This window comes from Molossus molossus, unplaced genomic scaffold (assembly GCF_014108415.1).
Source record: "Molossus molossus isolate mMolMol1 unplaced genomic scaffold, mMolMol1.p scaffold_m16_p_13, whole genome shotgun sequence".
NCBI lineage: Eukaryota > Metazoa > Chordata > Mammalia > Chiroptera > Molossidae > Molossus > Molossus molossus.
Genome location: NW_023425348.1, coordinates 83395674 through 83684031, shown reverse-complemented (window position 1 = coordinate 83684031; position 288358 = coordinate 83395674). Strand labels below are relative to the sequence as shown.

Below are 288358 nucleotides of genomic sequence, written 5' to 3'. Positions count from 1 at the left end.
CTCTCTGTGTTTTTAGGTCCTGTGACAGTCCCAGCATGAAAAATCCTGTGATATTCTGTGATATTTCCATAGTCTAAGGACACTGAGAATGCAGGGACAGTATTGCCTATAAAGCCGAGAAAGGAACATAATCGTAACATTAGTAACTCCAGAAGGAAATGTTGCAAACTTTGCATCTCATTTCTAAATTCAGGATAAAGTAGCATTTAAATGCCAGATATACACCCACTTCCCTTTGCCCCTCTTAACTCTTTCTATTCCAAAATTCTTGTACCAATTTATTGTATTAATCACAAAATATCAGCATAAGTCTGTCTGCTAACCTGAGCATCAGTGGGCACTAGAAATCTATGTTATTACATGAAAATAAGAATTTAATTATCTAAAGTTTAGTTTCTTTTGTTACTCCTGAAATTGAACGTTGGTTTTCCAATTCAGCTACAGTCCCTGTCTGACCATTTGCCTCCTGGCTCCACATAGAGACTATGGCACATTAGAAAACCAAGACTATTTTGGATCTCCTGAAAATTCTGCATGCACAGGCCACACATTAAATCTTTCTCCCTGGACTGTGCAGTGAGGTTTGCTACACTTTCTGTTGCAGTTGTTTCCAATAGTAACACAAATTAAAGCTAAACCAGCTAGAGGAGGGTTGCCCAGCTGCTCCATTTCTCTCCTTGCTCATTCACTCCTACTCTGTGCCCAGGCTGTGGGCAAGCTCATGTCTTCGAAGCCTAACTTAAATTACTCCTCCCCCTTGCTTTATATGTTTTACAGACTCTCCATTTTGCTTTCCTTGGGCTTGGTAAAATTCTTCTAGTTAAAGCAACTAGTCCCTTTGCAGTCTAAGGAGTCAAGGGTTAAAAAATTTTAAAAGTTTGATGAGCATCAGTGAAGGAGTCGATTAAATGATTAGCTGCGTATTCACTACATAAAGGAAGCTTCAGGAGCAGGGAGAAGAGATGTCCTGTCTTAACCAGCTGTAAATTAGAATCTCATCTGGAAGAATAGTCCTACTCACCTTGTATTCTCCTAATACTCTGAAGGAAATGCCTATGCCTATCTTAGTTTTCATTAAACAAAAAACTGTCTGTCGTCTTACCCACACCAATCTATCTTTTCCCTGAAAACACAGAGCTTCTTAAGGCAGCTAAATCTCTCAACTTGCTGGAGATCCGCTGCTCAGTCTGATGAGAATTGAAGGAAAATCATTAAGTGTCTGAGGAAGAGACACCCTGACATAAGAAACACGGGAGAGAATGTTCCTGCATCGATCAGGAAGCTGCCCCCTTTCTCTCTCTCCAAGCTTCGTTGCAAGAAGGTAAATACAGCTTCTGCAAGGGATGAGTCTGATGGGGACTTTTTCAGAGTAGAACTTATGGCCAAGAGCACAGACCGCTGTAACAAGAGCAAACGCCTGTGTAGCACTTAGTCTTTGTGACGCTATCCTAACTGCCTTACCTGTATCGATTCCTTCCATCCTCACTTCATCCCCAGCAGGTGGTTTACCGCCTTTGTCCTCACTGTGCAGAAGAAAGTCAGGCACACATTCAGCAACTCACAGAAGCATTTTCAGCTAATAAGTGACAGAGCCAGCAGGCGCTGTAACTAAGGAGTCCATGGGCTTTGCTAACCTCTACTGTCACCAAAACTCTCCTGGGTTTGACTCCTTCCTCTGCCACTTATGACTGTATGTATAATCCTGGGTAACTATTCAAAGCCTCACTGTTCTGACCTATAAAATAAAACTGGGACTGCTGCTCTCCCCTGAGGTTGCAGAGAAAAGTAAGTGAAAACAGTGTGTGTCGAGTGTTTGTGACATATATGTAATAAATGGCATCTCTGATATCACGGTCATCAAGCCTGGGTGTGACATGTATCTAATAAATGACATCTTTGATATCACTGTCATCAATACCATGGGTAACAGAGTCGTCCTGTGGCTTAAGGAACCAAGGACCTCAGTGTATGCACTCAAGGCCAAGCAGCTGTTGATATGGGTATAATTTTATTATAAATATGAAAAATGCCCTAATACTGATCCCCGTACAGAGTACAAGAGTAGAAAATAGAATCAATATGAATAGTATACAATTTAGCCAAGTAATAAATTTATATGCCCCCAATTAAAAATGCTAAGTTGGTTCACAGCTGTGATTCAAATTTATGGGAATACAAAGTAAATTATTTATTAAAAACTAGCAAAGAAAAAAGTACCTTGTTTGACTTATCCATGAGAGGCAAAATTATTTCCTGGAACATAATAAGAATTTTAGTAAAATGATTCCACTGCATTTTTATTTGAGTTGCATTTTTCTTTCAGTTAATTTTTAAAATAGTAAAGAGAACTTACATTGACTGAATCTGAGAACATCAACAGGTCACCAGGTTTGGTTTTATGTACATCCTAACATCATGGAATGGTGAAGTTAAAGAGTCATCTAGGCCAGCGCCAAGCATAGCACCCCAAATTTTACTGTTTCACAAGACTAAACTCCTGAAAGAATTTGGGTTGTTTCATGTTGACACAGAGCCTAGCTGAGGCCATTGCTTTCAATTACAGTAACTCATCCGAGCTGCAAGTTTCTTAGACCAGTAGTAAGTGAAACCCAAAAGGGAGTCATTCATTTACCAGCAACTGGGAATTCATTTCATTACCCATTTCCCTCTTATTTGCTGAAGAACCCTATGACATTTAAAATCATCTTTTCTGCCCTGGCCAATTTGGCTCAGCAGTTAGAGCATTGGCCCTTGGACCAAAGGTTCTCGGGTTCAACTCCTGGTCAAGGGCACATACCTGGGTTGCAAGCTCGATCCCCAGCTCTGGTTGAGGTTGTGCAATGTGTCTCTCTCACACGGATGTTTCTCTATCCCCTCCCTCCCTCCCCCCCACCTTCTTCCCTTCCACTCTATCTAAAAATTAATGGAAAAATATCCTCGGTGAGGCTTAACAAAACAAAAAAAAATTTTAATTGAAAAAATAATACCAATTGTCTCCATCTTAAAGGCAGTGGATTGACAACTCAGAGAGGTTAGGTGCAGCCGGTCCAAGGTCACATGGGTGATTCATGGCAGAGTCACGGTTGAAACCCAGGTCACTAACCGCTCCAGTTCACTCGGGTGCCCTTTCCAATACTACCACCACCTTTCTTTCTCTACTTTGTCTGTAACAAGCCAAAAAGAGCCCTGCTGCTGATATCAGAGAGGAAGGCTTCACAGAAGGAGTAGCTGGCTTCTCAGCTTTGCTTTCTGCTAACAGACTCATCAGCACAGTCTGAGCGAAATCTTTGTCCTTCCCTAGAAAAACGTTATTTATAAGGTGAGAGTGATAACGCTGGGATTAAGGTGTCTATGCTTTCTGCCTCTCCAGGGGAGACTGAGTCTCCCCTCCCCCATCACTTGCTGAAGCGGCACTAGAACTAGCTTTTGCCCTGTTCACAGGTTGGAACCATGTCAACACCATCACTTCATTATCCCCTTGGAATACAGTTTGGGTCTCACAAGGAGTGACCTCTCTATTCATCCTCCTAGACGTGCCCTTTGTCCTTCTAGTGTCTAGAGGGATCATCCACACATTGTCAGGAGGAAAAGGGAATTATGATATTTCAGAATCTGGTATTAGAGGGTCAGCATCTTTAGGGAGATTGCAAACTGGACAACAATAACAATCAACAGCACTTACTGAGCATCTCCAGCGTTCCCAGCACGGGCCCTAGGCCTTTCACGTGCATCATCTCTTTTCTCTCCCCACAATAAGGCTGCGAGAACAGTGCTGCTCCCCTTTATCCACATCTCTCCTGGGCAGTGAGCTGACAGATCAGGGAAACCAGAGGCAGAAGGACCTGAATTGAAATGGCACAGACACCATTTCAATCATCCAGTAAGTACTTCTTCAGGCGCTTTGCTAGATGCCAGGAATATCATAGTGAATAAGATAGACATGGTCCCTGGCAGCATGCAGCTAATGTTCTGAAAGGGGCAGAGCTGCCTCCAAACACAGCTGGGCATCAACAAAATAATTACAAAAGCAAAGATAATGGAATACATGAATATGTAAATATATTTCGATGTTGATAAGTATTGACCGAGATACACATGTTTAATACTTATTGACATGCAGCAAATTTTTCTCCCTGAAAAGTGTAACCATTTCCATTTTCACTCATCTTGCCTGTTCAGTATGTCTACAATGATTTCCCAGTACCGAATGAATCGTATTCTACGCCTTCTCCAAACCTGTTCCCTGAAACCTTCCAGAAAAAGTCACAGTGGGGAGGATTTAGTCTGCTATCGATCTATGTCACCCAATTCAAAAGGCCCATCACCCTATTGTACTCCTTCCAGCAACCATTTCCACTTTTCCTCGAGGATCATTTAAAAGTTTCTTCAAAATTCCATTTCCCAACCTCCAATCTCTACTCTTCACTTTTTGTTTGTTTGTTTGTTTGTTTGTTTTTGCTTTTCAACTACAGTTAACCTTCAGATTTATTCTGTATTAGTTTCAGGTGTACAGCATTGTAGTTAGACCATGTCCACCATATTCACTCTGATATTCCTTTACAAAGTGGCTCCCTCAGTATGTCAAGCACCCACCTGGCACCATACATGCTTATTACAATATTATTGACTCTATTCCCTATGCTCTGCTTTACATCCCCATAACTAATCTGTAACTACCAATCTGTACTTCTAATCCCTTCAACTTTCTCACCCAGCCCCCCACCCTTTCCCCTCCAGCAACCATCAGACTGTTCTCTGTATCTATGTGTCTGTTTCTGTTTTGTTTATTTTGCACTTTAGATTCCACATATAAGTGAAATCATATAGCATGTGTCCCTATCTGTATGGCTTATTTCACTGAGCATAATACCCTCTAGATCCATTCATGCTGTCATAAATGCTAAGATTTTATTCTTTTTTATGACCAAGTAATATTCCATTGTGTATATGTGTCCCATTGTATGTATGTAAAATGAGCATGCTTCCCACCTCCCTTCACCCATTTCCTGATAAAACCCTTGTATATCTCCTCTGTTTTACCTTCTGCTTCTCAGAAAACTAGGGCTGATACAGAATATATTAAGATCTCTTACAGCCCTGGCCGGTTTTCTCAGTGGTTAGAGCATCAGCCGGTGGACCAGAGAGTCCTGCTAAGAGCACGTACCTTGGTTGGAGTTTGTCCCCAGCTCTGGTTGTGGTTGTGAGGGTGGCAACCACTCGATGTGTCTCTCTAACATTGATGTTTTTCTCTCTCTCTCTCTTCCTCCCTCTCTCCCTCCCGCTCTATCTGAAGATAAATGAAAAAAAAAAAATGTTAAAAAAAAGATCTCTTACAAATCAGTAAGACAAAGACAGACAACCACATGAGATTTGAACAGCACTTCAGCAAAGATTTTCAGTGGCTTGTAAATAAATAAAAGGGGTGGAGGGACTCACCTTTTTAATCATCTGAGAAATGTGATGCAAAACCTCAATGAAATACTACTGCAATGCTCCCCTGCATGGCTAAAATTTAAGGGACTGCCAATACCAACTGTTCATTGTCAATATGGAGGAATGGTATCTCTCATATGCTGCTGGTGGCAATATATAATTGTTTTTTAAGTGTATACACACACACACACACACACACACACACACACACACACTACTGGAGATTGTTAGCTTATGTTAAATACTCATGTAACCTATGGCCCAGAAACTCCACTCCTCAGTATAAAGTTCAATATTTTTTAATTGATTTTAGAGGGAGAGAGAGAGAGAAAGAGAAACATTGATATGACAAACATCGATCAGTTGCCTCCCATATACACTTCAACCGAGGATCAAACCCACAACCTGGGTATTTGCCCTGACTGGAAATCCAACCGGCAACCACCTGGTACACAGGACAATGCTCAACCAACTGAGCCACATGCCAGGGCCCATGGTATAAATCTAAAAGACACATCACTGAGAGTGTTAATAGAACTATTTGTAATAGAACACAATTAATAAAACCTCAATATCCATCACCAATAGAATGGATAAAAAAAGCATGGTCTATGCATACAACAGACTAACACAGCAATGAAAATAAGTGCAAATAGGTATAATAACAAATGGACAAATCTCACAAACACGATGTCGAGCCAAAGAATACAACCACAAACAATTACGTACTATATGATTGTATTTATTGAGAATGTAAAAATAGACCCATCTAGGGATGAGTAAATATATGAGTATAAAGAAAAACAGAGTTTATCATAAGAGTCATATAGTATTGACCTTGGAAGGAAGAGAGGTGACTGGGGAAAGACATAAAGGTTCTTGGAAGGCCTAGAAATCTTCTGCTTCTTGACACTATGATGTGTCTGGGGTGGGTACCTTTAAGTTCATTCAGTTTGAGATCTGCTGAGCTTCTTGAATCTGTAAGTTTATGTCATCAATTTTAAAAGTTTTCAGCCATTATTTTTTTCAAATATTATGTTGTGATACTCTGGGTCTTTTTTAAATTAAGGAGACTTCTGATTATTTTCGTTTTAGCAGGCAATTAATCTGGTTGGTTTCAGATTGCAGTCTCCAACCCACCTTCTGTGGGCCGTGATTCCAATGTCAGTTCAATGATCAAATCCAGTTTTATTCAGATCTGTCCCACAAGTGCGCCCCTAGTGGCCAGTCTGGGACTTAAGTGGGAGTTGAACCTGTAATGCCATTCTCAAAGACTTGGGATGCTGTTTCAAGTTCAGATCTGCATTTTGCAGCTCAGAGGCGAGCCCTAGGATTCATACACAACTTTATGAGGTGACTCTCTTGAGTGTCCTCCTCTTTTTTATCTCCCTGCTGCTTTCTGCCTCTGGAAACTTAGCTTCAGTTTTCTCAAATGTGCTGCACATCCCACAACTGAGTCTGTCAATAGCCAAGCTTCAAGAGGGCACAGAGAGAATACAAACAACGGAGATTTCTCTCATGCTCTTGAGATAACAGGTCCTGTGGTCAAATAGAAAGGTCCCCGTGCCTAAGAGTTTGAGGTACCTGCCCAGCCACCACTGTTGTCCTTGTCACTGCTTCTCCACCACAGGATTGACGGACAGGAGAGAACAGAGAGGGAAATAAAAGGGAAGAGGTCCACTCTCTGACCGCTTCTCTGCCAACAGCACAGGGGTTCTCTTTCTGCGTGTACCCAGTGCACACCTCCACTTCTGTGCGGCTTTGAGTCCAGATGAAATGATACAGAGGGAAAAATTAGAAACCTCAAATCTGATCGCCTACTCCAGTGTGTCTGCTGTTATTTACTTTTCAAAGTTCTCAGACGGCTTCTCCATGCATTCTGTCTAGGGTTTATAGCTGCATGTCTGTGGGAGAGCAAAGGTGGGCTGTACTTACTCCTACTTGTCTAGAACTAGGACCCTTCAAGATGGGGTCTATTTTGAAGTTGAGCTAAGATTTGCTTGTAGATCAGCTATTAGATGAGAGAGAAGAGGGGGAGTGAAGAGGAGGGGAGAGAAGAAAGTCAAGTTTTGGGGCAGGGCCAGAAGAAAAACGAACGAAGGACTGCACTGGAGAATCCTTGCTAGGCAAGGAATAGGTGCATAACTACATCTCCTCAACTCACAGACACTACAGAACATAAAGAAAGTTGAGTTAATACCTCCTGTCTCTCATTCACAATTCTCAGTGGGACACTGTATGTGGTTTATGCTTTCAAAAAGTACAGATGCTATGAGTTTCATCTAGAGAAAAGAGCTGGACTGTAACCAAGGGAAGCCAAACAGCAGGTGCACGCTTCCCATCAACTACAGCAAGCAGGATACTTAAGCCTCTAGGAATAAAAGGTAACCCTTTAGGAAAAAAGATGGAAGACACAGGAGAAAGTGTTTTCACCATCGGTAGGACTGTTTTAAAACTGAAGTTACTGGGTTAGAAAAACCTAGATATGACTAAATTAAGTTCTGTATTCTCAGGTGAAAATGAGTGTTTGTGGTAAAGTGAATCGTTTCTGCATAGCTGGTTCCACGACCATTATAAAACATACATACCCAGTGTTATAAATCTTCCAGACACATGCACTGTATATCCTTATTTAGTTCAGTATAACACAATTTACTCCAATCACTACTCTATCCACCAAAAGGCAGAATCAGTTTAAGTGCCAGACAGAGGCCAATGGTTGGTTCTGTGGGAAACCACTTCACAGATGTGCAAATCTCCAGGGACTGTATGTTGTACACATAGACATACATTTAAGGTCAATCTTAGATTGTAAAAAAGACTCTTAACAAAAGATCTGTGCAGATCTTAGAGGCCCTAGAGAGGACAGGATGTTTCAGGAGCCAGCCAAACTAGGCTGCCAAGAAAAGAGGGCTTTGCAAGACGCCTCGGTACTTCAGATCTCAGTTCTAGCTCCTTGCCACCAAGGCTTACACTATTCTCCAGCTGTTTCACATATGTCTATCAGGTGGCTCTTTAACATTATAGAGTGTAAGCTTTTCAGGGCCTTTGAAGTGCCTTTTATAACTTCTGTCACACTTTGCACAGGACTGGGAACATAATAGATGTTAGGATTTTATTTTGCTCCCTAAATTAACTATCTGATACTACATCTATTTCAAAACCAAGGTATCACTGTGATGTCCTATAAACAGCACAGTAAATAAAGTATATGTGCGAATGTGTAGTATTGAAAAACAACTTTTTCAAAAGTTTTTCTTTTTCTTTTTATTGTTGACATTACAGCAGATGTCCCCTTTGCCCACCTCCACCCAGCCCCCAACCCTTTCCCTCTGGTCACCACCTCACTGATGTCTGTGTCCGTGGGTTATGCACATATGTTCTTTGACTAATCCCTTCATCTTCTTTCATCCAGTCCCTCCTCCCCTCTCCTCTCTGTTGGTTTGTTCCATGTATCCATGCTTCTGTTTCTATTTTGTTCATCAGTTTATTTTCTTCATTAGATTCCACATATAAGTGAGATTATATGGTGTCTGTCTTTCTCTGACTGGTTTATTTTACTTAGTATAATAATTTCCAGGTCCATCCTTGCTGTCGTAAAAGGAAAGATTTCCTCTCTTATAGCTGCATAGTATTCTATTGTGTAAACATACCACAGCTTTTTTATCCACTTGGGCTATTTTCAGGTCTTGGCTATTGTAAAGAGCACTGCTATGAACATAAGAATGCATATATATTTTTTTCAAATTGGTGTTTCAGGGTAATTCCAAAGCATGCCCCCATAGAAATTAAGTGAATGGACCTACCTTATTGCCTCAATTCTTAATGTTATTTCCTAAATATTTTACAGTCAGAAAACTGACTCACTTGCATAAGTCACCACAGGTAAACAGAGTTTTGTTTCACTAACAAAGTCTAAATGTAAAGTAATCAAAGAAGTATAAAGAGTATGTTTACTGCTCTAGACATGCAAATCTTGGTTCGACTGGTCCTCAGCAAAATTGAGGTTGCTGTGTAGGCTGCCTCCCTCAGGCTGAAATGGAGCTATTGCCTTCATTTCTGTTCGGATAGCAAATGAGGTAGAAAAGCTTTCCTGGGTCTCCCACAGGATCACAATGATAGAGAGGGAAAAAGCAAAATATAAACTTCTGTCTCCAAGTGCGGCCATCTTTCCACACACCACAGCATGCCAGCACCAAGGGGCAAAATGAGTGAACCCAATGCTCTACAGCTAGAAGATGACAGGGCGAATGTCCAGCCAGGTAATTCCCTCCCTGAAGTCTATGCACTTTGCACTGTGAAAGCTATGACTAGACCTGCTCTAACACCGCACACGATTCTCCAGGACAGGTTTTCATCCTCAAGAAAGCCACCCTTTCCAGAAGATACACCGTGATAACCACGCAGATTATACATTCCATTGCAACACCAGCCTCCTCACACTTTTGCAAGCGAAGCCATATTTCTACCTGCTGTCTCTGCTTCCCAGAAATGCCACTGAGTAGAGATGCTGAACAAAGTAAGAAGAGAGAGAAGCATGAAAGATCGCTAACTTCTCAGACTGATAAAAAGCCTCAACACCTAGAATTCACAGAATGATTTAGAAATAATATCATTTTCACCCAATTCTCCTAACATTAACCACACACATAAGTGATCAAAGCACAGAACTTCTAGTTCTATAAAAGCCATACTCTTTTTTAATCACAGGGACTCTGAACACTATAAGTTTCTTGGCACATTCTGCAATCGTAATAGAAAGATGCTTATCCAAGAGGAGATGAACTTCCGACCAGGCTGAGTCAACATCGCGTGTTCCAGGGAGTTCACCCCAACAGAACGAGCCGCATTTTCTCAGGCTTGTCTTCACTCTCGTTGAAGGAGTTCCTGCCCTGACTCTTTGGACTTGAACTTTAGAAAAGGGCTTGGCTCTGCTTCCCCTTCTCAGAATGGAGGTCATTTCCTGGACACGCCACACCAAGCCACACCTGGCTACAGCCACTCGAGAAAGAAGTGTAAGCCTAGTATATAATATGGTTTTTAAACAGGGTTTCCTTTTTAGGATTTGAATACCTCTTATCAACATAAGTCTATATAAAGAAAAATTTCCGCCCTGGCCGGTTTGGCTCAGCGGTTGGAGCGTCGGCCTGCGGTACAGAGAGACCCGGGTTCGGTTCCCGCTAAGGGCAAGTACCTCGGTTGCAGTTTGTCCCCGGCCCTGGTTGGTCGTGCGGGTGGCAACCACTCGATGTGTCCCTTCACATCGATGTTTCTCTCTCTCTCTCTTCCTCTCTCTCCCTCCCGTTCTGTCCGAACAAAAAATGCAAAAATGTCCTCGGGTGAGGATAAAAAAAAAAAAAAAAAAAAAATTTTCCAAGATAATCAGTTGCTTGGATTGAAGCCACACATGTGCCTGTTTGGCTGCCTCCTGTCCAATCCTGCTCTTCCTACCCCAATCCTGGAGATACCCAAATAATTCTGGACCCAGAGACATAGAAAGGAGTATGGTTCAGACTGACAAACTTCAGAGGTGGGGAGTAGGGGGAAGGATGAGATAAACCAAAGAACTTATATGCATGTATGCATAATCATTGGACATAGAAAACAATGCTTGGCTGGGGGCAGGATAGGGAGGAGGGAGTCTGGGGGGATAAAGGAGAACCATCTGTAACAAAAATAATCTAAAAGAATTTAGAAAAAAGAATTCTGGACTTCAAATCATAGTTCACAACCAACTGGTGTAAAAAACCATCAAGGGCTTGGGAACAGTCCTTGATCTGCAGTTTCCTCAGCTGCAAAGTGAGCACCGTCCCACCTGAGGGGCGGCACTGTCCTGAGATTCAGTTTTGGGAAATTTACTGGTGGATGCTCAGTTCATAGTCGTCGTTTCCCTCTTAGTTCCCATTTTCTTTTTTTCTTTTTTTTAATCCTCACTGAAGGATATGTTTCTATTTATCTTCAGATAGAGTGGGAGGAAGGGGGAGAGAGGGAGAAAGAGAGAGAAACAGCGATGTGAGAATGCTGCTATTTTCAATATTATGTTACCAGGAAAGAAATCTCTTCTTGGCCAACACATGCATTTCCATCCCATGCACTGGATGCCTCTTGCAGGTGATGCCCAGGTGGACCTGCAAAGGAAGAGGAGCCTGAGCTCACAGTAGCATGTCTTGTCCTACAATTCCAGATCCGGCACGTTCGGCCCTGCTTTTCTGTGGACCCAAACACCTGTGCATACCCATAAGGCGCTTCATGCTATATTTTTTAAGCTTTTTATTGACTTTGAAGTGATTTCAGAGGAAAATACCTGATAATAAGGAGATTATCAGGCCTCGTGTAGAATCCAGAGACTTCGATGTACTTCTGTTCCAGGAACCTTTAGAGAGAAGCAGAGGAATGCACAGAGAAAGCAGGGCCTTAGGAATCAGGAAGATCAGGTTTGAACTCAGGCTCTGTGAGTCACCAACTGTGTGACCTCAGTCAAGACACTGACCTTCACCCTGGCCGGTTTGGCTCAGCAGTTAGAGCGTTGGCCTGTGGACCAGGGATTCCCGGGTTCGGTTCCTGCTACGGGCATGTACCTCGGTTGTGGTTTGTCCCCGGCTTCGGTTGGGGTCATGTGGGTGGCAACCACTCGATATGTCTCTCTCACATCGATGTTTCTCTCTCTCTCTTCCCCCCTCTCTCCCTCCCGCTGTGTCTAAAGATAAATGCAAAAGTGTCCTCAGGTGAGAATTAAAAAATAAATAAAAGACACTGACCTTCCAAATATTCCATCTCTTCATCTATAAAACAGGTGTTTACAGGTGTTCCTTCTATCCACCTCACTAGACTGTTTTAGGATCCAATGAGGTAAATACATGAAATCTTTTGATGAATAGTCAAATAAACACACACACATATGTTCCTTATTTATTTATAACTATTATTCTCAGAAATGATAACAAGAGTGATTACTGGTTTGTCTTAAGTGTGAGACATTGGTATGTTACCTAGATAACTGAGGTGAAAATAGAGATATAACATTTTACATCTGAAGCAATAATGACTTCTAAACATTTAACTGACCCTATTCTTGCTGAGTTTTACCATAAGTCCCTTAGAGCCAGATACAAAGAGAAGTCTCATTCAGGCCATAATTTCAAAAGATTGGCAGTCTAACGGAGGGGAAATAAACACTAAAATATAGGTAGTGGGGGCCTTAGAGGGACCCACTGAGTACTGTGGGAGCTCAAAGAAGGCAAAGGACATATCCAGACCGCTACCATGGACGTTCCCCGAGGTACAGAGTTTCTGGGGAGCACTGAAGGTAGGTAGGATGTTAACAGGTAGAGATGGGGAAACATTTCAGGTGGAAGACACAAGGGATGCTCAGGAAAACGTGCTCCACCAGAGTGTAACTGAAAGTGAAAACAGAACATTCAGAGAGGGCCATGCCTTGAGGGTGTCGCGTGACGAGTGGGAGATTGTGGTTGATTCGGAAGGTAAGGGGGAGTCATGGAAGATTTCTGAGGAAGGGATGGTGAAATTGGAGAAGTGCTTTAGGGTGATCTGGAAATGTGGGAAGGGAAATATTCTGAGAGTGAGCGTTAGTGTTGGGGTTACGTTTTGGGGGTACACTCAAGTGGCTACCTGAAGTAGGACTCCCAAAAAAAATGATTAAAATACCACAGGACAAGCAGTGAGGACCTACGAGCAGCTAAGCCCATACTTGAATCAACAGGTAGCTCCAGAATGAAGACTGTGAAGGAGTGACACACTTGCGGACAGAGGTCATCGGGTGCCTTGCTGGAACGGCTGAGAAGCATGAGGTGCCAACGGGCTGAACACAGAGGAAACTAAGGGCCGAACAACCAGAGGCACAGAGAGCAAAACGGGGAACGAGATGAGACCGGTGTGAAAGAAGAGAGTGGCAGACTCTGAACATTGAAATGTTCATACTACATGGAAAACAAAACCTGTGCCTACCTAGTAGATACCATCGGCTAGTGCTTTCAAATCACTCAAAATCTTGAAAACCCGAGTCTAAAGCTAGCATGACCTCATGTGGATCTCCGTCAAGAGGCAAAACACCTTCTGTTCCAAGGATTAATCCCTTCCTGGTCTGCTCGGCCTGCCCAGACCCACTAGTAAATCCTCAGGGGGTCGGCAGAATTTCTAAGCATCTGAGCGACCACTACACCCCGCCCCCACCTTTCTCCTCTAGACTCCCAAAGTTCAGGCTTCTCTAACACAAGGGCCACACGACCCTTGTTCCTTCTTGCCTTCCACCTGCCTCCCCGTCGTTATTCCCTGAGAAACCCTGGTTTCTGGAAGAGCTTATTCTCCCAAAACAGCCCACCTGCCTCAAGGGCGCTGTCTAGCGTGGAAGTGTCGCCTTGGAACACGGCTCCTAGACTTCATCCTAGAGACCCCCCAGACCCTGTCTGACGCCACACAGACCAGAGACTGAAATGGTCAGAACAAAGGTGACGGGACCAAGGCCACTCCCTCAGTTAAAAGTAGAGGCAGAGCCCTGGCCAGTTTGGCTCAGCAGTTAGAGTGTCGGCCCTCAGACCAAAGAGTTTCGTGTTCGATTTTGGCCAAGGCACAAACCTCAGTTGCAGTTCAGTCCCCAGCCCTGGTAGGGGTCATGTGCAAGACTATCAATCAATGTTTCTCTCTCACATCGATGTTTCTCTCTCTCTCTCTCTCTCTCTCCCCCCCCCTCGCTCCCCTCCTTCCCTCCCTCCCACTTTGTCTGAAAATAAATGAAAAAATATCCTCAGGTGAAGAGTTAAAAACAAAAGAAAAAAAGCTGAGACAGAATGAGATCCTTGAGCCCCATTGCCCATCCCTTGTTTCTCCCATTTGCCCCACCTAAATCATCTCTTTCTCTTCCCACACCTCTTTCCCCCCAGCAGTCCCCTCATGGCGTTCTTCACGTCCGCATTCCTGAAGGAATAAATGACGGGGTTTAAGAGAGGGGTGACCACCGTGTAAAACACCGCGACCACCTTGTCTGCTGGGAGGGTGGCACAGGGCCTCAGGTAGACGAAGGAGCAGGGGATGAAGAACAGGCTCACGACCGCCACGTGGGAGGCGCAGGTGGACAGGGCCTTGCGCCGGCCTTCGGTGGGCTGGCTCCTCAGTGAGTGTAGGATGACCACGTAGGAGGCCAGCAGGACCGCGAAGCTGATCACCGAAATGGAGCCACCGTTGGTGACGATGAGCACGCCGATGAGGAAGGTGTCGGAGCAGGCCAGCTTCAGCATGGGGTGCACGTCACAGAAGTAGTGGTCCAGGACCTTGGGACCACAGAAGGGCAGCTGGAAAATGAGGAAGGTCTGCCCAACAGAATGCAGCAGGCCCCCACCCCAGGCCGCTCCCACCAGGAGGCCACACACACGTCGGTTCATGATGACCGTGTAGTGCAGGGGCCGGCAGATGGCCACGTAGCGGTCGTAGGCCATCACTGTCAACATAAAGATCTCGGTGCCTCCAAGGAAATGAAGGAAAAAGACCTGTGTGATGCAGCCCTTGAGGGAAATGACGTTCCTCTCCATAAAAGAATCAAGGATGAACCTAGGGGCTGTGACAGAACAGTAACAGATTTCCACAAAGGACAAATAGCTGAGGAAGAAATACATGGGGGAGGAGAGCCCTTTGCTGGCTACGATGGTCACCACAATGAAGCCATTACCCAACACGATGGCCATGTACATGAGGAGAAAAACCACAGAAATGACCTTCTGCATATCCCGGTTCTGGGAAAATCCCAAGAAAATTATTTCAGTCACATTGCTGGTGGGGGCCATGTTTCAACGCACAGGGCTGACAGCCAGGGCCACAGGCACCAAAGAACTCTCCTTCGGTAATCAGAGCATCCCTTTCAGACCTGGAGGGTGACCGTCGCTCTGCTCCCTCTTGAGCCCCGCCTCGGCCTGGGGCTTCTCCCAAACATGTCCTCCACGAGACAAGCGGACAAAACTACAGTCATCAGGGGCTCCGTGATCTTCCTGAAATAAGATTTGAGTTTATAATAAAGCCGCCTTCGAGTGTTTTCTCTGATCTAGGCACGTGCATTAGCTCATTTAATCCTCACGACAAAAATGAGGGGTTGTTTTATACCTAAAAAAACTGAGACTCGGAGAAACTCGGTCACTAAGTCAAAGCCACACAGCTCGTATGTGAACTGAGGTCTGTATCTTTTATTTTCTGTTTTAACCCTCACCCAAGGATATTTTTATTCCATTTATCTTCAGATAGAGTGGGAGGAGGGAGAGAAAGAGAAACATCATCGTGAGAGAAACACATCCACTGGTTGCCTCCTGCACGACCAGGGCCGGGGACAAACTGCAACCGAGGTAGGTGTCCTTGGCCAGAATCGAATCTGTGACTCCTTGGTCTAAAGGCCGACACTCTAACTGCTGAGCCACACCAGCCAGGGCGAGGTCTGTATCTTTTAAAACGTAGAAGCTTCCACTACGTCTTCTGCCCAGCAGCAGCCTTCTCTTGGTCGCATGAGTTTCAGCCAGTTTTGCCTTACACCATAATGTGGAACCAATTTTTTTACAGTGATTGTTAGAGTCTCTCAACCTCAATTATTGTGCAACCAGTGGAACTGACCTGGCTCCCTAACAGGCATAGGAAAGAAACTGAGCCCTGGCCGGTTTGGCTCAGAGGTTAGAGTGTCAGCCCTTGGACCAAAGAGTTTTGGGTTCGATTCCAGTCAAGGGCACGTACCTCGGTTGCGGTTCATCCCCGGTCCTGGTCGGGATCATGCAGGAGGCCACCAGTTGATGTCTCTCTCTTTCTCTCTCTCTCTCTCTCTCTCTCTCTCTCTCTCTCTCTCTCTCTCTCCCCCCCCTCCCTCCCACTCAATCTGAAGATAAATAAGAAAATATCCTGGGGTGAGGATTAAAATTAAAAAAAGAAAGAAAGAAGCTGAAAGGGGGAGGGCAGTCACCGAGCTCCAACCGCTATTCCTGGAGGTGAGCGTGAGAGAGGAAATGAATCAGTCATGGGCTGCCTCCGCAGTCCCGGGACCAACGGCTAAGAAAGAATTCCAAAGTCGTTGAAGTTTCCATGTTATAACAACCTGTTATTATTGCAGGGAATGTGAAGCATGCTCAACTCAGAGCCCCAGAGCAAGTCCACGCTGGCAGAGGCCCTGCAGGGCGTCAGGGCTACCCCTTGAAGCACAGGCAAGTTCGTGAGACCCCGACATGCACTGCAGGGGCTCCGAGTGTGAGCACGGGCGATCAGACATGGAAACTCCACAGTCACAGCTCTGAGTGGTCACTCTCTTGGGGTCCGAGCCCTGCCAGCAGCCTCCATGGATACGCACCTCCCAGCCAGCCTGCAGTCACAGGTGAGAGAGCAGCGTGGTGAGTGGGTGACCGGGTCAGGAGAGCTGGGTTCAGTCCTAGCACTGCTGCTTAGCAGCCGTGGGACATTAAACAAGCACAGAAACTCTCCACGCCTGGGATTTTCATTTTTTTAAAAAACAGAAATAAAAATACCTTTTGCACCCAGCCAGTGTTGCTCAATAGTTGAGCGTCGTCCCATGCACCAAGAGGTCGCTGGTTGGATTTCCAGTCAGGACACAGGCCTGGGTTGTGGGCTCGATCCCCACTAAGGGGCACTCAGGAGACAGCAATCAATGTTTCTATGTCTCTCTCCAAAAAATTCAATAAAAATATATTTTAAAAAAAAATACTTTTTGCTTGGTGCCATTTTGAGAATTGAATGCACTCACACATTTTAAAACAAATAATACTTATATAAGAGAACGACTGAAAAGAGAATTCGAGTAGAACTGGATATGCTTTTACGCTGTCGATTGCCTGAGTGCGGTGTGATGGGGACTCGTGAAGGTGCTCCTGCTCCGGGAGGCAGGCCTGGCACCCCTCTGTGGAGACCTGCAGCCTCTGGGGTTCTGATTTAAGCGTCTTACAACAAACCTATGGAACAGTAGGCTATGTAAGGAAACAGGACTGAATATGCTAAGTGACTCGCTAAGCCAGTCACAGAAAGAAAAATCCTGTCTGAGTCTGCATCTATCCCTAGAGCAGTGAAATTCATGGAGACAAAGCAGAATGTGGTTGCCAGGGGCCGGGAAAGGGGGCCGTGGAGTTAGTGTTTAACGGGAGCACAGATTCCATTTGTGACCATGCAGGTTTTTGAGATGGATGGTGGTGATGGTTGCATAACAACGTGAATGCACTTGACTACCACTGAAATGTACGTGTAAACGGTTCAGGTGGCAAATTTCATGTTATGTGCATTTTACCTCAGTTAAATAAATAAACAAATATATAAATAAACTCAGATGACTCCCATTTCCCCTTCTGCATACCCACCTCCAAGGATAATGGTTGAAGCTTGGCAAATTTGTCTTTCCCTCCCCTCCCCCTTAGTGTCTTTCTTGGGCCTGTTAGGGAGCCTGCTTAGTTTCAAAGGTTGCAGAATACTTGTTGGTGAGAAACTCTGGCTCTTGCTGTAGAAAATACTTCCCACACTCCGGTGTAAGGCAAGACCAACAGGACACCCTTGTTATGCAACCAATACAAGGTGCTCTTCAGGAGTAAGAAACAATGAAAGCATTTGGAAAATACAGGCCTCAGTTCAAAACCAAGCTGTGTGGCCTTGGGCAAGTGACTCAGCCTCTCTGAACCTCAGTGTTCTTATCTATAAAATAGGCAGACAACCATCCTCCCCATCAGGCCCTCTGTGTACCCAGCCGATCCTCTGCCACGCATCGGTGGTCCACGTTTGGGATGTGTACGCAGAGAGCAGGAATCCCTGATGGGCGTGTCTCACCCTCATAGCAAAAATGGCTCTATTACTACTCTGTGAAATTTAGCTTTGAAAGTAAATGTCCTCTCCTTCTCTAATGGCTTCTGATTTGGGGTGTCAGTGAGAGAGTCCCTCTCAGGGGACATGCTAAAACCACTTTCGTTTTCAGATAAAAATTTTAAATTAATTTTTTTTCTTCCCAAAGTCGTTGAAAGTTAGCAGAGTGAGATGTATACATAATGTCATCATCAAATTTTCTCTGAAAAATTAAAATGTTGAAGTCTGTGGAATGAGAGAAAGAAAAGGAAATTGACACTTTTTGAAACTCTAAATGGAAATGGAAACTGTATTAGAGAGAATTTCATAAAGAGGTTATCAGACCCATGCCCTGGCCAGTCTTGCTCAGTGCTTAGAGCGTCGGCCTGCGGTCCAGAGAGACCCGGGTTTGGTTCCCACTAAGGGCACGTATCTTGGTTGCAGTTTGTCCCCAGCCCTGATTGGTCATGCAGGTGGCAGCCACTCAATGTGTCTCTCTCACATCGATGCTTCTCCCTCTCTCTCTCTCTCTCTCTCTCTCTCTCAATTCCTCTCTCTCCCTCCCACTCTATCTGAACAAAAAATGGAAATGTCCTCGTGTGAGGATAAAAAAAAAGAGGTTATCAGACCCTAAGCCATCGCCAGAGGCAGGGACCCACTTGTGGAATAACTTTCATTCTGCCTTTTTCGTTGGCAGGAAGAGACTCTGAAAGGGAAGCACGACATTTTATCAGACGGTAAGTACCTGCCCATTGTCAGGGTCTATGGTTCAGAAAACTGAAACAGGGATGACGCAGAAGCTTAAGAGAGATTGGCCCCAATACACAACCTGTGAAAAATGTTCAAGTCTTTACAATAAATCTGGGCCCTGCCTTATGGTTCTGCATTATCCCTTCCCTGTCACAGAATTCCGTGTCCCGTGGACTTCTGAAGAATAAGAGTGGTCTAAGCAGCCTTTTCCAGCATTCCCTTCTCACGCTTCTTCTCCAGAGACCGTCACCAGAGGAGTCGGCGCAGGGCCTCTCCATGCCGGGGCCCCTTACTGAGGAACTGTAAACTGTTACATCGGAAAGGAAGCTCATGAACTCTCCTCACAGAAGAGGAGCCTGGACCCAGAACCACACAGCGGGTTGGTGGGGCCTGGACTAGAATCAGGCCCCATGGCTCCAAGTCCAATACTTGCTTCCCTGCCCTTGTTCATCGACTCCGCCCCCGGTGCTCACCCAAAGCTGAAGAGCAAGGAGAGAGGAGACAGCCGTGCTTATAATCAAGAGCAAAGCAAAGCTGAAGAGTTCAGACCTAAAAAAAATCAACAATAAGAAAATGAACCACCATGCGGTCCACCCTCAGCCCAGACAGCCTGCGCAGAGCTCAGGCCCTGGAGAGCAGAGGAGATGTTGGGAGTCGGCCAACCCAGGCGGCCAATGAAAGGATCCTCGGCAAGAAACACCTCGGCAACAAGGTGCTAGTTCAACACTTTGTCACCAAGGGTTAAAATTTTCTCTAGCTGTTCCACGCACATTTGTCAGGGCTCTTCAACAAAAGAGCATGTAACCTTTAGAAGAGTCTCGTCTATCCACAGGCACCCTTTCACCAGGCGGGGAACTCAGTAGACGTTAATAAGTATTTGGGTTTGATCCCTGAACCCTCCTTCCGCTACTATATCTATTTCAAAACCAACGTATCAGTGCAGGTGTCTTTTAAAAACACATAAGGATTTTATATTTATATATAAGCATCAATATAAATAAAGAGAATAAAGTATATGTGGGGGTGTGTAGTATCTAAAAAAAAAAAAATAGCTCTTCTTTTTTAAAATCATTCCAAAGCATGCCGCTACAGAACCCACCTTGAGTATTGTTTGTTGCCTTGATTCTTAACTTTCTCTTCTGAGTATTTTGTAGTCAGAAAATTGATTCACTTGCACAAGTCACCCCAGGAAGTCGGAGATTTGCTCCACTAACAATGTCTAAAGATAAAATAATCAGAGAAATATAAAAAGTATGTTTACATTCAGTGATCTAAAACTTGAACAACGTGGTTCAAAGCAGACCTTCAGCAAAATTTAGGTTTTTGTGTAGACAAACCTCCATTCAGGCTCAATGAAACTAATGCCTTTATTTCTATCAGAGAAGGTCAGAGGTGAGAATAGCTTAGCCAGTCCCCTTAAATTTTTCCAAAGAATATTTCTGGAAACGCAAGACTCAGCAGCTGACTGAAACTAGATTTGCAAATGACTCCACACTGAGCATGTTACAAGTGCTTCTGGTACAAATGGCTACAGCATCTGCTCTAAGCCCAGCTAAAGAGTTACTCTCTCACCTCATTATTAAAGTAGGTGATGTCCAAGGTCCACACCATCAGCTGAACAAGTGAGCAAACCTAAGAAAGGCTCCTGTGCATGGAAGTATTAGAAGCCAGAGTAGCATCAGTGAAAGGTGCCAATGTGTATGAAAGACCCTGCCTGAGGGTCTCCCCATCCGTGGCAAGGCCTCAATGAATGAACTGATTCAAAACTGTTCTACACATAAAGGCACCACTAAACTCTGGCCTTCCCCTATAGACTCACCAGCTGCCATCAATGCCAACCACCTCCGTCTGCTAACTCCAGAATTTAATCACTTTCTCACTCAGAAAGCTACAGGGAAATAGAACAGGGCTAGTCGACCCTAAAATCCACTGAAATGAGGACTGAAAAAGGTATTTGCTGGACTATGAAGCTGGAAGCATTTAGGGAGTATGAAATGGAAAACACATCAGAGAATTGAATTCCCCGAACTTCTCTAGCATCTCCCATCTGGGTTGTTTCTGAGAAGAACACAACTCAACCTCCCAAATTGCTTCTTTCAGAGGTTAAGGAACCTATCTCTAATTAATCCACTTGAAAAGCTGGGACTTCTACTTGCCACCATGATTACCCTCTCTTGTCCTGGCCCTCAGAGGTTTACTTCTGCATTCTCAAGCAAGTGACAGGGGAGAATTCAACATTGCATCACCCGTGTCCCCAGCACAGACTTCCACAAGAGGCTCTTGGTGGCGTATCCTGACCTCATCCCTCATCGTGAGTTCCAAGGAGATTTTAATCAGGTGGACCTGGACACCTTCACACACGTACTTTGACATGTCTTCTGATCAGAGAATGCTAGTTAGACATGGCAGGGCCTTCATAACCATCACGTGCAACTCACTACACTGAAAGTGAGAAAACAGCCAAAGAGAAAAATTTCTGTGCCAAGCTTCCCCACGCACTGATGGCATGGCTAACCCAGCTCTCTCCTGGCCCATCACAGGGCTCTTCCGACTGCTCGTTGCTAATGTTCTAAGCATTTTAACACAAATTTCCAGCACACAGATTCATGGGCCAGGGCTCTGGAAAGACTGGACTACTCTAACTGTTAAGCATAATCTCCTAAGTAATAGCACATTACAATTGGGGGGGGGGGGCGGTGGGCACTGCCTTTTAACTTTTCTTTCTAACATCTCACAAATAGTCAAAGTCACACTCTACTGCAGTACCTAGTACAGTATTGCCGTTTGACAGACTAGGTCACTGGGGCTCAGAAAGATGAGAGAATGGGTCAAACCTATACAACTAATAAACTGTCCAGCTGTGTCAAATGTCTGAATGTGTCATTTCCTGCCCAAACAGAATAAATATATCACTAGCCACTGTTGCCCCATTATGAAACAAAGAGGCCAATAATAAAACTAACTAGACTATACCCCAGCCCCATATTATCTGTGTAGTGATGCTGCTTCATCAAAGTTCTATTCTTTGGGGACAAATAAATTATGGAATGATGGTATGAGTGTGACCTCTTCCTCCCAACCATAATCCATCTGAAACACCATAAGAATTCAAACTCTATTTTTAAGGCTCCAGCAATTCTCACTACTTAGAGAAACCTATGTTAAATCCTTCTACATATACATCAGTAACTCCCAAATGTATTTGTTTCTAACTCAGTGGCATTGACTACTGTCATAAGCACAACCTTTCTCAACTTCTCACTAAAATAGCTCTGGAGAAGAGAAAAAAGAAAACATTGAACATTCACAATATCATTAACAGCTGGCTTACAGCAAGAACCTGGGAAGGACTTCTAGAAGGAATGAAGGCTGAAGGAACAGAATGAAGAGATACAACGCCCCATGCACGCAATTCTGCTCACTGGAAGGAATACAGGAGTCCATTCTGCCGTGCGTCACACCTCCCTGCCTCACACCCATACACACACACGTGTGTGCATACACCCACACCATCTGCTCAGAAAGGCAATAAAGATGACTAATACTGGGTTTGCTTTAAAATTTTCCAGCTTTATTAAAGCAAAAAATGGTACGTATTTCAGGAATACATCACACTGTGTACATTGTTACACGATTACCACAACCAAGCTAATCAGACAGAAGCTCTGCAGCTGAGGGCTACAATGAGTGAAAATAAAAATGCAATAGAGAGACTCAGCATCAGAATTGAAAAATCAGAATAAAGAATCTGATTACAAGACAAGACCTGCGAAATTATCCAGTCAAAGAACATTTTTAAAAATGAAAAAGAGCCCTGGCCGGTTTGGCTCAGCAGTTAGAGCGTCAGCCCATGGACCAGAGAGTCCCAGGTTCAGTTCCCACTAAGGGCACGTACCTCAGTTGCAGTTTGTCCCTGGCCCCAGTTGGGGTCGTGTGGGTGGCAACCAGTCGATGTGTCTCTCTCTTGTTCATGTTTCTCTCTCTCTCCCCACTCCTCTCCTCCTGCTCTATCTGAAGATACACACAATAATAATAATAATAATAATAATAATCAATTTAAAAAGTATAGAAAGCCTATATGAACAATGAGGTATCATTAAAAGAAACATTTTTTAATTATTGAAGTCCCAGAAGAAGAGAGGGAAGGGGCAGAAAGCTTATTTTTTAAAAATAATAGCTGCCAATTTCCCAAATGTAGGGAGATATTTGGACATCCAAGTTCTTGAACCTAATAGATCACCCCAAAAATTTTCATGCAAATAGATCTTCTCCAACACCATTATACTATAACTGTTTAGAAGAAAAGGCAGAGAGAAATTTAAAAGCAGCGAGACAAAAACTATTCTCTTACACAAGGGGCCTCCATGAGGCTACCAGGGATTTCTCAGCAGAAACCTCCCAGGTTAAGAGAGTGCGATGATATATTTAAAATGCTAAAGGAAAATCAAAAGACTAACGAAAAATACTTTAGCCAGAAAAGTTGTTCTTTAAAATGAAGACAAGATAAAGACCTTCCAAACAAACAAAAACCAACAGTGTCCATCACCACAAGACTGGCCTTAGAAGAAACCTTGAAAGAAGTTCTTCAAGCTGAAATGAAAGGACACTAATTAGTAACATAAAAACATATGATAAGGGAACAGTGGTTGCTGGAGGCTGGGGGATGGGGAAGATGGAGATATGTTCATTAAAGAGTGCAAACCTCAGTTATAAGATGAATAAGTTCTGAGGAAATCTTTTACAGCATGGTGATTATAGTTACTACTACTGTATTATTTCCTCGGAAGTTGCTAAGAGAATAAATCTCCACTGAAAGCACAAAAGAAGACATCAGCAAATGGAAAGACAGACTTTAGTTTTGGATGGGAAGACATTATTAAGATGTTGATTCTTTGTAAATACATTTATAAAATGTAACATGGTATCAATCAAAATGATAAGTTCTTTGTGGGGGGTGCGATAGAGCAGGAAGAGAAATAAAAGTAAATCTATAGTTCGTAGGAGAAAGCAATACCCAGGAGACCTTTGAAAAAGAACATGAAGGAACTAGCACACATGCGAACATTTATAAATAAGACTCAAGGCTAATTAAATATTAAAACATCCCTCCTCACTCACAAAAATGAAACATGTAAATTAAACAAGATATCTAATTTGCAAAATATTTATATTTTGAAACAATTTTTTTACTTACAAAAAAGTTGCAACAATAAGACAAAAAATTCCTGTATACCTTTCATTCAAATTCCCCAAATGTTAAGATTTTTCCACATTTTCTTTAACATTCACTCTCAGTAGATGAACAAATAGAATCTTTTCTGAAATGTTTGAAAGATGATGACATAATAATGCCCATTTACCTTTAGATACCTCAGTAATTTGCAGTCCAAGGACGTTCGCTGACATAAACACATTACAATAATCAAAATCACAAAATGAACTTGGACACAACTCTATTCATCTCTCTACAGTTTTTTGCCCACTGTGAGCTTCATCTAGTACAGGATTCAATCAAGGGTCACAGGAAGCGTTTAGTTATTGTCTATTTGTAACCTGGAAAAATTCTTCAATTTCTTTGTCGCAATACTTTTGAAGAATGCCACTAGTAATTTTGTACAGTGTTGTTCAGTTGGGGTTTGCCTGATGTTTTGTCATGATTAGACTTGGGTTATGTATTTTTGGTAAGAATATCACAATAATGATCATTCTCCAGTCTCAATACTGATGGTGCTAACTTTGAGTAATTATTTAAGGAAGTGTCTCCCAGGTTTCTCCACTGTTGAGTTACATTTTGCCTTTTGCAATTAATAAGTATCTTGCAGGAAGATACTTTGAGACTATGTAAAAAACTTATTTCTCATTAAGAAAGGACTTAATGACATTGTTCAATTCTGTCAAGAGTACTTTCACAAGGAAGGTTAATTATTACAATCTTTCTAAGAACCAATTTAACACAATGCATCAAAAGTTGTTATACTTGACAACACAGTGAATTTACTGTAGCAAATAAGTCTAAAAGAAAATCAGAAGCGTAAAGATTTCTATTCAAGAATACTTAACACGGTGTTATTTATAGTAGTGAAAAAACAAAAGTGATCGAAACATCCAATAGAAAGTGGCTAATTAAAATATAGTAGATGAATCCAGAGGGACTATTTTACAAGTGATTAGAACAGAGTTTTTTAAGATGAGGACCAGTTAGAAGAACTCCAGAACAGTCCTGTGAACTCTGCCTCACCCCATCCTGCCCCTTCAGTTTGGACTCGGATCATCCTAACCCCAAGGATGAACCCCGAGACTCCACCTCTATTTCCCATCCAGCTTCACTGTCCTGATCCACAGCCTTTTCACAGCCTTCTTCACTTCAGTGTTCCTCAGGGAGTAGATGACAGGGTTGAGGAGAGGCGTGATCACTGTGTAGAACACGGCCACCAGCTTGTCCACAGACAGGGTGGTCGACGGCCTCAGATAGATGAAGATGCAGGGCCCAAAGAACAAGGTCACCACAGTGATGTGGGCCCCACAGGTGGAGAGGGCCTTGCGCCGCCCTTCAGAGCTTCGGGTCCTCAGATGGAGCAGGATGACCACGTAGGAGGCTAAGAGGACCACAAAGCTGATCACAGACAGGGTGCCCCCGTTGGCAACAATCAGCAGGCCAATGAGGAAGGTGTCAGAGCAGGCAAGTTTGAGCAGGGGAAGCACGTCACAGAAATAGTGGTTGATCACATTGGGGCCACAGAAAGGCAAGTGGACAATGAGAAGGATTTGGGCCAAGGAGTGCACAGAGCCCCCCACCCATGCCAGTCCCACCAGGACAGCACACACCCGCCGGTTCATGATGGTGGTATAGTTGAGGGGCTTGCAAATGGCCACATAGCGGTCATAAGCCATCACGGTGAGCAGGAACATCTCAATGCCACCAAAGAAGTGGATAAAGAAAAGCTGTGTCAGGCAGCCCCACAGAGATATGGCTTTCTTCTCAGCCAGCAAATCTGAGATGAGTTTGGGGGCTGTCGTAGAGGAGTAGCAGATCTCCACGAAGGACAGGCAGCTAAGGAAGAAGTACATGGGGGAACCAAGACTGCTGCTGGTCATGACAGTGATCACGATGAGGCCATTCCCCAGCACAACCGCTGTGTACAGGAGCAGAAATATCACAAAGCAAACTTTCTGTACCTCCTGACTAGGAGAAAGTCCCAGAAAAATGAATTCAGTCACATTATGCGTGTGAGCCATGAAGCCACAGCCAGGAGGCAGTAATTAGGATGGATGATCTGAAATAAAAAAAAAAAAAAAAAAAAAAAAAGACTCTTCTGTTAAGTGGATGAATTACATAATAATCCCTAGCATACCTGAAACACTTGTGGGCCGGATATTGAAAGATGAGTAGGAGCTAGCTTTGTGTAGAAGGAGGAGAAAGATTCCCAAAAAGGCAGAAGAGCATACAAAGCTATGAAAATGTGTCCATGTGCGGTTGGGATAAAGGGAAGAATAGCAAAGACAAAGTTGGAGCTAGGGTCTCGTACCAGTTCACAGAGGACTGTTACGGACTTTGAGGTTTATCCTGCAGACATTGGGGAACAGCAGGAATGTTAGTAACTGGAAAGCAGAATCACCCTGTATGTAGAAGCTGGACGGATGGAAACAGACCAGAGGAGGGCGGAAACAGTCGGATACGAATGCCCGGTTGGGTGATGTATGGCTGCAAGGAGCATGTTGCTGTCTCATGTCAGCTGTCCCTCTGTCGCCTTGGGCTGCTTTGTCTTTCACTTCCAGCTTTCTGTCACCTCACTACCTTCCACTCCCTTTCCACCCTTGGTTCCCTTCAGAGTCTTCAGAAGAGCGGTCCCGACACTCAGTACCCCCTCTTATTTCTGCTTTCTTCTCCTAACTCTCTCATTCTACAGCTGGTCCCTCTGTCCCTGCTCCTTACTGATACCTTCAATTCCTTCAATCATGCTCCCCCCCCCCACCAGTGGTAACAGAAATGCAAACCACCCCTCAGTGCAAAGCACCCACTGAGGTACAGCCTTCCAACACCTCAGGGTATCACCAAAGTCGTGCACTGACTGATTGGCAGATTTTCCTGGTCCATGCGGGACCTTGTCCAAGGCGACTGAGGTCTGTGGTATCCACACAGCCCCTTGTACGGTGAGACGCCAGCCCTGACACATGACATCCACTCATGCCACAAAGCTTCCTTCCATCAACAGTGGGGGCAGGCTCGGGTGATTAAGGACTACCATTTAGGTAGTGTCTATGTGATATCTAGAAAGTTCTTGAACCAGAGACTCGGGGTCCAATCCATAGAACCATGGCACAGAATTGATACCTATGTCACAGGTAGATGCTCTAAGTGCCACCCCGAGCCCATACCAGGAGCACTTAAGTTCCCATCCTCTGTGCTGCCTTGGATTGTTCTCAGAGGTAGAAAATCCATCTCCACAATGCACAGACCCTTACCGTCACTGGCTCTTTTCTCTCAGGACATTTTGAAATCACAGCAATTTTCACACTGAATGGTAATTGTTTCATGTGACCATTTATCCACTAAACTATAAATTTCCTGAAGGCAGAAGAGCATACAAAGCTATGAAAAGGTGTCCATGTGTGGTTGCTACAATTCCATCTTCAGCACTTACTTCGAGCCTCCACAAAATAGCATTCATGATTGTATATAGACTCAATGGAGAGTGGGTATAGGTGTTCCCTAGCCTTCTTAGCACAGTATTTGGTACATCATAGGTGGTCAGTATATACTGAAAGAACAGAGGTCCCCAAAGACAGACCACAGCTTCTGATCCCCAAATCCCATTCCCAGCACTGTGCCTGCCTCAGTCAAAGACCAGGTGTTGGGGGAGCACTTTGTAACATGCCACGTACTTCATGGCATCATTCCCTGTGCTTTGAAAGCGGAATTGTAGTCATCATGCAAAAAACCACATGCTCACAAAACAAAGGCACCCCAGTGTTTCTGCAGCTTCCCTGTTCTCACCACAGTTACTTTCTCTGTTCTGACCACAGAGACTCCAATAATGCCCTGAGAACAGCCCTCAGCTCAAGCCGGCTTCCAGCTAGCTAGTCCGGAAGCATGACCTCTCAGGAGCTGCCATGAAGACTCTGCTCCCCCTGCAGCCTCGGGCTTGGGCATGCTGAGCCTAAGCCACTGGGCTCTCCACCCCGCATTGTTTAAAACATGAGCAATGTAGACTTGCCTCCCGAGTGTTCCACAGAGAAATAAGAATTCTGGCAGCTCAGCCCTGAGCTCACACTGCTTGAGAGATGCCAGCAGAGAGGGCATAATGATAAAGAGATCGGTCCCCAGAGAGGCATCCGTTTCCCCCCTTCCTAATCAGGCAGACAGCCTCATGGGAAGCAAGACCTGGTTACTAAAATCCCAAACTTCCTTATAGGTAACTTAACTTCAGAAATCAATAAGAAATGTGAGACAATTAAATTCACCCAGTGGTTACAGGGCACTTACCCTGGATGGGGCTCGACGCTGTTTGGAGGGCAATTCAGTGTATCTCCTGCTTATCATGAACTCGGTCATGGGGCTCATCATGAAATGACACCATTCAAAGGATGGGTCCAAGGAAGATGGGCCACAGGTGTCAGAGAACTGATAGCGCCTCCATTGCCTTTGGGGATAGATGAGTGGTTCTGAACAGAGAATAATTTTGTCTCCCAGAAGACATTTGGCAATATCTGGAACCATTTTTCATTGTCACAACCTGGGTGGGGCATGGGTGCTACTGATATTTAGCGGGTAGAAGACGGGGAAGGTATGAACATGCTACAATGCACAGGACACACATCACAGCAAAGATGATCTGGCCCAAATCCTGGTGCTACTGCTGCTGAAGTACCCTGCTGTAGATGAAAGGGCTTCTATCCTGAACTGATCATTCTCGAAACTGGGTGTGGGTTACATGTGATTTCATTACCATGCTTTGACCACAACTGTAGATGTATTAAAGATGTTGTGTTTTTGTTTCCGTTTCTTTAAATATGTTTTTATTGATTTTTTTTTAGAGAGAGATAGAAGCATCGATGTGAGACAGAAACATCAATCAGCTGCCTCGTACATGTCCCCTACTGGGGATTGAGCCCACAACCCAGGCACGTGCCCTGACCGGGATTCAAACTGGGACCTCTCAGTCCATAGGATGACGCTCAGTCCACTAAACCACACCGGCTGGGCAGTATTAAAAATTTTTGTAGTGGAAAGTTTACAAATGCTATAACAGCACTCTAAGATAAATGTGTCCTATACCCATGGTCCTCACAAATGTCGTTATTCAGCCTTGATTAAAATCAGAGTTGAAACAAGACGCCAAGTTTCAACCATTGGTTAATAAGAAAATTTAGTGAGACATAGTAAGATTTTTTTAAGGTTTTAATATAATTGCTTTTGAGAATACAAACACTGAATTAACCATTATTCTTTACATAGGAGGAAAAAAACAAAAGATTAGAAAATAATTGCATAAAAGCTCCAAATATATAAGTAAAATCTCTATTTATTCTGTAACATGTTGTCATGAAGTGTCGTTTCTGTGAAAATCTGTCAGTCAAAATATTTCCTATATTGAAAGATTCGGTTTAAGAAATCTGAGGAAGATAGATTTTTTTCTTTTTTTTTTTTATCCTCACCTAAGGATATTTTTCCATTTATCTTCAAATAGAGTGGGAGGGAGAGAGAAAGAGAGAGAGAGACATCAATTGGTTGCCTCCTGCACAACCAAGACTAAACCACAACTGAGGTACATGCTGTTGACCAGAATCGAAACTTCAACTGTTTGTGCTGCGGGCTGACGCTCTAACCACTGAGCCAACAGGCCAGGGCTGAGGAAGATAGATTTTCAAACGTGACTCTATGAATGTTTGCTATGAAAAACTACATTTCTTACACTATTTGTGCTATAAAACTGTTCGCCCTGGCCGATTTGGCTCAGCGGTTAGAGCGTCGCCCTGCGGTCTGGAGAGACCCAGGTTCGGTTCCTGCTAAGGGCATGTACCTCAGTTACAGTTTGTCCCCGGCCCTGGTTGGTCGTGCGGGTGGCAGCCACTCGATGTGTCCCTTTCACGTCGATGTTTCTCTCTCTCTCTCTTCCTCTCTCTCCCTCCCACTCTATCTGTACAAAAAATGGAAAAATGTCCTCCTGTGAGGATAAAAAAAAAAAAAAAAAACTGTTTGTTCACCTAAAGTTATAACTTGCCTTTTTCATAAGAGTTTGAGGTTATTTCCTAACCTGGTAAAGATTAAACCATTGTCTATGGCACAGTCCTCCAGCTCCCATTAAATCCCACCACTAGAAAAGATGTACAGATGTAAAGAATCTGAGAACAAGACAAGACCTGCGAAATTATCCAGTCAAAGAACATTTTTAAAAATGAAAAAGAGCCCTGGCCGGTTTGGCTCAGCAGTTAGAGCGTCAGCCCATGGACCAGAGAGTCCCAGGTTCAGTTCCCACTAAGGGCACGTGCCTCGGTTGCAGTTTGTCCCTGGCCCCAGTTGGGGTCGTGTGGGTGGCAACCAGTCGATGTGTCTCTCTCATGTTGATGTTTCTCTCTCTCTCCCCACTCCTCTCCATCCTGCTCTATCTGAAGATACACGCAAAAATAATAATAATAATAATAATAATAAATAAAAAAAAGTATAGAAAGCCTATATGAACAATGAGGTATCATTAAAAGAAACATTTTTTAATTATTGAAGTCCCAGAAGAAGAGAGGGAAGAGGCAGAAAGCTTATTTTATAAAACTAATAGCTGCCAATTTCCCAAATGTAGGGAGATATTTGGACATCCAAGTTCTTGAACCTAATAGATCACCCCAAAAATTTTCATGCAAATAGATCTTCTCCAAGACCATTATACTATAACTGTTTAGAAGAAAAGGCAGAGAGAAATTTAAAAGCAGCAAGACAAAAACTATCCTCTTACACAAGGGGCCTCCATAGGCTACCAGGATTTCTCAGCAGAAACCTCCCAGGTTAAGAGAGTGCGATGATATATTTAAAATGCTAAAGGAAAATCAAAAGACTAACGAAAAATACTTTAGCCAGAAAAGTTGTTCTTTAAAATGAAGACAAGATAAAGACTTTCCAAACAAACAAAAACCAACAGTGTCCATCACCACAAGACTGGCCTTAGAAGAAACCTTGAAAGAAGTTCTTCAAGCTGAAATGAAAGGACACTAATTAGTAACATAAAAACATATGATAAGGGAACAGTGGTTGCTGGAGGCTGGGGGATGGGGAAGATGGAGATATGTTCATTAAAGAGTGCAAACCTCAGTTATAAGATGAATAAGTTCTGAGGAAATCATTTACAGCATGGTGATTATAGTTACTACTACTGTATTATTTCCTCGGAAGTTGCGAAGAGAATAAATCTCCACTGAAAGCACAAAAGAAGACATCAGCAAATGGAAAGACAGACTTTAGTTTTGGATGGGAAGACATTATTAAGATGTTGATTCTTTGTAAATACATTTATAAAATGTAACATGGTATCAATCAAAATGATAAGTTCTTTGTGGGGGGTGCGATAGAGCAGGAAGAGAAATAAAACTAAATCTATAGTTCGTAGGAGAAAGCAATATCCAGGCGACCTTTGAAAAAGAACATGAAGGAACTAGCACACATGCGAACATTTAGACTCAGGCTAATTAAATATTAAAACATCCCTCCTCACTCACAAAAATGAAACGTGTAAATTAAACAAGATATCTAATTTGCAAAATATTTATATTTTGAAACAATTTTTTTACTTACAAAAAAGTTGCAACAATAAGACAAAAAATTCCTGTATACCTTTCATTCAAATTCCCCAAATGTTAAGATTTTTCCACATTTTCTTTAACATTCACTCTCAGTAGATGAACAAATAGAATCTTTTCTGAAATGTTTGAAAGATGATGACATAATAATGCCCATTTACCTTTAGATACCTCAGTAATTTGCAGTCCAAGGACGTTCTCTGACATAAACACATTACAATAATCAAAATCACAAAATGAACTTGGACACAACTCTATTCATCTCATCTACAGTTTTTTGCCCACTGTGAGCTTCATCTAGTACAGGATTCAATCAAGGGTCACAGGTAGCGTTTCGTTATTGTCTATTTGTAACCTGAAAAATTCTTCAATTTCTTTGTCGCAATACTTTTGAAGAATGCCACTAGTAATTTTGTACAGTGTTGTTCAGTTGGGGTTTGCCTGATGTTTTGTCATGATTAGACTTGGGTTATGTACTTTTGGTAAGAATATCACAATAATGATCATTCTCCAGTCTCAATACTGATGGTGCTAACTTTGAGTAATTATTTAAGGAAGTGTCTCCCAGGTTTCTCCACTGTTGAGTTACATTTTGCCTTTTGCAATTAATAAGTATCTTGCAGGAAGATACTTTGAGACTATGTAAAAAACTTATTTCTCATTAAGCAAGGACTTAATGACATTGTTCAATTCTGTCAAGAGTACTTTCACAAGGAAGGTTAATTATTACAATCTTTCTAAGAACCAATTTAACACAATGCATCAAAAGTTGTTATACTTGACAACACAGTGAATTTACTGTAGCAAATAAGTCTAAAAGAAAATCAGAAGCGTAAAGATTTCTATTCAAGAATACTTAACACAGTGTTATTTATAGTAGTGAAAAAACAAAAGTGATCGAAACATCCAATAGAAAGTGGCTAATTAAAATATAGTAGATGAATCCAGAGGGACTATTTTACAAGTGATTAGAACAGAGTTTTTGAAGATGAGGACCAGTTAGAATAGCTCCAGAACAGTCCTGTGAACTCTGCCTCACCCCATCCTGCCCCTTCAGTTTGGACTCGGATCATCCTAACCCCAAGGATGAACCCCGAGACTCCACCTCTATTTCCCATCCAGCTTCACTGTCCTGATCCACAGCCGTTTCACAGCCTTCTTCACTTCAGTGTTCCTCAGGGAGTAGATGACAGGGTTGAGGAGAGGCGTGATCACTGTGTAGAACACGGCCACCAGCTTGTCCACAGACAGGGTGGTGGACGGCCTCAGATAGATGAAGATGCAGGGCCCAAAGAACAAGGTCACCACAGTGATGTGGGCCCCACAGGTGGAGAGGGCCTTGCGCCGCCCTTCAGAGCTTCGGGTCCTCAGATGGAGCAGGATGACCACGTAGGAGGCTAAGAGGACCACAAAGCTGATCACAGACAGGGTGCCCCCGTTGGCAACAATCAGCAGGCCAATGAGGAAGGTGTCAGAGCAGGCAAGTTTGAGCAGGGGAAGCACGTCACAGAAATAGTGGTTGATCACATTGGGGCCACAGAAAGGCAAGTGGACAATGAGAAGGATTTGGGCCAAGGAGTGCACAGAGCCCCCCACCCATGCCAGTCCCACCAGGACAGCACACACCCGCCGGTTCATGATGGTGGTATAGTTGAGGGGCTTGCAAATGGCCACATAGCGGTCATAAGCCATCACGGTGAGCAGGAACGTCTCAATGCCACCAAAGAAGTGGATAAAGAAAAGCTGTGTCAGGCAGCCCCACAGAGATATGGCTTTCTTCTCAGCCAGCAAATCTGAGATGAGTTTGGGGGCTGTCGTAGAGGAGTAGCAGATCTCCACGAAGGACAGGCAGCTAAGGAAGAAGTACATGGGGGAACCAAGACTGCTGCTGGTCATGACAGTGATCACGATGAGGCCATTCCCCAGCACAACTGCTGTGTACAGGAGCAGAAATATCACAAAGCAAACTTTCTGTACCTCCTGACTAGGGGAAAGTCCCAGAAAAATGAATTCAGTCACATTATGCGTGTGAGCCATGAAGCCACAGCCAGGAGGCAGTAATTAGGATGGATGATCTGAAATGATAAAAAAAAAAAAAAAGACTCTTCTGTTAAGTGGATGAATTACATAATAATCCCTAGCATACCTGAAACACTTGTGGGCCGGATATTGAAAGATGAGTAGGAGCTAGCTTTGTGTAGAAGGAGGAGAAAGATTCCCAAAAAGGCAGAAGAGCATACAAAGCTATGAAAATGTGTCCATGTGTGGTTGGGATAAAGGGAAGAATAGCAAAGACAAAGTTGGAGCTAGGGTCTCGTACCAGTTCACAGAGGACTGTTACGGACTTTGAGGTTCATCCTGCAGACATTGGGGAACCAGCAGGAATGTTAGTAACTGGGAAGCAGAATCACTCTGTATGTAGAAGCTGGACGGGTGGAAACAGACCAGAGGAGGGCGGAAACAGTCGGATACGAATGCCCGGTTGGGTGATGTATGGCTGCAAGGAGCATGTTGCTGTCTCATGTCAGCTGTCCCTCTGTCGCCTTGGGCTGCTTTGTCTTTCACTTCCAGCTTTCTGTCACCTCACTACCTTCCACTCCCTTTCCACCCTTGGTTCCCTTCAGAGTCTTCAGAAGAGCTGTCCCGACACTCAGTACCCCTTCTTATTTCTGCTTTCTTCTCCTAATTCTCTCATTCTACAGCTGGTCCCTGGTGATCTTGTCCCTGCTCCTTACTGATACCTTCAATTCCTTCAATCATGCTCCACCCCCCCCCCACCAGTGGTAACAGAAATGCAAACCACCCCTCAGCGCAAAGCACCCACTGAGGTACAGCCTTCCAACACCTCAGGGTATCACCAAAGTCGTGCACTGACTGGTTTGCAGATTTTCCTGGTCCATGCCGGACCTTGTCCAAGGCGACTGAGGTCTGTGGTATCCACACAGCCCCTTGTACGGTGAGACTCCAGCCCTGACACATGACATCCACTCATGCCACAAAGCTTCCTTCCATCAACAGTGGGGGCAGGCTCGGGTGATTAAGGACTACCATTTAGGTAGTATCTATGTGATATCTAGAAAGTTCTTGAACCAGAGACTCGGGGTCCAATCCATAGAACCATGGCACAGAGTTGATACCTATGTCACAGGAAGATGCTCTAAGTGCCACCCCGAGCCCATCCCAGGAGCACGTAAGTTCCCATCCTCTGTGCTGCCTTGGATTGTTCTCAGAGGTAGAAAATCCATCTCCACAATGCACAGACCCTTACCATCACTGGCTCTTTTCTCTCAGGACATTTTGAAATCACAGCAATTTTCACACTGAATTGTAATTGTTTCATGTGACCATTTATCCACTAAACTATGAATTTCCTGAAGGCAGAAGAGCATACAAAGCTATGAAAATGTGTCTATGTGTGGTTGTTACAATTCCATCTTCAGCACTTACTTCGAGCCTCCACAAAGTAGCATTCATGATTGTATATAGACTCAATGGAGAGTGGGTATAGGTGTTCCCTAGCCTTCTTAGCACAGTATTTGGTACATCATAGGTGGTCAGTATATACTGAAAGAACAGAGGTCCCCAAAGACAGACCACAGCTTCTGATCCCCAAATCCCATTCCCAGCACTGTGCCTGCCTCAGTCAAAGACCAGGTGTTGGGGGAGCACTTTGTAACATGCCACGTACTTCATGGCATCATTCCCTGTGCTTTGAAAGCGGAATTGTAGTCATCATGCAAAAAACCACATGCTCACAAAACAAAGGCACCCCAGTGTTTCTGCGGCTTCACTGTTCTCACCACGGTTACTTTCTCTGTTCTGACCACAGAGACTCAAATAATGCCCTGAGAACAGCCCTCAGCTCAAGCCGGCTCCCAGCTAGCTAGTCCGGAAGCATGACCTCTCAGGAGCTGCCATGAAGACTCTGCTCCCCCTGCAGCCTCGGGCTTGGGCATGCTGAGCCTAAGCCACTGGGCTCTCCACCCCGCATTGTTTAAAACATGAGCAATGTAGACTTGCCTCCCGAGTGTTCCACAGAGAAATAAGAATTCTGGCAGCTCAGCCCTGAGCTCACACTGCTTGAGAGATGCCAGCAGAGAGGGCATAATGATAAAGAGATCGGTCCCCAGAGAGGCATCCTTTTCCCCCTTCCTAATCAGGCAGACAGCCTCATGGGAAGCAAGACCTGGTTACTAAAATCCCAAACTTCCTTATAGGTAACGTAACTTCAGAAATCAATAAGAAATGTGAGACAATTAAATTCACCCAATGGTTACAGGGCACTTTCCCTGGATGGGGCTCGACGCTGTTTGGAGAGCAATTCAGTGTATCTCCTGCTTATCATAAACTCGGTCATGGGGCTCATCATGAAATGACACCATTCAAAGGATGGGTCCAAGGAAGATGGGCCACAGGTGTCAGAGAACTGATAGCGCCTCCCTGGCCTTTGGGGATAGATGAGTGGTTCTGAACAGAGAATAATTTTGTCTCCTAGAAGACATTTGGCAATATCTGGAACCATTTTTCATTGTCACAACCTGGGTGGGGCAGGGGTGCTACTGATATTTAGTGGGTAGAAGACGGGGAAGGTATGAACATGCTACAATGCACAGGACACACATCACAGCAAAGATGATCTGGTCCAAATCCTGGTACTACTGCTGTTGAAGTACCCTGCTGTAGATGAAAGGGCTTCTATCCTGAACTGATCATTCTCGAAACTGGGTGTGGGTTACATGTGATTTCATTACCATGCTTTGACCACAACTGTAGATGTATTAAAAATGTTGTGTTTTTAACTTAAAGAATTAGAAAGCAAACAAAAAGAAAACCCCAGAGCAAGTAGAAGGAAGGAAATAGTAAAGATCAGAGCAGAAATAAATGACATAGAGACCAAAAAACCAATTCAAAGGATCAATGAAACAAAGAGCTGGCTTTTCGAAAAGATAAACAAGATTGATGGACCCTTAGATAGACTCACCAAGAAAGAAAGAGAGAGAACCCAAATACACAAAATAAGAAATGAAAGAGGAGAAGTAACAACCAACACCACGGAAATACGAAAGATCATTAACAACTACTATGAACAACTATATGGCAACAAATTCGACAATCTAAGCAAAATGAACAAATTTCTAGAAACACACAGTCTCCCAAAACTATTCCCAGAAGAGATAGAAAACTTGAACAGACCAATAACAACAGAAGAAATTGAAGAGGTAATCAAGACTCTCCCAGCAAACAAAAGCCAGGCCCAGATGGCTTCATGGGGGAGTTTTACCGAACATTCAAAAAAGAACTAACACCCATTCTCCTCAAACTATTTCAAAAAATTCAAGAAGAAGGAAGACTTCCAAACACGTTCTATGAGACCAGCATAATTCTAATTCCAAAACCAGAAAAAGACACTACGAAGAAAGAAAACTACAGGCCAATATCCCTGATGAACATAGACGCCAAAATCCTGAACAAAATATTAGCAAATCGGATCCAGAAATACATCAAAAAAATTATTCACCATGACCAAGTGGGATTCATTCCAAGGATGCAAGGCTGGTACAATATTCGCAAATCAATAAACATGATACACCACATAAACAAAATGAAGAATAAAAACCACATGATCATATCAATAGATGCTGAAAAAGCATTCGACAAAATCCAGCATCCATTTCTGATTAAAAAGGCTCAGCAATGTAGGAATAGAGGGATCATATATCGACATAATAAAGGCCATATATGAAAGACCTACAGCCAACATCATACTCAATGGACAGAAACTAAAAACATTTCCATTAAGAACAGGAACAAGACAGAGATGTCCACTTTCACCACTCTTATTTAACATTGTACTGGAAGTCTTAGCCACAGCAATCAGACATGAAGAAAAAATAAAAGGGATCCAAATTGGAAAGGAGGAAGTGAAACTGTCATTACTTGCAGATGTCATGATATTATACATAGAAAACCCTAAAGACTCCATCAAAAATCTACTAGACTTAATGAATGAATTTGGCAAAGTAGCAGGATACAAAATTAATGTCAAGAAATCGACGGCATTCTTGTACACCAATGATGAACTCACAGAAAGAGAAACTGAATAAACAATCCCATTTACCATTGCGCCAAAAAAATTACGATACCTAGGAATAAACTTAACCAAAGAAGTAAAGGACCTATTTGCAGAAAACTACGGGTCATTGAAAAAAGAAATAGAGGAAGATATAAAAAAGTGGAAGCACATACCCTGTTCATGGATTGGAAGAATTAACATCATTAAAATGTCCATACTACCCAAAGCAATCTATAGATTCAATGCAATCCCCATCAAAATACCAACGACATATTTCATAGAACTAGAACAAATACTTCAAAAGTTCATATGGAATCAAAAAAGACCCCGAATAGCCACAGCAATCTTGAAAAAAAAGAACAAAGTAGGTGGGATCACAATACCAGATATCAGGTTATACTACAAAGCGACTGTAACCAAAACAGCCTGGTACTGGCACAAGAACAGGCATATAGACCAGTGGAACAGAACTGAAAACCCAGAAATGGACCCAAGGCAATACGCTCAATTAATATTTGACAAAGGTGGCAAGAGCATACAGTGGAGTAAAGACAGCCTCTTTAATAAATGGTGTTGGGAAAATTGGACAGCTACATGCAAAAAAATGAAACTAGACCATCAACTTACACCATACACAAAAATAAACTCAAAATGGATAAAAAACTTAAATGTGACCGTGAATCCATAAAAATTCTAGAAGAAAATGTAGGCAACAAAATTTCAGACATCATACGGAGCAGAATTTTCACTGATACATCACCTAAGGCAACAGAAATAAAGGAGAAAATGAACACATGGGACTACATCAAACTCAAAAGCTTCTGCACAGCCAAAGAAACAATCATCAAAATGGAAAGGCAACCCACTGTATGGGAGAACATCATTGCCAATGATGTATCAGATAAGGGGTTAATTTCCAATATATAGAGAGTGCTCATACAACTCAACAAAAGGAAGACAAAGAACCCAATTAAAAAATGGGCAGAGGAGCTGAATAGAGACCTCTCCAAACAGGACATACAAATGGCCAAAAGACATATGAAGAAATGCTCAACATCACTAATCATCAGAGAGATGCAAATTAAAACAACAATGAGGTATCACCTCACACCTGTCAGAATGGCCGCCATCAACAAATCATCAAACAACAAGTGTTGGCGAGGGTGTGGAGAAAAGGGGACTCTAATACACTGCTGGTGGGAATGCAGACTGGTGCAGCAGCTATGGAAAACAATATGGTGCTACCTCAAAAAATTAAAAATTGAACTTCCATTTGACCCAGTGATCCCACTTCTAGGAATATACCCTAAGAAGCCTGAAACACCAATCAGGAAGAATATATGTACCCCCATGTTCATAGCAGCACTATTTACAACAGCTAAGATCTGGAAACAGCCCAAATGTTCATCAGTAGACGAATGGATAAAAAAGCAGTGGTACATATACATAATGGAGTACTATGCGGCTATAAAAAAGAAAGATCTCTTATCCTTTGAGACTACATGGAGGGACCTGGAAAGTATCATCCTAAGTGAAAGAAGCCAAGCAGAAAAAGACAAATACCACATGATCTCACTTAAATATGGAATATAATGAACATAACAGTCTGAGGAATACAGTAGACCCAGAAACATGGAAGTAGGGCACAGACTGACATCCCTCAGAAGAGGGGTTGGGGGGGTGGGGGGTGGGAAGAGATAAACCACAGAACTTATATGCATGTATGCATGACCAATGGACATGGACAACTAAGCCGGGGACGGGACGGATGTGGGGTGGGGTGGGGAGTGCCAATGGGGTAAAAAGGTAAAATATCTGTAACAAAAAAATAAATAAAAAATTCATTAAAAAAATAAAAATAAAAATGTTGTGTTTTTGTTTCCGTTTGTTTAAATATGTTTTTATTGATTTTTTTTAGAGAGAGATAGAAGCATCGATGTGAGACAGAAACATCAATCAGCTGCCTCGTACATGTCCCCTACTGGGGTTTGAGCCCACAACCCAGGCACGAGCCCTGACCGGGATTCAAACTGGGACCTCTCAGTCCATAGAATGACACTCAGTCCACTAAACCACACCGGCTGGGCAGTATTAAAAATTTTTGTAATGGAAAGTTTACAAATGCTATAACAGCACTCTAAGATAAATGTGTCCTATACCCATGTTTCTCACAAATGTCGTTACTCAGCCTTGATTAAAATCAGAGTTGAAACAAGACACCAAGTTTCAACCAATGGTTAATAAGAAATTTAGTGAGACATAGTAAGATTTTTTTAAGGTTTTAATATAATTGCTTTTGAGAATACAAACACTGAATTAACCATTATTCTTTACATAGGAGGAAAAAAACAAAAGATTAGAAAATAATTGCATAAAAGCTCCAAATATTTAAGTAAAATCTCTATTTATTCTGTAACATGTTGTCATGAAGTGACGTTTCTGTGAAAATCTGTCAGTCAAAATGTTTCCTATATTGAAAGATTCGGTTTAAGAAATCTGAGGAAGATAGATTTTTTTCTCCTTTTTTTTTTATCCTCACCTAAGGATATTTTTCCATTTATCTTCAGATAGAGCGGGAGGGAGAGAGAAAGAAAGACAGAGACATCAATTGGTTGCCTCCTGCACAACCAAGACTAAACCGCAACTGAGGTACATGCTGTTGACCAGAATCGAAACTTCAACTGTTTGTTCTGCGGGCTGACGCTCTAACCACTGAGCCAACAGGCCAGGGCTGAGGAAGATAGATTTTCAAACGTGACTCTATGAATGTTTGCTATGAAAAACTACATTTCTTACAATATTTGTGCTATAAAACTGTTTGTTCGCCCTGGCCGGTTTGGCTCAGCAGTTAGAGCGTCGGCCTGCGGTCTGGAGAGACCCAGGTTCGGTTCCCGCTAAGGGCATGTACCTCAGTTGCAGTTTGTCCCCGGCCCTGGTTGGTCGTGCGGGTGGCAGCCACTCGATGTGTCCCTTCACGTCGATGTTTCTCTCTCTCTCTCTCTTCCTCTCTCTCCCTCCCACTCTATCTGTACAAAAAATGGAAAAATGTCCTCCTGTGAGGATAAAAAAAAAAAAAAAAACTGTTTGTTCACCTAAAGTTATAACTTGCCTTTTTCATAAGAGTTTGAGGTTATTTCCTAACCTGGTAAAGATTAAACCATTGTCTATGGCACAGTCCTCCAGCTCCAATTAAATCCCACCACTAGAAAAGATGTACAGATTCTTTTTTTTTTTTTTTTATTCTCACCCGAGGACACTTTCCATTTTTTGTACAGATAGAGTGGGAGGGAGGGAGAGGAAGAGAGAGAGAGAGAAACATCGACGTGAAAGGGACACATCGAGTGGCCGCCACCCGCACGACCAACCAGGGCCGGGGGCAAACTGTAACTGAGGTACATGCCCTTAGCGGGAACCGAACCCGGGTCTCTCTGGACCGCAGGCCGACGCTCTAACCGCTGAGCCAAACCGGCCAGGGCGATGTACAGATTCTTTAAGAACGAAGACTATTTCTATACACACTCCTCCTTGGGAAAGCTTACTTTGCAAGTCAAATAAATGAAGGAATCTGTCAGCTTATGCTTCTTAGTTAAAAACAGTAATGTCAAAGAATGTTTGTAGCAGAGTTTATTCATAACAGCCCCAAACTGCAATCAACCCAAAGGTCTAGCAACAAGAGAATAGATTTCTTTCAGCTGTGGAAGGGGTTCCTTTTGTGCAATGGAAGACTTCTCGTAAAGTAGAGCAAGCTCCCGAAATCCACACCACAAGGAGTCTCGGAACCGTGGTGCTGGGTAAAGGAGCCTGGTGCACAGGCTACATGCCTGATGATTCCGTTTATCTAGGCTGGAAAGTGGGCTGAACTGAAACCATCATGATGGAAACTAAATCAGAGGGTGCTCATGGGGACTGGAGATTACCTAGAAAGGCCCATGAAAGAAGGTTCGGGAATGATAGAAATGGTCTTCATCTTGGTTGGGATGTTGGTTACAAAGATGCGTAAATTTGTCAACACTCATTGGACTGAACGCTAAAGGTTCACGTGTTTCACAAAATACTACCTCCATTGAAAAATAAAACCTAGCCCTGGACGTTTTGGCTCAGCGGTTAGAGCGCTGGCCTGCAGTCCAGAGAGACCCGGGTTCGGTTCCCGCTAAGGGCATGTACCTCGGTTGCAGTTTGTCCCCGGCCCTGGTTGGGGTTGTGCGGGAGGCGGCCACTTGATGTGTCCCTTTCACATCAATGTTTCTCTCTCTCTCACTTCCTCTCTCTCCCTCCCACTCTATCTGAACAAAAATGGAAAGGTGTCCTCAGGTGAGGAAAAATAATAAAATAAAACCTAGCCCTGGTCAGTTTGGCTCAGCGGTTAGAGCATCAGCCCATGGACCAGAGAGTCTCAGGTTTGGTTCCAAGGGCACATACCTCAGTTGCAGTTTGTCCCTGGCCCCAGTTGGGGTCATGTGGGTGGCGACCACTCGATGTGTCTCTTTCACGTAGCTGTTCTCTCTCTCTTCCTCCCTCTCTCCCTCCTGCTCTATCTGAAGATAAATGCGGGTGAAGATAAAAAAAATAAAATTAAAATTAAACCTAGCTGGGATGGGAGGCTATGAAGGAGGACACAGCTGGTCTGCAAGTCAGAATACCTGAATTTGTGCCCAGGCTCTGTTCCTGATTTATTCCGGAGCAGAGATTGCTGGTGTCCCCCAACACTTGCTTTCTACTCCCCGCTTCTATAGTAGTAGGACCTCTGAATTTTTATCCGGGAACATACTCACCTGGAACCAAAATAGCATTACCCAGCCTCCCTTGCAGCTTTCAAGAGGGATATGCATCTATTTTGTCCCTTCCTCAGCCTATTAGAACTGGAGCCCTACCAGCCATCTTCAACCATGAGGTAACCTTAAGAATGAACCTACAAAGAATGGATACACAAGGTCAAGTCCCTTTCCACCCTGACTTGTCTATCTCTTGACTCCTATCTTGTTTTATATTCTGTTCCTTGCAGCTAAAACCTAATCTAAATGATATTTCAACCTCCAAAAATGTACATTGGGAATGATTGACTCATTTTTCCAGGACATCACAGATTCCAATAAAATAATGGCTATAAAAGGGCTTTGAAATATACACAAGGCGTTATACAAATATAAGCAATATCAATTACTCTACGAATGATATAAATGTGACTTTGGGTATTTCCACACAGTTTGGAAAGTTAGTATTTTTCATTGCTGGGTAATATATTAACATCATTTCCATATTTAAATTAAAAGTAATTCACAAGAAAGTTCTGTCTCCAAGTGACCTCCCGTCTGACTCCAGCCTTTCCCAGATGACAAAGGTAAACAATGTTGGCAGCACTTTGATGTCCTCTATGCACTGAGCAGTTCCTGAGTGTTACTCATCATTCCAGGTACCAAAGCAGAGAAGTTCGCCTAAAATCCATTCACCAACTACAAGTTTGCAGATAACTGAATTACCAACAGTTAATCACAGAATTAACCAATTCCACAATTTAGCTATTAGGCAGATGACCAACTCAATGAATTATTAACTCATCGAAGACATGCTTCCAGCTTCCAGAACAATGGGGAATAAATTCCTGGTGATTAAGCTACCCAGTCTATGGTGTTTTGTTATGGCAGCCTGGGCTGACTAATACAGATGGGTACATCTACGTACACTGATACTGAAAGGGATTCAAAATATATTATTAATTTTAAAAGATCAAGTTGAAAACAGTATGCATAACATAATACTATAGATGTAAAAAAGGTAACTTGTTCATTGAATCCATGTATTCTCAGTTGTTTTTTTTTACTAACCCTTCACAACTGAGATATTGGCCTCTTTGTGTTTAGTAGGAAAAGTTCTCTGCTGCTACAATGATCATCAAGGGAAGAAAAAAGCCAATTAGTTCTCTGTTCTGTGAGTTTAATGATCAGTCAGTCCTCCCTTTCTGTAGCCCACATCCAGGCTTACCGCACAAAGTCACCTTTTGGCAACTGATTATGCCCTAAGGAGTTGAGACAAGGAGTTAGGAAAAGTTTACAAAGGAGCAAATTGCTGCCATCCCTTGGGAGTTCCTCAGGGCTAAAGGAGAATGTTTCACCTCCCTGAGACTCCCAGAAGCTTCAGGTGAGTAATTCAAGGCATGACTGGAGGCCGGAAGAACTCATCCCCACGATGCGCAAGTCACAGGAACCGCAGCTCCTCCTCCCTCAACCCCACTGTGGACCGAAGCCAAGACCCAACATCTCCCGGCACACCCATTACATCCATAAAAAAAGACACTTAGAAGCAGCTGGGCTGCATGTCAATGTAAAAAAATAAAAATAAAGGCCATTTCTTTCCTGCCTACTCCTTCCCTAGGTAGTGGCTCAGGAGGGGAGGAGGATCCGTCGTTGACAGAATCTCCACTGTGTGCCAGGTGTCGTGCTCAGCTCTCCTCGTCTTCCTGGGTACACAGTGAAATGCTACTTTCCTACCAACAGAATGTGGATGAAAGTGACATACGTCATTTCCAAACCTGGCCCATAGAAACGTCACACACATTGTCTTCTCCTTTCTCCTCCTCATCTGCTAGCCGGAAGGTGACCTTGGGAGATCTGGGTTGAAGGTGGTAGACCCCGTACCAGCATAGGTCCTCGAATGGTGCCAGCCACATTAAATTGCGACGTAGGTGTGAGGCCATTGAGATCTTGGGGTAACTTGTTTTTACAGCAGTTAGTTTACCCAAATCATATGATCTTTTTGACTATCTGGAAAGTACAAATTCAGTCATATCTTTCATCTACCCGGCTAATGGCTTGAGCTACACTCGCCTTAATAGAGAAGTTCCATTATCTCTCACATAATGCTGAATCTTATCTCCACACCTAATCATCCAAGAATGTCTGAGGGACGCTCAGTCCAACGGACTATGGTCTGCCAAAGACCATGTAAAAAGAGAAGAATAATCTGACCACGCCCTGGCTGGAGTGGCTCAGTTGGTTGAGCATCGTCTCATGGGTACTTGTGAGAGGAAGCCAATCAATGTTTTTTCTCTCACATTGGTGTTTTGATGTTTCTCTCATTCTCCCTCTCTCTCCCTCTCCCTTCCTCTCTCTCTAAAAATCAATAAAAACATATTTAAAATAAAAGAAAAGAACCCAACCAGGACTTGTCTTTGGTCATTGCCATGTGATTGGTCCTTAATAATCTGATGGGCATGGGTCAGCTACCCACTGCTGCAGGTTAGACTCCATACATGAGCTCCGAGGTCATAGTTCTCTTTGTTTACCTTCACATGCTCAGTGATTGCTCCCAAAAACACAATGAGCCCAGTTAGCCAGCTCCAGAAGGGCTTCCAACCCCAGGCACATATTATAACAAATCAAGTCTCCTAAACATGGCCCAGTGCTGAACCTGTATCAGCAGCACTGCCCCCTTTCCCTCCTGGTGGGCTCCCTCTTAGGGCTTTTCATATCATTTTATGCTGAAGGATCATGGTCAGTGTCTCCCTGAACAGGTCAGAGATCAAAAGTTAGGCGGTCTCAGCCCTTTCCTTCCCAGAAAGCCCCTTGCTCCATATGAAAATTGTGCATACCAAGGGGAGAGGCACCTTTCCACTCTGTCTCATGAAAGACGTAAGAGGCGCCTACACTCACTGCATCTGCATTATAAGCAGGGCACTCGTTAACTCCTCAGAACTAAGACCCCAAGAAAACTTCCTGCCTCTACCTATATACAGCAGCAGCTGGCAGTTAATCTTGAATGTTGTGCACATTCTCATTTAAAGCTGTGAGTAAATGCTATTACTGTTCTCATTTTACAGACAAAGCATTAGAGACTCAACGCGGCCGAGTGGCTGGTCTTCAGTACCACAGCCAGTAGGCAGGTGGTCAGCTAGGACACAAACCAGGCCCATCTGACTCCACAGCCTAAAGCAGTTTCTGCGGATCAAGAGTCTGGGAGCGGCTCAGCTGGGCGTTTCTGCTCAGGGCCTCCTGGGAGGTTGCAGTCAAGTTATTGGGGATGAGGGTGGGGGTCTGCGGTCATCTGAAGGCTTGACTGGCGTTAGAGATTCTCCTTCCAGGATCACTTGGCTGTTGGAAGAAGGTTTGGTTCCTCGCCACACGGGCCTCTCCTAGGGCTGCTCACAAGAGAAAGACTGAAAGCTGCGGAGTCCTTTACAACCTAACCTCAGAAGGAACATCACTTCAGCTGCCTTCTGTTGGTCACATAGACCAACCCTGGTACATGTGGGAGGGCATGCTGCTGGGGAAGACTACGTCGATTTTTTTTCTCTTCCTTTTCTCATTTAAACTTCCTAATTTTTTTACCATGAACATATGATATATGAACATATGATACAAGTCCTAAGGGGGGAAAGGTACTGACTGCTGGCAAGGACACCTCCGTCTCCCTGTTGTTGATTTTTTGGCATCTCCTATCAATTCACAGGTTCTGTTTCAGGTCCTGTTTTCCTCGGTTGCCCTCTCACGGCCTAACCAAGGATTGCGTCCTCAGCCCGGTCCTCGGGCGCCACCTCGTGGCCGCATCCAAAACTGCTGCCCCCAGCCAGCGCTGTTCAAGGGACCTGAAGGCCTTACCTGCTGCAGGAAGGTGACTTTGATAGGATGTAACTGGTAAAGCCTAGGGTCTCATGCTTTTCCTCAGACGTCCCAGGGATCTCCCACAACCAGCCCCAAAGGGATGGGAGGGCTGTCAGAACTTTGGGGAGCAGAGCCTAAACCTCTGTTCTCCCTGCCTCCTTCTTCCGCTCCCCACACTCAGCCAGGAGCAAGAAGATGGTCCCTTGTTTCCTCCGGCTTGGCTGGGGCAGTTCTGCTCCACAGGTGTTCATTCTGGGGGCCAGGCTCATGGAGCAGCAGCTACCCGGGGGTGCTTCTTCTCTCAGCAATGGTTAAAGTACGAGAGAGACAATAAAAACAAGGAAAGTCTCTTATGGTCCAGGCTTGGAATTGGTAGTCGCTCTGTCCATACCCATGGGTCAAACCAAACCGCACGGCCTTGTCTCGAGTCAAAGACAAGGGAGAGGGGGTGTGCATCAGCCCACCATCATCGTATTTCTCGAATCCACCCCTCTCTCCTCTTTACTGCCACTCCACTCATCAGTTTACCATCATGTTTCCAAAAGCACTGCTAACCCAGAGCCTCTCACCGGCTTCCCTGCTTCCAGACTTCCCTCCTACGACCCACTCTCCACACAGTGACCCCCACTATCAGGACACGCCCCGCTGAAACCCTCGTGGCCCCCACTGCTCAGGGGCTAACATCCCGCCTCCTCCTGGCGCCATACCAAGCCACACAGGACGCGACCCTGCCCAGCTCCTCGTGTGCCCTTAGCTCCCCCACCAGCTGCGCCCCGGAGATGGCTGTTCCTAACCGCTCCTCGAAATAATCCAGTCAGTGAAGGACACGTACCGTAGGGCTTCACTTACACGGGAATCTCATGACCCAAATAAACAAGCAAACAAAATAGAAACACACTCATAGATACAACTGTCAGAGGGATGGGGGAGGAGGGCTGGGTGAAAAAGATGAAGGGATTAAGCAAAAAACCAAAACCCTCACAGACATAGACAACAGCATGGTGATTGCCAGAGGGAACGGGGGATGCGGGCAGGGAGAAGGGAGCAACGGGGGGATAAATGGTGATGGAAGGAGACTTCGCTTGGAGCAGTGAACACACAACACGATATACAGACGGCGGAGTATAGAATCATACACCTGAAACCTGGATAACTTGATTAACCAATGTAACACCAATAAATTCAATAAAATATGTATTTTTTTAAAGTGCCACATTCCTGCCTCAAGGTGTTGGTCCCCTCAGCCCCTCCTGCCCTCTCCCTCCCTGTCTGCCTTCTCACTTCCAGCTGCCGTGGGTCAGAAAATATAGGTTGATTCCTTTTCAATTTCCCATCTCTCCCACAGGCCCTTAAGTTCCACAAGGCAGTGACCATGCCTGTTTTCTTCACAAATGTGCATCCCCAGGGCCCACGGCCCACCCATCGTGGATGATCAATAAAACGTGAATTGATCAGTGGATATCTATCTACCACTTACTGAGTGTTCCATGATCAATAAAACGTAAATTGATCAGTGGATATCTATCTACCACTTACTGAGTGTTCCATGATCAATAAAACGTAAATTGATCAGTGGATATCTATCTACCACTTATTGAGTGTTCCAGGCAAAATGCTGAGTGTCTCCGCAATTGCAGCAGCAAAATTGTAACCACCTTCATTTGTGCAAAAAAAGTAGCTGTCATCTTTTTTCTGACTAAACTTACCTCAAGCCCCTTCTCTGTTGAGTGGCAGGTGTGCAACATGAAAGTAGGCCCCCGGAAAGGTCCCAGGAGAAGGTGTGACGGACAGACGGCACCCAGGCTCGACACCCTGGGAAATTACCTCCGTAGGGGCCTGGGTCTGTTCCCTCCGCTTTATCAGAAGGACGTCCCCACGCCCACCTCTGCTCAGGCAGCGGGGCCTGTGTGCTGTGGACCCTCGAAGGACAACGGGGTTAGAGGCACCCACACCCACGCCATGGAAAATCCACACACAACTTTCGACGCTACAGTCGGAGCTTTGCATTCCGGGATCCAGCCATCCAGGGATGGAAAGCAGCACACATATATATGTAATTTCGATTCCAAGATTGCGAATCTGCGGTTGGGAATCTGCAGCTATGAATGAGAAAATAGTTTCCCATCTACAGTTGGATGAATCCATGGATGCAAAACCTGCCAATATAAAGGGCTGACCGTGTTTACATTTTTTAATCCGCCTGTCGGTGGACCCATGCAGTTCAAACCCGAGTTGTCCGAGGGCCAACTGTATTCCACAGGCCACGGACACTGCACTCCCAGTGCTAGGGACAAACCTCAGCTCTCTGCCACCTCATGCTTGCAGACGTGGAGCGGCTCTGTGATGTCCACTCAGTCATTCTGGGTCCAAGAGAACGAAATAAAGCCCGGGCCTCCGAACCCTGGACCCTTCTTCATACTGCCAGACACTCAGCAGCATCTTTTTCAAAGCAAAACACTTTCTGTACGTCTGGAATAATTCAGTTGTGATATGCCCCAGATCTGTGGTTTTTGCCTAAATCAGAAAACTGATTATAACGATGGACCTCAGGCAGACCCGGACATACTAAGGGACACCATGCCTGGAAAATTGGCCTTATGTCCCCCACTGTCGCAGTAAACAACTCAGGAATGTGCTGGAATGGCTACTAGTTATTTTGCACTTGGCAAGCAAGCCGGCATTTAGCCACAGCCTCCATCTGGTTGGGAGAGACGAGGATAGGAAAAAGAGAAAAAAAAGGGAGTGTGGAGGTAGGGAGAGAGGGATTGGCAAGGAAACAACTCAGACGCCCTGCAGGACCCCCTGCTGATGTGCCGAACATCAGTGACAGCTGAGAACCTAGTGGGACCTAAAGGCCCAGGACGCCTGTTCCCACTGAAAGTGCTCAGTGTGCCCTGCATGTGGCCAATTATACCCTTTACTCCCACTAACCATCAAGTGTCTGGTTATGTCCTTACATCCTATCAGGGTCACCCATGTGACCACCATGCAGGTTCTGTCCAAAAAAAATAGTGAAGGTAAAAGTGTGTGTGTGTGTGTGTGTGTGTGTGTGTGCATGTCTATAAAGGGTGTCCCAAAATATGTATGCACACTTGAATAATTATAAATTCCAATGGGTTCAATCTGAAAAGAAAGACACATCAATTGAGCTATCAGCTGTTAAGTGTGTATACCTTTTTGGGAGGACACCCTATGTATATATTTGTGTATGTGTTTACATATATATGTGTGTATGTCTGTACACTCACACACCTGGTACAATGTTTTCGTTTTCGTCACCCATTCGTACAGTCCTAGAGCGCTTACCTCTCAGGGTCTTGCGCCACCACGTCACCTTGCCCCTCCCCGCACACTCCTGTTCCTGTCACCAGGAAGCCCTCCCCATGCTCCAGGCATGACTTCCACAGCCCGTGCCGCCCCCTTATCCTCCTGCTAAAATCCTGCTTCAGACTCGGTTCAATGCCACCCACTCCGTTCTTCTGGGATCCCTGTTACCTGTTCCTTTCGACCCCTCTGCCTTTCGCAGGGCTCACTCTCCATTTGCACCAACACGCACGGCCCCCTCTGGACTTGCCCCTTATGCCAGGCCTGCCCTGCTTTCAGCGTCTCCCCGACGGGCCTGAGAAGTGTGCACTGCGGCGTCCAGCGTCTCTCGTTCATCCCCCAAAGCAGGGCTTGTGTGGAGCACAGAGATCTCTCTTACGTGAAAATGATGAGTTAGTGTATATTTTCACCATCTAACACACTCAAGTTTTTATGTACGTGTCGTTTGCCTGACTCTTCTCAGAACGTAAGCTCCAGGAGGGCCGGGATTTCTGTCCCTTGTGTTCGCCGTGGGACCCTCGGCCCCTGGGGTATAGTGGCTGGTGCACAGCAGGCAGTCCGTGTACCACTGTTGAATGGATTAATCTGTCTCAGGCAAGAGGAACGAGATCTCAAAACAAAATCATCTTAGTCTGCTTAGTGTTTGCATCAAGTGAAAGGGATGAAATAAAAACTACCCGAATTGCTACAGTATCCCAGCAATTCTGGGATTCCCCAAATCCATCAACAAAAACCCTCTACAAGGCCTAGGGGCTTGCCTAAGGCATGCATGTCACCTCCAAGTGGGTGCCTGTCCATCTGCAGACCCACTCATCGGATCTTCTGAGAGCACACACGGCCACGTGTTAGATGCACACTCAATTCTCCCAAGTCTCCTGGTCACTTCCCCAGGTGTGTGCATTGGGCTGAACTGTGTCTCCCCAAAATCCGTACGTTAGAGTTCTGAACACCAGTACCTCAGAATGTGACTGTATTTGAAGACAGGGACTTTCAAGCAGTAATGAAGGTAAAATTGGGTCACTAGGGTGGGCTCCGATCCAATATGACCGGTGTCCTTATAAGAAGAGGAGACCAGGACCCAGACCACACAGAGGGAGGCCGTGTGACGACGCAGGGAGGTGGCGGCCCATCCGCAAGCCGAGGAGAGCAGCCTCGCAGGAAACCAGCCCTGCTGACACCTTGATTTTGGACTCCTCGCCTCCAGCACTGTGAGGAAATGAGTTTCTGTTGTTTCAGCCCCCAGGGTGTGGTACCTGGTGACGGCTGCCCACGCAAACTAACACAAGGTGCAAAATCCCCCAGGGGCGGTGATTTGGTCAAGGATGCTCCAGTCGAACGCAGGCCAGTAAACAGAGCGGTAAATGAAACGGTGTGGACACCAAGTAGGGAGGGAAGAAAACAAACAGAGGCATGATGTGTTGACATTTTTTATATTTGGTATTTGTAAGTCTTTTTTAAAAATTTTTTCAGGCCATTTTTTTCCTTAAAAAACAAAGAAAAGCAACCAACAGCAATACTCTGTACAAGTATAACAAACATTAGAAATATGCATCATTCCAAAATAGTTACAAGAAAATTACAGTTTTAGAGTCTACATCAACACAGCCTACCCATATGTGCCCCAAGGGAGGGGGGAAAAGCTACAGTATGTTGAAGGCTTGGCTGCTCTGGACAGTCTGCAAACTCAGAACTTGGGACTTTTGAGGCAAATCAACATCCGTCACCAAGTCCTTTTTAGCTCAATATGCACGGTCAATCACTCCAAAAGAGAACCAGGCTTTTCATCCAGGTGAAAAGCGAACGTGTCAGCTGCATAGGGGGGCCCACCCCCCGGGAGCCTCAGACTTGATGAAGCCCAAATCCAGTGGGGTCACGGATGCCACAGCTAGCTGGAGGTCATCACATGGCCACAGAGCACAGACCACAGATGTCATTTCCTCCCGGTCCCGATCGTCACTCGATTGAACTTTGGAGGCAAAACGTCTTTGCTCTGAGAAGAGATTCGATGACCCAAATCCCCCAAACCGATGACCACTAATGACACCCTGGCTGCTTTTCTGTATGTGACTGTCAAATACAAAAGCAGGGCAATCCCACCATCTCCATAATTCCACTGGCCTCCTCACCTTTTAGTTCTTTGTTCCTGGGAGGGTTTGGGCAGGAGTTCAAAAACACCTTCCTCTTTCCTATGGCCACCTCCCCAGCCACGATGTCCATTATATTTACACATCCATCTTCCCTTTTCAATCCCTGTGCTATAAATACTCTCGCCACCCCCGCTGGCCCCATTCCCAGCGTCTTCAGGCGGCAGAGGCATGGTGACCTCTGTGTGACCCGCCACTCAGAATCCAGAGCGCTCCAGCACAGCCTTCCTCTGGGGTTGGGGATGACATCCGGGAGCGGCTCGTGGGGCTGCTGCCCAGTTCCCAAGCCCACGCCAGGCGGAAGGGAGGAGGGCTTTTGTTTTTTGAGTTTTTATACAATATGGTTATAATCATGGTTGTTTTCATTAATGTTAAAGGAATTTTTAGAGCCAGGTCCTTCCCTCCGATGTGTCCGTGGTAGTGATGCGGGCAGGGCAAGGCATAGCATCTCCAGGGATTTGACACCTGGACGACCCCCATCGCCATGGTTGCCTGACAACGTGGAGTGGGGAGGGGTGTGGCCAGACTGCTGCCTGAACAGGGACCTCTGGATGAAGCTACGGACTCTCCGAGACCTGCACACGGGGGCCAGACCAGCCCAGCTGCACTCCACACCCCGCCACGGCGTGGCTCCCCGATCCGGACCGGCAGAGCCCACGGCCCCTCCGAAGTGGCAGCAAGAGGCCCAACCTGGCCAGGCCAACCCATTCCTCAAAGGGTCTGACCTTGAATGAACTGCTTACTACCAAAGACAGCAAAGGATTCAGCAAAAAGTGCAATTTCCGTTTGGGAAGTAAGGTTCTCCCAAAACAAGACACCACCGCCGCCTCTCCTTTTCGTTCTTCCGGTACCTCAAAGGGAAAGGGAATAACAGACGTACAGCAGTGACCTCTGAACCGGATCAAGGGCTGTCAATACAACCTGGTTCACCCTTCTGAACCCCAAAACACCCAGTCACGTGTCCAGTCAGTCATCAAAGTGCTGGTGAGCTGAGGAGCAAGGCAGGGTCAGCAGAGAGGCTCCCACAGGTCCACGGGGGCCAGGGCACCGGAGAAGACCCCATCCCCATCTTCAATAGGACACACCTGTCCTAAGTTTACAGCAGGATTTATGGCTGTGGCCAAGGGCCACGGGCTTGCGGGGACATGGATATTCCTTCATAAGACCTTGTGTACTTCAACACCGATTGGAGGATACACTCAAAACTTCTTCACAATATAACCTGAGCCACAATATAAAATAAAAAGAAACAAATCCTTTCATGTTAATGCCTTGAGAATTTTACAGATCATGTACCAATAAAATTAATCCACATAAATTCTGAAATTCTTGGTGGATACACACCGGAAGCAAAAAAAAAAAAGTTAATCTACACTTTTTTTTAATTCAAAGTAATTACAGCAGCAGTATAGTGAAAAAAGGTTTTAAAAATAATAATTACATCTTTGATACAAATTCAAACTTTGTACACCTCAACTCCAAGGAATGACTGCTTTGAAGAGTGTAGTATGTATATTTATATACAGTAGATACCAACATGTGTCACTGCAGACAGACTAAAGCCAGTGGACTTCGAAGGAGGAGGAATTCATCGGATGCTGTTTTCACACTGACATGTTCACAGATTGCCACACGTTTAAACACACACACACATTTACACAGACACACATAAAATGCCAACCTGAGTAAAACGTTGCTAAGAACCTAGAGCTTTCTGAATCACTAAGTCACATATTGCACCTTTAAATAATCCTTCTTACCAAATACAGAAATGAGAAAAAGGACAAAACAGGGACCGGAAAAGGAGAGTCCATCGCGGTAGAGTTCCTTTGCTTCCCTACCCCCCCCCCCAATTTCTCAAGGTGTTTTTAGTCTCCACTCTCACTCAACCGGTGGGCTGGAAATGTGACTGACACACACGTCTTTGGGGAAAACTGGGAGGGAAAAGGGAAGAAGGAATAGAACACAAAACGGGGAGGGTGGGGGGCCTCCTCTAATCAAATAAGAACAGGAATGTTACTGAGAAGGCTGATACTAAACAACTGTTTAAATATTCCGCATATTCCAATTATGAGATTCAGTACAAAAATATAGAAATCTACTGAGTTTTGCCTGTGGAAGCATAATTCAGAAAAGGCACATGTTCAAAGAGAAACCCAGGGGAGGGGGCCACACACCCCTCCCTGCATGATAATCATCCACAGCTATGAATTTTCCATCAGCTAGATTCCAAGATACAGTAGGTAAAAATAGACCTCTGATTCTTAAAATATATTCAACCCAACACGATCCTGGCTTCCACAATGGATCATATAAAATAGTCTTTAAAAAAAAAATGTTTTGAAAAAGAAAAACAAAAAATCATAGCTCATTTCTCCTGGTTTTCCACAATTCTCAAGGGGAAAAAAATGAACTCATCCCACGGGTGGCCAGGAATGCAGTTGATCTGCTCTCCGCCCATCCACAGCCCCTGACAGCCCCAACTTCTCATCTGTCCCGTGTGACCTGGGAGCTTCACACCCTCCATTAGTTCTAACAAAACAGAACAAAGCATTAAGATATTAGACATCTAAAAACATGTCAACATTGGGGCATTTTCCTTTGCTGTGGGTGTGATGGTCTAATGGACTCCAGCGAGATTTTCCTCCGGAATTAGGCGATGTAACCATTTGTTTGTCCAAACGTGGTCACTGGGGCGAGGTTCTCATAGATTGTCATTGCGGTTGTGTTCTGGTAGATGAGATCCACTTTTGAGTCTTTCTGGGATCTGATAATGTCCAAAACACACTGATTGAGGAAAACATACTGGTCCTGTTAGAAACGAAAGGAGAAAGGAAATGAGCGCTGGTCGCGGAGACGAGCACCAAATTAGTTTCAGATTCCCACGCCCCAAGCCCACGGCCCTGCAGCAGCCACTCCAGGTCCACATGTGTCCAAAGGTAACCACGTTCTGCTGAAATCTGCAACAAGAACGTCATCGTCGATGACGCCCCGCCAGAAGCACAGGCTCCCCACAGCTGCGCTCAGCTAGATGCCGAGATACGGCAGGTAAAAATAGACCTCTGTTGTTTAACATATATGCAACCCAACAGGAACCTGGCTCTTACATGGGAATTGTATAAAATAGTCTCTCTTTTTTTTTTAATCTGTATTGAAAAAGAAAAAAAAAAGTCATAGCTCACTTTTCCTGATTTTCCATAATTCTCAAGGAACAAACAGTGAACAGGTCCCATTGGTAACCAAGAAAGTCCACCCATCCACAGCCCCAGACAGTCCCAACTTCTCATCTGCCATGTGCCAGTTTCACACCCGAGGAGAAATACCAGAATCTTGGGGAGGGCAATGAAAGAATGTGGAGGAGGTAATGCACGCCTATGTCCAAACAATAAAAAGTCCTACAAAATCTTCTTGGCTGGTGAGGATTGCAGAATCAAGAGTAAATTGTGATTCTCAACAGAGGAGGTGGGTTAAGGATCAGGGTAGAGTCAGGTGGGGACCACCTGTAGGCGCGCATATCAGAATGTGCAGGTATCCATTAAAAAGAGCAAGAGAAAGTATATGTTGACACACAAAAACATCCATGATGCTGTAAGAGGGAAAAAAATCACAGGGCAGCATTATATATAAAACAGGATCCAATTTTTTTAAAAGAATCTGTGTGTGTGTGTGTGTGTGTGTGTGTGAGAGAGAGAGAGAGAGAGAGAGAGTGAGAGAGAGAGAGAGAGAGAGAGAGCGCCATACATAAAGAAGCCTGTGAAAATATACACAAGCTGTAAATATCGGCTACTTCCAGGACATGTGACTGGGGAAGAAAAAGTGAAAGAGAAAAATATACTCCATGTAATCCTGTCCCGACAGATTTTTTAAACATCGACAGTTAATATTATTTCCAAAATATAAAAAAGGGACATGAACATAATTTATAGGCAGGTAGAAGAGCTCAGTGTCTCTCAAAAGGGGGAAAAGGATTGGCAAGTGCTGTTCTACATAATTACAGCAGAAACAAGACAGCGTCTCTTCTGAGGAGAAGTCCACGCTCCTCACTGCAGCCACGCCCCTCGCCCCCAAGCCCGCAGTGCGCCCAGGTCTCTAGAACATTCCCTGCTGGACTCAAGAGCAGAGCACACGGTCAGAGTTCTGAGTTGGTGCAAGCCACAGCCCGGCGCGGAATGAACATTCTGTTCTCGTCCTGGTCAAGGGGCAGTCGCTCCACACTTTGAGAAAGGCCATTTCCCGACACGTCTGTGGAGAACATGCCTCGAAAACGTCTGTCGGGGACATTTCAGGGGAAGCCAAACCCAACAGCCTTGCACAGCGACAAGCAGATGTCGCGCATTCATTTTCCCAAGTGCTCACCGGCCTCCCGCAGCTCCGCAATCCAAGCTGTTCCCAGTCACCAGGCTGGGCGTGTTGCTGCGTTACCGCTTGAAGCAACATTATGCTGTTTCATGGTATTGCTATTTGGTAAGTCCCTTTCACTAGCTCATTTTAAGGACCGTGAGAGTTTAACCAAGAGTGAAAATGCCAGTTTTATAGTGTAAGATCCGGAAGCCAAAGTCGAGAGACCTGCTAAGACTATTCGGTGAGTCAGGAGCCGCGGGCGAGGATCCTGACCCTGTCTAGGTTTGTAGCGCCATCGCTGGTATCAGGACCACGTGTCACTGTATCCGGTAGCTCAAGCCCGTGTCAGTTGAGGGTCTTAAAGAAATCCAGTGTTACATCACAGCCAAGAGCCGGGAAGCTCTGGAAGGGTGAAATAGTGTAACACAAGTGCGTGACGCAAGGCAACCCTTTAAAAACAGACAGGAAGGTGGACTGTGAAACAGATGTTGGCCTCACCTCTGTTTGCACCATTAAAGGCCTGTGCATCCGAAGGTCATACACAATCCCGTACACGTCCACAGTGTACTCGTTCTCTATCTGATAGATAAGACGATCGATGGCGATGAAAGTGCCCGTCCTCCCAACGCCGGCGCTAAAAGAGAAGGGAGATGAGCACTTGGCTGAGGGTTACAGTACAGCTCACACCTCCGGGGCATGCATCTCGCTCTCCTCCATTGTTTGAGGGCAGAACCCAGGATCATCACACATCCGCTCAACTGAAACCTCAGCGAGTCAGCTAGCTTGGGACAGGGACCCAAAGTTCCAAAGTTCCTTTGCAGTCAGATGCCACAAATGAAACTCGGTGCTAGAGCTTCCTGAATCTCAGTTCTCATCAAGGTGCCGCCCTACGCGAGGATGGGAAGTTTCATCAGCGTATCCCCACAGGGCAACGCAGCCCATCCTTTCTTCGGCCCTAAATGGAGTCTTTAGCTCAGAACCTAATGTTACTGTTCTAGAGGAGGGGGTGGCAAGCTTCTTCTGTAAAGGGCCAGACTGATACCCTCGGTTTGCAACGGTCTCTTTCTGCCGCTGCAGCATGAACGTAGCTGCAGACAATGTGTAAACAAAGAGCGTGGCTGTGGCCCAGGAAAGCTGTACAAAAGCAGGCAGTTAAACAGACCACGGTCATAGTTTCCTGTGTATGTACTTATTGCCAAACTCATCAAGTTGCAGATATTAAGTTACGTGCAGTTTGTGTACATCAGAAACATTTTTAAGTGAATAAATAAAACAAAGTAGAATTACAAGTTTCAACACGGTTAAGTAACAAAGCAACATGCTGAAGGAAGGAGGCAGGTCGTACAGTGATGTATACACAATAAAATCTGATAAGTTACCGCTGTATGAAGCCACATAGATACATACATATGCGATGAAATGTAAAAGCAGCCAAGGGAATGGCGTACATAACCTTTAGGACCATGTTTGTCTATGTAAGGAGAATGGGATAGGAGGCTGGTAAGTGGAGACTTAATATCTAGAATGTCGTATTAACAAAAATAAATATATATGGCCTCAAGATATGCATTATTAAATTATTATTCTCTATATTTTTGTAAGATTGAAATAGTGTACAAGAAAATATTACAAATAAGAAATAAATTATGGTTTAAAAAAAAAAATACAGGCAACCTACCAGATCTGGCCTACAAGCTATTGTTTGCCAATCCCCATCCCAGGGTTTAGGGAGTAAGTCGTGGTACCTTATCCAAACCTTTCCTGAATTTGTAAATGCCTACTGCATTCCACCTTAGACCTAGCTTTTCAGAAGTGGCCATGTTAGGATTACCTGGGAAACCGGTCTCGCGTGAACCGCCACCTGCCTACCTGCAATGCACGAGAATTGGCGACTCGGGGGGGCTCTGCTTCATGTAGTCACGCACGAGATACCGAAAGTTGATGAGTAGATCGGTGGTGTCAGGGACCCCGTGGTCAGGCCAGGACGTGAAGTGGAACTGTCGCAGAGGGTGACTGCCACTCGTCTGGTTCTAAAAGCCAAGAAAAGAAACTAGAGGTCAGCCCTGGCTGGTGTGGCTCGGTTGGCTGAGCATCCTCCGGTGCTTTGATTCCTGGTCAGGGCACATGCCCAGGGTTGTGGATTTGGATATGCGGTCAGGGTGTGTATGGGAGGCAGCAAAAAATGTCCCTCTCACACTGAAGTTTCTCTGTCTTGCTCTTGCCCCTTCCTCTCCCTCTAAAAATAAATAAAAACATATATTTTTAAAAAGAAATTAGAGGTTAGATCCAGGGAGACAGGCTGCCTGGCAACATCAGAAAGGCTGGTGAAATGAGGCAGCGCCTGCATGCTGAACCGCACCGGACGGCTGGAAGGCACCGAAAGGGGTGGTCCGACTAGAAACCAGAATTTTAACAAAGCGCTTGCACGGACTTCGCTGTGCTCAGAAATCCTCACCACATGCCCACGCTGGAGGGTTCTTATGCCCCTTCGAGACAAGGGAGCAAAGGTTCCAGGAAGTACGGTGACATCCCCAACACTCAGCCCAGGGGTCGAAGTCCCTCATCCTCTGAGTTTCCAGACCCCTCCCCTCTCCCACCAGTTTCCTGCCTATGATGTGCTCACATCCTCACACCGACAACCCCTTAGAGCTTCAGAGAGTGCGTCCCTGAGCCCACCCGGCGATGTCCCTGACCAGAAGTAAATTCCCACGAATACAACTGTGATCCTCGGTGCCTTCAGGGAGAACTGCCTCACAGCTCACGTCTCCCAGAGAATGTAATGGCATGCAGGCAAACAGCAGCGTCGAGTAAATATTCAGAACTGCGGGCACCTAACAAAGGACCTCCCCCAAAAAGCCAGCGATTTCAACCTCAGACCGACAATGGAAAGTGGACCCTGTTATAACAGACAGTTACTACACAGGCTGGTTTCCTACCACAGACGGAAGCATGTACCTTGGTGATCAGGACCCTGCCCAGGCCGGGCCCCTCCCGTCCCTGAGTCAACTGCACTCATCATGCCCACAGCCAGGCACTGCCCTCACCCGTGCGTGCCTACGTCAGGACTGGGGGCATTTCCATCTCCTTGATGACAGCTCCCCTTCGAGGCTTTTTTTAAAAATGCATATACATTATAAACACAGTGCATCCACGTTATTCAAAATGTGGAAGACAGTAAGGAAACAAGGCAGAGACAGGGAGAGGGTGCTGGGAAGTCCCACGACACACAAACGCAGCAGTCACAACTTGAACCAGAAGTATTCACCCACAGAAAGCCAGCCTTGAGCGACAAGAGGAGAGGAAGGACCAGGGGAGGGTCGGACTTTTCAGTACTATCTCTACAGGGGGGCAAAAGGGGTCCAGGTTAGGGGTGACAGTCAAAAGAAATTTTTTTAAATATGGTTTTATGGATATTTTAGAGAGAGAAAGAGAGAGAGATAGAAACATCGGTGTGAGAGAGAAACATCAATCGGCTGCCTCCTGCATGCCCCCCCCCCCTGACTGGGGATCGTGCCCACAACTCAGACATGTGCCCTGACCGGGAATCGAACCGGGATCTCTCAGTCCATGGGACGTCGCCCAACCCGCTAAGCCACACTGGCTGGGCAAAAGAGACTTTTAACTCTATCTGTTATGTTCCCACTTTTAAAAAGGAAAAGAGCCCTGGCCGGTTTGGCTCAGCGGTTGGAGCGTCGGCCTGCGGTCCAGAGAGACCCGGGTTCGGTTCCCGCTAAGGGCACGTACCTCGGTTGCAGTTTGTCCCCGGCCCTGGTTGGTCGTGCGGGTGGCAGCCACTCGATGTGTCCCTTTCACATCGATGTTTCTCTCTCTCTCTGTGTTCCTCTCTCTCCCTCCCACTCTATCTGTACAAAAAATGGAAAAATAGCCTCGGGTGAGGATAAAATAAATAAATAAATAAATAAAAATAAAAAGGAAAAGATTCTCTCTCTGAAAATCAATAAAAACACATTTTAAAATAAATAAATGTTTTCAAAGGAAAATATATTCATTCATTTTCTATAATTAAAAAGTAAGTGTTTTACTAAATGCCATGTGGTATCCTGGATTGGATCCTGGAACAGGAAAGGGCTTCAGTGGAAAAACGTGAAATTCAGGTAAAGTCTGAGGTCCAGTTAATAAAAAATAATAATAATGGCAATAGTAATTTTTTTAAATGATGTGGACATTCAACCCACAATTCTCTTCCATGAAGGTGAACCCCAAGCAGTAAAAACAACCAAGGATAAGCTAGTCCATTTTACATGGGTGAAATCTATAGAAATCTGCATGACATTTTAAAGAATTCTTAACAATTGTGAGTTGCTTTATTTATGCGGACAACCAAGTGCACAATAAGAGCTTTGACAGCATCTCCAGGAAAGGAATTAAAATATTAATTGAGCCCTGGCCGGTTTGGCTCAGCAGTTAGAGCGTCGGCCTGTGGTCCGGAGAGACCCGGGTTCAGTTCCCGCTAAGGGCGGGTACCTCAGTTGCAGTTTGTCCCCGGCCCTGGTTGGCTGTGCGCGTGGCAGCCACTCAATGTGTTCCTTTCACATCGATGTTTCTCTCTCTCTCTCTGTTCCCCTCTCTCCCTCCCACTCTACCTGAACAAAAAATGGAAAAATGTCCTCTGGTGAGGATAAAAATAAATAAATAAATAAAATATTAATTGAGGCCAGGGCCTTTGAGACACAGCAATTAGTAAAGAGTTAATACTTAATATAATAAACTGTATCCATGACTTATGAAAATCATCAAGGAAAATTCTCATAAATTAGTACCTAAACCCCACACCCATAAAATTCAACACCACTGAATCTACTTCCAGGTTTTTCTTTTATACACTATTCATTATATGCATAAAATTTTGTCTCCTAGTATGTTCACTTAATTATACTCATGGGAATTATCCAGTCTACATAGCTATCACTACTAGTAGCTGAATAATGATACAATGACAAGATAACCTATATTCAGTTATCCGCTCTCCAAAAGCTAGATACTTGCATGGTTTCCAAATCTGCTCCCCCCTCCCCTCCCCCATTACAAATAGTGCTGAGATTCATTTTTATGAATAATAAGCCTCCTCCTATATTTCAGACTGTTTCTTTGGGGCAGATTCGCAAACCTGGAACCACCAAAGGGGAATGGTCGTTTTGATGCCCTTGATATAAACCGCGAAGCGTCAAGCCAATTTACACGCCCACCAGAAGATACCAACGTCGCTTCCTGACACTGCTTTTCTTTTTAAACACCCTTGGGGGGCAAAAAAGGACACCTAAACTGACTGCCTGAAGTACCCACACAATTTATTGGATTTGTTTTCATAATGTAGGGGTAAGGGAAGCTGTGTGTATATGCCCTGGAATCCTATCAGCGAAACTGTTGTCACAAACTGCTCCCAAGGGGAAATGGCCTCTGCTGGTGCCACAGTTCCTTACAACCGGTGCAAAGGGGCCTCGGTTTGTAACAAAAACTCTACGAGCAAGTCACCCGGAAGGGGAAGGAAAGGCGCTGTGGATGCTGAGCCACACTCTTAGCGTCCGTTTTACCCAAGAATAACATGCAATTCCCCCTGAGAAAGCAAAGCTAAAGGGTGGCCTTTGAGTATGTATAGATATGAATTGTTTTATTCTGTGAAGAAAAAAGCAAAACTAAATTTTGGATGCATACAAAGATATTGGTTAATATTAACCTAAAAAAGTATCACCCCTAAAATTAACATATGGTCATTTTATATGAGCGTGAACCATCCTCACGTCTTACTCACATTTTTCACAGTGAAGTCTCTGATGGTCCATTCTGGAAGAACAATTTCGGAGGTCATTGCCACAGTTATGTCCCCATAGTCCTTGGCCTGCTTGGAAGGCCAGTACTCTTCACATTTGGTCTAGAATAAAAGTGCATTTTTAAAAAATTTTTACTGATTTGAGAGAGAGAGATTTGTTGTTCCACTTATTTATGTATTCATTGTTTGATTCTTGTATGTACCCTGACCGGGGATTGAACACCCAACCTTGACATATCAGGAAGACGCTCTAACCAACTGAGCTACCCAGCCAGGGCTGAAAGTGCATGTTTATACAAAGACTCAGATCACACCATCTGCTAGCACCAAGAAAGCCCGGAAATTGACAAATGGCATCAGGACCGATTGAGTCCTTTGGTTGGGTTCTGTTTGATCCTTAAAATTGTGGGTTGTTTTTTGTTTTTTTGTTTTTTAACTTATAACTGTTGCCAACTCTTTTAAAATTGGAAGGTTTCAGGGGTGGGAAGAGATAAACCAAAGAACTTATATGCATGTATGTACAAACAATCGACATGGACATTAGACTAGAGAAGGCAGGAGGGTGTTGGGAGAGGGAAGGAGGGGGTCAATGGAGAAAAATGGGGGGGCATCTGTAATTCTTTCACCAATATAAATTAATTAATTAATTAATTAAATTAAAAAGTAGCACAGTGCTACTCAAAGGGTGCATCCTGGATTTGCAGAAGCCCAGCCCTGGGAACGGTCTGAGTGCAGGGTCCCACCACAGACACTCCGAAGGTGGAGCCTCCCTCCCTGTGACTCTGATGCAGGTGTGTGTTTGAGAACCCCTGGCTTAGGGAGCCAAGTCCTATCCTATTCCTCAAGTAACAAACCTACACGAACAAATTCAAGAGCAACATTAGGTCCTACTCCTCGGACACAGAACTCGTGAATTTAGCATGTTTTCTCCTTCTCCTCAGATCCATTTATGGAAACATGAGATTTTATTACTAGAAGAAATCTTATCTTTAAGGGAAGCAGTCTGGGGATTTCAGGCCATTGCAGGGAGAGGGCACGGCTGAGACTTATTAGGGACACGTCTGAGATTTGGCATTAAGAAAAGTTTCCAGTGCTAAAAACCAAGTTTGAAAATCCCTGGGTTGGTCAGGTAACCCGTCTCACAGAGGAAGAAGCTGGCTGCTTAGAGACACAGGGGGCTTGCACCAATCACAGAGCTGGAGAAGGACGGAGCAGCAGCAGCATCTTGTTCCAGGCCTGGGAGACCTTGCACATGCCAACCCCGCTCCTGCTATTAACCAGCTCCGGCAGCAGTGACTTAACGAATAGAGACTATTATCTGTCCACCAACACAGCTAGTAATACAATCGATTTTTTTTTTTTTTACCTCACCCGAGGATATTTTTCCATTTTTTGTACAGATAGAGTGGGAGGGAGAGAGAGGAAGGGAGAGAGAGAGAGAAACATCGACGTGAAGGGACACATCGAGTGGCCGCCACCCGCACGACCAACCAGGGCCGGGGACAAACTGCAACCGAGGTACGTGCCCTTAGCGGGAACCGAACCCGGGTCTCTCGGGACCGCAGACCGACTCTCTAACAGCTGAGCCAAACTGGCCAGGGCTACAATCAATTTTTTAAGATTCTTTTCACTCTGTAATTTTTCTTTTATGTTATTCTAAATAAGTTGTTTTGTTTTTTTTTTCTTTTCATTTGGAGACTAAAAAGACAGAAAAGCAGAATAGAGGTGTTACTGTTTGGTGAAGAGTGGTTTTTGTTACTGTTTTTGTTTGTTTGTTTGTTTGTTTTTAAGACAAAGAGATGTTAAGATATCTTTCCACAACAATAAAAAGTGAATGAATTAATTAAATGTAATAATATATATTTTTAAAAGATGCTTACCCTTCCCTGTTCAACACATTTGGTCAACATGACAATGGCATATACATTTTTCTCCCAAACCATTCGCCAAAAAGCTTTCAAGGTGTTGGGTAAAGGTCCTTGCGTAGCAATGAAATCTTTCTTGGAATGGTAGCCCTGAAACAGAACGCGAGCCACATTCACGGTCAAAGAAAGAGAAAGAAGAGGTCAGAAGGGTCCCCACAAGCCAGTGCTCTGAGCACCTCTCCCACTCACAGGCATGTAGTTGGCATTGATGTAGTCGTCAGCTGAGTGGATCTGGACTGAGAGCTTGACACGAGAAATATCATCTGTGAATTTAAGAGAAAAAAGGTCCTCGTGAGAAGCAAACGTTTGAGGGAGCGACACACAGAGAGGGAAAAGAGGGACGAGCTAGCAGCACAGGGCTCTGGCACACCTTGGGGGTACACAGGCTGGCACTGTTTGCATGCAGCCATATTTCCTCCTCACAGTCACCCGATGTCACCATGGCATAGAGTTATGTGACAGTAAGTGGCAGAATCAAGGATCAAATCTAGGTAGCCTGACACCAGGGCCCCAGCTCTTAACCAGGTCAAACCGCCTCCCCAGACTAAACAAACCCACCACTGTAAGCACCCTTGGGTGAGCCAGGAATGGCCTAAGCAATTTTACTTTTTCCTCAAAACCACCCTACAAGCTTTTGTGCCCATTTTACAGACAAGTAAACTGAATCAGAAAGATTGAATGACTTCTCAGGCACTGATATTTGTGAACAGCAGTCAGAATTCAAGTTGAGTGCCTTTTCCACTAATAAACAAAATTATCCTAGTGGGTACATATTCAGGTTAATCTTTTCACACTTTCTCTGGTCTCATAAAACAGTTGTTATAAAAAGATAGTAGCAAGTTCAAGAATAAACTGAATGTATAAGGCGTCTATGGGTGGGAGGATCTAAAACACATATTTCTCATTTTTTCTAAGTAATTTCATCTCAAAAATACATACAAACTTGCCCCACTTGAGAAATGAAACAATATCCTTAAATTCAAACGTCAGGCAGGGGTATCAGCAGCAGTACCGATGTCTCCCGGTCTGTGACCGCACAGTGCCTCACCCTCCCCTGGACAAGATAATATAACAATTCCAAACCCAGTTACCAAAATGAGTTCCAGCCTAAAAGATTCCGATAAAAACAATACCCAAACTCAGGAGCTGAAAATCTCCACAGATGGTCACAAGAACAGGCCAATAACCCCTGGTAACCCTGGAAGGGCCGTGCTGGGGCAGGAACACCGGCCTAGATCTCAGAATATGGATCAATGTCTCCACTGTCAACACAAGGGGCATGGGGGGGTGAACAGAAAGAACCCAGGTGCTAGAAAATCCTGACTCTAAACAGAAGTTGACATTTCCAGCCAGGAAAGGAAAACCAACCTCACAGAAAAGAGGCACTGTCTCTAAATGTCCTGGTGTAAAAATGATCAGTAGAGCCTACAGATCTCAGCGAAGTCAGAACACAGCCATGACCTACTGACATGTCTCTGTGTCCGAATTCCCACCCAAAAGATAAACCACAAAGAACTTTCTGTGGGAAAGGGTTTACATTTAGTCTTAATGAATGATGTAATAAATAATTCTCCTTTTAAATTCAATGTGCTGCTATCCCTGTCGGTTAGGCTGCAGACACTGTCAATTCTCAGAAACAGGAGTGAATCCAGTATAATTCCTGTTTCCGTGTGGGATGTACTCAGCCCAACCAGACATGTCTGGACGAGGAGAACACATCCCGGTACTCCTCCTGCTCCTTCCTTCCAGAACTATATCAACTAAAATAAAGGAGCTGGGAGATGGCGGGGTAACAGCACCGGCTCTGGATGGGAGGGGGATGGGGGCTGGGAGAAAAAGCTGAAGGGATTGAGAAGTGCAGGCCAGTGGTTAAAGGACAGTCGTGGAGATGCAGAATAGAGCAGAGGAAATGTAGTCAATAATATTGTGATAACTGTGTATGGTGCCAGGTGGGAATTGGAAATACCAGGGGGAACACTTTGCAAACTTTGTGATGGTCTAACCACGATGTTGTACACCTGAAACTAATACAAAATAATCCTGAATGTCAACTGTAATTGGGGGGGGGGGTTAAAAGAAGAGCACAGGCTCTGGCCTTGTCCCTGAATGAAAATGACAGACCTCAGCCAAGCCCCATCCTGCCAGGGCTGCCTGGGTGACTGTGGACCAACCATTTCGCCACTCTGTGCCTCGCTTTCCTCCTCTGCAAAATGAATATTCCACTCTCGATTTCATAAGGTTGTCAGGAGGACTGAATTCAGTGGAATATGCCCAAATACTGAGCTTAGCACCCAGTGGGCGACCAGTGAACGGTTGTGGGAGTGGCCAGTTGGTATCCTGATTCCCCGCCTCCTGCTGTTAGAGCGCAATGGCCAGGGACAGAGAAAGGGACTGTGTGGGAGACACAACTTACAGGGCAGAACGTTATTATAGCGATTCTTTCCTCTGTTCTCAGCCAGTTCAGCTGCATATTTAGGCTGATTAATTCCAACAAGCTTCAGATCCTGAAAATAAATGAGTTGTTTCATTTAGTTAGTTGTTCAGATATTATTTTTACTGAACATAGAGTATGAGAAACTAAAGTGGAAATGCAACATGATGACTATAGCTAAGGCTATAGTGTTATACATCATATATTTTCTATATGGTATAGCCCATATTTCCTCTATGGTATATCCCATATTTCCTCTGTGATAGGAATATATATTTGTTGACTGTGGCTGCAAAACTCCAGTACCTGCCTCCTCGCTTGGCCGCCTCCCCCGGGTGTCTCTGCCTCCCTCCTCCTTTTATAAAAGGGCATCAGTCACAGGGGGTTAAGGACCCACCCTATATAGCAGTGACTGTCAACCTTTTCCATCTCATGGCACACAGAAACAATTTACTAAAATTTGGCGGCACACCAAAAAATATATTTTGCCAATCTGACCAAAGAAATAGGTATAATTTTGATTCATTCACACTGGACAGCTATTGTTGTGTTGGCTGTTGTCATTTTTTTATCTCTATATATATGTGCGTGTGTGTGTGTGTGTGTGTGTGTGTGTGTGTGTGTGTGTGTGTATATATATCTCAAAGGGAAAAGAGACCAGTGCCACTGACTAAATAGTCAGGTAGTACATGTTTTAAAAATTCTTGTGGCAGACCAGAGTAAATCCTAAGAGTTCTCATCACAAGAAAAAAATTTTTTTTTCTTTTTTTTTAATTTTCTTTTTATCGTATCTATATGAGAAGATGAATGTTAGCTGAACCTATTGCGGGAATCATTTCATAGTATTTGTAAGTCTAACTAGTGTGCTATACGCCTTAAACTTACACGCTGATGTATGTCAATTATTTCTCAATAAAGCACAGAGAAAAATAAACTTTTTCAATCTATTGTTTGTAATTATACCTCAATAAAACTGTTGTTGTTTTTAAAGTGGGAATGCAGCCCTGGCCAGTTTGGCTCAGAGGTTAGAGTGTAGGCCCACGGACCAAAAAGGTTCTTGGGTTCAATTCCTGGTCAAAGGCATGTACCTGGGTTGCAGGTTTGATCCATGGCCCTGGTGGTTGTGCAGGAGGAACTGATATTTCTCTCTCTCTCTCTCTCTCTCTCTCTCTCTCTCTCTCTCTCTCTCTCTTTCTCCCTCCCTCCCTTTCCCTCCCTCCACTCTATCTAAAAATTAAAAAAAGAAATCAATGGAAAAATATGCTCAGGTGAGGATTAACAAAAAAAAAAAAAAGTGGGACTGCAGAGATGCTCCGGGTTAAATTATGTCCACCTGAAGGCACGCTGCAGGTCTGCAGTGCAGCACCTGTGAATGCCATCGTGTTTGGAACTGTGGTCTTTGCAGATGTAATCAGGGTAAGATGAGGTCACACTGGAGCAGGGCGGGTCCTGAACGCCCTGTGCCCGATGCCCTTCTATAAGAGAAGGGAGGCGGAGACAGACACCAGGGCAGACAGCCCCTCGAGGACGGGCGGCACTGGAGCGCTGAAGCCACAGTCGAAAGGCCCGGGCTTCCCGAAGCCGCATGAGGCAGACAGGGTTCCGTCCAGGAGGTTCTGGAGTGAGCACGGCCCTGCCCAACGCACTGATTTTGGACATCTGGTCTCCAGAACTGTGAGAGAATACCTTCCTGCTGTTTGCAGCCACCCGGTGTGCGGTACTGTTATGTTGGCCCTCAAAACCTGTCGCAGAGGCCAAAAGGAAAGGACAGTCCTTGCCTTCCAGGGCTTACAACCTGGGACGGAGGTTAGACAGAAATTACTAACACTACAGCCAGGCAGAATAAATAAATGCTGATAAAAAAAATAAAATTTTTTTTAAAAAAGCCCGGCCGGTGCGGCTAAGTAGTGGAGTGTAGACCCATGCACCAAGAGGTCACCGGTTCAATTCCCAGTCAGGACACATGCCCAGGTTGTGGGCCCGACCCCCAGTGGGGGGCATACAGGAGGCGGCCAGTTGCTGTTCTCTCTCATCGATGTTTCTAGCTCTCTCTAGGAAATGGGCAGTCTTACAACTTTCAGGAAAAAAAACAACAAAGCCAAAGAAAACCTTGGTATTCACAACCACGTACTTCGTATTCTTCGGCAAACCCGCAGTTGGAGTCAGCTTGCTGCTTCTTAAAGTAGGCCTCGAAATGCTCCACTTTCACTAACTTGGATCTGAGAGAACAAAACAAGGCATTAGGATGTTTGACATTCAAGAAAGTCTGAAATAGAAAAACACAAGTTATGTTAAAAAGCCGAGAGTTTACTCACTTTTTAGGTCTTCATCATAGAAAGGGAAAGAAAGAAAAATAGACAGTTAGGAAAAAATGACCCAACCATGCCTCTGCAGATGACAGTAAACATCTTCCCCAAAAAAGAACATCTATAGTATAATTTTTTGGCGGGACAGGGAGTTGGGGAAGGGGTCAGTATAATGCTATTTACAGATTTGGAAACATGCATCAGGAAATTCAACTTCTAGACCCTGTGATGTAACTGACTGGCTTTGTAACTTTGAGCAAGTCCTCTGATCCTAGATCTCGATAACCTATTTTTTTAATCAAACAATACATATATATTAGTGGAATGGCTGGTAGAATATGGTCAGTATGATCCCACCTGCCAGGAAGCTAGTGCAGAGACTGATAAACACAGTTCCCTTGCAGAACAACAAGTTAGCAAGAAATTCTGGATGATCACGGCCAAAAAGACTTACTTAATTTGAGAAAAGGACACTTCATTGTTCTTTGCATCTTTCCTGTTTTAAAAGGAAAAACAAACATTAGGTAAAAAAAAAAAAAAAAAAAAAAAAAAAGGTTAATTTTATGCTTTGTCCTTTCACGTATCTAAAAATGCCATTTTCCTGGGCATTCGTTCATATATGACACTGAAATCCTGCTCCACAATTCTAAACTTAGACCTAAGCAACAGATGCCGATTATAAACCTGTGACGTTCCTCTCTCTTATACCATCTAAAAGTACAGAAGAATCTTACTCAAGTAGCTTTCAGGAAATTCCTTGCATAAATATATACCAACAGCATTATGTATTGTTTCATACTCTGCTTTTGAAAAGCCTGTCCAATAAGTTAATGAAATAAACCAGAAAATACACCTGGCATAGGTAAAGTAGGGGGCACCTGGTACTCTCCTGCACTCTTGGACAAACCCCATACTGGTGTTTAAAACACACTTTCTGGAAGACAATTTGGCACCAGTATCAAAATCAAAAACATGTATACCCACTGGCTGCACCACTGCCCAGCTTGGAATTTAATTAAATAATCATGAATGTGCCCAAAGATTTAGGCACAAGGATAGATAACTGTGGCAAAGGGGAAAAGAATTAGGAAGTTGGTTAAATAATATCCATACAGTTAGATACTCTGTAGCCACTCCAAATGAAGAAGAAATGAAGCTCTCCCATGTCTTCCATGAATGAAGCAGGCTAGAAAGTAATGTGTAGCGGAGGCCACCTGGCTGCGTGTATGCATGTATAGTATTTGGGTGACTTCTGTAATCACAGCCATGTTAACGGTCGCTTCGAGTGGGTGCTGCGATTATGGATTATCTCATTTCTTTGCTCTTCTTTTGCTCTGTGTTTGTTTTGTTTCTTCTATACAGCATGTATCGCTTTTATTTTAACCAGATAAAAGTATCAGAATCTAATGCGAAAAGCTGGACCACCAGCTCTGCTGGCCAACTCAGCGGGGCAAGGTGGAGGCAGAACCGCGTAGCCGCGATGCAAACCCTGGCGGGACGGAAATTCCTAGGCTGGCCGAGTCCGATGACAGCAATGCATCCCCCTGATGAAGAGCGAAGAGCAGCTTCGGGTCGATGTCCACACTGCCTACACTCAGCTTCTTCCTTGCAATGGGGCCTGTAAGACCTGCCTCACAGAGCCTCGTGAAGGAAGCACAAATCCAGGCATACGGGAAGCGCTCAAAACAGGCATTTTTACTAATTAACCACCTCAAGTGGTGGATATACAGATGAACTAGTCACAGCATACGAGGTACATACACTGCACAAAGCACTGTGTTCATTTAATGCTCTTCGGCGTCATGAGTCAGACACGCTGTTGCCCCCTGGACGGATGAAGACAATAGTGCTCAGCTCCCTGACGGCTGGTCAGAGACAGGGCACGTGTTCAAAGCGAGCGAACTCTAAACCGAACTCTCAAGACCAGGAAACTGATGTGTGAACCAGAACACACTGAAAGTACCAACCCACACTGCAGCGCTTAGCCATGACCCGACACCGGAGCCGGAGTCTGCTCCAGAACCCTCCAGCTCGGGGTGGAGATGAAATGAGACTGTTCATACAGTTGAGATTGTGGATAATGGGGACCTGGGGGCTCAAGACACTATTCCTTCCAGTTGCGTGGGAGTCTGAAATCTCCCATAAGAAAAAGCTTCCCTTAAAAAGTAAGGTGTTATTATTAATAGAAGCAATAGTCACCTTTTCTTTCTCCAGAAGATGAAGCCTCCAACAGCCACAATAACCATGGCGCCAAAGATACATCCAAAAACGGCTCCACAGATGACACCTGGTGAAAGATTAAATGGGAGGCACCTTCAAGAGATGTCCACCAACCACTGGAACCAGAGAGAGCACGTGCACACGTGTGTGCATGTGACATGCACAGAGGTAAATACCTTTGGACCTACAACCAGTCTAAGCATTAGGGTCTCTAGACCCCACCTCACTACTAACAGGAGAGCCTGCGAAACTCACTGGTCCTCTCCGGGTCTCAGTTTTCCCAACAGCAAGTGTAGGGAACTGGGCTAGATCAGTGATTCCCAGGTTCTTACCCATGAATTTCTTTCTTCGATGAAATTGGGTGCAGCAGGCCCATTACATAAAATAGGAAACCAGGCAAACCACTCGAGCTGAGGCAGGGGTGGGAGTGGGGAATGCCTTGGGGCTCAGCCCTGTTTGGTGAGGCACTCACTGGAACACCTGTCACCTCTGGAGACTAACAGCCACGTATGAGCAGAAGTGCCCACAGCACCGTGCTCAGGCGACATAAAGCCACTTGTTTACTGGGGAAGGGTGTGGAGACGCCCTGCACTTTGCTTCTGGGGCAGGAATTCTTTCCTACAGCGAACAACTATCAAGTGTGAAAACCAGACGAACCAACAAGCCAGTTGGTCACTATGGCTCTGGCCTGAGAGGCAGGGGATGTACCCTGCTTGGGTCCCTGACGCTCCTAACTCACCTCGCCTGGCACGGGGTCTGAGACCAAACATCGGGCCTGCCTCCAAGCCACAGGGATTCATCACCCCTCTCTGGGCCTTAACACCCACATTTGCAAAATGAGTTGGACAAGACGATCCCTGTGGTTCCTTCAAGGATCCTGTGCCCTGAGTCACCCTGCGTGTCTGGCACAGAGGCATACCAACCACTGCACTGAGAAAAGGGACCAAGCAGTCTGCAGACTGTAGTGCAGCTGACACTCGGGGAGGGGGCAGGGCCGTAGGGCACCTTGTTGCCAAGGGACATCTCAACTTCGCAGCGGAGAAACCAGGCACTCCAACCCTCCTGGACCCTCGCGAGGCCCACAGACACCCAGCCTTCTGTGGACACCCAGTGAAGTACTAACAGCGCTGATGTTCTTCCTCTACCTGGATCCTGGGGCAAGAAAACGGCCTCTGAGTAGCGACTGAAGGACACGTAGCTCCCGTTCCCGTCGATGAGTCCACTGTCAGGGCTAAAGGAAATATTGGTGAAGCCGGCCACACAAGCCCTGCGGGATGACGAGAGGAAGAAGAGGTGGCTGAGACATGTCCGACACCCAGGCATGCAAAGGTTTGCACCCAGGAGACCCAGCCCCCACAGAGAGGGAACAGGAGACGTTACCGATAGGAGCCCAGGGGCTCCAGCTTCCCGTTGTAATAGCCGTGCGTGGTTGACTCGTTCCCCACATCGACCTCATATTTCAAGACTTCAGACAAGCCCTGAGGACGTCTCTTTTCTTCTGCTGTGATGAGGTATGTCACATAGGTAGCCGAGGCCCCCTTTTTGAAATCTCCATAAGTATGGCTCAAAACCTCTGCAGACGGGTCAGCTAAGAAAGGCACATAGAAGGGAAGTCATAAGAACATGGCTGCAGAGAGATGTAGTCTCCCACAGTCTAACTACTGACACTGGCACCGGGTGACAGGGATGAGAGCTGCCATCTCTCAAGGATGCTTCCTGTGCCAGGCTTTTACTTGAATTAAGTTCTAAGTGCTTTGCTTACATTAACTCGTTGAACCGCTACAATCCCCTCATCACTTAGGTTTATTATCCCCATCTGACAGATGGGAAAATGAAGGCACAGAAAGCGAAAAGGACCCAAGGCCACGCTGCCTACGTGGAGGACCTGACTCGAGTGCGTGGCCTCATCCATCACAAGCTGGTCACTGTACGTTACTGCCTCCCTCTGTCAGCAAAGGCCTGAGTGTGGGATTGGCTGAACACCTGCAGAGCAAAATGACGAGGCACTTGAAACAGACCCAAAACGAAAGAGAGAAAGAGAGCGATCTCCATGTCACTTCTTGAAATGTTGCTGCGGTTTATGACAGCAGCAAGTTCCTTGTCTTGCAGAATCCCCACACCTGATGGTGTGTTTGAGCTCTGCCTTCCTCGAGGAGATGAGGACAGTGTCACAGGCTGAGACCAAGAAGGACTGCACTGCATTATTCACATCTAAAGAACCGCCAAAAGCAACACCACTCGGCATCTTCAATCCAGGCCTGTGCGAAGCGTCCCCACGCAGCCGGCATAAACACCCTCGGGTCGTTCCTTTCTGACTTCCAGAGAAGGTACTGGAGCCCTTTAAGGAAAAGCAGCCTCTCGTCCACCTGCTCGCTCAGCTATGAGGATGCTCTTTGCAAGTTCCCACTACAAATGCAAGTCATTCCGTCTGCTTTCAAAAGGAAGGCACACTGAGCTGATGATCTGCACATGTGCACTTGGGGGTGTGTGTGAGAGAGAGAGAGAGACAGAGACAGAGACAGCGACAGAGACAGAGACAGAGACAAAGAAAATTGCTTAAGACACACTCTGCCACCTAAAAAATAAGACCCTTTGTTGTAAAAGAGACAGAAAACTTATTGAGGTCGGCAAGTTATGGTCCACAGACCAAATCCAGCCAACTACCAGTCTGGTAAAGAACATGTTATTGGAACGGCCGCACTCATTCTTTCTGTATCTTCTATCACTGTGTTCACACTACAACAGCAGAGGTGATCGTTGCAACCAAGATTGTCAGGCCTGCAGAGTTTCAAGTATTTGTTGCCTGACCTGAATCACTGGGCAAATGGCTGACCCCTCCCAACCCCATCCGAGTGCCAAGCGTGGGCTACCGTGTATTTGTGTCTCCAAAGCGCCTCAGTGGGCGTCAGGGCGTCACTCACTGGCTGTTTACCCCAGAATGACCCCCTTACCTTCCCCAGTGGTGAGGATGACAGCATAGGCTTTGATGGGTCCGTGGCTGGCTTCAAACCCACTGAACTTGACCTTTACCGAATTGTGACTGACAGACGTAATATTAGGAGACCCATCTGGAGAAGGGGGGTCTGAAAAAGAACAACAGAAAAATGATCATCCGGCATCGGAAACCGAAAAGGGAACAAAGTTATTCCGGACAGAACCGGCGGTGCCCCCCTCAGGTTCCGCCCTGGCTCTGGAAGCTGCGTGCAGACGCCAGGAGCAGGGAGGGAAGTGCGGGGGCCTGCCCAGCTCACAAGGACCCCTTCGGGGCTCCCAGCCACATCCGGGGGGCCTCCTGTGCTCAGCCTTGTTGGTTGAAGACAACCTGCCTTTTCTTCCTCCCACCCTGAGGGGCCAGGTTCTCCCTCCTGAGAACTGGGGAAGGAGAAGGAGACGGGACACTCTGAGGTGGGAACAAAGGAGCCGTAGGCCGACATCGGGCACTAGGATGGGTCACGGGTGGAGAACATGATGGGACAAAGGAAAGAGGGATGACACGAGAGTCCTCGCTCTGCTGGAGGAGGTTTAAATGCCACCTGGAGAAACCTGACCAACCCTCTCACAGAAACCAGAGACGCCCACGTGGGACCGTGGCCTGGGTGCGAAGCCCCCTCTGAATGAACACCAACGGAAGAAAACGCTGAATGGAGATAAGCCCTCTCCACAGGCTCTCTCTACCTAAACTTGTCTCCCACATGCAGTCTGTTTCCCTCGTCATGGTCAAGATTTAGGAAAATTTGGACAACTGAGCTCCAAACCACACACAATTCTCCGCACCGGCCCATCCACCGTGGCCCCGTGGAAAGCAACCAGCCCAAGTTCGATGTGCTGCACATGTCAGGTACACTGAAGGTCAAAGTCTTCATGCCAAAACAGAACGTAAAATATCCCATTAACAACTGGCTTTATACAGATCACCCGTGGAAATGATAACTTTTAATATACTGAGTTTAAAAAAATGGGATCGAGCCCTGGCCGGTTTGGCTCAGCGGTTAGAGCGTCGGCCTGCGGTCCGGAGAGACCCGGGTTCGGTTCCCGCTAAGGGCACGTACTTTGGTTGCAGTTTGTCCCCAGCCATGGTTGGTCGTGCGGGTGGCAGCCACTCGATGTGTCCCTTCACGTCGATGTTTCTGTCTCTCTCTCCCTTCCTCTCTCTCCCTCCCACTCTATCTGTACAAAAAATGGAAAAATATCCTCGGGTGAGGATAAAAAAAAAAAAAAAAATGGGATCGAAATTTTACATTTTCTTAATATGGGTTCCTACAAAAGTTTGAATAATATCATTCTATTGTAATAGAATATGTTATATTACGCATGATGATCACATTATTTTCTGTTGGACAGCACAGCTCTAAACCTGGCTTCAGCAACCTCTCAAGTAACTGACAGCAGTGGCCACTAGGAGGCGTGGTCCCCGAGTCTAATTGTCAACTGCAGAGACTTACAACCCAGGCTCCCATGTTTCCCAGCAGCTCTGTGCCTTCAGCCAGCAGCCTCCCACCCTAAGACTGTCAGCCAGCACACCAGCTCACTCTCCTCCAAGCCTGGAAATCCTTTCCCCGCGGCTGCCTGTCTCAACCCCATGCTCCAGGGCCCTGCCTGCTTCGCCCTCCTGGGTGCCCCTGACCCCGGCACACAGTGAGCACCCAACTAAGTCGACTAAAAAACTACATCCCTCCATCTCCCTGGCAATGCTTCCCACCTCTCTCAGAGAAACTGCAGCTCCACTTCTATTTCAATGAAAAACGTGTTCAGTGTGTACACTTTTTTTAAAAGCCTATTAAATTTGTACGTAAAGATTCATCTGCGGAAAGGGAGCGACAGATGACAGAGTGAGAGATCACTGGACTAAATGACAGTGGTCATGACTCACGCCTGCCACACGCTGTTCAGCTTCAGGAGCCACCGACTCTGACGAGCTCCTGCTCTCCGCCAGGCACCGTGCTCGGCGCTGGAGATTCCAAACCAGACACGGTCCCTGCTCCTCAGCAGGTTATACCCACCGAGGAGATGACAGCATGGAACAGAACTACAAAACAGTACCCGCAAGGGTCATTGTTTCTGCTATGTTCTGGGTGCTGCAGAAACCCAAAGGAGTGGACGCAGGGTGTCCTGTGCAGTGTGTATACTACACACCTCCAAGGAGCCCCGGGCACACCGGGGTCCACGTGAACAGTGTCCCCTGGAATGTGCAGTGCACATCCTGAGCGACCACACAGGGCAGCCCCGACGTGTTCTTCTACACACAGTTACCTCATCTAATGTGTACAACAGTCTTCAAAGCAGGCATTCTTATCTCCTTTCACAACTAAGGAAAACAAGGCTCAGAGAGCGTAAGTCATGTTTCTGAGATCACACAGCTGGTAGAAGGCAGAAGACAGAATTAAAACCCAGGTCTGCTTTTCTGACTCTGAGGCTCTGTCCCCAGAATCCCTCAACCACTTTCCAAGTCAGTGTTCCTAAAGTAAGAGGCCTTTTTTTCTTACTATGACAACCACGAATTCTTTAGAAATTGTCCGGAAACATTCTGCTACCCTAAAGGAAACATATCCAGGAGTCTAAAAGCACAAAACAAAACCAACTCAACCAGGCTGATCTAAGGCATAACTTTGGCAAAGACATGGGGAGCAAAAGACAGATAAAAGTGAAGCAAAGATATAAGCAATTGTTTCCAAAAACAACAACAACAAAAAAAGATGAGCACAAGAAGATTAACTAGGGGGATCGATCCCCTGTGCAGTGAGTGATCCCACTTCATGGGTTCTAGGGAAATATGAATCTTGACTAAATATCTGATAACAGTGAAAAAACTATTGTTAAATTTCTATGTGAGATGATAACAGTAATGGGGTTATGTTTGACAGAAAGGAAAAAGGAGTCCCTATCTTGGAGCAATACATATATACATTTTATTTACAAATAAAAGTCTAGCATGACCAGGACTGGTCTCGAAGTCATCGCATAGAGGAGGATATAAATGAAACCAGTTGGCCAAGTGCTGACAAGCGTTCAACCGGGTGACAGTGGGTACGTGGGTTTCTTGATACGTTCTTCTACTTTTTTGTATATTTGAATATTTCTATAAAAATACTTTAATGTAGTAAGGGAACTCACTACTTAGAAAATGGGGCAATGAATTGTTGTGCAAAGCAAAGGAAACTTTTGGAATATAAAATACGAGTCTCTCTTACTCGGCTTCTTTAGATTAGATTCCTACAGAATTAGGTTAACAGTCCATGCCAACAAAAACAAGATTTTAGCAACGTTTTTAAAACACACACACACAACAGATTTCTAGGCCACATTTGCAGACCCAGTAGGTCAGCCTTCCACAAGCAACCACAATGCCACCAGGCCACCCTGCCGCCGTGAAACCCACCTGTGATGCCCGTGAGGCAGGTGTTTTGGGTGGGAGGTGCCCTCTTTTCACAGGACAAGGCAGTGATGTTGATGTCATACAAGGCAGAGAAATTCAAAGATGTGACTTCCGTCCGGTACTCAGCACCGTCCTCCGAGGAGCAGCCCTCCAGGTGTGTTATATTCCTCCAGTCTCCTCTGCTGACCTCCAGCTCAAAGCCTGTGTTGGTGCCAGGAGGGCAGGCCCACTTGAGTACCAAGGTTGGCTTTTTGGGGACCACTTCACAGTGAAAGGAGGCGACGGGTGCCGGGTCTGCAAAGCAAGCACAGCACAGCATGAGACTCCGGGGCCGCTGCTCTGCAAACACGAACTTGGAGAGCAGGAGGCTCCTGGCCCGTCCACGACGAGGAGGCAGGCGTGTCGTGGGGTAGTAGAGGCAGAGGCTGACCCTGAGTCGAGCATTACTACACTATGTGGCCTTGGGTCCAGCATCCAGCTGCCCCGAGCCTCGGCTGCAGGACTCTGAGGATTACATGAAACGAAGGCCGGAAGAGAGCAGGGCTCCGTCAGAGGTCGTGACAGCATCACGGCGTGGTGCTGGCAACTTCCTCAGTGGCGTCACTCATTTGGGGCATTCCTGTCCCATTTTGCCGATGAACCAGCTGACGCTCAGGGCGGTTACGGGATACATGTGAGATGACACGGCGGGTGAGTGGGGACGCAAAAACTGGATCCCAGGTTTTCTAAATCCAAGTGCAGGGCATTTTCTCTTCACACAACATGCCTCATGATCCACGGTAAAAGGTATCAGTTTGTTCATTTTTAAAACGGGGTGTCATTTGTCTCTACTTATCTGAGGGCCAATAGAATTGTATTGAAAGCCAACATCAAACTGATGTAAATGAAAAACTCCTTATTCGTGTCCTGGGGAGAATAGCATCATTACTTTACCTCTGCAGTATTTTTTAAAGCAGGAACACAAGTCACTTAGTGCAACTCCCACATCCTCCACCTGAGGCCTGGCAAGGTAGCCTGCCCAATGCATCCCTCCTCCCACGGCTCCTGCTCCATCCACCCCATCACAAATGCTCATGTATACTTTTCTCCTAGTTGGGGGCTGCAATAATTATAGCTCAGAGAAGTGTCAGCAATGGAAGCCACCCAAATACCAAAGATCACAATCTGGACCGGGTGGGGTGGAACCTGAGTTAGCAAAGGTGATGCAGAGCTGCAGGGATTTCTTTATTCACTCAGTGTGAAAGGTCAGAGGTCATCAAGGTTCCAGCTCCTACAGCTACCAGGGAGGCTGATCCAATGAGTGGGTCTCCCCTCTTCCAAATCAGCCTGAACACACTTGAATGGCTTGGTCTAAGGAGTGGAAGGTGTGGGTGCAAAGAGAGTAAGTGGGCCATGGGCCACAATCAGAACTGTGAGCCGAGGTCTCCCTAACCATCTGCAAAACAGTCCCTGGACTAGTCTCCAGAAGCTCCCTCAGCTAAATACAGAGTTTCCCTTCTCTTTATCACACCTGTAGTGGGAGAGGAGGATTAAGAAAGGTAAAAAGCTGAGCATCCATTTTAAAAACATCCTTGGGCCCTTGCCGGTTTGGCTCAGCAGTTGGAGCATTGGCCTGTGGACCAAAGAGTTGAGGGTTCAATTCTGGTCAAGGATATGTAGCTCAGTTGCAGTTTGGCCCCTGACCCTGGTCGGGGTAGTGTGGGAGGTAACTGAGTTATGTATCTCTCTCACATCGATGTTCCTCTCTCTCTCTCTCCCTCCCTCCCTCCCACTCTATCTGAAGATAATGGAAAAGTATCCTCGGGTGAGGATTTTTTTTTAATTAAATTTAATTTAAATTAAAATAAATAAATACATGCTTGGCCTCTTCTTATTATTATAGAAGCCAAACTATATATTACAATCTAGACGTTCATCCGTGCCCCAGCCATTAACTCTTGGGCCTCACTGCCTACCCCTCGCCCTCTTGCTCCCATGGACACACTCTTGCCACCTGGGCCTCATGCGCTTCCTTTAACACAGCAGGCACCTGCCAACCTCAGGGCCTTTGCACTGGCTGCTCCTCTGCCTGTAATGCTCTATGCCCTGATATCCTGGCTTTTTTACTTCCTTCAAAAGTCACCTTTTCACTGAGGCCTTCCCTGAGCACCCTGGATAAACATCTACACTCCCCCTTCCTTGTTTTTCTCCCTCTCCTTGGCAGTTATCATCATCTAATAATTAATTCATTTTGTTTATTACATCTTCCCTACCAGAATGAAAGTTTCAGGAAAGCTGGACTTATCTGAGTCATTTTGAAGTGCCTGACATATAGTAAAGCTCAATAAATATTTGTTGAATGAGTAAATGATGAGGGCAACAAGACAGCACTAATAAACTAATAGGATGTCTCTGAGAGCTCACTGTCTGTTATAACACACCACACAAAACCTTATCAACTAAAGTCTGGGGAGGACCTACCTGCAAGGCCAGCACCCCACAGGAAGAAGTCCAAGAAGCACCTGAGCTACTCACCTGTACAGAATGACTGCCAGCCAGGTGCCAGTGACTCAGTGACATTCCCCACTTGGGCGAAGATCTTTACTGTGTACAATGAGCCAGGTATCAGTTCGGTGACTGTAGCATAGGTGATGCCAATGCCTGTGACTATTTCAGTTGCGTTGCTGGAATTGCTATCCTTCTCAATAAGAAGGCGGTAGGTGTACGTGTGAGCAGCCCCATCAGAGTTCTGCCAGTTGAAGGTTGCTGCTGTGACGTTGGTACTTATTTCAATGTTGGACACATTGCTGGGCCCTTGATTTTTTTAAAAAAAGCATAGATTAGCATAAATTCCAGGAGTCCTTTGTATACTGCATCTAAAAATAGCCTGGCTCTAGATTTATGAGTCTGTTTTTGTGTTAAGGCCATACTGTTTCAATTACTATGGCTCTGTAATATAGTTTGAAATTGGGAAGAAAAATAAAATAGGCTGGCTCCTTTCAGGTAAGAATGAATAAATCTAACATTTGTCCATTCAAAGGATGGAACGCTTCTCAAAAAGACATTCAGAAAATAGTAAAGAGATTAAATCTCAAAACAATCAAGTTTTCCATGGGTTTTTTTTTAACACTTCATATGTGTCTATTTTCAAGATATACTTTCCTATCTGTTTTTAAAATCTGATTAATAAAAGAAAATATATATATACAAAAAGGATATTATAAACTACCATCTCTACCATACATTTATTCAGATCAACTGTGAGCAAAGCACCTCCCTCGCTGTGGCATGCAAAGTCCCCATCTGAGCCATATCTTCCAACTCCAATGACAAGGAGACCCTCCTCTAGGCTGTATTACCAAGGAATAAACACAATAGTTGTGTTTCCCTTGCTGATGGGATCACTTTCTGCTTCTAAAGACAATTCCAAGTTCACAAGGCTCAGCAACAGTGCCCCATGAGAAGAGCAGAACCTTTGCTGAGGCCAATGTTTTCAGCTTAAATAGCGTCACATTTGACCTGGAGCCCAGAAACAATGCCTACTTCCTTAACCAGTGCCTACTCCCGACCCTCCAAGTGAAAGTCAGGGAGAATAACTCCCTTAAGAGAGCATCCTAAGACACTCACGTGTGTACTGCACAGTGGAGCTGGGGTGCCCGGGGATGCCGTTCACTTCTGGAACAACCGTGATGTTATATAAGGTGCCAGGGATCAGGTCCCTGAGAGTGATGGATCTGTAAGAAGTGTTCGTCTCACTAGAGCTGTTGTCAGACTCTAGATACAGACGGTAGATGTAATCAGAGGTGTTGTCTATATTCTGCCACTCCAACTGCATTTCAGTCGTGGTGACCTGGACCACGCGGATGTCAAACACCGCACTGGGATCTGGTCGGAGGAGAGGAAAAAAAAAAAAAAGAAGTCTGTTAATGACCATCATAACCTCCAGCTTTATTTCAAAGTGTCTGTCATGGGAACTTGCTCTCTCGCCATCAAAATCTCAAATGAGTTCACAAAGGGTAAGGTCCAAAATGTGGATAAGAAACACACATGCTCAGTTCTTTCAAGAACTGTGGCTCTGCCGGTTTGGCTCAGTGGTTGGAGCGTTAGCCTGCGGACCAGAGAGTCCCACGTTCAGTTCCCACTAGGGTCACGTACCAAAAAAAAAAAAGAATTGTGGCTCCCCCATAACACAGAGGGACTTACCAGCTCACCCTATCAGTTCTCTGGTCCTTTGCCTTTGTCATAAAAATGTCCCCCTTCGAGGGTCTTCTAGTAAAAAGCATATACAGTTTCCTGATCTGAGTGCTGGCGACCAGACGGGTTCCGCTTATGAAAATTCATCAAACAATGCACTTAGGATGTGTGTGCTTTTCATATGCATATTATTTTCAACAAACTGTCTATCCATTCATCTGCTGATGGTACTTGGTTGCTTCCACCTCTCGGCTACTGTGAATTATGCTGCTATGAACACTGGTACCCAAGTGTGTCTAAGCCCCTGCTTTCAATTCTGAAAATACGTGGAATTGCTGAGTCATCTGGTACTTGTTTCCCTTTTTCAAAATTGCCTTTAATGCTGTTACACTGATTTTCTCCAATAATAATAAAAGTTGTTCAACAATAGAATGTTAATCCCCTAAAAGTCTACAGTCTTCTTACAGCCATAATTGATTTTCATGCAGTGAGACCCTATTATAGGCTCTAGTACAAGAGATGCCTTCTTACGAATAGGCCTCAACTATTTCGCAGCTACACCAAAACCAAAGTGTTATGTTCACCATAACACTGTGGTTCAACCTCCATCTTCAAACCAGACAGAGGCCAGTTTATGGCCCTGTCGCTCTGGGCCAGTTACTTAAGCGTGCAGAGCCCCCATTTCCTACTCTGGAAAACAGGGATGATAATAGCACCCGCCTCATAAAGTTGTGTTAAAACTTTTTAAAAACAGAATGCGAGCCCAGCACTTTGTACACCCCCAACATATTATATCAATATTACATTAAGTTCTGGGCACTGGCAGGTCACACAATACCAAGGGTCTCCCAGTACCGTTATCAACATTCTCAAAAAGAAAGAAAAAAATATATAAGGAGATATTAAGACTCCCATCTCAACAGTCTAATGTAAAATTCAGACTTAAAAATTATTAAGGCTCTCAGAGAATTCTGGTTCATGGAGGTTATTATTTATATTTATTATATTGGTAATTTTAAAATGAAGCAAATTTTAAAACATAAGAAAACACAAGCATACATTTCATTAGCTGTCAGAGTGATGGTGCTATCCCATGTCACACGGCATCTGGAAAACTCCAATGGACACTCATCATGAGAGCATGAGAGTGAAAAAGCCAAATAACACTTTAGTATCATGATACTACTACATCCCAAACTCTTTGTCTGGATCTAGAGGACCAGCAGAGACAGCAGGACCACACTGTGAAAACCACCGATCAAGACCAGGGTCAACAAACCTGGTCTATAAGCCATAGAACAAATATTTTAGGCTTCATGGGCCATCTATGTATTCTCTGTTGCAATTACTCATTTCTAGCGCAAAAGAAGACATAGAGAGTATATAAACAAATAAATATGGCTGTGTTTCAAATAATATGCATATGAAAAGCACACACTTCCTAAGTGCATTGTTTGATGAATTTCCATAAGCGGAACCCGTCTGGTCGCCAGCACTCAGATCAGGAAACTGAATATGATTTTTACTAGAAGACCCTGTGTTTCAATAAAACTTTATTTACAAAAACAGGCAGTTGGCCAGATTTGGCCCTTGGGCCATTATTATCTGTTGAACCCTGATTTAGACAATGGAATGCCAGGAAGGTATTAAAATTATCCTATAGAAATACAGAAATATTTATATTGACAGGGAAGAATACTTATAGTAAACTGGTATGTGGGGGGAAAGCAGATTACAAAACCACATGTATAGAATGACTTCAGTGTTTGTCAAAGAATAAATATATATGTATAGGTGTGTGTGTGTGTATATATATACATGTATACCTGTATACATGTTGTTGTTTTTACGTGTTTTTGTCTTTTAAAGAATAGTTTAATGATTTTTAGAGAGAGAGAAAAGGGGAAGAGAGAAACATCTATGTGAGACAGAAACATCAATCAGCTGCCTCCTGCACGCCCCCTACCAGGGATTGGGCCCACAGCCCGGGCATGTGCCCTAACTAGGAATCATACCAGCAACCTTGGCATATCAGGATGATGCTCTAACCAACTGAGCCACAGTGGCATGGGCTATTTTGCTTTTGATTTTGAAAGAAAGAAACATTGATTGGTTGTTCCACTTATTTATGCATTCGTTGGTTGATTCCTATAGGTGCCCTGACCAGAGATCAAACCTGAAACCTTGGTGTATTGAGATAACACTCTAACCAACCGAGCTACCTGGCCAGGGCCTACCTATACATATCTTTACATTATAAAACATCATACATCAAAAGTTACCAGTAATTATCTCTGATGGTTTATATGTGATTTTTTTTTTCTTGTCTGTATTGTATAGAATGAATATGTATTAATGTCAGTGTAAATTTTTTTTAGTTTTTTCCAATAATTAAAAGAAAAGCAATATTTGGAACACTTGACAGGTATAAGTTACACTGAGCTCTAAGCATCATCACTCGCACAGAAAGCGCGGCCTGTTTGCTCACCGGTTGCACTGCACAGTGTCTGGGAAACCCCTTCAGTGCCATTCGGGCCTTGTGGGAATATTTCAAAGCAATACTTGGCTCCAGGGTCCAAGCCACCAATGACAATACTATTTTGGTCGGTTGTTTCCACCTGAGGTTTCTCCGTTCCGTCCCATGTGGTAAGTATCTTAAAGGAATCCGAGTCACTGCTGCTCCAAGCTAAGCTGATACTCCTTACGGTGATACTCGTCACTCGCAAGTCAGAAACTGGATGCGGACCTGAGGGAAGAAAGTGGAGGACCAGATAAGAATCTGACTCCAGCAGACGGGGTGACTGAACCTCACAAAATGACTTAACACTGAGGTTCAGTGGCATCTGATCTCTTATTCTCTTCTTGGTACTGTCACCCACAGTGTGAATCCCCATCTCCAAAACTGGTATTTGGCCACTGAGAGAACACTTGGACACAAGAATGCAGCAACGGTTCACTTAGGTTGTTCAAGGTCATTCACAGGAAACAAGAGGAGGCGTGCCCCCCGGGGGTCGAGGGTTCAGGGTCTGCAGTAGGACCTTGGGCGCTGCCAGTGTGCTTCCGGGAAAGGAGGAGACGGTCGAGTAACGCATTCTTGTGGGATGAGCCCTGGGTCCAGAGCCAGGACCCCTGGGTTCAAGTCCCTGCTCTGTGGCCTTGGGCCGACTGTTCGGCCGTGCTGAGCTGCACTTTTCTCATCAGTAAAACAGAGATCCTAACACCTACCGTGAAGGCCACTGCTATCCCAATCCTGTTATAGTATAATACTACTCACTACTGTATACCGTTACTGTTCTACTTTAAATTACTGGACCTTCTTTGGAACAAAAAGTTTTTAATGTGCTGTATCATCTTATCTTTTTTTAGATTTTTTAGAGAGAGAGAAGAAGGGAGAGGGAGAGAGAGAAAACTACATCCATGATCGTGCCCAGGAATCAAACCAGCAACCTTGTGGTGCACAGGACAAGGCCCAACTAACTGAGCCACACCAGCCAGGACTTACCAGTGTATCTTTAAGGAACAGTTAAGCAGACAAGGGATGAGCCCTGCTTCATTATAACGTCAGCACCTTAGGTGTCTGCTTACATCGGAATAGCCTGCAGTTCTGATTTGGGGCAGGGGTAACCCTCAAGCTATACAGATAACTCTAAAAGAGAAATGCTAACAATAACGTCAGCACCTTAAGGACAAGGGGCCATAAACAGCCAGGTTCTTTTGTCTCCATGCAGCACTTGGCTCCGGGTCTCTGCCACACTAGAATGGTCATTACAAGCACAGGCTGGAGTCCAGACACCCCCGCTGTCGAATCCCACCTCCATCACTTGCCGGGTGTGAGCCCTGCCTACAGCACCTCTCTCAGCCTTGGCTTCCTCGTCTGTAAAACAGGCTCACGCCAACCATGCTACAGGGCCGTGAGCAGTAAATGGGACAGAGTGAGGAAAACGCAGGGCACCACGCGGGCGCGTGGCGAGGTCAGTCGGCGATCACTGGCGCCGTGCGGCAGATGCGGACGGGTAAAAGTCCTATGGACTCCCACACTCAGCTGCCCTTTCCTGCAGGACAGGAACAGAGCCTCGTACCGGGCGGGCAGGCGAGAAATGTCAGCGAGAACATGTGAACTCACGGGTGTACACTTGGAGAAAGCCCGGCGTGCCCTCGGAACCACCCCGGAGGAAAGGACGCACTGTGACGCTGTACAAGGTGCTCGAGCTGAGTGGGGTGATGACGGCCTGAGTCTCACTGACAGTGAGATTGAGAGAATCGGTCTTCCCAACAACTTGTATCTTGTAGGTGTAGACAGAGGACGACCCATTATCGTTGATTTTCCAGGTCAGGGTCATGCTCGTGGCGCTGATGTTGGCAGCTTCGACGTCAAAAACCTGAATGGGTTCTGTGAACACACAAGAGGTGTTCACAATGACCAGGATGGCCAAGCCAGAGGGAGAGAGAGGAAAGCCGTCATCGGGGCATGTCGTCTAGATAAGAAACACTCTTAGCGATGGTTCCTTCCTATCCTGCACCTTTCAACCACAACATACACAAGCGGATGGGGTCCCAGCAGAAGTCAGGCATCTTTTCCTATGAAGTAACAACCTGGCCAACTGCAACAGCACAGTTGCTCCTGGTTCTCCCTGTGATGTGGCGGACCCCTTCGTGGACCGTGACCACGGGTACCCTGTGCAGCACCCAACCCCCTCTCCGAACAGCACCCCGCACCCCTTGGTGGGAGGAAGTGCCTCCCACCTGTATAGAAGCTGGGGGACAGCATCCCCACCACAGAAATCCAGAAAGCAGGTATGTGACACCTCTCCATCTCAGGACTTGGAATCCTGAGAGGGTCACAAGGTCCAGTGTGGTCCAGCCTCCAGACTTTCCTGATGCTCATCTGTTTTCTGTCCTTGATCCTCCAGCCCCGACCACCACCCCTCTGTTCTGTGGGCCTACAACAGCCCTTCAGATTAGATATATGTTTGGATAAGATAACTGGAGTCAGGTCACGCTGCCTGCAACCAAGCCCCCGAGAACTACGATGCTGGGACATTTGCTCCTGAGCCCACAGGGCCAACCGTGTGCTGTTCTGAGGATGTGGGCCTCGACTGAAGTTCCCTGGGGGTAGGGGCCATGCACTTCTTGACCCACTCACCAGCACCCAGACAACCGTCACGTACTGGTCAGTCTACAGAGTGGGAATGCTGGGAAAGTGGAGGCAGAAAGCAGTGACGAGCATGTCACAAGTGCCCACAGACAGGCAGAGTGCTTTCCAAGGCCGGACCAAAAGAGGAAACTCATTCTCTTATCTCAAGGGGAAAATATTTAACCAGCGCTGACAAAATGAGTCTCGGTTTATGCCAGAAAAATATTACACCCACTTGTCTCACTGGCTCATGGGCAGAGAAACGAAGGACAACATGAGGCCCCCAGGGTCTGCCCACCAGGGCTGCTCCCTACGCCTCCCCGAGCTCGGTGAAAGAGGCATCTGGGCCACAGGGTTAAGAAGAATTTCCACGGGCCTGCTCTGCCCAAAATCTCTTCTGGAAAATGCCATGCGACAACAGAACCGCTTGTGAAGCAAGAGGTTGCTCAGAACCACAGAGGACGAGGCTTTGTGAGAGAAACGCCGGCCGAAGCCGTTTGATGAAATCGAACATACTTGTCCTGAATTCTACGGCTTGGGGCTGTCCTTCTGTGCCAGCTTGTGCTTGAGAATAAACCGTGGCCTTGTACCGTGTGTCAGACTCTAACCCAAGAAGCAGGACTTCCGTGTTGGCCAGAGGATCAACAGAGGCTGCGTCTTCATGCTTCAGGTGATACCCGTACGCAGGGGCAGTAGGGTTCCCGGCGGCCTGGGCCGAGCTCTCTGTGCTCACGGCGTCTGTTTCAAACACAAAAGGCAAAGACATTAACTGGGACAGAAGCACCTGCCCGCCTTGTTGTCCCCACAGTGGGCACTCGTACCTGCTGCCCTCCTCCCCCCACCCGAGACACCTGCGCCTGCAAAGGCCCCGATGCGGGGCAGATGTTGCCCGCTGTACTTGTGTCCCAGGAAGCAGCACAGACGTCTGTGCTTCTCTTTCAAACCCGTCTATTTGCATCTCTCTCCCTTCTTTCAGGAAACCACCTTCTCCCACTGAAGCCCAGGCACGGTTTTCCGGGGACAGCGCATGATTCAAACATGGTTCATCAGAACCCACTCGGGCACCTGTTCCCCTAGTCCAGACCCCTGCGGACAGGGCGTGAAAAAGAGGGACTGCTGGTGGCCTTTCTCCTTGAGTTGTGTGGAGGGAGCCACTCTGGGAACAAAACCGATAAAAGGAAAGGAGCAGGAAGAAGAGATGGGCGTCACCCCGTTGCTTTCTTTAAGGCCCGGACGCCCATGGCAGGAAAATGTACCCGAGCCAGTAAGTTGCTCTTCTAGTCTAAGCTACGGGAAGGATGGTTTCTGTCTCTTGCAATCAGGAATCCTAATACCCACATGGAAGTTCTGTGTCCTTATGTGTAAAATGGGATAAAATACTTGTTCTCGGTTCACAGAGCTACCCCGAAAATGCTATGAAATTTGCCAGTGACCGCACATTGCCCATGAGGAGGCATCTGCTAGACCTGCCTCTGCACCCCTTTCCTCGGGAGATCGGGGAGTCGCTTCAGTGGCCTGACTTGGGTTAACACAGGTATCTGTTCAGCTGGAAGTCTGAAGAGCTGCATGGGCCAGCCCTCTCCTGGACGCCAGCCCCCGGGAATGTGCAACCCCAGTGCCATTTCGAGCCCCAGTGTGCTGACCCGTAAAATAAAAATACATTTCCCTCCTTCCTCGCACAGGTAAGGGGTGGAACTAAAACGTGCAGCAGGAGCCCTCTACAAATTCTAAAACTCTATACAAATATAAGCATGAGCCCTGGCCGGTTTGGCTCAGCGTTTAGAGTGGCAGCCCGAAGACCAGAGTCTCAGGTTTGATTCCAGCCAAGGGCACGTACCTCAGCTGCAGTTGGGTCCCCGGCCCTAGTCCAGTTGTGCGGGAGGCAACCAACTGATGTGTGTCTCTCACATCGATGTTTCTCTCTCTCTCTCTCTCTCTCTCTCCCCCTTCTTCCCTCCCTCCCCCTCTATCTAAGATAAACAGAATAATATCCTCAGGTAAGGATTTAAACAAACAAACAAAAAATATATGTGTGTGTGTGTGTATGAACAAGATTTTTTTTTCAAGTATTAAATACTGAGCTGCAAAACGAGCAAGTAGATGAGAAGCACACTCTTGTAACTCACCTGAGCCACGTTCTCCAACCGGGTCTCTCTGTGTTTCAGATACCAAAACCTGTAGGGTGGCCTTATATTTCATCCCTGGCTTCAGGTTTGAAATATTGATGGCTAAGTTTTGATTCAAGTCCTCATGGCTTCCCATGGCTTCAACGAGCATCCGGCAGGTGGCTGTGCTGTTATTATTCTCCCAGGTAAGAGCAACTTCTGTCACACCCTCGAAGGCAACTTCAAGACCAGAAACTGGAAGCGGCTCTATTTTAAAAACACATGATGGGCATTGATGGAACAGGAGATGTGTAAGCACCTTTCATAAAGAATGCCTGGGACAATGATGTGTTACTATTACCCACTAAAAACACTTCCTTTGTATCAGTCTAGTGCCATTTCATCAACGCACAGCATGAAAAAATACACATCATATGCAGAAAGGAGGAAAACACAATACATCGTAAAGCCAGGGGTTTTTAGGATCTATATACTCTTCTCCAAGACTGTGGACCAACAGTGACTGGACAATCTTCTGAACTATCCCTTTCAAACAGCAGCATTCAATTATATCTGTTTTAGACATCAGAAACAAAACATCAAATAAAGTGATTGTTTGCCAGGCCGAAAGGTCTTGAGTCAAGACAATACATATCATATCATTTTGTAACACTAAGACATTGCAACCAAGGAGCTCACCCCTGCATTCCAAACCCAAGGGGATTTTTTAGAAAATGTGCAATCCATATTATCCCTGTACAGTTCTTTCTATCACTTTACTTGGCTGTCAGTGATATAAATCAAACCATTTCAGCCAAAGTGACATCCACTCCCTTCCTTTGTAAGATGAGACTGTGGAGTTCCAGAGAGGCAGGTGACTTGCTCAAGAGTGCACATTCAGGAGCGTCGGGGAACTAGAAGCCAGGGCTCCAGCCTCAGGCATGTGAAGTGTGGGCAGTGTTGCGGATGGAGTGGACGCCCTGCAGGGGGCTGACGCGAAGTCAGCAGCCTCGGCATTGCTGATCCGCTCTGTGGTTCCCGTCTTCATAGCACATGTTTCTGATGCAAAGATTTCTAAATTGGGTCACTCGTGTGTCTTTTAATGGAACACCAATAAACTAGCCAGCTCAATGACTCTGGGTACCTGTTAGGAACATCCCTGTCCCAGAGGGGTCAGGAATCAGGTCCCCTGGTTCCCACCACTTGTAACTCTGGGATCTCACAAGAAACTTAACTTCTCAGCTTTACAGTTTCTTCCACTGTAGCCCCCGGGGTTACCATGAGGACAGAATCATGGCAGGTGCTGAGTAGACAGCAGCTGATGAGCACAGCCGTCCTCAGGGACGGTCGGGTAGAGTAAGACCCTCAGCTCCTGGCTGGATGCTCCCTGCCAACTCACACCTCCCCTTTCCCAGTGTCATCAGTTCTCCATCCCCTTGTCCCCATCACCATTTCTAAGTTCTGTCTTCTATTTCCTCCTTCATTCTCTTCTCTCTCCTTCTTTTCCTCTCTTTCACAATGTGATACAGGAACCTTCATTGGAGGGGGCGGGTGTTTTCATCCCTCAAAAACTGTGCTCAGAGGAGCTCAGGGGCTTTCTGAAGGTCCCTGAGACACCCCATCCCTTAGCTCCTCTCTCTCCAATTCTTTTTACTTACTGGGCTTCTGGGAAAGATTTTGCTTAAACAAATTGTTTCCTGGCTGAAGACAAACCAGTTGAAAAGCCCTGGCTTGGTGTCTGCCTGCCCCGTGTGCGAAGGAGCTGCCCAGGCGGCCACCTCGAGCCGTGGGCTCCACGGGGTCAGGCTTCACAGCCAACGAGACTGCACCCACAACAGTGGACCTTGTTTTAAATGTTTGCGTCTTCTCAGCTTAAAAAGAGCCTCTCATCCCTTTTTTTATATTTTTGGTTCTTTTCCATTAAGAAAAAAGAGAGAGAGCTAATTTGACAACTGTAACAGGTGGCTTGAGATATTGACATCTAAGCTAAACACAAATCTAAGCCTCATGCAAATGTGAGCATCATCAAATGTCACTGGGCTCTTCCATTTGAAACACACATTCCTCTATAAAATATACCAAAGTGTCATCCCCAACAGAAACACCAACTTCTCTGGAGAGCTTAGAAGAAGCCCTGTACTTACTGACACCATCAAGATATTTCCAATGGAGTCTCTGCTCCCGAGTCTTAGCAGAAAAGTATTAACCAATAATAACAAAAGATTTTTACAACCAAACAGCTGGAATTAGTTAAAACATCCCCAACCACGAAGGACCTTCATACTGAATGATCAGGTGACCTGAACTCCTGGGCTTGAAACAATACAGAATCCTTTCTCCTCTTCCACAGTCAATGAAAACCAATTTCCTTCCACCAGCAACTTGAACAGACAAGGCTCTAGGCTACGGGGCAAGAAGGAATGGTTCACGGTCACTGCAGGGAGCTACTAGTCATCTTACCTGTTGTGACACTTATGAACGTGGCATTTCCCAAAATCCCGTTTATCCTTGGAGTGATGGAGAAGGTGTACAAAGTCCCTGGACTTAAGTCCCGGATGTTAATGCTTGTTTGATTTACAGAAAGATTCAGCTGCCTACTGTCCATCTCGTACTTTACTTCATACTCATAAAGAGAAGCTGCCGAGTCACCGTTTGCCCATGTGAGAGTCACACTGGTCGTGTTGACAGCAGCAGCTCCAAGGTTGTACACAGGACTGGGTTCTATTCCAATGTTGTTTCCAAAGAAAAAGGAAAGAAAAAAAAAATTATGTTCACAAAAGAAATGTGAGAGCAAGGCTCTGGTCTGTATATGAACTTTCCAGAAGGGAATTTTGCAAATCTTAGAATTTTATTTCTCTTTATATCATCTCCCCCCGAATCCCCAACAAGATACATTTAGCCACATATACATACATGTCTACATGTGTCTGTAAAACAAAAGGCTTTAGAACAGAGACGAAATGACAGAGGCTGGCCATGCTGGCTGTGACCTGAACAAGGGTTGAATCTGCACAGAAGCTGCTACAAACAGGGACCTCAGATTCAAGTGAGTCTATCTCCCGTTCTCAGACAACAGTCATGTGCCAAGAGGCATCAAAAGGCGCAAAATCATCTGATAACATCAAGCCCTGGACTCGGGAGGAAGCTGCAGTTGTCTGGCATGATGACAAGGGCCAAACCGCATAAAGAGGAGAAAACTGGTCTTAGAATCCAGACCTGGACAGAAGGACCTGCTCTCCCGCCTTAGCTGTGTGACTGGAAGTGTCCCTTCAAACCCCTCCGTCTCGGGTCCCTCTGTTGACAGCTCTAATACACTACATTAAACATGAAGGGTGGGGGATGAGGGCAACATGACATGACAACATGATCGCTGGAAAAGGACATGTACAAAATCGGGGTTTGGAGTCCAACCCCGCTAGTCATTCGTCATGTGGTTTTCCTCAAAGTCTTCTCACCTCCCTGAACCTCACTGTCGTCATCTGTCACACTGTGGATCAGAGGACCTTAACGCTACGGAAGTTCTTGTGGTTATTAACAGGAGCTATAACTTCGAAGTCGACGCCTCCTAACTACACTCCACACTGAGCAGAAACAACGAGCAACAAAGAGGACGCCAGCAATGAGACCCTTCTTCTCAAGGACCCAGGGACTGAGCCCAGAGGCGAAGAGACAGTACAGGTAACACCATCTCCGCATGTACCTGACCTTCAAATGCCAGCACGGAGTGTGTGCCTTACCTGGCACCTGGGAGATGCAACCCTTTACCCAAACCTGGAAAGGGGGCAGGAGAAGAAACGACAAACAGAAAAGGAACAGCAGGGAAGAGTTCTGGGACCCACACCTGAAGCCACTCCATGCCAGGGAGCCCCTCTGGACTTGAGCTTCCTCGTGCTAGAGGGACAGGTGCATGGCAGCATTTTGGGCAGCTTATTGCTATGGTGTTGGTGACAATCAAGGCTGAGGGTGGCGAGGGGGAGATAAAGCAACAGCCACCATCACCGTGGTGCAGGCAGCAAGAACAGCAGAGCTACTGGGTGCAGGCTCCAGCACGTACCAGGTACCGCACACACATGCATATGCTCATTAAGGCTTCACAACAACTTCATGGGGAAGGCTGTGGCACTGTTTGTTGTTGTTGTTGTTGTTGGTTTTTTTTTTAATCCTCACCCAAGGATACTTTTTTCCATTTATCTTCAGATTGAGTGGGAGGGAAGGAGAGAGACAGAGAGACAGAGAGACAAAGAGAAACATCGATGTGAGAGAGACACGTCATTTGGTTGCTTCCTGCACGACCCGACCAGGGCCGGGGACAAACAGCAACCGAGGTACGTGCCCTTGACCAGAATCGAACCTGCGACTCTTTGGTCCGCCGGCCAACGCTCTAACCGCTGAGCCACACCGGCCAGGGCTATGGCATTGTTTTTAAAGAAGGAGGAATGTGTTGAGAATTCATACAGGGATTGTATGATCCATACAGGGATTCTGGGAAGGTTTTAGAAAAGCAGGTTTTGAAAGTTTCAATAGTTTAGAAAATAAAGCACGATTTTACAATATGTTTATAAAGCATGTGTCTTTGTGTGTGTGTGTGTGTGTGTGTGTGTGTGTGTGTACGCACACGCACGCGTGAGCACGCATATGTGTGGCTTTTTGGTTTTTGTTGTTGTTGTTTTTAATAAAGATGAAGAAACGGAGGTCTAAGAGGCCCAGTGACTTGCCCAGGGAACAGAGCTAGAAACTGACAGAGCCAGGAAGCCAACCTGGGTCTCTGGTTCTACGTCTGTGCTCGGCCAGGGTAGTGCTGCTCAACGACCAAGCAGGAGGGGGTTAGAGCAGCGCTCAGAGGAACCCGGATACCCTCCAGCCAAGAATGGGAAGAAGAAATACACAAGTTGCTTTTTACTGCTGAAGTTCAGAAAAGTGACCTCAAATACAGATATAAAGACATTTCTATTCTCTAAACGTCACAATCCATCCCAAGGAAAGAGTGCCGCTCACTTGTCTGTGCTTGTTGGCAGCAGGTAGTAGAGTCATTTGAGTATCTGATTTGATAGCTCGTCCCAGGCGTCAGCCCCACAGCCGAAAGAATGCTGTCATTGTCCTTTTGGAAATGGTGCTGGTTCTCGTTGCTCCTGTTGGCCACACTTTTTAGTGAAAAGTTTCCTGGTGCCTTACTAGTAATATGAATCTCGGTCATTGTAGATGTGACTATACTGAGATCACAGGAGACACCTAGAACACAGGAGAGAAAAACAAAATGCAAACTGATACAATGGCACCGCCACCATATACCCGCTATAAACACGTTTCATTACAATTTTTTAAATGTAAAAAATAGTTCCTCACCTCCCCTTCTCTTACTTTAAAATATTGCCTCTATGCATAGAAGTTTTCTTCCTTCATACCAGTGACTCATGTCTGCATGAGGTACCAGCTTACTGACCACACTGATTAAATGGGCAGAAAAAGCAACTGCAGAATTCTTCCCATTGTTTGCACAGACTTGACATAATTACTGTTATTAAATGAGATTTCTTTATTCAAAGGTTTCAGCAATGTCTGCCCCCTTTACATGGTACTCTGAGAACAGTCTAATTATTTTATCTCTATGGTTCACAGACTTTGGGATTTTACCAATCCCAGGGGGAAAAAAAGTTTCCAAATTTTGAGGACAGACAACAGCTACCAATTTTTTACAAAAAGGTACATTAAAAAAAAAAAAATCGCCCTGGCCGGTTTGGCCCAGTGGTTGGAGCGTCGGCCTGCGGTACAGAGAGGCCCAGGTTCGGTTCCCGCTAAGGGCACGTACCTCGGTTGCAGTTTGTCCCCAGCCCTGGTTGGTCGTGCGGGTGGCAGCCACTCGATGTGTCCCTTCACATCTATGTTTCTCTCTCTCTCTCTTCCTCTCTCTCCCTCCCGCTCTACCTGAACAACAACAAAAAAAATCTACCAACTACTATTCTCTTTACTTCTTCATTAAAACATCTTAATAACCAAAAAAATTATTAAGTACATAATCCCAGAATAGGCAGCACTTTAAAGTGAATATACTTAGCTTCATTAAAAACTTATTCTCATATCCTTATTTTTCTCACTTTACTATAGAGCAGGGAGGACCAGTGGGACCTAGCCCTCCACATGGAAAAAACTGCACAAAGGCTGTCTGGTTTTCTAAAGGTTATGCAGACCCTGTACACCTTGTAAAATTCATGGGGCAGCCCTGGCCGGTTTGGCTCAGCGGTTAGAGCATTGGCCCGCACACCAAAGACTCACAGATTCAATTCTGGTCAAGGGCATGTAACTTGGTTGTGGTTGGGTCCCCAGCCCTGGTCAGGGTTGTGTGAGAGGCAACCAACCAGTTAATGTGTTTCTCTCACATCAATGTTTCTCTCTATATATCTCTGCCTCTCACTCTGTCTGAAAATAAAATGGAAAAATACCCTCGGGTGAAGATTAAAAACAAAAGTATAAAATTCATGGGGCAGTATAGCCACCAACCCAAGAAAATACTTGCGGGATCACAGCACATAAAATAAATCATACTGCATCATGGTTTCAACTGTTCTTTTTTTTAATCACCCAAAAGGTGTAGGTTGGAAAAACAGATGACAGAAAACACAAATTTTTTATTTGTCCAGGTTGCACAACTGATTGAATGGTTTCTTTCGCTAGCCTTTTTCACCCCCACCCCACATTTAAAGAACAATTGGAAACTAAGCGGGTTTTCAGAAATGAGCATTTTCTGTGCTTTCCACATTGCTGTCAATGCTGCTGTGTCCACCGGGGGGCAGTAGCGAACAACACAAGAGTGGAGAGGGAAGTGGTACTTACAGGCATCTGTGCACGAAATCTGTAACAAAAAAAGAAAACGGAAGTCAGCAGATTCACTCAGTTACGAAAAATGCAAATCAGAAATAAAGCAGCTGAGAATTTGATAACGGGGCAAGCTGCAAAGAAGTCTATTAAGCTAAGGCCTGCTGGCCAAAGTTAGGGTGTAGGGACACTGAATTCAGGAATTCGGTGTAACGGTGGGTCAAGTACAAACAATGGCTTCACTTGGTTGTATGGAGGACGGACGACCGGCTGTTGGCTTGCCAGTGCCTGTCCTCACAGATACACCCAACACTCCCTCCTGCCACTGCATCTTGAATTGAGGTAGAAGGACCCAGAAACAGAGTCCAGATTCTCTGGCCAGAAAGATAGGAAGGTGGGACCATGCCAGCCTTGCCCAGAGATATGTCCAGGTCTCTAATGCAGAGTATAAAGACAGTCGTGGGACAGAAGGAATCCACTGGGCTTGGGATTTTCATTGTGCAAAAATTCATTTTCTTCCTTCTACCAGTAGGTGGCAGTAATCTTTTTCAATCCTATGGCAGCTTTGGGAAGAATGAAGGTTTGAAACAGGACCTTAAAGACTTTATTTGACAGTGTTTCATCTGCCATCTTTCGGCCCCTGGGGGTCCTTATTTATAATGATCCATAAATTATTTCCCCATACTTTTTTTTCTTTACTGATTTTTTTAGAGAGAGAGGGAGAAAGAGATAGAAACATCTATGAGAGATAATATCGATTGGTCGCCTCCTGCATGCCCCACACTGGGAATTGGGCCCACAACCTGGGCATGTGCCCTGACCAGGAACCGAACCAGTGACCTCTTGGTGCATGAGTCGACGCTCAACCACTGAGCCACACTGGCCAGGCTATTTCCCCATACTTTAAAAGCCTAAGTTGTGCGTTCTATTGTTTAATAACAGGATTTCTTAAAGCTTGGTCCTCGCAAACAGGAAAACTATCAAAAGCGACCACCGTGGAAAAAAACTGTCCTCCAACTTCCCATCGCACTTAGGATAAAATTTAAACTCTGAACCACGGCCTATGGCCTCTCTAGTCTCCTCGCCCCTCATGCCCTCGCAGTGTTGTTGAAGCTGGTTTCCCCCTTAGAGTCTTTACGAACTTACTGGCTTCTCCAAAGCACTCTGGCCAGACCTTCCCATGGCATGGCCTAAATGCCACCTCTTCAGCGAGCCCTTCTCCAACCAACCAATGGAAGTGAGTGCCCCTCACTCTCCGTACATCACTGGTGTGTTTTCTCCTCAACGTGTACCTCAATTATGTAAGTCTCCTCCAACCAACGTGTACACTCCACGAGAACAGAAACCAGAATGGTGCACACAGTGGGCACTCAAGCAACGCCACTGAAGAGAAGAGCAAGCCTCTTGTCTTAGAGACGAGGCAATGCCTAAGGTTCAGAGGTGAGAAAAAGCGAGCCCCACGGTTCCACAGCAAGGCCAAGGCCGGCTGGGTTCAGGAGCCTGGTTCTCCAGCCCAGCAACCCTTCCTCTTATCCCACCATTTGCACATGGCAAAGACGAAGACAGCACATGGGTTAGGGACGCAGAAAGAAGGACCTGCTCCCTACCCCCACCCCCCTCTCCCAGTGGCCCAGAAACCAGTCCTCAAAGGAACCCAGGACTCCTCCTCTCTCTCCTCACTCCCTGCAATGGGGACTAAGTCCTGTTTCTTCTACCCTACCCAGCCCCGACTCTCAGACTTCTATCACCCCACCCACAAGACCCTCATGCCCTCATCTCAGGCCTACACTTTCTCAGCTCATCTTATTGACTCCAGCCTCCTCAATCGATGCTATGTGTCAATCCACAGAGTGTGGGATGGGTCCCAGGAGAGAGGGAGAAAAACAATGAGTTGGTTATTAGACATGTAGCTCAGGGCAACAATTTTTTTTTGACCCAGAAACATTAAACCTTTGAGGAGAGCACCCCAGAAGATTCCCAATATGGTGGACACTTCGTAACACTTTTTGAAAGGACACAATCGACAGAAAGCTCATCTTTCTAACATAACCTTATGATGGCACCTCCCAGCCCCTTGCAATGTTCTTTCCTCTCTGTATGCACATCTATGTGTTGGAATCCACCCATATATTACTGAGAAACATGAAAGCTCTGGGCCTGCCCTTAAACTGTTTACGGAAAAGTAAAGGAATGAAGATAAGTCTGTAAATAAGTAATTCAGGGTAGAAGGCCCTGACGACCCACTGAACTCACTCTCTGCCTAGAGCAGACAGCCATGTCGTGGGGGCTCATGGCGGAGGGAGGGAGGGGTGGGAGAGAGAAAGGGAGGCAGGTGAACCAAACCACAGCAGGACAGATGGAGAGAGCCCCTGGGGCAGGTACCTGTCTCTGGGGGAAGTCACAGCTGGGCACACATGGAGGTAAAGAGTGTCTGTGCATCTCCTTCTGTGTCCTTTCCTGTCCTAGAGTCAGTCAACATTGACTGCTGACGATCGTTACACAGGACAATGTGTCAAAGACGCTGAGTTCTCGAGGGACCAGTGTGAGGATCACCATCATGGATAGAGGCAGCTTTCCAGAGATTAAAATCGCAGCTTGGACTCTGTATTCTCAATGCATCATTCTACTTAACATGCGCAGTGCTGACTCTGCCAGGCACTGTTCCAAGTACTTTCAGATACTGACTCACTTAAATCCTCCAAAGGACCCTAAAAGGTAGACACAGGTCCGTATTGGCCCGTGAGCTGCAGGCCCTGGATCCGAATCCAGGCTGTCTTGGCTCCAGAGTGCGGGTCCTTGATCATTAGCCACAATACCTCCTAATGCAAAGTTGCTGGAGAGTAATTTACTAGGATTTAGGGAAAGTTGCAAAATTAATTGTAAACAAGATTAATAGTGTTCTCCTTTCTTCTCTCTACCCTCCAAAAACTCCAGCAAGCAAAATAAGAGTGTTTCTGACAAATATGGGTACAGTTTCTCCTGGCAACCCTCCCAAAGAAGGCCCTGGGTGCCATGTGAACATGCCAGCCTGCATCGCTTTGAGGCTCGTAGTGAAACAACGGCCAGTATAATAGCACTGCACCACGTGGCTCCCTACCTTTCCCCTTGTTTTCCTTCATCTTGATCTCCGTGGGCCTGATTTCCCAAATAAAGCATCAACACTTTAATCCTGGCCTCAGATTAAGACATGGGAAGAGGGGACCTAAGAGAAGTCTGCAAGGGGACTCCTGGGGAAGAGCTTCCTCACTAATAAAAAAAGAATGACATGGAAGGACATCCTGCTTTGCTGGACTCATCAAGTCTGCCTGTGATGCCTGGAGCAACTGCAGCCACTGTGTGACAAGGAGGGGAGAAATCACCCATCTGCTAAGGATGACTAAAGAAGGGAAAGAGAAAACACCTGGCTCCTTGAGCTGCCAACTCACCCAATCCTAGGTCCTTTCTACCTCCAGATTTCTTGGCTGGGGACATGCAACACTCATTATTTAATGACTCTTATTTGGGCTGTCTCTTATTTACAACCAAAAGATCACTAGTTGACACAATAACAAGCAAAGAAGGCAACTAATTTCCACATTAACCCCCATTTTTACATATGAAGAAAGTGGAAGGCCAATGATTTGCCATCCAGGGTCATAGGGCTGGTCAGTGAGAGATAAAGCCAGCGTGGCCCCCAAAGTCACATCAGCCAGGCCCCCAGTCTTCCACTGGCCACAGGGGAAACAGACCCTTGGAAACAACACCTCGCAAGATACCGGGTATGGTGGACACTTCATAAATACCTTTCAAAAGAATACAATCAACAGAAAGCTCATCTTTCCCAAATTAGCTCAAAGCCTCATGGTGCCTGGGGGTAAAATGGGAAGAAGCCCATTTCCACAGATGCATATACTAAGCACCAAAGTTAACTGCAGAAAAAGGAAGTTAGGGACAAGTTTCCAGAAGTGAGAGCTAAACCTGGAAACAAAAATAACCTCAGCTCCTTCCCCTTCTAAGAGGACCCAGAAAGGCCCCAGTGGTTGTCAATCAAAAAGGATTCCACTGCCCTGGCTGGTTTGGCTCAGCAGTTAGAGCATCAGCCCGCAGACCAGAGAGTCTCAGGTTCGATTCCAGTCAAGGGCACATACCTCAGTTGCAGTTGGGTTTGTGCAGGAGGCAACCAATCATGTGTCTCTCTCACATTGATGCTTCTCTCTCTCCTTTCCTCCCTCCCTTCCTCCCTCCCTCCCACTCTATCTGAAGATAAATGAAAAAAATATCCTTTGGTGAGGATTAAAAAAATAAAAAGGATTTCACTGAAATCGCCCCACCTCCGAGTGCCCTTCCCTGATGGTCCCTTGCCCAGTGGCTCCCAACCCTGTTGGAAAAGAAGCGAGCTTGACATAGGCTCCATCACATTGAACCTCACAGCAACTCAGTAAAATAGGAATTAGAATCCCCTTTTACAGATGAGGACACTAAGGCCACACAGTTCCCTGGCTCTGAAAACATGCCCCAGGCCCAGGAGGGAGAGGTCAAAAGAGCTGCTTCAGGCTGGAGATAAAACCAGCACTTTCCTCCTCTGTGACCCTCTGGACAGAATTAAACCAGATCAAGTATGCAGAGCCAAGCCCAGGGCCAGGGGCACATGGGCTCCAAGGGCCTTTCCCTTCCCCACCCAAGGCCCCAAGCCCTCTATCCCCCTAGGTGGAGAGGCTTCAGTACACCCACTGATAAGAGGGTTGTGAATGAGCTCACCCTGTGGCTAGGACTCAGGAACTCCAGAGGCCACAGCCCTGGAACCCAAATGGAATCAGGGGGCAGTGCTCGAAGACAGAGATGTCCCAGCAGTGCTGCTATTCACAACCGTCAAAAGGGGAAACCACCTCATCGCCCATGGGCAGATGAATGGGAAAACAACATCTGGTATATCCATACAATGGAATACTACTCAGTCAGAAAAAGGAATGAAACTTTGATACATGCTACAAGGTGGATGAACCTTAAGAACATGCTCAGTGAAAGAAGCCACACACAGAAGCCCACATTTTATGATTGCTTTTGTATGAAATGTCCAGCACTGGGAAACCCCTGGAAACAGAAAGCAGAGCAGTAGTTATCGGGGGCTGGGAGAAGGGGCCGCTGGGTTAGCACAACATTGTGAATGTACTAAATGCCAGTGAACTGTACACTTTAAAATGTTAATTTTATATTATGTGGATTTCACCTCAATTGTTTAAACAAGAATAGTAGGTAGGTGACTGCGCAGAACCATGCTGAGCCCCTGGGAGGGAAGAGGGAAAGGAAGCTTCCTGAAGGGGAGGTGGAAGGAGTAGGGGAAGAACAGGCGAGTAGTAAACAGGCAAGTTTTGAAAGGTGGATTTGGAGAGTCAGAGAAGGGGAAATGAACCACCCTGAACTGGGAATTAGAAAACACGGACTGGGCAAAGCAGCCTGACCCAAAGCACAGTGGGAACCTCCACCTCCAAATGCATTCTGAGGATGAAAAGGAAAAAACTCCCGTTTACTAAGCACCAACTGTGTGCCAGGCACCCCTTGTCTGAGCACAGGGTCAAGGAATCATGGTTAGGAGCATGGGATCTGGAACCTGACAACCTGGGAGAAAACATTCAGTGCCCCCATTTACCGGCTGTGTGACTCTGGCAGGTAGCTTAACCTCTCTGTTCCTCAGTGTCTACATCTGTAAGCAGGGATGATAACCACAGCTGCCTTGCTGCAATGAAGATAAAATTAAACCATCTATGTAGCTGCTGGTGCTTGCTATCATCATCACCTTTCCATCTTCACAGCAACTCTACAAGGTATCCCCTCCCCCCCCCCCCCCCCCCCCCCCCCCCATTTTACCAATGACAACACTAAGGCTCAGATCCTGGTGACAAAACCAATGAGCAATCTGAAATGCATACTCTCCAAAATATTTAAATAACTGAGCAACAACTCAGTTTCAGAGGTGAGCACTGAGGCCCAGAGACAGTAGGTGGCTCACCCAAGGACACACAGCTGGTGAAGAAGCACCAAAACCAGAACCCAGGTATTGGCCTCCGCCTTGACCTCAACCACTCCGGCCAAGTTTCCCGACCCCTTCTCTCCTGAAATGCTGATCTGACCTGGATGGAGTACTCACAGTTCACCTCCCTTCTTGCCACTCCTCTGCCGAGTCACCCACACAGATGACCTACGGCTTATGCAGTCCCCCACAGCTAGATAAAAGGAGCAAAGACTGAGATGAGAGAGAGATTAAGCTCTCTGACGTAGCAGGAAGACACACCAACATATGAGAAAAGAGTATGATACTGTTTCTCAGTTCTGCCAAGGGCTTCCTGTTATCTACACACCCCAGGTACAGTAGAAACCCACTGGTCAACCAGATGGCCAGGCCTCAGCTGTGCCCAAGAATGCCCTACACTATACACAGTGGAGTCTCCTCCCTCCTCCTTTCTGAGGAGCTGACCCTTGCTGTTGAGTCTTCCAGCCTGTCCATAGTTTCCCTCCCCCACAGAGAGGTTCTTGTTTCACAACCTCCTTTGGTTACCTGGATGAGCCAAAGCTCTCTCTCCTCCTCTTTGGGAACCACACCACTTCCCCAAATTGGGGCCCAGAGAAAACAAAACTGTTAACATTGCCCTTCACGCCATCCCAATTCATCCAAAGCCATCACACCAGTGGTCCACTCTGAACACTGGATTCCTCCTACCCAACACCTAGTCATAAGGATCTCACTAGCTGCAGTTACCGAAAATTTCTAAATTCTCCCCCCAACTCCTGTATATATAAACACTACTCCTACATACACACCAAAACAGACCCACACATAATCTCTTTCCCTCTCTTTGAGTACCTCCCTGGGTAACTGCCCCCATTAAACCTGTCTCCAGGTCCATAAACATCAGAATAACCTCTGAGTCCTCCCTCCTTCATCCTTCACGGGTATACTTGGGGGCCATGTCCTTAAGATGTTTCCTTGCCCAACACACCTTGACCTTGAGTTCCCACTTTCACACTAGAACTACCTTAAGCCGACTCCTCACAACCTGCAGCCCTAAGTAACAGAATTAGCCTCACCCCAGGGCTGATAAGGACTCAAACCATATCCATTTTTACTTTTGAGGCTCTCGGTACACACCTGTGCACACACAAAATGAAGAAGTGCTAGGGCAGGGTTATATCTGCTGCACTATATTTTTGTTCCAACCCTGGCAAAGCATCCCTGTGACGCCCTCTATAATCCCTCACTTGGCATCTAAAAGGCCAAAACCTCCACGGAGGCGCTTTGTGAACAGCAAAGGTGAGAGCCAGACCTGGTTCCTTCATTCACATACCTGCCTGCCCCTCTTCTAGTCTCTCCCTTCAACGCACAGTGAAAAACAAACAGGAGGGCTAGATCAGACTTTCTAGAACACGCCAGTACTCGTCAGGATCCCGGCAGGGTCAGGTGACAGACCCACTCAACCAGGGTAAATGAGGAGTTAAAAGGGTCTGGGTGCAAGGGTGTGGGTAGGGTACGGAAACCAGTAAGAGACGGCAAGGATCCTGAAGCAGAAGCAAGGGGAAAGGACGAGAACCCCGGCGGAGGGCTGCCTCTCCCCTATCTCCAGCTGGGTCCTTCCTGCTGGGCTGTCCCAATGGGAAGCCAGCGGCCAAGGGCACCCACTGGTGTAGGAAAGGTCAGGCTTCTCCCTTGGGAGAGCAGCGAGGAGATGGGTAGGCGGGGCTCTGCAGGGCCACAGGGAAGATCCAGGGCACAGAACTCACGTCACATCGCTGCTGAGGGCCTGTGCATCGGGCAGGTACAGCCCAACACAGTGATCAGGAGCTTTAGGCTCAACTTCCCCTGACACTTGTGAGCTTTGGGGATTGACGGTCTAACCAAGCCATTTATTGGTCAATTATAAAATACTCAAAGGGTACATGCAATACAGATCCCACATCTGAGTTTTTCTGAGGCTCAACCAAGACTAGGTTCCTATATTCCCAGCCTAACAGCCCTCTTCCTGCCTCATCAACCCTCCAAAGCTGTCACCCTTAGCTCACCTGATGACCTTCTGAGACCGCTCCAGCCCCCAGGAGCTCTCCAAGCCCTGAACCCCTAACCATCCACGACCCTCATGCCTTTTTCTACAGCCCTGCACTGTACCAGGCCCTGGGTAGGTGCCAAGGGTACTTACGGTGTTTCTGACTCAGCAAGAGCTCACAGGCAAGAGAAACCAAACAGCATGAGCATGCAATGTGGACCGGCAGTCAGGAGCCACCCAGCGGAATAGGCAGGGGGTGCCCAAGGTGAGCTTAGGGGACAGGGAGGGAGGGGCTCGGGTGGCTTGAAGGTGACATACAGGAGAAGAATGGTAGGAAATACCACCTGAAAAGCCACCCCATGTGAAAATGTAATGCTGGTTGGTTCTACCTGTTATAATTTTTTAAAAATATTTTTTCTTTATTGATTTTTAGAGGGAGAGAGAGATAGGAACATGAATGAGAGAAAACATCAATCGGCCACCTCCTGCTTGCCCCCACTGGGGATTGGGCCCACAACCTGGGCATGAGCCCTGACCGGGAATGGAACCAGCAACCTCTTGGTGTATGGGTCAACGCTCAACCACTGAGCCACACAGGCCAGGCTACCTGTTATAATACTAATTAAGCCCTAACTATTGACCAATCACTGCACTACAGGTGTTATCATCTCCTCTAAGCCTTCCAACAATCCCAAGAGGCAGGAACTGTATTTGTCCCCATTTTTCAGATGAAGAAACTAAGCCCCAGAAAAGTAAAGTTCCTGACCCATCATCTTACAACTACTAAAGCCTAGCATTCCGGCCCAGGTCTGCCTGACACTGAAGCCCTTGTCTTTAGGCACTGGTTCACCCTGGGCAAATCTCATCTGACGCCATGGAACCCAACGGCAATTTCAGGGCTGCCTGCCCCAAACCCTCACCTGGTATGGGCCTTGGAGACGGGTTCCATCAACCCCCTTCAATTGACTATATTAAAAAGACTTCTGTATTGCTCTCAAAAGAAGCAATTTGAGACTAAATTCACAGAGAGCCTGAATTTTAGCAAGTGACAAACTTCAGTTTTTCTCTCCTACATGATCAATTTTTAGGGATGGGTAATAAGTGACTGAGTAACACAATGGGTAACAATAGACTCTTTATCCTTCTAAAACCAAACCCACACACCATATGACAATAGTTATTTTTACCCACTGACGTAATTAACCAAAATGTGAACCGCTTCGAGCAGTTTTTAAAATCAAGTAGCATTTTATGGGATTTGGAACATGCACAGCTTTCTTCTGAGAGGCCATCGTGCTTCCTAGCTCTCGTCGGTCTCCCGTGTGAAATTCTTCCACTGCTCCCTGTAAAAGTGGCCCCAGAAAGGTAAATCACTGATCATGAGCACAGTAGTTGCGATGGACTCTCCCCCTGAGCCCTGAAGCCAGACAGTCAATGTCATTATGGGAGACTTCCCAGAAGGCAGCTGGGACACTGTGTGGTGGCCTGAGCACCTGGTAACCATTTCCACCTAGAGTCCAAAAGGGGGCAAGAAGGCTGGCAGGCAGCATGGCAAGCTACCCACAGCATAAGACACTGGGCAGAGCAAGGGTTTGGAAATGGGCTGACTTACTCTGCCTCATTTGCAAATAAATGAGTCTCTCAACATAATGCTGCCATCAAAAGGAATTGTGGAGAAGGGTGGGCATAACCCAAAATTCTGCATCCCCAAAAAGCCAGGTGAGGCGTCGATGGAAGGGATGAACACCAACCACCCTGCAAACCACCAGCTGGCAAACCACCATTTCTTCCCTCTTGGGCCTTTGGAGGCATGATGAACTCTTCCAAATGCACAGAGAAAAAGTAACCAGAGGGGCTATTTTGGTGAGGCTATGTGAACTTGAGATGCAGAACTGAGGATGACCTTGGAATCCCAGGCCAGAAGTTTCCATGGGTATTTTTAGCAGCAGAGCTATTTTTTTAAAACAAATCTCATGGAGAACTATATGCATAGACTTCTACATTTCCTACATGCCTGTATATGTATATATGTATATGTGTATATATGTATTCCTGGATAAAAGTAAGTTTTGTCATTATATATATATATATATATATATTTTAAAGTTCAAGTAACTTAATGGGTTTTTTATATTTTTATTGATTTTTAGAGAGATCTAGGTTTTTGTTGCTGTTGTTGAAATATTTTTATTGAATTTTTTTTTTTAGAGAGAGAGGAGGGAAGAGAGGAAGAAACATCTATGTGAGTGAGAAACATTGATCAGCTGCCTCCTGCACACCCCCTAATGGGGATAAGCCTGAAACCACGTGCCCTGACCAGGAATCAAACCAGCAACTTTTTGGTGCACAGGATGATGTCCAACCAACTGAGCCACACCGACCAGGACACCTTTGTTTTATTTTTAATATAATCAATACACAACCCAGTTAAGACACTGGTGTGCTCCGATGTATTAAAATTTGCTGTAATACATATTTGGACCAGTGTTTTCATTACAATGTCATTACCATTTTAAACACAGCCAACGTGGAAGGGAGGAGCAGGTTTGCAATGAAACTCAAACTCTTATGGAACCCCTAGACATGCCTAAGGAACACGATTTGACAACCCTTTGACTTTACGAAGGAAGAAAGTTAAGTCCCAGAATGGTTCAGCCACTTGACCGGACACCCCGCACGGAGACTACAGCCCGAATCCCTGCACAGGCCTCGTCTCCCATCTCAAAAGAGGGTCACAGGTGGTGGCCCAGGCCCCCGTCGAAGCCTTTTCTCCACAGTATATAATAAATTTGGGCCGGTCCTAAATTGGAGTTTCTTTGCCAAAATCTAGCCCAGTGACATGTTTTATTTTACCCAGATTTTTATTTTTAATTTACCTCCATTAGAATACTATCCTATTTTTTCCCACTATTGTTTTTTCCCCCAGCTCTTCTGAGGTATAACTGGCAAATAAAAATTGTTCATCATTAAGGTGTAAAATGTGATGTTTTGCCACAGTATTTCCTAACATCTTGAGCAATTACTTGAATATAGGAGACTGGAGCATTTCCAAAATCCTGATTTTTAGCTTTTGAAGAAAAAAATTGTAAAAAGATGAAGAGCTCTGGCTTTCTTATCTGGCCACATTCAAGCAACTGACTGGATGGGCTCCCCCTGCCAGAGGGTGCATGCATGGCGCGCCGGCCCCTCTGGGCGCTGTCGCCTCAGCGCTGGGAGCAGTCAACGGTGACAGCACAGCACCTCCCCGCTCCCTTCCCTCGCACCCCTGCGCCTGCGTGCAGAAGGCTGAGAAGAGATGTGGCTGCTCATTCCTCGGCCACTCCAGGTACCTATGCTCCCAGCTCACCCTGAGACCTCTGGCTGGAGCGCACGGAGTTCGCGGGGTGCCCTGGCTGACACCCGTTTACCCTGTTTCTCTCTGAGGATGCGCTCTCCGGCCAACGTCAGGTGCAGACAGTGTGCATGTTGGGAAACTGAAATGCTTCATTCTGCCTCCCCTAAATGCTCTGCTCACCCTGACCTGCCCCCTTGCTGCCACCACCCAGAAAAAGAGTGACCCTGGCCCTGGCCGGTTTGGCTCAGCGGTTAGAGCGTTGGCCTGCGGTCCAGAGAGACCCGGGTTCGGTTCTCTGTCTCTCTTCCTCTCTCTCCCTCCCGCCCTGTCTGAAAAAAAAATGGAAAAATGTCCTCAGGTGAGGATAAAAAAAAAAAGAGTGAACCTGGGGGAGAGGGCTCTGAGGCTCCGGGGGGAGACCTGTAGTTGCTCTTCTGGAACCTGAGTAATAGCACCACCCCACAAACCCCCCGATTCCCTCCCTCACTGCCACGGTAAGAATAGCACAAAGCCACCACTGGCCACGCTCAGGGCTGCTCCTCGTGGAACCCTCCCCGTCCCCACGGCACCAGCTGGGTGTCTATGGTCTCTGCCTCTGACTGCCTGGTCTCCCACGGCCCTCCCCTCTTCCCAGGGGAGCCCAGACCTCGGGACTCCAGGTTCCAGCCAGCTTTTGAAGCTCTGTCTTCGACAGCCCGCCGAAAGCTCAGGGGTCTTTCACGGCCTACTCACTCTGGCCAAAGAGCTGAGGGTGGACCCTGTCTCAGAGGCCAGTGGGGACTTCAACAGACACAGCTGCTCTCCGTGCCCTCAGAGAAGCATCCTGGAGCAGCCCTGTGCTTCTCCGAGGTTTGCAAGCAGACAGCCAGTCCCCTCAGCACTGCGGGCTCGGAGGACAGGGAACATGGTGGGGAGGAAGTGAACAGGACTTCAGTGAGTTTGGATCTGAATCCTGGCCTCGCCACTTATTAGGAAGGAGTCCGGGCCAGTGGCCACACTTCTTGAGATCTGCCACCTGTAAGTTACCATCCACTCTGTGGCCTGATGTGGGGGGGATTTGTAGGTGCTCCATAGACAGCAGCAAACGACAGTCATCGACCCCAAGAGCACAGGAATGAGGAGGGCACGCTCTGGAGCCCGACCCGACCCGCTGCAGAACCCGCCGAGTCCTCAGCCCTTTCAGCGACGGTCCTCACAGCACCCACTGAGCAAGGCTGGGGTGAACTACCGCCAAGCACCGCGAAGTAAGATGAGTACATGGGTGTTCTGTGTTTGTGAAGTTTCATAACAAAGAAAGGTACAGACCGTGTTTACCCCGGAGGACTGCTGTGACAAGTGTTCAGGGAGGCAACCCATGGGACACCCCTCCAGTGCAGCGAGGGCACCGCAGATAATAGCTATTATTACAATTATTCCCACAGCAGGAGCTGGGACAGGAGGCTCCAAGAGGTGACACACGGGGAGGGGTGAGCCGTCTCACAACAAGGCTAAGAAAAGGCAGAACCAGAAAGAATTTCTAACACAGAGGGAAGAAGTTGGGCTGAAATTCCCGGAAGCTGCGTTCTCGTCTCCCGCTGCCCATCATGGCCAGAGCTACACCGGGGCCAGCCCACACCTGCCCGCCCGAGGACAGCGCCACTCTGCAGACTCACCGCCAACCCCACCCCCACACTGCCAGCGGGTCCACCCCGTCTGGCTGGGAGCACAGGACCCAGACCCTGCTCCTCCCCACAGGACAGGGCAGTCTCAGAAGTCACAGGTGGTGGCGACAGGCCCGCTCTTGGCAGATTTTTCTGCCTACAATATTCCCTTCCAGTTAAAAAGTGTGTCACAGAAATAGCCAGACAACACAAGAAACCTGAACGGTTCTCCACTCGGCTTTGAACCATAACCTGAATGCAACCACCACCAAAAAATAAATTAAAAAGTTCCAAGGCAGAACCATGCCATCGTCCTCTCTACGAGACTGACCTTCGATAAAATGGCACCTTGGCAAATCACCTGGGGCAGGTACTATCCAGCCAGGGACTGCATGAAGTAACCACTTTCATTGCATAGCCAAGCAATGAAAAGAGGAATCGGAGTCAGAAAACACGGGAATTCTGGAGAGCTGGTGGCCAGGAATGAGGAAGAGAGCACCGGGAGGCCACAGGTGATTTTCAGCATCACACGAAGCCTACAGAAAGCCCCAACCAGAGGCTGGCAAGTGACCTCCATTAACGGCCAGACAGTACAGAGTTTAGGCTTCCCAAGTCCTACAGCTGCTGTGGTGGTGTGAAATCAGTCACTGATAATGCATCAATTCATGACCACAGCTGTGTTCTAATAAAACTTTATTCATAAGCATTAAATGTATATTTAATTTTCAACTGCCATAAAATATATTCATCTCTTGATTTTTTTTCCAAACATTTAAAAATGTAAAAACAAGAACAAAAGCAAAAACACACACACTCTTAGCTCACAGACCACCCCAAAACAAGCAGTGGCTGGATTTGGCCCTCGGGACCGTAGTTTGCTGACCACGGCCCTAAAGCACATATTTACCCTGGACAGAGCCAAGGCAGACCAACAGCGGGTCAGTGCCCGAGCCTGTGGGCTGGGGCTGGTTCTGCGTCCTGGTGCCGGCAATCACTAGCTTGAGCACCAAGCGAATGAAATTCAATCTTCTCATCTGAAAATAGGGATTATAACAGTCCCCTCCAGAAACACATGAGAGAACTAAATGAAAGAATGTCTGGCACAAAAGCAAGTGTTTAAGAGAAGATAACTCCATCACTGTTGCCACTGTTTCTTTGCTTTTGGCAAGATTTCAGTCAGCTCCGTTTAAAATCACAGGATCTCTGATGCTGGTCTGAATTTCACGTCGGAAGTCTTTGGCTCATAAGACATGGGAAGGAACAAAATCTTTCTTAATGAATACAGGGCACGTGAGAGAGAAAACAACTTATGATACATGTCCATTGGTGACAGAGGCTGGTGCCTGGTGGTCAAAACACACTGGCCACAGAGCTGCCTGCCCAGGGCAGCATCCTCTGGACTCCGCACACCTGCGGTCTGACTCTCTCTCGCAGCATAAACATAAGAGGAATCACCACTTCATGTTCTCTTTGCCCAGCACATGGCCGCCCCTGTAACGTGCGCATCCAGCGCTGGCTGATTGGTGGGTTTGAACTGGATCTCCAGGGGCTAGAACAGAGCTGAAGAGACATGTGTGAACTTCAGGGCCAAGGAGCAAGCAATCGGAATATACATGGTCAGTCACAAAGGAGGACAAGACCTTAGGGATATCTGTACCAATCAGCCTCCATGTAGAGCTGAGGAAACAGGCCCAGAGAGGTAATGTGTCCCAAGTACCTGGGTCTGAAACGCATTCATTCAGCCACGTTGGCAGCGACTGCCTCTCTGTGCCAGGCCCCACGACCATGAGACAGAGAGATGACAGCGCCCTAGTCTCAAGTTGCTGAAAGACTGGCCAGGGAGAGAAAGGAAACAGACAACTGATGTTCTTTTCTCCCTGTAGGAACCATTTAACTTGGTGAGGTTATCAATATGTTACATTCACCACTTTACCTCTCCTTCTGAATTTTTCAAAATACGCACTGGTTTTTTTGAGGTTTTGTTTTTTTTTTTTTTACAATAGATGTAATCAATGCCTGCTATGAAGGAAAGTGTGAGCCATAAAAGAACTCACCACCGAGGCACATTTTTCCACACAGCTACCTACCTCAGATTCCCTGAATAATCTGTGTGTCCCCCCCAAGCCGGTTCCAGTACCCAGAAAACGAGAACTGTCCCCCACCCTGCTTGCCCAGCAACTTCGACACACTCAGTCCCCAGCACAGACTGAGTTTTCCTCTGCTGTGCTCAACGCGGCCCCCCCACCACCACCACTGCTTGTTACTACAACTGTATCTTTTTCCTCAGTGGGAAACTCCCTGAGGCTGGGGACTTTGTGACTCGCACCCAGCACAGCCCCTGACCTGGCGGGTGGCTGGAAGGCTGGACGGCGCACAGCGGCAGTGTGGCCGATGGAGAGGAGGGGGGTGGGCACAAGGTGTAGACACGAGAGTTGTTTTTGATTTGGACGGCAGGAAAGTACAAAAGAGAACATTCAGATCAAAAATGAGAAAAGGGGCAAAGGCACGGAGGCCCACAGAAGCGGATGTCACACGTGGGAGGTATCAGAACCATCCGGGGAACGTGTTACAACTACTGAGGCCCAGCCCTGTCCTACTTCCACCAGCCTGGGCCTCTGTGTCCTGTATCGGCCCTGTTGCTGACTCAAACGCCTTCCAAAGTTTGAGAACCACTGGCCTGAGATCCTTAAAGGGACAAGTCTGCAGGAGCCACACTGGTAAGCTCCCAGGAACAGCTCCAGGGGGCGAGCTGGGGGTTGGTTTGCTTTCAGGAAAACTCAACCCAGAATGAACTAACGGCATCCTTTAATGGTCTTTTAACACGGGAGGGGCCTGGTCTTCTGGATTCCAGGCTGAGTTTGCCCAGTGGGTTCCCGTTGGGCCCAAACCAGACTCTATCTGGTGGAGAAGGTGGGCCAAAGGAAGTGTTCCCCTGGGATGCGTTGCAAATTCCTGACAGCTTCTTCCAGTTCTCCCTTCCACAAATCCAGCCATCCAGCAAATCTTGGAAAGTAATCCCATCGGCCTATGTAGGAATTTGGGCCAAGAGTGACTTTCCTCACTAACCAAGGACTTGGATTGTTTTCCTATCAAGGTCAGAAGACCAGTACTCCATCACCACACCATCTGTTCAAACAACACATTACTGGTTGCATTTGCGGGTCCCTTCATTTTCCTTGTGTGCTTTCAGGAAATGGAATTCAACACAAAAGAGATGCGAGGGATATAAACATGGTCTGTAAACAGCAATCAGTTGTGCTGGGTTCCAGCCAGATCCACAGCAAATGAGTCAGCATTTTGCAGAAGAAGAATGGATGTGGAAGAAAAACCTGGGTTCCAATCCCCACCCCACCAGGTGTATGACACTGGGGGTCACAAGTTCTCTGGAGGTGTTAGTTTCCACATATTCTACCTGACTTCCCATGGTTATGGCAAGCAAGACCTTCCAGAAGGTCTTGTACAAAACAGATGCTTCATAAATGTGAGTGAGTTACATCCCTGAGGTACACTAATCTTCAGAGGTAGCAGTGTTCAGCCTTGAACAAAAGATACACAACACACACGGGCATTTTACCCAGCTGAAGATAGTTATTAACTATTAGCAATAATTACTGCATTGTATAAAGTTTGCATTAACAAGGAAAAAGCTAAAATTCTCGAAGTCTCATAAGTCCAGTCCATCTTTCTTTGCCATCTAATAAAACACTTTTTATTTCCTTTCATGGGCTTAAACTTCACTAAAAGGCAGATTGTCTGAGGGCATGCCTCTGAGACAACAGGACTCTGTGTGCTCAGATCATCCTCTGTTCCAGTTGACTGTTTTCTGTTTTTCTGAATAGACACTGTACAGAATCGGGAATCAGAAACAGTCCTGTGATCTCCCTAATTGCTTCCACAGACAAGTCCAAATGGGTAAATTTTTTCAAAGACACAACTGACTCCAACCTCAAATACTCCTCAAGTAGCTCTCAGCCTTCTCTCCCACAATGGCTTGGACCCCCTCGGCCAGCCCTCACCCCCAGGCTTGGCAAGGACCCAAATGGCAGAAAGGACTCCCCTCTAGACAAGACCCGTCTCCGCCCAGTGAAGGCCAGCACCCAGAAGAGGAAGGCCAGGAAGTCGAAGACAACATGTTCTTGGGCTTCTGTCCTCTTGTTACCCTGAAGTTGACCCCAAGTGTGATCCAGAATCTAGCACTGGGAAATCACTGTGCTACCATGAACGTCTGCACCCCAAAAACATTCCTCTTTTTTTAATCCTCACTCGAGGATACTTTTACATTTATCTTCATACAGAATGGGGGAGAGAGAGAGAGCGCGCGAAAGAGAGAGAGAGAAACATCGATGTGAGAGAGACACATCGATTGGTTGCCACCTGCACGACCCCAACCAGGGCCTGGGATGAACCGTAACTGAGGTATGTGCCCTTGGCCGGAATCGAACCCGGGACTTCCTGGTCCACAGGCCAACCCTCTAACCACTGAGCCAAACGGGCCAGGGCCCAAAAACATTCTTAACAACCACATACACACATCCATCACAGTAGACACCACACACCAGCCCACACAACATCAGATTTGACAGATGTCAACAGAAACTGGGGTCTCAGTCTCCCCAGCATTGTACTGGAATTCTCCAAGTTCGTTTTATTAGTTGTGCCACAGAACAGGTAGGTCCTGTTCATCGAAAGGTGGGACCCAAGGAGAGGCTCGAGTTTTCTCAGTAAAGAGTGTGAGGTTCAAATTCCCAACAGGTGTGGCATCAGACAGACCATTCTTGATTTCAGACATCAACCTCTGTCCAAGTTATTTCCCCATTCAGTAACCTTAACATGCCAGGGATATCTTATTACAGCACTTAGTAAGCTTGATAAAATAACTTTATTGCATTCTTTTAAAAACAAAAATAATTGCCCAGCCGGTGTGGCTCAGTGGGTTGAGCATTGACTCATGCACCAAGAGGCCGCTGGTTTGATTCCAGGTCAGGGCACATGCCTGGGTCATGGGCCCGATCCCTGATGGGGGCATGCAGGAGGTGGCCAATCAGTGTTCTTTCTCATCGATGTTTCTCTCTCTCTCCTCCTCCTCCCTTCCTCTCACTCTAAAATCAATAAAGAAAAAAATATTTTTTAATAAAAAATAAAAACAGATGATTAAAAGCTCCAGAAAGGTCATTTTGGCAAGATCTTTTGGTGGCACTCTACTTGGGATCTAAGAGGGAATATTACACTCCTACATGTTTGCACAAATTAAATATCAGGAAAACAATTTTACGAAGTCCTCGCTGTCCAAAGGAGACTTTCCCTGCCTGCACTGTGGCTTCTGACATCCTGCCAAGTTTCAGACACTGAAATATGAATGGATTAAAAAGGATTAAGACAGAGTAAATGCTATTAACAGCTCTTCTATTGCTCGAATCTATCTTCCCCGCAAGCCAATGGCCCCCCAGGGAAAACGAAGGACTGAGAGGGAACTGAGTTCTTGCAACACCTGCTCACTTGGGATGGCCAGGCCAGCAGTGAACGCTGGGCTCTCTCCAGCCACAGGCGCGTGTCTGTCAAAGGTCTGCACCGTTCATCTTGACACATAATCAAAGAACACTTCATCGCGGGGTGTCAGAGTTGAGCAGCCCTTAGCGATCGGCGCGTTCCCTTTGTATTATTTTAGAACGGCCAAGTCCTCTTGCCAAGTTAAACCTTATGTGAAACCCAAGTAAAACCAGATAAGATAGCCAACATTATTAGCAAGGCTTAATTTTAAAAGTTCAAATTGATAGCATTTACTTACTATGGAGCATCAGTCTGGGCAAACATCAACATCTGAAATCACGTGTGACGTCTTATCCATTTCTGGGTTTCATTTGGTTGCACGAAATCAATGAAAAGCTGATTCAGTGAGATGTGTAGCCCCAAATGGGGCAAGTTTAATAATTCATCTCAATTAAACTGAGATCAGTGGTTTTATTCCTAAAGGCATCATTTTTTAAAAAAGCTAAGTTGGTGCTACAGAGGATATGGGTACCTTCCGATGTTAAATGTCTTTTTTAATATTGCTCCCAGCTTTATTGAGATATAATTGACATATAACACTGTATAAGTTCAAGGTGTACAACATGGTGATTTAATACATATATGTAATGTAAAATGATTGCTAAATTAAGGTTATTTAACACCTCCATCAGCTCACATAGTTATGTGTGTGTGTGTGTGTGTGTGGTGAGAACACTGGAGATATACTCTCTTAGCAACTTTCAAGTATACAATAAAGTATTGTGTTAAAAGTTTTAAATAATAAATAAAATATAAAAGAAATATGAACCAAACATTTAATGGAACTCCTGAGACATTTCACAAAATGCTTCCTTGGAAGACTGTCAAACTACCCATTTATACTTTTTGTTGTTGTTGTTGTTCAGATAGAGTGGGAGGGAGAGAGAGAGAGAGAAATATCGATGTAAAAGGGACACATCGAGTGGTTGCCACCCATACGACCCAACCAGGGCCGGGGACAAACTGCAACCGAGGTACGTGCCCTCAGCGGGAACCGAACCCGGGTCTCTCTGGACCGCAGGCCGACACTCTAACCACTGAGCCAAACCGGCCAGGGCCCTATTTATACTTTTAATTTTACAGAAACTCGAGTAGAAGATTTTAGGGGGGGGGGGCATTCCCTGGCTGTTTGAAGCCAATATCATCTTGATACTAAGACAGACAAGAACCAAATGAGAAAGAAAAATTAGAAGCCAAACTTATACATGATTACAGATGTGAAAAATCTCAAACAAAATATTAGTAGGGACAAATGCCGCAATGTGTAAAAACAATAGTGTTGTGATGAAGTTGCTTTATTCCAGGTATGTAAGAAGGGCTTGGAAAGAGAAAGAATGTCATTTATTACAGGATCAAATTAAAGGAAAAAACACAAGGTCACCTCCATGGACGTACCAAAAGCATTTGATAATATTCAAAACTCAACCATGAAAAATTCTTAGCAAATTCGGACTAGAAAGGAGATTCCTTAACTCAATAATGGTAATCTACCAAACAGTTACAGCAGGCATCTTTCTGAACCCAGGGGAACTGAGGAGAAAGCCCTTCAAAACCAAGACTAAGACGTTAGTTATCAACTATACCTCAGTAAAACTGGGGAGGGTGAGCGAGGGGAGGAAGGTCAAGACCCAGACAAGGATGCTCACTGTCACCTCTTCTGTTGATGTAACAGACAAGAAAAGGAAAGGAAATAAATAGGTAAGAATTAGAAAAGAGGACACATAAAATGAGATAAGAATTGGTTATATAGGAAAAAATGTAAAACCTCCAGACACATAATTAGAAATAATCACAGAATTTAACTTAGCACAGTTATCAAATCAAATGTGTTTCCACATATCAGCCACAAACAGAAGAGGTGATTTTTTTTAAGTTATCATTTACAATAAAGACAAAAACCTAAAGGACCTAGGACTGCATCTAATAAAACACACACAAGCTTTGTATGGACCTAATTATCAAACTTCATTAAAAACTTAAAAGAGAAGAGATACACCTTGTTCCTGAACTAAAAGACTCACTATCTAAAGATGTCAATTCTCATCAAGTTGACTGTAGACTCAATGCAATCCCAACCAAAATCTAAAGGAAGTGGGCTTTTTTCAGAAAGTTGACACTAAAGCTTGAATGAAAGTGCAAAAAGCCAGGAACTGCCGAGGCCTCCTGAAGAATTAGGTGGAGGGGTGTGTTCAATCGCCTGTTCAGACTTACCATTAGAACGCAAACAGTAATTAACACCGCGTGGTGCTGGTACAGACAAACTGACCCACGACACAGAATAAAGAACCAGAGAGAAACCCACCCACCTATGGATGCTTGCTGATAGCTCCTGTGGATTGAAGGTCACGGGCAAGAGGGAGAAGTCATCAATTAGTGCTACAAAATCTCGTATCCACGTGGAAAACTGTGAAACTGGCCCTCTACCATCATGCCATAGGCCAAAATCACTTCTAAACAGATTAAAGACATAACTCGGAAATGCTGAAACTTTTATAATAAAATAGAGGAGAGTGTCTTTGTCACTTCAGAGTAAGAAAATATGTCTTAAGCAATACCCAAAAGTATAACCATAAAAAAATGACTGATAAATTTGACCCCATAAAAACCATGGACATCAGTTTCTCAAAAGATGTCTTAAAGAAAATATAGTTACAAACTGAGAGAAGATGCAGTGTCTATAGCCAACAGGGAATTAATGCTCAGAATACATAAAGAGCTTCAATAAGTCAGTGAGATAAAGCAAATAACCCAACAATAAAAAATGACTGCATGACCTGAACAATGAACGTTTCACAGAGGAAATACAAGTGACCGATAAACCTATGAATAGCTGCTTAAAATAAAGCCCCAAAAATACATCATTTATACCCAATGGATTTGTACAAATTAAGAACTCTGATGATACACAGGGACAGAGAAGCCCTGGGTCAACAGGAAATCTTAGCGCCGATGGGAGGGAAAATCGGGCACATTCACCCTGGAAACAACTTGAGAGTTTTGCGAAGTTAAACATCATCACGCCAAGGCCACTCATGGGAATAAGCAGTGTTCTTTGAGACCCAGCAAGTCCATTCACAGGAATGAGCCACACAAAACTCGGTGCATGGGAATCATGAGCAATGACCAATAAAAGTGGGAAAAGCCAAACATACCCACTGTTCGGGAGAATGGAGATATAAACTGCAGACTAACACACCAATGAACAGCTTATGCCCATAATACTGAATTAAGTACAGCAACACACAATATGGATGAATATTAGAAAGACAATGCTGAGTGAAAAAAACAAGTCATAGAAAACTATGTGAGATATCTCAATATAAGCAAAACTAAGCAATGTGTTGCTTAGATATATGCACAAATATATTCTTAAAAGTGTTTGCTCTGGCTGGTGTGGCTCAGTTGGATGAGTGACATCTCATGCACCAAAGGGTCACGGGTTTGATTCCCAGTCAGGGCACATACCCAGGTTTTGGGTTCAATCCCTAGTTGGGATGCGTTTGGGAGGCAACCAATTGATGTTTCTCTCTCACATCAATGTTTCTCTTTCTCTCCCCCCTCCCCCACTTCCTCCCTCATCAATGAAAAACATATCTTTGGTGAGGGTTAAAAAAAATGTTTTTAATGTTGAAAATGATAAATATAATTCAGGATAATGGTAATCTTGGGGCGCAGGCAAGTGATGGGCCACAAAGGAACATAGGTAAATGAAATCATTGGTGGTGGATTTACAGGTGGACACTTTACTACAGTACTTGTAATTCAACTCTATTGTTTCAGATTACCAAAAAGTACATGATGAAAATGTTTAAGCCACGGATATTCCACGATCATCATCACCCATGATGACTGACAGCAGCCAACATTCATCAGGTGACCACTGGAGGCCAGGCTCTGCTCCAGCTCACAGATGAAGAACTGGACAAGTTGGGTGACCTGCCCACGGTAGCACCGCCAGGTAGGAGGTGAGACCAGACAAGCCCAGCTCTCCTCTGGCCACTGCTCAGGGCCTCACCTCCCACCAGCCCGGTGTTGGCCTCGCTTCTCCAACTACAGTGTAAGAAACACACCTTACCAGTTCCTTTGCTCCCCTCCAAGTGCCCAGCACAGAGTCAGTGCCCACTAAATACCTGCAGGCTGGACGCCTATGTGAAAGACACCGGGACCTCAACAGAAACATGTTCTGTCATCTAATGCCGGTCATCACAGACTCTTTAGAGAGTCTTTAGAACCAACTGCTTTACTGGATTAGCAGCTGATCATTTGCTCCCAGAAAAGTGGTTCTCAGTTGACAAGGTGGCAACAGAAACGTGGGCTGTCGTGGTGAGAAATATTGCCCCAAATTGGTTACTAATCAGCTTACAAATGGCTGACACCTTGTGGAAGCAGAGCACACCCAGAGCTCTCTCCAAACAGCCCTCGTGTACCCAGTTCAATAGGCCGTAACCAGGAGGGAAAGGGGGGGCTTATAGCCGGGCTGGGGCCACGGCCTGCATGCAGGGTGGGGGTGGGCAGGTACTGAGGACCACTACTGGCCTTGAAGAAGGGGGTGTGGATTAGGAACACTCAGGAGACAGCTGGAGGGGGCTGGCGGCTGGGTGATGGGCTGGGTGGTTAGAGCAGGTGCTGGCGGGCTGGCGGGTCGGGTGATGGGCTGGTTGGTTAGAGCAGGTGGTCAGCTGCTGGATGAGGGCCAGAGGGACAGTGCGGGAGGCTGCTGGTAAGAGGCCACCGCAGAGGCACCCTCCCACTCCAGAACTGATCAAAGGGAAATGGGAAACTATTTCTGTGGGTCTGGAGACCTGCATTCTGCTCTGGGATCTGGTTGGTCTTGGAATGTGGTCTGATAAAGGGCTTTGGTTTGATCAGTATTTCACCACCGTCCCCAGATACTCATCCTCTGGGGGAGGGGGCATCCTAAAATGCTGGATGTCCTAAGGGGGACGTACCAGCAGGGTACTGCCACAAACCCACGACCATGCAGAGCCCAGGGGACAGGATGGACCGCTTCAGGGTGTGGCTATCCAAGGAACCCCACTAGGGAGAGGTGAGCCCCCAGACTCCACCCATACGGGGCCCACGCTCTTTTCCTGGCCACATGAACCAAACTCCAGGACACTGGTGCAGTGGGTCAGAAACAAGGGTGGCACCGCAGATCTCGGGGCGACAGCTGCCAGGCCAAGGCGGGACTGGGCATGGATTTGGGGGCTAGCGTGCACTCACCCACGGCTGTGAGGATGGTGGAGGTGCCCAAGGCCGCCCAGTTGGCACAGACCTGTCTCTGAGAAAAGCCACTGTGCTTGGCTCTGGTCAGGGACAGGACACCTTAGCCTTCTCCTTATGGCGACTTGAGGGGACAAGACAGAACTGAAAGCCAGCCAGTCTCTGATTGGGTGCTAGGGGCTTGAAGAAGGGCAGCCGGTATGGGCTGAGGTCTGGGAAGGAGAGACCACCTTAACTTCCTCCTAGAAGTGGATGGAGAAGAGAAGAGTGTCAGGAAGAAGCGGGAGGGGCAGAGCATGTGGGCTGTGAGCCTTGGTTCATTAAAAATGGACCAGGTGGCAGGCGCTACCAGGCGTGAGACACAAGGGCAGTGACATGCTGTGTCTGCCCTCGAGGGCTGCTCCCGGATGACACCGGGCCATCCAACAGGCTGTAAATTAAAGAAAGTTTCCTTGACCCACCAACACTAGGGGGACAGGGCAGGGGACCAAACACCTGCTTTGCTTAAAAATGTGTTTTCCCACATTTCTCTTGAGTAATAACAGCACTGGTTATTGTGAGCTGGCCCAAAGGCAGCTCCAAGGATCTTCTCTGTGACATCAGGGTAGACAAAAATGAGCCCCATTTTACAGATGAGGAGATGAAGGCTCTGCACATCAGTGGCTGGTACAAGGCCCTAGAGCTAGGATGTCACAGAGCCGTCCGGAGCCCCTCTGCTCTGTCCTCCGTCAGCGTCCTTACGGAACAACACTACGCACCCGCACTGGGCTCAGCATTTCATCTTTGTTATCTCAGCAAACCCTCACGACAGTCCTTAGAATTGAATTTTTTCTTTCCCATGGATATTTTTATTTTTTTAGAAAGTGGAAGGGAGAAAGGTCAAGAGAGAGAAACATAGATGCTGAGAGAGACACATCGATTGGCTGCCTCCCACCCACACAGCTCCAACCAGGGCCAGGGAAGCCGATAACCCAGGCATGTGCCCTTGACTGGAATCAAACCCGTGACCTTTTGGTCCTTGGGCCAATGCCTAACCACTGAGCCAAACCAGCCAGCACCAGCCCTTAGAACTAAATGTACCATCTCCCTAGAGGAATTTCTACCTGCACAATAGGACATCAACGAAATGACCTTAAGCCACTCAAACAATACTGAAAAGGCACATACCAAATCATTAACAGTGGTCTCCTTAGGTAGTAGGTTATAGGAAACACTTTTTTTAAAGATATGGTTCTGTACTTGCCATAATTTCCACATGGGGCATGGCTTCCTTTTACAATAAAAAAAAAAGAGGCTTTGTGCAATTCCATGTCACACGCATTTGGGAATGAATAGGAACCGAAATAAAAATGTTCACAGTGGTTCTCAGAGCGGACAGGCCGCCTGGCTGCACAGCGCACTGACCAGGGGTGACAAATGGACCTCCGCCGAAATTAAGAGACACAGTGTTACCTGAATAAATAATAGATGATAAGCCCTTGGCGGAGTTACTAAAGCAAAACATGTTGGCTGACTTGGCTTAGGCCAATATAACATAAATTTCCTTAATATGACACGCCGGGATGGAAACTGCGTTTGCTGAGATCGCCCCAAGCCAAGCACAACAAGCCTCAGTATAGAAGCCATGTGTGGCTCTTGCCCTGTGCACAGATGGGCCCGTCACTGGCGTCTAATTCATCCATCCTGCAGGACGCAGAGACGTCAGAACACGACGCTCAGGGACATGTACTGAGAAGACCTCAGGACTGCCTCGAGTCAGGAATCCCAACAGGGATGACCACCACCTATGGAAGACCCAAAGGTGAAGCTGGACATTTTGCTAACATCACTTTCCCCGGGTCTCTGGGACAAGCCGGTGGCAGCAGGCCAGAGGCGTCTGGGGCCACGTGCCAAGTTACCATGCTTCCTTCATCTGCGAGCATATGGAGTCACTAAACTGTCACTAGGAGAGCGTGGTGCGGTGCAGCTGAGCTGGGGCCATTCCATTCCCACAGATAATTTATGTCAGTTACTACCAGGCTTCGAGAGGAAGCACGAGACGCTCTTTGGTGTTTAAACCTGACAATACGTCATGAGAATTTCGCCATGCTCGCTGCTCTGTGGGATGGCTGTGGAAAGCTGCCTCTCACTGCCCCAGATGTCAAAGAAGAGGCTTGTCAATCATCCTGGGTCTCCAAGAACGAGGCAGGTCACCTAAAGAAAGGGAAGAGTTGCCCTGGCCAGGTGGCTCACCTGGTTGGAGGTTTGATTCCCGGTCAGGGCACATTTCTAGGCTGTGGGTTCGATTCCCAGTAGGACTCATATAGAAGGCAACCGATCGATATTTCTCTCACATTGATGTTTCTCTCTCTCTCTCTCTCCCTCTCCCTCCCTCTGCCCCTTCCTTGCTCTCTAAAATCAATAAAAACCATATCCTTGGGTGAGGGTTAAAAAAAAGAAAGAAAGGAAAGAGCATCCAAGCTGTGTGCACTGCACGGGACCCTTGACAAACTCCTTTATCCCACCCTACCTGTGCCTGGGACTGGGAGGGTCAAATTAGATTTCTGAAATCATTCAGAAAGATCACAAGAGAGGGCTGAGAAATCAACAAGTAACAGTTGCTATTACTTAGAATCACAAGTAGTAAATACAGGGATCACACTAAAAATAAAACCATCTGACTAATGTCACTCACGGTCATATCTAAGAACCTGTTTATTAATGGGAGGGGAGAGGCAAAGAGAAGAGGGTTTCCCTTCCCCTTGAGCCAAAATCTCTCCTAAACTGGATCATCTCATTACATCCTCATGTTAATTCCTTGGGTAGGTACCCCAATTTCACAGGTAAAAGATCAGCTCCTAAGTGGCAGAGGCAGAATTTGAACACAGGTGTGCTTGACTCTAAACCTGAGCTCATACACACCCTGTCTGGGTTTCAAGCCTAACTTGCCTCAAATTTGCTAGGTGACCTTGGACAAGTCACCTGCTTTCTCCGAGTCTCGGCTTCCTTACCTATAAACTGAGGGGAACATGCCTTTACTGATTCCTAAGGTCCCTTCCAGCTCTGATATTTTATGATTTTACCTACCAGGGGTTTGGCATTCACAGATCAATGCAGTTTCAAACATTAAACACTCAAAACTTTAAGGGTCAACCCAAGGGTCAGGGCTTTTCACTTTGGCAAATAAAGGTACTTACCACCTAGAGCCATCCTTGTTTCACAAAAGGAAATGTTTTGCCCCTGAATATATAGGGAGGACATCTTCTGATGAAAGCACAGTCCTCTGAACTGAATGAGTGTCATGAGAATCTCAGTACATTTGTCCTCATTTTTCTCTTTTTAACACTGGCCGCTGGAAACTTTTCACAGGCTGTGCATCAGCGTCCAGACCAGCATGTGGGAACCATGGTCATATGTATTTCTAACCACGTTACTCCTGGGACATACAATTCACCACTTTGCCTGGCACACCGGAGAAACCCAGAGCATTTGAGTTGCAGAATAAACTGGTATGACTTGTACAAATCCGTTATCACAACAGCTAGAGAGAAACAGCCCTGGTCACAATAATGACGTACTACATTAAGGTCAGTATTTATTTTTGTTATTTTTATGGAGGCAGGCAAGATGCGTGGTGCTTTGTGTGCATTGGTTCATTTAACTCTCCATAGTCAGCTTCTGCCCATTTTCTAGTTCAGTTCTCCAGGGGCACAATGAAACGAATATTTTCTGATACAGAAATATTTTCAGACTGGAAAGAAAAGATTTTGACAGATTTCATGGCTCAACGTGGAGAAACTCACACAGTGTCTTTTAAACTGCTGGGCCTGCCCGGTATGGCTGAGTGATCAGAGCGTCAGCCCGCAGACCAATGAGTCATGGGTTCGATTCTGGTCAAAGGCACGTATACCTTGGTTGCATTTGTCCCCAGCCCTGGTCGGGTCGTGCAAGAGGCAACCAGTCAATGTGGCTCTATCACATCGATGTTTCTCTCTGTCTCTCTTTCTCTGTCCCTCCCACTCCATCTGATGATAAATAGAAAAAGTATCCTCGGGTGAGGAATAAAAAAAAAAAAATTTTTTTTTTAAAGCACTGTTGGCCCAGCAGGTGTGGCTCAGTGGTTGAGCATTGAGCCACGCACCAAGAGGTCACCAGTTTGATTCCCAGTCAGGGCACATGCCCAGGTTGTGGGCCAGATCCCCAGTGGGAAGCAGGCGGGAGGCGGCCAATCGATGTTCTCTCTCATCGATGTTTCTATCTCTCACTCCCTCTCCCTTCCGCTCTCTCTAAAATCAATAATAAAAAATTAAAAGCACAGTTGCCCTGAGAAGAGGGACAGGAAGTTATAGAGGAGCAATTCACATGCTGCGTCTTCCTGCAGATTAGCTGGTCAGTCAGGAAAGACAGGTGGCCCCAGGCTACTGACCTCAGTTGCTCAATAAATCCCAGGAAAGGCCCACTGAGGTCGCCTCTGTCATCACTGACGGAGGGAGGAAGAACAGCTCCAGGCCACAGACTGGTGACAGTCTGAAATCAATGTAATCGAACCTCCGCCAGGGTCACCTGCCTCGGGTCTCAAACAGAGAACCTCAGTCCGGCCAACCACAAGATGTCATAATCCCCGCCTCTAAATCCCTGTTTTCCTCACAGGCACGCCTTGTTCAGCTTCAAGCCTCATGTTTTCCCTGAAACCTCCTCTCGCTGTTTCAGTTCTCACCGATCTCTTTCAGAGGGGCGACCAGAGCTAGCGTGCACAGAAGGTTCCAAGAATTAAGTGTGAAAATATTAGAGCAGAAGGGGACCCAACACATTATCTTACCACCCACGCCGAGCTCCCAGGCCCAACTTTTAACAAATGAGAAAGGCAAGGCCCAGAGAGACTGCAACCTGGCCCAAGCCAAACATATCATTCATCAGGCATACCCTGACGTAGGGATGCTCAGTGAACACTCATCACCCACCACCTAGAAGAGTCCTGGATGATTTCCAGGATCGACACCCGCTCCGCCACAGCCCATGGGCTCACCTAGACCAGTGCTTCTTAAACGGCTTGGTCTCAGCACCCCTTTATGCTCTTAAAAATTATTGAGGACCCCAAAGAGCTTCATTTTATGGAAAAAAATATTTTCCAATACAAAAACAAAAGTTGTGAGAGGATGGCATTATTTTAGATTTGTGCCTGTCTCCTCACTGTCTGGCTGAGGAACAGGCAGCTGGATTCTGCATTTAGCCTATAACAAGATGCTCTGGGGCTAACGTATGTGAAGAAACCCTGGCCTCACACAAGCATGTACCTGGGAAAGGGAGTACGTTCATAGTCTTTGCAGTAATTGTGTCTATTTTTTTTTTTTATCCTCACCCGAGGACATTTTTGCATTTATCTTCAGAGAGAGCAGGAGGGAGAGAGAGAGAGAAACATCAGCGTGAGAAAGACACATCAACTGGCTGCCACCCACACAACCCAGCCGGGGCCAGGGACAAACTGCAACCGAGGTACATGCCCTTAGCAGGAACTGAACCTGGGTCTCTGGTCTGCGGGCCAATGCACTAACCGCTGAGCCAAACTGGCCAGGGCAAGTTACTTTTTTTTTTTTATTAATAGTTTTTTTTTTTTCCTTTATTGATCTGAGAGAGAAAAGGAGTGTGAAGGAAAGAGAGATAGAAATATCGATGCACAAGAACATCGATTGGCCACCTCCTGCATACCCCCCACTGGGGATCAGGACCACAACCCAAGCATGTGTCCGGACCAGGAATCAAACGGGTGACCTCTTGGTGCATGGGTTGACACTCAACCACTGAGCCACACCAGCTGGGCTGTTTTTATTGATTTTTTGAGAGAGACAGGAAGGCAGAAGGAGACAGAGAGAAAAAAATATTGATATGAGAGAGAAACTGATCAACTGCTTCCCATATGCACCCTGACTGGGGATTGAACCCAAAACCTGGGTATATGCCCTGACCAGGAATCAAACCAGCAACCTTTCGGTGCATGGGTCGACGCTCAACCAACTGAGCCACTCAGGCCAGGGTGAGATTTTTCATATTCTTTTACATGAAAATCCATGGGTCTTTGCATCCACTGTGCTTTGAATGGCTCTTTTTCACCTGGCGTGGCTTTGCTCCATCATACATTGCTTACTTAGAAAACACTGGTTCTCTAAGATGTGCATTCGTGAGAGTATGAGAGTGAAAAGGCAAATCGCAGTGTAACACTATTATGAAAAGTTTTGACCATGCATACCTCCTGAAAGGGTCTCAGGAACCCCCAGAAGTCTCGGGACCACTCTCGGAGAATCGCTGATCCAGACCAAGGTCAGAGATGTTCACACCCACTGAATGTAAGTATTCACTCATTATTCCACAAGCATTTCCTGGGTACCCACTATGTGCCAGCAACTGACTGTTCCAGGTGCTGAGAATTCCACAGGAACAAAACAGAGCCCCGCCCCCGTGCAGCTCACATTCCCGTGGGGAAGGCAAACCATGTTCAAACAAATCAACACGCACCCCAATGTCAGGCAGTGGGAAGGCCGGTGGAAAATGGGGCACTGTACCAGACATCTGCACATGGGCGTGTGGTTTGCCCACGAAGCCTAATTCAGCCAGCCTGGGATTTGGTAATTTAAGGGTTTCACAATAAAATAGGGAGTATTTTTTTTTTTTTAAAACCAAAATACTTGTAGACACAGGCAGCAGTGGGAAGGGTGGGGTGACCTGCCCCAGAAGAGTCGAGAGCTCACTACTGAGGCTGAATTCCTTTCCAGTTGCTCTAGGAGGGGTAAACCTCAGAATCACCTCGCTCACAGGCTCCTGCCCTCCACTAAGCTGACCACACCCTGCCTGCGTACACACGATCACTACCCCCTAGCAGGAGCCCCACGCGACTCCTTGAGAGGTGGCCCAGCAAGGATATCTTTCATCCTTTTTACAGGGGAGGAAACTTAGTCTGAAAGAGGTTCACCTGAGAAGTAACGAACTCAGAACTTGAACCCATACCGATTTTTACCAATTCCTTCACCTCTTAGGTTTTTTCGTGTAAGGAAAAGAAAATGGATGAAACATATGTAACAAAGCATTAAGCCTCCTTTCTTCCTTCAAAAACGTCCTGGATGGTCATCACCCCCCTTCTCAAGGAGCAAGTCAAGCCTGAGAAGACCACGAGAGATGGGGCACGATGCTTCCGAGGCACCAGAATTTGGAGCTACTGGCTCTATAACTATTTCTGAAGACCTACTGTGTGCCAGGCCCAGCTCTAAGCAGCGGGGACACAGGGAAGGGAAGGAAAGACAAGCCCCTGTGTTCCTGGAGCTGAGGTTCCAGCGGACTGTCCTCGGCACAGCATCGACTAGGACACTTGGCACTATTCACCCGAAGAGTTAACTCCAAAACTTGAACTTCCTGAGGCTTCATCAATAACATCACACCAACAACAGAGCCCTGTGTTCAGTCTTGGCCATGAAACATCCCTTTCAGGAGAAGAAATAAGCTTTATTCCTCTGCCCCTTCACCCCACCCATTTTACAGATGGAAGAGCAAGCCCGGCACCCCGAAGCCACTCCATCTACTATTTTACAATGGGCCAGAGGTATGACGGGGGCCAAAGCCAGCTCTCTTGTCTCCCCCAGAAGCCCTGGCGGCAGCCTGGCCCAATTTTCTCTTTGTAACATCCCAGGAGGCCCCTTCAACAATAGTCACGCACTTGTGGCAGTGAACCAACACGCAGGCCCGCCGGGGAAGCGACTATTTCAAGAGGAAAAGGGCATATATAGCAGTAGCCCTTGGTGGCACAGCCAGCCCCATGACACGGGCCAACCTCAAACCCCACATCACGCTTCCTCTCCTCCCGGTTTGCCCTGCCAACAGTTCCCACACCGAGGTTTTAAAAAGAAGTTGAAGTTCCCTTCTGCCTGACTGGCCGGCACATTCCACTGACTCAGACTGTTCTGGGCACCACGGAGAAGACACTGTTCATTTTCCCTGGGCTGACAACTGGCCCACATCCGGACCTGTCACCGGCAGGAGGGGCCCTTGGCGTCTCGGCACAAGCAAATGAATGGAGTGCTATTTTTAATGCTGGGCTCCTGTCTGGGCTCCAGAAGGCTCGGCACCTGTGCCAGAGCTGCTCCAAGTGTGGTTTGCAGACCACCCGCATCGGAAATACCTGGGCGCTCTGGGCAGAATGCAGATTCTGGTGTCCTGTGCAAAGCTAGCGAATCCCCAGGGGCAGAACTCAGGGGTCGGAATCTTTAACAAGCTCCTCAAGTGATTCTTTTGCAAAATGAAGTTTGAGAACCACTGACCATCCAGGTCTGCATTCATTCACTCACTCAACATGTGCCAAAATTCCCCTGGAAGCTGAGCTCTGTGCTCGTGAAGTGGGAACAGAGACAGACGAGACACGCTCTTAGCCTGAGCATCCAAGGGAGACACAGCACAGTGTAAAGGCTCGAGGCAGAGCGCGAGGAGCCACGGAGACGTCAGCTCTGCCTGGGGGTCAGGGGCAGCTCCACAGAAGACGGTGTCTTGGAGCTGAAGCCCAGAGGGTGGGAAGGAGGTGTCGCAGCACAGTCATTCCTTACCGTGACCGGCCTTTGGCATTCCCTCTGGCTTGGCCAAAACCAAGATCATGTCCCACCTGTCCTCACCTAACCCAGGACTTCTCGAAGGCACTCAGTACACACCCATGAATGAACAGAAATAGAGGGTGGATCGAACACAGTGGAAACAGGAGCCAGGAAGCCGCTCGGACAGTTTGATGTGCGCCTGCTGCGTAAGAACACAGGCTCCGGAGGGAGACTGACTAGGGGTGGTTACCATCTCGTTATCACATTGTGGAGGCAAGCCTTCCTCATCCTATAAAACAGGGACAAGGGCTACTCCCCAAGGTTGCAGTGAAGATTCAGCCAGCATATGAAGCACCTGGTACACATTCAAAAAAAGTTAAGGATTCCTTAACGATAATAATAACAGGTTCCATCACTAACCAGCTTTGGTAAAATCTGTCCATCCCGAAGCTCGGGTTCCGCACCTGCAGAATGAGAGCTTAGACCAGACTCTCTAAAATCTCTTCTAGCAATAAGACTCCAGTGTTCTGAAAGCTGTCAGGGAGGCCGGGGCCCGGACTGGACGTGCGTGTGTTCGTCTGGCTCCCAGGGCCGGGGGCGCCCATTTGGTACTCCTGAGGCTGCGGAAGGTCAGGCCTTTAGCCTGATGGGGACTTGCCTCCAGGTATTTTGTTTTCCTCTTAGACTTCCCTTTCACCCCATGCTTCTTCTTTGTATCTTTTTACACATGAAGAGCTCTGGGGGTGATACTCCCCCCATAAGCAGGGCCAGTAGGGAAGTGGGCCTCCCAGCCTTCCCCTCACTCAGGGCTAAAGGGAGTCATCAGCTTCCTCTGTCATCCCCGAAGGCAGTGTCAACAGCCGAACAAAGAGCTCCAACCGCTCAGGTTGCACACAAACGTGTCCTTGAGAAGCTGCAGCTGGGCAGAAGGCAGCCTCAAGGGCCACCCTCCCCCCACGTCTGCCCTGGCCCTCCCAGAACAGTCACCCCCACAAACCCTCAGTCAGTCGGATGGGGGCCTTTCAGCTTCACTCTCATCTTGTCCCACCCCCTCAGCAGCTGGCAAGCTGTCCTTGGTCTAGGCTTGAGGAACCCACGTTGAACTTGGAGCCACCCAGCTGGTCCCGCATCATGAAAGCACAATCTTCTGACCCTTCTACAGCAATACCACCAAGACACGGAGTTACACAGAAGAAGGGGGAGCAACCACAGCAAAAACTCCCCTATGCTCCATCGTCCTGACCATTCCTGTCCATTTATCCCCTCCCTCTCCCTGGTTGGTCTAAGCCAGGGGTCCGCAAACTCATTCTGTGAAGGGCCAGAAAGTAACTATTTTCACCTCTGCCGGCTACACGGTCTCTGTTGCAACTACTCAAGGATGACATGCTTGGGCGAAAGCAGCCACTGACAGTGAAGAAGGGAAAAGCATGGCTGTTTTCCAACACAACTGGACTGTGGACACTGACATTCGAATTGCATATCATTTCCACATGTCACGACATATTTTCTTAGCTCTCTGGCCGACCAGGGAGAGGTGGCAGGCTGTCATATGGTCTACATGCCAGTCACCTCATTCCCAGACCTCAGCAATGTTCTCCTACCTGGCCTTCCTGGCATGTCTTACAAGCCTTTAAATTAACCTGCTCAGTCCTACCTAGGCAGATCTATCCAAAAAGTCCACTTTAATCTTTTCATGTCCCTTCTATAAAGGCTAGACATCTTGGCTGGCATTTGAAGCCCATCTCATTCAAGACACCTTTCCACCTGTGGCTCCTAACAGCCTGAACTGACTAAGCCCATTCCCTTCAATTTTGCAAATAAATTATATCCATCTCTATAGACTGGACTCAGATCTTCTCTGATCACCTAACCTCCACTTAGTCTCAATTCCTATAGCACTGGTCCATGCCACTCAACCCTCAAAGGGCGTACAATCTGCAGAGATAGAAGCATAAGCAGAATTACCAAAGAATAAAATAAACATTCTTATTGAAGCTCACAAGGTCATATTGGAGAACAAAGCAACCAGCTGAGGGACAACTGGGAGAAGGCTCCATAGGAATTTAACCCTTAAACCAGGTGAACAAGGATTCATCAAACCAATAAGATGTAAGGGTTTCAGAGCAGGAGAAAAGCATTCTAGGGTGGAAAGGTTCATTCAGAGGCAGGGGGTTAACTGGGCAGGTGGCAAAGCATGAAGAGCTCTTGATTCAGGAGCAAGCTCAGTGAGGCTGTTGGGAGAGGTTTGGTGTTAGCTGAAACACACAGTAGGCCTTCAGTAAATTCATGTGGGGACCACCACAGGAACTGGAGGGTTTCATTTAACATTCCAGGAAGAGTCAGTCACTACAAACCTCAAAGAGCCAGCAGACAGAACATCAAAGGGTGTGTGGTGGGAGATCACTGGTCTTTAATCTCCCTCTCCTCTCCTTCAGCCTGCACCACAGCTCAAATGAGAGCTGGGGGGGTGGGTGTCTCACCAGGCCCAAGCCTTGTTTTCTGCTATATAACCTGCAACCCTCCTTGGCCATCTTGGAAAATGTCTCACATAAGTGAAGACTAGACTTCTGTCCTAAGCCTTTGTAACTAGGACGAAACAGCAGAAGAATTTATTTTAGGGAGGGGAAAAAAAAAAGTCATTCTTTTCCACCAATTGTAAATCGCTTCCATTTTTTTTTTAACGGTATCTTAACTTTTTTTGGAATTATACTGGCTTATGTTTGATTTCTTTTAAAGAAGCAGATGTTTCTGTAACCCTCCCCCTCGCCCTTTAAAAAGATTATAAAAATAGAAGTCCTGAAAAACTCTGAAATGCAACCAACACAAGGTCTTCCATTGACACCAGCTCCTATAGGCTTCTGTGGCAAGCGATTCTCGGTCAAGGGGCTTTGAAGTCAACTCTTTGAAGTGCGCTTGGCGCTTTGTCTGTATAAAGCAAGTAAAAATGGAAGCTAAAAGATAAGGAGAAGACGGAAATACGAGGATGAAAAGGGGGAAGAAGGCCCTTTGAACACACGAGCTCCCAAATCTCATCCCTTCACCACATTAACTGCAGACCAACTTGATTCTATGGAAATCGGCTAAACACCCGTTTATGAACATATATACAAAGCACTGTGCTGGGGACACAAAGAAAAGACAGAGTCTTCTTCCACAAGATCATCACTTAGTAAAACAAGATAAGACATAGACACAACCTCTAACATAACAACCAGCCCGGCCAGTGTGGCTCAGTGGTTGAGCATCAACCCATGCACCAAGAGGTCGCTGGTCCGATTCCCGGTCAGGGCACATGCCCAGGTTGTGGGCCTGATCCCCAGTGGGATGCAGGAGGTGGCCAATCTTTGTTCTCTCTCATCAATGTTTCTCTCTCTCTCTCCCTCTCCCTTCCTCTATCTCTAAAATCAATAAAGAAAATAAATTTTTTTTAAAAATGTAAAAACCATTCAGGACATAGAAGAGGCAAGACATCAAAGCTTGGTGAGGACCTGGGTGGGTCCCTGAGCTTGGTGCCCCACTATATACTGTCTCCTAGAAGTTAGCTGTTCTAGGGTCTGGGAACATGATCTACTCAAGCTCATTCTGCAGGTAAACACACGGGAGAAGTTGAACCAAGGTCAAGCCACATGTTCTTCCCACAAGCTAGTCCAAAGAAGAGAAAAAGTATGCCCGCTTGGAGTAGGGGGGAAGACCATGACAGGCTTCATGAACAAGAGGCCTTCAGATGAAAACCTGATGACCGGGACGTTGGTAGACACGGCGGGGAAGGGAGAGCACTCCATGCAGAAGGCCCGAACACCTGGCGCTCAGAGGGGACACGATAAGCAAGCTGGTTGAACTAGGACTTGGCCCAGGCATAGGAAAGTGAGGCTGGGACAGGACGCATGGCAGAGGGCATGGAACGCTGGGAAGGAATGTGGCAGAAAGTGGGAGCCACCAGGGGCTTCTGAGACAGTAAGAAACATGATCACACATCAGAATATTCTTGGATTCTCTGAAAAGGGCGTAAGAGGCTAGAACATAGCTGCTAATTGCAAACAAAGACCAAAGAGTCTTGGAGATTCAGAGTCTCAAGTATCTTCTATGTTCTCGTCCTTAAGCTAATGCTTATCTGATGTGTTCTCACTAACTCCCCTGTTTGCAAAGAAACCCCAGATCTGATAGCATCACTGTGCCCTTGACTGCACCTTTACTGAGTTCATTTAATGTGCAAAACCTGCGTTCGACATACCCCAGGTGAGATTCTTGATGTTGAGAGGGCTGACTCCTGGCGCTAATTCGGTGGAATTCCATATTCTTGCCAATTATTCCAGCAAGTGCTTTAGTATTCTCAAAAATACCTAAAAACTATGCCACTCCGAACTTTGGAGAACTTGAAACAAGAGGGTCAAAATTACTTTGAAGCACTCACCTAAGGACTATGGTTCAAAGTCTCCCCAGTCATCCCGTTAACACTGAACTTCATGGTTTCACCCAAATTGCATCGGTACAATGATTGATTCTTTTCACACCACCTTTACCAACACCCTTGTGTGTTACAAGGAGAAAGGGTCTAATGATCCCATTGGATACATAAAGAGACTAAAAAATGTTACAGACCTTGTCCAAGTTCATAGAACATGTGGACAGAGACTCTTCCACCTAAATGATGCCAATTTCTATAATGCATTGTTTTCTCAAATCTGAATGCTGGATATTCATTTGGGTCTCATGCTGAGTAATTCCAAATTCAGACATGATACATGCGATTCTTACCAAGTGAAAGGGTCTAAATACAGGGTGGAGCAAAAGTAGGTTTACAGTTGTATGAGGGGGAAAAAATGCAATTAATAAATACTAATACAAGAATAAACTCTGGTCCTGGCTGGTTTGGCTCAGCGGTTGGAGCATCGGCCCACAGACCAAAGAGTTGCGGGTTCAGTTCGGGTCAAGAGCACGTACCTCGGTTGCAGTTCAGTCCCTGGCCCTGATCGAGATCATGCAGCAGGCAACCAGTCAATGTGTCTCTCTCACACTGATGTTTCTCTTTCTCTCTCTCTCTCCCTCTCCCCCTCCCTGCCTCCCACTCTCACTGAAGATAAATGGAAAAGTATTCTCAGGTGAGGATTAAAAAAAAGAAGAAAGGCTGTGTTTCACGTACTCACAGCTGTAAACCTACTTTTGCCACACCCTGTGTGCACAAATTAGTCCAATGTCCCAATATGCTAATACTAAACACAGCTGAAATACCGCTGCAAAAACCATGCGGGAACCCAGGACACGTGGAGATACCTGAAGTTCTCATGCTCAGAGTACTTTAAACACCCTCTTCTAGTTTTTAAACTTTAGAGAGGTCTTTCCTCTGTGGTTTAAAAAGAATTTCATGTTTTAAGTATAGTTCTGCCCTCTAAAATATACACAAAATTCTGCTAGCTGTCTTAACTACAATACCCTAAAGACATGCAAAGTGAAAGGGTCAACTGAACCTGTAAGAAAAACCTTTAGAAACTTTCAGCCACATCAGTTCATTTTATATCATGTGTATATAAAATTTTTTAAATCATAACTTGAACCATCACCCAGAAAAAAGGAGAAGAGAGAAATTGAACTCGAAAGTGAAAAGATGTTAAACATCCTTTTTTTTTTTTTTTTTTTTTCATTTGAAAGGAAAAACTGATCAAGGGAATCAGGAAGGGGTCCTTTCACTATAAGGCCAAAAATCCAAAATCTGTACATTTTCAAGTTACAATGATGAGTTCACACTGAAGGGGCATCACCAGAGAATAGGACCCACGGGCATCAAAGGAGACGTCACTTGCTTGACAGTAGCATCAACAGTCGGTGCAAACACTGTGCTCGGTTGTTTGCACACGTTATCTCTCCGTTCTACAGACAAGAAAACTGAGGTGGGTGGTTCATGAGAAAAACATCAAGAGGTGAGGCCATGGTGGGAGATCTGACTGCCCTGGAGTGTCTGCTAACGGTGGTCACCAGCATGGGGGCACCATTTCCAGAGAGTCCAGGAAAGAATCTGACCTCATGTGGATGCCCACATTCTAGAAGAAATACTGTCAGCCAGGAATGACCACGGCACGTGGGGAATGGCTGGGATGGCTGGGGGTGCTTAATCCAGAGAAGATAATATCCAAGGGAATGACAAGGATGTGTGCAGGTACTGTGTGTGGCTCCAGGAGAACCAAACAGAACCAGTGGGCACGAGGTCCCTGGAAGAAAGCCACCTACTTTTTGACCAGGAGAACCACAGTATCAATGGAACAGTATCTACAAACAAATGCATCACCGAAATTAGTTCACTCATTCAAGTACCACCATGAGAGATAAATACCACTTTGGGAACAATATTTTGGGAGGACTCAAGAAAGGATTTTCATTAATGACCTGAACACAACAGCATTTCTGCCACCGCACTGACTTTCAATCAAGAACTGACGCTCTAACTGAGATGCGATTACACTTGGCATCATGAATGGTGATCTTAGTCCAAACTCAAAGTATAATTATGCAGTCGGGTTGCATTTTCCCACCATCATCAGGCAACACGATATTCCACACAAACAAATGAGCTGACTGCACCTTCTATCACAGTTCTTTGGAATTATTCTCAACTGAGGAGAATAAAAAGAGGAGCAGCTCCCAGATACGCCTGGCAGTGCACAAAGGCAGTTTCCATGCCTTCTCTCACCTAATCTTCACACAGACCTCCAAGGGTAGAAATGTCACGGTCTTCATTTCACAGGTTAGGATGAGGAAGGAGACCCAGCCAGCACTTCTGGAGAAGCTAAGTGGCAGGGCCAGTGTGATGCATGGCTCATCCTGGCTCTGTGCTCCCTGCCCTGGCTGCCTCCCACCTCAACTCTGATCACCCAGGTCTTACCTCCAAGCGCAAACTCCCTGTACACGAGGTCTATGTCATGTCATCTAACTGCTCCCAGCAATGTACACACTTCCCTCTCTGTACCAGCTGACGTATGTGTATTCAGTGCTCTTGCTGCCGAGGGCAGGCCATTTACTTATTCAATCAGTAATCCATCTAGCCACAGGCTCGCAGATCTATCTCAGCGGTGCTGCCTCTCCAAATGAGGAACAGAAAAATGATAGGAATCTGCATGTATCACACCATCTCATTTTCTTAAACTAAGTAGTCTGAGTATAATATTATTACCCTTAATCTTCTGAGGATGCCCCGTCATTTTATTAGCAGCCAATATGTACTGTGCTGGATTAGTACCTTCCAGGCCTGTTGAGAAAAGAGCCCTCTGCAGTCTCATTAAAAACTAAACACCTAAGGGTCCCAGGGGCTGCACAGATGTTTGAGCACGTGCTTCCCGTTCCCAGTTTCTCCATCTCCCCCCGGGCTCTCTGTTCTTATTCTGTAGTCCCCTCCTATTCCTTCTAATTGCCCACTTATTTGCTGTGGGAAAGAAAACCAGAAGGTCTATGCTTATTGGACCAGTCTTAGGGACATAAATTAAAAGACTCTCCTCTGAGAAAACCATCAATGCATGCTTTGGGGGACCTCTATTTTCTCTGCCTGCTCAGATTCTCTTCCCTGCGGTTTGCCTGTTGGCGCAGAGCTGTGGTCTGGATCGTTGCTACTGCCTGACCAGTGCAACCCGGAAAAAGAGAGCAGAGCCTCCTAGGGCAAGGTCCCCTTTGCTGTCCAATTTCCACATGAACTCACAGTCAGGGGGCCTTCCCTACAGTCGGAACTTTTCTCTCCCGGACAATGGGATGTGGAAAGTGAAAGCGGATCCCATAGGCAGGTCCTCCCAGGGGCCCTCCAAGGAGGGACTTTCTAAGTACAAGCCCGAGTCCTGCATGGAGGAAGTCATCCGCACCATTGGCCAGCGCATTGCTTTCCTTTCCTTCCCCCCATTGTTTGCAGAACGGTGTCTCCCCCAGGCTGGTGAGGAGACTCTGTAATTGTCCCGGGGTAGGGGGAAGGGGTCGGTTTTATTCACAGGAAAGGGACTCCTGTCCAGGAAACCTCCTCATCCCTTTTTTAGAAGAGAGAGGAGAAAAAGAGAATCATTCTACTTCCTTCTCTTTATCCCCACCATGAGTTTCACATTTTCTAAACCGAAACTGAAGATCTGCATTATTCTGTCTTTGCCTGAAGCTTATTCCCTTTTTAATTCTGACCCTGGAAGATCATGTCAGCAACACAGCCGGCGGATTCATGGAAGACCAGCCCCTGGCTCTTTCCCCAGGAGGCAGGTTACAGTGGAGACACAAGATTTGGGTTCAAGTCCAGGCTCTTCCTCATCATCACCACGTGCCCTGGAACAGACTTAATACCTGAGCTCCTGCCCACCACCTGCAGGGAGATCTGGGGGCCCATTAGTGTTGCTGATCATGTCATGATACTTGGTGTATGAAAACAGAAGGATTCCGAACGGAGAGTCTGTAAGGACATCTCTGTTAACCATCTGGTCTATCTCGGAGCACTGGGGGTAGGGTTCTCACTTTCTGCTTTTCCGCATCTGTATTATTTAAGTTGTTCCTGGGGTATTTATTGTTTTTGAATTTTAAGAGAAATTTTCCCCTCAAAAAAAAAAAACAGAGAAGAGGTTTTCATTTTTGAGAAATAGAATAAGGATGATCATTCCTAACCCTGCCTGCTCCGGTGAAGTCCAGTAAGGTACAGAGGTTAAACACCAAGACGCTGACGCTCAACCGCCCAGGTTCAAATCCCCGCTGTCTGGTAGGCAAATGTGCCCCGGGAGCGTCTCTTAGCCGCTCTTTGCCTCGGTTCCCCCTGTGGAACAGGGTGAGGACAGCACACGGCCGCGGTGTGGGGGTTTGCGGGGGAATGTAGAAAGCTCTGACCACGGTAAGCCTGCCACGTGGGTGTTTGCACAAGAAAGCAGGACAGTGCTTTGTGGTCTGTCGTGGGCTCTGCACAAACAGCTCGCAGCATCCCACATCACAGAAAGATACTTACTTTAAAAATTTTTTAAACCTAAAAGAAGATATACCCTTCACAAACAGGAAAAAGACACGGATGCTTCTGGAACGTGTCAGGGCAAATCCGTGGAATGGAGGCGAGCTGATGGCAGCACAGGGAGAGAGAATGAATACAAGACTGCACGGTAGGGCAGGGGTCCTGGGGGGGCATCTCCTCCTCGTGGGCTTGGAGGGCGGGGAGGGACTAAATAACTAAGCCCCTGGGTGGGGGGCTCCTCCCAAATGCTCCCTTAAACTAGCTGCTGAGTAGAGCTCATTCTCCACCCCTTGCTCAGCAGGACAACATTCTGTGGATCCTGCAGGAGCAGGACGGGCTCAGGCAGCCTCACCTGGGCCACGGGGAACCAACTGTCTCTGTGTTGCTGGAGGGGGAGGGGCCAGATGCAGCCACATCTCCTGCTGGGCTGCTGCCCGGTCTCCACCTGGCCAGTGAGCCCATCAGTATTGCCTCCACCTGCCCTGCCCAGAACTCCAACCTTTCCGCTGTCTAATTGACTCCAGTCCTGAGGAAAAGAGACCTCCGGTTCCCAGGGGAGGGGCTGGGACAATGTCAGGTCTCAAGGGCTTCACCACCACCCCACCAAAAAATTTCACATGATGGAGAAACAGGGCTCACTTGTGTCACCACCAGTAAAAACAAAAGGGGTGACCAGGTGAGGGGAGAGCACATGTGCTCTGAGAAACTGTCACACACAGCAACTCAACTCAGGAAACAAGCGGGGGCAACACCCAGAAGGCCTAGGCAGGTGGCTTTTAAGTCACCTCTGCAACTGAAAGTGAGCTTCATGCACCCACTTAGGAGCTGACCTTTCAAGAAGCAAAAGATCAACTCTTAGGCAGCAGCAATAAAATCACTGAAAATCAAAACTAAAGCCAAAACATGCTCTCCTTTAACACACACACACACACACACACACACCCACACACACACACAAGCTGAGAACTTTGTACAACAAATGCCAGATTTTAACTTGGGAGAAAAACAGAAGCCTTTGGGTAAAATAAACAGAAGGGGGAAAAAGTTCCCCCAGCATAAACCAAGGGGAACCTCCTTCCTGCAGATCAAGTTCTGACCTTTATGTGAACTTGAAATAACTGGCTCATGATTTCGCAAAGCAAGAGGAACGGCAAGCATTTAGAATGTTGCTAAAAAACCTTAGTTCTTCTCTGGCTTTTTGTTAGGCAGCCAAGTGTATCAGTCAGAGCAAAAGTAGCTAAAAAATGTGCACTTCCCTGGGCCGGGGAAGACTTGGTGAGGCGCTCGCAAGCAGCCGCCCTCTGGCTGCCTGTCCGGGACCCTGCCCTGCATGTCAAGTCCAGCACCGGCCATGAGAAAGCGCAGGGAGGGCCAATTTCCTCCCATGACTCATTCCACAAACATGGATTGAGCGCCTACTGTGTGCCAGCCGCTCTCTCGGTATGGGGCTAACTTCTCCAAAGGTGGATTTTTAAACAAAGGTATCATGACATCTAAGACATTCTCCTGAACCCTCCTTCATGCCTGTAAATCCACTCTTACCTGGCTCCTACTTCTGGAAGCCTGGAAGTCATGCCCACCCCTGCCCCTGCACCCAGCCAGGTGTAAACACGGGCAGCTGGCCCAGGAACAAACCTCAGCCCCAGGCTGGTAAAGAAGAGCTCTCCTTAGGGACCTGCTGCTGGCAAAGTGGGCAGGGAGGGGATGGTTAACACATGAGAAAGTGCTTCAGGAAGAGCTGTCCAAGGTCAGAGTGGTCTTGTTCACAGGGATCCCTGCCCCTCGGTGTTCCTCCCGCACCTTGTCCCAACCTCACTGAGCATAGCACACAGTAGGAGGTCAATAGTTGTTGAAGTCACTGCTAACATCAGTGACGATGATAACGTAACAATGGAGCCCAAGTGTGTGCCAGGCATTTTCTAAACAAGCCGATGCCATCATGCTACTCATCTTCCAGATGAGACCACCATGAAGAAAGGTTAAGGCACATGTCCACAGTCACATGGCACCGAGTGTTTTCCATCCACTTTGCAAAGCATCTGGCCCTTGGTAACAAAAAAAGGGATGCATTTTTCTCAAATAACAAGCACCCCAGAGTCAGGCAGCCCAGGCTCCTTCCTGCTCCCATCCTTCGGGACAGGCCTGGTACCTTTACCTTTGTGAGAAGTGGCATAACGACAAGGTGAGGGATGCAAATTCTGGTTCCAGGGTCCCAGCTCTGCCATTTACTCAGCGTGAGGTCCTGGGAGGGTCCCCGGTCTTCCTCAGCCTGGGTTTTCTCATCTGTCCCATGGAGAGCATTCTACTACCCACCTCAAACGAGTGAATGAAAGGGGTTCAAAAAAGTGCTGGACACACAGATGTACTGTCTTAGTATTATTAATATTAGTAGTAGTAGTAGTATTAATATATTATTATTATCAGCATAGCATTCGCACTCTGGGCATAGCCAAAGAGCAAACCAGGGTCAACCCCAGGGGACAGAGCTTTTCCGGGAGCCCCACCCAGTGACAACAACATGCAACCCTTTGCCAGGACAGAGGCACGTGGCCGCCCCTGTGTTTGAGTGAGACTGGGAGCAGCAGGCTTCTATTACGAAGGAGATGGAGAGACCAGGAATCGAGTGGTGTCCACCACGGGGTGGAGCCAGGATGGACCCCGGGCAGCCCCAGCACACACCTCACAGCGGAGGCTCCTGGGGCAGGTCACACACCCCTCCTGAGCTCCCTGAGAAGCCACGAGGCTCCTGCTCACACTGTTCTGGGGGAGCAGAGAGAGGAGGAGGCAGGGCAGGGGCTCTCCTCCGTTATGCAGCCGGGGGCTCCCCACTGCTCAGGGAACACAGAGCCCTGGGAATCTGGACAATCATGCCTTCTCTAACAAATGTGTGGAGGTGGCGGTTCAACTAGAGACGATAAAAAGCTTCAGCGCTGCGCCCAGACTTACTCAAGTATCAGCAGGAGCCCCTAGCTCTCTGGCTTCCGGCTGTCCCTTCAGCCCCGCATGTTTCCAAGTCTGTGGGCGGCTCAAGCAAGTGTTTGTTCACGGAACATGCCGCTTTATTTCGCTGTTTGTGTGGCAACATGAGCTTGGAGCCTTGTTAGCAAACAGCGTCTCTAAGCTCCTGGGCTCCCAGGAGCGCCGTCTTTGTTTACAGTACACCACACACACCTTCGTGGAAGAGTTTTCTTCGCAAACAGGTTTTTTTAAAGGTGAAATTGCATTCAAGTGTTGTTTCGTTAATCCACCTTCTGAATTCTCAGGAACCTGAAGACCCGGTCATTTAAAATTTCACTAACAGCAAAAATCTACCTCCCAGACCTAGAGAGAACAATAAAATCAGGACATCTCCATTTTTGAACCATAATTAACCCAAAAAAGCGGACTAACTTGGGAGCAGTCATTCTATTTATCAGGGACATCCTCACTTTACAAAACAGCCCTCCCCCAGGGACGTTCCAGAACGCCTTGACCATAATGCACCCCAATAACCAGGCACAGCTCCCCCAGAGCCTCTGCAGACGGGTGTGAGGGTCCTGGCTGGGACGTGGTTTGAAGAACCTGGGCTCTGGGAGCTGGCGCCTGGGGCTGGCACTCGGCTTCACCACATGCCAGGCCTGTCACCTTGGGTCGGTTCCTCGTCCCTTCTTTGCCCAGGTTCCTCATCTGTACAATGGAGGCAATCACAGTGGCTGCCTTTGTCGGGTGGTTCCGAGAAAGCCCTCGGGTAGTGCCAGGCAAACAGGGAGAGCTCTGGAGGGTAGGTTATCCTTCCTGCCCAGGGACAGTCCTGCTCCTGCTGTCCCCACGAGCAGGCCAGTCTCCGCTATCTGCCACGGGGCCGTGTCCTGGACCCACTGCCCTGGAGGCTGGGGCAGCCTCAGTCAGCAAACAGCCCAGCCTGCATTCTAATTCAGAGGGCGGTGCAGCGGCGTGGTGGGTGCCCTGGGTAACGCGCAGAGCGGGCAGGGGCACAGCTGGAGTGTGGGGTGCTGCTGTCAATGGGGCCGTTGGGCCGGCCTTGGAAGCTGGGCCAAGTGAGGAAGAAGTCAGAGCAGTCCGAGTGAGAGCGTCTTCTGAGCAGAAGGAACCGCCAAGCAAACCCCCAGGGCAGGAGTGTGGCTGAGCAGAGGGGCCGAGCTGGGCAGAGATGAGAGGTCAGGGACCTGGTGGGGTGGGATGTATAAGCCCCTATGAGGATCCAGCCTCATCCTCTGGGTGAAATAGGGAATCTCTGCAGGGTTTGGAGCAGACAAGGGCTATGGTCTGACTTCAGGTTTTTAAAAGGCTGAGAACAGACTGAAAAGAGAAAAAGGTAGAAATGGGGAGACCAGGGTGGAGGCCCCACAATCATCCAGGAGAGGCCCCATGGTGGCTTGACTTGGACCAGCTGGGTCACCAGAGGGGTGAGAAGGGGTCAGACTCGGGATCGGTTCTGAGCCTGGACCCACAGACCGGCAGACAGACGAGACAGGCTGGGGAGGGAGCAGGGCCAAGGGGGCGAGAACAGGGAAGAGGAAGCTGCCCTGTGCTGTGCTGGGGAAACCATGGGCCGCGGTGGGGTTTTGTTTGTCGTCGTTGTTTTTCTGTCTTTCTTTCTTCAAATAGTAATTGTGGCCAGTAGGCCTCTTCTCAAATTCTCATTTCTGAAAAGAAAAATTTTCCTCTGAAACTCCTGTCTTCCATTTGCCCCTCCCCCCAGGGCTCCCAGGTGCAGCCACGCACCTCCCCCTGGTGGTCTGCTCCTGCACCCAGAAGCCGCACCGCCCCCACCATGCTGGGAGAAGGCCTCCGGGTGCTCCAGACGGCGAGTGACCAGTGACGGGGTGGGTCATCTGTCTAGCATCAGCTCCTAGCAGGGAGCCCGTGCTGTCTCACACCTAAGCCACATCCTCCGACCAAGGCTTTACCCAGTAAGAAAGGTGACATTTTGATCTTCACCTCCTTGACTCTGCCTCTCTTTTAAGTGGTTCCGAAATCTGAAAAACAGGCATGCTCTTTAAACCCCAACAATAAGCACCACAGGACATTTCAAATTAAAACGACAACTAATTCTGTCCGGAGTTTTCCAGCTCATTGGGACCCTATAACCCCCTCACACAGTCAGATAATGAGCAAATGATTCCTAAGCATTTAATACAAAATGCCCACAATTAAGCGCCACACGAGGCAATGAAGAGTTGGGGAAGGGAGGGAGGGTGTATCATGGGTACCGTTTTACAGTTGAGAAGGCAACTCGGGGAGAGAGAGAGAGACAGAGAGGAGGCAACTCAGAGAGTTCAATACTTTGCAACAAGGCATGTCACCCGGGTCTTCTGACTCTGAAGTCTTTTCATATTTTTGAGCTGGGTGACTTTGGGCAAGTTACTTAACCTCTCTGTGCCCACGTCTGATCATCTATAAACAGAGATTATGACAGCACCTACTTCGTTGGGTTACCGTGAGGAGTGAGTTAGCTGAGGTACTTGGAAGAATCACTGACCCAGAGTAAGCACTCCATAACTGTCATCCTCGCCATTAGTATTATTATCACCTTATCAAACTGCACCTCTGATAATCAGGATAACTACCAGCACGAACCACCTACTCTGTGCCAGGAATTGTGCACTGAGTGCTTTACGTGCAATAACTCACTGAAACCTGACCACAAGCTGTGACCTCTGTCCCCATTTCACACTCAGGAATCTGAAACTCGGAGCAAGGTTAAGTACCCTAGCTGGAGCTCATACACCCACCCAGTGGCAAAGCCAGACACTAACTCAGGTCTCATAAGTCACTTGCCAGAAATATATTCACCGCATCAAGCAACAAGTGCACTTCTAACGCCTATACACGTGTTTAATACACATTCAGAAGCAGCAGAATCTCCCTGACACATAAAACTCCTTCTGAGACCCAAAAGTACAAAAGGAGAAAAGGCTCCACATTCTTGCTAACTTCCTTCAGTGTGTGATGCTAATCACCCCAGGCCACATCCTATACCCACTACAACCTAACATCTCACTTCCTCCCAGAACACGGCCTGGGAAGCAAGAGTCAACATCCAGCCCCAGCTGCTCCGAGCTCACCCTCTCTATTGACCCACACAGGCCAGCAAGTAACCGAGCTGGAAGAAGTCTCCCAACACCCAGGAAGAGAGCAGAGTGCCTTGGACTGAAACACACTGCACCTTCCACACTGCTTATTATTCCCAGCATGAGCGGAGCGGAGCCAAGCAGGCAAGCTGTGATCAGTGCCAGGGCCCGGAGACCAAGCTGGCCCCAGTGGCCATTTCTGGACCTGACTTGGGGACCTACCTTCATCACCTGACCCTGAGGCCTGCCAGTGGAGTGGTAAAAGGGGCATCTGTCAGTATGCCTTGGAAGCAGAACCGCCTGGAAGTATGGAGCCTAGGGGCCCAACTGAGGATCTGGGGAAGGAGGGGGGCACTGTTTTTCACATGTCACGAGATCAGCCCTCAAGCTTCCCAAGGCCAGAATTCATCGGAGACATTCTAGAGGGGATGTGACTGTCACTCCGCAGGGAGGGAGAAAGGGAAGGAACGGAGGCCAAGGAAGCAAAGCAAGTGGCTGACTGTGGATTAACCCAGAGATCTGGCGGGACGTTGGGGGCCTCTCGCGCTCCAGGAATCACTCTCTGTTGTATCAAAAGCTCCACGCTCGCAGGCAATCAGCCAGGCAAAAATACAGTCCACTGCCACCAAAAGAATCCAGAGTCCAAAGAGGGCAGGTCCTGACCACTCCGAGGTATCTGCTGAGTGCCCACCACGTGCCTGGCACCATGCTAGGGGCTTTCTAAAAAAGAACACTTGCCACAAAGATAGAATTTCCTGCTTCTCTCGGGGAACACAATCAGAAGATCAGAAACACGAAGCCACATTCTCGCATGACCACGAAGGCCGGGCTGAGTAGTGGCCTTCTTCTGGGAAGCCTGACACCCCCCCCAGCTCAACACCAGTGCCCTCAGCCCACCTCCCTGGTGCCCGTGGCTGCCAGGCCCCTGTAGGCTGGTGGCCCAGGCACTGTATAAAGTGGTATGAAATGGCAGAGCTGCTCCACCACCATTCATTTTCACAATCCTGCCAAGTCTTTACTGCACTGTCAGATTTGGGGTGCCACTTCTCTATGTGGGGTGACGGGGGGATGCTGGCCATTTCATTGATGACAGTATGTGGAGCCAGCCCTCTGGGCAAGCATGCCCGGTGCTTCCCCAGGCTCTTCTCCGGGCCCTGAGCCCATTTGTCCCACCCTTGAGATCTGGGCTCCCCACTGATTAAGTCACCCTCCCACCCCCACAAGTCTCAATGAAGAAATGCAGACTCCATTCAAAAAAGATCACCAGCCCCCACCACCTGGAGGGCACAACCCTGTATCACGCAGGGTAGAGGTGCCCGGGGACCTAACCATCATAGCTATGGCACCGAGCCAAGGGCAGGAATGGTGAGCAGCACCACTCCAGGCTGAACCCAGGGGGCGGGGAGGCCACCCATGGGCCCCAACGAATGTCAGCACTTCCTGAAATCCTGGCAGGGAGGAGATCACGATTAATGAGAGAGGGGCTATTGCCTGTCCCAAGGGAACCACCTTTCCTCATTTCTAGAACCTGAAAATCCTCCATCTCTGTTCCCAGCGCTCTCTCAGCCGAATCACAACTCGACTGCGTCATAAACCAAGAATAAACACCAAGCCAAGCGTCACTTTAGAGATGCTATCTCCCATCTTTCCAACTGAGCCCCGCCCAGAGGCAAACCTACAGGCCATTCTAGACCCTAGAGAGATCGCATGAGATGAAATCCCACCCCCACCCCCATCCCCACCCCCACCCTCGTACTTGGCTAAGCACCAGCATCCTCTGTCGTTGCGTCAAGGCACTAACATTCACCGCGTGCTCACTGCATCCCAACTGGTATGTTACACATGGCACCCTCTATCACATTTTGGGGTGACTATTATCTGCCTATTTAACAGATGAGAAAACTGAGGCTTGGCAACATGAAAGAAACTTGCTCAAAGTCAGAGAGGGAACGCCCGACTCCTGAGCCCACGCTGGAAACGCCAGAGAAGCCTCATTTCCCAGTGTTTAAAGATGAGGAAGCAGAGCCTCCAAAAGTGTATGAATCAAAGACCTTACTGTCGCTTGGAGGATTCCAGGGAATTCTGACACTCTGTGCCAGGAGCCAGGGACAAAGACCAGCTGTATTCTTTATAATATCACGCTAAACAAATATTCTGAGCACTTATGTTGGGCCAGGTACAGTTGGGCATTAGAGAATAATCTATATTTTCAGTGGCTTCATTAAACCACAAGCCTGGGAGACAGCGCCCTATTCAGACCACGGATCGGGACCCCTTTCTTCTCCATCATGACTACTGCCCACAGAGAGCCCTATCTTCTCAAGGGTTTTGAGAATCACACCTGTTTGAGCTGCAGGGCACCTTACAACTCACTAAAATGACTCCACCCCTTTACAGATGAGGACACCAAGAGGTCATTGGCCAAAAGTCATATTCAGCCACTGGCACAGGTCACGACTGCCAATCTGGAGCTATTGCCATTCACCAGGAGCCAGCCATCGGCCAAAGGCAGGAGGTAGACAGGTACTGTCCTTTGGAGTAAGGGCCTGGCCATCTGTCTTTCTCCGCCCACTTACTGTAACAGCCTCAGAGTTAGCTCAGACCTTGTACAGGACATTCCAGGGAGAGCTGTTGGTCTGACGAACAGATTCTGAGGACATGTTCCCTTCTCTCCTTCCCTCTACCTAAGTCCATCAGCTCTCCCACATCTTCCACTCCTGGAGGAAACGTCCCAAAACTTTGGCAAGTCCAGTCTCCTCAGTATTTGAGGTGGGGGCGCCCACCGTGCACAATGCATTGTACTAGCTGCTGAGCATACAGAGCTAAGACTTGGTTTCACATTATATCTAAATACACAACTTGAATGTGGGGAAAACAGTGTGGTGCCAAAGGCGTAATATGCTGTCAGAATTCAGGGGAGAGAGATTCACGAAGGAAAAAAGTCCCAGTGCCACATGCTTTTCCTGGGCAGGGGCCCCTCGGCTAGTCTGAAGGCCAAGGAAAGAGAAGTTTACGAAATGTGCGCGAGATGGTAAAACTAGGATGAGGTCTCTCCCAGGCCACTTTCTCCCTGCCCCCCACTGCGCCCCGGAAGCCTGGGCCACTGCGGGCACCTGGGCAGGAGAAGTCACTGCTGCAGGGAGCTCTCCGGTGCACTGCAGGGTTCCTACCAGCATCCCTGGCCTCTATGCATTTAATGCCAATAGCACCCTTAGAATCTTCTAACCCCCAATCATGGCATCCAAAATGTCTCCTGATATTGCCCAATGTCCCATGGGGGCAAGATCAGCCCCAAGTGTGAACCACACAGGATACCAAGGGCAGGGCCCAGGACCATGCAGCAGGAGGGGTGCAAACTGGTGGAGGAGCCCAGGTTGTGGGTCTGGCCCTAAACCCCAGCCCTGCCCCTTGGTACGTGCCTCAGTCTCCCCCCATGTAAGACAGGAATTACCTGCATCTGCCTCCCAGGGCCGATGTGAGGTGTCAATGAGACCAGTTATGCAAAGCAGCCCAGTCAGTGCTCACAGCTCTTCATCACTGTTGCATCGTGACTCTGGCCCAGTGAAGCCCCACCTCTCAGTGACCGCAAAGTCAGTCTGGACCCCAGGAGCAGACTGGTTTATCCACATTTACAGATAAACACCGTCATCAAAAACACCATCCTCCTAGTGCCACAGGAAAGGGAAGTATGGTTCAGTGACTTCATCTGAACCAAGAAAGAAGGGAGGGAGAGGAGGAGGAGGAGGAGGAGGAAGAGAAGAAGGGAAAGAAGGAAAAGAAAGAGAAAAAGGGAGGGAGGGAAGGAGGGAAGGAGGGAGGGAGGGAGGGAGGGAGGGGAAGGAAAGGGAAGGAAGGAAATCACAAACAGCTTAGGCTGGAAGTCAAGTATAAGAATCTTCCAGCTCAGGCCCGGATCCCAATGGCTCATCACACCGCCTTGATGCTGTGAGTCGGTGCTCTGGCACGCACATGCGCACACGCACATACACATACGCACATGCAAACATGCACACACACACACAAACATCCCTAACACCAGAACAGCACTGCAGGGACTGCCCTTTACTATAGTACATCAGAAACAGCCGTTAAAGTGTGGCAGTAGACACTGGAATGCGATGCAGCTAATGCCATGTGCTTTAAAAGAACAATTATCAACATGAGAAAGCGCTCTCAATAACACACTCAGGCAGACAAGATACAAAAAGTTATAAGTACAGTACGGTCAGTCTTGGCACAGGTATTCTGGGGGATACCGTGACAAGGAAGTAGAGTAAAATGTTAACAGTGTTGATCTCTGGGTAGCAGACTAAGGGATTTTCATTTCTTCTTTTTACTTCCCTTGCTCTCCCCAGTTCTCCACCTGCAATGACCATCAGAAACAGGAAAGCCTAGTGGGTAAGCACAGGTTGGAATCTCAGGTGTACACTCACCTGCTCTGTGACCCTGTGCCAGGTGTTTAACGTCCTTCCCGCAGTTAATAACACCACTAATAACAGCAGGGACTCTGAATGGTAGCTATTATTATTACTTTTATTACTGGAGAAGGCAGGGAGCCCAGGAAATAAAAAGAACAGATACTGTGGAAGAAAAAGACGTCACCATTAATTGGCTGTCCCTCCTGCAGGAGCTCTAGTACTACTGCACGAAGATAGGAACATCCACCGGGCACTCTTGCAAAGCTCCTCTTAGAGTTGGTTACCAAGGCTGATGCGTGAACCACTTCCTGAAAACCAGCTGTGCTCAGATGTGCTAGTCCATCCCCCCAAAGCCTGCCTAATAGAAAGGGGCACCTCGGCTTAGACACGTGCTGCTGGAAAAGTACATGTAAATTGATGTTGCAAACTGAACCCTATTTATGACACAGAGGGAGCTCTGGCCCTGGCCGGTGTGGCTCAGTTGGTTGGGCGTCATCCCATGCACCAAGGAGTTGCCTGTTCGATTCCCGGTCAAAGGCACATGCCAGAGTTTCGGGCTTGAACCCCAGTAGGGGGCAGACAAAAGGCAGCCCAATTGATGGTTCTCTCTCTCTCTCCCTCTCCCTTCCTCTAGCTCTGAAAAATCAATTAAAATATTTTTTAAAGAAAGAGGGAGCTCTGGGAGGTAGAAGAGGTATAGGGGGATAGAGAGTGATGGAAGGAGACTTGACTTGGGGTGGTGAACACACAATACAACGTACAGATGATGTACTATAGAATTGCACACCTGAAACCTATATAATTTTAAGGCTAGTGTCTCCCCAAGAAATTCAGTTTTTAATAAAAAGAGAGCGTTCTGTTTCACAGAATCCAAAAAAAAAAAATGAATTTATAATCTGATTGTATCATCTGTGGGGGGGGTTCCCTAATCTTGCTGTTCTATTTCGGGTTTTTGTAAATTGGATTTTCTCACTGTGAGGCATCTTGGCGAGTGACATGCTAATGTTTAATTAACTCTCCAAACAAATGCTCAGAGGCTGCAAACACAGCCTGGCACATGGCAGGCACCTCGGCACTCTGAGACGCGGGCGAGCGAACCAGCAGGGACCACACAGTAAGGGCAGAAGTCACATTTAACAAAACATGACGCTCTCCCAGCCAGGTGCGCGGAGACACACTGTGTACACACAGCCCAAAACTCGCGCTTCTCCAGCCTGTGACTGGAGAGGCTCTGGAACCTGAAAAGCGGGTTCCCCGGGGCCTTGCAGAAAGGACAGGAAGGTCCTGCTCCCTGTGTCTTCTCCACGTGTCAGCAGGTCAGAGGAGACCCTTCTCATCTTCACCTGGTCGTTTCCACCATAAAGTGCTTTTATTATTATTTTTTTTAATCTTCACCCAAGGATATATTTCCATTTATCTTCAGATAGAGTGAGAGAGAGAGAGAGAGAGACATCAATGCGAGACAGACACATCAATTGATTGCCTCCCACATGTCCTCGACCAGGGCCAGGATCAAACCTGCAACCCAGGTAGGTGCCCTTGACCGGAATCGAACCCGAGACTCTTTGGTCCGTGGGCCTACGCACTAACCGCTGAGCCAAACCATCCAGGGCCAGCATAAAGTGCTTTTAACCACAGAACCTCAATAAATCTGAGGCTCAATTTTGCCCCCTAAGCGTCCAGGGCATGAAGACAAAATCCGTCAAGGGGGCTCCGCAGCGGGGCCTCCACGAGGCCCACAGTGTCACTTAGATGTCCTGGGAAAGGTCGCCCCGCCGAGCCGCTGTCCGGCCCAGAGTCCGGCCCAGAGCGCGGCACAGCAGCTGCAGCCGCAGTTCAGGTTTTCCAGCCACCTGGCTTTAAACAGTCCTTTCTCGGCTCCACACACTGCACATCCTGGTTCAGGATGTGAAACGGCCCACGTACCTCTACGGTTCTCAGCTGGGTGAGGTTTGCCCCGCCCCCAGGGGACATTTGGCAATGTCTGGAGACATTTGTCACAGCAGGGGCAGGTGCTTCTGACCTCCAGTGGGAAGGAGCCAGAGATGCTGCCACAGCTACGTGCACAGGAGGGCCCGTCCCCTGCGCCAACAGTGCCAGGTGGAGGGGCCGCCCAGAACCGGGAAGCTGAGAGGGGAATGCGGAGGTGGCCCCGTAAGGAAGCCCGGCCCCAGGGCTGTAAGGGACGGCGGACTCCGAAGTGGAACCATGCGCACTGCCGGCTGCGTGAGCCTGTTCAGTGAGGGGCTCCACCCAGGCCTCCGCTGCTTCAGCTGCAAAATAGAAACGGCAAAACTCCTGGCTGCCCAGGTTCGGGTGAAAACGATGCGAGGTTATGTACATAAAGGATCCAGAGTGCAACTGCACTTTGCAACACAAAACGACCATTGCAGCTGTCACTGCTATAAAGCTTGGAGCAGCCCTGGCCGGTTTGGTTCAGCGGTTAGAGCATCGGCCTGCGGTCCTGAGAGACCCGGGTTCGGTTCCCGCTAAGGGCATGTACCTCGGTTGCAGTTTGTCCCCGGCCCTGGTCGGTTGTGCGAGTGGCAGCCACTCGATGTGTTCCTTTCACATCGATGTTTCTCTCTCTCTCTCTCTTCCTCTCTCTCCCTCCCACTCTACCTGAACAAAAAATGGAAAAATGTCCTCGGGTGAGGATTAAAAAAAAAATAAAATAAAATAAAAAAATAAATAAAGCTTGGAGCAGCCAGCTGAGCAAGCATGGGCCAGAGACGAGTCTTTCCAGAACCAGGCAGAGTCGCTGGGGAGGCTGAGATCTGGGGCAGCTCAGGACGCTCTGAGAAGAGATACCAACAACTGAGCCGAGTTTCTTGGGGTCACCTGTACCCCAAGATGTCCAGGTTAAGGACAATGATTTACCAAGTAAAGGCAGGGAGGCGGAGGGCCCGGGTGCCAGACCACTCCTGGGTCACCACTAGGCAGAGGGCAAACAGTCAGGATTCTTCTAGAGACCCCGGGGGAAAGAGCGGTGGACTGAACCACGACCCGTTTCATTTGTCCTATACATTAGACGATAACCACAACTAGAATGCAGTGTGCAGGCACCGCCACAGGTCGCCCAAAATGCCCACTCCCTACAAGGCATTCCCCAAGAAAGCCATTAACACTCAGAACAAAGTTAGTCATAACCAACTTGGGAAGTTCAGAACCTCACAAAAGCCCCAAAAGGGGTGCGGGCGGCGTGTGCAGTTGAACTTCTGTTTTTGAAGAGAACCACCACGGCATCGGCCCCAAGGCCACCTCATCCTCCCCGATCCCCCGTCACACTCAGGGTCACATGTGGCAAGAGGCCACAGTGGCTGGACTTGGAATTTCCACACTTCTGTTTTCCAAGAGTTTGAGCAGGGTTTAAAAGTGAATATGGGTTAACGCAGGCGACAACAGCCAGGGCTTAATTTTAGGAACCTTTTACCCCAACCCTGACGGGAGCATGATGGTGAGACCTGGCCAAGTCCTGTCTTCAGACACCCTGTGCTCCTGAGTTCGGATGACAAGAGGAGACACAGGGCTTCCCCTTTACTTATTAGGAACTTTAAATCTCTCACATGGGTTAGAGAGCTCACCAACATGCTAAGAGAATGACTGATTATTCTTCTGCAAATTGCTTACATTTTTTTTTTTATAAAAACGCATTTTTCACAGGTGGACAGCATAGGGTGGTAGAACTCAACTTAGAATTCATTCAAAGTCCAGCTCCTTGCCTGTGCAGCCTTGGACCAGTTACCCAGCCTCTCGAAGCCACGTAAATTGTGTTATTGATCCGTACTGGGGGAGGGGAAGCACACACAGGGAGAAGGGTGGTAACAAGGTACAGGATGAAGCATTTGCGTAAAAGGAGCTAAACTCTGACTCTCTCCCCATCCTTCAATCCCTGGCTCACCACTTCCTACCACAACACCACCACAGACACCTTACTAAGGGGTTCCCATCCCCAAATTCTCAGCTCTGTGAAAACAGGGACCTGGTCGCCTTATCCAGCAAGGCCAAGTTTAGGGTGGGGCCAAGCACACAGCTCAATAACTACCTGCTGAATGAAGAGATGAACGAAAGTAGCCCTGAGCAAAGGAATCTGTCTCTATTTCCTTCTCTTAAAAAGAAAACAGAAACAGCCCTGGCCGGTTTGGCTCAGCAGTTAGAGCATCGGCCTGCAGTCCAGAGAGACCCGGGTTCGGTTCCCACTAAGGGCACGTACCTCGGTTGCAGTTTGTCCCCAGCCCTGGTTGGGTCATGTGGGTGACAGCCACCCGATGTGTGCCTTTCACATCGATGTTTCGCTCTCTCTCTTTCCCCCTCTCTCCCTCCCACTCTATCTAAAGATAAATGTAAAAATGTCCTCTGGTGAGGATAAAAAAATAAATTTAAAAAAATTAAAAACATCCCCAGCGCAGGGCCTCCACATAGCTGTGCGTTAATTAACAATCCACCCCTCATTAGGGTTCATGTGAGATCACAAAGGGAAGCAGGCTTTGAAACGGTTATACACCATATGCACAGGATCAGGTGGCATTTTCATTTTCTGCTCCATTCACAGGCACACACGTAGAACCGTACTGTACCAGGTGGCCAGCCCCTCGCCCCTGGGGGCTGGCAGGGCGTGGCCTGCAGAACTCAGACCACGAAGCATGCAAGCTGGACCACAACCACCACACTGACCCAAAGAGAGTCTGAAAAGCTGGCTCCCCACTCCAATTCTCCACCATCTCTCCCCCGGCAGCCAGGAGCAGTTAAAAACACAAGGTGGGTAGAGAGGAAGGAGACCGAGGGAAGAAGAGAAAACCAGACTTTCCAAAGAAACATCCCTCAGGTCCTACCTGGGAGCCACAAGGGTCTTGAGCACACAGCCCCACGTTTTGACTTGGACAGACACTCCCACCATCGTTCCGCACTAAAGCGACGTTCTCCTGCTCAGCTCCACGTGACAGAAACCAGAGAAACCTAAATCTCAAAAGATGTGGGGCGGAAGTGAGGGGTGCAGGTTCCGGTTCGGGCCCCCTTGGCCACTGCTCCCCAAGGGGCACCAGGCAGCTCCCGAACCTCTCTGGACCCACTCTCCCCAGCCATCAAAATAAGCAGGTTCCAGGACATGCTTCCAGGTCAAAGTGGTCTCTCTGCACCAGAAGCGACCTACACAATCCAGAGCTTGAGTTAGCGTATGGAACCCACAAGCTCTAGCCTCCTCCCAAAGGGCAATCCCAAGTCCCACAATTTGTGGGGAAAGGAAAAGCTGGGTGTGCGTCTCGAAGGTGCTGCTCGGAGATCAGCCCACTCTCGGGGGAAGAAGTGGTGCCCAGGGAGGAAAGAAGAGGGAGTCCCAGAGGGAAGGGGAAACCCTGGAAGGTGTTGATCAAATGAGTATGATCACCTCCCAGGCCTCAGAAGGTCTTTCATGTTCTCAGCTGCTCCTTACGGAGACCCTGCTAGGGCCAGGCCCTGCCAGGGGGGAGGGACAGAGCAGTGTAAAGACCGCCAAGGCTTCCGCCCTGGCTCTGGTCACTGCTAAGTCTGGCTGCCCTGCCCTCCTCTGTAGCTCTGGTTGCTAAAGGCCTGGCCTGGCCTGTGTCCTCACCCTGGTTTTGACAGGGGAGTGGGAGGAATGTGATGGGAAGAGCAGCTTCATTGAACTACTTTACGCTCTTACATGAGTCTCCATTTCCTCACGTACACAATGAGGTTCGAGACCTACCGAAATGACCTATTTACCTGAGCAGTATCTCCTGAAAAACAAAATCCAGCTGATGCATATGAAAGCACTGAGCGAATGAGCGACTCCTTTGTCCAACCTCACTAGCAAGCCAACCAATTTGAGGATCCCTGAGGGTCATGCTGAAAATCACCTGCCACCATCCAAGCCCCAACCTGGTCCCTGGGTGAGCCAGTTCCTTGCAGGCCCCCACCAGCCACCAGGCCTGACCTCAGAGCAGCTGTTGTCTGCCCAACCATACAGTGACCCTCACTAGAGAGCACATCTCCCACCCCCCAGGTGGGATCCACTGAGGAAGTCAACCCCACATCCAGCTGGGCAAGGAACCAGCTCAACGTCACCCAAGCAAGAAGCGTATATACCCCAAAAATAAACACAAGTGAAAAGCACAGTGTAGGCCTCCCCATCCCAGAGGAAAGAGGTGCGAGTGAGGCCGACGTCTCCCACAGCCCAGCACATCAGTCTACCTTTCCCACATGGCCAGCGCCCCCTGCAGGAGGAAATGAGCCCAGCACCGGGAAGCCCTGTGAGCAAACACCTCCTGGTTCTGGAATTCCCAGATCAAAGCAACAGTGAAGGATTGAGCTTCAGGGGGACTGGAGAGGGGCTGTACTAGGGCCCATGAATCAGGCAAAGGTTTCTCCCACCCGCCTACCAGCATGACCAAAAGCCACTTACTAGCTGTGAGATAAGAGGCCCAACGCCCCTAAGCATCTACTTCCTCAACCGTAGGACGGTTTTGAGGACTAAGCACAGTGCTGGCAGAGCAGATGCGGGGACAGCTATGCCGAGCCCCTTCACCGCTCCCCCCTCCACAGGTCCCAGGTCCATTGCACTGGACCTGGCCCACTGTGAAATAGCCCTCTGAAGCCGGGCGGGGCTCAAGAAAAGGGGAAAAAGAAAAATTATTCAACCATTTCCTTCCCTATTCTGCTCTGACCTCCCACAGTGTCATACAGGTGGCACTTGTTCTAGTCGACTGAACACTGCACTTTTTCCAAAGACAAAAAAAAACACTGCTTTTCCTCAACTCACTTGCCTATCCTCGGCTCCCACAGCCCTGTCGCCAAGAGGGGCCGGTCTCTCCAGGGGCCTGCCTAGGTCTTTCTGGTCTGAGGGGAGTGATCCCGTTCTTCTGGGAAAGAAAAAGACCTAAAGTGACCCTGTTTGCGAACATCAGGCCAGAAGAGAAGGTTCCACCCGAAAGGGAGCTGATCCAAGACTGTGAGGACCCTGTCTTCATGCACTTGTGCCAGGTTCCAGAAGATCTCACAGGTCAGTGCCCACTCTGCACTGGTTTATTCCCTCATAAGGCAGCCTACCAGCTGCGAGTCTACAGTTTTACAAGACTTTTCATAGTAACAGGGTCACAAATAATAGGAAAATCTTTTATGAGACCTTGAGCCTGGTTCAAGGCCTGGAAAACATGATGTGTCTTTGGGTCCCATGTTTCAGGAAGCCAAGTTCCGCTCTCTGCCACAGCCTCCTCCTAATCAACCAATCAATCAGTCTTCCTTTCTGTCCTTCTCCCTCCCCACCCCCACCCACCCACCCCTAACACACACACACACACACCCAATACACACGGAGAGTCAAAGCCAGGGACACTGACTTATGTAAATGTCTCCAGTGTTCTGAACCGCTGTCCTCTGCCTCTGCGTTCCCCTTGGTTCCAGTCCTCGGCCCTGTTTTGACTTGGGAGAAAGGAGGACAGGAAAAAATTTCTGATCATTGGTGGAACATGAATTTCTAGTGAATGTGCTAAGATTAGTCATGTAACTCAAAACCTACTTTTCCAAACTCAAGGACAGAAGAGAGAAAGAAGACATACTTTTCTTGCCACACAGAAGCACCAGAAAATCTTTACCTGGATTGCCCCGAAATGAAATAGTCTATCGGTTCCAACATTAGGAAAATACACCACGTGCTGGCCCCAGTCGAGCAACAATTCAGGACACAGAGTGTTCTATTCATGAGGAAAACATAAGAGAGATGTTTTCTTTGACTATTCAGAGCCTCCGCCGTGTCCTACTGGGCAAATAAAATTCATATGACCAAGAAGACACTGAAGAGACCCCTTTTACATAACGCCCCCACTCTGCAATGCGCCACCCAGCCGCCCCGTGTCCCTCACAAAAGGTGGACTCAGTCTAACAGAAACAGTAGATTCTGAATTATTCAAAGAGATAGTATCTTTATTGATTCAATAAACAAGTCCAACTTGGCTTGAGAAGGAAACACCTCTCTCTCTCCACTCAGGAGTTTGGCAACTGGCAACCAATCAGGGCCCAACTACCTAAGATTTTGTTGAAATATTATCACACTATTTCCCTGATTCTCAGTGGTGGTGCCTTTCAGAAAGTACCGTGAAGGGCTCAGAAGACCTGGTTTATTCTGGAGCAAAGACTTCTCGCCTGAGAAACGAAGAGAAACAGAGCCCTAGTGTCTTTGTTTTGGTGCTGGAGTTAGTAACCACACTGGGATTTACACAGGAGTCCTACGAGAACAACGGTAAACTATGTAAAGCACATGGAGTGCACATAGTAGGCATCTGATAAGTGGCAGTGTGTATTAATTATCATTATTCTGCAAACCTGGGAATGCCCGAGGAACAAGAAATGCTCAGATTTCTACCTCCCTGCACGGTCGCAGGAAACAAACACGTGTGACTAATCCTTCAGGCAACAGGCTCTGAGCTCCTCCTGGGTGCCAGGCACTGAGCTGGAGGCACAGAGACGCAGACAACAAGATGGGGATGGTCTAGTTGAGGGAGAAACGGAGAAACGAAACAGAACACTTCCTGAATTGCCCCGAAACAGAACACTGAGCTGAATGATTCAAAAGCAGGAGGGATCTGTGATGGACTTGACTGGGCAGAGATTTCCAGAAGTGGCCAGCAAGAATTAACCAGGTGGAGGTGGACAGTGACTCGCAGAGAGGGTGCAGCCACCCAGAGCCACACACGTGCAGGTGAACAGCCAACGTCCAATCTCCCTGAGGCCTCCAGGGGGCCAAGGAAGGGTTTTCAGCAGTGGAATATGTGATCGGATCTGCATTTTGGAAACATCTCTCCTGTTGATGGTAGTGGTATGGGAAATAAATTTGTGGCGAATCACTCTGTTGTAAGCTTGCATGTCAACTGTACTTGAAAAATAAATTTTAATTAATTTGTGGAGGCTGGGAAAAATAGAGATGAACAAAACATATGGACGCACTGTCAAAGTTGTGTATATAAAGAGACCGTCCACATCTTGGCTCTGGGGAAAGAATGTCTTTTATTCCCCGTAAATGTTTACATCTCACTAGGCATGCACACATGTGCACACACGCACACATGCACACACACACACACTCAGCATCCCGGGGGGTTTCGTGAGTTCCCAGTGCTGTGCTGCTCAGCAAAGCCTGTGCTCTCTGGAAACTTCCATAAGAAGCAATACCTGCCTCAGGTTTGTTCTCCAAAGAAAACAAACCTGAGACTTGGGACTTGGAAAGGCTCAGGGACAGGATGTATCCGTGATACCAAGAAAGGGGAAAAGGCAGACCAAGGAAATCACGTAACTGTTAATGTCAAACTTGACACGGGGGGCCTTTCAGCCTCAATAAAGCTGCAAAAGTAAGAGGGGTGAGAGAACAGCAGCATTCAGAGAAGTTGTGCAGCTGGGTAAATTCGCCACATTTAAATCCACAGATACCATGCCCGGGAGAGAAAAAGAAACGGTGTTAAAGGGTGTTATTCAGAAAAAGAAAGCAGGCAGGAAAGGGAGAGAGGTTTCCAGGATCAATTCAACAAATCAGTAAGTGACACACACACACACACACAAAGTATTGGTGGTGCAACGCCTCTGGCGTCAGCCCGGAGTTTCTTGGCCAGCACTGCCATTTAGTATATGACCTTGCTGGAGCCGGTTTTTTTAACCTCACCGGGCCACCGTGTTTGACACTGCCTGAGCAACAAAACCTAACTCACTGGGTAGATGTGAGGATTAGCGATAATGTACACAAAGCAGTTAGCACACAGCCTGGAGAACGCAGTTTGGAAAAGGCTGCTGTGTCCAGCCCTGGCTGGGCGGCTCAGTTGGCTGGGGCATCATCTCGTACACCAAAAGGTTGCGGGTTCAGTTCCCCATGAGGGCACATACCTAGGTTGTGGGTTTGATCCCTGATCAGGGTGCGTGCAGGGGGCAGCTGATGAATGTTTCTCTCTCTCTCTCTCCTTTCTTCTCTCTCTAAAACCAATAAAAACATATCTTCAGTGAGGATAAAAAATGTTTTTAAAAGATTGCTGGGTCCATCAGGGCTCTGCTTCAGAAAGTCTGTTATAAAATATAACTATAGAAAATACCTTACTACACTCCCCAACTGATAACTGATATTTCCAAATAGAAACCGTGCGTAAATGATTCCATTCAGTGTGGTCCCCAAACTATATTTTACTCCTTCAAATGCAATTTTTGTAACCATGTGGTATTCTACAACACGTGACATCTGCATGTGCTCTGCGTGACAACCCACGCTCTACCAGGTAAAGGACATGCACTGTCACCAGTGCTGCTCCAGAGGACAGTTCACCCTTGGCAAGTGTTAAAAAGAAGAAGGCGAAGAGAAGATTTCCAGAGCCGACTCACCCTGGTCCACCCCGGGGAGAAGCCGTTCGCGCCCGGAGCGCAATGCCTGGCTCCTCCCGGAGGGCTCTGGCGTTCTGACAGCTAAGGCAGGGGAACCAATACCAGTAGAAGGAATTGGATTTGAAGGCAGCCAGGTCTGCATTTTCTAAGAATCTGTCTGAGACTAATCGCCAAAATGATGTGACTTATAATAGCAAATGAAAGAAAGAAAGAAAAAACAAAACCAAGATTCAACCAAAACATCCAAAAACGGTGAAGTGGTTAAATAAGTAATGATACATATATACAATAAACTATGAGGCCACCACTAAATATCACTTTTCAAAAAAAATTTTTTATAATAATTATATTCAGAGCCCACGTAATAGTAAAGGGGAGATAATATGGCTTTAGACCCCATACATGGGACATGAAATTTACAGACAAAAGAAATGAGCGAAAGGAATGCAGGAAGTTTACAATCAGGAATGACTCAAAAAGACCGAGCCCTGCCCTTCAAACAAGGCAGGGAAGTCAATGGCATGAAACCCGAGAGGGCCTGCCTCAGCTCTTAGACAGAGTCCCTTGGAGGTTGTATCAGGAATGCCAAGAAGGGGCAGAACACAGACAGACTCTTCTATCTGCTTCGAGATGTAGGTCAGTGTGTCATTTCTTCAAAGAGGTGAGTCAGGATCAGAACCGCAGATACATTCAAAGGCAGGAGAGACAAGAGCTAAATTAAAGAGGCCTCTCTGGAGTCGGGCACTCCCCTAGGACTTCCATCTCCGTACTTTTCCCCCAGCTATTGACAGAAGAATGTACTATTAAGTAGACCATTTCTCCCCCTCTCCAACTGTCCTATAAATTGGCCCTGTGTCCCCAACACCAACAGGGACAGTGGCTCATGCAAAGTGAAATGCCAGTATGGACAAATTTAGAACATGGGTTAAACAATACTCGGATCAAACCCCCAGCCGCAACCCTGGAGAGACAGAGGGGGAGAAATCCAGAGCCCTGCCCTCCCTACAACTGAATTCTATGCTCTAATTCAGAGCGGTATAATTAACCCCGAGTTTCACGGCTAACACTGAACTTTTTCAGCCTGATGAGAATATCATTTAGTATCCTGCAATCGCCAATAATAGCAATATGACACAATGGCGCCTATTGAGGCTCTAATCAGGACACATAGTCATTTACATAGAACATGTTCTGTGACTCTCTGTAATACAACGCCACAAAGACTCGATTCAGACACAGGCTCCCTTTCCCATAAACTAAAAAAGAAAAGAGGGGGGGAAAGGAAAGAAAGAAACCACAATTTCCTTTACAGGACAGCACAGATGGTCCCCACCCTTCCCGGGGGGTTCGCCAGGCCCCGACACTTCACTGAGGCTGCTGGTCCTGATGCTGACCAGAAACTGGATGCTTGCGCTCTGTCGTGTGTGCACACGGCCTAGTCTCCCCACACAGGAAAAGGGGATCTGTGACTTAGGAAATGCTTTAGGAAAACCCCAGGCTTGATTAAACGGAGTATGGGGTGTGGAGGAGCGCGGCCGGATTACCAGCTTTCAAAGCCGGGCTCCAACCTCGCTGGCCTCCTCTCAGATTCAGGCCTGGAGATACGTGGGTCACCACCTCGTCCTGTGGCCCAACTCGTTTCATGAGCCACAAAGCAAGTCTGAAAGGAGGTGATCAGGTACCAGGAGTCACCAGGGCAGGAGAGTGTTACGGCCTTGTAGCACGGTCACTGAGCCGAGGAACAGCAGGGCTGGGAAGCCAGGCAGACCAGGGTTCGAATCCTGCCTCCACTCCTTGGCCTCAGACTTGGAGCAGTTACCTTCCTGCTTCCTTCCCTTCTCTGGAAAATGAGCTTTGAATACCATGCAGGGTTCGAGATTCTCACTCATGCCTCTGAAATCCGCAACACAGTACACAGCATACAAAGAGCAACAACTGTGGGTATGGCCAGCGTCATTATTCTTTAATGAAGATCTGTCGGAAACCGACAGGCCCTGGAGTGTAATGCTTACGAGCCTGGGCCCTGGAGCCAGGCTCCCCAGTTCAAATCCTAGCTCTACCACTTGCTAGTTGGGTGACCTTATTTAACATCTGTGCCTAGTTATTCTCCTATAAAATGGGCAAAATAATAACACTTCACTCCTCCTAAGGCTGTACAGAGGATTAAATGAGCTAATATGTGCAAAGCATTTCTACAGTACACACACACCCCCCCACACACACACGTCAGGCACTATTCTAACAATTTATGTAAATAAAAATAAGATGGATCAACAGGAATCTTGAGGAACAGGCGTGTCCTTGAATGCAACATATACTGATATCGGTATGATGTTTTCATAGCACTATGCTATTTCAGCCTTTAACTGAAACCCAAGAAAAACAATCCTATGACGTAAACTTGGAGCCTACATTCTAAGCAATGCCTGGGAATCTTCCTTCCTCAAAGGTTTCATTTAAGAAAGAAGGAGAAAAAGCAAGCCCTGGTCCATGGGAAGCTCCAAATGAATGACCATTTGTTCTTCTGCTAGCTCAAGTCTTTGCCTGCACAGCCAAGTTCTTCCCGACAGAGCATGTCCCTCTCACGTGTCATTGAGGGGATGGCCTGCAGCAAGGTCCAAGCCAACATCCAACACCAGGGCAGGATGGGCTGCAGGGGAGGGAAGGGAGAACGGGGAGACGTCTATAGGCTGCTTTCTGACCAGGCGAGAAGGGCTGCCCTCAGTGACTGTCAACAGTGCCAGCGCCTCGGAGTTCAAGAAGTCCTCCTCAGCCCCTGCTGCTCACATGCCCCAAGTTGCCTTGGGGAGAAACCTTTTAGTAAGCGAAGCATTTGTTTGAAAGTCAGCTGGCTTGTGCGGGTCCAACGGTCTGTGTCTGCAGGCCACCAGGTCCACCATCAGTGGCCCTGCCCACTATACAGCGATGGAGGCCAGATCTCCCCACAGAGTCCCCAGTGACTCTCCTCTTCTCCACTGCTACTGCCTCATACTTCAGAGGGATTTCCACACCTGACTGGTCCTTGGTCACTCTGCCCAGATGCAATCCAAAGCCACCGAGGTAGACGGGCACTTGTATTCCTTGAACAGCCGCCAAGACAGGACACGTGCACCACCTGGCCAGTACCGACAATGTAACACAACGGTGACCTCATCCCGTCCCACGGCTTCCTGTAGCTGGCACCTCTCACATTTATCTTTCCGGCTTCCGTATCTTCTCTGAACTCCAGGCTCCTGTTTCAATAGTCTGCTCAGCATTTCCATGTAGATGTCTAATAGGCACCTCAAGCTCAAAAGTCCAAAATCCTCCTTCCCCCCAGTTCATTCTGCTCTGCACCCAGCTGCCTCCTCCACAATTAAGCCAATCAGTCCTACCTCAGGGCATTGGCACCTGCCATTTTCTATGGCCCTGTGGAGAGGCTTTTCCTGTGCTTCATCACAATGGATCTCCTTATCCTAATTCACTTATTTTCACATCCCTGAAGTCTGCCTGTCATCCCAAGTGTGAGCTCCATGAGAGAGGGGATGTGGTCTGTTCTGGGTGCGTCAGTATCCCCAGGACATAACAGCATTTAGCACAGAGTAGGTGTTGAATAAATTGTGTGTGCTGAATGAATCCATTAATCAGTTAATTAATTAGAGGTCAAAGTAGACAAAGAGAGGGTCAAAAACAAAATCACATCTGGGGTCAAACTACAAAGAAAGTTTTTTAAGAAGCGCTTGAATCCCCACCAAGGAGTCTCCTGGAGAGGCTCGGCTGTCAGAGTTAAATTGGGCGTCTCAGCTTCTCTTCTCTCCCTTCCCCTCTGTATTTTATTTCATAATATGTTTAAGCTGATGGCACATGAAAGTCCAGAGCTGAGGGATGAGAATTTCACCAAAAAGAGGAACCAGGCCAGGAGGAACATCAGGCAGGAGGCAGGGGGAGATGCTGGGAACTGAGTCACTCTCGGCCGCCGGGCCTGATCTGGCCGGCTGGACGCGGCAGCGGTCACTGACTGAACCCTGCCCGAGCACCAGGCACCTGGCTGAACGCTCATCCTCATGACAATTGTACGACAGTCACAGGGACACTGCCTCTAACAGGGGACTAGGTTCTAATGTCAACCAGGAGAGGGGGCAGGATTGGGCATAAGCATATTAACCCTTGAATGTGCCAGTGTAGGCTTGAGCTCCAGCACTGGCATTTAGAAACCACGCTGTACGAAAATTCTGTACCCTTAAGCCCTGGACCCACACTCCCATGGCAGGGGAACCACAGTAGGAGAGGCACCAGGACACCAACAAGAAAGATCAGGTGTGTGTTTCCAGTCCTGCATTCCCTCCAGGCCAAGTCTGTGTATACAACTGTTAGGAGACAGCCAGAGTCAGGCCCACCCCATCAGCATGTTGAGCCAGACTCAGGCTGGCCCTGACCCTGCCTTCCTTGACCTCACAGCACCTTCCACACGGTGGGTGCCTCACATGCTGCTGGAAGCCCTTCGGCCAAGCAGGGTATTCATCATCTGCAGCTTCGGCAGGCTCATCAGCAGCCCGGTAAAGTGGGATCCCCCACCTCATAAATGTGGGAAGCTCAGAGAGGTAAGAGCCTTGGCTGAGGACCAGAGTTGACAGAGATCTTCTGACACCAGGATGCAACTCAACACAATTTACCTTCTGTCCCTGTGTTAGTTCACCTTCAACACCCCCACTCTTACAGGCTTCCTGCATCCTCATTTCACTATTTATAAAAAGAAATACTGGGTTAGGACTCCGTACACCAAGACTCTAACAGACGATGGTCACTGTACAGAACAAATAGGTGGTTAGAGATGAGCAGAGGAAGTCAAAAGATGAGTAGAAAGGAACTCGGTTTACAAATGTCTGCAGTCTGTTAAAGTCCTTTAAAACACTGCTTGCTGTCCACATCTATAACATTAGTCTCCTCTTCCTTCTTAGCACGAATGCTTGGTTTTAATTTTATATATTGCACCAAGCACTAAGGCTAGATTTCCCAGCCTCCCTTGCAGCTAGATGTGTGCTTGTGCCTAAGTTAGGACCCGTGAGATGTGTGCAGGAGTGTTCCCTGGAATTTCCAGGAAAGAGCTGGAAGAGAGCTGGTTCAGCCAAGAAGTGCCTTGGTTTTGGCCTTGCCTTTCTTCCTTCTGCCAGCATATGGCCCAGACATGAGAGCTGGAGTTGCAGGAACATCCTAGACTGTAAGGTGACCTAAAGGATAGAAGCTATGTGCAGGGAGATGGAAGCCAACGTCCCAGGTGGCTCTAAGAGCTTTGCACTGCTACCTCTAAGTTATTTTGATATAAGTGAGAAATAAAACTTTACATCACTTAAGCCTCTGTTAAATTACTGTTAATCTGAGGCTTTTTGTATGTGTGTGTGAGTGTGTGTGTGTGTGTGTGTGTGTGTGTGTGTGAAAGAGAGAGAGAGAGAGAAAGAGAGAGAGAGAGAGAGATAGCTAAGGCTAATCCCAACTGACAAACCCAAAGCAAAAATAAAACCCTAACAGAACCCTGTCCCCATCTCTTAGTCCCAACCAGCTCCATAAAAAGCAAAACATCTGTCCAGATAAAAATCGAACATTCCTACTAATTAATTTGTTTTACATCTGAATGTCCAGGACTCTTATACTATCATCTCCATCACTGGCTCCACAGAACATGCAATCAGGATTCCATGTCCTTTTCTAATTAAGAGAAAAATGTCCTCCTGTCTGCCTGGGAGGCTCCTCCGAGCTCTTCACAAGGCGGGGAACGAGAGGGCGCTGAAAGCGATTTCAAGTCTCCCCGTGGGAGGAAGAAGGCAGAACAAAATTTCAAGATGAAAATAGTACTGCTCATCTCTCACATTTTTTTCTTTCTCTTATGCAGCTAAACATGTACGTTTATCAAACACAAACCATGAAATAATTACAAAAGGTATCACTAAAGAAATCCTGAACATTAAAAGAATAATAATAATGTTTATGAGTGCCCCTTGAAAGTGCATAGGATTGGGAGATTTTGTACCACTCACTTAATCCACACCAACAAAAGGAGATGATGACTATATGAGCTGGAGTTTTACTTTTATCCTTTAACAAATAAGGAAACTTGGATTTAGAGAAGTTAGAGGACTTTTCTGACGTCACACAAGTAGCTAGGCACTCTTGTTAAAATCATTGGAAGGGGAGCCCTGGCCGATTTTGCTCAGTGGTTAGAGCGTCAGCCAACGAACTGAAGAGTCACGGTTCGATTCTGGTCAAGGGTACATCCCTCAATTACAGTTCATCCCCGGCTCTGGTCAGGGTCATACAGGAGGCAACCAGTCGATGTCTCTCTCTCCCGTCAATGTTTCTCTCTCTCTCCCTCTCGCTCCCTCCCTCCTACTCTATGTGAAGATAAACAGAAAAAATATATATATATTCTCAGGTGAGGATTAAAATAAATAAATAAATAATCATTAGGGAGAAAAAGAGGAAACAGCCAAGAGTGAGATTCCCTCTTTATGTCTTTCTGTATAATCTGAACTTTCTACAGCTATGTCCATGCATTACTTGATCACTTCTTTCCTTTTAAAAAAATAACAGTCCTGGCTAGTTTGGCTCAGCAGTTAGAGCGTCGGCCCACAGGCCAAAGGGTTGCAGGTTTGATTCCAGGTCAAGGGCACGTACCTGGGTTGCAGGTTTGATCACTGAACTAGGTCAGGGACATGCGAAAGGCAACCAGTCAATGTGTCTCTCTCACATTGATGTTTTTCTCTCTCTCTCTCCCTCTCCCCCCCTCCCTTACACTCTATCTAAAAATCAACTGAAAAATATCCTCGAGTGAGGATTAAAAATAAATAAATAAGTAAATAATAAAGTTACGTTTCATAGCTCTGGAAAGGGAAAAGTAATTGGACCAATAAGCATGAGTCACAGGGCTAAGCAATGCGCACAGGCATGAGGCTCACCTCACCCATGAAGACCAGCCTGTGGGCAAGAGGCATGGGTAGGAATGGCAACCATGTACCCTGCACTCCCAGCAGCACCGGCAGCTCTCGTGGGGGCCTGGCCCAGCGCCAATGCTGTGCTCAGAGGCACCGTACAACACCAGACAAGCCTGTGTCCTGCAGCCCTGCAGCGCAGCACGAACCAGCTCAAAACCATCTTTCTGGCTTTGGCTCTACTCCCAAACTACCTTCCATTTTCCGGTAAGCCAACTTAGAGCTTGAACTTCCCTCCCCGCTGTGGATCTAACCAAACAAGGCCGAGAACTGGTGGGATATGGCCTGAATCGGGCTCCAGGTGAGTTTGGTTCACCCACACAGTGTGCTAGAACAAACCTAAGCCAACTTCCAGAGTTAAGAGATTTCACATTAGAAGTCCAGATGTATAGTTTTTCATACGTCCAGCCACTGTGGCTCAGTGGCTGGGCATCGTTCCATGCACCAAGATGTCGCCGGTTCGATTCCCAGTCAGGACACATGCCCAGGTTATGGGCTTGATCCCCAGTGGGGACATGCAGGAGGCGGCCAATTGATGTTCTCTCTCATCGATGTTTCTCTCTCTCTCACTCCCCCTTCCTCTCTCTCCAAAAAAAAAAAAATTTTTTTCAATAAAAAATAAGGAACTAGGTGCTCTGGCATCACTAGTCCAGGTTCGTGGGCTGGCCACGAGGGGAGACGAGGTGTGGGGGTGGGGGGGCATGGAGCACTCCCCGAGCCGCTCCCAGCACCACCGCTGCCACGGCCACTGCCCCTCTTCAAACCTCTTACTCCACCATAAGAGAAATATTTCTTGGTGTCCATCCCATTTTAGAAAACACAAAATAGAACGGCCAACCGTCTTATCTGTTTCAAGAAAGGTGAGGGAGTGGGACTCAGCAGCAGCCAAGACCTTTGCTTTCTGTCTAACAGGCAAGCCAAGGGCACCTGTACAAAAACACTGTTCAGTTAGGGGGCTTCTTCTCCCACCCAGGGAGCCTCGCTCATTCAGCTCAGGCCTGGGCCCTGGGTGGAGCTCTCTGCAGGAGAGGCTCATGGAGAAAGTAAGGCTGCCGACACTGCAGCATCCCCTCGAGGGCAGGCCGCCCCGCGCTGGAGTCTGCAAAGACCCTTAGACCACAGCCAAAGCCACAGCCAAATATGCAGCCACGTTCCACAGAGAGTGATGGCTAATCTCAGCCCCTTTATTATGCTGGAAGCTACAAAGGGCCCCCTGAACCCAGCCGTGGGGACCAGACAGTGATCTAAGCAGCCCCAGGCAAGGGAAGGCAGCCAGGCCGCCACACAGAGCTCACAGCCTTGCCCTAGAGAATGAGCGAAACACATCTGGTTGCCTGTGCCCTCTGGATACACCGAAATGGCCACTGAATGCTCAGGACAGGGATGTGAACGACACAGGGTCTAGGGGTTAGGAGGGCAGGGACCTCTCAAGCGCCTGCCTTAGTCAGGCAATATGCCAGGTGCTTTTCATGGGTAATCCTATTTCATTTTCACAACCTCATGATGGAGGTCTCATCCACCCCGTTTGCGCAGATGAAGAAACTGAGGTTGAGAAGCTAATAACTAGCCCGAGGTCACTGTCAATTACGCCGGAGATAAGCAACAGGCTGCTGGCTTCAGGGGACGGGGTGGAGGACTGTCAAAGGAGCAGGTAGAAAACACGGTAGAGAGCAGAACCTGACTCCTGGCAGCCTTTCAGACTGACACCTCCACCCCACCCCCCTGCCGCAGCCCTCTGTTCCGGCCATCTGCCCCCTTCCCATGCTCCCTCTCGGTCCCGAGCAGCTTCCTCTGGGGGATCAGTTCTCCATACCCCAACATGAAGTATTAACTTGATAACACCCCTGCTGACCGTTACCCTGAGCCACACCCTGAGGGGACAGAGTGCCGAGGGAGGCTGAACCCTTCCACAACGACAGACCTGGGAACAGCTGTGATCCAAGACTGGTGGGGACAGAGGGAAAGTGCCACAGAAATTAGGAGAAATATGCCGTTTACTCCAGATTTTCAGGGGTGGGGGTGGCAGTTTCGGGGCGGGCATGCCTTTTGAGCCTTTGAAGGATGAGTCGGGGGTGGGAGTCCAGTGAACTGGGGGACAGAGCATTCCTGGCAAGGGAAACAACTTGAGTAAAACCAAGGAGGGAGGAAAGGGTGGGTGTGCCCCCCCCCCCCAGAAGAGACCACTGGGCCTGGGAAGTCTGAACTTGGGGGAGACAACCCCGGAGTGGTCAGTTGAGGCCGCACATTAAAGCGGAGGCACCGTTTACAGTATGTCCAGTGTAGGTGGCACACAGAAGGCCTTGAATGCCCGACTGTAAAATCTGAACCTGTGCTACGGGGCAGGGAGGAGCCCTGCAAGGCACGGGGGAGGGAAGGAGACAAGGCCTAGAAAGCCTTCTGGTGGGCAAAGGCCTTGGCCTTCGCCTTCATGCCCCTTGGTGCCAACTTCTGGCATCTGCTCCACCCACTCTGCATGTCATGTCCATTTCCATGGCAATCCCGGTAGCTGACCATCTGGACAGTGACTAACACCCACCTAATCTGACCCTGTGGCATGTGTGCGTGCCCTGGTGGCCTCATGCGCCAGCCTCGCCCCCTCTCGGAGGCCAGCCGGCATGATTCTGTAGTCGAGTTGCTTGCCAACATTTAAAACTGAGGAGACATCACAAGCAAAAATCCAGATTTTTCCAGGACTCCACTTCCACAAACTGGCAGCTGACCCTTTAGGCACGACAGGCAACCTCCAGCTCCTGAGGTCATGTCTTCCTAAGCTCCGAGGCTGAGAACCAACGTTGCTGTCCACCTGTCTTTCACTAAGCCACCGACCACAGCCCCAAAGGCCTCTGAGTGGGCACCACCCAATACATTTAACCCAGACTCGTGGGCCTAGATTCCAGTCCCAGCTACTAACCCACCCACAAGACTCAGCACCTCACTCCTTCAAACATACTCTCAGACCAAGCAGACGGCACTACTGAGAGAAATCAGAAGGCCCCTCAAGACAATTCAGCAACAAGCTTGGAAGAAATGCAATATACCTTGACTTTCCCTTCTACTGCCAGCCCAGCTCTTCCCGATCGCCCGCCGTGTGTCAGGCCTTCTAAGCAGGACTCAAGAAATACAGCTGAATGAGATCGGATCCCTGCCTTGGCCAGGTCTGGCGGACCTGGAAAAACTCCAGGTAACCCTGGCTAAGATGCCACTCCGGGTGAATGAAATAACAACACATCTCGTGCGTGAAACCTAGCGGTCCACGTCCATGCTGCGACCAAATGTCCACCACTCCTTTGCCAGCGAGGAAGGCAGCAGGCGCCGCGTTTCAGAACAGGGTGGGTGCTCGGTCCCCACTCAGCTCCCTTCAGCATCAGCTGTTCGTGACTCGTGCCAGAAAACTTACTCCACGGCTTTGATCTTAGAGACAAAGTGAGCGAAGGAGAAAATGGGTCATGGTAGAAAAACAGAAGAAGGCATGTAAGTGTAGTTCCTGTCTTCAGTGAGAAAACAGTCTAGTTGGGGATCAAGACCTCGAACTCAGAGATGAATGACGTCATTAACACAGGTGGGGGAGGCATGTGAACATGAGCTGGGGGGGGAGGGAGGGGCTGGGTTCTGAAAAATGTTTTGAACTGAGAAGGTAGCCCAGGAGGGCACAAATAACCAAAATTCTGTTTTGACCAATCATCAGGCCCTCCTCTAGGTGGAAAAAAAGAAAAAAAATGTGAATCTAATGAACCTACAGCTGAAAACTGGTAGGAAACATTCAATCCCACTTCAGTAAGAGTGAGGTTCAAAGTGCCAGGAAAAGCTGACTCAGAAAGCCACAGATCCAGCCTGTGAATGGGTTTTCCACTTGGCAAGGCAGCCCCTGATCTCTACATGATGATACAGAGGAATGAATGGACATTCGTACCAGGGAAATTCCTCCTGATTATTAGAATGGAAAGGAAAGAGGAAGGTGGAAGCAGCCTGTTACCTACCTGCAGGCCCCTGGCTTAAAATCTAGCAAAGCGACGACTGTGTTGTCCAAGCTGGGGTGACCCCGGGCAAGAACTCCGGCACGAAAAGAAAACTAAAGTCCTGTGCTTTTCATAATCATCGTTCTCGGTGTCTTACTCTGAATTTCTCCTCCAAACTCTGGTCACCTTATCACATGGAGCCATTTGTACCCCCCTGCTGAGTAAATCAGCCCAAGCCGCTCGGACAAGATGGACACAAGCAGGTCCCCACTGCTCTGCCCGAGGAGACTGAGTCCCATCTCCACCCGTGACCTCCGGCCTTCAGAGCCCTCTCCCAGGCCCGGCCACCAACTTCCCTTCAGCTCGCCCGCCCGCTGCTCCCTGCACCTTCCCCAGGAAGGGTCCTCGGCTGCAGCCATTTCCACACTTCACACACACACACACACACACTTGCAAAAGAAACCTTTCTTCCCTCTAAACCAAAAACCCATAAATGAAATAAACCCAAGCAGCTCTGGCTGAAGCAAAGACCAAGATCTAGAAGGCTCTGTCACTCTGTCTTAAGGTCACTCCCTCCCTGCCCCCTTACTCGAGTCCAAAAAAGCACGATTCAAGTCAAATTTCAAATGTCTTCACTTGACAGGTGTAAAACCAGACCCCCAGAGAGGGAAAGTGCCTGGCCCCAGGACTCCCTGGCCCAGACCCTTTTCACTGCGCCTCAGCATCTCCATCACCCTACGGAACCAGTAAACATACTTAACCATGTGCCCCGCTTTTCTCTAAGCCCTTACACAGATGAACAGTCAATGCCCACAAAAGTCTCATGAAGAAGGTTCTCTTATTCTCCCCATTTTACGGTGTAGAAAACTGAGGCCCAGAGAGATTAAGGAGCCTGGCCAAAGTCACAGAGCTGGTAAATGGCAGAGCAGGGGCTTGAACCTAGGCACCCTGGCTCCATACCCTTGGTTCTTCCATAGTTCGCCAGAAGGAATCACTTGCTGCCTTCAGGCAGAAAAGGAAATACTGTTATTAATCATTTGACAAATTAAATACACCCAGAGTTTCCATTCAAAAGCAAAACAAAGACCCATAAAAATAACAATAAAAAATGTTTAAACCAACAACACTGGAGAGTGAACGAAGCTCAGCGTGCTGGGCACAGGCAGCGTCTTTGTCAGCTCTCCTGCTCAGGGTGTTCATGCTGGGGGTGGAGCAGGGCAATGCGTGTTCATCTACAGGTGGCCCAAAGCCTTCAACCTGCTCCCAATGCACTGTCCTTGCACCTACCTATATCCCCACCCCTGCTGCCCCAAACCCTGGGGCTTCCACACTGTGCTGGAAATGGCCCCACATACAAAACCTAACTGCTGATACATTCAGGGCTGTGGCCAGCCTACCCTCCGACCACTGAGGAGTAAAGTCTCCCGCCCTTTCTCAAAAAAAAAAAAAATCCTTGAAAGGAAAAAGGAGAAACATCTGTAACAAAAATAAATTAAAAAAAAAAAAATACATTCATGAAAGCAGAATACATATTAAATATAAAGATGCTATCAAAAAAAAAAAACCTCAGTGGCCAGCCTGCTCTTTGGGGGATCTTTCGTTCTATCTGGGGATTGTTTTCCCTCAACTCTGGCACATGCTCCTCAAAATAAAGTCAGGGAACCCAGAGGGTGAGCCGTACAATCCCTGGCTTCTCGACTGTTTCATTCACCGCCGACAGCCTAGCTCACGCGCAGGTCCACACCAGGTGGGTGCAGTGAGACTCAGCTCGGTCAATGGCACTTTCTGAAGTTCCAGGCTGTTCTGAAACCTCAGCTGCTGACCCACCGCGGGCACCTGCGTGCCAGCTGCCTTCACTGAGTGCTCACTGCACCCCGACTGCGCCATGCGCAGTCACAGCGCCTCCAAACACGCGCTTAGTAGGGGCAGATGTGCGCAGGACTCTCAGGACCCGGGGACTCTAAATGTCCTGAGAAGCAAAGGGGGCCACCCCGAACAGGGGGCTGGGAGAGACAAGAGACATCCCCACAGCAGCAAGCAACAAAGAGCACCCCCACTCTCCATGCCAACTCTCTCCACCATCACCAAAAACTATACCGAAAATTAGGGTATTTCATGCCACAAGCGGAGGTAACTAACTCAAATCCACCCACGTCCACATTTGAATAATGGCTCCTGACATGTGCCTACCATTTCATAGTCACCAAATAAGACCCAGGGTGGAGACCTCCCCACAGAGCAATATTTATTGTCTTTAGATCACCACCAGCTGAAATGCCCTGGAATTTCACCAGACTCAGCTCTGTCAAACAAAAGAACACCGTTATAAATCTTGAGCTCACCAGGGCCTGCCCGCACTTCATTTTCTAATTTTCATATAAATATTGGAGCAGTGCGGAAACAGGGTGATTTCAGCTTCGTGCCACTCTGATACCCGTGTACCAAAACCCAACTATTTATTTCACTGCATTCTACATCTTATCTCAAATACACAGTTCCTTTTCCCTCAACGAAAATATCCCTTTCTGAAACAATATGTGATGCAAAGCAAGGAGAACAGGGTACCAAAACAAATTCTTTCCTGCAAAATTTATGGGCCTGCCTGTCACCAGCTGCACACATCACCACCACGCAGGTCCACTGCTGCGTACAGAACACGGGCTACAAATTGTGGAGAACTTCATTAATCTCTCAACGGTGTGCATTGTGCTAGGGCGTGTTCAGACGCTGATTTTTCAAAGCAAACCAATGTTTCTCAGATAATTTTTAAGATAAGTTATTAGGAAGGAAAAGCTGACAGTATTTAACACCACGGGGTGGGAGGCGGTGGGGCGGGCACTAAATGTTCCTCCGTCGTAAGGCAATGCCTGGGCACCCTGGCAAATGTCCATCACAACACCCCCCCCCCGCCCCCCTTAGCCAGGGTCAGCAGATTTTACTTTCTAGACTTGGGCAAATGAGTTTGCTGAATAGTCAACACGGGGAGCAGGGCCCCTTCCTGAAGCCTCCTTGGTCCACTCAACACAATTCATTCCTCTCAGGCTGAGAAAGGAGCTGGGTTTGGTTTGTTTGGTTTGGTTGTGGGCCGAGGGAGTCTAGGCAGGGGAAGTGAGTCAGGACAGGCTTGGCCAGGTGCATCTGCCAGGTGGGGTCAGGTGCAAGAGAGTGAACCAGAAAGGTCCCTTCCCCCTCAGAATCCTTCTCTGGTGCTCAGGCCAAGCTCCCCCTGACCCTGCCACGTCCACATTCCTAGGTAGAGGTTGTCCCAAAGGCCCAAAAGGAACCTGGAGACTGGCAGGTGGCAGCTGAAACTCCCAGCAGCCAGGACGGACAGAACTAGCAGCCTTACCCCACACACCCCAGCCTTTCCACAGGCCTCCCAGAGAGGAGCCTCCGCAACCACAACACACACACACACACACACACACACACACACACACCAAGGAAGCTAGGAGAGGGGAAAGGAAGGCTTCTGCTTTATCCTCCCAGTAGCTAACCCTCCCTCTGCAGCTGCCTGCTTCCATTTGCATGAATGAAGACTGTGGTCAATTTGTACCTGGGAGAGAACAAAGCAGGAAATGAAAGGGCTGTCACTTACTCAAATCCAAAGCTCATCCAGGCTAACCTCCCCACCCCCCATCAGAAAGAGGGATCAGAAAGGGGGATCTGCTTGCCAGCCCCACCCCTCCCCCTCCTGGGCACCGACTAAGGATCTTGTTCTCGCTTAACCTGTTTCTCCCCAGCCTGTTTCCGGTCTCCTATGGGATCCTATTTATATTCCTAATTAGCCACTTTTTACATAATTTTAAAGTACTAGTATGACTTGCAAGTGGTAAGAAAAAAGATCTGAACATTGAAAAGAGAAGGTACCTTCCCACCTCCCCCGCCCCCAGCTCCCTCCCTCATCCAGGACTTCACTTGTTAAGATTTCTCCCCAGTTTTGGAAGGCAGGCCCAGGGCCTCGCTCCAGTCACAGCCCCCTGCCACCGGCCCCAACCCCAGCAACATCCCAGGGTGTGTAACTTGCTCCTGGCACTATGCTAGGACCTTGCAAAATGGATTCTCAACAAAGTGGCTGAATGGAGAAAAGAAGTCAGTGTTGAACAGTTCCCAGAATGTCAAGTTATAACCCCTTTGCAAGTCCATGGAGTAAAAACCACTGGGAGAACAGACACTGAAATGTTAAATGATACAGCTATGTAGTAGGATTAGAGATGATTTTTATTTTCAACTTTGGGCTTTTCTCTATTTCCCAAGTTTCACATAAATAAGCATAAACCTTTTAAAATCAGAAATAAATCCTATTCGCACCTGCATACAGATGCAGCCACACACACACACACACACACACACACTTCTAAAGTGCTCTACCCTTTACAAAGTACTTTTAAAAGTGCAAAACTTCCAGGATTCATCCAGAGTTCTATGGCTTTCTGCTTCCTGACAGCCCTGAGGTGGCCTGAGCCCAGTCTCTGCCCAGAGCTCTATGAAAAATGACACTCTGGACTGTCCTCACCTCATCCCTGTCCACACCCCCTGCATGCACTCTGCAGCTGGCAGGCACCGAGCAGCTCTCTGCAAAGTGCATTCCGTGTTCAACAGAGCACAGCCACGGTGCACGCAGGTAAGAGGGCAGGTGGCATTTCCCTCACAGATGAGCCCTCCCCCACCCGCCAGGCGCCGCTGCAGGGCCCCGCCCCGCGGCTTGCTCAGAGGGGCTAGAACGCAAGCCTTGCTCCCCAGCCAGGAGATGACCCAATGCTGCACCCTGGGAGTGATCCAGCCATCTCAGCAAAGGGATGACTCAAAAAAACAGAGGTGTCTGTTCCAACTAAGTTACATCTATTCTGCAAGTTTGCAAAATGTCATTTATGTATCACGGACATTTTTATAGCAACACACAAGCATCTATGCATCTCCTATTTCATGTAACCCCCTGAGGCATATTATTATAGCCCTCATGTTACAGGTGAAAACCCTGAAGCCCAGAGAGAAGCTCAGCCACCCGAGGCCGTTACCCAGCTGAGTCCTGAGCGCTACTGCCCCTTCAGAGACCACTCCCTGCCCCAGATGGCCCTTACTGCCCCTACCACACTGATGCACATCAATGCCATCACCCAAAAAGGCCCTAGGCTTCTGCCCTGTCCTATATGATAGTGGAGGCAAGTTCAGCTGTAGGGTCAGCTGCCTGGGTTCTGATTTGGCTCTACCACTTAATAGCTCTGAGACCTCGAGCAAATTAACCTTTTTAAAGCAAATGATTTCATCTTTTCCGCCTGTACAAAGGGGCTCTCCCGGGCCCTACTCGTCTGCTTATTTGTGCATTCATTAGGGTCACGCATGTAAAGCTTACCACACTGACTGGTACAACAGTCAGCATTCCTACAATGTTTACTGTTGTTGTCGTTATTATTATTATTAGCAGCACATGCAGACAGAGCACTGCACACGGGCACAGTGCTTAACACCAGACAAGCATGTCCATACTCATCGTCTCCTTTGCTTCTCACAGTAATCCAGTGAGCCTGGTAGACAGGAATGAAGGTGCCCATTTTAAAGATGAGGCTACTAAGGCTCAGAAAGGTGGCTTGTCCACATGCACGCAGCTGTGGCCAGGACTCAAGTCCCATGGTCCAAATTATCAGCTGTTCCCTGTTTCCATGTGGCCATCTACCCCCCAGAGGGTTCCAGGAGCTCTCCTGGGGGCCATCAGGCTTTCTGTTGGGGCTCAGGCATCACAGCAGGTTTAACCTCTCCAGGCCTCAGTCTCCTCATCAATGGCCCCTGCTCCTCCCTCTCCCTCCCCGGAGCTGCCTTGAGGATAACGTGGGAAGGAGCTGGGACAAGCAGACAGTGCTCACCTCTGCCCCACCTGGAACCCGTGCACCCCAGCCAGTGTGGAGGGGCTACGCGGCCCCCACCAAGAAGGAATCCACTGTCCAGAGCCTTCCTTGAGCCATGTGTGTGACATTCAGGTCCGTTCAAGCCACTCAAGACCTCCGATCCAGCCAGCTTGGCTTCCCGTGGAACCCACAAAAATGGTGTCTGCAAAAGCAAACAGACCTGGCCCCGGTGGGTCCTCATCCGAAAGGCACGCAGCGTGGCATGGCGGCAGAGCGCGGACCTGCCTCCCACGGAGGAGCTGGGGGCCTGACACAAGTCATCCTACCATTCATTTTAAATTTTAGGTATACTCAGCCCCAACCACCATGGCTCAGAATAATACAAACAACACAAAAGAATAAAAAGCCGAGGGTAAGAGCGCACACAGAAATATGTACCATGCGGCCCCTTTCTGCAGAAGGGTCAAGACGGGCCACCAACCTAGCTCTCGGGGGCCTAGTTAACCACAGCAAAAGAGAAACGGGACCAGCCGTGAGATTGTCGGTGCCCAGAACACGAAAACAAACTGTTGCTCTGAAGAAGCGTGACTCAGAGCCTCGGAGAAGTTCCTCCTTCCTACAGGGACACGGGGCCTGGAACCTCCCCACCACACTCCCTGCCGCTCTCCTAGGCTCCTTAGTCACCAGCTCCTCTTGCAATTCAAAGGCATAAATTGTCCCAAAAAGGACAATTCAGCCCCAGTGGGCAAGTCACTGTACCCCTTAGAGCCTCGGTTACCTACTCTGTAAAATATTTTGACCCATCTACCCGACCCGGCTGTTGTGAGGGTTAACACGGGATAACGTCTGACAACTCGCAGGCCTGGCACCCAGGAGGTGCTCCAGAAGATCAGTTCATGCTTCTGCAAGAAGGAAGTTCCTCCGAGGTGGGGCTCTCAGTCTGAATTGGCCACTGAATATATCCCAAGATTCTAGAATGTTCACTGGCACAGAGCAGGTACTCAATAAATATTTGCTTAATAAATGAATTTCCTGGATCAGGTTCCTGAAAACAGTAGTGTCGAGAGATAGTTCTGAAAAGAGAGACAAGTCCGAGGTAAAACAAAAATCTGGGGGAAAGAAGGGTTTTCTACCCTCCTCCCCCTTGGAGAGTCACCAGCATACTGAAGGTTCACAGAAGGCCTGCAAGAGAGACATCTGTTTGATTTGGGTTCGCCCAGAGTTCTCCAAAACCCACCTCCAGAACAGAAGAGAGACTCACATGTGTCTTCAGGACCCAAGGGGACTCTGACTGAGACTAAGAAGAAAAGGGACAAGAGATGGTCCCAAAACAGCCCAGGAACAAGGAGCACCCCACCCTCCACACTAGCCCCTGTCCCACCACCACCCGTTCACGGTGAAGTACATTGCATTTTTAAAAAATCAAATGGGTCCTTTAGACCCTACACAACCACTTTGTCTGGACACACGGACACTCTGGCTGCCCCCGAACATTCCAGAACCCACTCGCTCAGCTCAACTTCAGCAAGACCAACCCCAGGCTCCAGGCTCCGGACCACCTGCGTGCAGAGAAACAGCCCGGCCGAGGCAAAGGCCTAGAGCCTGGGGCGGGGAAGGGGCCTCACCACCCGCTCCGGTGGCACTATGTGGATGCAGGAGGAGGGATCTGGGTGTGTGTCCTAGTCAGGCCCCCAGCTCCCAGAGTCCCTGGCGGCTGACTACAGGGAGCGTCACAGGTCACATGCAGCTCACTAGACCCAGAGGCTGCCCGACAACAGACCCACCTCGCGGCGTGCTCTGCTTGTTTACCCACCACGCCTCCACAGGTTGGTGCCACCACCCCAGTTCCCAGAGAGCCAGGGGACAGGAGGACAGGCCACTTGGTTGATTAGCACCCCTCCCCCACACCAGCCAGGCCTCTCCTGGGCACACCACAGGCCTTGCCAGGAAATGATTAAGGAGTATTTACTGAGTATTTCCGGGCAGCAGAGGGCTGCTCCCAGCCTCAGCTCCCCTCTTCTCCCGCAGGTCCTGGTGCCCATTCCCTCACTGTGGAAGAGCCATCAAGGATCTACCGAGTACCAAGTACTGAGTACTGAGTACCAAGTACCAGCAGGAGCCCAGATTCTGGCCAAATGCTGGCCTTGTCCTCGGACCCAGTATGCTGCTGGGCGCCAGGCCTGCTGTCCACAGCAAGTGCAGCCCCACACGGCCACCGACTCAGTCTTCCTCGTACTAGGTGCCCGTTCCGTGCGTTGGAAAGAATCAAAGTGGGCTGCAGGCCAACATGGGCCCAAACGGAGTTGAGTATCACTGTCACCCACCTTCTGCCTCCTGGGGTTTGACATCTTGAAGGCAACCTTGAAAGGCATTCTCAGCAGCCGCTGTGCACAGCCCTTGAGCTAGGTGCCGGGGTTAGGGAGATGGAATGAATGGCCCTCCGAGTGCTCACTCAAGGGGCTCACTCTGAAGGTTCTTCCCCCAAGGCCACCTCCGGATGCATCTCCCCTGCCCACCTCCCTGTCTGCCCACAGCCCGTTTGCCACCGGGACCGTCCTCCCTAAAGGGTGCATTGCAGAGCAGTTGCCCCTCTCTGGCCCCACCAGATCATGAGGTCCTTGGCTACAGGGACACTGCATTCCAGTTGTAGTCCCCTGGCACCCAGCACAGGGCTTGGCACAGAGCAGGTGCTCAGGGGAATCGTGTTGAATGAACAGGGGTGGCAGTCAACATCTTGGTTGGCTAGACCTTCCCGCAAAGCCTCTGATGTGCCAACCTTGAAAACACCACCTTGGGCTGTGGTTAATTCAATTAGCACCTTTTAGAGAGAGGGTGTGGATCAAAACAAGCGGATGAGCAAGGCTATTCCTAGCACGGACTCACACAAAAAAGGAATGAAAGAAATCGGGACAGAGGCTGGCCCGGCCTCACCCCAGGAATGCCTACACCAACACGCCCCACCCCAGGCCCCAAGCCGCTTCAGACCTAGACTCACGAGGCCCCAGAGGCCCCCAAATACAGACGAAGAAAACTGATAAAGCTCGGTCACTTCACCAGAGCTGCCCTAACTCTCTTCCTGACTGCACTTGTCCACGCTCTTCCTAAAGAGATATTTCTTAAAAGCGGAAAGTCAGCTAATTACGCTTTCCATGTGAAGGAGACAGCACCGTGGCTCTGCTGTCCTCCAAATCCACCTTCAGATCCCGGCTCAGCCACCCCCTCCCCATGGGGTCTTGGCAGGTCACTAGACCTCTCTGCGCCTCAGCACCCACACCTATAAAATGAGAAAGCCCGTGGCCTCAGAGTTGGTGTGAAGGTTAAATCAAATAAAGTGTCACCATCAGGGCTTAAAGGTGTCCGTCACCACCCTTCCCTGGGCCCAAACAAAAGTAAGTACAGTGGACCGAACCCCACTCTGGAGCCACCTTCCCGGGTTCTAACCCTAACTCTACCACTCCCAGCTGTGCAGCCTCAGGCAAGGTATCTGACCTCACTGTGCCTCAGTTTCCTCATCTGCAAACGGAGGGAAACAGTATCCTGATCTTGTGGTAAGGATGAGAGCCTGGCACAGGCGGGGCTCACGGGCAGTGTCGGCATCCGTGCCCGTGTGACACCTGGCTACCAGCCCGCGTCTGACCGCTCTGCGCTCCCCATGACAACAGATGTTCACCTGCATGTCCCTGGACCCCGCAGACAGGCAGGTGGCATGAGCAGTGACTGAGACAACGCTGCCCCTCCCACAGTGGAGATGGGTGTCATCTGGCCCCAACAGTGTTCTGATTGGTTAACAGCATGTTGGTTCATGTGATCAATGTTTTTTGAAAGCAAGAGATTTAACATTAAAAAACTGTTTCCAACTTTTCTTAAAGCAATTAGAACAACTGACAACACCGGGTCCCCTAGGGTTCAAAGCCCAGCTCCCATACGAGCTGTGTGGCCTCTGGAGAAACACACAACCCTTCTGCTCCTGAGCCCTCGGCTGTCACACGAGCAGGAACCAGAGACCCCTCGTCGGGTCGTGTCAGGATGAAGTGAGTTGACATCTGTAAGGCAAAAAACCAGCCCCCGGGTGGACAGCGATGACAGACACCAGCACTGTGAACGGGCTTTAACACCGCCAAGTTAATACACTTTAGAAACGGCTAAAACGGTAAATTTCATGTCGTGCGTATTTCCACAGTGGTAATCGTTTCACAATGTCCATGAATAGATGCACAGCAACCCATCGTGCTGTAAACACATATAGTGATGTATGTCCATAACTTCTCAATGAAGCTGGAAAAAAGGCTTTAGAAATGGGGAGGGCGCTCCCCTTCAAACAGGGCGCCTCCCTTGGCCCCTGACCCCCACCGCTGGCGCGGGCTGCCGTCCGCAGCTGCACCCAGCCACGGGAATACCGCACGAAGGCAGTGCTTTAGGACACTCGGGAGCAGGACTTCCTTAAGGCACTCCACCTGAGATCGCAACCCAGCCCGAGGGGAGGCCGGACATAGAAGCCAGAGGCCTTCTGTGCAAGCAGTGCTCGCGGGACACGGGCACAGAGCCGCAGAGCCGCAGCCCCGCCCACGCGGGCAGCCCCGCAGGCCGCGCTCGTGGAGGCTCTCTCATGGAGACGTGCACCCGGCCCCACGCCGCAGAGAGCAGCAAACTGCCAGGCCTTGCAGGTCAGATGTCTCACAGTGGATGCGGCAGCCTCTGCTGTGCCCCGTGGGTCTGGTCCCCGAATAGGCAGCAGTGACCGCCCCTGCCCTCTGCCCTGCCCGCCTCCTGACACGATGCTCTCAGCCTGTCCACCAAGCCCCGCTTTTCATGGAAAGGCCCACCCCTTTCATACACTTGATAAACATCTACTGAGCACCTGTCCTGGGACACGGTGCCCTTGGGGAACCCGACTATTTAGGGAGACAAGAAAACAAGAGCTACTGCAGCATGTGAAGGGCCCGGGGGTGGGAAAGGGCAAGGCACACGGAGGGGCTGCGGGGGACGTGGTGTGGCAAGTGCACACCTGTGTGTGTCCAGAATCCAGAAGTACTGGGGGTTCCGATGGCCTGGGAGCAGCACACACAGATGGGCGTGACCATGGAGGCACGGTGACACTCTCAGCTGGGGAGGTCAGGACTGGAGGCACGGAGCCCTGTCCCCGAAGGCCCAGACATCTCGCTTAATTCGTACAACCACCCAGGGCTGAGGGACTATTCCCACAGCACAGAAGAGAAGTCTGAGCTTGCAAAGGCCCAGTGACTTGCCCAAGGGCGCAAAGCAATGTTGTGGCTGAGCTCAGCCAGCCTTGGCCCAGGTCTGCTGGACTTGCTTTCAAACACCACACTCTAGTGTCCTCACATTTCCATGGGGGGAGCACGTGTTTGACGCTGAAGTCTGGTTGATTATTTTACCCAGTTGGGTTTATACCTTATGTCATTTTGTAGCCCACATCTTGAAATGTCTTCCATCACAAACATTTTCCGGTATCCACCATGCACTCTTTTTTTTTTTAATCCTTACCTGAGGACATTTTTGCATTTATTTTCAGATAGAGCAGGAGAGAGAGAAACATCAGTGTGAGAGAGACACATCGAGTGGCTGCCACCCACATGACCCCAACCGGGGCCAGGGACAAACTGCAATCGAGATACATGCCCTTAGCGGGAACCGAACCCCGGACTCTCGGGTCTGAGGGCCGACAGTAACTGCTGAGCCAAACTGGCCAGGGCTCACCAAGCATTCTTGCAAAGCATCTGTGAGGACTGCCAGCCATGGTTTCAACGATCCCCACTGCTTAACCTTTAGGCGGCTTCCAACCCACGGCTGCTTGTTTTTCTTTGAACCGACCAGCCCACGCAAAGCTCATCTCACTGTGTTCTCACGGGGGGAAACTCTGCAGCCTTGATACCACCCATTGTTGACTTATCTTGGGTGAGGATGAGTAAGACAATGACTTTCAACGTTGTGTCAGCAAGTTTTATTATAGGAGGAACCCTACCCTTTAATCCCCGGCCCACCTCCCAAACTCAGCCTCCCCGGTTTGCCAACGGTAAGTTCATTTGGTCACTGGGTTGGTTTCTCTATTGGTTATAAATGCAAAGAAAGGGGGTAGCAGGTGGAAGCCGTCTGGCAGCCAGCACCTCCAGGATCAGGCATGGTCACCCTCCCTCAGGTGGCCAAAAACAGGAGAGATGCCCTGGCCGGTTTGGCCTAGCAGTTAGAGCATCAGCCTGCAGTCCCGAGAAACCCGGGTTCGGTTTCCGCTAAGGTGCATACCTGGGTTGCAGTTTGTCCCCAGCCCTGGTTGGTTGTGTGGGTGGCAGCCACTCAATGTGTCCCTTTCACATCGATGTTTCTCTCTCTCTCTTCTTCTCTCTCCCTCCCACTCTACCTGAACAAAAAATGGAAAAATGTCATCAGGTGAGGATAAAAATAAAGTAATAATAATAATTATTATTATTATAATAACAACAGCAGAGATGCCAGAATCCAGCAGACACCTGCAACGCTTCCCCAGAAGGAATGGACTTCCCCCCAGCAGATCACCAGGCACATGTCAGAACTCAACCCCTAGAAAACCAATTCTGCATCTATCAGACAGGTTAAAGATAGGTACATTCCCGGAGCACCCTGGGGGCTCACTATTGGAACTTTCACGTCTGAAAGAACCAGAAGGCGGGGCTCAAACTGTGACTAGCTGTGTGGTCTTGGACAAGTCTCTTCCCTTCCCTGGGCCTCCGTCTGGGCCTCCAGTGAACGGTTTGGATGAGATGATCCTTAAGGTCCCTTCCTTCTCTGAATGAGACCCTTGGGCCTGACCAATTTTATAAATGAACAGTGATGGTAAATGAACAATTGGTACTTTATGACGACAACTGATAAGTATGGTCCCCAACCAACAGGTGCTGCCTGGAGGCAAGAGAGCAGAAACACCCAGAGGAAGGTCGTCACAGCTACATCCTCCATCCTCACAGCGAAGACAAAGGAGGACACCTCGGATGGCTCTCTGAGGGGCAGTGGAAGGCGTCTAAGGAAAAATTATCTAACTTGCATCCCCTAAGCCTCGCTTCTCATATTAAGACACATGTGCTTGTCACACTTAAAGAAAAAATTAAGTGGCTGATTCATAACAACCCAGCAAAATACTGCCGTCAGAACCAGAGCAAGTCACTGTGACGCCAGCTCCAAAGGGGGGCTTTCTGTCTTCATTTTCTCTCCGGCAGTGACAAGCTTTTCACAAAACCCAGGCAAGCTGTACGTCAGTGATAAAGGGGACAGGGCCCTGACACTTGAACAAAGACAAGCCCAGATAGGAGAGGCCACCCGAGTGACCTCAAGGACCCAGGAAGGCCTGGCTGGTTTTGAGGTGCTGCCTGGCCACAGTGAGGGAGGGATGCGCTGGGGAGGAGTCTGGTACTGTCACAGGTCAACACCAGACTCTTCCCAGAAACAAAGGCTCAGATTCAAACACTCTGGATTATAACCAGCTCATCAGCCTCTGGATAGGCACTTTCACAGGGCTCAGAATCCCCGAAATGGGCAGGGATGTCCTCCCAAATCAGCTGGCTACCGGCTCCCCAGTGCCCTGGACCAGCCTGCCTCTGCTGTGTGCCCCTGCCCCCCACCTCCCAGATCATCAGCTCTGCACAGTCTGGCGGGTTCTGGTTCCCCCACTCTCTCTCCTCTCCTCCCCTCCGCTCTCCCTCCTCTCCACCGGTCACATCAGCCTTGAGGGGGGCAGGAAGCGGAGAGAAGAGCCCCAGGTTCCAGATGAAGAAGGCAAGGCTCAAAGGAGACAAGATGAGTCCGAGGTCACAAAGGTCATGCCAAGAATCCAGCCCACTCTCCCAACTCTAAAGCAGTGTTCTCTCCAGGTCACATCCTCAACACCAGGTCCTGCGATGCTGCCTCTGAAGCACCTCCCCTCACCCCACCCCCCACTCACACCTGTTCACACACGCACCCCACTTGCTGCAACCTACGGCAGCTCTGCGACACCACTCAACCTCCAGGTCCCTCCCAGAGAGGCCACCGCAATCGCCGAGTCTGCCCTGGGCAGGGGGCACGCTGGCCAGCTCAGAGCCGTGAGGCTGACGTAATCTCATTGAATCTCAGTATCCTCACCTATAAGAGGGGAATAATAATAGACCCTGCCTCACAGGGTCATTTAAAAGAAAAGGAGCACATAGAACTTGCCCTGGACAGACACACACAGGCCTCGGCACAACCCACCTGCTCTGAGACGCCACTCACCTCTCACCAGTTCAAAACCCCACCACACTGAGAACATACGTCCACGAGAAGCCTGTGCACACGTGTTCAGAGAAGCATTCTTCATTACACCCAAAAAGTGGACTTAACCCATCTATCAACTCACGAAGGGAGAAATAAAACAAGGTGCAGCCCTGTGGGGGATACCATGTGGCCATGAAAAGGAATGAAGGGCCGATTTACGCCCCGATAAGGATGGACCTGATGCGAAGTGAAATAAGCCAGATACGAAAGGACCAATTTCATATGATTCCGTACATATGAAATACACAGAAGAGGCCACCTCTTAGACTCAGAAAGCAAATTGGTGGTTGCCCGGAGCTGGGAGGAGGGTAGAACAGGAAATGACTGCTAATGAGTGTGGGGTTCCTTTTGGGGGTAATGACCAAATTCTGGAAACAGGTAATGATGACAGCGGCACGATTCTGAATATTAAAACAACTGAACTGAACACCCTTTAAAGGGTGACTTTTATGGTATGTGAATTATATGTCAATAAAGCTGTCCTTTTTTAAGTGGCCATCAAAACAACGTAACAAAACAATAAAATGATTAATATTTACAGTCTAAAAAGAAAATCCTCCCGTGACGCCTCATTCTCTACAAGACGGAGTCTCAATCCTGCAGACATCCGAAACCTTCAAGTCCCCAGCCGACCCGACGTAGACGCTCTGAATTTGCCAGGTGTGCCCCCTCACCGACTGGAATGAGTCCTCCCTGCTGCGGGCCTGGGCTCCCAACATTCACCCCAAACCTGGCCTCACTTCTCTCCCCACCTCCTGGCTGTTACCCCAAAGCCTGAACTGTCTGTGACTTGGAAGTGTCTCCAGCCAGCCCCTCTTCTCTCTCCAGCTGAACTGGAACCTCCGTACCTGGCCGGGCCTATTCTCCTCCTCTTCGACCTCTCGCCTCAGGCCAGTGTTGTGTCAATACCGACAGCAGGATCCCCAGGATTTCCTGTGTGCTAAATCCTTATCAGCACAACGTTCTTAATCCTGGCCTCCACGGGCACTGTCAGGCTGATTTACAGGTGGGGAAACAAAGGCAGGTGACAGAGGAGTGGAAGGGAGGGAGAGGAGAGGAACCTGATCAGGTAGTGATGCACGAGGCAAAGCTGGGGCTGGAGCGCCACTTTCTCTTCCCTCCGTGCTAGCACCTGCCATCGCTTCTAAGATGTGATCACGGAAGTCTAGATGTCTAACAGGGGCTCGAGAAAATTTCATTCCGCAAACGTCCATCCAACCACCACATGACTTCACTTGAAAGCTAGATACGGAGAGCAGGTGCCCCTAGAATTAGCTCTAAGAAATGAAATACATGCACCTGATCATCCCTGCAGTCAGGTAATACACAGCCAGGCCCAGCTGGCTTCTGGCTGCACTTAGAATATTTCTAAGTGCCACCGGACAAACGCAACTGCAGCACAAAACACAGAGGGATTTGACAGTGTCCTGAGCGTAAAAATACAAATTAATGAATGTGTTAACAGATCACACAAAACAGGCTCTACATGAAACTCTCACGGTGAGAAGGCGGTGTGAGGTAGCCACTGCACCACCATGCTGGCATGTCTGCAAGTATAAATATTAAATTTAAAATCTGGCTTTTGTTTAAATGATGACACCCAGTGCCGGTGTGGGCGTAATGAAACAGCCGACCGCACACATTTTAACGGCCATGTAAACAATGCTTCCCTTTCGGAAAGTCACCTGGCCAGTGGTGTCCGAGATTATAAAGATGCCTGGAAATTAATCCAGAAGAAATCATTTCTGCTTCACAGAAATAAAAAAACTATGTGAAAACATTCATTCCTGCTCTACTTAAAACAGCAAAAAATTGGTGCCACTTAAATCTCTAAATAGGAAAAAGGTTAAGCGAATTATATGCATCCGCTCCATGCAGCATCCTACAGCTATTAAGAATATGGTTATATAGATCATCCATATATCACCACGGAAAAAGTGTTCTTCATTTAGCCTTGTGTCATGAAAGGATCTAAAACTCATATGTCACCCTGGCCAGTTTGGCTCAGTGGTTAGAGTGTCGGCCAGAGAGACCTGCTAAGGGCACGTACCTTGGTTGCAGTTTGTCCCCAGCCCTGGTTGGGGTCTCGTGGGAGGCAACCACTCGACGTATCTCTCACACTGATGTTTCTCTCTCTCTTTCTCCCTCTCTCCCTCCCGCTCTATCTGAAATGTAAAAATGTCCTTGGGTGAGGATAAAAAAAGTAAAATAAAACTCACTATGTCTGCTCTGTGATCAAAATTATTTTAAATAAGAAGCCACCTGGAAAAAATCATAGCTGTAACTACTTTAAAATTATAACAGTTCTGAGGCGGGGATCACTTTTTGTTTTCCTTTCTCTAGCTTTTAAATTTCTTTCAAGGTTGTTATACCACTCTGATATAATTAGGAAAACAAATTAATTTTTTAAGAAAACCTCATGTTGAAGCCCACTGGATCTCACATCAACACTGACTCCTGCCCTCCCCCCCCCTCCAAAAAAACAAAGCAGCCACTTGAAATGTGGCTTTGGCCGTTCACGCTTCTGCTTATCAAAACAGGGCAAATCCTCCCAGAAATGCCTCAGCAAGGTGACACTCAACACAGGCGCATCACAGCCACAAAGCCCCATCTCCAGTTAAAACGATCACAACCAAGAAAAGTGCCCAGGTACATGGGCTGGAAACTGAAGGGCTGATAAGTCGGGAGGCTAGACTGACAATTATTGTCTTAATTTTTTATCGGTCATGGTCACAATGCCTGGCACAAAGTAGACGCTCAATAAACACCTGATGCAGAAGCTTTTTAAAATGGGAAAACGCACCCTTTTGCCCACACTCCCCAAGCACCAGGGCTCAACCCTCCAGGCCTGCAAGTTGCTCTCCCTGAGGTCTTATTAACAACAGAAGTTGTGTCTGGAAGTGAGCCATGCCAGCAGGAAACTGGTACTTTTGTCACCAACTTGAGAACAAAACAGTAAGAAATCTTAAATGTCACTATGAGAGTAAAAGTCAAAGGGGGAGGAGGAACTAACGTACTGAGTGTCTCCACACCACCACCTGTTCTGGGGGCCACTGGACATGACTTCATAAATTCCCAACACCCTGACTCTAAAACCGAGCTGCCAAAACTTGAACCCCGTTTCCTCCATTGATTAGCTGTGTGACCTCAGGCTGGTTGATTAACCTCTCTGTATCTCGTTTCCCTCTCCTGTGAAATGAAGACACGGGGAACCACCCCATTAGGTGATCATGAGGACTCAGTGAAAACACATAAAGCACTCAGCACAGTGTCTGGCACGTAGAAAGCATTCAGTGACAGCTAGTCACTAGCACTGTGTTTCCAGTTAGCAGAGAAGGAAACCTGGGCCTCGGGGGGTTCTGTAATTTCCCAAGATCGCCCAGCTAACAAGAGCAGTGCTGGGATTCAAACTCAAGTCCAAAGAACTTCTAAATCTGTGCTCTTTTCACTGGAGCAAGCTAAACCCCACCCCCAAGGATTCCTGTGATCCCCTCCCCCCAAAAAATACATCCATACACACACACTTTTAGGGCTGCGGTGGCAAAAGGTAAAACATCATAAGATATTGGAAACAACGTGGGACCGAGAGGCAGTAACCCAGGACTCGGTGATTATAACTTGGGGATAATAACAGCTCCATGTCGTGGTTCTTCTTTCAACTCGTCCATTCAACAAACATCTTTTTTGAGGCAGCTCTGTCCGAGGCATGAGGGACGGAGCAGAAAAGCACACAGGCAGGGTCCCCACCTCCTGCGGTTACTCCTCCAGGGGGCGGGAAACAGAAACAGTCAGTTAATAAGACAGTTTCAGGTGGTGATAAGGCTGGAGGAAATGAAGCAGGATAAGGGATAGGGATCCGGGCAAGGACAATTTGAGGCCTGAGAAGGAGCCAGGAGGATGTGGGGGAGAACATGGCAGAGCTCCCCAGGGAGAGCAGGGGGTGCCAGCACCCACCCTCACAGCCAGGGTGACGGGAGTCAGTAAAAGGTGTGGGCAGACTGGATTAAGTCGGCGGGGAGGGGCCTGTGATCCGATCTGAGGTTCAGGGCCTTGCGGGCCGCCATCTGGGTTTATCCACATGCAGTGAAGGCCCAGAGAGCTTTGAGCAGTGGAATAGCACAACTCTGTGGGGCAAGAAGTCTCAGCATGAAACTAAAAGCGCCTGGCATAGGGCAGCCACTTCATAAAGCCCCCCCCCCCCCCCGGCTTCCCTTCTCCTTGTGCCACCGACTCCACACAACCCGGGACAGCTGTGCCCTTCCCGGGCCTATTTCCAAAACAAGATTCTGTCTCAGTGGTTCTCAACTCTGGCTACACATTAACCTCACATGAGGAGTTTGGAAAAATTGCAACGAAACCACAACGCTGGGGCGGGTGGGTGCCACTGGTCAAGAGTGGGGTCCTCCAATCAGTGTTTTCTAAACGCTCCCGGGGGCAGCCAGCTTGAGAAGGGCCCACCTAATGGGCTGCAAGGGCTTTCTCCCGCTCCCTGGGGTCAGTCTCACCGGAGGAGGCACCGAAGACAGAACACACTGCCTTTCGGATAGCGAGTTCCTCCTCGCTGAAAACAGTCAAGCGAAAACCACTTTCTCGGGGACGAAACTAAAGAACTGGCCACTCTTAAAAGATCCCTTCCAAAAGAGATGGCTGGGTGACCCTCCAGTGAGCAAGGTCATAGGTCTCCGTGCTACCAGCTGTAACCCAAAAGGGCAAATAAGCAGCATGTGTGCCATCCCTTGCCTTTCTTGTGCCGTGGCAGACATCACCAACTGATCCCAGCACTCTGCTGGCTAGGTCATCCCAAGTGGTCTGAGGACCCCTTCTACGCAGGGCCGAGCAGCCACTACCAATCACTCGAAGACGGACACAGCCTGGAACCCACCGGTCTTCCCTAGCCTAACATCCCTCCGTCCTCTCTCCGACATTCTTTGAGGCAATGGTCCCTTTTACCTTCCTACTAGCAATGATTAACTACCAAGGTGCCTGGCAATGAACTCTGCTGATTTCAGGCCCGATCAGACAGTGAGATCACACATTCCATCCCTGAGGGTGGTTTTGCTTTATGTCCTGAATCTCAGTCTCTGCCCAACCCCCAGGTGACATCTCTCCCCACCCCAGGCAGCTGCATCCCCAAGCATTACTGAGCAGGGCCTGGGGTCCACCGTATGATTAGCTCCTACAGTCCTGCCTGGAAAAGCTCGTCAGAGCAAGCACCCTGTGCCATCACTCACAGTTGAAGCAATACTACGAACAGCTGGCATTAGGAAGCACTTTCCCTATGACAGGCACCAGGCCGGGCTTCCCATACATTTCTCAATGAATCTGACGTGTTCACTGAGCCCATTGGGCACACAAGAAAATTCCGGTTTGAAAGCTACAAAGTCGCTGTGGGTCCCAACCCAGCAGAAGCGAGATCACGGAAGAGTCGCCTCCCTGGCTCTGGGCAAGTCCCTTCACCTCTCTGTGCCTCAGCCCTGAAATGGACGCGGCCACTGTAAGAATGAACTGGTAACTGTGAGGAGGAAATGACAGCCCAGCGCACAGCGTGCAGCAGGACAGCAGGAGTCTCGGAATAACTGGCTGGGATTTGGGCAAAAGAACAGACAACAGCCTGCCCTGACCAGGTCCGGCCCGCACGGAACTGGGAGCCCTTCTCTGGCTTCACTAAGGGATGTATTCCTGAAAAGCCACGTGAACAGGAGCTCTCAGAAGCCGGGGTGCCTGCCCCTGGCTGGCAGCATCACCCTTCCAGGGGGTTTCTTGGGTCTCCTCGTTCCTGCTGGTCTCCCTGTCCCCAGCTCTGGAGGCATTCATTATCTCCAGGTTTCAGCCATGGGGCCTCTAAACTCAAAGCTGAAAACGCTCCAGGGAGCCGGTGGGAGGGGGAACTTGGCAGTGAATCCCTTTGTAATGGGATCTCCCTTCACTGGGTCTGTCCCTCGTGTGGAACTTGGCACATTTGGCCTCAAGGCTCCTAATGAACACCGAGCCTTTCCTTCAACTTCACAGTCCCAGCAGCCGAGCTTAGCACCACACATATCACATTAACACCGGCTTCCTTTCCCACCGGCAGGCAGGCGGCGGGGGACGGGCAGCGATTCCCACTTCGCGGAGCAGGAAGCGCAGATGGAACGCAGGAGAGACGCGGCACAGGAGGCCCCCTGGGCCGGAGACTCCCAGCTCAGTGCTCACCGGGCCACCGCCTACCAAGTGCTCATTGAACAAGCAGGGAGTCTGATGTGAATCCTCTTTCGAGACACAGCCACCTAGACATTTGTCACATCTGTCAATGCTCCCGTGAGTATAGACCTACAGTCTCCCCATGAGGAAGTCAGTTCCCAAGACAATCATACGGAGATGGAGGGTCAGCCAGTCCCACCAGGAGACTGACGGGCACAGGCATCTACTGTTCCTTCCAAAGCAGGCAGAGCAACAGCTCTCAACCAGGGTGCTTTCCCTCGGGGGACATTTGGCAATGTCTGGGACATTTTCGGTCGTCACCAGTGAGGGGCGAAGGGTGCTTCTGACATCTAGCAAGCAAAGGCCAGGGAGGCCGCTTAACACCCTACAGTGCACAGGGCAGCCCCCAACACAACAAATCATCGGGCCCCAAATGTCAATAGTGCTGAGGCTGAGAAACCCTCATCTAAAGGAAGAGAGACTGTCCCACTGGCCCCAACCACACTGTCAGACAGCTGAGGAGCCGAAGAGCCAGGCGCCAGAGGACAGCAGAGGCTGCATGTTCCATGTACAGCTTCCGGGAGAAATCAAGCCCTGTGGTCGGAGAGAGGCAGATTTTTTTCTTTTTTAATGTTTACTGCTGTTTAGGATGTGCTGAATAACTCTTGGTGATCCATACTGATTTTATGTACTTCCTACAATAACCCTAGACCTGAGTCACATGCTCACCATAGCTTATAGATGAGGCGCAGAGAGGTTAAATAATGTGGTCCAGGTTATACAGGCAATTCCCACCCAGGCCCCTGCTCCAGAGCCCGAGCTCTACACTCCGCATTAAACTGTCTCAGCCCCACGAGCAAGCCCAGAATGGATGGTCAACGAAGGGGACTTCATGCTGTCTGATGTCCATCTCACAGGGATGCACTCCCAGTAGCCAGATACAATGAAGCCACCTTGGAGATTATAATGGATTTCAGAGAAGCCCAGGTCTGAGCTATGAAAATAATTTCACATCAGGTCTAAACCGTCATGAGAACGCCAGATCAGAGAAGGGGAAAGGTGGGCTCAGGTGAGTGTTTTGCAGAATGAGATGAGCTTAAGGAACAGGCATGAAGTCACACGCTGGGCATTTGATGAGCAGGCCAAGCTCCATGACGCAGGGTGGGGACAGCAACTTACAAGAGACGAGCGAGGCCGGACAGTGCTGGATCTGAAAGACGTGGTTAGTGCTTGTTGAGTAATTCCTGCCTGAAGTAAGGACTTGGAGGCCTGGGCTGGCCTCACCGGCAGGGAGACAAGGCCAGCAGGACTACTCTCCTCCAGAAAATGCTGGTTTGGGCAATGGGATCTCTCCTGAGTCTCCTGTTCTCGCTTAATTAGCATCATTCTCTTGCAGAGGTGGTCACGATTCGGTGAGTATAGGACAGCATCCTCAGATATCCTTAGATAAGAGCTCCCACCCCTCCATCCGCTACAGGTTCTCTTCACACAGTAGATTTGGTGGTCACTCCAGACAACAGCACACCCTTCCTCAGGGACGTCTCCAGAAGTTGGTCCTTCCTCCACCAGCGGCTGCATGACAGATGGTTCTCAGCTATATCTGGGGGCAGTGACGATGCATAGTTGGGACTTGAGTCTGGTTTCCACTGTCTCTGGAAACAGAAGCCATCTCTGTCCCCCACTCTGCACCTTCCACCACTCTGTTCCCTATAAATAGTGGTTTTCAAGGGGTTCTGGCGATGACCGAACCCACAATAAGAAATGCATCTTATGTGGAATTCAGTACACACACACACACACACACGTGTACATGTAACTGAAACAAGTTTCATGACCCAACACTTACTACTTATAGTAAACTCTGCCGTTTTCTATCCCATCACTTCCTGCGGCTGATCATTCCTCACTGAATCGATGTTTATGACCCATGGTTTTAAATACACTGTTCTATAGCATGCAAGTCTACAATTTGATTTGCCAAACTTCACTTTAAAAGCACATTTTCCGAAACCTGTTAAGTGGAACTATGCATGAGAGTCGAAGTACCGAAAACAGTAATTTCATGTGGTTCAAACTGATGCTTATGTGTGAACCAAACTGGGGGACTTGACTGCCCAATTTGCCACTTGTTAGCTAATTTAACATGAGAGTAATGTTCAAAACTGGGCTACGCTATGAAAGTGCATTATTATTGTGCAAAAGACAAGTGACACCTGAATTGGACAAGTCACTTGGAGCCAGCCTGGGCCACACCCGCAGGAGGGATATAATGACAACCTCACGGGGATGCTGTGAGGATGGAATGAGCTCATATATGTCGAAGTGCCCGTAAACTATAAGGTAAAAAAAAATTTTTTTAATTATTTGAAGTAATAAATTATGCCAGTCTCCCAGCAAAATAAGATAATGAAACAACAGCCAACATCTCTGGAAGATCTAGTTCATGATAAGACCTTGTTATGCAGACTGACTTAATCCTCCAGAACCCCATGAGGTAGGTAAGCTGGTCCCCACTTTCCAGATGAGAACAAACGGGGCTCTAAGCATTAGAAGAGCTGGCCCAAGGCCCCACGCTAGCAAGTGGAGGAACCAGGTCTGCCTGCCTCCAAAGCTTCAAAGCTTGTGCACGCAGCACCGGACTGCACTGTCCCTCTGTGCTTACAGGTCTCCATCGCCAGGCCCCCCAGGGTGGTCCAGTCTCAGTGAGGAAGGAAGAACCCCCATGACACAAGGAGAATGAGGTGGCCCTCGGCCAGCAGTGAGAAATACAGGGTCACCTTGCTGCCATAGAAACAGGTGGCACCATCTGCACAGACTCCCTCGGCCTCCCACCTCCCTTCCATCGCCTGTGGTCAGAGCCAAGGGTTATGCCTCTAGACTTTCCGTTGTTGGCATAAATACTCCTCTCAGCCCTACACAAAATGTACCCAGAGGCAGGAGGTGGCCACAGCCAAGCTGGCCAGGCCACAAGACAAAGAAAATTGCTTAAGCCAATGCAAGAAGGACCCTGTTTTTGTTTTTAAAGGGCATGGTCAGTATCCCTTTGTTCCTTTGGGGCTAGAACCACACTGGCCGCTCCAGTCATATCTCATGGTCATTTATGAATTCATTTATATTCACTTGTCAAAAGAGAGATATAACTTAAATTGTGCTATCAGGAAGCCTATACTACTCCCCAGTACATATTTTAATACATACATATACACATATGTATGCACATAATCCATTGTGGATTTAATCTATTAAATTCAATTTATAAGATTTTGTAGCACAATTTTGACACCTCATAAGTATGGCCTTTTAACCTAGCTTTAAAATGTACTCTTGAGTAAATGGAATATTTTGTAAGTTGTTCTTATATTTCTATATCCATTTACAAGGAACTTTATTTTTATTTTTTTATCCTCACCTGAGGATATTTTTTCATTTTTTGTTCAGATAGAGTGGGAGGAGGAGAGAGGAAGAGAGAGAGAGAGAGAAACATCGATGTGAAAGGGACACATCGAGTGGTTGCCACCGGCACACCCCAACCAGGGCTGGGGACAAACTGCAACCAAGGTACATGCCCTTGGCGGGAACCAAACCTGGGTCTCTCTGGACCGCAGGCTGACACTCTAACCGCTGAGCCAAACCGGCCAGGGCCATTTACCAGGAACTTTAACATAATGTGATATCACTTCACTTATCTAACTGCCCTGTATGAGAGGAAATACTTTTTTTTTTTAATCCTCACCCAAGGACATGCTTATTGATTTGGGGGGGGCGGGAGGTGAAGAAAAGGAGGAGGAGGAAGAGAAGGGAAACATCGATGTGAGAGAGAAACATCGATAGGTTGCCTCCAAACCAGGGATCGAACCCACAACCTAAGTATGTGCCCTGACCGGGAATTGAATCCAGCACCTTTCAGTGTTTGGGATGACACTCCAACCAACTGAGCCACACCAGTCAGAACAGGAAATACTATTATTATTAGCATTTTACAGATGAGAACAGCAAGGAACAGAAAGGTTAAGGCACCAGACCAAGATCACACAACTAACTAGTTGAGTGGAAGGGCCAGGTTTCCAACCAGGCTGCTTGGCTACAAGTTCTATACCCGCTTCACCATCCAGGGCTCTGTGTTCCTAAGGAACAGGACTGTACCTAAAATAGCTGGAAAGATATATATGCAACATACATAGAGAGCCAAACACCAGCTTCCTTAATTCCAAAGAGCTTGTGCAAATCAATAACAAACGGCAATATTTTTGTTTGTTTGTTTTTAGTGAATAGGAGAGGAGTTAACCAAAAAATAAATAAATAAAAATTTAAAAATAATTTTTTTTTAAGGAAGAAACGCAAAGGGCCCAAAACGAAGGGGTGAAGTGCACAACTCAAAATTATAAATATAAATAAAAGTCACAGGATACAATCTTTCACCTCTCAAAATTTAACAATCCTCAATGCACCTGATGGTATGGAGAAACACATCCAAACCTATGGGGGCAGGTACAAATTGAGACAATATTTCTGGGGGACAACTTCACAACAGTATCAAATTTTTAAATGCATATACACTCTAGTCCAGCAATCCTAAAATTAAAAAGTTACCCTATGAGTACCTAGTGAAGGTTACATGAAATACACGCCAAAGATAACTAAAGTATCCATTGTAGAGAAATGGTCAAATAAATCATGGTTCATTCACACATCACAATATTAGGGAGTCATTTTTTAAAATGAGTTAAAGCTATTGGTACAAATAGGAAATCATCTCCAAGATAAGTAAGCAAATTAAAAGCCTAAGTAGAGTACAATGTATACATAATGTTTTTAGAAAGATAAACATAGATACTTGTCTATATTACACAGAAACATTTCCTCTCTCCACCACCACCACCCAACCACCATCACCCCCCTAGAAGGAAAGCAAGAATCCCCATGGGGATAATCTTTCAAGAGGATGGATACTTTTCTAAATTATACAGTTTTAGATTGCAGGGTTTTAAACCTGGGCTTCATGGGCTATTTTAAAGCTCCTATGGCTGTAGCTGGATAGTTCATTTGCTTAGAGTATTGTCCCAAAATACCAAGCTGCAGGTCTGATCCCCAGTCAGGGCACATACAAGAAGCAATCAGTGAATAAATAAGTGGAACAACAAATTCACGTTTCTCTCTCTCTCTCTCTCTCTCTCTCTCTCTCTCTCTCTCTCTCTCTCCACCACCCAAATCAATAAATTTTTTAAAAACTTCTATGAAACCCCTGAAATCAGATACAAAATTATAAATGTTCATTTCTTTGGGGAAGAGGATTCTTCCCTTGTACATACTCTCTAAGGGTCTCATACCTTCCCTGCCCCAGAAAGAGTAGGAATCACTGGGTTATAGACTCGAAACCGGTGCTAAGTTTCCATTTTCACTCACTCACTCATTCAAAAACCATGAAATTACAGTGGGTTGGGACCCAGCACGGACACCCAGAAAAACACCACCCCGTTCCTGCCCAGCAGAAGGAGATAGTTTGTGGCATAAAAATCGGCATTGTCTGCTCAGGCCTCAGAAATGGCAACTGGGTACAGCTTCCCTCTAACAGGAAGAAGGAAAAGTGGAACTGAAAATTATTTGCATGTTTAAAATTAGACCTTCTGTGGGAGCTGACACTACTTTGCTTTCAAAAGGCCCCCCATCTGCTGTCTGGTCGCCACCCCTCACCCAGGCATTTATATGCCATGAAAATTCTGAGACAATGGGAAGGCTGCAGCATCACTAATAAGGAACTAATAACAAATTCCCTACAGCTCGGGTGCTCCGAGGGATCAGCAGGAACACCAGTGGAAAGCCAGCCACACAAGGTGGGGACAAGAACTGCTGTGGCCCAGGCCAGTTTGGTTCAGCGGTGAGAGCATTGGCCCTCGAACCAGAGTCTTGGGTTCGATTCCCAGTCAAGGGCATGTACCTTGGTTGCAGGTTCGATCCTCAGCCCAGCCGGGGTCATGCCAGAGGCAACCAGTCGATGTGTCTCTCTCATATAGATATTTCTCTCTTTCTCTCTCTCTCTTTCCCTCCCTCCCACTCTATCTAAAATAATCAATGGGAAAATATCCTCGAGTGAGGATTAAAAAGAGAGAAAGAGAGAGAACTGTTACAGACGTCCAGGCCCTCTCATTGTCATCACTGCTCCTGCTCTGGCAAGTCCTGTGCCAGCCCTTTCTCTGCAGCGACAACAAGGACATCTCATGCACAGCCTGTCTCACAACTGGGGTCCTGCCGGCGGGCTGCTTTTCCTCCACCATGCCTGTATCTCCTGACCTCAGCAATGGATCACCTGTACGGGTTTGCCAGAACCACGTCATCCTTCCACCATTATTCAACAGTATTTTGCTGTTCAATTTAAATAAACTTGTTTACTCGGACACTACAGATAGCCTCGTTCTGCCTATAAAATCATGGGCTTGTGATGCAACTTACAATTTTTTTTTTATTACTACCCTCCAAAATAAATAATTCCTAACATTTAAAACAATGTTTGGGACTGAGCTAAGTTCAACTTGCTCACCTCTGAGGAAGACACGCTCTGGAAAATGCTTGGTACGTATTTCTTAGACAACTGAATGACCTGAAGCCCCGCTTCTCCCCAAATAACAGCAGCAGCCACAACTAGCAATTGAACTGCGCCTTATGTTTTACATAGCAGTTCCTCTTCTATCTCCTTTGATGGTCTCCCCGCCCCCCCAGTGGAGAGGAAGTGCTAGCCCCATTTCCCATATAAGGAAATGAGGAGTCACCAAGGTTAAGTGACTTGCCCAAGTTTATGTGGCTATTAAGTGGCATGGCATGGACTTGAACCCAGGTCTTCCCACTCCAGACCCCATTCTGTCTCCACCAAGGCTCCCAAAGAACCATGAGCAAGAAAGAGGGTCCCTGGGTTGTCCATGTTACAAATGGAGCAGAAGCTATAGGGTCTAGGATGCAGAGAAACCAAAATGACTGCCCGCCCCACCAGGGTTCATCTCTCAGCTGCACACTGAAGACCGTCTCTAACTCATGGGACTTCTCACAGCACAGGACAGGAAGGCCATGGAGACATCGGGCTTGGCTCTGCCACCTACCACTTATGAATCTTTGGTGACTTCTGAACCTGTTCTCTCAGATAAAATGAGAACCTGACAGCACCCACCTCCTACTATTTCTGAAATGATCAAATGAGGTAATGCATTCAAACCCTTAGCACAGTGCCTGCCACGTGTACTGTTACCTATTAATTACAATATCACCAACAGTATCATGTTAGGAGGGAAATGCACAGAAAATTGCCTCTTACACTGCACTCAAAATAATTCCCTTGGCCAAGTAGTGAATGAACTAAGAAGTAATTGCTGATGACGTGCTTGCTGGCTAAGCCCAGGCCTACAGTCACTCAGCAGCTCTGCCTAGGCCTCAACCCCAAGCAAAAATTACTTTTAGGAGCTAAATAACCTCTTTGCTGACCAAAATTGCCCGCCCGGGAGCCAGGATTCATTCTCCCTGCTTAGGAAAGCTCGGGTATTCCGTGGTTGTCTTTATGGTGGGGCTGAACTGGAAGTCAGCTCAAAGTCACAGTCTAACCATAAACCAATTTGCTCTGTTTTCTTAAACTGTCTGCAAACAAAACATAACCATTTGGTTTTTCTGTTGTTGTTCTGAAGCAAAACAAAAATATTTAAAGTCACCCATACGAGAATTTAACAAGCGATATAAAGAGGAGTCAAAATATTTTCTGTGCTCTGGAAGAAGCAGGTAGGCAAGCAAGCACAAGGATTAACTAAAATAGATAATAAACACAAACAGTTATTATTCCCCAGTAAACAAGAAAGCCAAAAAAAAAGCCAACCCACAGCACTATAAGACCAATAAAACAGCTGTCAGTCACCAGTTGTTGTTTTTTTTCTTTTTAAAGTGGTCCATTATCAATCTGATTTCATATAGAATCTGTCAGGACTACATTTCTTAAGAGAAGGAGGCAAGGGGTGGGAATTGCTTTGTCACACTGCCGAAAACACACACACAAACCAAAATTAGTGTGCAAAAATGCTGTGAGAATGGGTGGAGTCAGACACTGCGACCAGCAAAGTCCTCCTGCTAGAATCATCTCAGACCATGCTTCCTGTCTTGGAGAAGGGGAATGAGATGTCAGGGTCAAAAATTGCTTGTCCAGACCTACTAAGCACTGGTCCTCCAGCATCTCAGCCTCCACACCAGTCTTCCTCATTCATGTCCCAACAGAGCTGTGTCATTTCCATGACCTGTCTGTTTCCTTAACCTGCTACAGTTGCTTCCATTTTAAAACACACACATGTACACACTATCCAAGCCACACAAAACCAATCTAGTGTTAGGGAGGTAGTCAGATACCTTCACCCACATTTCCTAAATGCACAAGCTTCAGAAATCTCAAATATGACTTCCAATTTCAAATATAATTTGATGTTGAAAAATCCAGTTTACACCCACAGTTTCAGGAATACACACAATGAGGAAGGATGGTGCCTATAGTTAAAAGTAAGAGCAAAGTGCCCTGGCCAATTTGGCTCAGCGATTAGTGTCGGCCCTCGGACCAAAGAATCACAGGTTTGATTCCCAGTCAAGGACATGTACGTTGGTTGTGGGTTTGGTCCCCAGCCCTGGTGGGGGCCAACCAATCCATGTGTCTCTCTCACATGTGTGTTTCTCTCTCCTTCCCGCTCTATCTAAAGATAAATGCAAAAAAAAAAAAATGTTCCCGTTCTATCTTTAATAAAAAAAATCAACGGAAAAATGTCCTTGGGTGAGGATAAAGGGAAAAAAAAAATGTAAGAACAAAGTGAAAATATGGCAGGCACGTGCACATGTGCACACACACGCACGCGTGCGCACACACACACACAGCATTATGAAAATAGGAGGCACAGGCAGGCAACACAAGTTCCAATCTCAGCATCTCTACAGTCTTCCCAGGTGACCTCAGCTTGATCAGTCTTCTCTAGGCCTCAATATCTTCATCTAAAATAAATAAGGGGCTACCCTGGCCAGGTGGCTCAGTTGATTGGAGCATCATCCCATACACCAAAAAGGTTGTGGGTTCAAATCCCATCAGAGCACATACCTAGGTTGCAGGTTCAATCCCCAGTCAGGGAACGTACAGGAGGCAACCAAGAGATGTTTCTCTTTCTCTCTCTCTCTGAAATCAATAAAAACATATCTTTGGGTGAGGATTAAAAAATAAAATAAAATAAAATAAAAGAAGGGTCTGAGCTACCCTGAAAGTCTAATCCAGCTCAAAACTGCACTGATTCCCTGAACTATCCAATATCAAAATGAACTGCCAAATGTAGATTATGAAGATGCTTTTTCAAAGAGCCCTTTTGATTTCCTATTTTATAACACATCTAAAAATGAGAAATAGACTCCTCTTGAGTTCCTCCAGAACAAATTAGAGCAGAAGGAAATATCTGAATAGGGGACAGTGTGGAGCGGCAGGCAACATGCTACTGAAATACAGGAGAGATTGGGCAAGAAATAAATGTATCCAAGGAACGGATTGCTGATTTAAGGCATAGCTAACAATCACCAAAGCAAAAATAATAATAATAATAATAATAATGTAATAAAATAAAATATACATGTACTGAAATAAAAAATAAGTGAAGATCAAGTATTTCTTTAGTGTAAACTTTGATGCAAGAGATCTTCGATTGTGAAGCCTTTCTTTTTTAATCGCATAGACTGCTCTCCAGGAGCTTCCTTGCAGGAACAGGGACAAGACAGCCACACACACACTGGACCTTCACGATAATCCCATCAGGACACCCTTTAATGACTACAAAGCTCTTTCAGACACTCTGTGGGGCAGGTGGTGGTTCACCCATCCTACCAATGCTGTTAGCTGCGGATGCAGAGGACTGGAGAGCGAGTCCAGCCCTGGTGGCCTTGGAGTTTCTTCCGACACCTGATCCAGTATTCTCTGCAGGTCGCACTGCCTCCCAGGCCCTCAGGAGAGCCTGTTCAGCGCCTGCTGAGGACAGCTGTGGGGGGCACAGCACCCAGAGCTCCTTCTCCGCCTGCCTGCTGGGCCGCGCTGGGCCGCACTGCTCCGCAAGGCTGGTGTTTCTGCTCTCAAACAATGCTGTGTTTGTGCATGAAAAGTTTCCCTGAACCCAGGTTCCACCCCCAGTCAATAACACACTTCCCAGGGTTCAAACATCATCCCCTTAGAGCCCCTGTCTGTATAAAACGAGCAAGATGTTCATGAACAAAATGCACAGCAGGGTATCACTAGGGCCCTTTTCCGCTGCGGGTTCAAGACCCGAGCGGGCTCCTAGAAGGCGGCGAGGAATCCGCGGCCAGGGCTGCGCGGTCTGCTCTTTCACTTCTCCCCTCTAGTTCCCTCCGCGAAGTGGGGACGGTCTCCAGCTGCCCTGCCTCCCCCGGCGGGAATACCACCAAGGGGAAACGGAGCTTTCCGACAGCTCGGCCACCAAAACGCCAGGCGCAGCATTATCTAAAAAGCGAAGCGAGAACACTGGGCGGTGGGGGGAGAGCTGGTGTCCGCTGAGCACGAAGTAAACCCCCAGGGTCGCGAGCGGCTTCCCCGGGAAGAGGTCCGTCCCCGGGAGGGACCCCGGCGTGCGGCCCCTTGCCCCAGGATGGGAACTTTCCCCAGAAGTGGTGCCCTCGGCCCGGAGGGCCGGCTCCTCTCCCCCTGCCCGGCGACCGGGCCCGGCCCCCGGCCGCCGCCGCTGCCCTTCGGCCCGGCCCCTCGGGCCCTACAGGCCGGGTCGGCCCCGCTCGGCGCAGGGCGCCCTCAGCACACACGCCCCCTCCGGCCGCCTCGGGCGGCCGAGCCGGGCCAGCAGACGGGACCAGCTCCGGGAAGGGCGGGCCAGAGACGGCCTGGAGTCCGCGAGGGCGTCCACGGAGAGGCTCCGGGCACCCCGGACTCCGGAGCACGCCGCCCGCCCTCTGGTGCTGGTGCCCGGCAGACGGGTAACGGGCTCGGTGCCGGCAAGGCCGGCGGGTTCCCGCGAGCCCTCCAGGAGGAGGACTCCAGGACTCGGGCCCTCGCACCCCCAACCCTGCAGGCGGGCACCGCGGGCAGGTGCCAGGGATGCCAGTCCCGCCCCGCCCTCCCTCCCTCCCTCCCGTGCCCGGGCCCCCGGCCGCTCACCTGGCCCAGGCGACACAGCAGCAGCAGCGGCGGCAGCGCCCAGCACAGCCCGGGCGAGCGCCGAGGTGGCCGCGCCTCCCGCGCCGCCGGCTTCATGCCCCGCGCGCCCTGGAACGTGCCCGGGCCGCGCGAGTCGGGCCCCACCGTGCGCCCGAGCCGGGGCGCCCAGCTCGCCGCCTCCAGCCACCGCCTCCGCCTCCGCCTCCTCCAGCCGGTCCGCCTAGTCCCCGCTCCGCCCGCCCCGGGCTTCCCCGGGGACATGGCAGCAGCGGCGGCCACACGGCTGGGCCCGGCGAGGCGGTCGCGGGGGGGACGCGTCCCTGGGCGCGCAGGAGCTTCGCGGGGCGGAGCAAGCGGCGCCCACCCCCAGTGCGCGGCGACGGGATCCCGACTCCCGCGGGTCCGGCGGCTCCCGCTGCCTCCTCTGCGCGTCAGGCGGCTCCGGCTGCAGGGAGCCGCGGCGAGCGCTCCCGCCCTCCGCTCCCCTCCCCCTCTGAATATTCATCGCTTCCTCCCGCCGGGCCGGCCCGGCGGCGGCCGAGCCCCGCGACCCCTCGCCGCCCTCCTCGGCAGCCCCCGCCCCCGCCCAGCCGGTTGGGCGGCGGGGAGGGGGCAGCAGCGCGCCCCGCGCGCGCCCTGGCGGCTCCCCTCCCGCGGGCAGAGGAAGCGCCCCCGCCTTGCCGCCCTCTCCGCCCGGCCCTCCCACATTCCTGGGACTGAGGACCCGGGACGCGGCTCCGCTGCTCCCGCGCCACGAGCCCGCACTCCATAGTGCGGGCTCCCGAGCCTGGGTCCTGCTCCCTGGCCCCTGGCTTCGGTCACCGAATGCTGACCGAAATCCCTGCCGAGGGCACAGCCAGGCCTGCATTTAGACAACAACCTGGTGAAGGCCTGGTTGACTTGACCGGTGGGCTTGGGGTTCTTGAACCCCTGAATTGTAGGAGACAGTGCTGTGTGCCATGTGCGTCACGCTCGCATCCCTGGGCCAGGGAGGCAGGGAGCCGGCCCTGGAGTGAGTCCTGCGATCAGGACCCCAGCTCTGTCATGTGGTACACCTGGCTCTGCTGGTACTACTGGCTGTGTGGTCTGGAGACAGGCATTTCACTTCTCTGGGCCTCCTTTCCTCATCTGTAAGATAAAGATAGTACTACTACATGGCTAGAGAACTTGATTGATGATTACATGAGATAATCAAGGGGGAAGTCCTAAACATTTGGCCTGACACAGAGTGGGCCTCAATAAAAATTAGCTCTTCTGGCAGCTTTCATCACATCCTCAAAGAAGTTCAGGGCCCTAAAGGGAATAAAGATTCCTGCAGATGTTACCACTGTGCCCATGCACAGAGGGGGAAGCTGAGGATCTGGAAAGCTAAGCCAGGTGCCCAAGAAAAGTAATGAGAGAAAGAGCCAAGCCAAGGAGTGCTGGGAGGGAGAGATTAATTCCAACAGGGGCAGAGGTGACACCTGAGCTGGGCTTTGAAGGATGGGTTGAATTTCACCAGGCAGATAGAGGGGGGCAATGTCTCAGGAAGTGGGAGCAACTTGGCCACGAAACAGAAGGTGGCTGGTTCAGGCTTGGCCTTCTGAGAAGCAGGGAATGGGAGGGTGGAGGCTAGTATTTGGGGGAGACTTTGAAAGCTAGAATAATTAGTCTGGGGTAGCAGGGTGCAAACCGCCAGGTGGCTAACCCTGCCTCCGGGCATCCCTGGTACCTCAGGTTCCCCATCTGGAAGATGGGAAGACACCTACACTGAAAGACTCTAAACTGCTCCTCCCAGGAAAGCAGAGATGGTAAGGGGACCTCACCTATTGACTGCCACCTTGCCATCCTTTGTTTAAACATGATGTAATCATAATTCACAAGGAATCCTGTTCCTCCCTGCCTCCTCCCCTTCTTGGGCAGAGACAGGTGGTTTGAAAGGTGTTTGTGTTCATGATGTCCAGAGGGAAGGAAAGCTGCCAGGTCTTTGGGCTGCCCTGATACAGACCTACAGCCCCTCCAGATCCATCCAGGCCTCCACGGCTTCACGGCAAACAGCTCAGTGAACTCCGGCGTGCACTTCGGTTTTCTCCTGGATGAAATGGATGCCTGCACTAAAATGTTGGTTGGAACTGGATTTCCCTACCACGTGGTGATGAAAGAGAACACACAGCCTTTTCAGTAAGAGGAGTTAAGACCTGAATAGTAAACTACCTGTTCAGTCATAAACAGATCAGACTGGATTAATGACCCAGATGAGAACAGAAATTAATCCTGAGGAGGTGTGGTGTAAACTCCCTGAGGGCAGGGATTGGGCTTTTCTCACCCTGGCCACCCAGCCACACCTCACTCCGTGCCCCTAGCAGGAACTCAAAACTTGTGCCACCGTGTGCTTGTATAAATGCATCCAGGGGGCACCATGATGTGAAACTTCATTTTCCTGCAAGGATATATTAGAGAAAGGTCATTCACTTTGCCAAAAAAAAAAAAAAAAAAAAATGAGACTTGGTTCCAGTCTATAGGTCTCTTCCTCAGATGTTACTTCCCCTGGAACTTCCTAGATGCCTCAACCCTGCGTTTGATGCACACCCCCTTCATGGTTTCCTTCCACCCTGTGTGAAACCTTATCTAGCCACAATATTGTAATTGCTTGTGTATTTGAACATCTTCCTCAGAGGACTCCAAGCCCCTTGAAGACGTGGGCTGCCTCTTATCACTGCATGCCTAGCACATAACTCACCCAAACAATATTAATTTAGTTGAATTGAATGCACTCCTTAGAATTGCAAACTATGGTATTAAAGATATGCCTGCCCCACACACACACACACACACACACAAACACATCCCCCAAATTCCATTTGCAGACAGCTTTTCAGGGATAAATCTACTGTGCAAAGTTCAGGGCTCATTCTCTTTGAGAATATAATGTATAATGATATTTGACCTTTTAATCATGTCCACCTTCAAGCCAAAGCTACAGCTTTGCTGAATACAGGGCCAGGTGCATTGGGAACAAAAGAGCCAAACCAAGAGGTTGGAATGAAAGGTTCCTGGATGTGTTCCCAAAATGGTGATAGGAATTCCCCGGTGGCTTGTTATAATATAGATTCACATGGTTTTCTATAGACTTTGGAGGATGAGGCCTGGGAATATGTAGTTTTAACCAGCTCCTTGGATCACTGTTGCTGTCAAGCAGGATTGGAAAACACTGTTCATCCTATCATTGGCCTACGTCGTGTCCCCAGTAGAAATAAAGACCAGTGATCAGGTACCTACTAGATGCCGGGCACTACTCTGTTATTTCTACTCTTTATGACAACCCTGTAGAATAGGTCATCATTATCAAATACATTATCAATATTTGACAAACAAGGAAACTGAGTCTCAGAGAGGTTTAGTTACTCATACAGGGTGCCAAAGCTTCAGAGTGGCAAAACCAGGATGAAACCAAGTCTTTCTTGCCATTATGCCATGGTGTCTATCCCTTTGACATTTGTAAATAAGTTGATATAAAGTGCTCTATGAGTTGGTTGTTATTATTACTTTTATTTTTACTCTCCTGTGCCTCAGTTTTCCCAATTTTAAAATGGGAAGGGACAGAGGATACAAGACTTCCTACTTCATCCCCCGAGCACTGGGAACAGGCAGGCAGCCATGTTTAAGGGCACATCCACCATCCCACAAGGAGGCAAGCCTGCTGGGCACCAGCCTGGAACCAGGTCACCAGCCCCGCAGGGAGTCCATTCAGCCTGGCAACCTTCAGTTTATTTTAAAAGCCACCATGAGCAAACCATTCTCTAAAGTGCTCCTAAGCGGAATGGAATGTTTCTTGGGAGTCTGATTAGGTAATGTCACAGGCACGGCTGCCCTGAGACCTTCCTGCCTCACAGACTTAAACTGGATCAGAATGGAAAGGAAGACTTAGAAAGTTCTTCAAAAAAAAAAAAAAAAAAGTAGCACTCCATCTTTATAATAGTAACAGGATGTTTCCTGTGGACTAATAACTGAGCTGTGGTTAGAACTCCATGTTTGTCCACCAGACCTCAGTTCCTCCCTAAACAGAGCTTTAATCACCTGCTGGTGCAGGGATCCAGGGAGTGCCTTGGCAATGCCGCTTCTGTTTCTTCAAGCACTTGCAACATTAAGCATTTTCCTAATGTGTGTGTGTGTGTGTGTGTGTGTGTGTATTTAGACAGAAAACAAAGTTTCACTCACAAAGAAACAGTTGCATGTAACAGATTTTCAGTGCAAGACTGGAAGCCTATTGCGGCCAACTCAGGGGCTGGAGAACAGGAACAAAGCCATTGCCCTCAAGAGTCCCACCCTTTCCCAAGCACTAGGCACCCACAGGGGTGAGCCCACTGGCCTTTGCCTCACAGCTGAGGAGCTCCCAGGAAGCCCAGAACCCCCATGTTCTGGCAAGACAGACCCAGGCCCTTAGTCTTAGGGCCCCTGGAAACACAGAGAGTGTGTGACAAGGAGACCTAGGGGACAAGGGGCTTTTGTCCAGGGCTTGAGAACAGCTTCTGCACAAAGAGCAGAAGTGGCAGGCAGGGGGCAGAAGGCAGTCAAGCCTGCAGCAGAAACATTACCTCACACAAAGGGCTGAGAGGTGTAAAGACAAGAAGAGGGACAGAGTCCCACGGCTTCTTGGCAGCTGGGTCCTTCCAGGCTTGTTAACAATAAATTAATTTTGTTTGAGTTTGAAAAGATTTGTTCTTTTTTTTTTTTTCAGGTTGAAAAATGTCTTAATCACATTGTGCTGGATGTATAGAACACCTGGGTAAGGGTTAGAGTAAGAAATTAGGCTAAGAATTCAACTTGTAATAACTGGGTAGTGGAATCTTGCCAGTAGGGAAGAAAATACCTTGCAATGTAAATAAGCAAATAAAAATCATATATGGCAATATAGTTACATTATGTAGATAAGTGGTATATGAACACATAAATATATATGTCATGTTCGATTGATATGTGCATGAACTATGATTGTAGCAATAAACTGGAGTGGGTATGAGTATGGACTCTGGAGTCAGCTGCCTGGGTTCAAATCCTAGTCCTGCCATTTATTAGCTGTGTGACCCTGGACAAGTTACTTAAGTTCTCTGTGCCCCAATAGCCTTATCTATAAATGAGGACAATCTTTTTTTTTTTAAATGTGTTTCTATTAACTTTTTTTAGGGAGAGAGAGATAGAAACATTGATGTGAGAGAGAAGCATCAATTGGCTGCCTCCTGCATGCCCTCCACTGGGGATCATGCCTGCAACCTGGGCATGTGCCCTGACCAGGAATCGAACCGGGACCATTCAGTCCGTGGGACGATGCTCAATCCACTCAGCCACACCATCCAGGCAATGAGAATATTCTTGATGATAACATCTACCTCATGGGATTATTATAAGTAATTAAAAATAGTTAAAGCACTGATAATACTGCCTAGAATAAAGTAAATGCCATATAATAGAAGATATTAAAATATAATTTTGGCAGAGGAGAGGCAGGGTGATGTAATGGGAAGAATATATGCTGTGGATGAGACGGTCATTGGTTCAAATCCTATATGCTTGCCGCACAGTTTGGGCCTCCATTTCCTCACATAAGGAATGGGATGATAATTCACTGTTGTGAAGATGACAGGAAATGACATGCAAAGTGCCTGGCATGCATTCCAGGAGCCCCAAGTGGTAGAGGCCCCAAGAGAAAGAGAAGGAGATTAGGAGTCAGAGTCCTAAGACTTTATTACTCGGGTATCAGAGCACAGACACGTCAGTCTGCTTGGGCTTAGTTTCTTCCTTTGCAAAATAGGGGTTAGTGTATCGATCAGGATGGACTAGGTTATGCTGCAGTAACAAATATCTCCCCAGATCTCAGTGACTGAAAAGAACAAACATGTATGTCTTGTTCTTACTCCATGTCCCCACAGATCAGCTGAGGGCTGGACTTCACATCATCCTCACCCCAGGAGCCATCTGCTAGAGCAGACACTATCTGAAACTTTGCCAATTGCTGCAGCAAAGGGAAAAGAGCTTTGGAGAGTCTTTAACCAGAAATTAAATACTCTCCTGGAAGTGACACTGATCTCTCTCCCTCACTGATCAGTAGGCAGAACTAGTCATGTGGCCCCACCCAACTACAAAGGTCCAGGAAGGATAATCCTACCATGTGCCCAGAAAGCAGAGCTAGAAATGTCTGGTGAACAGCGCTCATGACCAGAACAATTGCAGAGCATCTAAAATCTTGCTATTAAAAGTGTGGTCCACTGACCAGCAGCATGGACGTCCCGTGAAATCCTATTAGAAATGCAGAATTTCTGGCCCCGTTCCAGATCTATTGCAATGGTTAATTTTATGGGTCACCTTAGGTGGGCCACGGGATGCCCGTATATCTGGTTAAACATTATTTTTGGTTGTATCTGTGAGGGTGCTTCTGGAAGAAATCCAGTGGCAGTAGTGAACTGAGTAAAGCAGGTGGACCTCTCCAATGTGAGTGGGCCTCATCCAATCTGTTGAGGGCCGGAATAGAACGAAATGTTGGAGGATGGTTGAATCCTCTCGCTGCCTGACTGAGCTGGAGCGTTCATCTCCTGCCCTCGTGTTCCTCTCCAGGCTTTCAGACCCAGACTGGAACCTGCACCATTAGCCCTCTGCATCTCTGGCTTTGAACTACACCACCAGCTCTCCTGGGTCTCCAACTGGAAAATGACAGATCGTGGGGTGTCTCAACCTCCATAATCACAGGAGCCATGGCTTATCTTCTTTATATATGATACATCTGATGTATCTCCTATTGGATCTATTTCTCTGGAGAGCCTGGCCTAATACTCCTACTAAATCAGAACCTGCACTTGATGAAGATCCCTAGTAGATGTCTACAGACATTCAAGTTTGAGACGTGCTGGCCTGGTCTACTGGGTAGCAGGGCAGCAAGCCGCTTGGGAGCCTGGCTCCCAGTCTTTATCAGTGGATTTAGTTACCACACTTATTCCTGAGCCACCCTCGGAGACTCTGAATCGGATTCAACTTCTCACTGGAATCAGATCTCAGGGATCGCGCATAGCAGCACACGGTTGCAGTTAGCATCCTCCAACCACCTTGAGGAAGTCCTCTCGAGTTCATTCAGAGTTGGTGGGATTTTTTTTTTTTTCCTATAAAGCAAAATGAATTTTAAAAGGCCTCGACTATCACATGTAAGCAGAATGCCTGAGAGTTTCCTTTCACTTACTTGGAAACTCTAATCCAAGGTAGGGAGACAGTAAAATCCTAAGTAATAATACCAACTGCCACTATTGGCACCTCTGCCCCGGACTCCATGAAAGCCACTTTATACACTTGATCTTCTTTTGTCCTGACCACAGCCTGGACCAGAGACACTGTCACATCCCCATTTTACGGTTAAGGGAACTGCAGAGCATACAGTTTGAGGAACTCGCTCAAAGACTCGTAGGAGACGGGCCCAGGAGGCAGACACAGCTCTGCTTGAAGCCAACACTGCTGTTAACCACTCCATGATGGCTTTCCGCGCAGCAGCCTAAGCAGGTTCCTCTGCAGAATCCCTTCCCCATCCTGAGCATCTGCCACGTGGTTCTTCAGCCTCTTGCCAAGGACCGCATGACGCAAAGACTCCTGAATTTCCTGCCCGTCCACAGTAAATGAACTATTTCAAGACAGACAAATTCCTCATCTCCCTCAATTCTTATTCCTCTGTGGCTGTCAATTTCCTCCGTCATGTGAGCTTTGCATCCACCCCGCTGAAAGGTGCCGCTGCTCTTCGCAGTTGATCCTTCTGAGACGCAGGGAAGCGTGTAATGTAATACCTGACGGAGAACCGTGGGCTGCCCAGACCAACCAGCTCAGGCTACAGATGATGAAACTGAAGCTCAGAGAGGTTAAATGACTTGTGAATGAATCACACAGCTGGTCTAGGTATCAGCAGTGCTTTAGCAATAAGGGTTCTGTCCCGTGATCTGCTGGACTCTTCTCCCTCTCCTCTGTGTGATGGGCAGAGAGGAAAATAAGATCTCCCTCATTCTGGGCCTCTACCCTTCTCAAATGCCTTTCTTGAATTTCTGGGCTGTTAAGAAATATCAGTGTGCTTGATTTAGCCAAAGCCTAGAAGTTTGCAGTCACTAAAGACATACAGAACATGAAGCATTTTTGCCTTGAGCCTCTGGGCCCTGGGAAAGCAAGCTGGGCTGGGCTGGGCTGATCCTGGGCCTGTTTCTGTCTTGGCCCCATCATTCTAAGTAGAGAAATCCAGAGAGAAGGAGTTTGTAGACCAGCTGTGATCCTGGCATGGGTAAGGCTATAGCAGGTGTCCTCAAGGTCCTGGCTTTTCTGGCAAAGCTAGGGTTTTTTTTGCCCTGATCCCTGCTGACACAGTGACGACCTGGAGACTATTAGGCCTGAGGCAAGACATTCACAATGCAGAATATTAACCTAGGACAGAGCAGTGAAGGGATCCTGCCCCACTCCCTAACTCAACCTGGCATTTGTTACCTGGGAGGACCCCTGGCTCCCCCTGGCCTTCAGCACCGACCTGAGGCAGGTGTGTTCTCTGCACACCTGGACCACAGCAAGTGTTAACCAGACAACTTGACCTTCCCCTCTCAAAGCTGGAAGGGAGTTTAGAGGTCATGCATTCCACTCCTGATCTTAATAATAAGTAAATGAAGGTCCAGAGAAAGTCAATGACTATCTAAAGCCGTGGAAAAGTTTAGAGAGTCAAATGGGTACTGGGGTGGAAGGTAGAATACACACACACACACACACACACACACATGCACACACATACAATGTTCTACCATTTTATACTTGATCTTAGCCAAAAGACTGAGAAGTGATTCTACCATTTTAAAGTTTACAAAGTTCTTTTGCATACAGTCAGGAATAAAACTCAAAATATTTTACCCTGTCAGGTACAAGTTCTGGTGAATCAGGACAGACACTGGCCTATAGCCCTTCAAACACGGATAGATACCCTTGGCCCCCTCAGCAACCCTGGGATGTGGGCCCTGTTAGTATCCCCATCTCTCAGATGAGGAGGTGGAGGCTCAGGAAGATTGACATTTAGCCCTGATCACCTTCTTAGCTGATATTTGTGCTTGCCTGGTTGCAGGTTACAGAGACGGCCTAAGCAAAAAGGGGGGCTTGATGATGAGACCACTGGGGTGCCTGGCAGACTCCCAAGGCAGGAATACACAGGGTCTCTCCCAGGCCTGGTACCAAGAACTGAAAGCCGCCAAAAGCCCGGGCCAGTTGTGTCTGCACACCTGCCTCCTGCGCCTCTCATGCAGGCCGTCCTTCTCTGCCTCCCTGTGCACATCTTCCCAGTTTCCTCACCTCTGTTAACAGGTTCTGACAGTGACACTTCATCCATTTCCAGTCCCAGTTCCCAGAAGGAATCTGCTTGGCCCCGCTGGGATCCCACCCCTAGTCCAATCCATCATATGATATAAAAAGGGCTCCCAGAGACCACCAACACTGGGGAGCAGAGGCACAGAGGGGGATGTGGCGGTGAGCTCAGCAGATGCCACAGGTTATCTGCTATGGTCACACAGGACTGAGGCCCCAGTCTCTGGACTCAGAACAAAATGCTCCTTCCCTAGGACCACTGACATCTCTCTTTCCAAGGTCACATCTAAACACATGGCTGTTCACTCTGCATTAATCCTTGGAAGCCAAGGGACATTCCTGCTGCCCTGGAAGGGTTTCCACCAAGGGCTGAGATTCATGTCCACCTATTCCTGCGCTCAGATCAAGGGAGAGCCCCTGATTGGTTCCTGAGGGTATTGATGAGATTCGACTAGAAAGCAAAGGAAGGATAAAACCTGCTTCCAGCCGTGGAGCCCAGACGCCTGCCTGCCCCTTGCCCTCTGTGCGGAGGCCTCAGAGTGGTGGCTGGCTCTGTGGGGAGCACTGCACAGGGCCAGCACAGGGCAGGGAATGTCCGAAGGGAACCTCCCAATCCGAGGCCTGCTCAGAAGCAGGCAGGAAGCTGGGATCAGGCAGCCAGGGAAAGACAGCTGGAAGGCCAGGGCTGCTACTGAAGGCAGGGGTGTGGCCAAGAAAACCCCCAACGGAGGGGAGAGCAGAACGGATGCGGACACGCTGCTGGACGCCTCCCTGCAGAGGCTTTGGGAGCAGAGGACAATGGTGGGATGGGGCATGGGACACATGTTGCTGGTGGGAATGGAAACCAACCCAGTCTCTCCAGAGGCAGTTTGGCAATATATATTAAAAATCTTTAAGAATAAGAATAATAATAACAACAACAACAATAGAAATAAAGGCATATTTGCCCCCAGAAAATCCACTGTTTCTGTTTCTCCACTGCCTAGAAAAAAGCATGACACACAGAAGGGACTTGATGAAAAAACTGCTGAATGAATGACTGGACGAACGATGGGTACAAAGAGAGATACGTAAGGATGGTCACTACACCAACAATTTAGAAACAATCTAAATGCCCACCAAGAGGGAACTACTTAAATAAATTATGGTATAGCCTTATAAGAGAATACTTTACAGATATTTTAAATGATGGCATAAATCAAAAGAAACAAAATAAATTAATAAAAAAATTTAAGATGATGGCATAGATTTATAATTGTTGCTTTGGAAAAATATGCTCGATATATTGTTGGGGGGAACAAGATGAAAATAATCCCATTTTATATAGACAAAAACATGTTAATATATGCACAGACAAAAGTTAATAAAACACCAAGTGGTAACTATGGGAGATGAGAGTTCAGATCATTTTAATCTTTCCCCCTTTAGTTCATTTTCATTTTCTAATTTTTCTATAATAACCATGAGTGACTTGTATAATTAAAAATAATGGGAAAAAAGAAATTAATTCATAAAAATACTTCTCTTCAATAAAGAGTGGAGTGGGCCAATTAATTGGAGTGCAGTCCCATACACCAAAAGGTTGTGGGTTCAATTCCCGGTCAGGGCTCATACCTAGGTTTCTGGTTCAATCCCATTCAGGGTGCGTACAGGAGGCAACAGATCAATGTTTCTCTCTCACATCAATGTTTCTCTCTCTCCCTTCCTCTCTCTCTCTAATCGATAAACATATCCTCATGTGAAGATTAAAAAACTTAAAGAGCTTTGCCGGTGTGGCTCAGTGGTTGAGCAACAACCCATGCACCAAGAAGTCGTCGGTTCAATTCCGTCAGGACACATGCCCAGGTTGTGAGCCAAATCCCCAGTGGGAGGCATGCTGGAGACGGCCAGTCGATGTTCTCTCTCATTGCTGTTTCTATCTCTCTCTCCCTCTTCCTTCTTCTCTCTCTAAATGTCAATAAAGGAAAAAAAAAAAATTTTTTATCCTCACCCAAGGACATTTTTCAATATTTTGTTCAGATAGAGTGGGAGGGAGAGAGAGAGAGAGAAATAACGACACGAAAGGGACACATCGAGTGGTTGCCACCCATACGACCCAACCAGGGCCAGGCCAGGGACAAACTGCAACCGAGGTACGTGCCCTTAGCGGGAACCAAACCCTGGTCTCTCCAGACCGCAGGCCAAAGCTCTAACTGCTGAGCCAAACCAGCCAGGGCAAAATTTTCTTTTGTAAAGAGTGAAGCAGGTCCAGGAGGGGACGAATACATGTGATCAACCGGTCAGTACTGCAGAGCACCAGCATGCGGCACCCGGAGCTTCAGTGGCTACAGGAAGTGTAAGGCAAGGTGCCTGCCCTCCAGGAGTCGACGGCAGCAAATCACAGGGGACAGTGAGAGGTGGCTGAAGGCTCAGGCTGAGACCATGCTGGGCACGAGGGCCACCAGCAGCCTTCTGCTTTCTGTGACCAGAGACAGACCAAGATGAGGCAGGGACGGCTATGGAGGCTGGAGAGCCACAGATGCAGCCAGGACCAGGGAGAACCAAAACAAAGGCGGCCGTGATGGATGAGAGCCAACAGCATCAGTGAGAACTGAGTATAGCAGAAAAAAAATGTAAAACTCTGCTTTGTCCTGGGTACTGTGCTAGGTGAGATACAGGTGCTAGAAATAACTGAAACTAGTAAGTCCCTGTTATCATGGAGTTACATTTAAGGGGGGAGGGGTGGAGAAAAATGACTGATCAATCAATAAACATAAGCAAATACGGGACAGTAATAAGTACTATTCATTTTTAAGCCCCATCTAAATATCCCTACTGTCTTACATCAAACAATGTATGTCAAAGAAAAAATATATAATGAACATCTCCATACTTATTACCGACATTTGTTTATTTTTTTCAAACCCAGTAATTACTGAATTTATGAATCTGGTTGGACTTTTTGCAGTAATTAAGTATTTATAGACTTAAGTACATTATTTTGATTGCCCTGATTAAGAATCAATCCGGCAACCCCCTGATGCACCGGATGATACTCAACCAACTGAGCCACACCAGCCAGGTCTATTACATCAACAGTCTATTACTTCTAATAGTCATTATTTTGACTTGTTTCATCTGCTTTTCTGTTGCTGTTTTTGTTGTTGATAGTACTTTGTTTAAAGTACACACATCATGACATTTCACCTCTAAATACACATCTCTAAAACTTAAAGACATTATTCTACTTAGCCACACCATCCTTATCATACTCAACAAAATTAACAATAATTTGTTTTTCCTTTGTTTTGACTTATCTTTATTCTTGAATGTATTACAGATGTCCCCCTTTTTTCCCCATTGACTCCCCCTCCTTCCCAATCCCACCCTACTTCTGCCTCCCACATCACTGTCAATGTCCGTTGGTTATGCATATATGCATAGAAGTTCTTTGGTTTATCTCATCTCACCCTCCCTCTCCCCTTCCCTTTGAGGTTCATCAATCTAACCACCAATTTGTACTTCTTAATTCCTTCATCTTTTTCACCCATTCCCCCAAACCTCACCCATCTGGCAAACAACAAAAATTCTCTGTATCTATGAGTCTGCTTCTGTTCTGCTTGCTCATTTTGTTTGTAGATTCAACTGTTGATAGATATGTATTAATTGCCATTTTATTGTTCGTATTTTTGTTCTTCTTCACCTTCAAGAAGACCCTTCAACATTTCATAATGAAATCAGTATTTCATAATATTGGTTTGGTGGTGATGAACTCCTTTAGCTTTTTCTTGTCTGGGAAACTCCTGATATGTCCATCAATTCTAAATGATAGCTTTGCAGGATAGAGTAATCTTGGTTGTAGGTAATTGCTTTTCATCACCTTGAATACCTCTTGCCACTCCCTTCTGGCATGCAGTTTCTTTTGAGAAATCAGTTGACAGTCTTATGGAAGCTCCTTTGTAGGAAACAAATTGCTTTTCTCTTTTTTTTTTTTTTTAATCCTCACCCGAGGATATTTTTCCATTTTTTGTATAAAGTGGGAGGGAGGGAGAGGAAGGGAGAGACAGACAGAAACATCGACGTGAAGGGACACATCGAGTGGCTGCCACCCTCACGACCAACCAGGGCCGGGGACAAACTGCAACCGAAGTACGTGCCCTTAGCGTGAACCGAACCCGGGTCTCTCCAGACCACAGGCCGACGCTCTAACCGCTGAGCCAAACTGGCCAGGGCCAAATTGCTTTTCTCTTGCTGCTTTTAAGATTCTCTCTTTGTCTTGAACCTTTGGCATTTTGATGATGATGTGTCTTAGTGTGGACTTCTTTGGGTTCATCTTGTTTGGGACTCTCTCCGTTTCTTGGACTTGTATGTCTGTTTTCTTCACCACTTTAGGAAAATTTTCTGTCATTATTGTTTCAAATAAGTTTTCAATTTCTTGTTCTCTCTCTTCTCCTTCTGGCACCCCTATGATGTGAATATTGGCACGCTTGCAGTGGTCCCAGAGGCTCCTTACACTATCCTCGTTTGGCCCTGGCCGGTTTGGCTCAGCGGTTAGAGCGTCGGCCTGCGGTCCAGAGAGACTCGGGTTCGGTTCCCGCTAAGGACATGTACCTCGGTTGCAGTTTGTCCCCGGCCCTGGTTGGTCGTGCGGGTGGCAGCCACTCGATGTGTTCCTTTCACGTCGATGTTTCCCTTTCTCTCTCTGTTCCTCTCTCTCCCTCCCACTCAACCTGAACAAAAAATGGAAAAATGTCCTCGGGTGAGGATAAAAAACAAACAAAACAAAACACTATCCTCATTTGTTTGGATTCTTTTTTCTTTTTGCTGTTGTGATTGGGTGTTTTTTGTTTCCTTATATTCCAAATTGATGGTTTGCTTCTTGGCTTTACCTACTCTACTGATTCCCTGTAAATTATTCTTTATTTCAGTTAGTGCATTCTTTGTTTCTGACTGATCCTTTTTTAAGTTACTAATGTTCTCACTGAGTTCCTTGGAGGTCTCACTAAGTCCCTTGAATGTCTCACCAATTTCCTTGAGCAAACTTATAACCTGTTTTCTGAACTCTGCATCTGATTAATTGCTTATCTCCATTTTGTAAAACACAATTTGTATATACTTGTTCTCATCTGTCTGGGAAGCTGAAGCAGGTAGCAGGGATCTAGTTCACTGGTAAACAGGCTCATTCACACAATCTAGGAAACTGAGGCAAGCAGACTTAATCCTCCAAATGGACCAATAATTCCTTAATATAACCAAATACTCTGTCCATACTCAAATATATACAGTTGCTCCCAAAATAGTTCTTCATGCTGATTTTTTAAAACTAAAATTCAATCCACATCTACACATTGTGTTTGGTTGTCTTTATGGTTAAGTCTCTTTTTTATATCTATATCCCTATCTAAATCTCTTCTGCTTTACATCTGTGTCTATAGCTGTATCTCCATCATCAATATGGCTGCTCTTGTCATGAACCCAGAAGAAAATGCATCCTAACCAGACCCAGCCAAAAGAAACCCAAGTTATGTTTGGGTGGGCAAACGCTGTAGCCTGGTCTCCTCTATCCACTGGTAAGAAGTAACTGACTATGCATGAAATCTCTAGCCTTGGGATAAAAACAAAGAATACCTATATGTGAGTCAGCCTTGTACAACAAGGACTATAGTATCTCTCTTCTCTCTCTCTCTCTCTCTCTCTCTCTCTCTCTCTCTCTCTCTCTCTTCCCCCTTCCCTCTCTCCCTCCTCACCTTTTTTTAAAATGTTTTTTATTGATTTTTTTAGAGAGAGAGGGAGAGAGAGATAGAAACATCGATGAGAGAGAGAAGCATCAACATTAATCAGCTGCCATCTGCACACCCCCAATCAGGGATTGAGCCTACAACCACGGCATGTGCCCCAACTGGGAATCAAACCAGCGACCTCTTGGTGCATAGGTCGATGCTCATCCACTGAGCCTCACCAGCCAGGCATCTCCTCACCTCTCTTGTATAATTCAAAGGGGCAAGTGGGTGTAAAAGGAAGGACAGAGGCAGACAAGGCCTTAACTCTGACTCCATGACTGTTGAGCAATGTGACCTCAGGCAAGTCATTTCACCTCTTTACTGGTAAAGTGAAGATAATACCCATGTGTGGGGTTGCTGTGAAGATGAGATGAATTAATTTATATTCATTTATACAGTATGCCCATCACAGTGCTATGAGTCCCTATAAAGCTTGGTACAGAAATTCATACCTGGTTACCAAACTCAGTTCCTCTTCTTCCTGTGGACACGCTGGAGGACATTTTCCAGCCTCCCTGCTGTCAGCTGTGGCCATGTGATCAAGCCCTGACTGTGGAATGTGGGAAAAATGTGCTGTGCAAGCCACTCCAGGTTCAGCCCATAACACCTTCTGCGCCTATGGGCCTGGGCAACCCTTGAAACAACCTACTGAAACTGGTCAAAGTTGGTCCCTGAATGACTATATGGGGTAAAGCCCTTGCTGCCCATGAGGAGCACCTGATTTAGACTTTACATGAGCAAGAAATAAACCTTTACAGTGATAACTGATGTGGTTTTAGGTTTTATCTCTTCCAGCAGCTAGCATTGCTTTAACCAACACCAAGCTCATTGTTAAAGATGAAGTCGTTACTTAGAAGGGAAACCTAAACAGGCTTGATTTAGACCACAATGGCTTTTGGAAAACCAAATAAGGAACCATGCATCTGTTGGGGGAAGCATTTAAAATTTAATATTGTATTTCATCAAATTTATAACTTTTTTATATTTTTACACCTCTGAAATAATGGCGTGTGTGGATGGCATCTCAAATTGCTCACAGCCGGGTAACAGTCATAATGTGGTTGCCATCAGCTGCGCACACACAAACCTGGCCACAGCTCCCCCACCTTGTCACCCTTTCCTTGACCGTTGTGCATTGTTAGCTTCACAGGTGTTGGTTTAATCACCACTCATGACATCTTCAAAATGAGTCCAAGCTGGCCCTTGGCTGATTTGGCTCAGTGGTTAGAGTATCTTCCCGAGGACCAAAGAGTCGCGGGTTCAATTCTGGCCAAGGGCACATACCTCAGTTGCGGTTTGTCCCCAGCCCTAGTTGGGGTCATGTGTGAGGCAACCAATAATGTGTCTCTCTCAGGTCGATGTTTCTCTCTCCCTCTCCCTCCCTCCCACTCTAGCTGAAGATAAATAGAAAAATATCCTCAGGTGAGGATTAACAAAAAAAAAAAGAAATTTAAAAAAAAAGAGTCCATGCTGATTTGGCACTTGATATGAACAGTTGTGTGCTAAGAAGTCAAGGAAGCAGAGCAGCTTCATATATGATAAAACCTCCATGTCTAAATAAGACTTAAAAGAGCTCTTTCAATATTCATAGAATGAGAATTTTAAGTGATAGGAAAGCTTTGGGTCATGGTTTCCTGCTTTTTAGAAATACATCAGTCACAGTGAGGGGTACAGCTGATGGGTGCCTTGGATCTGGTGAAGTTATCAACATGTAAGCATGTCAGTGATTGTCAACCAGGGAAGAAAACCGGTGTGAATAACAATGATATGACAAGTCACACTTCCCAAGAGCCAAACATGGGCCACGCTCCGAGCGCTACTCAAGTCATCTCACTGAATCATCATAACAGCTCTGTGAAGTGGTTACTCTCATATATGATTGCAAAGTGTCCCACATGCTGTCTGAGAAGGGACTAGGATGTTGGGAGACCGGGGAACAGGGAGGAACAGAGTGGGAGGAGAGACCCCCCTGGGAATGAGGAGACCTGGAAGACCACAGTTGGCAGTGTCTTTTGAGCACTTCCAGGGAGCAGGTTCGATTCTAAGTTTATGTCTCAACTCAATCAGTCTTCATAAGAACCCTAAGAACATTTTTTTTTCTTCATTGATTTTAAAGAGAGAGGAAGGGAGAGGGAGAGAGAGATAGAAATTATGAAAAGGAACATCGATTTGCCTCTTCATGCATGCCCCCCAGTGGGGATCAGGCCACAATCTGGGCATGTGCCCTGACCGGGAATTGGACCAGTGACCTCTTGGTGCATGGGTCGACGTTCAACCACTGAGCCATGCTGGCCGGGCCCTAAAACATTAGTATCAGTTCCACTTACAGATGAGGAAATCAAGTTGATTTTAATAACTTGCTCATAATAATTCAGGTCACACAGCTAACGGGGAATAAAATCCAGGATGTGAGCCATAGCTCTCTGAGCACAGAGCCCAGGCCTCTTACCACTTCATCACCCTCTCTAGTGATCAAAATGAGGAGTCATCTGCATTTTACCAATAAGGGCAGCAGGAAGTCAGCTAGTTACAAGCACAGGCTCTGGGACTAGACTCCTTGAGTTCAAAGCCAGGCTCTGCAACTGACCGGCAAAGTACTTGACTTTTTTATGCCTCAGTTTCTTCATTTGCTGTAAGAATTAAATGAGTTAATACACATGTAGAATTTAGATCAGAACCAGAATATAGTAACCTCTCAAAAAGTATTGCAGCCCGGCTGGTGTGGCTCAGTGGTTGAGCGGCGACCCATGCACCAAGAGGTTGCCGGTTCAATTCCCGGTCAGGGCACATGCCCAGATTGTAGGCCAAATCCCCAGTGGGGGGGCATGCAGAAGGCAGCCAATCGATGTTCTCTCTCATCGATGTTTCTATCTCTCTCCCTCTCCCTTCCTTTCTCTCTAAAATCAATAAACAAAAAAAAAATTTTTAAAGAAGTATTACATTGTATTACTCTCTTCATACACTGTTCATGAGAAATCTAAGGAAACCGAGACTCAGAGAGTGTCAGCAGTTTGTTGAAACCCACACATTTCCAGAAAGAAATCAGAATGCAAACCTAAGTCTGCTCCCTTAGGAGCCCTTGCTTCATGCCTTACCCCAGGGAGCTGCCAATTAAAGATGAGTCAGGGGTTTAGGTCTTCGTTCCTGAAGGTTTCCAAGAAAGGAGATTCTAAACCCAATGAGACACGTCATTTTAGCATCCAAATCCCACCCACTAGCAAGGCTCTGTCACTGCCAATCTGGATTTCATCTGTTTTATTTTAAAGTCATTCCCCTTGCCCTGGCCGGTTTGGCTCAGCAGTTAGAGTGTCAGCCTCCGGTCCGGAAAGACCCGGGTTCGGTTCCCGCCAAGGGCACGTACCTCGGTTGCAGTTTGTCCCCGGCCCTGGTTGGTTATGCGGGTGGCAGCCACTCGATGTGTCCCTTTCACGTCGATGTTTCTCTCTCTCTCTCTCTCTCTCTTCCTCTCTCTTTCCCCCACTCTATCTGAACAAAAAAAAATGGAAAAAAATGTCCTCGGGTGAGGATAAAAAAATAAATAAAATGAAAATAAAGTCATTCCCCTTTGAGAGCCTGGAGGGAAGATGGGGACTCAACAGTCAGTTTAGTTCTTTTATACCTTTCATACACTATACGTCACATTTTCTCAGCTACATAGCAAAGGCAAGGACCATTTTAAAGTCCGGCACGAAGTGGGTTTTCAACCAAAATGTGTTGCCTGGAGAACATACCGGTGGTTGCCAGAGGCAGGAGGTGGGGGGCAAAAAATGGGTGAAGTGGGGTGTCAAAAGGTATAAACTTCCATTTATAAGAAAATTAAGTCATGGGATATACTATACAGCATGGTGACTGCAGCTAATAATACCATAGTGTATGCCTGAAAGTTGTTAAGAGAGTAGAGTTTTAAAGTTCTCATCACAAGAAAAAATGTTGTAACTATTTGTGGTGATGGACGTTAACTAGACCTATTGTGGTGATCATTTCACAATATACACAAATATACACTGAAACAAATATAATGTTATATGTCAATTATATCTCAATCGATGATTTTTTTTTTTTTTTTTTTTTTTTTTAATCCTCATCCGAGGACATTTTTCCATTTTTTGTACAGACAGAGTAGGAGGGAGAGAGAGGAAGAGGGAGAGAGGGAAACATCGATGAGAAAGGGACACATCGAGTGGCTGCCACCCGCACGACCAACCAGGGCCGGGGACAAACTGCAGCCGAGGTACGTGCCCTTAGCGGGAACCGAACCCGGGTCTTTCCGGACCGCAGGTGGACGCTCTAACCGCTGAGCCAAACAGGCCAGGGCTCAATCGATGATTTTTTAAAATGGTAAAAAAGAAAAGAAAAGAAAACATGTGTTCTATGAACAAACGAGTGAGAGAATGAGGGCATCATCTCTAAGGTCCCTCCCCGATTGGACAGACCCCAAACCACCCCACCCTTCCCTCCCTACTTGCTTTTCTTTGGCTCCCATTTCTTAACTCTAGTGTTTCTCAAACAGAGCTGTTGCGAGGGCATTCTGAAGACTCTGTGGAGTTGAAGTGGTCTTGGTGTATGGTGACACCCTGGATTTCCTCATTCCTCATTCCCTTGAGCCAGTTTTAGACCAAGAGGGTAGAAAGGGAGGGTTGTTTTTGCATTGGGGGGGGGGGGTTAGGTTGGGGGTGGGCAGGTAGATGATGAATAAGGAGCCCTCATCCATATTCTAGCTGTCAGTCAAGGTGACAGGTGCTGCAGGCAGAAGGGAGCCCTGCTACACATTCACCATCAAGATAGGAGACCTGGGCCTTTGGTTAGGAATCATGGAAACCCACCTTGAACAAGTGTAAGGCAAAAGAAGAGGCATGCATGGCTCACATAATTGGAATTCACGGTGTGCTGGTTTCGTGTCTGAATTCTAACATTCAAACGAGGCCTCGACTCCTCTCTCCTCTCTCGCTGCCCTGTTGCTTCCCCCTGTGTTTGACCATACTCACTGCTCAGAAGGCAGGCGTCCTTCACGTGGTGGAGGCTGACAACGCTCGGCTGACCGGCTGCCAGCTGCAGGGAGCTCTAACCAATATGACTGTTGAAGTTGGGGGCAGGGAAAAGGACCTGTCAAGTGAGGAAACTGAGACTGTTCCCTTTTACAAAAAACCAACAGCTTTCTCAGAAGCCCCAGAGCAGACTTCTCCTTCAGTCTCGTTGGCCAAAACAGGGTCCCATGGACACCCCTAACTACAGGCTGGGGAAGGGGGAAACAGGGCTGTTGTTGGCTTAGAGTTATCATGGTTCAATGCCAGGAGTAGCCACGAGGTCACCCTGAACAAAACTGGGGTTTCTTACACCAGAAAGGAGACTAGATTAGGTCGTAATTGATAGTGTTACCACAGAAGGTGTTATGAAGCCACCTTACGAGATTGCATAGTAAGAACAGGGAGGAGGAGATTTGCAAAGAAATAGAAATGGTAGCTATACAGACACAACTAGCGTGCACATTGGAATTGGGAAGCAAGGACGTGAAAGCCAGGAGAAGAGTTGAATCAGGGGAGTTGAGCATGGTCTGAAAGAGAGGACCAGCCAGCTGTGCAGCATCTGTCAGGACATTTCCTGGAACACACAGTTCCTACCTAAGGATGTTCTGGGGCAGAAGTTCAAGAAATACAGAGGCCTGGCCAGTGTGGCTCAGTGGTTGAGCATTGACGCATGCATCAAGAGGTCACTGGTTTGATTCCCAGTCAGGGCACATGCCCAGGTTGTGGGTTTGATCACCAGTGGAGGGTGTGCAGGAGGCAGTCATCGATGTTGATGCTTCTCTTGCATCGATGTTTCTGTCTGTCTTTCCCTCTCCCTTCCTCTCTCTCTAAAATCAATTTTAAAATATTATGGGGTGGGGAGAAATACAGAGGTTCTTGGTGAGCAAGGAGCAAATGAGAGCTCTCCTCACCACCAATATACCCTCCTACTCTTTTTGTTCAATTCCCATTATTCATGCTCCAAGATGACCCTAAACCAAAGCAACAAAGCTCCAACCCAAGGAGAATCATGCTGACAAACCTTCAGTCGTTTCCCACCGTGAACTCAAGTCCAACTTCATAGTCGGGTCCCCCTGTCTTCTCCAGCTTCATCTCTCACTGTAGCTCCTCCATCCTCTTGCTCCCACCCCTCACAGCTCCCCAAACCCAGCCTGCACTCCCTGGCTCCAGGATTTGGTTCCCTCTGTCCTTTCTGCCCTTGCCTGGCTCTGACCTCTCTGAACCTCCACTTCCTTGTCTATAAAAAGACAAGTACCTCAATGAACAGGTGTTGTGAAAGTTATGGAAATGAGCTGAAACATGTGAAGTGCTTAGAGTACTACCAGGCACATAGTAAGTGCTCAATACATGTTAGTTGTTATTATTCATTAATCCCTGTTTTAAAATTGAAACAAACTTGGTATATGGCTTAGAGCATCACCCATTCCTTCCTTGCTATATTGGAGAATGAACATGTCAAGCGGGTGAGCACCATGAGGTCCAGGGAGGCGTGTGTGGCTGCCCTCTGCTTGTTCTCCTTTGCAGTGGCATGCCAAGCACACAAGTATTCATGACTAGTGTGCCGAGATGACAGACGGACAGCCTGACAAGGGACAGAACGTGGCTATCCAGGACATCTTGGAGAGTGCAGGGCAAGGTCGGGCAGAAAGTCAACCTCCTGGGCTGTTTCCTCTTGCTGGCCCTGGGGCCCCACCAGGAAAGGGAGCCCACCCACAATTCACAACAGAGCTCTGAGGAAAGTCTGCTGGATTCATCTGCCAGTGGTGTGGAGTTAAGGCCTGTCACCAGGCATCTCCTCCAAAAGGCAGGAACCTGGCAGAGTGAGGAGGTGAGGCCTAAGTGCCACTTGCCTCCCTTGAAGGCCCATCAGCAGTGACTCAGCAGGAAGCCAGAACATGGCCTGAGTCACTCCCTCCCCTACAGCCACACCCAGCATTTCCTCCAGGGCTGGGAAGGCTGCTCAGAGCTAGAGGTATAAATCTTCTGTACCTGGGTCTACTCAGACCAACGAAATCATTGCTTTAACATAGCTTAGCGGTTTAGAGCAGGAGTTCTGGAGTCAGACTGCCTGGGTTAGAAGCCTGGCTCTGCCTCTTACTTAACCTGGAGCAAGTTTCTTCGAGTCCCTGGCCACAGTTTGCCCATCTGTAAATGGGAATAATAACAGTACTTCCCTCACAGGAGGGAAAAGCTTAGAACAGTGCCTGGCATGTTGATAGGGCTTCTCTAACAGCCAGGCCTGGTCCCACCTCGGGGCCTTTGCATGTGCTGTTTTCTCTTCCTAGAATGTTTCTGCCCCAGATGGCCAGCTCCTACATTTAATTCAGGCCTTTATTAAATAGTCATTCCTCAGGGAAGCCCTCAATGGCTATCTCATTTTCATAACCTCTCTTCTTCCCCCAACACTTCTTACTCTCTTCCCCCTTTTTCTCTGTAGTATTTATCATCATCTAATAGACTGTGTATTTTCATCATGAATCTTCTCTGCTGTCTATCTCCCTCCACCCCCAGTGGAATCCAAGTTCCGCCTTTGTCTGCTTCCTTCACTGCCGTACTCCCCAGACCTGGAGAAGTGCTGACACACAGCAGCTCTCAATAAACATTTGTCAAGTGAATTAAAATGAACGTCAGCTTATTCAACATTATTTATCATCCATTATGATTGCCATCAATAAAGATTGCCAGTAATGATCACCATGATTATTCATTCCATTACAAGGAGAATCAGAGAAAGGTTCAAATAAACCAATCAGAGAAAGACAAATATCCATGATCTCACTTGTTTGTGAAATGTAATGAACAAAATAAGCTGATGAACAACATAGACCCAGCGACATGGAAGCAGGGATCAGATGGACAAACCTCAGAGGGAAGAGGGTGGGATGGGGGCCGGAAGAGATAAACCAAAGAACTTGTATGCATATTACACAACCAATGGACACAGGCAACAGTACAGTGAGGGGAGGGTCAAAGGGCGGAAAAGGGGGAATATCTGTAATAAAAAAAAAACATTAATTAATTAAGTAATTTTTTAAAAGATTATTGAGGAGCGGAGACCATCCTGGGCACAACTGTAGAGTAACTGAACCTTCCCTCCCATCTTATCCAACTTTTCTTTCAACATCCACCTCCCTACTTCTGGTTCATTCTTCTCTCCTTCCGGCCACATGTTACTACATCAACAACTCAGTCCCCACCTCTTTGAGACATTTAACCAATGTCTTTTCCAATGTGTGATAATTACCGTAACAAATTTTCAGATATATTTTCTAAGAGGACAACTTGTTATAGGATCATTCTTTTCTCATTTTTATTTTAATAAGGGATTCATCAAATCACTATGCTTTCAATCAAAGAAACAGTTATTGACAAATAGGCTCATAGTATCACACTCAGAATGACCTGTGGGTGATTCCCACAAATCCCATAATTTAATAGGAGCAGATTCTACTTATGCTCTTGAGTGTTTCATGAAATCCAATTAAGTTCTACAGTTTTACAAATTCCCATTCTAATTCATAGAAAATCAAGCCTATTGTGTTCCACCTTGTCTAATAAACAGTTCATTTGTTATCACCAAAAATAATAATAATAATAATAATAACAAACCACACACCACATTCTGCAAATCTGCCTTTGGTTCATTAATATTTGACTAAATAGATTCTCAAAGCTTGAAGACCTCTACTGCTAGGGTGGAAAACTGTTAGCCACAAGGGCTGGGCAGATGGCAGACATGTAAATGTGTGAATCAGATGGGCCATTAGGGAGTGTGAGACCCAAGGAGTCGGGAATTCAATCCCCACCTAAAGGCACTTAAATTCAAATTAAAAGATAATCTCTATTAGCCAAACACATCTCTAAGCTGCATTTCCCTGACTCTAGACTCTAACTGTAAATATATCACCTACTTGACCATTTTGATTTTTAAAATATCCAAATATTGATATGACCCAGAGCCTCCCATTCTACCACTACCCTGACATCAAGACCCCAGGTGGGTTTCACAGGTCCATCAGTCAGTTCTGAGTTCAGCTGCCCTGTTTGGGGCTGCTTTGCTGTCCTTCTTACTCCCTAAAGTTCAGCTGGGGACAACTGACCAGTGTATTCCCAAAGCTGAGCTGGTGACACACAGGAATCTGAATGAATGAATGACCTGATAGCTCAGACCAGGCAGTCACAAGGGCCCACGCTACCTTCATGGCCTCCATTATTGGGTCTTCAATAACCTCCCAGGGAGGCACTACCCTCTCCAGAAAGATTATTTTACCCCAACTCCTCAAGAGTCTGTTAAAAAGATGCCAATTCGCATCATTAAAGAGAACTTCCAATGCAGTCTGCATCTGTGTGGAAAGGGGTGACCCCACCTCCTCCCCAAGGACAGTGGGTGGGGACTTGGCCTCTTGTTTGTATAAAGGCCCACCCTGGTGAATTTCCCAAACAAAGAGAGACAGCTCCAAAATTTGGGAGCCTTTACTCCTTAAAATGAAGATTGCCAGCATCCCTCCCTGCCCCCTCTCCTGCCACCCCATGGCATTTTCTTATTAATATAGAAGAAGGAATTGAGTCCCCCTCACACACACACACCTAATGTACAGATAGGAAAATGGAGCCTAGATAGGCTTGACTTCTAAGCTTCCCTGGCTGTGGAACCTTGGAGCTCCCTGAGCCTCTGCCTTCTCAGATGTGAAAAATCAAGTGACCTGATCAGTTACTGGGAAGAGTGCATGTGAGCCATACCTCCTCCTGATTTAGCCCCTCCTCCAAGCTTTAGCCCCTCAGATGAGGCACCCAGTGGGAGACACACACACACACACACACACACACACACACACTAGCTTCCCAGCCCCTGTATAGAGGTCCATTAAATATTTGCTATTGCCATTGAAAACCTATTTGAAATAATAATGACAGAAAACTTCCCCAACTTAGTAAAGGAAACAGACATACAAGTCCAGGAAGCATAGAGAGACCCAAACAAGATGAACCCCAAAAGGCCTACACCAAGACACATCATCATCAAAATGCAAAAGGTTCAAGACAGAGAGAGAATATTAAAAGCAGCAAGAGAAAAGCAGTTAGTTACCTACAAGGGAATTCCCATAAGACTGTCAGCTGAATTCTCAAAAGAAACTTTGCAGGCCAGAAGGGAGTGGCAAGAAATGTTCAGAGTGATGAAAAGCAAGAACCTACAACCAAGATTACTCTATCCTGCAAAGCTGTCATTTAGAATCAATGGCCAGCCATGGCCAGTTTGGCTCAGCGGTTAGAGCATCGGCCTGCAGACCAGAGTGTCCCGGGTTCAGTTCCCATTAAGGGCATGTACCTCAGTTGCAGTTTGTCCCCAGTCCTGGTTGGGGTAGTGTGGGTGGCAGCCAGTTGATGTGTCTCTCTCACGTCGATGTTTCTCTCTCTCTTCCCCCCCTCTCTTCCTCCTGCTCTGTCTGAAGATAAATGTAAAGGTGTCCTCGAGTGAGGATTAAAAAAAAAAGAATCGATGGCCATCTAAAGAGTTTCCCAGATAAGAAAAAGCTAAAGGAGTTCATCACCACCAAACCATTATTACATGAAATGCTAAAGGGTCTTCTTGAAGGAAAGATCAAAAAGATGAACAAACAAATGGCAATAAATACATGTCTATCAACAATTGAATCTACAAACAAGATGAACAAGGGAATAGAAACATTTTCACAGATACAGAGAACATTTTGTTGGTTGACAGATGGGAGGGGGGTTGGGGGAATGGGTGACAAAGGTGAAGGGATTAAGAAGTACAAATTGGTTGTTAGACTGACAAACCTCAAAGGGAAAGGGGGTGGGGGTGGGAAGAAATAAACCAAAGAATTTATATGCATATAGGCATAACCAACAGACACAGACAACAGTGTGGGGAAGGCAGGAGGGGGGGCGGGAGCGGGGACAAGGAGGTCAATAGGGGAAAAAGAGAAACATCTGTAATACATTCAACAATAAAGATAAGTTAAAAAATAAAATAAAGTGAAAAAAAATATTTGCTATTGCCATTATTATTGCTACATGGTTCACCCCATGAATGTGGAACCAAGACAACTGGCCTACACATCAGCCCTCCATGCCCACCACCAGCCTGCTTCCCCAGGCAAAGTGCTTAGAAGGGCAAATTCGATGTAACCACAGATGCATGTCTATGCATCATAAGCAGAGCCAGATCTCAGTAGTGACTTCAGCATCACCCACTGACTTACAGTTGCTCCATTATTGGTCCCAAACCCCAACCAACCCCACCATTCCCCTGTAATAATCATTTTTACAGAAGCCTTAAAAGATAACTGTTCATTGAGAAACAAAGGGATAGATATTTTCAGATATTTTCTGTCAGAAACACAACCCTATGAAGACATCACAGGAAGCACCTGCCAGCTCCAGTGGCCTTGAAGGCACCACCCAACCTTCTTTCTCTGAGCCCCACAGCACCTGGTGCTGAGCCAGGTAAGGCACAGGTTCCAGTGTCTGTTTCCTTATCTGTCCTGCAGTAACCTACCGGGGCCTGGAGAGCTGGGACTGAGCGCCTGGTGCCCAAGAGGGATGAATAAATACCGCTTGGCTGCAAATCTGAATAGAAGCCACCCTGAGAGGTTTGCTCTTGCATCCCCATCCCACCCTGCCTGGGAGGAATGGGGAACAAGCCCAGAGGAGGGAGCTTCCAGACGTTCTTTTCATTCCCTCTGCCCATGGGGTCTTGTGACCTGGACACGGGGGCCTCTGTCAGCCCCACAGTTCTCCGGAGCTACTTCCCTTTGTCATTGACTCTACAGCCTGTGACTCTGAACCTGAATGGCTCAGAGGTTAGTGAAAGAGCTGGATGTGCTAAGGCTGCCTTAGAGTATGAGTTCGCAGCTAGCTTGCTGTGTAACCTCGGGCATGTACCTTGAGCATCTCTCTAAACCTCTGCTTTCTAATCTGCAAAGATGGAACAGGCATCCAATGCGCCCACGTGCTACCACACGTGTAGGCACACATTCCTCTTGTTACCTTACCCGACCTCTACAGTGACGGAGCTGGCCTTTCCAGCTTCCAAAGCCTACAGCGCTCAGTCTGGGGAGGGGCGGTGACGTCAGAGAAGGCACAGGATGTTGAGCCAGGATGACCTGGCTTTTCATCTAGTGTCACTTCCCAGCGTTGCTAACATTGGGCAAGTCACGTGGGCACTCTGAGCCTCGGTTTCTTCACCTACAAAATCGAACAATACCTCCCTTGTAGGCTGCCCAGAGGATAAAATGTGAGGGGATGTGGAGGAGCCTCTGCGCGCAGCACACAGTAGGGCTCAACCAACATCACGTCCTGCCTCTTTCCCAAACCACTCAAAGGAAATGCAAGGATGAATCTCTATGCAAATTATTTCTGCTAAACCCTGATTTTTTTGCTTGGGTTCAGCTTGTGGGAAGGAAGCAGAAAGTTGCCTCTGATGGCCTCAGAGTGCTGATGACAGAGGTTTCATTTCTGCAGCTTACCCTCCCAGCACCGTCAGACAGTCATCACCACACACCCTGGCAAAGCCAGCCTCTCCCTCGACACTGCTGCCCAGGAGCAAATACACCTCCTTGTTAAAAACTTTTCAATTTAACGGTCCCCTCTGAGTGCTAGATGCAGTCTGGAATCTGGGTCACTTTCTCTGAGAGGCCCTCTTTGACACCCCCATTTACAATTCCAGCCCCTCTCCCACCTCTGGCAACTCCCCATTGCCCATTCCTGCTTTACTTTCCTCCATAGTGCTTGTCACCCCCAAACACACACACGCGCACACACACACACAGGCACGCACACGTGTGCACACACCCACACACACGCACACACTTCACCAGAATGTAAGTGCAGAGAGTGGGGGGCTATGTTCACTGCAGTGTCTCCAGTGCTCAGAACAGGACCTGTGGGTACCACATAAAAGTTTGTTGAAAGAATGATTCTGGGCCTGAGCTAAAGCCAAGATAGCAGTTATGGCCAAATAATAAGAAAATACCGTGTGAGCCCCTCATTTCACAGTTTGCAAAGCCCTCTTACAATACGTCCTTGATCTTGTGCAGAAGACTGCATCCCGCACTTTCTAGGTGAAGAAATCTGACTCAGAGAGAGGAAGTGTTTCTGGAAGACAGAGGAAGCTCTTCTGCCTTCTGGCCTAGGGCAAGTCACTTCTCTCCACTAACCTCACCTTTCCTTATCTGTGAAAAGACGTGGACTGGGCCCCTTCTGGGCTAAGACTTTTACATTCTTAAATCCGATGACTCACCTGATCGTTAACCCTTTCAAGACTGAGTCAAATGTTGTTACCTACAAACCATAATTTGCAAAATCAGGATGAGCTGAAACTTCTGTCCATCTGATTCGATTTCCAGGTGCTTTCAGAACTCACCCCAAAGGAGGACATTCCTGCTAGGTCTGCTGAGCTGCTCAACCAAAGGCACATGATAAATTCTCTGCAGTGAGTTGTGGTAGTTGTTGAAATATGGTCAAAGCAGGTAATTTATTTAGTTTTTTTGTTTTGTTTTGTTTTGTTTTGTTTTTTTATCCTCACCCGAGGATATTTTTCCATTTTTTGTACAGATAGAGTGGGAGGGAGAGAGAGGAAGGGAGAGAGAGAGAGAAACATCGACGCAAAGGGACACATCGAGTGGCTGCCACCCGCACGACCAACCAGGGCCGGGGACAAACTGCAACTGAAGTACGTGCCCTTAGCGGGAACCGAACCCGGGTCTCTCCGGACCGCAGGCCGACGCTCTAACCGCTGAGCCAAACTGGCCAGGGCAGTTTTGTTTTTTGTTTTTTAATCACTCTGCATTTCACTGGGTTTCCACTTATCTCCTACCTTGACTGCCTATCTCCAGGCCTTCCCTTCCGGTCTATCTCACATGCTACTTGGAAACAAAATGAACAGGCCTTGCTTTCAGGAAATCAAAACCTTCAGTGGCTCCCTACTGCTGCCTACAGAATAGAGTGGGAGGGCTTAGCCTACTGTTTGAGGCCCTTCTCCATCTTGTCCTAACCCTTTCAGATATCTTCTTACCCATCCTGCTCTGTTGCACCAGAATTCTCTTCTACACGTGTGGTCGATTAAAGTCAGTCATTCATTCATTCGCTTATTCAATAACTATAGTCCTGGCTGGATAGCTCAGTTGGTTAGAGCATCATCCCAATATGCCAAGGTTGCAAGTTCCATCCCCAGTCAGGGCACATACAAGACTCAACCAATGAATGCATAAATGAGTGGAACAACAAATTAATGTTTCTCTCTCTCCCCCTCTCAATCAATCAATCAATAACACTTTTTTAGAATAACTATGTATCACATGCTTACTATGTGCCACGCATTCACAGCTGTAGGGTTTGTTGTAATAAACAACTTCCTGTCCTCATGAAATGTATATTCTAGAGGAGAAAAGATGGGCAATAAACAAGGAAATGAGATTATTTCAGACAGCGATGAAGCCATAACATCACTGTTGTTAGCACACGCAGCAGCACAGACAAAGCAGGATGCAGGGATAGAAAGGCAGTGGACTACCTCGCATCTAGGCCACTTTAGGGAAGGCCTGCGTGAGAAAGAGATAGCCATGTGGGGACCTGGGAGTGCTCCAGACAAAAGGAACAGCAAGTGCAAAGTCTCTAAGGTAGCCCCAAGCTTCATATGTCCTCTGGGTGGAGAGAAGACCAGTATGACCAAAGCAACTTGGGCAAGGAAGAGGTTGGTAGGAGACCAGGTCAGGGAAGTAGGCAGGGGCCAGCTCTTGATGAGTCTGGTGAGGAATTTGGATTTTATGCTAAGTGCATGGGAACCATTAGATGTTCGTGGGAGAGTGACATGATCTGATACGTGTTTTTAAAAGATGACTCTGGCTGTCGTATGGAGAGTAAATTGTGGAACAGATAAGAAAAGAAGCAGGGTGATCATTTTGGAGGCTTTTGAAAAGTCAAAGTGAAGGACGATGTGGCTTGAGCTAGGGGGTGGCAGCGTGGATGGAAAGAAGTGGAGGCATCGCAGAAGTTCTGGAAGTAAAGCTAACAAGACTAGCTGATGGATTCATTAGAGGTTGACATGAGATAGAAGAAGTCAAGATTTTAGACTCATTGTTCTACCCAACAAGACAGTGCTTTTCCCCTTATTTTCTCTCCATCTCTACACTTTACTCTCTGCTTTCTCACTACCACCTCTAAACCCAGGTCACTCAAGTTCCAGCATTTCAGTGGCACCTTCTTTTTCTGCTTTCTTCAGTCTCAGGAATCTTCCTTCACTGGATTTCTAGTTTCTTGTGTGTACGTATCCATCAGTGGGTGCTGAGATAAATTTTTCTTTTGATGTCTGTGTTCTGTCTTTCCTATTAGGTGATCAATTCTTCAAGGGTAGGTACCCCAGCAAAATTGTAGGACAGAATGACATGTTAGTTATGAGTAGAGCCAGAATCTCATTTATTAGTGGCAGCAGGTAAGTGACTGATTTTCCAGCCTAGATTCAGAATTGGAAAAAAGGAAGGAACAGAAGTGTGATTAAATAGATAATACATATAAAGAGCTTAGTACTTAGCCCCTACAGTGCCTGGCATAAAAGAAGCTACAAATGATGGTTGTGGTGATTTGCAAGACAGTTCTGCTGCTTGTGGCTATGACTTTGGGCAAGTTGTTTTCCCTCTGAGTCTCGGTTTGCTCATCTGTAAGATGGAATGTAGATACTTTTCAACTCTAAGATTCTCTATGCCCCTATTCTATTTGTTAACACTTCAGAATCTACTTTCAGTAATGTTACCCTGAACCGGGGATGTGATGCATTCTTCATAATGTTGCAGCGCCCTCTATTGGAGGCACTCAATGAACATTTGCTGGATCCTTAAATCAGCAGATGCTTAAGCGGAAGCCCAGCCCTCTCCCTCAACCATTTATATTCTGAGAACAATCTCTTCTTACATCTCTCTCCATACAGATATGGATTATTTTTACCAAAGGAAAAAAAAAAAAAAAAAGGTTTTTTGCATTTTAAAATCCTGTCCCTATTTTTTTTTCTTTTTTAGGACCTTGTAAAAGTTTCATTTTAAGAAAATTATTTAACATAATTTTAGACTTACAAAGATATTGTAAGACTAATACAAGAATGTCACTGTATCCTTCACCCAGATTCCCCCAAACATCATTGAATGTTTCTCCCCTATATGCATCAAGACCAAAATTTGTTACTGATATCTGTCCAAAAGATTCAGGAATAGAAAAACAGTATCTAAAGGTCTGGTTTGATTTAGCCAAGCTTTCATTGCTTTTGTTTTTAAGAAAGAGAAATCGGAAAGGATGTGAGCCGTCCGCTGTGAGTTACAGGCCAAGCACAGGGGTAAGGGTCAGAGTCTTCGGTTTCGATTAAGTCACTTCCCCTCTCTGGGTTTTATATCCTTATTTATAAGTGAAGGGAGTGGACCAGACAATCTTTCAAATACTTTCCAACTCAAAAATTCATGGTTTTCCAACTGGATTGCCCTGCATTGTGCTGCATTACTTGAATCTAAGGAACAACCAAAGTGGCAGCCCCCCCCCCCCCCAGCCTGAGAGGGTGCCAGGGTGTCACTGGACAAAGAAGAGAAATGAATCAAGGCCACTTTCTCCCCGTGAACCCTCCATCCACTGAGGCTGCTGTCAGCTCTAGCCAGAGAATGAGGCCCCAGAAAGAAGAAAGAAAAACATAAAGGAAGCCAAGTAACTAGAGTTGAGAAAGTGCAGGAGCAGAAAGAAAGTGAAGGGGGAAATGTCCCTTTTTGCTAATGATTTTCATCTATTTAAACATCCCAACATTTTGTAAGCAAATTAAAGTCTAAATGATATATTGTTGCATTCCAAATTGGATACAGTGAATTAGATCTGTACAGCACCTTTAAAAACAACTGTATTTATTTAAAATTCTCCCAAATGTTTTTCATTAAAGGGAAAGTTGTAGGATTTTTTTCCCCATCACTCAGTTTCTAGAGCTGTCCAAAATGGTAGCTACTAGCCACATAAGGCTGTTCAAATGTGAATTTAAATTAATTAAAATAGCCCTGGCTGCCCTGGCCAGTGTGGCTCAGCTGGTTGGGTGTCATCCTGTGCACCAAAAGGTTGATCGTTCAATTCCCCGGTCAGGGCACATGCCCGGGTTGCAGGCTCGATCCCCAGTGGCCGGCGTGCAGGAGGCAGCCAATCGATGTTTCATTCTCAATCCCTCTCTTCCTAAAAATCAATTTAAAATGTTTTTTAAATTAATTAAAGTAAAATACAATTTTAAAAATTAGCTCTTTAGTCATGCTGATCACATATCTAGTGCTCAATAGCCACATGGAGCTAGTGGCCACTGTGTGGAGAGTGCAGACGTGGAACATTTCAATTATCGAAGAAATGCTATTGGACAGCACTGTTCTAGAGTGTTTGATTAAGGGCAATGGAGTTTAGAACATTGGGGAGGAAATTAGACAATAAAAGAATGAGAATGATGTAAATAGGCAGCTACTAGCGATAATGAGTACAATACTTCCAGGTACTGGATTAAGCGATGTGTATGCACTCTCTCCCTCACTCCTTAAATCACCCTCATGACGTAAATACAGCTATGATCCCCATTTTGCAAACGGTAAAACTGAGACTTTAAGAGGTGAAAATTGCCCCAGGCCACATAGCAAGCAAGTGAACCCAGCATACCCAGCGCCAGAGTCTATGCCTACTGCTTCTTTCCTCGCGTTTACAGAGCCAGGCAGACGGACCTCCAGCTGCTTGCAGGAGACGTGACACGTGCTGTCGTCTTCTTGGCGCTCCCCTCAGCGCTGAGAACACCATGTGACCCCGCAGGTGAGCAACATGGAGTAAGGAGACAAGGACATCATTTCAGCCACTGACTAACGCACAGGAGTGAACATAGTTGGGTGATATGGACATCAAAGGGGCAGGGGCTCCTGGAGGCACTGGCGGGGGGGCCTCTCAGGGGTGACATTCACGCTGAGCCCTGCATGACGAGGGACCACAGGGAGAGCAGAGCTCTGACCAGGCACACACCCAAGGTGAACTAGAGGACCAGCAAGGACGCCAGCATGCAGTCGGCGAGGTGCGGGAGGAAAGCCCTGGGTGTGGATGGACACCAGCTGGCCAGCCTCTGGGACAGAGCCACCGCAGCTCTGGAGTGAGGGAAGAAGTCCCAGAGGGCCAACCAGACCATTCCCATCATCCCTCTCTACTCTGACCACGCAGGGGAGCCACGCTTTCATTTCACCCCACTTGATGCAACGCCTTCTAACTGGTCTCCGGCTTCCCGCTGTGCTCCTAGAGTCTGTTCTCTCCTCAGCAGCCAATGATCTTGTCAGATTAAGTCAGCTCACCCCCTCGGCCCATAACCCCCCAGAGCGCCCTGTTCCACTCAGTAAAACCCAAAGGCATGTGATGGCCTACAAGGCCCTATGCAATCTGCTCCCTGCTACTTTCCTGTCCCCACCTCCTCCTACTCCCTCTGTGCACCCCACGCCACTGACCTCCATGCTGTCCCCAAACGTGTCAGACCCACCCAGCGCCCCGGCAGCTCTGCCGCATGCTCCTCTCCAGGACCTGCGCAGTTCACTCCCTCACTCCTAGAGCTTTGGCTCCAACATCACTTCTCCATGCAGCCTTCCCTGACCACTATATTCAAATTCAAAGCCCTCTTACTTGCTTGACTGCTCTCCCTATCACTACCCACTTCCAACATGCTGCTTTCCTCGCATGTCTTGGATGCAGCTGGACTATGGACTGTCTATCCCGCATCTAGACTGACCCTTTCCAGGGCAGCAGGAACCTTTGCTTTGCTCCTTGCTGGAGGCCCAGCCCCTGGACCAGGCACATAGTAAAGCATGCGCCTATTTTTTAATCCATATAGAATGAACATGGAGCACCATTCTCTTGGGGGTCCTCTCCCAGATTTGGGGCCTATCTTCTGGCAGTCGATGTGACAGAACCCCTTTCTCCCTGTGACTCCCTGACTTTTTGTTATTGCTCACAGGGGACTTATCCAATAAGATGTTGTATTTTTTAAAAACAATTAAATCAGTGACACCTCCCTGCAGGTCTATCCCCAGCCTGGCCCAGACATGGTGACCAGCACTGGCCAACAGAAATAAAATGTTAACCACGTGTGTAATTTTAAAACTTCTGGTAGCCACATTGAACAAAGTAAACAAGAGACAGGTGAGATTAATTGTAATAACATATTTTAGTTAAGTCAATATATCCAAATATTGTCATTTCAACATGTAATCAATGCCAGAGCTGTTGACAAGATATTTTACATTCTCTTTTCCTGTTCAAAGATTTCTAGGTTCGGGGTGCATTTTACAACTACAGGCATGTCCGCTTGGACCAGCCATGTCATGGCGAGTGGCTCAGGGGAGCTCAGCAGTCTCTGGAGAAGGTATGGGGTACATGGTACCCCAGCAGCAGCTTTGAGCCTGTGACCAAAAGTGTTGGTAAAAAAAAACTCCCATCAACAGAAACTCCACAAGCAACCCAGCCTCCTTCCCTCTTCTTCCCTCACCCCTGCCTTAGGCCACTTTAAGCTCTTGGATCTCCCTGGGGTGCTGCGGGTACCTGCCCCTTTCAGGTCTCTTCTACTTCAAGGCATCCATCTGTGACACCCCCAGGACCCACCAGGGACCCAGACCCTCTGCTGTGGGGAGTACCTGAGGTCGGCCTCCTCCCCAGGGAAGGAATGTGGTAGACCAGAGCCTCCCTCCCAGCAGCTCCCCTCCTGGCAGCCCAGGAACAGAATGCACACTTGGGGCTTCTCCCCTCCAGAGAAAGGAGCTGCCTGCCCAGCCCCGGGAACAGCGCTGGGGGGGGGGGGGGTACTGGCCCTTCCACTGGAATTTCTGGAGGTTCATGCTACTTTCAAGGGGAAACAAAATTGTGGAGCAATTTTGGCTTCCCTCTCTCACACATCAGAGCCGTTGCTGGTTTCCAGGGTGAAGTTGTCTGGACTCAGCCCCTTCTCATAAAGCTCTTTCCCCAAAGACAGCCACGCGGTCCTGTTTGCATCTTCCACCAACTCCCGCTCAGTTCAGGCTGCCGGGCCCTAGGATTCTCCGTCACTCACTGTGTTTTTATCACCCGTCCCTCTACCCCATGCCTTTTCCTCTCCCCCATCAGGTTCTGCTGTGGTTTTTTGATGATTTCCCCTTTGTTTAATCATTCTGGTGAAATAGGACCCAAAATAGCAAACAGGAGAACGCTGACTTGGATAGGGGTAGACCTGCTGGAACCACTAAGTAACACCAGTGTGCTGATCCCGGGGCCCTGCGCATCCCCAGCTCGTCCGGTTCAGGACGTAGCGTCACCTTACAAACCAGGCAGCGTTTTTACTCCGCAGGCAGCACACTTATGTTGAGGTTCTGCGCGTGGGACGCTCCATCGTGCACACCAGCCTCCGGGGGAGCGGACAGGTCGTGTGTCCAGGCTTCTGCTCCAGAGGACCTCGTAGGGAATTAAGACGATGCCTGCCCTGACCTCAGGCTCTCAGCCAGGCCGAAGGAGCAGGGCTTCACAGAGCAGAGACACTTGCGCTGGGCCTTGAAGGATGGGAAGGATTTTAACAGGCAGAAATATTAAGAACTGCCTGTCTTACCTATGAAAGAACAGCAGGTGTCACCGAGCTGGGGAGCGGAAGGGATGCCCCTATCTGGCACAGCAGCAGGCTGCCTGCCACCTGTTTGGTCTGAGCTGGCACTGGGCTGATGGCCCACAGGTTTGCATGTTATCCCTGAATGCCAGGAAGGCTCACCACCTTCCATGCCCAGGATTCCTGCCCATGTTTCCTACACGGTGCCTGTCTGTCTCTGAGAACCTCCCAACAAGATGAGACAGACCACTGAGGGAGGTGAGCCCAAGGAACAGAGGGACGAGCAGGATCCTTGAAGCTGCCACCGCCAAGGACACCTCCATGAGACTCAGTTTCTGCAGGCTGAGGGCCACTGGAGGAACGAAAACCTTGAGCTCTGGTGGCTTGCACGACCAAGGCCCAGGCCTCCCCGGAACTGGCCCAAAGCTGCTGCCCTGTGATCTGTTCTCTCCAAACACACGAGGGGCAGCCCTCCTGGGAGTGGGTAGCTGAAGATTATTTTCTCTTCTGCAAAACAGAATTATAGAGAGAAAAAGAAAATGCCTCCAACCTCTCCACCCCAACAAGGTAATTCCTGCTATTAAGGCAACCAGATGGGGACAGTCTGAAAGAGCTTTACGGATTACACAAATTCAAAGTGTGGGGTTCATTGTTACCTCTTCTGAGCTACCCCCCCAAGCATAGCTCAGTTATCCAAGAGAGGCCTTCCCTGGTCCCCATTGAAGCGCCCCCTCCACACACACACTCCGTCATATCACACGGGTCTGTTTTTTGTTTCGTATTTTGGGTTTTTTGGGTTTTTTTACAGCACTACCTGAATTCTCTTGCTCATTCACTTGGGTTCTTGTTATTGTGGGTCTCTTCCCCAGGCCCCCAACCAGACTATGTTTCCAGAAGAGCTGGGTCTGTCAGGGCACTGACGTGTCCCCAGTGTCCTGCACAGTTAACATGAAGCGGGCACTCGATAAATATTTGTAGACATCCACAGAGGGCTGTCGTATCCTCCAAACTCACAAATGCACACGCCCTCAACTCCGAGTGACTGCAGATGAGGTCAGGAGGGTCACTGACCTCGGTTAACCTTAAAGGAACCAAGAGAAGCTCAGAACCTCAATCGTCCAAGTAATTTATCACGCCACTATTTGTAATAGCCAAAGACTGGAAGAACCTAAATGTCTTCCTGGTAAAATAAATTATGATACAGTTATACAATGAGAATACTATGCATACCTATAAAGAACAGGAAGGCCTTTGTGAACTGATATAAAAAAGATTTCCCGGATATAATCTTAAGTCAAAAAACAAAGGCCAAGACAGCATTAAAGTATGTTATCATTGGTGGGGTAAAAAGAACTAGGGAAGCTATATTCATATGTTTGTTTATGCACGAATATTTCTACCCAGTGCAAAAATACTAGTTATAATGACTACCTGCAGGGAGAGGAACTAGATTACTTGGGAGTCAAGAAGACTTTCACCATAAACCTTTCTGTAACTTGTGAGTTTTAAGCAGTAAGGATGTATTATCTATTCAAAAATAAAATCAATCAAAACAAGTATATGTATGTATTTAAAACATACCTTGATTGAATACTTTGATAAGTGGAGTTTAGAGTTTCTCCTGGTGCTGCCAGGAAATGGAAGTCAGTGTCCCCTCCCATTCTCATTCAGGGTCACACCCCTGACTCTTCCTCTCCCTGCCTCTCTCTGCCCCTAAAATAAGGCCCGGCTCCTGAAGGCCGGGCCCCTGCAGAAGACTGTGCGCTTGCTGGCTAGAGGTGTGTGTGAAGCACAGGTAAACAGTGGCCTGTGGTGGCAACAGAGATTCCCTCCAGGCCAGTGTATTCCTGTAAACGGAATCAAAGAATGTCTTCATGTTTACCTTCTGGGGAGTTTTACAAAAACAACTTTCCTGCTTCCTTAAGCTACTAGATAAAAGAAAATAAACTTGGCTCTGCTCTCAGTGGACTGGCCTGGCTAGAAACCATGGAGATGGGGGAGGGGGGTGGGGTAGAGAAGGGTAGCAGCCTCTTGTGCCAGGTACATCCTGGCTGCTGGGAGTCCTGTCTGGAACCGGGATCGTTCTTGAGCTGATACGAGGATCTGGAAAGCTGCAGGCAGCCCAGAGAATCCCCACGCCGCTCCTGGCCTGCCCCCGCGGGCCGCAGGGCCAGCCTCCCGGTCAGAGGGCTCCTCCTGAACTTGGTTAATGCTGTGCTGTTACCTTCTTGAAATTCTTAATAAATTTTAACAAGCCGCCCACATTTTCATTTTGTACTGGGCCCCGCAAACGATGTAGTCAGTCCTGCAGGGAGTGTCACAAAAATCCCTGTCATCTCCAGTGTCCCGGTTTATTATTTGTTGTGGAAAATATAGTGTCTGTTTTCATTGCCAGTGTACCTGAGTTTATCAGATCCTGTCCTGAAAGCTGTTTTAGGAGAGCTTGAGGGTCCAGCTGTGCACCTGTAGACGGGTGGGAGGGGAAGGTCATGGTCAAGGTCAAGGTCAGGGGCAGGGTAGGCCACTCTACCAAGTTGGGTACAGACAGGCACTGCCAGCATTTCTCTTTTTTCCTGGCTCCCATGGGTGCCCAGAATTACTGGTTCACAGTGTAGCACCTTTGAGAAAAATCTGTAGAAGTCATAAGGGCAACGGCTCTAATTTTTGCACTTGTTCTTCAATTCAAGAACTATTTCTTGAGCAAATGGGGCTGGGTCTACAGTAGGAAGGCACATCCCTGCACTCGCGAAGCTCACAGTGTAGTGGAGCTGGGAAATAAGCAACTAAATGAACACAGCGTCAACTATGGATTGCAGTAAGTACTACGGAGAAAATAAATAGACTCCTGGGAACGAATGGGGACTTGGGGACTACTTGGACAGGGTCATTAATGGAGGTCTCTCTGAAAATGTGTCCTTCCAGCTGAGACCTGAAGGATGAACAGGAGCAGTGATGTGAAGCAAGGAGAAAGGGCAAACCAGGGAGGAAAACAGCCTGGGAAGGCACATTGCAATGTTAGGATGGGCAGGACCCCGGCCTGTTCATGAACCGGAAGATGTGCCGCCGGAGTGAGGGGAGCAAGGTGGGGAGTGCGTGAGAGGTGGCCGGGCTGGAGAGATGGGCACGGCAGTTCCTGCAGGGCTGACAGGCCCCACTGGGGACCTTGGGTTTCATTCCCAACAGTCTGTCTTTGAAGACCTGTAAGATGGATAGTAACGCCATTGGATTTGCATTTTGAAAAGTTTACTCTGGCTGATACACAGATATTATTTGGTATTCTTTGATAATATTCTTGAACAAATAAGTTCAGGAAACTCTGGACTCCATAGTGTTGAACTAATGTTTTGTTTTAATTTTTTTTTTTTTATTGATTTTAGAGAGAGAGAAAGGGACAGAAAGAGAGAGATAGAAACATCAATGAGAGAGAACATTGATTGGCCGCCTCCTGCATGTCCTCTCTGAGGATCAGACCCACAACCTGGGCATGTGCCCTGACCAGGAATCGAACTGGTGACCTCTTGGTGTACGGGTCCACACACAGCCACTGAGCCACACTGGCTGGGCTAAACTGATGTTTTTATATTGCAGTCTCAGAGACATTATTTTTATATGCTCTGCAAATCTCAGAGAGGAGAATAATAACATACACTGTTCCCCAAATGGATATACACTGGAATGAAGGGGGACAGGACCCCAAATGGTTAGGAGGAAGTTCAGGTAAGAGATGACAGTATCTTATATGGGCTGGTAGTAGTAGGAATAAGAAAAAATGAGTGGAAATACAATATACTTTAGAGGGGAAATAGGCTTTGATGGTGGATTGGGGGTGGGAAACTTGAAAGAGAAAGGGGTCAAGGATCATAACCCATAGGTTTCTGGCATGGGAGACTGAGTGGCTGCAGGTTAACACAGAATTAGGAGGTAACAAAGTCTGGAGGTGGGGACTGAGGTCAAGAACCCATTCTGAACATATTAATTTGAGATGACCGTGATAGCAGGGTGGAGATGGCTGTCCCATGCCCACCAGGCAACTCAGAGGGCTGCCTCTGGGCCAACACCCATTTGGAGGGACACGATGGTCAGAGGGGCAGAGCCTGGCTTTCTGCTCCCTCACTGCCAGCCACTGGGCCCTGGGATCCCACATTTAGACTCCAAGAAAGAGTCTCCTTGCAAGATTTAGAATCATCGGTGGCCTCTCCCTCTCACCCCCACCCCATATCCCAGCTGCTTCAGTTGACCACCTGGCATGGTACTCATGCAAAATAACAAGGTTTAGGACGAGTGCTCTACAAGTAGCAGACGTATGCCTTGCAGAAGGGCTCATGTTCATTGGATGTGGGCACCAGGCTTTTCTCAGGAGCACGGAGTCCCTGAAGCACGCTGGCCTGGGAGGCAGGAGCCCGGGTGGGTGTGCCTTCTATCTACCAGCACTGGGGCGTACAGACCACTTCACATCCATTGTCTCATTCTCCCAACAACCTTTGAGACCAGGCAGGGATTACCATCAATTCCACTGTATATAAGGTAGTTCAGAGAGGTTAATCTAATTTGCCAAGGTCACACAGATAATAGAGGAATCAGGAATCAAAGTCAGGAAATGAAACAATTCTATCTGATGCCAAGTTCAAGGCTCTTTCTAGCAGGCCATGTTCTTCCATGGCAGGGACCACCCATACAGAAAGCTGCTTCATTTCTGAGATATCATGTGAACAGCCCTGGGAGGGCCCCAGGCCTGTGACACTGCCCAGAACCACAGCCTATCCCGCTGCAAGGGCCCACAGACTCTCCTCGTTTCACAGCTGAAGAAAAAACAGACTCGCGGAGGAGGGAAGGAAGTTCGTGGCAGAACCAGGACTAAAACCCAAATCTCCAGCCCTAATCTCTTTCCACTTCACTCAAAGCCTCCTGGGTTTGGCCATCCTCCATCTACAGAAAGGTCAGCCTTCTTGCCAGGAGAACTTTGTGGGAAAGAAGAATAAACAGAACTAAAAAGTAAAAGGTTGCTTGGCAACTAGCAAGGTGGGCATGGGTGGTTTTGCCACCGGCATCCATGTGCCCTTCTTTCTGGTGTTCTCAGCCCCAGGCGTCCTCTGGGGGAACCACTCACATCCCTTCTCAGGCTCTGGAGTTCATTCCACTTCCTGCTTTAGGAGGAGGCATGTGACTCGGGTTTGGCCAATCAGCCAGGCACACTTTCTCCCCAGGACTCCCAACCTTGAGAGTCAGGCAGGGGGTGAAGAAGTGGCTGGAGTTTTTCTTTCTGCTGCAGCATCCTGTGCTTTTCCGTCTAACTCTTTAGACTTCCAAACATTTCAACCCAACTGAAGACCCCTTAGCAGCCCTTTCGAGAAGGCAATTAGGAAATCAAGAGATAATATTATTTCCCTTATTTCCTGACGAGAATGTCTTTCAGTGAGGAGACACAGCTTAGCTCCTGAATAGTTCTTTGGAAAATGAGACTCCATGCAAGAAAATTTAGCTGACATTAAAGTCTTTTCATGGTTCCTTTCTTTCTTTGTTTTTTTTAACCTCACCCAAGGACTTTTTTTGTTTTTTGTTCAGATAGAGTGGGAGGGAGAGAGAGGAAGAGAAAAACATCGACGTGAAAGGGACACATCAAGTGGTTGCCACCCGCACAACCCAACCAGAGCTGGGGACAAACTGCAACCAAGGTACGTGCCCTTAGCGGGAACCAAACCCGGGTCTCTCTGGACCGCAGGCCGATGCTCTAACCACTGAGCCAAACCAGCCAGGGCTTTTCATGGTTCCTTTCAATCGGGGATTCTCTGTGTGTGGTCGCCAGGTCAGTAGCATCAACATCACCTGGGAACTTGCTAGAAATACAAATGTCAGGCCGCACACCCAACCTGCTGTACTGGGAATTCCGGGCCGAGACCAGCAGTCTGAACTTGCAGAAGCTCTCCAGGTAATTCTGATGCTTCATGGTTTGACACAGCTTGACAACCACTGCTCTAAACCATGAAGCTCAGTCTGATATGGATTTACTGAAAACATTCCAATATGAAGAGAAAAGATGCCTCACAGTGTGTCTCAGTTCAGACCAAATTTTACAGGATCATTTATGCTAATTAGTGACTTAGAAACAGGACTTGGCATCAAACAGCCTTAAGTGTTAACCCCAACTCATTGACTATGTAAATTAGGGCAAGTTACATCACGTCTGCAAAGCTTACAATAAAAACATTTCCCTCATAGGTTATTATGGACATTACATGAGATAATGACTATAAAATTACTAGCACATAATAAGCTCTCAATAAAACCCAGCTCACTATTATGCTTATGGAATTAAGGCTACTATTACTGGTTTGTCAGCACTGACCCCCTTCCTCCGTCCCATGCTGGCTGGACCACATTTCCCATGCGTCTGAAATTGACATCCAGCCTGAGAGCACGCAGAATGGAATCAGAAGGCTTATGCCTCAGCCTGGCACTGCCAATAGCTTACCCCATGACATCTAGTGAGCCACTTGTCATCCTGAACCTTAGTTTTCCCATGTGTTAAACAAGTAGGTTGGAACTAGATAGGCTATTAGGTCTTTCTGGGTTCTGACACTCCAAAATTCTATCATCTTAAGCCTTGAATAGGGTTTATTTTTAAATTGGCCACAGGAAGCACAGACTTCAGTGCCAAAAATGCATCTGGAAGCAGCTATTTTTTTAGGGTACATAAAAGGACTGGTGTCTGAAGGTAAGTGTTAGAAGGAGGCAAATCTTCCCACAGAGCAAGTGTCCCTGAGGATTTGCCCACCTGTGCAGTACCCACAAGGAGCCTGGCCCCTCCCCCCACCAGGAGAAGCACTCTTCCTTTCTGTCTGCTGGCGATGGCTTTGTCACTTGGCTTGAGCTGAGTACTCAGGAACTCTGGCCAAGGGCCCTCCTAAAACAGAAAGCAGAGTGACCACTAGCCCTTGAACCTGCCAACAAGAACAAGAAGTTCAGTCTCTGTTGGGTTTTAAGCCAGGCTGCAGTTGATCTCACAATAGCCCTGCTCTGCTTAACCCAAAACAGCAGGGCATTGAATCACTCATTTCATTTTCTTCTTTTCGCTTATCTGTTTTCTATGTTTTTCTCTACACTGTAAGTTTACTATATCCGTTTCATCCTCAAAGCAGTAGCTTCAAATGGAGACCATCACCAGGCGTAGCCATGGTTTTCTTTGGCAATGAGAGTGGTGGGGGATGGAGGCCCCGTTCTAGCACTGGGTCACAGCATATCTCAGGCAAGTCACTTCGCATCCCAGGGCCTGCTTGTCACTGTTGTACCTATACTACTTCCCAAGCCTGCAAAACACCACGTAAGGATTGGCGGCTAGAGAACATGCTTTGCAGATCAAGTCCTGAGTCCCACCTGAGTCCCATCCGGCTGTCGATGGATGTAAGTAAATGAGAAAGGAAAAGTGAATGTATTGATGCACCTCCATCAATAATACAACCCTGATGCCCTGCTAAGGGACCAGGCAAGAGCGGATGGGGCTAGGGATGAATGGGTAGGTTGTGGAAGGTTCAGTTTCTAGTCTCTAAGTGGAAAACTTGATACCTTTCCTGCACCCGAGATTATGGTTATGAACGTGCTTCATAAACTGTAAAACATGCCAGTGTTATCTCTTCTTATTAGCACATACCGGTATGTAATCAAATCCTCCTGAGACCTCAGGCAAGTCATTAACCTCTCTGGGTGTATCAGTCATGGCCCCAGCAGGAAACAGATGGCACATCCAAACTGGGTAATTTGATTAGAGTGTGATAAGGGGATAAAGATGTGTGCACAGCATGGATAGTGCAGTATCTCAGGGCTACTTACCTCAGTGTGCCCTTACTTCCCCTTGGCCTTGAGGGAACAAGGGAGAAGCAGTCACTTGGATCAGAGAGGGCAGCTCTATGCAGAGGGCCACCTGATAGGAGCTGTGGTCATCAAAGGGGGGATGCAGCCCATCCAGGATGCCCCGGCAGGGAGGGAGTTGAAGAAACAATGCCCTTTCCTCACTCTCCTCCCAGCATCTGATCTCCTGCGGGTACTTCCCTGTGGCCTAAGCAAACTGGAAGCCAGAGGGTAAGGAAACTCACTGATGCACTCCACAAAGGGCAGCCTCCCAGGACACAGCGTGGAGAGAAGGGGGTGGAGAGCAGGCCTGAGGAGAGATTGGCAGGTATCAGTACACTGGCCTCCAGAGTCTTCCACAGGGAAAGGAAGGTATGAAGGAGATGATGTCTCCTTCTATCCTACTCTCTGATAGATTATCAGCACTTTTTCTGAGCTTCAGGTCTAGACCCAGGAGGGTTAGAGCCAGGAGAAAGTCCAAGCCCTCTGCTAGGGAGGCCTTTGGTCTTCCCAATCCATCAAGAGCAAGGGCATCCTTTTCTGGCAGCCCCAAATTTAAATGATTGCCATTGAGTCCCCTGCTCAAAGCAGTAGGCAAACCAGCCACAGAGGGAGTACTTCTCTGGATTACCATGTTATAATATTTATTTTTCTCTTTTAGCCAAAGTGAGCCAGGTGCATGTCTCAAATGCTAAACAGATGCCCTGTGCCTTCATTTATTGGAAGAAATATAATGCCCTGTAGAGGTCTCCTTAGGCCTTATCTTTTTTTTTTTTTTTTTTTACGGGTTAGGTGGATTTTAGATTTTTTTTTCTTAAATCTTTATTGTTGGATGTAAAATGTATTACAGATGTTCCACATTTTTCCCCCATTGACCACCTCCTCCCCACTCCTGCCCCCCTCCCACCTTTTCCCACACTGTTGTCTGTGTCCATTGGTTATGCATATAAGTTCTTTGGTTTATTTCTTCCCACCCCCAATCCCTTTCCCTTTGAGGTTTGTCAGTCTAGCAATGAATTTGTACTTCTTAATCCCTTCACCTTTTTCACCCATTCCCCCAACCCCCCTCCCATCTGGCAACCAACAAAATGTTCTCTGTATCTATGAGAATGTTTCTGTTCTACCTGTTCATTTTGTTTGTAGATTCCATTGTCGATAGATATGTATTCATTGCCATTTTGTTTGTTCATATATTTTATCTTTTTCTTCAAAAAGACCCTTCATCATTTCATATAATAACAGTTTGGTGGTGATGAACTCTTTTAACTTTTTCTTGTCTGGGAAAGTTTTTATATGTCTATCGATTCTAAATGACAGCTTTGCAGGATAGAGTAATCTTGGTTGTAGGTTCTTGCTTTTCATCACTCTGAATATTTCTTGCCACTCCCTTCTGGCCTGCAAAGTTTCTTTTGAGAAATCAGCTGACAGCCTAATGGGAACTCCCTTGTAGGTAACTAGCTGCCTTTCTCTTGCTACTTTTAAGATTCTCTCTTTGTCTTGAACCTTTTGCATTTGGATGATGATGTGTCTTGGTGTGGGCTTCTTGGGGGTTCATCATGTTTGGGACTCTCTGTGCTTCCTGGACTTGTATGTGTTTCCTTCACCAAGTTAGGAAAGTTTTCTGCCATTATTGTTTCAAACAGGTTTTCAATTTCTTGTTCTCTCTCTTCTCCTTCTGGCACCCCCAAGATGCGAATGTTGGCATGCTTGAAGTTGTCCCAGAGGCTCCTTACACTAACCTCATTTTTTGGATTCTTTTTTCTTTTTGCTGTTCTGATTGGGCATTTTTTGCTTCCTTATATTCCAAATCGATGGTTTGCTCCTTGGATTTACGTACTCTATTATTGAAGCTGTGTAAATTATTCTTTATTTCAGTTAATGCCTCCTTCAATTCTAACTGTGTATCCATGATTTCTGACTGGTCCTTTTTTATGCTCTTGAGGCCCTCCCTAAGTTCAATGAGGCCCTCACTAAGTTCATTGAGCATCCTTATAAGCAGTATTTTGAACTCAGCATCTGTTAGGTTGCTTATCTCCATTTCGCTTAGTTCTTTTCTTGGGGTTTTGTTCTGTTCTTTCATTTGGGACCTGTTTCTTTGTCTCCTCATTTTGGCTGCTTCCCTGTGTTTGTTTTTGTGTATTACTTAACGAGAGGTATGGGGCTAGCTGAGACCAGATGCTGCTTGTTTGAAAGAATTTAGGAAAAACCTGAAGCAGGATCCAAGACAGGCCAATCCTATGGTTAAGCAACTGGCAACAGCTTGGGTGGGCCTGAAAGCTGGGTGGGGCGGGGCCTCAGGGAGTCAGCAGGGCGGGGCCTCAGGGAGTCACCAGGGCGGGGCTACCAGTGTGAGCCAGGTTGCTGGAGTCCCAGATATGGCTTCTGTCTGCCGCCCCAGGGAAGGGCTCACCAAAGGAACAAAGGCCTCTGATAGCACATTTGTCCCCGAGAAAGCCCCCTCCCCAGCCCTCACTCCAGTGCCAAACAGCTCAGTTCTTCCCTGTATGTCTCTGGTGCCTCTCGAGCTGCCTCCCCTCCGAGCTTAGAGGGAGAGAGTCCGATAAGTCCGTGCGCGGGCCCTTTAAGGAGCTGCCTGGGGCTCCAGCCGCTTCAGCTCCCCTGAGCCTCAGTTCCCGCTGGTTTTCCAGCCAGAAGTTATGGGGACTTCTCTTCCTGGCACTGGAACCCTGAGCGGGGCACCTGGTGTGGGACAGGGACCCCTCAGTCCTCAGGAAGGACCTTCCCAGCCGAGGTGTCCTCCTGATTTTTATTCGCCACACGTGGGTGTGGGACCAGCCCATCGGGCCTCCGCCCCTCCTACCAGTCTGGATGTGGCTGCTGCTTTAATTTCGTAGTTGTAGGACTTCCATTCAGCTTGATTTCAGGGGGTTTTGAATGATAGTTGTTCTGTAGTTTAGTTGTAACTTTGATGTGGTTGTGGGAGGACGCGATACCGCGTTTACCTACCCTCCATCTTCTCCTTAGGCCTTATCTTTAGAAATAATGAATTGCATACAAGTGAACACCCTGGAACAATCTAATTCTTTCCAGCACCTTCTAACTGACAAGCAGTGTTGCTCCCAGGGGAGAAGTCAAAGAACTAAGCAATCTTGGAGAGACAATAGTTCGTGAATCCCCTTTCTCTCTTCATCCCATTCCAGATGGGTGTATAAATCATGTTCCTATGGAAGACAAGACAAGAGAGGACGTCTCAGGAAATCTCAGCACAGACAACCTGGGCCAACAGTTAGAACCGTGTGCTCTCGAATCAGCAAAGCCTAGATTCAAGTCCTTACTCTGTCATTTACTAGTTGTCTTTGTGACCTTGGACAAGTGTCCTGTTTCAGTTTCCTCATCTGTCAAATGAGCATAATAATAGTGCTTTACCTTCCTCATAGGATTATTTCAAAAATTAAACAAAAGAGTACAGACACTCAGCACATAGTAAGCACTCAGTAAGTGGGCGTGGAGGGGAAAGGGAGCTGCTGCCAGATCGGGGACACCGGATCCACAATGGTGGCTCTTCCCTAGCCATGTACTCCATCTCTGCTTCTTCTGTGGTCCTCATCACTTCCCCTTGCTGTTCGCCTCTGCTCTAGACGCTCCAATCACAGTGCTGGCCACACCCACAGCCCCTCTCTGCGATGCACCGCCTCCCCATCATCAGATAAATCAGAGGTAGTTTGCAGCTCCTTAAGCAAATAAATCATCATACTAAAATACTGTGTTAGTTACCATCACCCCCCCACCACCCCAGTATATAAGACAGAGCAAGGAAAGGCTATCTTGGGTCTGTAATGCAGACAGCACTAGAATCTAGAAGACAGATTAACCATAAAAGCTACAAGAAACCCATCAACAAGCTGTTAACAACACAAATAGTACCTGTGGAAGGTCAGCCTGCAAACACAAAGCGTTCTTCAAAAAAGAAGAAAAGAAGGGGGAAAGGACCTTCTATTTATTATTTTCAATAATTTTTGCTTTACCTTTTATTTATTAGAAACAGGCAGGGGGGGTTGTCTATGAGAGCATGAGGTGAGGACCACAAGCCTGGAAAGAAGCTTTTACCTCCCCGCCCCCCTGTTTTATTTTCCTTTTTTTCTTCATTGATTTTAGCGAGAGAGGAAGGCAGAGGGAAAGAGAAATAGAAACTTCGATGAGAGAGAACATCGATTGGCCATCTCCTGCATGGCCCCCACTGGGGACTGGGCCCACAGCCTGGACATGTGCCCTGACCAGCAGTGGAACTGGAGACCTCATGGTGCATGGGTCGACGCTCAACCACTGAGCCACACCAGCCGGGCTACCCTTCCCCTTTTTACAGTTGAGGAAACTACAGTTCAAAGAGGGTAAGTGGTTTACCCAGAGTCACACAGCCAGTTAAAGAAAAAGTTCAAATCTCAATAGACATGCTGTTTCATTGCCACCCCTTTCAAAAGTATGGGGCTAGCAATCTCTATAAATAGTTCCTGAAGTTTGCTGATGGTAAGGATTATGAGTCAACACCGCAGGCTATTATTTCGCAAGGCTGTAAAATCACTATTCACTTGCATTGTGACAATGTACCTAAAGAAAATAGTTGACCTTCTCTGTTGTCTAATCTTTACGTCCATCTTTTATGGTGATAAACTACTAGCCTAGAGGGGTCATCCAAGAACTGGAGGTGTGGCCCTGGCTGGTTTGGCTCAGCAGTTAGAGTGTCAGCCTGCGGTCCCCAGAGACCTGGGTTCGAGTCCCGCTAAGGGCATGTACCTTGGCTGCAGTTTGTCCCCGGCCCTGGTTGGGTAGTGCGGGTGGTGGCCACTCGATGTGTCCCTTTCACGTCGATGTTTATCTCTTTCTCTCTTCCTCTCTCTTCCTCCTGCTCTATCTGAATAAAAAATGGAAAAATGTCCTCAGGTGAGGATAAAAAAAAAAAAAGAACTCGAGGTGTGGTGCTCAGCTGGCTTGCGTGCAGGCACCCTTCCTCTCTCCCTCCTTCATGCAGCCTTTAGTAAATGACAAAACCTTACTCTAAAATCTTGACTCTGTGGTCTGATTTTTCCACATCCTTCTCTTCTTTCCCCTGAAGCTGCTCTAGTTCAGGTCTTCAGATTATTGCAGTAAGCTCCAATGGTCTCCCCACCTGCAGCCTCTCTCCAGTCTAACCTATTTTGTACGCATTGCTGATTATTTTATCCCCAACACCACTCATATCACAGTACTTAAATATTTCCAAAAGCTTTCTATTTTGCCTACAGAAAAGAGCCTCTCATCCCCCATTTAAGACCCTCAATGATCTCTTTCCAATCTGCCTTTCCAATATGGGCATCCCTGCTCCAATGCTCTCAGCAAATTGATTTGTCACTATCTCACTCTGCTTCCCATATTTTCCCAAAATGACATGTCCAGGGCACAATGTCTCTCCTCTCTCTCTCTCTCTCTCTCTCTCTCTCTCTCTCTCCCCCCCTCCAAGCTTTACTTCCTCAGTGAGGGTTCCCTGCTCAGAATTCTCTCCCCTTGTGCTGTAAGATTGCTGCCATGAGCTAAGGCCATGTGCTTTCGTGTTCACATCCAGCAGAGAAGCGGGAATGTCTGTTTCCTGGTGGACCTCAAGGTCCCTGACTGGCCTGACTTTTGTTATACGCCCAGCCTTGAATCAATGCCTGTGGCCAGGTGATGCGATGGACTGATTTAGAAACTCCCTGAATTTCCCAGTTATGAGGTTTTCATAGGAATGACCCCCACCTTCAAGTCCAAGTATGGGCCTTGACTAACCAAGGGTCAGAGATGTTCCGGAGGTCACGGATCCTTTCCTTTACTCCCCTAGCTAGAAGGTAAGTTCTTTCTCATCTGAAAAACACTTTGTCAGCATTTCTCCTATTGCAGCTGCAACGGTCAATCTTGCATTAAAGCTCTCTGTCTTATCTCTGTGTTCTGGATATCAGTCATGGTGCATGTCACATCCACAATCTCCTATCAGAAATGGCCCGGTCCTCCACAGTCTTCGCTAACAGGCCAGCTCTGAGGTACAGTATGTGACCATGTCCATCCTGTCTTCCTGCTGGCCATGCTGATTAGATCTGGGCTGGACACCTGACCCAAAGGCCGGCGACCATGCAAGGCCAGCAGCTTCTGGGGGTGCTAAAATCAACAGTTCTACCTAGAGACCTCAGTGATTAACCTGGAAGGCTATGAGTGAGCTGCAATGATGAGGAGGCAGAAGCCACAATGCAAGGACAGGACACGTGTAGAGCAGTGGTGGGGAACACTTCTTCTGCCAAGGCCATTTGAATATTTATAACATCATTTGCAGACCATACAAAATTATGAACTTAAAAATTAGCTTGCTGTATTTGGTCAGGCTCATTTGGTAAGACGTGTGTTGTTAGCTAGTATTGACGTTCCCCACCCCCGGTGTAGAGAATAAACACTGTTATGTCAAGAATAAGGAACAAGGAAGTGGAGATGCGGAGAGGCCAACTGACTGGTCCGACAGCTAGTCTAACTCTGAGGTGGACGCTCCCGCCAGCACCCCATGTCCTCACACTGCCCCCAAAGCAACTGCATTTTGGTTGATGCAGATAAATCCTTGTTATACAAGCTAATGGAGGGAAACGTCCATAAGGAATGAACAAAAGAGCCATTGGTGGTGGCTCCTTCCCCTGGGATGTTTGATCAGGGCCTCTCTCCCTGCCCGTTCGTCCTTTGGTCACTCTTTTCATGACTGTCCAGGAGCCTTTCCACCACATCATACCCTGATCAGCAATGGTTTACATCTACTTTCAGCCAAGAGTGGTCTCATTGATCCTAAACATGATGAGAAGAAGGCAAAGCCCTGGAAGAAGACCATTGTAGAGACCCCTTTGATGGAGGCTACCCAGCCCACAACACCCCCACCTCTCAAGACGTTCCCCCACTCCCATCCCCAAGAATAGGTCCCAGCCACACTGTGCTGGGGAGGGTCATTTACATGGATTCATTTTATTCTCACAACAACCTTGAGATGTAAAATTGAGATTAAGTCAACCATGCAAGGCCATAGTTCTGTAACACGCTACAGTCATAATTTTAACTCAGGTCTGGCTGACTCCAAAGCTCATGTTCTTTCCATTGTTCACTGCTGCCTCCAAAATGGAAAGATAAATGAGCTAGTCCATTTGATTTAGGATACAAGCATTCCAAGGTTTTTGCTTCATTTTCTTTTTATTGGCATCAATAATATTCATAATAGAGTGTTCTCTTTAGCTTTTCTTTGGGTAATGACACATCTGTAAAACACCAAACAAAACCTTGACCTGTTTAACAAGCTGGTATCATGAGTCTGAGGAGTTTGTGCACGTGGCCATGTTTATTCACGGGATACAGTGTTGAAACAAGTGGCTGTCCCAGTCAGATGGCGTAGGGTTCTCTTGTGAAGAGGATGTTACTGATGAGAAAATTTTATTGATTTTTTTTAAGAGAGAGAGAGAGAGAGAAACATCAGTCTGTTGCCTCCTGCATGCCCCCTACTGGGGATCGAGTCTGCAACCTGGGCATGTGCCCTGACTGGGAATCGAACTCAGACCTCTCAGTCCATGCGATGACCTTGAATCCACTGAGTCACACCGGCCGGGCTGATGAGAAAAATTTAAAGGCCTGAGGAAAGCCCTGGCCGGTTTGGCTCAGCGGTTAGAGCGTCTGCCTGCAGTCCAGAGAGACCCGGGTTCGGTTACCGCTAAAGGCCTGAGGAAAAACCCTCCCTCAATTATAGGACATCTCCAATATATCTGAGTGGAGCTGGAAATACACATATAATATCCGGATGGGAGCTCTTCGCTGCATGTCCAAAATTGTATAGGCAGTTTGGTGCAAAAACACTCCCAAATGTGGCTAAACTTCAAAAATTAAACGGCCCATGCTTAGCTGGTGTGGCTCAGTGGTTGAGCATTGACCCATGCACCAAGAGGTCACTGGTTCAATTCCCAGTCAGGGCACATGCCCAAGTTGTGGGCCAAATCCACAGTGAAGGACATGCAGGAGGCGGCCAATTGATGTTCTCTCTCATCGATGTTTCTGTCTCTCTCCCTCTCCCTACCTCTCTCTCTAAAATCAATAAAGAAAAATTTTTTTTCCAAAAATTAAACGGCCCATGTCCTAGTTTCAAATTATTCACTGTGGGCTTCTATTGCTTCAGTCTATTCAAATAATACCACACTTACTCAAAAGAAAAAAATATTTTATCTATTTCATTTCAAAAGTCAATACATTTATTGTGAGTGTCCATACATGGCCCATGCTAAAGATTTCAATGGTAAATGAGCACTATCTCTTTCATGAAGAAGCTTTAGTCTTTAACTCAAAAGGCATTTCTGCAATTCCATAACAGCACGAATAAGAGCTTCTTTCTGCTGATGCATTGCAGTTCATTTGAGCGTCACAACCATCCTGGGGCAGGCAAAGCAGGCTTTATAATCTCCAGATTACAAATGAGAAGCCTGAAATGAGAGAAGTTATGAGTTTCCCCCCAAGTCCCATAACTTGTAAATAATTTATCTGAGATTCAAGTCCCACTTAATTGTGGGGTCCCTTGTATAAAGTCAAGAGCGCTCTTTGGTCATATTTTAAACTTGATACTTCTGGAAGATGTGGTACTCCAGAGTACCTGTGGGCCAAATCTGCCACCACCTGTTTTTTTGTTTGTTTGGGGTTTTGTTGTTTTTTAGATAGAGCGGGAGGGAGAGAGAGGAAGAGAGAGAGAAACATCGACATGAAAGGAACACATCGAGTGGTTGCCACCTGCATGACCCAACCAGGGCCAGGGACAAACTGCAACCGAGATACGTGCCCTTAGTGGGAACCGAACCCGGGTCTCTCTGGACCGCAGGCTGACGCTCTAGCCGCTGAGCCAAACAGGCCAGGGCTAGTAATCAAACTTTGTTGGAACACAGCCTCACTCATTCATTTACGTATTAGCTATGGTTGCTTTCATGCTACAACAGCAGAGTGGAGTAGTTGCAATAGAGGCCGAAGGCCCACAAAGCCTAAAACACAATCTCTGACCTTTTGCAGAAGGTCACAATATAACTTGTCTTCCCCTTGATTGCTATCTTTGTTCAGGGTCACGGTCAGTCTGAGGCTAGGATCAGGGTTCAGTCTGGGGCGACTGAAGATTACAGTTCCACAAATTCTACCTTTCGTAAGGTTTATCTTCTTCTGCTTGACCTCAAGTATTGCTACGTGTCTCTACATCTTCCAGTATGACTTAGAGAAGGCCCCAGAAGAGCACATGATTTTGTATCCAAAGGAGGAAAGAATGTGTATAAACAAAAACTTAATTTGCCAGAAAACAACCCTCATCAACTTTATCCTACACCCACAGCACATTCCATTTGCTGAGAGGTAACATCTACCTCAAGAGGTTACCCAGGAACGCGCTCGGTCCACAAGTCAAAATGACTCTCTCTGTGCTTTCCCAACTGTGCGTAAATTTGAAACAAGTTCCTTTCAAGTTTCCCTTGAAGTTCCAGTGGCAGACCAAGCAAATCTGCATATTTGAATGGTGGGGGTTTCCAGTTACACAGCCCATGCTTCTCCCTGGATGTGCCCTTTTGATGCCCTCACAGCAACTTAATTCCATTACCTTATATCCTCAGCTCCCATTCATTCAACAACAGGTCCTAGAGCAGGCCCTAGGTTCTGTCTGGGACACTAGGCAAACCTAGTTTGAGGGAGGAGATGAGACGCAGTTAAGCCAGACATCACATTAACAAAGACCTCAATGTCAGACTTTTGGCATGGTCTACAAAAGCATTTAACCCCGGTTACTGTGCTACACTGCTGGAATTACGCTTGGTGCTGGACCAAGTCACTTAGAGTCTACTTTGAATTAATATTGCTTTAGAAGTTCATTACAGTCTGTGAATAACATTATAAAACTATATTTCTATTTTTATAGTAAAAATATTAATTTGTTAAATGTAAACATTTTAAATATACCACAATTTGTATTGCACTGCTTTAGACCTTCATATTTTCATTTATAAGGAGCTACAAAAAAAAAAGAAGAATCCTGTGCTTCTTTTGAAGCTCAAAATGCCGCAGTCAGATTACTCTAATCAATAATGGTGTGCCAGAAGTCGGCACTGACCTTTCCCAACAACATCCCCGCAACTGGCCATGACTGGGTATGTTTCAGATCCTGCTATCATGTCCCACATTATTGGTACATCTCAGGATCCACTCAGGTCAATGAGGATTAGCTCCTGTGATTATGGGAATGAACCCCTCTTCTGTATCTCCTACCTTGGAAAAAGGACAATTAGCCCAGAACAGGGTTTATTTTAAAATCTGAGGCATGGGGTACCCCCAGAACTATCTACTGCATCAGTGGACCAAAATGCAGACTCCCTCACACACAGCTATAACCCAGACTGCACGCATCCAGTAATATCAGAGGATGAGCAGTCAGCACGCTGTCTGCCAGTCACCTGTTCAACATAGCCGGCGCTGTCTACAAAGCTGATGTTAATACATATATGCATGTATATACCTATATATGCACACATGTAGGTAGAGACATGTATAATATACACAGAGTCATACATGTACATGATGAATTGGGTTAACACTAATTTCTAAAATTTTGCTTTCAGTTTCAGGTGATAGGGATGAAAATTACTGCATCTTTACATGATCTGGTGAAACCCAGAGTCTAAAGGGCCACTTGGGGCTGGTGTGTTGTTCACTTAATAAACCTTCATTAGAGTGTCTAAACACCCAAGGTCAGGAGGACTGAGACAGGTGGCCTGTGGGGGAGACCAACCCCCATATAAGTCACACCACAGAAAGTGCCATTCTAAGGATAGAAACCAGGTGCTGCTGTGTCCCAGGAGGAAGCAGTGGATTAGGGCTGAAGGAAGACTTCACCTAGAAGTAATATTTGGCTGTGTCTTGCAGCATGAGAAGGTTATGAGAGACAGAGCTGAGGAAGAAGGCTTTCGATCCAATTTAACAAACACTATTTAATCACCTATCTCTACCAAGAATACTAAACTCTGTGTCTTTCTTGGAATACATGCTTAGTGAACGTTAGCTTTTTGTACTATTGTGATGCTGGTGCAGATAGGGCCATTGTTCTATTGGAAAAGGCATCCCTCCTTTAGACACTCAAAGGTCAAGATCAGGGCTCATGACTTGGTGAATCAGGAGAGATTTCGGTCCCACTTAGCCCTGCTTACCCCTCATGCTGAGCTCCTTCGTACAGTGAGCAACCTGCTTGACTCTATAGGGAGCCCACGGGTTCAGGAAACTCAAAGATGAACAAGACATCATCTCTGTCCTTGCAGAGCTCACCTGGTCAAAAAAAGAGGTCAGATAAGAGATCAGATGTGTGGTTCCTAGAGATAGGGAGAGGAGGAATTGGATGAACGTGGTCAAAAGGCACAAACTTCCAGTTAGAAGAGAATAAATACTAGGGATGTAAAGTACAACATGATGACTATAATTAAGACTGCCATATGGTTTATATGAAAGTTGTTAAGAGAGTAAATCCTAAGAGTTCTCATCACAAGGGGGAAATGTGCGTGCGTACATGCGTGCATGCGTGCGTGTGTGTGTCTACGTGTCTACGTGTCTACGTGAGATGATGGATGTTAACTAAACTTATTGTGGTAATCATTTCACAGCATATGTAAGTCAAATCGTTATCCTGTACACCCTAAATTTATACGCGTAGTTTGTCAATTATATCTCAATAAAAGTGGGAGGACACAAATAATTTAAAAATTAAAAACCAGAAAAAAGAAATGACAGGCTCCTGCCCTCCACACAGCATAATGAGCCCCCTGGGAAATGGCAGTGATTTGCTACTTAAGAACACAGGTGTGAACCAAGCCCCCACCCAGCGTCTACTCACTACCCAGCACCCAGTTTCTCTTGGTGAAATAATAGTGTTCAGAACTTTCTCCCTGCAATAAAGAGGAAATGAAAGTTCTGTGGTTGCTAGAGCTGACTGCCCAGGTGAAATTTCAGTTCTACTTTGAAAAGACAAAGGGCACCTGAGACCTGAGGTGACCCACACATCTCCGGGGCGGCCACACAGGGCTGTGTGAGCACTTTCTATCAGCCGAGGCGTCCGATGCAACGATGCAGGGAGAGGAAGGGGCAGCCTGGCCAGGAGAGTGGCCCGTGGACAGCAGTCCCGATGACAAACCCTCAGAGGAAACCGTTCTCGTGCCTTGAACCTGACTATGATGCCTCCACCACCAAAGGAACCTTCCTTCCTGACCTTGGTTATGACCTGTGTGTTTGGGGAATTTGATACTGGGTACTGAGTTGGGAGCTGAAGCATGTTCCTAGGACACAGGCAAGGCCGGCACACACAAGCACACACATACAAGTACACCACACACATGCAAAAGAAATAAAAGTTTAATACATATATATATATATATATATATTTTTTTTTTTTTTTTTTTTTTTTTTTTTTTAAAGCTCTGATGCCATTACAGGGGAAAAAACACTATTTTAGGTTTATTTACTACATATTGTTCTTTTTTTTTTATCCTCACCCAAGGACATTTTTCCATTTTTTGTTCAGATAGAGTGGGAGAGAGGGAGAGGAAGAGAGAGAGAGAGAGAAACATCGACATGAAAGGGACACATTGGATGGCTGCCACCCGCACCACCCAAGCAGGGCCGGGTACAAACCGCAACCGAGGTACGTGCCCTTAGCGGGAACCGAACCTGGGTCTTTCTGGACCACAGGCCAACGCTCTAACCGCTGAGCCAAACCAGCCAGGGCACATATTGTTCTTAATTCAAATAACTTGTGGGAGTGGAGGTGCACCACAATTTTTTTTTTTTTTGCCTTTTTTAAAATTAATAAATTTCACCTTTAGAGCAGTTTTAGGTTCACAGAAAAATTGAGCAGAAAGTACAGACAGTTCCCACAGACCCCCTGTTCTCTCAGGTGCACCACCTCCCCTACTATCAACACCCCTGCAGGAGAGTGGTATATCTGTTACACTGACACATCATTATTACCCAAAGTCTAGAATTCAGGGCTCATTCTTCGTGGTGTACATTTATGGGTTTGGACAGATGTATAATGATATGCACCCACCAGAAACAGACTAGTTTCACTACCTTAAAAATCCTCTGAGCTCTTGCCCATTCACTATTACCCCCCCCCCCAACCTCTGACAGCTATTACTCTTTTGACTGTCGCCATAGTTTTGCCTTTTCCAGAATGTCATAGAGTTAAAGTCATCCAGTATGTAGCTTTCTTGGAGTGGCTTCTTTCAGTTAGTAACATACATTTAAGTTTCCTTCATGTCCCTTTTTTTTTTCTGATTAGAATCTATTTTAATGAGCTGATTATCTGTATAATAGGACATGTCCTCCATGTCTTTTTGTGGCTTGTTAGCTCATTTCATTTAGAGCTGAATAATATTCCATTGTCTGGATGGACCACAGTTCATTTATCCATTCATCTACTGAATGATAGCTTGGTTACTTCCCAGTTCTGACAGTCATGAATACAACTGTTATAAACGTCCGTGTGCAGGTGTTTGTGTGGGCATAAGTTTTGAATTCATTTGGGTAAATACTATACAGCATGATTGCTGGATCATACAGTATGTTTAGTTTTGTAAGAAATTGTCAAACTGTGTTTCAAAGTGGGTGCATTATTTTGCATCCCCAATAACAATGAATGCCACTTTCAACAATAAAAAAATAAAAAATAGCCCTGGCCAGTTTGGCTCAGTGGTTAGAGCGTCGGCCTGCAGTCCAGAGAGACCCGGGTTCGGTTCCCGCTAAGGGCACGTACCTCGGTTGTAGTTTGTCCCCGGCCCAGGTTGGTCATGCGGGTGGCAGCCACTCGATGTGTCCCTTTCACATCAATGCTTCTTTCTCTCTCTCTCTCTCTCACTCTCTCTCTCTTTCTCTCTCTTCCTCTGGCTCCCTCCCACTCTATCTGAACAAAAATGGAAAAATGTCCTCAGGCAAGGATAAAAAATAAAATAAAAATTTAAAAAATTAAAAAACAATGAACAAGAGTTCCTTTTGCTCCACATTCCTGGCAGCATTTGGTGGTATCAGTGTTTTGGATTTGAGCTATTCTTTTTTTTGTTGTTTTTTAGAGATAGAGGAACAGGGATAGAGAGAGATAGAAACATCGATGAGAGAGAACATCGTTTGGCCGCCTCCTGCACACCCCACACTGAGGATCAGGCCCACAACCTGGGCGTGTGCCCTGACCAGGAATCGAACGAGTAACCTCTTGGTACATGGGTTGATGCTCAACCACTGAGCCACACTGGCCGGGCAAGGATTTGGGCTATTCTAATAAGTGTATAGAGTAATATCTCATTGTTGTTTTAATTTGTAATTCCCTAATGACATATGTTGCCGAACATCTTTTCACATGCTTACTTGCCATCTATTTATCTTCTTTGGTGAAGTTTCACTTTAGGTTATTGATTTTAGATCTTTCTTCTTTTCTAATCTATGCATACAATGCTACATATTTCTTTCTAAACATTGCTTTCACTGCATCCCACAAATTTTGATAAGTTGGGTGTATTTTCATTTAGTTCAAAAAATTTTTTAATTTTTTTAAATTAATTTTTAAAGAGTAGAAGGGAGAGGAAGAGAGAGATAGAAACATTGATGAGAGAGAACAAAGATTGGTCACCTCCTGCACATCCCCTCCTGGGAATATGGCCCACAACCTGGATATGTGCCCTGACCGGGAATCAAACCTGTGAACTCTTGGTGCATGGGTTGACGCTCAACCACTGAGCCACATCGGCCAGGCTAGTTCAAAATATTTTTTTAATTTATCTTGAGATTTCTTCTTTGACCATGTTGTATTTAGAAATGTGTTGTAGCCAGATGGCAGCAGGCAGGACCAGAGGGAGAGTGAGTGTGTGAGAATGTGAGCAAGGGCAAGAGAGAGTGTGAGTGGACATGAGTGTGGATGAACAACTGCACAGCAGTGTGTAAACATAAGGCAGAGGGTTCTGGTGCTGTGGATGGGGGAGCAGCTGGCTACTGCTGTACATGGCTTGTCAGGGTGCTTCTGCCTGTCCGGGGCTGGAAGGTCCTGTGGCTTTGAAAGATCTGCTGGGTCTTCTCTGGAAGGAGGCAGCAGGGAGCCATTAGGGCCCAGCAACCCGAGGCCACCAGTGCTCTTTGCACCATCAGACCAGTGGCCCCCACTGTGCCAACATAGACCAGTACACAATAGCGGCACTGTCAAGGTACCTGCTCCTGGCAGCAGCGGGGCTCAGGAGCTAAGCACCACCCCCAGCAGCAGCAGCAGCAGTAACAGCCAGCTTGGGAGCAAAGCCCTACCCCCAACAGCAGCAAGGTGCTGGAGCCGAGCACCACCCCTAGCAACAGTAGCACCATCCCCAACCCAGCAGTGATTAGCTGGGAAGTGGAGCCCTGCCCTCAACAGCAGCTGAGACTCAGGAGCCAAAACACACCCCCAGCAGCAATAGAGGCTTGGTAGGTCAGACCCATCCCCCAGCAGCAGTAGCAGCAGCAACACAGACAGGGAGCAGAGACCTGCCCTCAGGAGCCTCAGCAGCGACTGATCAAGAACTGAGCCCCACCAGGCAGCAGTGATACCTGAGGACCTGCCCAGCCCAACAGCACACCAGCTGGACCCACATTCCCCAACAGCATCTACCACAACAGACACATATCAGCTGCCAGCTATCAATTCTCCAGGACCCACAACAGACAAGAAGCACCACACACCAGGACAGTTTGGGAGGCATAGTAGTCTTATCTGATACACACCCACCTACCTACATATCCCAACAGCCTCACCTGGCCTGGAACTACCAGACTGCTAAAATACTGAGACAAAGAAACAACCCCCAAATGAAAAAAAAAAAAAGAGAAATAATCAGAAAAGGAACTACATGAAATGGAAGCAAATCATTTGTCAGATAAAGAATTCAAAGCAATGGTTTTAAGGGTGCTCAAACAACTTAATGAGAACTAAAGCAACTTAACAAGAATTATAAAGATCTCAGTGGAAACTACACCAGCATAAAAAAAAGAGGTAGAAGCTATGAATAAAAATCAAGTGGAAATAAAGAATGACATAGCTGATATAAAAAATACCTAGGAAGGATTCAATAGTAGATTAGAAGAAGCTGAAAATGAATCACCGAATTAGAAGACAAAGTAGAAAAAAATACCCAAACAGAGCAGCAAATGGGAGAAAAAATTAAAAAGCAGGAGAATTTAAGAGAGCTTTGGGACAATACAAAACTTAACAACATTCGTTTCACAAGGGTACCAGAAGGAGAAGAATCAGAGAAAGGAATAGAAAACCTATTTGAAGAAATAATAATAGAAAACTTCCTTAATCTGGTGAAGAAAAAAGTCATACAAGTCCAAGAAACACAGTCCCACGTAAGATGAACCCAAAAGGACCCACAGCTGGACACATCATAATTAAAATGGCAAACATTAAAGACAGAGAAAGAATCTTTTTTTCTTTTTTTTTTAATCCTCACCCGAGGACATTTTTCCATTTTTTGTTCAGATAGAGTGGGAGGGAGAGAGAGAGAGAGAGAAACATCGACATGAAAGGAACGCATCAAGTGGTTGCCACCTGCCCAACCCAACCAGGGCCAGGGACAAACTGCAACCTAGGTACGTGCCCCTAGCAGGAACCAAACCTGGATCTCTCTGGACTTCAGACCGATGCTCTAACTGCTGAGCCAAACCAGCCAGGGCCAAAGAAAGAATCTTAAAGGAAGTAAGAGAGGGACAGAAAAGTTACCCACAAGGAAACTCCCATTAGACTGTCAGCTGATTTCTCAATAGAAACACTACAGGTCAGAAGAGAATGGCATGAAGTATGCAAAGTAATGAAAAGGAAGAGTCTGAATTTAAGACTACTCTATCCAGCAAGGCAATCATTCAAAATTGAAGGTGAAATAAAGAGCTTCGCAGATTTAAAAAAAGGCTAAAGGAATTTAGTGCCACCAAACCAGCACTGCAAGAAATGCTAAAGGGACTGTTGTAAGAAAAAGAATAGAGAGAGGAACACAGGCATAAAATTAAAATGGCAACAAATAAGTACCTATCAATAATAACATTAAATGTAAATGGATTAAATGCTCCAATCAAAAGACATAGGGTAGCTGATTGGATAATAAAACATGACCCATATATATATACTGTCTACAAGAGACCTACCTCACAACAAAAGACTCATACAGAATGAAAGTGAAGGGATGGAAACAAATTTTCCAGGCAAATAGTAATGAAAAAAAAAAAGCTGGTGTAGCAATACTCATATTTGATAAGACAGACTTCAAAACAAGGGCCATATAAGAGACAAAGAAGGTCACTACATAATATTAAAAGGATCAATCCAACAAGAGCATATAACCCTGGTACATATATATATGCACCGAATATACGAGCACCAAAATATATTTTTAAACTTCTGGAGGACTTCAAGGGAGAGATCGACAGCAACATAATCATAGTAAGCGACTTTAACACCCCACTGACACCACTGGATAGACATTGTAGACAAAAAAATTAACAAGGAAACAGAGTCCCTAAATGATGCATTAGTTCAGTTGGATTTCATTGATATTTACAGAACATTTCAACCCAAAGCTGCATAATATACATTCTTCTCAAGTGCACACAGGACAATCTAAAAAATAAACCACATGTTAGAACACAAAGTAAGTCTCTATAAATTCAAGAAGATTGAAATTGCCCTGGCTGGTTTGGCTCAGCAGTTAGAGTGTCAGCCCATGGACCAAAGAAAATTGAAATCATATCAAGCATCTTCTTGGATCACAATGGCATGAAACTAGAAATAAATTACAATAAAAACATTAATAAACATAGAGGCTAAAAACCATGTTATTAAACAATGAATGGGTTACCAATGAGATCAAGAAAGAAATAAAAAACTTTCTGGGAAGTAATGAAAATGAACATATAACAACACAAAATCTATGGGACACAGCAAAAGCAGTCCTGAGAGGGAAGTTCATAACAATACAGTCCTATCTCAAGAAATAGAAAAAAAAAAAAAGGAGAAACATCTGTAACAAAAATTAATTAGTTAATTTTAAAAAAAGGAAAAAGAAAAATGTGAAATATACTATCTAGCCCTAAAACTTAAAAATCTAAATTTTTCTCTAAAGAGAAAACAAAAAGAAAAATCCAGAGTTAGTAGAAGAAAGGAAATAATAAAGGTCAGAGTGGAAGCTGTAATCAATAAACTCCCAGCAAACAAAAGCCCAGGTCAGGATGGCTTCACAGGGGAGTTTTACCAAACACTCCAAGAAGAAGTAACACTCATTCTCCTCAAACTATTCTGAAAAATTCAAGAGGAAGAAAGACTTCTAAGCTCTTTTTATGAGGCCAGCATAATTCTGATTCCAAAACCAGATAAAGACACCACAAAGAAAGAAAATTATAGGCCAATATAATTACACCACAACCAAGTGGGATTCATCCCAGGGATGCAAGATTGGTGCAATATTTGTAAATCAATAAATGTGATACACCACATAAACAAAATAAAAGATAAAAATCATATGATCATATCAATAGATGCTGAAAAAGCATTTGACAAAATCCAGCACCCATTTTTGATAAAAACTCTCAGAAAAGTAGGAATAGAAGGATCATATCTCAATATAATAAAGGCCACATATAAAAAACCTACAGCCAACATCATACTCAATGGGCAAAAACTAAAAGCATTTCCCTTAAGAACAAGTACAAGACAAGGACATCCACTTTCACGACTGCCATTCAACATAGTACTGGAAGTTTTAGCCACAACAATTAGAGAAGAAAAACTAAATAAAAGGAATCCAAATTGGAAAGGAAGAAGTGAGACTGTCATTATTCGCAGATGAATGATATTGTATATAGAAAACGCTAAAGACTCCACCAAAAAACTACTAGATATAATAAATGAATTCAGCAAAGTAGCAGGATAAAAAATCAACATCCAGAAATTGTTTGCATTTTTATACACCAATAATGAACACACAGAAAGAGAAACCAAAAAACAATTTCATTTACCATTGCAACAACAAAAAATTAAGATACCTTGGAATAAACTTAACCAAAGAAGTAAAGGACCTGTTTTCAGAAACCTACAGGACATTGAAAAAATAAATAGAGGAAGATATTAAAAAGTGGAAGCATAGCCCTGGCCGGTTTGGCTCAGTGGTTAGAGCGTCGGCCTGCGGTCCAGAGAGACCCGGGTTCGGTTCCCGCTCAGGGCACATACTTCGGTTGCAGTTTGTCCCCGGCCCTGGTTGGTCGTGCGGGTGGCAGCCACTCGATGTGTCCCTTTCACGTCGATGTTTCTCTCTCTCTCTCTGTTCCTCTCTCTCCCTCCCACTCTACCTGAACAAAAAAATGGAAAAATGTCCTCAGGTGAGGATGAAAAAAAAAAGTGGAAGCATATACCATGTTCATGGATTGGAAGAATTAACAGCATTAAAATGTTCATATTACCCAAAGCGATCTATAGGTTCAACACAGTCCCCATTAAAACACCAACAACATATTTCACAGAACTAGAACAAATACTCCAAAAGTTTATATGGAACCAAAAAAGATCCCAAATAGCCACAGCAATCTTGAAGAAGAAGAACAAAGTAGGAAGGATCACAATACTGGATATCAGGTTATACTACAAAGCCACTGTAATCAAAACATCCTGGTACTGGCACAAGAATAGGCATATAGATCAATGGAACAGAACAGAGAACCCAGAAACTGACTGAAGACATTATGCTCAACTAATATTTGACAAAGGTGGCAAGAGCATACAATGGAGTAAAAACAGCCTCTTTAATACATGGTGTTGGGCCCTGGCCGGTTTGCCTCAGCGGTTAGAGCGTCAGCCTGAGGTCCAGAGAGACCAGGGTTCGGTTCCCGCTAGGGGCGTGTACCTCAGTTGCAGTTTGTCCCCGGCCCTGGTTGGTCGTGCGGGTGGCACTCAATGTGTCCCTTTCACGTCGATGTTTCTCTCCCTCTCTCTTCCTCTCTCTCCCTCCCTCTCTACCTGAACAAAAAATGAAAAAATGTCCTCGGATGAGGATAAAAAATAAAAAAATAATAATAAATGGTGTTGGGAAAATTGGACAGCTACATGCAAAAAAAATGAAACTAGATTGCCAACTTACACCATACACAAGAATAAACTCAAAATGGATAAAAGACTTAAATGTCACTCGTAAAAATACTAAAAGAAAATGTAGGCATCTGGCCAGTGTGGCTCAGTGGTTGAGCGTCAACCCATGCACCAAGAGGTCATCGGTTTGATTCCCGGTCAGGACACGTGATTAGGTTGTGGGCCAGATCCCCAGTGGGGAGCATGTGGGAGGTAGCCAATCAATGTTCTCTCTCATCGATGTTTCTATCTCTCTCTCTCCCTCTCACTTCCTCTCTCTCTAAAAATCAATAAAGAAAAAAAATTTTTTTAAAGAAAATGTAGGCAGCAAAATCTCAGACATCACATGCAGCAGAATTTTCACTGATACATCACCTAGGGCAAGAGAAACAAGGGAAAAAATTAATAAATGGGACTACATAAAACTAAAAAGGTCCTGCACAGCAAAAAAAACAAGCATTAAAATGAAAAGGGAACCCACTGTATGGGAGAACATAACTGCCAATGATACATCAGATAAGGGGTTACTTTCCAAAATATATAGAGGACTCATACAACTCGACAAAAGCAAGACAAAGAATCCAATTTAAAAAATGGGCAGAGGACCTGAATAGACACCTCTCCAAACAGGACATACAAATGGCCAAGAGACATATGAAAAATGTTCAACATCACTAATCATCAGAGACATGCAAAATCAAATGACTATGAGGTATCACTTCACACCTGCGAGAAGGGCTGCCGGCAACAAATCGTCAAACAACAAATACTGGAGAGGGTGTGGAGAAAGGGGGACTCTAGTACGCTGCTGGTGGGAATGCAGACTGGTGCAGCCACTGTGGAAAATAGGGAGTTTCTTTAAAAAATTAAAAATTGAACTGCCAGCCCTGGCCGGTTTGGCTCAGCGGTTAGAGTGTCGGCCTGCAGTCCGGAGAGACCCGGGTTCGGTTCCCGCTAAGGGCGCATACCACGGTTGCAGTTTGTCCCCGGCCCTGGTGGGTCGTGCGGGTGGCAGCCACTCGATGTGTTCCTTTCACATCGATGTTTCTCTCTCTCTCTCTGTTCCTCTCTCTCCCTCCCACTCTATCTGAACAAAAAATGGAAAAATGTCCTCGGGTGAGGATAAAAAAAAAAAAAAATTTGAACTGCCATTGAACCCAGTGATCTCACTTCTAGGACTATACCCTAGGAAGCCTGAAACACCAATCAGAAAGAATATATGTACCACTGTGTTCATAGCAACACTATTTACAATAGCTAAGATCTGGAAACAGCCCAAGTGTCCATCAGTGATGAGTAGATAAAAAAGCTGTGGTACATATACACAATGGAGTACTATGCAGCTGTAAGAAAGAAAGATCTCTTATCCTTTGAGACAACATGGAGGGACCTGGAGAATATTATGCTAAGCGAAACAAGCCAATCAAGAGAAAGACAAATATCACATGATCTTACCTATTTTTGGAATATAATAAACAAAATAAGCTGATGAACAAAATAGACCCAGAGACATGGAAGTAGGAATCAGACTGACAAACTTCAGAGGAGGGAAGGGCGGGGGAAAGTGGGAAGAGATAAACCAAAGAACTTATAGGCATATATGCATAACCAATGGACATAGACAACAATACTGTGAAGGGAGGGACAGAAGCAAGGAGTAAGAGTCAATGGGAGAAAAAGAAGAAACATCTGTAACAAAAAGTAATTAATTTAAATAAATAAATAAAAAAGAAACGGCCCTGGCCGGTTTGGCTCAGCAGTTAGAGCGTCGGCCTGCGGTCCGGAGAGACCCGGGTTCAGTTCCCGCTAAGGGCACGTACTTCGGTTGCAGTTTGTCCCCGGCCCTGGTTGGGCTGTGCGGGTGGCAACCACTCGATGTATCCCTTTCACATCGATGTTTCTCTCTCTCTCTCCCTTCATCTCTCTCCCTCCCACTCTATCTGTACAAAAAAATGGAAAAATATCCTCGGGTGAGGATAAAAAAAAAAAAAAAAGAAACGTGTAGTAGTCTGAAAGTAGACATATGATTTATATTCTTTTAAATTTGTTATAGTATAGCCCTGGCCGGTTTGGCTCAGCGGTTAGAGCGTCGGCCTGCGGTCCGGAGAGACCCGGGTTCGGTTCCCGCTAAGGGCACGTACTTCGGTTGCAGTTTGTCCCCGGCCCTGGTTGGTTGTGTGGGTGGCAACCACTCGATGTGTCCCTTCACGTTGATGTTTCTCTCTCTCTCTCCCTTCCTCTCTCTCCCTCTCACCCACTCTATCTGTACAAAAAATGGAAAAATATCCTCGGGTGAGGATAAAAAAAATTTTTTTTAATTTGTTATAGTATGTTTTATGGCTGAATGTGATCTACTTGGGTGAGTGTTTCATGTGAACTTGAGAAGAATGTGTGATCTCCTATTGTTGGATGAAGTTGTCTATAGATGTCAATTATATCCACTTAATTGGTGGTGCTGTTGAGTTCAACTATGGCCTTACTGATTGTCAGCCTGCTGGATCTGCACATTTCTGGTAGACGAATGTTAAAGTCTCCAACTATAATAGCAGATTTATCTATTTCTCCTTACAGTTCTATCAGTTTTTGCCTCACATATTTTGATGCTCTGTTGTTAGGTACACATGCTTTAAGGATTGTTTATCTTCTTGGAGCATCAACCCCTTTATCACTACATAATGCCCTTTTTTATTCCCAATAACTTCCCTTGCTCTAAAGTCTGCTCTATCTTAAATTAAGACAGCTGCTCCCACTTTCTTTTGATATATAGTGTTAGCATTATATATCTTTCTCCATTCCTTTGCTTTTAATCTGTATGTTTCTTTATACTTGAAATAGGTTTCTTCTTGATAACATAGACTTGTGTCTTGTTCTTTGATCCATTCTGACAGTCTCTTTGTTTTAATAGGTGTATTTAGACCAGGGATGTTTAAGGTGATCATTGATATAGATGGATTAGTAAGTACCACAATTGTCACTATTGTCTATTTGTTACTCTTGTTCTTTATTTCTGTTTTTTATCCCATACTTTCTCTGCCTTCTGTGGTTTTTACTGAGCATATTGTGATTCCATTTTCTCTCCTTTCTTAGCATATCAGTTATACTTTTAAAACTTTTATTAGTGGTTTCCCTAGAGTTTGCAATATACATTTACAACTAACCCAAGTTGACTTTCATATAACACTACACTACTTCAGAGGTAGTGCAAGTCCCTAACAATAACAAAGGATTCCAAATTCCTCCCTCCCACCTCCTGTGTTATTGCTGGCATTCATTTCACTTATACATAAGTAAACATACATAATCAAATACATTATTGCTATTATTTTATTTATTTTTATTTTTTAAATGTGTTTTCATTGACTTTATAGAGAGAGGAAAGGAGAGGGAGGGAGAGATAGAAACATGGATGAGAGAGAAACATCATCCATTGGCTGCTCCTGCACACACACACCCCCAACTGCCCCACTGGAGACGGAGCCCACAACCCAGGCATGTACTGTGATCAAGAATTGAACCGGCGATCTCTTGATGCATGGATTGACATTCAACCCACTGAGCCACATCCGCTGGGCTATTGCTATTATTTTTTAAAAATTATTATAGCCTGGCTGGTGTGGTTCAGTGATTGTCATCCCATGGACTGAGATGTCCCAATTCGATTTTGGGTCAGGGCACATGCCCAGGTTGTGGGCTTGATCCCCAGTAGGGGGCATGCAGGAGACAGCCGATCAATATCTCTCTCTCTTTTTTTTTTAAGTATGTAATTTACTTTATTTTGTTTTTTAATTAATTTATTTATTTTTGTTACATATGTTTCTCCTTTTCCCCCCAGACACCCTCCTCTCTATCCCACCCCCCACCCCCACCCCGCAAGCATTGTCTATGTCCATTGGTTAAACACACATGCATATAAGTTCTTTGGATTTTCTCATCCCTCTCCCCTACCCCCCTTCTCTGAAGTTTGTTGGTCTGGACCGTACTCCTTTCTATGTCTCTGAGTCAATTTTGTTCATCAGCTTTTTTTGTTCATTATATTCCACAAATAAGTGAGATCATGTGGTACTTGTCTTTCTCTGATTGGTTTATTTCACTCAGCATAATATGCTCCAGGTCCCTGCATGTCATCTCAAAGGATAAGAGATCTTTCTTTTTTACAGCTGCATAGTATTCAATTGTGTATATGTACCACAGCTTTTTTATCCACTCATTCTCTCACATCAATGTTTCTATCTCTCCTTTCCTCTCTCTGAAAATCAATAAAGAAAAAGTATATTTAAAAAGAAAAAATTGCCCTGGCCGGTTTGGCTCAGCGGTTAGAGCATCGGCCTGCGGTACAGAGAGACCCGGGTTCGGTTCCCGCTAAGGGCATGTACCTCGGTTGCAGTTTGTCCCCGGCCCTGGTTGGTCGTGCAGGTGGCAGCCACTCGATGTGTCCCTTCACATGGATGTTTCTCTCTCTCTCTCTCTTCCTCTCTCTCCCTCCCGCTCTATCTGAACAAAAAATGGAAAAGTGTCCTCGGGTGAGGATAAAAAAAATTATGTTGGCCCTAGCAGGTTTGGCTCAACAGGGTGTCAGCCCGTGGACCAATGGGTCGCAGGTTCAATTCCAGTCAAGGGCAAGTACTTCAGTAGCAGTTTGTCCCTGGCCCTGGCCAGGGACAGGAGGCAACCAGTCAATGTGTCCCTCTCACATTGATGTTTCTCTCTCTGTTCCTCTCTCTCCCACTCTATCTGAAAATAGACAAATATCCTCAGGTGAGGATTTTTTTTTTAATTATGTTAGATCTATTAATATTAAGAAAAATAAACAATTTTGTTTTACTTTCTTATTCATTCTCCATTGCTTTTTCTTTCTTTGTACAGATCTGAGATTCTGACTCATATCATTTTTCTTGTCTGAAGAACTTCTTTTAACATTTCTTCCAAGGTAGGTCTACTAGCAACAAATTCTTTCCATTTTTGTGTAAAAAAGTTTTTATTCCTCCTTCACTTTTGAAAGATAATTTTGTAGGATACCAAATTCTAGGTTGGTGGGGTTTTTGTTTTGTTTTTTTTTTCCTCAATATTTCATTCTACTCTTCTTTCTTACACGGTTTCTGAGAAGAAGTCAGATGTAATTCTTAGCTTTGCTTCTCTTTAGTTAAGGTTCCCCCCACCCCACTGGTTTCTTTCAGAATTTTTCTTTATCTTTGATTTTCTGAAGTTTGAATATGATATGCCTAAGTGTACATTTTTTTTGTTTGTTTGTTTTGTTTTGTTTTTGCATTTGTCCTGTCTGGTATTCTATGAGCTTCCTGGATTTGTGGTTTGGTGTCTGATATCAATTTGGGGTAAGTTCTACATCATTATTGCTTCAAATATTGATTCTATTTCTTTCTCTCTTTCTTTTTCTTCCAGTATCCCATTACATATTATATGTATATTATGCCTTTTGTAATTTTCCTGCAGTACTTTTTTTTTCTTTATTGATTTTAGAGAGAGAGAGAGAGAGAAAGGGAGAGGGAGAAACAGAAACATTGATGAGAGAGAACATCGATTGGCTGCCTCCTGCCCACTGGGGATCTGGCCCACAACCTGGGCATGTGCCCTGACCAGGAATTGAACCGGTGACCTCTTGGTGCATGAGTCAACCCGCGGTTCTTAGATGTTCTATTTTGGGGAGTATTTTTCAGGCTTTTTTTTCCTCTTTGTTTTTTAGGTTTTTTTAATTTTCTATTGTCATATCCTCAACCACAGAGTCTTTCCTCTGCCATGTTCAGTCTAATGAGCCTATCAAAGGCATTATTCCTTTCTATTACAGTATTTTTGAGATCTAGCTTTTTTGTTGTTGTTCTTTCTTAGAATTTCCATCTCTCTGTTTACATTAACCGTATTTTCTTGCATATTGTTTACTTGTTTCACTAAAGCCCTTGGTATATTAATCACAGTTTTATAAAATTCCTGGTTTGATTATTCCAACATTTCCACCATATTGGCCTCTGGTTCTGATCCTTGTTCAGTCTCTTCAAACTGCAATTTTTTTTTTGCCTTTTTGTATGCTTGTAATTTTCTGTTGAAAGGCTGACAATGTACTGGGTAGAGGGAATTGCAGTAAATAGGCCTACAGTATGTGAGGGAAGGGAAGTGTTCCATAGTCTGTGATTAGATCTATCTTTATGGTGAGTCTGTGCTCCTGGACTGTCCACTTCACCAGTGCATCTCAGTTTTTCTCCCATCTTAGATGGGACCAGATGGTGAGAGGGGCTGGAGTTATGTATTTCCCTCTCTCCATGAGAAGGACAGAAGGGGCTAGAGTTGGGTGCTACCCTGTCCCAAGGTAGGTTAAGCTCCAGTAAAATAGATTCTCCTGCCCTGGCCGGTTTGGCTCAGCGGTTAGAGCGTCGGCCTGCGGTCTGGAGAGACCCGGGTTCGGTTCCCGCTAAGGGCACGTACCTCGGTTGCAGTTTGTCCCCGGCCCTGGTTGGTCGTGCGGGTGGCAGCCACTCGATGTGTCCCTTCACATCGATGTTTCTCTCCTCTCTCTCTGTTCCTCTCTCTCCCTCCCACTCTACCTGAACAAAAAATGGAAAAATGTCCTCAGGTGAGGATAAAAAAAATAATAATAAAAAAAATAAAATAAAATAGGTTCTCCTGGGACAGGCCTTGTTAAGAACAGAACACTCTGCAATTTCAAAATGGTTCCGTCCCCCTCCTCATTCCCACCTGCTGGAAGTATGAGTTTTTTGTTTTGTTTTTTATTCCTCACCCGAGGATATTTTTCCTTTTTTTTTTTCAGATTGAGTGGGAGGGAGAGAGAGAGAAACATCGACGTGAAGGGACACATCGAGTGGCTGCCACCCACACGACCAACCAGGGCCGGGGACAAACTGCAACCGAGGTACGTGCCCTTAGCGAGAACCGAACCCGGGTCCCTCTGGTCCATGGGCTGATGCTCTAACCGCAGAGCCAAACCGGCCAGGGCAGTATGAGTATTTTTCTCCAATATTCACTGTAGGACCTGATAGAGCTCCTGGGGGTAGACCTCACAAAAGTGTGGGGTCCCTCTATATTCCCGTGGAGTTTTCACTGCTCAGAGTTGTCCACTTGAACCTCCAGCAATTTGTCAATTACAGTTCAGGTTTTTCTACCCCATCATTGGTTCTCATGGCAGTTTCTGCACCTGTAAATTGTGGGTCTCTGTATCCACCTGTTTTCATTCACCTGTTTTTCCAGTTTGGAGGACAGCAGTTTGCCCTTTACTTCTCTGACAGATCTAAGAAAAGTGTTAACTTTTTAGTTTGTTCAGCTTTTTCATTGTTGTTAGGATAGAGTGGCAAATTCTAGCTCCTTCCATGCCAGAAAGAACACTGAAAGTCTCCCACTATAATTTTTTTTTCAGTACTTAGGGTTTCTGAAAGGTCTTACTCCACCCGGGGAGAATTAAATTTCAGTTAACATTTATCAAGCACCATCTATGACTCAGATGTTTGGTAAATACTGTGAAAAATAATAAACAGAAACCTCATTTAAATGCAGGCGGGAGCCCTGGCCAGTTTGGCTCTGCAGTTAGAGCATTGGCCCGCGGACCAGAGAGGCCCGGGTTCGGTTCCGGTCCCCAAACCCGGTTCGGGTTGTGAGGGTGGCAGCCAGTCGGTGTGTCTCTATCATGCTGATGTTTCTCTCTCTCTCTTCCTTCCTCTCTCCCTCTCGTTCTATCTAAAGATAAATGCAAAAATGTCCTCGGGTGAGGATAAACTAATAATAATAATAATAATAATAAATGCAGGCAGGAGACCAGAAGAGAGAACATTCACACACAGTCACTCAGCGCACACTGACCACAACAGGAAGAGACATACCTTGCATCTCTGACAGGAAGTGATACCACTTGACTACCTCTGCAGGAGGAACAGCTCAGCCAAAGAAAAGCCACCATCCTCTGAACTTCCGGGTCCTCGGTGGGCTCTCCCTTTACAACAGCCCCGCCCAAGTCCATGGGAGAGCTTCCGCCCCTTGGTTCCTCTGGGCTCTTGCGTGGCTCACCATAAGGCTGCGTATCCCTAGTTGCGATTCCTTGATGTTCCCGAATACATCTGTTTTGCTGGAGTAATACCTGGCTATTTGTTTAAGGTCAATAATACTTTCACACTCCGTTATCTCATTAAGTCTTCATTAACAGCTCCAAAAGGTAAGTATTAAATTTATCCCTGGTTTATAGATGAGGAAGCCAATACTTGAAAAATGTAAATGACTTAAGATTACACAAGTAGGTAGTGGGAAATCTATGATTAAAACCAGGTTTTCTAGCACTGGCTGGTTAGCTAAGTGGTTAGAGCCTCGGCCCACAGACTGAAGGGTCTCAGGTTTGGTTCCCAGTCAAGGGCAGGTACCTGGGTTGCAGGTTTGATCCCCAGCCCCAGCTGGGGTCCTTCAGGAGGCAACCAATTGATATGTTTCATTTACATTGATGTTTCTCTCTATCTCCTTCCCTCCCTTCCACTCTAAAAATCAATGGAATACCTTCAGGTGAGGATTGACAAAAACAAACAAACAAAAACAAGTCTTCTAGCTCCAAGGCTATTGAGACTTAGCTTTAGAAAATGAAAAGTCTTGAGTGATTTCTTGCTCCACCTTCTCCCACCAGGGGCCTTCTGTCGTGTTTGGGTTGGAATGGAGGTGGGGACATTTGAGAAGCTGAGGCTTACCCTCTGAATCAGTGTAGAAGAGGGTTGAGCATCTTTGTGGTCAATGCAGTTGAGATTTATTCTGACTTCCCAAAATGTCCTGCCAGAATTAGCAGACAACTGTCACAGCCCAATTTCAAAAGCAGTTCTTCCATTTCATTTCTGACTGTGCAGATCTTCACCAGGGTCTACTGATTTCTCAAGGGTCCTCAGGGGGCTTCAAGAGGCTTGTGAACCTATGGAAACCGTGTTCCATTTTGTAGGTGAGAAAATGGGAATGTTTCTGAGGAGAGGATTTGTCTTTTTCATTAAATTCTCAAAGAGTTCTCCAATGTAAACAAGGTTAAAATTAATTACTATAGGCTTTGTTCAAAAAGAGTTTGTTTTTAATTTTTCTATCCCTGGCCCAGGGAGAGAACCAGATACAAGTAAGGAATGCAGCAGTTCATATCAGGAAATAATAATCTCACTAATACTTCGGTAATTACTTTTTTCCTCTGTGCTGATCGAGACATAGATTTGGCTTTGGTGAAACCAAAAAAAAAAGAAACCCCAACGATTTGTGCTGAGACCAAGAGGATGCATCTGTTTCCTGAATCAACCAGATCAAATGAGCAAAGCCTGAAATGCTGCCTGTGCTGAGACTCTTCTCTTCCAGAGAAAGATGGACCAGTTACATTCAGACGAGGATAGAGGCGGGGGGGTCAGTCCAGGCAAAATAAGAATTATAATCGCTACTCTGGAGTAATGCCATTAGATTTCTTGATATGATACCTTCTCCAAACTAAAGTTCATTTCTAACAGGTATTATTTCTAAAGGGCCTGAAAGGAACTTGACTCTGAAATCTTTATACATTGCAGGCTTTGGCTCCGCCTGGCTGACTTATTTCGGTGGATGCCCCATTGTATCCTATTGCCTACTCCTGCGTCCTCCCCAGTCTCCCCCACACCTGCTGTGATCCACTCATGCTCAATTCTTTGCCATGCTCGGTGTTGCCTCTGCGCCTTTGCATTTGCATTTCCCTCTGCATTTGCTGTTCCTTCTGCCTGAAACACCCTTCACTCCTTCGTCCCCGGGGGCTATCTCCTCCTGAGCCTGAGGGACATCTATTCTAGGGAGCTCTCTTCAGCCCCGCAGGAAGAATTGTCTGCCCTTGATATCTCTGTGCTACGTATCCTGTGCATGCCCTTATCCTCGCACCCCGAGCAGCCTTCCACACTAGGCTCCTTGAGGACAGGATCCATGTCTCTCACCCAGAACCTCTGTGCCTGACACTTATAAACAGGCTTTTACTGAATAGGCGTGAAATGAATGAGTGGTTTATTTCCCAGCAGTGCCTAAAGAAGGGGCATTAAATACTAGGCCCTCATGAAAATATCCTGCTGTTGAAAGTTATAGGAATAGTCTCTCTCGTTGTTTTTGTTTTTGTTTTTTTCCCCTCTTGGAACTTTGGGATTTTAGAAATACTGACCTCTCCATATCAACAAGCTCAACTTAACACCCCCGCTCACATCCAAGGAGCATTAAGAGAAAAACAAAAGCTAAATGGTCTGATTTATTATAAGAAAATTGATTAGGGCCCTGGCCAGTTTGGCTCAGCGGTTGGAGCGTCAGCCTGTGGTACAGAGAGACCCGGGTTCGGTTCCCGCTAAGGGCACGTACTTCGGTTGCAGTTTGTCCCCGGCCCTGGTTGGTCGTGCGGGTGGCAGCCACTCGATGTGTCCCTTCACATGGATGTTTCTCTCTCTCTCTCTCTTCCTCTCTCTCCCTCCCGCTCTATCTGAACAAAAAATGGAAAAAATGTCCTCAGGTGGGGATAAAAAAAAAAAAAAAAAAGAAAATTGATTAGGTAATACATTAAAACAAAACCTTTTGGATTTTCGTCGCAAAAATCTCTCTCTTTCCTGTTTCTGAGGACAACGCTGTGATGTTCTGGGTAAATGGCCATTGCTGACCGTTCTCTGAAATCTGCACGTGAGGTATACGTTCCTTTAACCGTCTGGCTGTCCACGGGACTGAATCGGCTCTGCTGCTTTAGTAATAATAATGTTCAAACTGTAAGTTTGAGAAGTTCGGTTACAAAACAGAAAATCTATGTAAAGCTTTGAAACTGTCTTCCTCTAAGAAGGGTCGTGTGTGGGGAGAAAAAAGGAAAACAGACCAGAGATCAGCGTCTTCGGTAATTACATCTGATTGGGAAGACCTGAGTTCGGTTTCTAATTGCTTAATGTGCTTAAGGAAAATGAAATGAATCAAATCACATACCAAAAAAAATACTTTAATACCAGAAAAGAGGTTTGCAGTAATTCCAAATTCTTAAAGAATGGAATAACTGCTCGCTTTCCTGGAGCAGGTAGTGGCACAATAGGACCAGCGGAGGCTAAAATTCTGATTCTTCTTTCACATCAGCATGGTAGAAGATCACACGTTTTTAGATTTAAAAGGGACTTTGAAGACCAGTTACTCTCAGTTCTCATTCTTACCCATTCTGCTCTGACACCTATCTGTCATTATATTCCTGGAGAGCACAGGTGGAATCCAACCCAAAAGAGGCTTTCTCAGGAGGATTGGGTCGTCTGAATATTCGCCCCAAGGATCATCTGGTCTAAACGCCTTCATTTCATCTCACAAGGAAGATGAAGATAGCCTTCCCACAGATGTGCCCAGTGCTTTATGATGCACCAAGGGTGTTCTCATCACTGTCTCCAATTCAATAAAGTGTGATTCAGTGGCTCTCCAAGGTCATGCAGCTAGTTCATGGTACAACCTGGACCAGAACTCCTGGTGTAATGCTCTTTCTCCCTCACCATGACAATTTCATACTGAAAATTATTCCTAAATGCTATTTGTACAGTTCTGAGCGGAAGATAATATGGAGGCAAGATAAATGTTCCGAGGATCTGCATTGAAATGAGCAAATCTGTCGTGAGGTGGGCACACAGCCCTTACACGAGAAAATGAGAAAGAACTGTAACACCAATGCTGGTTGTTTTGCCTCATTTCAAAGCACTTCACAGGATTAGAGGGGAGAATATGTTGTTAGCAAAGCGTCTCAAATTTTAGCAGGCATAAAAGCAGATTCTGATTTACAAGGTCTCAGTGGGGCCTGAGATGATGCATTTCTAACATTCTTCCAGGTTTTATCAAACTGATGATCCCTGGAGCACACTGTGAATAGCTCACATCATCTAGAAAGCAGACTTCAGTCTAGCTCTCAGCTGTGCATTTATGAACTTGGGGGAGTCTCACTCTAAGTCTGTTTCCTCATCTGGAAAATGGGGATTATAATGCACCAAGAGGCTTGACTCTGTTGTCTGCCATCTCTTTTCTGGGACTCTATCCTAAATATGCGTGTACGTAAAAGTGTGGGGAAATTTTTCACCGTCAAAGATGTTCATCACGCCCTGGCCGGTTTGGCTCAGCGGTTAGAGCATCGGCCTGCGGTCCGGAGAGACCCGGGTTCGGTTCCCGCTAAGGGCATGTACCTCGGTTGCAGTTTGTCCCCGGCCCTGGTTGGTCGTGCGGGTGGCAGCCACTCCATGTGTCTCTTTCACATTGATGTTTCTCTCTCCTTCTCTTTCTCTCTCTCTCTCCCACTCTATCTGTGCAAAAAATGGAAAAATGTCCTCGGGTGAGGATAAAAAAAAGATGTTCATCACAATACTTTTTATAGTAATGAACAACAAGAAGAAAACTAAATAGCCCAAATTAGAGGAAAACAAAAAGAAACCCAAATAGCTTTAGTAAACTAGAAATTATCTATTGAGTTGAATATTAAGCAGCCATTTAAAATCAAACCTAGGGCCCTGGCCGGTTTGGCTCAGCGGTTAGAGCGTCAGCCCATGGACCAGTGAATCACGGATTTGATTCTGGTCAAGGGCACGTACCTTGGTTGCAGTTCATCTCCAGCCCTGGTCAGGGTCATGCGGGAGGCAGCCATTCGATGTGTCCCTCTCACATCGATGTTTCTTTCTCTCTCCCCCCCACTCTATCCGAAGAAGAATGAGAAAATATCCTCAGATGAGGATTTAAAAAGTTTTTTAAAATAAAATCATACCTATATAAGATACAAGAATATGGGAAAATAGTCATACAAAGTTTTTAAACCAAAATATAAAATTGTATATACAGAATAATCTCTACAGTAAATATGTAAAATCCCTACCCTGGCTAACTCCCAGGGACATGGAGAATAAAGTGAGACAGCAATTGATAACTTATTATAGAACCAGGAGGTATTATTATAATTATTTTCGAATGGCATTGAAAAAAATCCAGGCTGGGTCTCATTCCCTGCTTTGGCAGCCTGCCCTAACTCTGCAACATAGCATTTCCTACAAGGGCCAGTTCCTATCTGAACATTATCTGAACATTCCCTCTTAGCAGGAAGAATTCATTCTGACTGTGTTTGAAAATATGAATCCAAGAAGCAAAGAATGTATTTCCTATTTCTGTTGTTACCCTTGAGAAAGAGGAAGAAGGGGGCAATTTTTAAGAGTTTTCTGGGACAGATTATCTAAAAAGCAAGGTTTCACCCTGACCAGTTTGGCTCAGCAGTTATAGTGTCAGCCCTCAGACCAAAGGGTCACGGGTTCACTTCTGGTCAAGAGCACATATTTGGGTTGCAGGTTCGATCCCTGGCCCTGGCCGGGGTCATTCGGGAGGCAGCCAATCAATGTGTCTCTCTCACATTGATGTTTCTTTCTTTCCCTCCCTCCCTCCCACTCTCTCTAAAAATCAATAGGAAAATATCCTCAGGCGAGGATTAACACACACACACACATACACACACACATAAAACAAGGTTTGAAGAGATAAAAGTTGGATGTGGGACCTTACACAAGTGAAACACCAAATTCTCTGCTTCCATTTTCAAATGTATAACACAGCTTTCATAGTATTCATCTCATAAGGTAGTTGGAGAATTGAATGAAATAACTAATGAAAAGTACCTTGTATGATGTCTGGTACACAGTAGACTCTCAATAAGTCATAGCTCACTGTGGAGGACAGACCCTAGTGTGTGGATGGGACCTTTGGCTTGCTTATAACTGTAGAATGTGGCAAGCATGATTACAGTTACAATTGCTTACATAGGTTTGGTCCTGCTAGCACACCCAACAGAGACTCACTCTCCATCGCTGGTTTAGCAGAAGTAAGCTGCATTGGGACCAGACCGATGGAGAGGGCCAAGTGACAATGACTTGTGGGCAGCCTCTAGTAACTAAGAGTAGCCCTTGCTTACAGCCAGATAGAAAACAGAGACCTCTATTTACAATTGCTAAGATCTGAAAACAGCCGAAGTGTCCATCAGTAGATGAGTGGATAAAAAAGCTGTGGTACATATATACACAATGAAATACTATGCAGCTATAAGAAAGAAAGATCTCTTATCCTTTGAGATGACATGGAGGGACCTGGAGAGCATTATGCTAAATGAAATAAGCCAATCAGAGAAAGTTAAATACCACATGATCTCACTTATTTGTGGAATATAATGAACAAAATAGACCCAGAGACATAGAAGGGAGTACAGTTCAGAGTGACAGACCTTAGAGGAGGGGGGCAGGGAGGATGGATGAAAAAATCCAAAGAATTTATATACATGTATGCGTAACCAATGGACATAGACAACAATGCTGGGGGGTAGGGGGACTGAATGGGGAGGAGGGTGTCTGGGGGGGGAAGGAGAAACATCTGAAACAAACATAAATTAATAAAAATTGGAAAAGGAAAGAAAACAGAGACCTCAGTCATACAACCATAAAGAAATTAATTCTGCCCTGGCCAGTTTGGCTCAACGGTTGGAGCGTCAGCCTGAGGATCAGAGAGTCCCGGGTTCGGTTCCCACTAAGGGCACGTACCAAAAAAAAAAAAAAACAAAGAAAGAAATGAATTCTGCCAACAACCCAAATAAGCTTGGAAATGAATTCCCCCCTAGTGGAGCTTGCAGACTAGAATGCAGCCCAGCGGCCACCTTGACCACAGCTTGATGAGATCCTGAGCTGAGGACCCAGCTGAGCCGCGCCAGACTCCTGACACAAAGGACTGTGAGATAATAGATGCGTTGTTTGAAGCTTCTGTGGTAATCAATTACACAGCAATACAAAGCCAATGCACTAATATAAAGTAGCTAACTCATGCTTATCTTCTGCCCATTGCTTGCAATGAAGAAGCTCACCTTCATTTCACTGATGCTGAGTGAGCACCCACACTCCTGTTGAGGCCAAATCAAAGACGTGGAGACAGAATCTCCCTCGATGAGCTAACAGTCAGTGGTGGAGATAAGAAGACAACAAAAAAAGTGACAATAAAGGGAAATAAGTGCTGTGACTGAGAGAGTAGAGCTTCACCATGGTAACACTGCAGCTGGGTCATGAAGGATCTGGCTGCCTTAGGGATTAACCAGGCAGAGAGGAGGAGGGGAGCTATTCTGGGCTGATGGATTGGCACGGGTAGAAGCTTGGGGATGAGGGTGTACATACTGTACCTCAGGAAAACCAGGTGGTTGATAAGGGAAATTTCCTCCAGATAGAAGTATTCCAGCTAACAAATGAAGGACTTATAGACTTAGCATACCACCCAAACCCTAGAGATATACTATATGCAGGCAATGCTCATTAGTGGCTACGGACAACTAGACCCCATGTGCTTTTTTAAAAAACTGCAGTAAAATCACATCACTTAAACTTCACCTTTTCAACCTTTCCAAGCATACAATCAGTGGCCTTTAGTGCACTCACAATATTGTGTAACCTTCTATCTAGTTCTAAAACATTTTCATCCATGGCAAGTTCTTACGTAGACGGAAGAAATAATGATCGGATTTGGGGTATAGGATGATCACTCTGGCAGTTGGTTGGGAAGATGGACCAGGAGGGCGAGACATGAAAGGAAGGCCACGTCCAGGCTGGCGGAGCCACGCACACAGTGGTGGTGCAGATTCCCCAAGCTCCTGTGCCATTCCCAGGCCACTGGGTGTAAAAGGAAAAGGAAGGGATGTGGGCACTGCTGACGCCCAGAGCTGGGTCTGCTCCCTTTGTGCTGCTTGCCCAGGAGGGCGGATTTTTGGGAAGGGGTGTGTTCTGAAAGTAGGGAGGAAGTCACCACCCCATTGGAAAGAATCTGCCACCCTGCCTTCCAGCTGAAATATCAGATAGAGTCTGTTCTTCTCCATGGGCAGCAGAAAATGGAATGGCCAAAGAGTGTTTGGGTTTTTCTTTTTTTTTTTTCTTTTGAGGGATTGTATGAAAGTACATGATGTCTTAGGCTCACAAAGGCAAAAAAAAAAAAAAAAGATAAGGGAAAAGTGGCAAGTTAGAAAGTCCATTGTGTACGTTATCTCTGTTATTTTAGATTAAGAAAAAGTAAATATGGCAGACTGGACTCTAGGTTTATGCCAGCCTGGTCCAAAATTGTTGCTATGATCCTTTCTCCTTGGTTTGCATTTTGGCAAAGCGTTCTCCCTGGGAGTTTTCTGGGGCTCAGCACCCCGTTGCCTGGCTCAGGAAGGGAACAGAGGCCCACTGAGTCAAGCAAGGGTGTGCTTCTGTCCTCCACCTCACCATCAAGAGTCCAGATCTCATCAGCGCCCAGGGCGCCTTTGGCTCTTGGAGGCAGACACACATTAGCTAAACTGCGAGACTGATGGATGAAAGGAGAACGTTAATGTATTAAACAGTAAACTTCGGCTAGCTGAGCTGGGGCTCAGATGCTTAATGTAGCCAAACCCTTCAGTACATCATCTTAATAGTAAAAGTAACAACAAAAGGTAACATTTACCAAACACTTAGTACTAGTCATCACGCTAAAGCTTTGCATGAATTTTTTCACCTAGTCTGACACAGGTATTTATTATCCCAGTATTACAGATCAGAAAATAAAGACACAGGGACGCTTATTTAGTTTCCAAGGTCATATGTCTACTCCCCATCTGGCCCTTGAATTAGAAAGGAACAGGACCAAAAGTTGACAGGAACCTGGAATGAGATTTTGTGAGCATAATTATTGCTGCTTTGGGATATAGGTAAAACATATTACACCTCCACACTTCCACTCAGACCCAGCCTGCTCCTCACCCAGAAGACAGGTGGCTTTAGAAGCCTGGAGAGAAAGTGCTGGCACACACTTGGGTGTCCTCACATTGTGACCCTTCAACTTTGGCCACAATGAGGCTTTATCAAGTAGCCTTGTGAGCAGGGGATCTGGACAAATGGGAACCAAAGCTGAAGAGGAAGAAGAGGCTGACTGACTGACAGGTTGGTTTGAGAGCATGTGAGACGCATTCTCTGAGGGATCACAGAAGTTATTTGGGAATACTTGAGTGGTGGGGCTAAGTTCCTGCCTGAACATGTAGCCAGCGTCATTTCGGCATATATAATTGACTGCCGTCTGCATATTCTGGCGGTAGGAGCCCAGTGATAGAGGTGACATTCAATGAGAAGGCAATTGTCTTGGGGACCCACATACCCAGGTCAGCAGGACGGAGGCATTCTCTCCCTGAAGATGGACCCACAAGGGACTCTAAATCATAATCCGTTTGCATGTCACTCCCTCAGGTCACCTCCTCTGACCACCTCCTCTCTGCCCTTCAGATACCATCTTGCTGTAATGTATACAAAGCACCCTCTGCTTCTCTCTTTTAGTACTCATTAAGTTGGAGTTAAGTAAAGTTGTTGATTATCTCTCTCTTCTGCTGGACTGTCAGCTCCATTAGGACAGAAATCGCTTCTGTTGGCTCTTCTGCCATCCCTGGCATCTCACACGCTGTCAGAGCACAGCAAACATTCGATAAAGAACAGTTTTCTGCTCCTGAGCACAGAGAAGCTTGTCAAGTCATCTTTCTTCTTCACCACCCATTTGCTCTTCTGCCTGCTCAGATCTCGTGGCCCTCCACCACCTCCACATTGCCAAACCCAACAGACACACTCAGTCTTGATTTACGAGATCTTGGAGCAGCTCTTGACACAAATGGATACCACTTCACACCCGTTAGAATGACAATCCTTTAAAAAAAACAAAAAAAAAAAACGTTTTAACAGAAAAGATTAAGTGTTGGCAAGGATGTTAAGAAATGGAAATCCTTGTGTACTGATGCGAGTGCCATAGAAAACGGTATGGTGGTTCCTCAAGAAATTAATCAAGAATTACCATAGGATCCAGCAAGTCCACTTCTGGTATATACCTCCAAAAATTCAAAGCAGGGTCTCAAAGAGATATTTGTACACCCTTGTTCATAGCAGCATTACTCACAATAATCAAAAGATGTAAGTAACCCAGATTGTTAATGGACAGATAAATAGATAAACAAAATGTGGTCTGTACATACAATGGAATTTATTCAGCTTTAAAAAGGAAGGAAATTTTTATAAATGCTACAACATAAATAAACCTTGAAGACATTATGCTAAGTGAAAAAAGCCAGTCACAAAAGAATAAATACTATATGAGTTAACTTGTATGAGGTACCTACGGTAGTCAAAGTCAGAGAGACAGAAAGTAGAACGGAGTTGCCAAGGGTGGGGTAAAGGGAGAATGGGAGATTATTGTTTAATGGGACCAGAGTTTCTTTTTTGGTTAATCCTCATCTGAGGATATTTTTCCATTGACTTTTAGATAGAGTGGAAGGAAGAGAGGAAAAGAGAGAGAGAGAGAGAGAGAGAGAGAGAGAGAGAGAGAGAAATATCAATGTGAGAGACACATTGATAGGTTGCCTCCCACATGACCCCAACTGGGGCCTGGGATTGAACCTGCAACCCAGGTATGTGCCCTTTACTGGGATTTTAACCTATGAGCCTTCAGTCGGGAAGCCAACACTCTAACTGCTGAGCCAAAACAGCCAGAGCAGGGTTTCAGTTTGGGAAGATGAAAAAGTTCTGGAGATGGATGGTTGTGATGGTTGAAGAACAATGTGAATGTACTTACTGCCACTGATCTATAAACTTTAAAATTATTTAAATGGTCAATTTTATGTTATATATTTTTACCAAGCTTCTGTTATACTTCATGCTCCTGGTTTTTCTTTTCCTACCTCTGTGGCCAATTCTCAGTCTCCTAATCAATTCCTTCTCTACCTGAATGAGACATGCTGGGACACTTCTTTCCTTCCTTCGACAAGTGTTTGAGTGTCTACTGTGTGCTGGGCCTACGCAGTGAACACAAGATAGCTTCTCCTCATGGAGCACACGTTCTCACTGGATAGGGCAGAATCTAGAAACAAGTCAACAAGTCAACATGCAGTATGTTAGATGGTCATAAGAGCTACAGGAAAAATAAATAAAGCAGATTAAAAGAGATTGTGAGAGTATTATCCTAAGTGAAAGAAGCCAAGCAGAAAAAGACAAATACCACATGATCTCACTTATATACGGAATATAATGAACATAACAGTCTGAGGAATACAGTAGACCCAGACACATGGAAGTAGGGCACAGACTGACATCCCTCAGAAGAGGGGATGGGGGGTGGGGAGGGTGGGAAGAGATAAACCACAGAACTTATATGCATGTATGCATGACCAATGGACATGGACAACTAAGCCGGGGACAGGGTGGAGGGGGGTGGGGTGGGGGGTGCCAATGGGGTAAAAAGGTAAAATATCTGTAACAAAAAAATAAATAAAAATTCATTATAAAAAATAAATAAAATAAAATAAAATCAATAAAGAAAAAATAGATAACTAAAAAATAAAAAAAAATAAAAGAGATTGTGAGAGTCAAGGATGGGATTGCTATTTTTACAGGATGGTCTGTAAGGTTACATTGAGCAGGGACCTGAAGATAGTGGGGAAGAAGTCAATGCTGTTACATGGAAGGGTTTTCTAAGCAGATCACAAGTACAAAGACCCCGGGGCAGAATGGAGTATAAAATGTATGAAGAACATGCCCAGCCGGTGTGGCTCAGTGGTTGAGTGTCAACCCATGAACCAAGAAGTCACCAGTTTGATTCCTGGTCAGGGCACCTGCCCAGGTTGTGGGCCAAATCCCCAGTGGGGGACATGTAGGAGGTGGCCAGTGGATGTTCTCTCTCATGGATGTTTCTCTCTCTCTCTCTCTCTCTCTGGAAAAAAAAAAAAAATGTGTAAAAAAGAGCAGTGAGGTGGAGAATAGTATGTACTCCCAGGGGCAATGGGGTAGCAGATGTGAGTCATAAAGAGCCTGGGAGACAGTTTCAGTCTGAGTGAGATGGGAAGTGGATAGAGTGTTTAGGGCAAAACAGTAGCAATCTGACTAGTGCGCTCACAGGACACCCTGGGTGCTGTGTTGAGAACAGACTGTAGAAGGGAAGGGTCAGAGTAGGAGGCTACTACACCAGTCCAGGTGACACCAGCCGGCAGTAGCAGACACAATAATAAGTAGGATATCGGGGCTATCTCCTGGAGGGAGGATTTGTGGACAGATTGCATATGAGGTATGAGAAAAGAGGACTGGCCAGATGATTCCAAGTTTGGGATGTGAGTACCTAGAAGGATGGAGGGTCACTTCCAGAGTTGGGGAAGACTAGGACAATCATGTTTGAGGGTGACAATCATTTTGGCTTTGAACATTTGGTTTAAGATATCTGTCAAATATCCAAATGGAGATGTTGAACAAGCAGTTAGACACATGGATCTGGAATTCAGCACAGACACAGAAATTCATGGTCCAGTCCTGGGTCTTCCTTCCTCCTCCTTTTAAGTCTCTCTCCTTCTCTCTCTCTCTCTCTCTCTCTCTCTCTCTCTCTCTCTCTCTCTCTCTTTCAGTATCACATCCATTTCCTTGGCCTGTGCAGTGACACAGGACCCAATGTTAGAGGTCTCTGTACTTGGTTTAATGTTCTTCTCTTGCCAATCTGAAATTCTTAATCGTTTTTTTAAAGATTTTTTAGCCCTGGCCGGTTTGGCTCAGCAGTTGGAGCCTTGGCCCGCTGATGGGAGAGTCCGGGTTCAATTCCCGCTAAGGGCATGTACCGCAGTTGCAGTTTGTCCCCGGCCCTGGTTGGGTCATGCGGGTGGCAACCACTTGATGTATCCCTTTCACATCGATGTTTCTCTCTCTCTCTCTCTCTTCCTCTCTCTCTCTCCCACTCTATCTAAACAAAAAATGTCCTAGGGTGAGGACAAAAAATAAAAATAAAAAAAGAAATTTGGTCACCCCAAAACATAAAAAAAAACCTAACATATCCAAAGCCAAACAACATCCTGTACTATTTCATTCTTGCCCACCATTCCAACTAGAACCTGGGAGCCATACTTCCCTCCTCCCTTCCTCGTCCGATCCACCAGTAAGTCACAAGGATTGTGCTTCACTTCAGAGACATCCACTTCTCTCCATTCCCACCGCTGCTAGCCTGGTCCTGGCAGTTATTACTTCTTACCTGGACCACTGTAGAAACTCCTGGCTGCTGTCCCCACCGCACAAGTCTTGCCCCTTCCCCAAAGCTAAAAATAGCTTATTTTTCCACATAGCAGCATAAGTGCTCTTTTAAAATAAATCATGTGATTAGGCCGGGCCCCTGCTTCAACCTTCCAGTGGCTCTCATTGCATTACAACAAACCCAGATCCTAAAGACCCACATGGCTGACCTCTTGCTGCTTCTGCATCTCTCCATCTCTCCTTTGCCCCACTCACCCCTCTCTCACCCCAGAGAATGGCACAGTGGCCTTTCCGTTCCCAGTGCTCTGGCCCCTCCAGTGCCTTAGGATGCGTGTTTTGCATTTTGCCTGTCTAGAAACCAACTCCCACACCTCCCTCCAGCTTTTTTCCCCCTCACTCTTATCTGACGGGTCTCGCTCAAGTATTCTTAAAGCTTCCATGTTAGCCTGGGTTCCCCAGAAAGCAAAGCCCAAGGTAGAGGCTACTGGGCTATTATTTTAAAGGGAGGACAATCCAGGGAGCGGGAAGGAGACATATGCTGGGAGGGATGCAGGAATGGAGGACGTGCTAGTCATCTCCAAATGCAACTGATTGCTTAATCTGCAGGGTCTGGAACCCACGAAGTTGAAGAGACTATGTTGAGACCATCCTGCAGAGGTGAGCAAAGGGGAGGTATTTCCCTCTAGCCCCTGTCTCCCAATGCTCAAAGGTGGGCTTTTAACTCCCATGCATGTCTAGGCTCTGTGTGTGTAGACACGGGTGCTGAGAAGGCCCCCTGGCAGCGCCAAATGGTGGCACCAGAGCCAGAAGCCAGAGGTGTGAGGTGCAGTCAGAGATGGTATGCTGTTGTGTTGCACCCATGTAGCATCATCAGGACCCCACAGAGCTGGAGCAAGAGACCAGTGAAGCTGAGAAGACCCAAAGTGGAGCATAAAAGCTCTGAGACACCTTTCCTGACCCATCCTGATCCATCTGAGCCACTCTGTACCTTCATTCACTGGATAAACGACTTTGGAACATCTTCAGGGCCAGGAGTATACTGAAGACAGTGACACAAAGGTGTATAAACAGACACAGTCCCTGCCTTCAAGGAGCTCATGTTCTAATGATGGTGATCATTAAAAACAACTATATTTTTAAAAAGATAAAATTCACTGTAATCATAAGCTATAATAAGTGTCCATAAGAAACAGCCCTGGCCGGTTTGGCTCAGCGGTTAGAGCGTCGGCCTGCGGTCTAGAGAGACCCAGATTCGGTTCCTGCTAAGGGCATGTATTTGGTTGTAGTTTGTCCCCGGCCCTGGTTGGGTCGTGCAGGTGGCAGCCACTTGATGTGTCCCTTTCACATTGATGTTTCTCTCTCTCTCTCTCTCTTCCTCTCTCTCCCTCCCACTCTATCTGAATATAAAAATGGAAAAATGTCCTTGGGTGAGGATAAAAAAAAAGAAAAGAAAAGAAACAAACGAACAAGGGGCCAAGAGAGAGAAAGTCTGAGACCAGTGGGGCTGGAACTTATAAAGAAGGGGACAGAGGCATGAGATGACGCAGGAGGGGTGGGCAGGAGCCAAATCATATAGGTCTTGTTACTTTCTTTGGAGCACCCTGTTTTTCGCCTTCTTTCGTAGTATTTATTTATGTGTGGTTTTAATGGCTTTATAACGAGCTCCCAGACTAGACTAGATGCCTCAGGTAGTCAAGGAGCAATCAGCCCTTCTTCCTCCCCAGGGCATAGCTTGTGCCTAAGCACAGAGACCTCAGCAAACATAATTAAGTATCGAATAAACCCACTGGAGGAAGAAATGAATAGAAAGGCGCTCGCTGTGGGAAGAAAGGACCTCAAGCGTTATGGCATCAGGCTCTGGTAACTGGATGCATCCATCCCCACAACCAGGGATCAGAAATCCTACAAGTGTGTTTGTTGGCTGAGTCTTCCTGGGTTGTGCTTGAGTGAGCAGAAAATGTTCCACTTGCTTATCTGATCAAATCCTCGTTTAATTAACCCATTCTTTATTTCTTTTTTCTTTCTTTTTTTTTTTTTTGTCCTCACCCGAGGACATTTGTCTTCAGATGGAGCAGGAAGGAAAGAAGGAGGAAGAGAGAAAGAGAAAAACATCGATGTGAAAGAGACACATCGACTGGCTGCCACCCACACCGGGGACAAACTTCAACCGAGGTACGTGCCTTTAGCAGGAACCGAACCCGGACTCTCTGGTCCACTGGCCGACGCTATAACCACTGAGCCAAACCGGCCAGGGCAACCCATTCTTTATTTCTATTGAAGACTTTCAATCAGCTTAGACTGAAGCTCTGGGAGCCATATTATTGTTTTAAGAGGGATATGTCCAGCCGGAGTGGCTCAGTGGTTGAGCATTGACCCGTGAACCAAGAGGTCTCGCAGGTTCGATTCCTGGTCAAGGCACATAACCGGATTGCCGGCTGGTTCCCCAGAAGGAGATGTGCAGGAGGCAACCGATTGATGTTTTTCTCTCATCGATGTTTCTATCTTTCTCCCTCTCCCTCTCTCTCGCCAAAAATCAATAAAAATATTTAAAATATATATATTAAAATTTTTTTAAGAAAAAATAAAGAGGGGTATGTAACCCAGCTCTAAGCCATTGCATGTTTCAGCAGTGTGATGTAAGGCCTAAATTTAATATTTTACACAGTGGTAACTCTGTGCCAGACAGAGTGGTAAATAGTTAACACACGTCTACTCATTTCATTTAAATGGACTGCCTTGACCACTGGTCAAATGGGGAGAGTCTCGAATGGCCTAACCACAGGTTCCCATCCCCACTGCTCCCTTTTCAACCTGAAAGCCAGTGGGAGCCCTCCCCCACCCCACGCACACACCTCAGGTGGAGCCTAGCAGGTAACAGGACAGAATCATGGTGAAGAGTAAAAACCCTTGGGCTCAACGAATCTGAGTTCAGATTCCATCTTCTCCACTGGCTGGTTGTGCAGTCTTCCACAAGGTACCGCATGCACCTCATTTTTTTAAGTTAGTTTGTGCAAATGTGAAACGAGGTTAACAGTAGACACTACCTCAAAGGGTAGTTGTGAGGACCCGGTAGTTGTGATGTGTGTGTGTGCCCAGTGTAGAGCAGGCCCAGACTAGGGAGTCAACGAAGAGTCAGTCTGGTGTCTCCGTACCCCACTTGCCCAAGGAATTTGAAGGGGCTGAAATATATTCAGGCTCAGGGGAAATTATGACTGATTTTCAACCTTTTTCATTTCATGGGACACATAAACTAACTACTAAAATTCTGCAACACACCAAAAAATGTATTATATTTTTTGCTGATCTGACAGGAAAAAAAATAGGTATAATTTTGATTCATTCACACTAGACAGCTATTAATGAGTTGGCTCTTGTCATTTTTCTATTTGACAGTCTCAGGGAAAAGAGATCAGAGCCCCTGACTAGTCAGGTATTGCATGTTGTAACATTTTTTGCGGCACACTGGTTGAAAATCGCTGACCCAGTGTACGGCAATGAGACTTATAAATGGAGACACATTGAAATGGTGAAGCCTGTCTACCACGTGACCACCTTAAAGGGAAGTGAGTTATGTGACTACCTCCAAGGGAAATGTGGGGTTTAAATTAAATGAGTAGATACATGT

General features: G+C 46.8%; 5 protein-coding genes and 1 long non-coding RNA gene across 8 annotated transcripts in view; all 6 read right to left on the bottom strand.

Annotated features, from left to right (window-relative positions):
- The window catches only part of LOC118628032 (olfactory receptor 4C3), a 1027-nt gene extending 858 nt beyond the window's left edge, over positions 1–169 (bottom strand). The window contains exon 1 of the mRNA XM_036258712.1: positions 1–169. This exon is cut by the window's left edge and continues 858 nt beyond it. Within this exon, the coding sequence (XP_036114605.1) occupies positions 1–70 (70 nt within the window). The 5' untranslated portion in view covers positions 71–169.
- Positions 170–14294: 14125 nt separating this feature from the next.
- Positions 14295–15227, bottom strand: LOC118628658 (olfactory receptor 4X1-like). Its single transcript, XM_036259604.1, has one exon. The coding sequence runs from the start codon at positions 15225–15227 to the stop codon at positions 14295–14297; it is 933 nt and encodes a 310-aa protein (XP_036115497.1).
- A 10075-nt stretch (positions 15228–25302) lies between these two features.
- Positions 25303–26232, bottom strand: LOC118628170 (olfactory receptor 4X2-like). The gene has a single exon (XM_036258956.1). The coding sequence runs from the start codon at positions 26230–26232 to the stop codon at positions 25303–25305; it is 930 nt and encodes a 309-aa protein (XP_036114849.1).
- A 6657-nt stretch (positions 26233–32889) lies between these two features.
- Positions 32890–33819, bottom strand: LOC118628188 (olfactory receptor 4X2-like). Its single transcript, XM_036258976.1, has one exon. It carries the CDS (start codon positions 33817–33819, stop codon positions 32890–32892), a length of 930 nt encoding a protein of 309 aa, XP_036114869.1.
- A 17377-nt stretch (positions 33820–51196) lies between these two features.
- PTPRJ (protein tyrosine phosphatase receptor type J) lies at positions 51197–200052 on the bottom strand. 3 transcript variants are annotated; one of them, XM_036259172.1, is made up of 25 exons: positions 199991–200052; positions 95542–95560; positions 93709–93942; positions 91174–91434; positions 88735–88980; positions 87125–87346; positions 85598–85864; positions 83963–84220; positions 80908–81165; positions 79816–80094; positions 77305–77595; positions 73880–74011; positions 72309–72516; positions 72074–72195; positions 70908–70995; positions 69163–69204; positions 68718–68726; positions 68534–68621; positions 66385–66475; positions 64161–64234; positions 63927–64061; positions 62029–62148; positions 58128–58288; positions 56757–56892; positions 51197–54728 (listed from the first exon to the last, which is right to left on the bottom strand). In XM_036259172.1, the coding sequence occupies exons 3-25, from the start codon at positions 93905–93907 to the stop codon at positions 54570–54572; spliced, it is 3846 nt and encodes a 1281-aa protein (XP_036115065.1). In that variant the 5' UTR covers positions 93908–93942; positions 95542–95560; positions 199991–200052; the 3' UTR covers positions 51197–54569. The 3 variants fall into 3 exon arrangements, with proteins under 3 accessions (XP_036115065.1, XP_036115064.1, XP_036115066.1); XM_036259171.1 differs by lacking the exon at positions 199991–200052 and adding an exon at positions 180088–180377; XM_036259173.1 differs by lacking the exon at positions 199991–200052 and adding an exon at positions 113998–114064.
- Positions 200053–251940: 51888 nt separating this feature from the next.
- Positions 251941–271627, bottom strand: LOC118627538. Its single transcript, XR_004959199.1, has 4 exons — positions 271555–271627; positions 254757–254871; positions 253160–253237; positions 251941–252014 (listed from the first exon to the last, which is right to left on the bottom strand). It is a non-coding gene; the product is annotated as an uncharacterized LOC118627538 (long non-coding RNA).
- Positions 271628–288358: the final 16731 nt, after the last annotated feature.

What these genes read in the sequence shown, in the direction of transcription:
- PTPRJ (XM_036259172.1), bottom strand. Translation starts at nt 93,907, where the DNA reads ATGACCGAGATTCATATTACTAGTAAGGCACCAGGAAACTTTTCACTA. An exon ending in TCAATGCCAACTACATGCCT is followed by an intron (nt 64,062 to 64,160) that starts GTGAGTGGGAGA and finishes GTTCTGTTTCAG; the next exon opens with GGCTACCATTCCAAGAAAGA. An exon ending in GAGACTTCACTGTGAAAAAT is followed by an intron (nt 58,289 to 62,028) that starts GTGAGTAAGACG and finishes CTTGGCTTTTAG; the next exon opens with AACCAGACGAGTGGCAGTCA.
- LOC118628658 (XM_036259604.1), bottom strand. Translation starts at nt 15,227, where the DNA reads ATGGCCCCCACCAGCAATGTGACTGAAATAATTTTCTTGGGATTTTCC.
- LOC118628188 (XM_036258976.1), bottom strand. Translation starts at nt 33,819, where the DNA reads ATGGCTCACACGCATAATGTGACTGAATTCATTTTTCTGGGACTTTCC.
- LOC118628170 (XM_036258956.1), bottom strand. Translation starts at nt 26,232, where the DNA reads ATGGCTCACACGCATAATGTGACTGAATTCATTTTTCTGGGACTTTCT.